This window comes from Tribolium castaneum, chromosome 6 (genome assembly GCF_031307605.1).
Source record: "Tribolium castaneum strain GA2 chromosome 6, icTriCast1.1, whole genome shotgun sequence".
NCBI classification, from domain to species: Eukaryota; Metazoa; Arthropoda; class Insecta; order Coleoptera; family Tenebrionidae; genus Tribolium; species Tribolium castaneum.
In genome coordinates, this window is record NC_087399.1 from 2,220,163 (window position 1) to 2,484,098 (window position 263,936).

Here is a 263,936-nt window from a genome sequence, read left to right on the forward strand (position 1 = left end):
CCGTTCCTTTTACGTTCATTTTCTTTGCATTTCCCGGGCAGCCTAGCGGGCCTGCTTAGTTTTAAAACTTAAATTTTGTAGGGAAGAATGTCTTAGTTACATAAAATCAATAAAGCTAGAGAGAGCTTCTCAGGAACTACATTTTAAAATACTCCTCGAGAAAGAAGAATCTTTATGAGCTTTCGCCGGTACAGTCGCGCCATGAAAAAATACGCAAGTGCGTATAAACATACAAATATCTAATTAAGCGAGCTGGGGAAACACGGCAAGAAAAATACCGAATAATATGCTAAACAAACATGCGTGCGGAAATGGAGGCTCATAATTAAATCCCTGGCATCAAGACACCACTTCCCCGCCGATTGGCGATTGTCATTAGCATAATGGCCGGCGGAGGGAGGGCGATTGATACATGTCACAAAGTTTTAAGTGCAAATCTAAAATTACACTCGCAGAGATAGGAAAAGATGAAGTATTTACAAACAACTGAATAGTTTGAAGGTTATCTAGAGGAATAGGCAAATAACATTTGCTAATAATAAAAGTCCGATAAAAATATTTAACACAAACAAATTCTCGCGGGGTGACGCCGATCACGTTTATTAAATTGTGTCAAAATTAATGACCAAGAAACGCTACAAGTCAATCAAATTTTCAATTTATGTTTTCAAAATTTATAGTGATCATAACAATTTTCAACCAATTAATTCGCATCGTAACATTACTGTTTTTAATTAATAATAGATGTTACACAAGGATGAAATTTATGAATTTCGATTGTTTGCGATTCCAGTTTAATTTTATGATAAATTATAACGACATTAGACTATCAGTAATAGACCAGGTTTTGAACAAATCACGTACGTGGATGTGGAACAATTGAACATCGCGAATGAACGGTGAGTGAGTGACGTCGTTTCCTACATTTTGCCAAATAGTTGACCTATAACCTAACAGTTTAATTATTTTTGTACAACATATTTAGTAAAAAATACAAAATAAGTTAAAGTAGAAGTTGGCGTTGAAAATTTGGCAGATTTAAATGTGTCAAGCCACCAAAGCCCTTCAGATTTTATTGCTACTGGTAACCTAGCAGATGTTTTTTTCGAATTTTTTTGCAGAATGTAACACATTTTTTAGTTAATGACAATAGTTTTGTCAATACCTTCAATAAAAGAGTTAGCTTTGACACTTTGACAGTTTAAGGATAACAAATCTGGTCGCTAAAGAGTGGGGGATTGAAAACTATGATGGTTTAATCTAGTAGTCAAGCTAATATATAGCTGTCATTTCAGTCATGCCTACTTGATGGACGCGAAAGTTTATAAATTATAAATAAATTCCGCCATTTTGACTCTGTTTTGACTAGTACTTTTAGGATAATAGGAAAAAGATGGCCGTGGGAATAAAACAAAAATGTTTTTTTGATATTTTTATTTCGTCAAAGTGACAGTTTTTTAAAGTTAATTCGTCTTTTGATTAGTTTTTTTACATTTTAAACTACTTTTTTACTAACATAGACAATGTCATGTCCAAATACATCATTATGCCAAAGAAAAAAAACTATAATAAGTAAGTTGACTTTGACAGTTTGACAGTTTTCAGAAAATCTAGTGGTTGAGGCTAGTTTTATAGTCAAAGTAACGAAAAAAAAAATTTTTTTCATGATAGATTTTGGTAAAAAACTTTAAGTAAAATGTTATTATTTCTAGCAATTTGAAAATTTGCAGAAAATTAATCCTGTGACTGGAACTAGTGTTCTTGCAGCAAAAAGTGGTAGCTTAATCTAGCAGCCAGGGTAGTAAATAATTGTCATAATAACAAATAACTATACTTGATGTACAGATATTATAAGTAAATTTTCGCAAAAATATTAGTTACTTTACAATACAAGTTGGCTTTGCAAAAATAGCAAAGCAAAGCAAAAGTATATTTTTAATAATTGAAACTAAAATTAACTAAAAAAACTGTTAATTATTAGAATTATTAATTATTACCTACGTTATATTATACCGTGCGATTTTCTAAAATTTTGATCTAGTTATCCATGACAGAAATTTTACGTAAATAAAATTCCAACATATTTTTTTAATGCTCTTCGGTCAACATTTTGGACATATTGACAGATAAAGCGATGGTGAAGTTACTTACACAATACGTTTTACTGCTGAGGTAACTGTCATGGATAACTAGATGAAAATTTTAAGAAATCTCATGGTATAAACTAACTGAAAAACCGTTAATTAATAAGTTATCCCCGTCATTTTTTCAGTTTTCAAGACACTGTTCGGTTATAAATAACTGTCATTTATTTTATAAAGCAGGCAGGAGAAGTTCGTAGTTTTAAGTAATTTTGCAAATACAAGTCGGCTTTGGAGGACCAAACTGTCAAATATCCATGGCCGCCTTTTTCGGCGCGCTAATCTCGTGGTTGTATTTGTCGAAAGTGGGGTAAATTGTCGGGTTTGTGGTTTTATGAGGTGGTTTCAAGGCCACCCTGATTGTGTGTGTGTCGGTGTTCCGGGGTTGTTGCGGCATGAATGGAAGTAGGAAGCGTCGTCGCCGGAGGATTTTCCGGTCGTCCATATGTCCGAAATCGTCCTTTCTTTCGTGCAAATAAAAAAAAGGATCGAAAAATCTCGTTTGAAAAATGTAGTTAACCAAGCGCATCGCCCCCCGTCTCACGGTGCCAGACAAGGAGGTCCGTCCGGTCTGGTGGCGTGGCGCAAAAATCGCCAAAATTCGAGTTGCAAATCTTGATTTTCGCATAACTGTACTGCAAGCTCTCTGCTATGAAAAGGGGGGTATGACCATGCAAACTCCCTGCACGGCCCCTCCCCTCTGCAATGTACAGGTAGCTATGAATTTGCCAACCAAATAAAAAGTGGTCCTGCAAGTTTAGGGGTTTTGGGACTTGAGACCATCATTGTGATGTTAGAGTATTGCTAGACTATCTGGCGGGTTAGACGCTAGTGAGTGCTTGCTGTCTTGATGGTGATGGACCTGGCGCTCCTACACCTGGTGCACCCCTGAAGATGACCCCCACGCTCTAACGCCTACGGTCCCCGTTCTTTTTTTACTGCAACACACGTAAGTCCCTCTACTCATTTTTGCATTTTTGCCATTTTTTCCACAAGGAATTTTGCCCAAAATCCACCAACATATGGTACGAAATTTCGCGAGGCTGCACTGCATAGATAAGGTCACTTTGAGGGTATCCAGCCTTATCAATGTTTTTATTTGATAAAATGGGTGGCGAAATTATTGCCATAAATTAATAAAAAATTGCGAAATTTTTTTCAAATATACAGAGTGTCCTTGCATTTGCAAAAATCGGCGACCTCACATTTTCCCAGACTTGACTCATAAAGAAATTATTTAAACCAATCACGTGACTGATAAATGCTGTTTACATGATTTTTAAGATGTAAACACTAAAATGGCGAAAATAATTAGCACTGATTAGTTAGCAGGATTCAAAAACTTGCCCACCACCGAATTTATTTTAGCGCCCATTGAATCAATTTCGTATCTTTATTTTTTCTAAACGTAGCGCAAACGCCGAATAATTGTCTATTGATGCGTTTGATAAAAATAATTGTGCTTTAACACTCGTGAAATTGTGGCAAACTATTCTAAATAAATGTAAATAGAATGGCGTAACCGCCAACACGCCAGCAGCAGGCCACGAAATTAAAATTTCGTGCCATCATCAGGAAGGTGAAATAAATGTTTTAGGAAGACGATTAATCGACTCATCTGTGTATATTGTGCAGCGTGCGCAATTTCTAAACCTTTAAATTCTTGATGTTGTTTGTTTTTTCGGGAAGAGAGGACGACTTCGGAAATTGTTTGCCAAATTTCAATATTGAATACGATAGGTTCGAGTCGAGTATTTATGCCGTGGAATAAAGACGACAACTTGCAAACGCTACGAAATCGCGCGAATTAATTATTCACGAGGGGATTCGCGCGAGCCGAATTTTCCATTTTCATTAACTTTTTTTTATTGGGCGAAAATCACCAATTTTGGAAAAAATCCAACAAAATATGAAATTCATTCCAAGTTCGTTCGTTATTTATTTATTTTTTTAATTTTTATTGTATTAAATGATTTTTAAATAATTGTTTCACAAATTATGCTGCCTACAGAGTGCTTCATGTGATTCGCTTCTTGAGTTTGTGTTTTCACGCTAATTGGTAGCCATTTTTACGCTGAAGGATGGGAATAAAGTTAAAAAAAATATATTACTTGCCAAAAATCAGCTAATAGTTTCATTTTATTTGTTTTTGAGTCGTTTTTATGCGTTCTTGACTACTTGATTATTGCAGAATTCGTCAAGTTTCTACATAAAATAATCTACTTGTATTACAAATTAGTTTCAGTGCCAAAAATTATACTAATTATATAGTTTCTTTATTTTTTATTTTAGTTAGTTGGTTTTGTTACGTCACGTAGTCTACAGGGTGATTCATTCATGTTTGCGTCCTCGACATAAAATTTTATTATTTATTAGACCGCCAGATAATTTTTAATAACTTTACGTTCAGTTATACAACGAAAAAATATTTTAACGTACATCTTGTATACAGGGTGAATCAGCTAAATATATTTTTGCAATACCTCAAAAACTAACAAAAACTAGAATTCAGCGTTCGCTATTAAGTACCTAATGGTTTTCCCTAAGTATGTGAATTTTTTCAGATTTTTTCCGCCCTCTTTTCTAGTTACAATTAATTAATTAAAAGTATTAATTCAATAAAATCTTAAATTAAGTATTAATTAATCGAAATTTTATGCTTCTACTGTAATTTTAAATCAATGATGTTTTCAAGCAATAAATTTTAATAAAAATTTTGCTAGTACAAAAATTACGTTAATTTGAATTTAATTTATTTTTAATTAATAAGTTTTTGGGGCTAGCAGTGATTTTTTACGATTTTTTTCACCAAACTGCATTTAAACATCGCTTGTTGTTAGATACACAAAAAAACAATTATTTGAAACTGCTTAATGGTACTCGTAATTAATTTAATTAATTAATTAATTAATTAATTTTACTTTTAAAGTATAAAGGAAAATACATGGTATTTAATGACAATCGCTGAATTCTGTGTGATTATTAGTTTTTAAAATATAAAAAATATACTTTTATTAGACTCACTCTGTATTTTCATTGAAAAAAATTCTGTTACCTAATTAAAAACAATTTCATTCGGCAAATAAATATAAATTAAATAGTTAATGTTTTTCTCTGTGTATGGGAATTTTTTCAGAATTCTTCCACCTTTCCTTATAATTAAAATTAATTAATTAAGAGTCTCAGTTCAACAAAATTAAAATTTAAAAATCAAAATTTGTTGCTTTCTATTGCCATTTTAAAACACTGATGCTTATTAAATGATGTTTTTGGGCAAAAAATTTTATAAAAATATTATAGTATACAAAAATTACGTTTATTTGAATTTTTAATTTTTTCTTAATTTATACGTTTTTAGGGTTAGCAAAGTTTTGTTGCGAATTTTTTTTCAAAAAACTGCATTTAAGCATCGATTGTTGTTAAATGACACAAAAAAATACATTTTTTAATAGTATATACTCGTAATTAATTGAAAAATTCTCAAGAAAAGTCACAGGCATTAATGGAAAATACTATTATTTTTTATTAGTTTTTATAATATAATAAAATATACTGACGTCCCGCTGGTAAAATTGGCTCAATTTAAAATAATAAAACTGAGAATCTACAGGGTGTTTTGACAAGAACCGCTCCTGTGCGATTGTTTTGTGGGCTTTTTCCGGTTTGAATTTCCTGCTGCGAACTCCGGAAGCCCTATTGTGACTTACAGACGGCCAAAAAAATTGTGTTTTTTTGTTTCATCAAAATGAGTGCAGAAAGCATCACTTTCAGCCCTCTGATGAAAAAAATCATCGCTTTTGTCAAACGTGGCCCTCGCTGGAGCTTCCTGCAGCCATAAATCCTTCAAATTTTTCGTTTCTTTCCACTCGCATTTACATTTGTAACACAATGGTAAACTTTTTCCCTTGGAACGGTTTTCACCAAATTATGGTTAAATTAATTAACAAAGATGCACCAAATCTGCATCCAAGTGTGAGAATTGCGGAAACGAGTTCAAGACGTCATGAAAGCTGATCGATTGGGCCGTAATTAAGAATAAAATAAAATAGAAATTGGTCGCGTCATGTTCTCGCTTATCTCCTAGACTAAACGTTGCATCGGCACGAATTTTTCTCCGGCGATAAAAAAAATAATCCAAATATTTATAATGCGAGTGATAAGGCGGCGTGTGGAAGTTGAGTTGTAGGACCGGCTCCAGGGGGTGGTGGAGTTGTCGCGTGTTTTTTCCCTAACTACGAGTAGGTTCAGGTAGAAGTAAACAGACGGAGGGGGCGGAGGGGCGCGGATACAAACAGGGATGCTGGAAATAAAGATGAAAACATTGCAGGTTTTATTGCGGTATTGATTATAAAATCAATAAAATATGGCCCGGCGAAACGAAACGGGAAAAATAGCTGATTCACACAACTGTATATTTATTCTATGAGAATTAAAATGTTCATGCGCAACGCAATAACCTCTACCCGCGAAGAATGTAATGATTTTTTGGGGTAAATTGGAAGGGAGGTCGAGGGAGCCCTCATTAGCATAGGCGGCGACAATTAAAAATTGCCAACTCTGTGATCATAGATCACCGGAATCGATAACAACGAATTTTGGCTAAAATCAACACGCCTGCGATTACTTGACAGGTGCATGACACCCGACACGTGAGGGTGACACGGTCATATCCACATTTTTGTTTTAATTAAACTAGAATTCTTATTGGTTGATGCCTAAACAAATGCCGCAAAAATATCATTTTTGACAACAAGAAGTCAAAAACAGTAGGCAATTTATTTTTAACAAACTTTCTCAAGATGATTTTGTTCATTTTCTAAAATACTTAGAGTACCTACATCTTTTTTTTAATAATTTCTCGCTGAATAAAAAAGTGTGTTTCAAAATAGCATTATGTTTTTGACAGTCACAAACTGCTAGTCAAATCACAAAACATCCTCATATCTTAAGTAATTAAATAATCAATAGCACTAAAATACATATTAATTTTGATAGAAAAAAACGTTTTTGTAACTTTGAATAAATATTAGAGTTTTATTATTATATACTGTTCTTGACAAGTGTCAAATTTAATGAAAAGCATGCGTTTGAGAAGTTTTTGACACATTTTTAACTTTCTATTTGGGATGTAGAAGCATACGTTCGAAAAAAATATTTTAGAAAAAAAAAATTAAAACTACGAAAATAATAAAATAATTAATATCAAGACCACACGTTGACTTATGTTTTTGACACTGACAAACTACGATAAACTGCTTATCATCTTAAATATTTTAATAATCAATTGTTTTTGACAAAAAATTGTTTTTTTTAAGTTTTATTAACCAGATATTACTGTTTTTGACAATTGTGGCGAATTTTATCAAAAACTTTGAAAAGATTTTTGACACATTTTTAATTTTGTGTTCGTAAAAAATATCGTAGGAGAACATAAAAACTACTTAGTCAATTTTTCTGTTTTTGACAACTTTTTTGATTGTAAGAGCAATTTCGAGAGCAATTTACGATTTGATATTGTTATAAAATATTTCAGTTTTGTGGGAAATTGATTTGTTTTTGTCAGTTTTTGACACAAAATTCTTATAACTTGATCTAAAGTCCACATATTTTATGCAATTGTCAATGTCAAAATCTCCTCACGTACGAGATCCTAAAATCTATAATTTCGGAACACCTGTATCAAAAAAATCAGATTTTTGATTATGTTAAATGTCACAAAAGTGGCAACAAGCTTAAGGAAATTTTATTACAAAAGGCCAGAAATTAAAACAATAACTTTTTGATATTTTGAATATAATTTTAATAAGCCTTTGAATATTGTTTTATTCTGACTTATTGGTTATTTTGACTGGTGTTTTTGACAAAAAAGTTACCAAAAATTGTCGTAACAACATCATATTTTTTTTAGTTATTTTTTAATAAGGTACTCAATAAACCCACGTGTTATAGTTATGGATATAGTTTTGACAATGCTGTTTTAATTAATTGGTGTTTTGACTTGTTTTTGATAATTATTGTTATAATTCGTGTTCGGAGTAGGTATAAGCCGTTAAAACAATATTTCCGAACAAAAAAATATGAACAATTTTAGTCAATTACTAGTTGGTAAGAAATGTTTTCCTATGTTTTTTAGTTTTTGACAACCCATAATACGGTTTTTAACAATTTTTTGCATTTAGAGCATTGATATCTTTATGAAATATTTGAAATAACCTTGAGATTTGATAGTTTTTGCCAGTTTTTGACACAAGTTTTGACTTCTATGATCATAAGTGTTTTTGACTGTTTTGGCAAAGCCTGCTTGTCTGCGTCTTGCTTGTGATAATCCGCTAACTACTTAATCTTATCAAGATATCGCCGTCCTGCGTCCCAGCCCACTTGATCTTGCACCTGGTCCTTTTAGTTTCGCCAAAATGCAAAAATTGGCCCAAGGTGCGTCTTTTCCTCTCGTCAAAAAGTTGTCGTTATCTCGTTGTCTTGAAGGAAAAAAATTCGCGCTATCTCTTATTTGTTTTGAACAAAATTGAGCTAGGTCAATGGTAACTAGATTACGCTGTAAACTTTTTCGTAATTGAAGCATACGATAAGGTTTATCATCTCGCGAACGCAGTGTTATCAGCGAATTCGGGCGTTAAAATATCTGGGGTTGTACGAGCCGCCCCTGTCGCGGCGAATATGCAGTTTTGATCTTTTCTTTATCGTCAAGTCGCGAGCTGGTGCAAAAAATCGAAATTTGGTGCAAATAAGTCGAAGATGTGGTGTGGCGACTGTATGTGGGAGTGTTGGGTGGAAAGCGTCGGGAAATGGTCGTGTCGGAGGTGATGCAGGGCGCAGATTTGGTACACTTCGATTTTTTTATTTTGACATTTTTAATTGCGGGCCTGTACTCGTTATTCTGCGCATTTTCATTCGTCGCGGGAGGGGTAGGCGGGCACGCACTATTTTTTAGTGCCGGCTTATTACAGCAGATGTCTCATAGCCATGTCCCAATAAAGAATAAGCGGCCCGTCATTTTTTGCGCGCTTGAATTTTTAATATTCGCCCGAATGTCGTGACGTACTGACGTCGGCCCGTGCACAGTGTGATAACAAAACAGTTCGCTTTTCGTATTTTGGCGGTCTAGTGTGCCTTGGAAGACGCTTCTGACATCTGTGCATCGCGACGCACAGTCGCGAAAATGTCCATGTGAGGAGGAAAAAATGGACGCGCCGAAAAAAAACACACTCAGAGACATAAATGACCCCGAATTTTAACAGGTAAAAAGACCAAAAAAAATTTAATCCCCCCTCCGCCCCCCACAAAACGAAAAAAAAAATTCCGAAAATATTAATCAAAGACGGCTGGTTATTATCACCACAAACCTGTCGATAAAAAATCATTCATTATTGCTATTTCCTGATGGTGGGATAAATCGCACAACAAAACACAGTCGGCCCTGACCGACGCCGGTCGTCGCGGCGCTTTCCCTTTCCGCGTATTTTTTGCCGATGCCATGTTTTCCCCCACCGCTCGCAACTATCCAATCAAATTTTTTTCTCTAATTTATTTTTTAATGATTGAGCCGAGACGCGAACCCATCTTTCAGATATCTGTATGCAGTGCTGCCAGCTCTACCCGTTCCTACCAAAATTTATCGCACAGTTTTAATGCAAATTAAATAATTTTTAATTTCGAAAATCGCAACTTTTGCTCCTAACAACCATAGTTACAGTAAAACCTCCACAATCCGAACTATTTATTGCCAGATTATCTTATTAACTTTTTTCTTAAAATAGTTAAATTGAAATATTAATTAAAAAATATACAGACTGTTCTGTAATGGACGTCCATCAAGTCACCTATGAAATTTTAATGTCAAGTGTCGCTGAGTTTTTTTTATAGTGATAGATTAAACACAAACAAAGATGCAAAAAATGAATTGTTAATCAGAAGATTTGACAGAAATGATAACATTACAGGCTATAGCACTACAACGATTTTTGAACAATGTGTACAAAAAATACCGGGTGAACCTATCAAAAGTTGCTTCCAATCTGACTCCTAAAATAAGCTTAAAATTTAAGCAAAGTTTGCATAAAAAGAGCTCCTCAAAAAGAAGGTTTTTTATCATTGAAACGCCAAATCAGATTTTGTTTCAAGTTACTTTTTTCTAATTAAAAAAATTGGACTTTTATTTCTTAGCAACCGTATTCATTTGTTACTCTATTATTTCCTAATTTATCGGATTTTATTAATTGTCGTACTTACTAGTTTTGTATTTTTTTTACACCCTAGAATACAATATGGTGCTTTTTTTCAATAGGTAGCTAGGTCTAAATTTAAGAAAAGCTAAAAACTTAACTCAAAAAGAGCTGTATCTTGTGATGAAACGCCAGACAGTTTTTATTTCATAGGAATTTTTTACTCAGCTGAATGTCTGTTATCAGTACCCAAGACATGATCCGCGGTTTTTTAATCACCCTGTATAAGATTTTTTTTTGCGCCAGTTTGGTGATCGATAAAACACAACTGATAGGACGAAAAAGCAAGAAAAAAACTTGATTGGTAGAGATGATAACATCACAAACTATAACACTACAAGGATTTTTGCACAGTCTGTATAAAAAATACTGGGTGAACCTATCAAAAAATATCGGATTAAAGAGGAATACTTGTTATGGTTATGGCACTTCTTGTTTCTGTTTGCCACAGTAAAAAATTGGTTATTTTTTTTTAAATTGGCGCCAGTTTGGTCGCTACCTAGCAACGCCGAACCGCCTGCCCCATCTGTGTTTTTCCGTGCGAATTTTTTTGGCGACATTTCGCATTGTTTATGTTTGAAATAGTATTTATAGAACTTATCTCTTGCTTCGTAAACCCCATAAACAGTTAATCAGCGAGTTATCTCTTATAATGCCGGTTATTATGGTGCTTGTAAGTCGCCTTTTTTACCCTCACGGGGAGGTGTGACGTAACCTCACTTTCCTCCACCGGGGGTCCCCGCAATGTTGGAAAATCAAAAATTTTGCTTGTTCCAGGTGAATAGTGATTACGATGGTAGATACACAACACTTCTGTCTGCGGTGGAACAATTACCAAAGCAGCATCACATCGGCTTTCGAGAATCTCCGGGATGATGAAGATTTTGTCGATGTTACGTTGGCCTGCGATGGAAAAAGTCTAAAAGCTCATCGTGTTGTTTTATCGGCTTGCAGTCCCTATTTTCGGGAATTACTTAAGGTGAGACAGACGCTGTTGATTGACTCTTGAACTGTAGATTAATTTTATATTATTTACCAAATAGCAAAGTTGATTGCAAGCTTGCCCTTGAGCTTTCTCTATCATCCAATAAGTATTTAAATATTTTCGTGCGTCAAGATCTAAAAAACACCAGTCGAGATGCATACCCAACTATTCAATGCTCCTTATCACTTGTTTATCACTATCTTTCGTAAAAAAAGTGAGTGCACTTATTATTTTTTTTCAAAGTAACGCCATTGTGATAAGATTGCTATCACTCCGATGAGGACCAGACTTTACATAGAAAAAAAAACGCTAATCATATTTTTTCCAAGCTAATTTTAATCATCCTACTGAAAGTTTAATTTATCATAATTCATTGCATTTTGCCGATAAGTTTTATCTAATAAAAGATTAACACAATTCTCGAGTGGAAAAAAATGTTCGAAAATAGATAAAAAACATTGTTGCAATAATTGATTTTTCAAATCTATTAGATAAATTTATTTATTCTCAAGTAAGCACTTCCAAAAATACTGTTTGTGCAGTTTGACCTTAATTTTTATTTGCGATTTTTATCGTTAACGAAAAAATCGATGTTTTAACTGCACTCAATAATTCATTATCTTGTTCATCTGTTTTCCCATTCAGTGTTTTTCGCGATAATTTTTATTCCATTGCGAAAATTTGGAGGTCGGTCGTTTTTTATCGTAATTTCAATTGTGTTAACTTTTTACAATCTCAAGAATTTAGAAATTCAAAAAAGAAGAAAATAAAATAAAAAAGTTATTAGGAGTAGTATACAAAAAAAATTGTTACTGTGTTTTTGTTTATTTTTTAAGTTTGTCATTTTTTCATGTAATTAAATGTATTTTCATGTAATTAAACAATTGCCGCTTATAAAAAAATCAATAACAAAAAGATAACGCTCACTGAGTTATTTATTATTTTTTTTGTACTTTCTTTAATTATTTTTTTAATTTTTACCACTACTACTACTAGTACAGTCACGATAAAAAATGACACTTCTGCATAAATTTTAACAAACAGGTTAGTTTACAAATTGTAGAGTTAGTTTACACAATTACCAGCTAGATTATAAACTAGCCAGACGTACACATAATTCACGCTGTACACGATTCAAAAAAAATGTGGCTTTAGGGGTGTCATTCGTTTTGATTGTGACTGTACAACTAAATCATTGAACAAAAGTGTCTTTTGTCATTAAAAAGAATAACAATTTTTGACTATTTTTTTTGAAAAAAAATAAAAAATAATTTTAAATAATAATTAAAAAAATATTATTTTAAAAATAATTTAATCGTCACGAGACCAGTCGATCGATCCTATCACCTCATTAATACTTAGTAATTCTTATCGCCGTTTAATAGAATAATGCAAAAATACAGCAACATTCTTACATAACGTGTTGTTGGCGATAAGTGTCCCGATCTAATTAATTTAAATAAAATCAACTGGAATAAACCTGCCATTTATTTACACGTCCAAGTCACTCCGTTTCAGTGTCTGACCCGTAATCGCGTTTTAAATAAATAAAATATTACTAATCCTAATAAAAATTATCGCAATGCATTTAATCAGAACTTTATCTGGTGTTGTGTTTGGACAGCGCACATATTTTTACAATATATTCCACTTTTTTATAACGCATGATTTAAATTGAATTAATTTTTTTTTTGTTAGTCTACTCCTTGCAAACACCCTGTGATAGTCCTGCAAGATGTTGCGTGGACGGACTTGCACGCCCTCGTCGAATTTATCTACCATGGCGAAGTCAACGTGCACCAGCGGTCTCTTTCGTCGTTTCTCAAGACGGCTGAAGTGCTCCGGGTCAGCGGGCTCACCCAACAGCACGGCGACGACCGCGAACAGGTCAGTAAATATCGAAAAATTGACATTTTAATAATGTAGGTGGACGCGAAATCGGGCGCCGAACGCAAAATTGGAAAACAAATTGAAACGGGATTGGAGATGAAAAAATTAACGCGGCGCACGGTGATCAATATTTAGCGAAAAATTTTCATTTCAATTAATATTGGATCACGAAGGCGTGTTTTTCTCATACTTATTACGAATTTTTGCAAAGTGTGTTGTGTCAGGCAACCAACAATGCGCCGCCGCGACGATCAAGTTGCCTAGCTTGCTTGCTATTTTACGACTTTAAAATTGCCGTTTTGTGTGAAATTACGGCAACAAATGAATTATTTAACAGACTGGATTGGTGTGTTTTTGTTACAGTTGTGTTAATTATGCGGTGGTTCAGGTGAGCTGTTTGAAAAAACGTCCAAATTTTAAATTCGATAAAAAGACGTTCAATTAAATTTTAAATTTTCAATTAAATCCAAAGCAGATGTTCATTGTCGCCGTTTTGCAGCTTTTAAACAAGTACCCAAATAACAAGTCATGAAGTACAGCATGTTATTACATTGAATTCTTTTGAAATTGACGTGTAATGAGGTATTAAAAAACCAGGAAAATTGCAGCGGATTCGGGCCTAAGACGTGGTTTTTTTGGTGACAGATGTTGCGACCGGTTATTGATTTATTTGATACATTATCCATCTGCCAAAAATAATTTTTATTTTTTGGAATAATTTATCGTGTGTCTTCGATTAATTATTTTTACTAATTGGTGTAATTTTTTTTACAACAATAAATATTTCACTTTTTTTTGTTTTTTTTTTAAGTTAATATAATAATAATTTTGAATTAATTAAGGTTTAAAAAAACATTAAATTAGAACTTAATGTGGGTTTTTTTTCAATTTTTTTTCTTTCCTCCAACAGTTGGCGCAAGTACAAAGCCTGGTGCGATCTCAGCAGTCGACACCGACGTCGAACCACCACCCCAGCTTCACCGAGAAGTTAGTGGAGGACGCCCTCTTCACCTCCCCCTCATCTCCCCCTCACGGCGCCACCGTCAACCAGCTCCTCCGTCGAGCCGCTTTACAGCACCGCCGCGAGCGTCGGATATCCTCCGATCCGGAGGGCGACCACAAGCGGCCCCGTCCCGACCACATCATCGGCAACAACAACAATAACGAACTGAATCTATCGCACACCCAACCGCCCCAAACCCAACCGGCGGACTTCTCCCCAAGCGCGATGAAAAACAACGCTCTTAATCTCAATATGAACTCCTCGACGACGACGACGCAAAACGAGGCCAACAACGGCATCACGAGCACTGAACGGGAGAATTCGCCGTGTTCGCCGTCGCCGACGCTCAATTCGCGCCTGAACGAGGAGAACGTGAAGAGCGAACCGATGGAGCTGCTGTGTAGTACAAATCAGGAAGAGAATAGTAACGACTCGGGCGATGTGGCCAACGACAACGGGCCTAATAATCTACCTCAAGGGCCGCATTCTGGGAGTTCGGCTGGGGACCATGATGAACACGACAGTCCGATTGGGCCCTATCTTACGCCGTCGGAGAGCAAGCTGTTTGCGACGGCAGCGGGAAGCTTCAACTTTAGTATGGCGGCGCTGGCGGCGGATCCGACGGGACTTGGAGGTTAGTTGGCTTCCTAGATGCTTTTGGAAAAATCTATCGCTTTTCTTGTACCAAAGAAATAAAAAAAAAACGAAAAAAAAAAAAATACAAAACGCATTTAAAAAAGGAGAAAGGAAAAATAACAAAAAAAAACAGAAAAAAAATTAACCACATAAAAAAGCGTAAACAAGTCAAATTTATTTATTATGTCACTTAACGAAAAACGAAACAAAGTAAATAATAAAGAAAAAACTTGACTTTTAGATAAAAAAATTCGGAAACAAGTCAGTTTTTTTTAAATAGTGAACTTAAAAATAAAATTTTAAGTGTATTCTTTATTCCTACTTGCGTTTCCCAGTCCTTCCTTTACAGTATTCTAAAAAATCTTGTCATTGCGTATTCAGACAAAGGACGAAATTAGGAAAAATTAAGGTCTTAAATTATTTTTTTGTTTATTGCTTAATTTTAGAAAATATTAAAATTTGCAGCAATGAACAAATAATCAATTAGTAAGTAACAATACAAAAACGATAACGAAACTTTTGTTCTTTCTGCAAAATGCTAATTAACTTTTGTTGAATTGTTCATAATGTTAAACTAAAAAAAAGTTTTAAAAGGTAAGTCGGAAAAACTACAAAAGTAACCAGAAAATTATGTGTTTTGTTTATTATTAATAATAAATCAACCGCAGGGAGCAAGAGGAAAAGATAAGTATTTCTAAATTTGATTTTAATTTAATAAAAAATTTTAGTTGGAACTAATTATGTGTTACCCCACATTTTTGATTTTTCTAAAATTAATTCTAAAACTACGTGGAAAAACCGCAAAAAATAACATTTATTATTATTATTCTCTTCTTGTACCAAAGAAATAAAAAAAAATAAAAAAAGAAACAAAACATATATGACATGACAAAAAAAACTATAGATGAAAAAAACGAACTAAATCACATATTTACTTAAAAGAGAAAACGAAAAAATAATTTTAATAAGCGCATTAATTCTTTATTTTTAGCTAGAAACTAGGAAAAATTAGTCTGAAGTACATTTTTTCGTTTGTTATTTCCTCAATAATACAAAAAATTTTGCTTTACGGAATTCAATTAAAAAAAGTAATAAAAGGTAAGACGGAAAAACTACTGCTAAAGTAAGAGTGTAACTAGAAAAAAAAATTATGTATTTTGTTTATTAATTATGTTGCTTCACAATTTTGCCCTTTCTAGAACTAATTCTTTGACATTTTGTTTGTAATAATCTTTGAAACAATCTTGGTCTAACAAAATGACGGATGAAATAATTGAGTTTCTATTCTTGTGATACAAAATAAAAAAGGAAATTATGAGAGGAAACAAAATATATTACACAGAAGAAGAAAAAAAAATATATTACTCCTAACTACGTGGAAACGCAAACAAATTACATTTACTTAAAAATTGTAGCGAAAAAGTTCAATCTGATTTGATAAATATGAGGAAATAGAAAAAAAAAAGAAAAATTTAGAAGACAAAATACTGATTGGATAATTTGTGTGTTGTAAATTTCGAATGAGACTTACACGCTAGTACAAGTTTTCTGACTAACTGTGTGAAAATATTGGCTTTTTGTTACAAAATCTTGTACTTTAGAGACAATAATTAACCAAACGTAAACAATCCAGATCAGATTCGGACATAAAAGTGTAATTATTTTCGCAGTTGATAACGCGCCTCTCCCTACCTCGGTTGAAATTCGCAAAAAAACCTCACAAAAAATTCTCAAATGCAATCACAGTCAAATTGTTTCTAGGTGAACTGAACGGTTCGTTAATTTTAAAATTTGCCACTGGTTCTGATATTTTAATTTTAGTTTAATTCGAATAAAAAATTTTCATTGATGTGTGAAAAAAACATGTTTATACCTAGATTTTTTCATGCTTATTATTAGTCTTAAAAAATGCTTGATGAAAAACAACTTTCTATTCTCAGACGCTCTAGGTTGATGTAATTAATGAAAATTTTAAGATTTTAGAATCTAATCTTAGTTATCTGGAAGAAAACTCGTTAAAATCTGTCGTTTATTTTGAAAATTCAACCAAAGTAGTTCGGCGAAAAATGGTGGATGCGCCGGGCTAACATATAGTTTTCTATTATTTTTTAATTTTATAAATTTTTTGACTGTTGTAACTTTATTAACAAGTGCCTTTTTGTCGTTTCTCTTATATTTTCTGAAAAAAATCACAGAAATAAGGTAAGAAAGTGTTTTTTGCGAGATATTTTTTTCGCCCATCTGTATGTTATTTTAAGTATTAAACGTTCGTGGTAATTTCGAATTTATTGAAAAAAAAAATAATAATCACGTATTTTTTATTGCTGCCAATTAGAGAAACCTGAGAACGTAAAATTTCTTCTTTTATTCTCTTTTTAACGTTCTTCTTTTTCTGTTTCTTATAACAGTGAACTGCTCAACTAACCCTCCGACTAACAAACTCGACCATCAGAAATGTGCAAAGGGCCTGGCAGTTGACTGTTTAGTTAACTGCGTTTAAACTCAAGTTTTGTTTTTTCCAGGTTTAAATCAATCTCTGCAGGCGAACGCTGACAGTCTAGCAGGCACTTCACAAGGTAAGAATCGTTGTTTTTCTCTATTTTTTCAAAGAAATCCAATTTTTGGTTTTGATTAACGCTAAATCAAGCTCCCTCAAGCGCCACTTTGCGGTAGCTTGATTGCGACGATTCGTAACAATAATCAATAATGACTAGAAAAAAAGTTACGACTCGCCCAAATCGTTAATTTGGTTTTGTTTGGAAAAAGTAACGCTATGGGCCTTCAGTGTGTCTCTTTCGCAAGCAAAACCCGATGAAGAGAGCTTCCGAAATGTTCAGTGTCTTGTGTGTGTGTGTGCGTTCATCTCACCCCGTTTTTGGCAGTTCTCTTTGTCTGTACTAATGTTTATGTTTGGAATGTCTTAACAATGTGTGACTCATTGATTTGATTTCACGTTTTCTTATTTTTGTTAATTTGTCCCTGGTCTGTTTGTGTTGTTTACTTTCATTGCGTTTTGTTTTTGTCATTATTTTTCTGGGGAAGCCAATAATAGTAATACAAAGCGAAAAGAAAAAAGCCAGAGCTTAGACACGAATTGAAATGCGCGCCTCACCGGCAGACCCGTTTCTTGTTTTGTTGTAAATTTGATGTACTTTAGGCCTGGTCTGAGCCCCCCTCCGATTTTTGCAGAGTCGTCGGGGGGCGGAAGACCGGGCAGGACGGCGTTTTGCGACATTTGCAATAAAACCTTCTCACGGTTTTGGTCCCTCCAACGTCATCTATCTGACACGCACTTTTACACGCCACAAAATCTACAATGCAACGTTTGCGGAAGGTCGTACAGATCACGGAACTCGCTTGTCAGCCATCGGAGTCAGTATCACAGGGAAGGAAACGAGATCAAATTTGAGAATGACTGCTTCATCTAAAACTAGCGCCCGGAAATATAAATTATTACTCTAGGATTAGAGAAAATGACTCATTTATTATTCTCTCGATAATTGTTTGCTGATTTCATTACGAATTGGGATTGTTTTCTCTAATTCATCGTCGCAGCAATTGAAGAATGTTACGAAACGAAGATTATCAGCAAAAATTCGGCGGATTTTGAGTGAACGGGCTAACAGAGAGTGTGATACAGTGTGAGATATTAAATAATGGTCGGACGCAAGAGAATTTTCTGGTTAAATAAATTATCGTTTTATTATGAACATTCGGGACTGAACTTTTTTTGTGTATGTCAGATTTCGATGACCAACCTGTTACCAACCTGTTTGTCACACGCTTATAGAATTTATTAAACGGTCATCTTTAGAGGAAATTTGATGTTTTCTTTTAAATTTGTGATAAAATGGAGGCAAATTTTTGGTTTGGTTTGTTTGGTACAGGATGTTCCAGAAATAATTGAATCAAAAACAACTAAATAAGTCCGAGTATTTTATTTGAAAATATAAAATTTTTTGGGAAAAACAAATTGCGTGTATTTACCTATCATAATAATTACGTACACATATTATCAACGTATTTTCTTCGTATTTCAAGAATTACGAACAATATAAGTTCGATTATGTGAATTAAGTAAAACCAGAAGTGTTTATAAAATCGACAAACTTCAATTCAATTGAATTTAATTTTTGTTGAACTGTTTATTGCGTAACTAAAATTAGAAAATAGTAACTGGTAAACAACGAACTAATTAATTAGTAGTTAAAAGCAAAATATTTAGTCACTTTAGGTTGTTTATTTATTTTAAGAATTTGCGAAGATAAAGTCAACGATTTTTGTCAAAATTAGGAATTGGTTAATTACTTCATAGATTTTTTTTACTACAAATTAAAATTTTGTCGAACGTTAAAACGGATAAGGATTTAGTTACGTTTTTTGGTTTTATCATATTTGAAATTTTTTAATCTTTTTCGTATGTATTTTCTCATTTTTCTTCTGTATTTATTCGATATTTTAACCTACACTTTTATCACTATCTACTGATTTTTATCGATTAAAAACTTACATGTCTATTAATTTTGCTACTCGTAGTTTTTATATTTTTTCTTTAGAACACTCAGCGAAAGATATAGTTCTCCAATATGTTACTCTATTACTCTATAGAATAGTGTGTATAATTTTTTGTGGTTCACTTAACTGAATAGTTCACATAATCGAGTTTATACTGTTATTTATTGCACGTTTTTTCTGAAACTTGTGAGAGACTTGGATTTTTTTTTGCGCCAAAAATTAATTCATTTCGCGAAATTATGTCGAAATGGGTTGAAAAAATATCATAGTCTAAATTATTTTACTGCAGCCAATTTGAACTTATTTATTGAATTTTTGAGTTAGAAACTTAGTAGTTTTTTTTTTTTAATTTTTGGTGTCATTTGTTATTATTTACCAGGAAATGTTGTGAATAATTTGTAATTATTAAAAAAGAGCCTTAAAAAGCAAAAATAGACAAAACAGGATAAAGGACTTACAGACCATTTCAGCAGTCGTCTGTTCATCACTCACTTTTTTAAATTTCTGTATTCAGTAAGTTGTATTAATTTATTAAATGTTTTTTTTATGAAAAACGGCATAAAAAGCGTAAAATTAAGTAGCATGTGGATTTTCACAGACGTTTTCTAATTTCAAATTAATTATTTTTTAAATTGAAAATAAGTTTTTTTTATCGAATAATCAGAAAAATTTCAAGCAAACTAAGACATTGAGCATAAATTATCTAAAGTGGTTCACTGTATAGAATAGTTTCTAATTTTTTTATTGTTTATTTAACTGAATAGTTCACATAATCCAGCTTATACAGTAAACTTATTAATTTAATAAAATATTTTCTATGGAAAACGACATAAAAACGTAAAAATGAGCAGCATGTGAACTTAACAGAGGTTTTTTAATTTCAAATTAAAAATTTTTTACTCTGAAAATAATTTTTTTTAATCGAATAATCAGAAAAATTCTAAAAATGCAAACCAAAACATTTAATAAAAATGAGATAAAAGAAATGTTTACTTAATTGAGACCTAAGTTGTTTATTCTTTAAAATAGTGTGTAATTTTTTTATCGTTCATTTAACACAATTGAGCTTATACTGTAATTTTTGTTACGTTAATTTTAGAAATTTGGGTCTTTATTCGCTAAAAACTAACTGATTTTACGAGATTATGTCGAAATGGGTTAAACTAATTTAATTGACCTTACTTTAGCCATACTCAAGTTATTTATAAGCTTCAGTTTTTTTACATCTGACGTGATTTTTTCTTATCTACTGCGAAATTATTGAAAAAAAAATGCAAAAATTGATAAAATATCAGGATAAAGGACTTACAGAAGACCATATTTTCACGGAAAACGGGAAAACGGCATAAAAAGCGCAAAATTGCATCCGAGAACGAGTAGCATGTGGTATGTGAGATTTAAAAAGGTGTTTTAATTTTAAAGTGAAAATTTTCCGAATTGAATTTTTTTTTAATTATTTCGGTTATTTCTGGGCTATTCTGTATAACATTCGTTGGATTTTTAAAGCAATGAAATATACCATGGTAGACATAAAAAACTACCTAATGGAATTCTCGTTAAAAAAATGGTCAGAAATTTAATGATACTCGCTGGAGATTGTAAATTTAGAGAACATTAAACAATTGAACTTTAATGATTTTTGAGTTTGTATCAGTTTTTTATGTTCACTGGTGGGACAATAGCCAAATTCAAACCCTCTGTTTTATTTAGTAAATAAGATAAATTATTTCATGGTATACTAGAAAAAATTGCTTCATAATAGTTAAATTCTTTTGCCGGCCTCTTTTGTGATTATTTCTTTCCCCTTTTTTTGTATTTCTCATTTGCGTGTCCAGCAGAGTTCATCATATGACGTCCGGTGTTTAATTTTTGGTTGAAGCATTCCAAAGTGACATTTGTACTGTTCGGGTGATTCGGCGTCATATCGGTGAAGCAAACGTTCGCGCCAAAACTTAGATTAGCAGACGCGTGTACATAAGCTTAAAAACACAGTAAATAAATAGAGAAGCGGCTGAGAGAGAGGCTAATGGGGCCCCTTTTCTGCCGCCAGGTGGTGTGGACGAGTTCCGATGTCAACCCTGCAACAAAAGTCTGTCCTCCCTGACGAGACTGAAGAGACACATACAGAATGTGCACATGCGCCCCTCCCGGGAACCAGTCTGCAACATTTGCAAGAGAGTATACAGCAGTCTAAACTCACTCAGAAATCACAAGAGCATTTACCATAGGAACGTTAAAAATATCAAAACGGAAGACATAATCACGCCGCATTCGTTCTATCTCTAAACACGAGACTTTACACTTTTTTTAATTTTTCCGAAATGACGTACAAATGACGGCCGAGGGCCGGTTCGATGGTCGAAGCACTCGAGCCTCGAACCGTCTCGATCTCCTCCTAGAGCGTCTAGCTTAGCTTGAAAAAGGAAAAATTAATTTAAGACTTGCTTGACTTTTGAGCGGGGGCCTAATTCGGTGTTGTGTTGTTCTCGGTGGCAGCTAGAAGGTTGAGTCTTCCACTTCCACTGAGCGCCACCCATCGCTGTGACGTCTGCGGGAAGCTCCTCAGCACCAAACTCACTCTGAAAAGGCACAAGGAACAACAACATCTTCAGCCGCTCAACAACGCCGTGTGTAATCTCTGTCACAAAGTGTTTCGGACACTGAATTCGCTTAACAATCATCGCAGTATTTACCATCGCAGACAAAAATAAGAACGAGGTTAAAGACAGTCACCTATGTTAAGCCCCCGCTGCATTACAAGTCTAGCGGCAAGCAAACACACTTGTAATTTTACTCATAATGGAGGTCCGGTCTGTGCAAATATAGGGGGCGGCTTTAGTTTGTTAAGTCTCCATTATTCTGTTGAGTCCACGTTACATTCGGTTCATTTGGCTCTGTGATATTTTTTGTTGGAAATCGGCCCAGGAGCTGGCGATTTTTACCACCCCAGCCACCAAAATTGCGACCAGTTTTATTTTACTTGGTGGTTGGGATATTGGTGCAAAATTGGCCGTCCGTGGACGAGTTATTTAAAATTGTAACGCGGATCGAAATTGACAAAATCAAAGCCTTTTTATAATTATAATCGGTGAAAGGGAATTCTTCCATTTATACATATAATATACAATATTTAAAGAAGAATATATTAGAATAATATATGTTTATTTATCTCTTTTCTTTATTAATAATGATGAGTTATGCTCTGGCTCGGAGCGTAGTTTGTATTTCTATGAGACGAAATAAATTGTTGTACGAGAGACAGGACTTGAGTTTCTTAAAAGACTGAAATTAGTTTAAATGATAATTTGCGGTATTCTTTAAGACTGAGTATATTTTGACTGATTTTTTTGGTAAGAGAGATTGGCAACCCCGTGAATTGTAATTTGGTCCTGTGTAGTAAGACATAGAATTTTTTTCATTTTTTTGCATTTACGCATGTTCATGTTGTTTGATGCAATATTTATCATATTTTATGTACTGTTGTATAACCTTTATTTATGTTTAAATATATTTTTACAATTTGCAAAAGCAGCTTGGGTTTTATTTTGCTTGTTTCGTGAGCCTTTCCCTCATTGTTTATGTGTTCGAAACCCACCCCCAACACGAGAGTGTTGCCACCAGGAGACTGTTGTTTCTGCGTGACCCCGCCGCGCCATCATTCGTCCGCCCGATGACACGACGTAACGCATGGACGGGATTTTCGAGTTTTTAGTTCGGTTGTTGACGGTGCGTTTTGTCGGGCAGCGGGGTCGTGGATAGATTAGGTTTGGGGCGCGGCGGAGCAGCTGGCAGACTCTTTCGTCGAGATATGATAATGTGTGTGGAGACGATCATTTAACTAAATGTGTCTGCGAACAGTAATACTGAGTTCGCGTGGGCAGATCGCGAGTGTGCTAGGCCGAACCGCTAAATTCGCTGCTATTCACAAACACAACAAACATCTCGCAAAACTAATCTCATCAAAAATTGCGACCCCTTTGAGCAGAAAGAGCATATGTCCGATTTTTTGTGCTCTAAATGTTTTCAATTTAAAAGCACTACGGGAAAAGTGATAAAAAATGAAGAAAGATTGAAATATTACTCGGTGAAATAACAACTTATTTATTTTGCGCCTTAAGTTTGTCATTATTTTTCAGTGCCTTTATTTTGTCAATTTATTTATTCGTTTATTTGTCACTTTTTTAACTAATGGACTTTATATCGGTATTGTTACTTAAATGAATGACCATAGGTACTGTACAGGATGTTTCGTCTAAATCCCACATTAGACGTATTGGTAGTTCTAATAATGATAATCATCTGAAAATTTGTATACAACCATAATTTCTTAGGTCCTGCTCAGTGAAAATATTTTCAAGATGGTGACACTTCCGGTTATACCGGAAGTCGCTATCAACTTCCTTATTTTAAATGGAAAGCTATATTTTTAATGCATTTTTGGATTACTTGAGTTATTTTAAGGTAGTTTTTATAAGCTTTCCCTATACCTAAATTTAGCCGTTTACGAAATATTTAGGGTTTTATTTTTTTTGGATTTGCACCTTCCAGATCAAAAATCGATAACTCTGCCATTTTTTTTTGGAAATATTTTTTAGCTCATTTGTAAGAGGAATCCTTTGGTATTTTCATATTTCTAAAAAGAATAACAAACCCCAAATGTTTAAAGTTGAGTTTTCAGGACTTTAAGCACCCATAACTCAATTTTTTCAAATGAAATGCCACAAGTTTTATTTCATTAAATCGTAGAGAATTTAATTGTGCATCGATCTGTATTAGCATTCCCTATACTTATGTTTAATAGTTTTTAAGTTACAATAATTTTTTGTTGGAATTGAGAACTCATTAGCCATCATAGATTGCCATGGAAACGAGAGACTAAATGTAAGAAATTGAAGTTTTTTTAAATGAATTTATTTTGTTTTCACAGGACGGACAACATCATTTTGAACAGAGTTTGTCGTTTTTTTAATCAAAAATGTTTTTAAGGCAAACTATGCAAAAATAACTGTGGCTAGTAAGAAATTTTCTACAATGTCAAAAAAACCAACATAACTTGAAAATTGTCACAGATAGGTATAGGGAATGCTAATACAGATCGATGCAGAAAAAAATTCTCCTCCATCTAGTAAAATAAAAATTGGGACATCCCATTTGAAAAAATTAAGTTATGGGTACTTGAAGTTGTCCAAACTTAGCCTTAAAATTTTTGGGTTTATTAACTTTTTTCCCAATTTTGAACACACCGGAGAACAGATATAGGCTTTATCTTTTCATTCTCCAAATATATTTTCAAAATCTCAAAAATTAAGAGAGTTACCGATTTTTTAAGTGACAGTTGCAAATCCAAAAATTTTCAAAAAATCTTAAATACCTCGAAAACGGTTAAACTTAGGTATAGGGAAAGCTGATAAAAACAGCCTTAAAATAACTCAACTAATCCAAAAACGCAGTGAAAAACAGCTTTCTATTTAACACACGAAAGTTCGTAGCGACTTCTGGTGTCACCGGAAGTGCCGACATGTTGCAAATATTTTCATTGAGCAGAATTACACGAATTATGGCTTAGTGCCAACTTTCAAATAAATTTCGTTATTAAAACGTTCAGTGTGGAGCACACTACTGTCACAATCAAAAAGAATGACACCTCTAGAACCGCAGCAATAATTTTTTTTGTAAGCTAAAGGGTTTGTTGAAATTTATGACCCGAAAGATTTTAGTTAGATTCTTGCTATGGGGACCGGTGGACAGGGGTGTCATTCTTTTTTATCGTCACTGTACCTTCTTTCACTGTCTATCTTATTGTACAATTTAGAAGATCTTTATTGATGTTACAAAAATCAAAAATTCCAATTTTACAACTTAACTTTTTGTAAAATTTGCATTATGTGACTTGGACTAGTTCTACTCTAAGGGGACAATATATCAAGATTTTCTCTTTATTTTTTTCAAGTATTACCTCGTTGAATGAACACGATTAGGTACAGTAATTCGAGTTTCGCTTTTCTAAATTTTTTTGTAGTTTTTTGAAAATGTCAATAAATAGTTGTGATGTTTTGTTGTGTTTGTGGAGTAATTGAGTGTAAATTTAGCGATTGAGATCCCTAGATGTGGCGGCCTTTGCGGTCGGCAGGCACAGTAGCCAGACAGAAAGATGACGAGGGTCGGTCTTACGGGCCGTTGTCTGCTGGTGGCAACACACGCGGACCAGACCAGAGCGAGCTTGGTTTTGCTGTTGCAGGGGCGTCGCCCAAGAAGGTGTTCACGTGCCAGCTGTGCGGTAAGGTGCTGTGCTCAAAGGCGTCCCTGAAGCGGCACATCGCCGACAAGCACGCAGAGCGCCAGGAAGAGTATCGCTGCGTGATCTGCGAGCGCGTGTACTGCTCCCGCAACTCGCTGATGACGCACATCTACACTTACCACAAGTCGCGGCCGGGGGACATCGACATAAAGTTCTTTTAGCCGCCGCTGTGCCGCCGCCCGGCCGCCGCCGCCGCCGCCACCGCCCCTGCAGGTACCTGGTGCCACCCACCCGCTTGCCGCTGTCTGTGTAGTTGAGTTGCTTGCGCCTGCATGCGCCTCGGCCGCCCCCGGCCGCCCGTCTGTACCCCGGCTGTTGCAGGCTCGGTGCGGATGCCGCCCCCGACCTCCGGAGGCATCAACGAGCCCCAGGAGTGCCCCTACTGCCGGCGCACCTTCTCCTGCTACTACTCGCTCAAGCGCCACTTCCAGGACAAGCACGAGCAGTCCGACACGCTCTACGTCTGCGAGTTCTGTCACAGGCGGTACAGAACCAAAAACTCGCTCACGACGCACAAGAGCCTCCAGCACCGGGGCTCCAGCGGGATGCTCAAACGTCTGCTCAAAACTACGGCCATCAAGAGTGTGCTGGGGACGCCACAGCAGCCGCGCCTCCAGTGAGCCGCCCCCCAACGACTACCGCTGGCCTAACTCGAACCACAAGTACAAATCACCCAGAAGTATGTATCTTTACAACAGCCAGAGCCACTTATAGTTTTTATACTTGAAAATATCATACACATATTATTATTACCACCTAACTGTCCCTCATCACCACCTCTACTCCTTCTTCCTGCGACATATCCAAGCCATATCAGCGGCGACACAGCCAAATGTCTGCGTCAATTGTCTCTCACATACATGGTTCTGTGTGTGTGTTGTACGTCTGTGTGTGTATCGTGATCTGCCCAAAATATGCGAGACATTCCCAGTGTTACTGTGATTCAGTTACATTCTCTTTCCCAAACATAATCACAACGATGGCAAGCCGACCAAACACAAACATTCACCGTTTTTTCAAAAATACCCTCATTTCGTAAAATATTAAGCCAGAGAACAGCGGTCAACTCGTAACTTTTTTGTAATTTAAACAAGTAGATTTTTGTTTTTTCAGTTTTTTTATTAAATATTTACTATTTCTTCGCTTCAAATAATGGGTTTGTTCAGTCACGTGACTTGGATTTCTTAAAATATTAACGAGAAAGCAGTGGTGAAAGTCTTAAAAAGATCACACTTTTCTTCTTTGCAGTCATTTTGATAACTTTAAAGAGCTTGACTTTTGTGGATGCTTAGATTTTTTTACAAATACTTACTAATTTTTCCAAACCATATTGAGAGAGCAGTAGTGAAAGTCTTTCATTGCTGCCATTTTGATAATTTTAAGGAGGCTCAAGGCAGTAGCACAGTATCACTTTTGTAAATTTTTGTATTTTTATTTATTCTTTTAAATATTTACCATTTCTGCAAATCAAATTCAAAAAATTCACCAAAATTAAGAAAACTGTTAATTGGTTCGTTGAAGCCAAGAAAATGAATACATTGAAGAAGATTTTTTTTTCAATACACAAACAAGTCTCGATTTCGTACCAATTTTTGAAAATATTTAAATCTTTTAGGTGTAGAAAATAGTACTGGAATAATTCTTGGTCAAGTCTTGGTTCAACAGAAAAAGTAAAAGGTTATTTGTTGCTTCGTTATTTTGGTAAGGAATTTTAAAGAGAACGGTAGGAGTTTCTAGGCCATAACTGCTCTGAATCAATTTCGAAAATTAAAAAAATATATTTCTTTAAGCTAAATTTAAAAAACCGTCTTATTATTTATTAGTTCTTTGCAACCATTTTTAAAATATACTATTTTCTTTCATTTTACGTATTGATTTTTGTACGTTTTTCAGCAAAATTTTGTCACACAAGTTCAAAAATTTTATTTTCGAATTTTTGTTCATACGAATTTCTCTCAGTATAAAATACTTTTAGTCAAAACAAAGAAATTGTAATTAATGTTCGCCATTTATTCGCATCTGAGGTGAAATCTCGTTCGGTGAGAAGGTCGGCCCTATAACCGGTTTCTAGTGCCTGATTTGTCCCAGGAATGAATAATTTGACCAATAAAAGATAAAAATTACCTCCTACCTGTTTATCTAGCGCACAAAAAATTGCAAGGTGTTTGCCATTGGATATCGACGGGCTGTCGCACTCCCAGCTACAAAACAGGCCAATCACAAGCGTTCAGTGAGTAAAAACTGTTGATTGATTATTTTATAAATGTCGGCCAAACCATCGGGAATTTCACGATTTTCTAAGGAAGTTTGAAGATTTTTATTACACTTGGTTTCAAAAATGCAACACCTTAGACTGATGTAATCGTCTAGAGATATAAATTGTGAATCGTTTAGATTTTGATTTTCGCAATTATTTAAAATATAAATACTTTTGATTTAAAGAAACAAATATTTTAATTAATGTTTGCCATTTTTTCGCATTTAAGGCGAAACAAGGACGCTGATTTTACAAAAATTAAATTAAAGCCAGATTAAAAAAAATTGCCACTCATTGACCAATGGCATCCCAAAAAATCAATGCATAGACCAGTCATTGCTTCTCTGTAGCAATTCTGGTAATGAACTTTAAAGAAGTTCGAGTTTTTTTCTACTTTAATCTTTGTTCCCTCTATCTATAAAAATTGATATCTTTTTTCAAAATAATATCAAAAATTTTGGCTTCAGTGACATTTTCTGAAAATATGAGCCCAGTTTCAAACTTTTCACGTGTGGAAAATTGCAGCAGTCATCTTACATAAAGAAAAATTTAAAAAAAACATTTGCTGCTTTTTCATAGCCATTTTGAAAATGAATGGTTGGTAACTCTGAACACAAAAAGTAATAGTACAAAGCATATCAACAATCAAAATCAATAATGCCGCCACATGTTGGCCAATAGTACCAATGGGTTCAGTCACGTGACCCATTTTTCTGGCCAATCAGACCACATGCAGCAAGTCGTTGGCCAATAGTGTCAATAGGAATAGTCATGTGATGTCTCAGACAATTGCCGTTGCGGATCGGTTTTTTCGGGGGAATCCCAAGTGTGTAATTTGTAGGGAAATTTAGCGAAGGATGAACTTCAGTGCCAGTTTCTGTCCGAATTAGCCGAGTCGCCAAATAATTAGTTAAAAAAATTTTTGAACAGTAAATGTTTGTGTGGTCGGTTTCCCGCGCGGCCGTTGGCGGATTTCCGGTCGCGCGCGCGCTCAAATGTGATTACCCGAAAGTGAATGATGTAGTGTATAAAGAAATCTGCGGCAAAGTTTAAGAAACAATTCGTGTTGACCTGTATGTATTTATGTTACGATAATTTAAACCTTGTGCTAGTTAGTTGGTTGAGACTAGGTACAGGTTAGCCGTGAGTTATTTCACAAATTTACATATCTTTCCAGGGTTCAATTGTTGTAAATAATGTGCCAATGATTGCATTTGTTTAATTATTTTTAACGCTAGTTATGTATTAGCTGTGAGATTGGTTGTATGCCCCATTGGAAGTTCACTTATTTCGCGAAGCGACCACTTTTCCGGTTTCTGTTTCGTTGCTCTGAAAAGTGAGTGAATTTTGAATGATTTCGGTTAATTTTTGATCTGATTAAGGCACGGTTTCGGCAACCGCTTGCATGTACCATTTGACTGTATATTTAGTGCTGTGACTAAAAGAGAAATTCGAGACGTTGTCTGATTAGGTTAAAATTTTATTTATTTTCGTTTGTGATACGGTCGAACCAAAGACGTTTTGAAATTTAGTTTCGGAAAATGTGAAAAGGAAATATTTTTTTAAACGTGCCATTAAAATTAACGTACAAGACGATTAGTTTCCGGTTATTCAATTTCGTAGTGATTAGCGTAGAAGTAAGTTGACGATATCAATGGTTTGTTGAAAACAAAGCATAAAATTATTGCATATCTATTCATGCCAACAATTATTGTAATTGTGCGAAATTTAAATTATATGATATATTGATGAAGATATAAATTGAACAGTATTAAAATTTGTACCTAAAGGTAGCAGTTTAGATATTTTATAAAAATTTTAAAGTTTATCTTTCTAAATCGATATTTGGTCTGTACAAGAATTATCGTAGATTTTGTTACTGAATGACAATTGGCGTGAAGTAGACTAGTGTATGTGGTGTTAAATTGTACAATTTAGAAAAAGAAAAACACAAAAAAATACTGCTAAAGTCAATCGTTTCGTTTCTTTCAAAGTATTTTTATTGTCTCAACGGTTGGCTTTACGAGAAACGGTTTAGAATTAATCTGCACTGCCCCAGGATGTCGGTCATTATTTGGTTCCGTTCCCTCATAATATGCAACAAGATGCCTTGACACAGTACAACAAGAAAAAACTACAAGCGATGAAAATTACTGTAATACCTCAATACTCAGACAAAATCCACAGATGTACTTATATTGTATCGTACTAGGCTAAGATAACATGAATCGTTAGCTTTTAGATCATGCTTTATAAGTTTTCCACTACATTCTACCAATTCTCACCCTCTAGACCTCATATCACCTACAATAAATATATCACTTGTTTCACGCAATCAGATTATATAGTTTTTTAACAATCAAACGTGAAAATTGATAGAATGTACAGCAGCAGTGTATATTTTCCATTTTTTCTCTTTTATAAGCGTTTGGTTGGAAGGGTAATTCAGTTCTTGTAAATAATGACGATGCTTGTGGGAATTTTAAGTTAGCCGCTACAAATCATACGGATGCTTCCATGTTAAGTTAGGAACTATTATTTTTATTTAAATTTTATCATTAAGGATAACTTTTGTTAATAAACTTATGAATATATTATGATATGATTGTTGGTGTAATAAAATAATTAAAATTGCAAAACGCGTTTCACTCCCACCTCACCACAAACCAGGGGTTTTGTATTTTGCCCAGTTATTAATGTAATAAAAAATTACAACTACCAGTGCGTTTCATTTCAACCTCACAGAACGTACACAGTTTTTGCCAAATGAGAAAAAAATAAAAAAAAGTTAATTTGAATCTGAAACAGGAGAGAGGGCGCCATCGGCGAATTACGTTACAGATTCCTGTAATGGCAAGATGGCGCCCCGTCATTGACATATTGCGATTCAGACAAAAACAAGTCGTTTTTTCGCAATTGTGCGATAACGTGACTAAATTCAGTGTTTTTGCGCTTAATTCCACTTTTTCATCATGTAGGACGTGCAAGAATTAATTACAGAAACAGTTTTTACCACCTTTGATAAGTTGTAATCTGTTGCACTTTTTGCCCAAAAATGGAAAGTATCGGCGATTACGAGTACAATACTAAGGATATAATAGGCCATGGGGCCTTTGCCGTGGTTTTCAAGGGCCGGGAGAGGAAGGTAAGTGACTGGGGCCTTTAATTGGGTTAAATGTGAAAGGGCCCCAAATTTTCAGAACCCGTCGAATACCGTTGCTATCAAGTGCATAACTAAGAAAAATATAGCGAAACAAAGCTTGTTAGGGAAGGAGATAAAGATTTTGCAGGTTTGTAGTTAATTAGGAGTCAGGGGGTTGTGACTTGGGGTGGGTTTGTAGGAGCTGACTGAGCTGCACCATGAGAATGTTGTGGCTTTGTTTGACTGCAAGGAGTCTCCTAATAATGTATACTTAGTAATGGAGGTAAGGGCGCTTTTCAATACAATCACTAAAAACAAATTACATAATGTAGGTACTGAGCTAAAAGTATCACTTCTAGGTTCGATGTCTACTTATTTTATTTATTTATTTTTTACATTTGGGAAAGTTCTTGTTAATGTCTTAATTTTGGGTTTCTTGATGGTCACTTTATCTGTTTAAATGAGAAATATTCTGAGGCTGAAAATCTCACCTATGCCCAATTTTATTGTATTAATTTTCATTCATAGAGAAAAACTATCGAAGATGTAAACAACGTAAAGACCAACTTTTTATCACAAAAACTTTCACGTTCAATTTTCATTCAATGCAATTTGTTTTCATTGATAGTTTGAATTAATTTTTTTTTGCTGGTTTTTCTCAGAGTTTGTGTGTCTTTATTTTCTTCCGAAAATGCTGTTACGATTTTAGTTCTTTTTCAAGCGTTTGAACATGTTGTTTGGCCAAAAAAGCAATTATTTTGAGAAATTTGGCTAAAAATCAAAATGTTTTTTTTTGTTTATTTAAACGTTGTTGCATCTCTCATAGAAGGCATTTTTTTAAGATGAAAAGTGCGTCTAAGCGACGCAACGATAGTAATTCATGTTATTTTTTTTCGAGTGTAAGATTGAAACCGAAACGAAAAAAAAATTTGGCGAACTCAAATTTTCAATAATTGTTTAGTTAAATTTTTTATTTTGTAATATACAGCTTGTAGTAAACAAAAAAATACGTAATATAGGTACTGAGCTAAAAGTCAATTCATATAGAAATATTTAATTTGGTGTACTCATTTTATTTATATTTAATGTTTGTATTCGGCAAAGTTATTAGTAATGTCGTATTAATTTTGAAATGGTGACTTTATGAGCTCAAATGAGAAATATTTTGACCTAATTTTACTGTATTACTTTTTATTCATAACGAAAAACTATGGAAGATATAAACATCGTAAAGACAAACTTTTTATCGCATAAAAACTTTCACGGTCAACATTCATTCAAAACAATTTGTTTTCATTGTTTTACTTCCGCTTAATTCAAGGAGCGCTTCTTTGAATTTTCTTTTTCACTACTTTTTCTGTTAACTGTCATTTTCTTCCAGAAATGATGTTCCATTTTCAGTAGTTTTTTTAAGCGTTTGAACACATCGTTTGACCCAAAACGCAATTATTTTGGGAAATTTGAGTTCTCTTATAGAAACCAATTTTTCTTTTATAAAAATGAAATTTTGTTATAAAATATCTTTTTTGTTTTGTTGTTTAAGGATCAAAATTTGGTATTTTCACAATGAATTATTTAATGACATCATGCTACTAACTTGTGTTTTCTGAAACTGGATCGAAAAAATAAATTGTGGCGAAAAATGGTCGTAGATTTAATTATTTTCTGGGCGTAGTTTTTTATATTTTGAGGGTCGCAGGTCGTAGGAAACAATTTATTCCAATACTGACAATACTTACAAAAACCATAAATTACGTTTAAGAACCTATATAAAAAATTACAAAGTTTCGTTATCACTGGGCGCCTTTTCGGGCGTTTCTTGCGTCGAATTCTCCTTCTTCATATCAACCATCTCCACTTCCTTTTTTTCACCACCAATCAACGGTTTCTTCTCAGGTTCACCGTCAGGTTTCGTCAAATTATTCAAACTTCTCTTAATCGAAGGTGCACGTTCTACACGTTCTAGATCGGCAGAACGTTGCTTCCGCTTTTTGATGACATTATAGCCGTAGGCTAGACCCCCAACTACGATAACAGCCACGAAAAGGCCGATTAAAATTGTGGTGTCTTTGGAGCCGGCTTTTTGGGGCGTTTTGCTCGATTCACCGACTTTTTCCGATTCGTCTGAAAATTAACCGATTAATTATTATCAAAAATTCGGGGCTTCACCTACCAGATTTCTGATCGGTCGCTTCTTGCAACTTGTCCCCTATCAAGGTTTTGCCTTTTATTACTTCTACGTCGTTCTTCGGCACCCACTTGTCGCTGTTTTCGGGCGTTTCCGGCTGTTCTTTGGGCTTTTCAGTCGTTTCCGCTGTCGTTTCAGGAAACGGTGTTGTATTTTCAGGTTCCGGTGTTTCAGTTGTCGTATTTTCCGTTTCTTCCGGTTTTATTGTGGTGTTTTCATTTTTTTCACTTGTAGTTACATTTTCTTCGAGTGGTGTTGTAGTTTCACTTTTTTCCTGTATTTCGGTCGCATTTTCCGAATCGCCTGATCCTTCCAGCGCGTCTCCATCGACCGATCTTTTATAAATACGTTCAGTCTTTTCAGGTTCATCGTTTTTGAAATCTTGGCAGTCGATTATAACGTCTTCTTGTTTGAGATAGACAAAATTTTTCGAATTTTTGCAAATTTCTTCCAATGTTGATTCTGCTGCCACCTTGTCTAAGGTGACAATATTGGCGTCATCGGGATCACCTTCCCAGTTCTCGAAATTTTCACTATCAACAGTTTCCTATATGAAGGTGTGAAAAAAAATCGTTATCTCTTGCAGCTCGTTACACAAATATTTAGTCGCAGCGGTGAAACAAATTATTTGTTTTGTAATTACGAGTAATACTTACGTAGTTTGATAAGGGCCTCAGATCTGTCTCTTCCCGGATTAGAGAATTACTGTAAAAATTGCAGGATAACAAAATTAATATCGGTGCTCAATCATCGATAAACGAATTGGTGTTATCAGGCGACTGAAGTCTATTTTTAACAATTATCCACTTTTTTCGTTTATTTGTGACTCACTTTTGACACAGGGGTCAAAAGTTACAAGTAAAATAAAAAACAGAAATTGTTTTTTTTTTTTTTTGGAAAAGGAATGAAATTTTAGCACTTACCAATTGTGTGCAAAAATAACTAAAAAAATTATCGTACAGGTATTCATTTTTTCACCGTTTTTCAAACCATGTGATACCACCAAGCTGGATGAATGATTTGTGAGTTAAAATTACCTCGACCGAAAGATAAGATAAGCTATCGGGTTTATTTACTTTGATTTCTCAATTTAGGGCTAGTTCGTACCTCTATAAAATAATGAATCTTCTCAGCAATAATGTGAGTCATCGGAGTTTCATCAAAAAATTTTCTTCAAATTTTTGATTAATCGGAAACGCTCAGTTCGCAAAAGTTGATTGTTTCGTATGTCCTTCGAAATTTATCATTTAATCGTATTTGCCAACGGATTGTTTGGTTTTTAGGCATATTTATAGCGGCATTGTGGACTGTAAAAAATGTTTTGAGTGCAAACACCGCATTTAATTTTGCACTATTTTTAGAAGTGGCACGTTGATGCAACCAACACTTTTGTCTAGTATTTTTTTTCAGGAATAAATGAGGTTTTTTCACTACAATCATATTTATTGCAAGCGAAGTTACTGTTTTATTTATTTGCTTTTTTTTTAATAAAAAACAGACCTAATTTTGTACTTTTTATGGTCAACTAGATTTGTTAAACGGAGCCAAAAAATCGCTAAAAGAGATTAGGTAAAACACTAGTTTTGTTTTTTTTTTGGTCATTTTAGAATAAAAATTAATTAAAAAACGAGTAAAACAAAGAATCACTACGTTATGTCAAGAATTACCTGATTTTTCCTTTTTTTTTGAACAATATAGTATATTATTATTTCCGCTTCTAATAGAAATATAGACATTAAACCGGAAGCGTAAAAATAATTTTTTTATATATTTTTTTATTATTATTGATCTTACATAATATGTACTTATTACGTGATTTTTCAAATTCCTATTTTGCTTACTTTTCTATTTTCTTTTGCTCGTTAACCAACCGAGGTGAAATTTTGCATACATACGTAATTTTTGGGATATTACAATAATCTTACGTTTAAATAATAAAATATAAACAATTTACGATTGTTTATATAAATTGTTTATATTTTATTATTTGTTCCTAAATGAAATATGAAGTTATTAAGATATTTATTTGTTTTGATCATTTTACAATAAAAATTAATTAAAAATAAGTAAAATAAAAAATCTCTAAGTTATGTCAAGAATTACCTGTTTTTTTTTTTTTTTTGAACAATAAAGCACATTATTATCTCCGTTCTTAATAGAAATATAAAGGCATTAAACCGTAAGCGTAAAAATATTTTTTTTATATTTTTTAATCATTACTGGTCTTACAAATGTACTTATTACGTGTTTTTTTAAGTTTTCATTTTGCCTTCTTTTCTACTTTATTTTGCTGGTTAACCAACCGAGGTGAAATTTTGCATACATACGTAACCTTTGGATATTACAATAATCTTACGTTTAAATAATAAAATATAAACAATTTACGATTGTTTATATAAATTGTTTATATTTTATTATTTGTTCCTAAATGAAATATGAAGTTATTAAGATATTTATTTGTTTTGATCATTTTACAATAAAAATTAATTAAAAATAAGTAAAATAAAAAATCTCTAAGTTATGTCAAGAATTACCTGTTTTTTTTTTTGAACAATAAAGCACATTATTATCTCCGTTCTTAATAGAAATATAAAGGCATTAAACCGTAAGCGTAAAAATATTTTTTTTTTATATTTTTTAATCATTACTGGTCTTACAAATGTACTTATTACGTGTTTTTTTAAGTTTTCATTTTGCCTTCTTTTCTACTTTATTTTGCTGGTTAACCAACCGAGGTGAAATTTTGCATACATACGTAACCTTTGGGATATTACCATAATCTTGCGTTTAAATAATAAAATATAAACAGTTTACGATTGTTTATATGTATTATTTATATTTTATTATTTGTTCCTAAATGAAATATAAAGTTATTAAGCTTATTATTTCTTTTCGGTCATTTTAAGAAATAATTAAAAATAAATAAAACAAAAAAATCATTGAGTTATGTCAAGAATTACTTTGTTTTCTTTTTTTTTGAACAATATAGCACATTATTTAACCATGATTTCTTAAAAAAAAATTGAGAATTGAGTTTCCGGTTCTTATACTATGAGAAATGACTAGGGTTTATTTATATTTTTTAGTACTGTAAAGGCGGCGATTTGGCCGATTACCTCGCTGCTAAGGGCACCCTTAGCGAGGACACAATCCGCCTATTTCTGATCCAATTAGGTAAGACCTCAATTTTTTTGAAAAAAAAAAATTAATTGAGTAACTTCAAAGCTGGAGCAATGAAAGCTCTCTCGGCCAAAGGCATCGTCCACCGTGACCTCAAACCTCAAAACATCCTCATCACTTACGATGTCCCTAATCCTCAACCATCGCAAATTAAGCTAAAAATCGGTAAGTGAAGTCGAAAAAATCCGGTTTTTTTTCTAACAGGAGTGTCTTAGCCGACTTTGGTTTTGCCCGATTTTTACAAGAGGGCGTAATGGCGGCCACTTTATGTGGCAGCCCTATGTACATGGCCCCCGAAGTGATTCTGGCCCTTCAATACGACGCCAAAGCCGATCTTTGGAGTCTCGGAACGATCGTTTTTCAGTGTCTGACCGGCAAAGCACCGTTTCAGGCCAATACACCGCAAGCACTCAAACAAATTTATGACACCACCATGAATCTAGTCCCCAAGTGAGTCATTTTACATGTTGTGAGAGCATTTTTACCAAATTTTATGACCAGGATCCCGCATGGGACTAGTCCAGAATTGACCGATCTTTTGCTCGGTTTGCTGAAACGTAACGCTAAGGAACGAATGAATTTTGACCAGTTTTTCAATCACAAGTTTTTGAAGAGGGCTGAGACGCCCAAAGCGAGTAGTCCGTTACAAAATGGTAATGGAAAAAAAATCATAGTTTTTTGCGCAATTTTGAGTTTTAGATATGCCGTTACCAATCGGGACTCCCCCGAATATTACAGCCGTACCATCAAGTAGCCCTCGACCGGTCCGAGGCAACTCGATTTCGCAACCCGATCCTCCAGGTGCGTTATAATAAAAATCGCAGCATTTTTCATTTCACTGCTTTATTTTAACAATCATACGCATCATTCCCTTGTAGAATCTCCAAGATCTACAAGAACGGCTCTTAGTTCGAGTCCTGAAGATGATTATGTTATAGTGTCGAGAAATATCCCGGACCAGTCGACCGAAAGCGTCGAGTTGGAGAAACAGTGAGTCTTTTTTTGTTGCCTTTTTGCTTTATTTTGCGAGTCAAACTAACCGAACTGAAATCTTGCATACTTACGTAATCTCTACGATACCACAGTAATACTTAAATCAACAAGTAACGATTGAAATATGAAGTTATTAACACTTAAACATTAAAATATATTTAAAAAAAAATATTTTTTCTTTAACTTTTTTATATTTTTTTTACATCTACTGATCTCGCGTGACTTGACTTATTACCTTATTACTTGTATTATTTTAAGTTTTTATCTTGCTTTCTTGTCTGCTTTATTTTGCGGGTCAAACCAACCGACCTGAAATTTTGCTTACTTACGTAATCTCTGCAAGAATTCAAAAATCGTGCATTTAAACAATAGAATCTAAACAATTAACGATTGTCTATATTTTATTATCTTTTATAATAATAAAAATGTAATGTTATCAAGCAGTTAGCGTACAAATATATATTTTTTATTTAAAACTTTTTTATATTTTTTACAACTACTGATCTCGCGTGACTCGATCAAAAATTTGCTCATTACTTAGGCCAGACTATTCGATTAGATAAGTGATAAAAAGTTGATTAATTAATCGATAAAATATCAATGGTGTGTTTAGGTTCAAGATGACGACTGTTAGGTCTCCACCTGCACCTTGTGTCCCTGTTGCAAGCCCCGTCCGACCTTCCTTCCTCCCTGTTTCTGAGCCCCTCCCTGTCCCTACCATGAAAGACGTCTACAAGCAAACAAGCGAAAAAAAAGATGACCACAGCCCAATTAAACCGACTGTCAATAGCAACGTCCCCCGATCACAACCGATCAGCATGAAACGGTCCGAAAATCGACCGATTCACAACGATATCGATATCAGTTCCCTATCACCACCTTCAGTAAAATTCGTTATCGGGACACCACCTGGTGGACGACGACGTTCCACTTCCGGTGGAAGTCTCTGCGAAACGCCGCCACCGACGAATTTCTGGACGCCGTCACCGGTGGCCAAAACAGCACCGGTTAATTCACCGTTAAGGCGGTCCGGTTAGTTTTAGCAAATAATGTAGGGAAAAAATTATAAAAAATTGTAGGTACTTCCCCGCCCATGCAAAGTGGACAGTTGGCACGAATGCCAATTTTGAGTAGTCCGAATTTAAATAATGAAAATAATAATCCGAATAGGTCACCAAATATGCCCTATTGTACAAGGGCGGTCACTTTACCGGAAATTTCCGAAATTCGGAATTATGCCATTTTTAACGATAGTTATGAACATCCCATTACGTTTCTGGCGCCGGAGTTGCCCGAAGAGACGCTTCTTGAGGTTGGTATTACGTACAATATTATTTTTTTGTATTTAATTTTTCTATTGTTTCAAAGTTGCTTATATTTTTTTTTGAGGTAAATTTGCAACAGTTTAGCGATTTTTCGAATTATTGATTTTTTTTCTAAATGGAAGCGATATATTGGAAGATATGTTACTCGTATTTATAAAAGAAAATTGAGCAAATATTTATTTAAAAACTTGAAATGTGGGGTTTAGGTACACATTATTTGACATAAATTGACATTGAAACCGGATGATTAGATAATTGCTTCGCTAACTTTATTTATTCCTCGAGGAAATTTTTGTTTTGTTTTGTAGTTTTTTCTTGTAGTTTTTGGGTGAATGAAATATTTAAACAGTTGCGTGCAGCTGTGATATAAATGGTATAATCAATATAATAAGAAAGCTTAATCATATATTATTAAGAAAAAGCGATACTATTATTATTTTAACAGCTTCTAATTCCTTAAGGAATTATAGGCGATTATGACGTAAAGATAAGGTAAAAAGTATTATTTCGGATATACCTATTAAATAATTCTGAACCATAATAATTTTGAAACTATTAATTTAATACATTTATTATCACTAACTTATACTAATTTGTTAATTTAAACCAAAAACACTTGAGGAATTTTCGTCCTTTATTTCAAAAAAAGACGAAACGTTGGCATTAACAATGAGAAATCAAAAAAAAAATTAAAACATAGAAAGAAAAATAATTGTCAACACCTTAAAAGTACAAAACGATATCAAGCAACAAAAAACACAACACAGAGGAAAAATAACATTTTTAATCTCAAACGGTTATGGTTTACACTGACTACGTATAATATTATCCAGATCTTTTGAATTATTACACATTTTTGTAGTTTTTGTGTTTTAACTGAAAAAAATGGGTTAACTCTTTGGTTTAAAAATCGTAAATCCGGATAATAGAGGTTGTACTGTAATAATTTTTGGCCTGATAGAAAACTTGAAGGTAAATTTCCATTGTCAACTTTCTAATTAACGTTTTTACAGTACTCAGTAAAAATGTACAAAAAAATACTGGCGTTTAGACACAAACTTATTTATTAAAATGCTATTTTACACAATTTTTTGGTTCTTAAAGACTGAAATTATTAATTTTTTGACTATTTCTTTTTTTATTTTTGATTTCTGATTAGAAATTGTCGGACAAAAATCGTGTGTGCTAAACATTTTAAGTGATTTATTTGAATAAATTTATGAATATTTTTTCTTTAATTTAAATGTAGAAGGAACACAACGAAACCTTGGCGAAAATTAACTACGTGCTGGCCGTGTGCACGTGCATCCTCGACTTGGCGGCGGTCCGTTCGACGCCAATCGGCGCCCTTCACGACTCAGTCCAGCTCCAATCGCAAATTCAAAACGAGCTGATGAAAAGAGCCGAACGTTTTGTTCTTTTAGTTCGTGCTTTACAATTGTTAGGTTCCGGTCTGGCGTTAGCAACGAACCAAATGAAATCCGGTCAATTACGACCGAGCTCAAAAGTAAAAAACGGTAAGTTTTTTTTTCATCTATTGTCAAGAGATTCGTCATTGTGATCGATCTTCTTCCAGTCATGTCGAGTCTCAATAGCAGATTCCGGTCGACATTGGCCGAATGCAAACAATTGAACAGTCCTGAACTTATGGCCAAAGTGGCCGATATCACAGCCGATAAACTACTATACGATCATGCCGTGCAAATTGTAAGTCGGCTGGGGATAAATACTTGTTTTTTAATCACGTGGTTTTAGTGTCAAGCGGCCGCCTTGGATGAACTATTCGATAATCCGCAACAGTGTTTCGAGAGATATCAAACGGCGCAAATTCTTTTGCACAGTTTATCGCAACAGTTGCCCCAACAAGATCGGGCATTGCTTACGAAATGTGAGTCACTCAATAATTAAATACTTGTTTTTTTCTTTAGCAGTCTTTTGAGTGGATTAAAAAACCATTTTAACCGCAGGGTTATTATTGAAGACAATAACTTTTTTTCTTAAACTTGAAGTTCTGCTGTAGAAAAAAATGTATTACTTGTGAAATGGGTTCACTCACCTTGTACAGGGTGGTTCCCGTCATCTCTAGCTCAGTTTTCAATAAAATTGGACTTTTGATTATACAGTGTCCCCCACAAAAATGTGACAATAATTTTTTGTGCTCTTAGGGAAATTACATTTCCCTAATATTTTTTTCAAAATCGTTTTACACCTTTAGTTTTGAAAATTAATACAAAATTCAAACAGTGCTTCCTTGATGAGATTATTCATTATTAGGTACAGTCACCCAAAATGAAGATGACACGTTCATAAAAGACACGCCTACTGTGTATTTTGAATCAGTTACTCATTTTATTTTACAAGATTTGATCCAAAATCGTCTAAAATCCACAAAATAAGTCAAAATTGTCTGAACAAAACAGGTCTCAAAATCACAAAAATTAAATATATCTGATGTTCCTAAAACTAAAAAAAACCCAAAAAACTAGTGCTTTTTGGGCGAAATAATTTCGTCAAGAGTAGGCTGTAAAATGACAAAATAAATTCATTTTTTTTTCCAAATGAATAAATGAATAACTTAAAGTCGAAGCCTAACCAAAGTGGAAATAAAAAGAAGGAATTGGTCTAGTTTCGGTATTTATTTATACCATCATCAGCAGTCAAAACATTTTAAAAAACACAGGATAAAACTACGTAAGAATTTACATTTACGTGTTTTTTAAGAACAAAACAATAAAAATGTTACAAATTATTAAGGTTAAATCTTGCCGAGTTGAAAAGTGAAATGTAAAAGCTCCCTCAACTTCCCCAAGGAATTTAAAATAAATTCAGTCGAAAAATTCATTACCAAAGTAAACTGAGTCGAAAAAACAAAATCCGAAATTTAAGAAAAAAAACATTTTTCAATTTGATTTTCTTTAATGCAGAAACATTATTTCGTAAAAATTACCAAGAATAAAGCAATCAATCGTAGAAGAATTTAATTAATCTTTAATTTTGTTCAATAATTCCAAATGATATATTTCACTGTTTGTTTATTATACGGAAAATTTTAAGCTCGTATTAAAATTTATTTTGCCTTAACCTAACAAGCTAGATTTCGCCTCCTATCATTTTTTCTCTAATAAAGGCTTTCATTATTATTATTAGATAGATTCTATTATTATTACTTAATTAAACATGCAAAGAAACAAAAAATTATTTAACTTTTTTGCTAAATTTAAAAGAGAAATTAGATAACTCTTTAACACGTTGATGACGATGAGAAAAAAGCTAATTATTTTAAGATTAAATTACATTATTATTTTTTTCTTTTTTGTTAATTACTATTCTTTTATAAAAAAAAAACGTAAAGTATTCGTGGATAACTGGTCTTTAAAACACTTGCTCTATTTCTGTTCCATTCTATTCTATTTCGCGCGTGTTTTAAAGACCTCAATATCGACTTATACTTTAATATACTATATTTTGTAAAATGTTGCTAAAACACGCCTTATAATCCTAAGAATAAAATAAAACTTATGTTACTTTGCCTGTTTTATTCGATTTCGTTGGATTTAAGTGTTATTTCTACGTTTTTTAACATTTTTTTGGAGCTAAAGAATCATCTAATTACGATTTATTCCACGTTTTTAACGCAGAAATGTGATACTTAATTTCGCAAAAATTGTCAGAATAAACAAAATGAAATAAGATTCCGTCTTTCGCTGTGTTTTTTGTCTCAACCAACCATTTCCAAAAAAATTCTCAATCAAATCCTCAAAACTATAAGTTACGCGTATGGACGCATCATTTTCATTTTGAGTGACTGTACGGTCTAAGGGACTGATTCCAAGTTGGCTTACCGGCAGCGAACTAAGTTATTTTATTTTTTGAGATACTTGGTCAAATTTTGTTATATATATTTAATTCAAGTCAAATTTTAATAATTGAGCTACAGACGGCGGTAGCTGGGCTGGACCCCTGTATATAATAAATCCAATAATTGACTGATTTATTTAGATAAGGAGGCCGTGGAGAAGCGCCTGTTCATGCTGCAGCAGCGGGGCTACATCTATTCGACGGATCTCAGTCAAATAAATTAATTCACGTAACTATAATTCCAATAATTCTTGGCGTATTCACTGTTAACCAATCGCTTGATCTAGTTGCTGTCTTGTACCGACAGTTTAGTTGAAATATCGCGTTGCGTCATTGTTTTTCTTCCACCATCGCATACATGACGAGATGAGGAGAGTCAGTCGGGTCGTGATTTATGATTTGTGTTTTAATTGTATACAAAGTAATTAAATAAAAGTAATTTATTTGTGGATGCGGTAATAAATGACCCCTCCTAGTCGACCCATCCCTGTCCTATTTATGGCGATATCTCTCACACAGTGACACATTAGACGTATTAAAAGCACGCGAGAGGTCCATTTGACGTTAATGCATGCATGGCATGCAGTTTTTTTTGTGATGCACTCCTCCACTCGGGATAATTTGCAGAGAGAGAGTGTCAACACGATGTAAAAAGTTGGCGAGATTTGCGTGCACCGAGCTGGTGTATTGAAAATTTTGAGCAAACAGAAAGGGGACAACAACGGTGTAATTTTCAAAGCGGAATCGATAAAGTAAAGAAAAGAATTTTATTTGATAAGCGATGTTTGGAGTTGTGCGTGCGTGGAATGGAATTGCCACCTCCTGAGTAAACAAAAGGCACAGTTTTTGATTCATAAAATGTGGCAGATTGAATCGGTGTAACGTCTTTTTTACGGCTGATGTAAATTATCGATCGAGGCGTAAACAAAGGACTCCAATTACGCCGATTACATCTCGTGTAAAAACACAAGGACGTTTCACTGCAAAATTAGCAAAGTAGTTTCAGGACTTGCTAATTTTGGCATTGATGGCTAAGTAGCGTATTACGTGTTTCCTCAGTTGGCCAGTGAATGGGAGAAAATATTTTACAAATTTTTAGGCGAATTTTCAAAAAAATTGTTCTTTTGCAGTAGTAATAAAAAAAATTGTATTAGCCCTTGCTCAGTAGCTAGTGATTAAATGTTAATTTTTTTAACCATTGGAAATTCCGATTAAATCCTTGTTTAAAATACCAAGCATTGCAAATCATTTGACAGCTGCCGACTTACAAACATGTTGGAAAGGTTAGTGACGTTTTTTTCTCATCATTTCTCCCGGATGAACCTTTGAGTGTGTCATCCGTTCAAGGATTTTCGAGACGTATTTTTTTCCTCACGACTAATTCATAATTTAATTGCAGCTTTAATTTTAATTTCGTGATTTATTTTAATATTTGCTATCACGGCAACCAGGATGCGGCTATTATGTAATTTTAAGAAGAGAGAAAAAAATCCTAAAGATAAATAAATCGGTTTGACCTTTAACCCATCCTTACATGAATAATTCTTCAGAGTTAAAAAAAAAACGCCTGAAAATTATTAACTACTCAGAAAAAATTAAGAAAAATTATAATTTTACGTAGTTTAATTTAATTAGAAAGCGTTGTTTGTAGGGGTGTGGATAAAGCTTGACTCACCCGATACAATTTACGATATCGGTTTACCAGCACTCCAGCCATGTCTCAAATTAGATCAAAGTTATTATTAACACTACAATAACAAGTGTGCGGAAGGGAAGATATTAATTATATTTCAGGCAAGAAAATATTTACATAATTTCGCCTTGTTAACCATAATTAAAATCACTTACATCAAAGATCGGGCGTTTTAAGCATTTACCCAATCGGAAGACCAAATCAAACCAGCAAACCTATTTGAAGTAGCAATAAATTTGAACAAACACTAATGTGCAAATTTAATGTCATCATTTGTTGCAAAACAAGTGAATTTTTCAATCACAATTATGTAATTTTCCACGTTTTCTCCTGTTTTGTAACGAAATTTCTCCAAAAACGCGAGATTTTCGTTCAGAAAAAAGTAGAGTTATTTTTATCTCAATTTGAACAAGATAAAGGTGACGAAAACAACAAAATAGTATCTTTTTTTTGGCCCATTTTAGTGAAATTATGTAAAACTAGTGGCCAGGGGCGATGATTTTTTTTAACACTACGAGTATCTTTCGGGCCTTTCCAAATTTTTCGATACGTAAGTTGGTCAAGTTGGCGTGTTACGGAATTGTTTATCAAAAATTTAAAGGTAGATAGAGAATGGCAAGACAAATCGATTAAGCAAAATTTATGTAAATCAAAAATGCATAATTTTCCCAAAAAATCGTTCTGAAATTAAAGTCCCAAATTTTGAGAACCGCTGAACTAGAATTATAAAAATTAGCTTAAATTTTAATATTATTAACAAAAGAGCAGAGGTAAATTAATTTCTTGGTCTACAAGTTATTCTTCTATTTCAATTTGTGTTATGTTATTAAATTTTACGAAAAAAAAAAAAACGAAAAAATGTTTTTGCCAGGACCAGGATTCGAACCTCCCACACGAATGAACATGTTGCTAAGCCATTCCCTAACACCCAGTATAAATTGTGAAGGTGACACATTCTCATGACACTCACTTCGTTCGTGCTATTTCGTAATAAATAAATAAATAAAGTAGCTTTTGGTTTAAGAAACATACGAAAAAGCAAAAGTATTTTAATTTTTGATCATTTTTGGTAATATTTTAGTGTATTTGAGCAAAATTTCACGAAAAGAGTGATATATTTAAAGTATTATTTTATCATTATATAAAGTATTTACACCAAACGCTGAATTCTGTGCGATTATTGTTTTTTAAGGTTAGTAAAACATATACTTTTAATACAAAAAAACCCTGAGAAAACCTAAAGTAAAAATAATCATAACAATGTTAACTTATAGTCTCAAAGAAAATTTAATAGAAAATATAAAAAAATAAAAATAAAATTGTAAACAATACCAGATACATATTGTTTCCCAAAGGATTCGTGTTTTTTTTTACAGTAGATACTTATTTATATCGTCTTATTTCATATATAAAGTAAAAAAATTGCTAAAAAACACTTTTTTAAACGAACTGATTTTGATGCATTTTTGGAATTCAATATAACCGGATTATACTGTATTAAGTTAATATCGATTATTATGTATAAGAAATTCTAGAAAAATTTTGAAAAAATTCATAGAAAGAAGTAAAGCATAGTGTATTTAATAGCAAACGAATGATTAGTATTAGTTTTGAAAAATAGTGAAAATATACTTGTAGTCGATTTACCCTGTATTTGCAAAACAAGTGAAGTTGTGTATGGAAAACGTGCTAAAATTCTCTAAAGTAATGTCCTTTTTAAATAACCAGTGGTAGTTTTTTGGCCAAAATTTCACGACAAAAGTGTCTTTTTAACTTTAAAATGTGCCCAATTATTTGAAACTGTAAACTAAATAATGACGTGATTTTTCGGCCTATTGACGCAAAAATCGGTTTCTCATTCAGAAAATAAGCGATTCATTTGCGATTTTAATTGGAAATTTTTCGTTATATTAACTCAATAAGCGAGTGTTTATTGTTTACGCTCGCGCTTCAATACCTACCATTAATTTGATTTTGCTAACTTAATTTTGAGCTCACGAGCCGCCACTGCTAGTTTAATAGTCCACACTGTATCTGAGAAATGGCATGTCAAATTTGACATTTGCGTAACCATGGTAACGACGATATACCGTCCGGGTGAAGCACCGACCTACGTTTTTGTTTTTTTTTTTGAGTAACGGTACTGAGTTATGAGTACTGAACGTCCGGTGTAATCTGTCGGCGATCGTTGACATTTATTGAGAGTATTAAAATCGTCGAAACGGAGTTTGATGGCCAGCTCACCTGAATAAATTACCTTTATAAATAAGAAAAATCCATATTTGGGCTAAGTCCACGCATGCTCCACGTCCATGTGGAGGGGCGTGAGTGCATTCATGGAATTATCAGCCGGTTGTCAACACAGCCAGTTGCGGACTCGGCGTCGCCTCGTGAGTGTTGTCGACGACGAAACGGCGCGTTGGTGGTGTGCTTTGTTGGGAAGTTGCGGACTGGGCACCAGGTGAGCGATTTTTTGCAAAAAACTGAGACACAGAGGGCGCCACCAACTACCGTCCTGGCTGTAACAGGAACGGCTTGCCCTCAAACGTACGGTCCGAGGTTAAGACTGATGGATGGGCCCCCTTTGAGATTTATTAGTTAATTACTGCCTCCAGCCACAAATGATCATTCCCCCTAATTGACACACTCGACAAAGGAGCGTGTCTCCGATGTGAGACGATACTATTAATTAATTCGCTTCCTCGACATGAAATTATCTCGGGTTTCACACGACAGTGAGAATTTTGTGTTTTTTTTTTGTTTGTTTGTTTGGTGAAGATGTGTAATGAGATTTCTCTCAGTTGCGAAATGAAATTTTTACAAGATTCGAATTCAGCGCTTGGGAATGACAAATGTCACGAACACGTGACCGAGGCGCGAATTTTTCACATAATCGAAATTCCAATCATTTTGCATTTCCTGGTGTCATTTGACGGTACAATGTGTCAATATTTGTGTTACCCAGCAACGGATAAACAAAAATGACAGTTGATTACTAGATGTTGAAACTGAAATATTATTATTAAATATATTGACGCTAAACGCACAATAAACTTTCTTGATGGGTTTTTAAAGTCTGTTTCTTCAATTCTTATCCTTGACCTTTCCAAATTCATACAGCTTTCCGATATTAAAAACCAATTTGTGGTTTGTGCACATGAAAGCAAAGTAACGTCTTTGTAAGGTCTTACTTTATGAATATTTTACTGAGAAATAACTACAAAAAATAGATACAATGATACAAAAAACTATAGATACATACAGCTAAATAATACTGGTAAAAAATAAGAAACATCTACCTTTATTTCTTTAATCTGTGTTGAAAATAATAATAATAATAATAAATAAACATTTTATGAATGAATTTCTGTTTCGAAAGCTGGTTATTTATAATTATAATTTAAATTTAATGTACAGTCGAACAATATGAAAATGACGCCTCAATAAACTAGTCCCAGCTATGGATAGATTTAGTTCTAAGATTAATTCTTTTAGGAGTCAATTTACAGAAAGCGAAATTAAAATTTAATTCTCAATTAAAGTAAGTCGAATTAAGTTGTCATTTATTTTGCATTGGACAAACGTCAAGTTAAATTAAATGTAATAGAAAGTCGGCAATTTTTTATGTTTATTTTTATTTATCAATGTTTGAAAATTATTATTTCCACATGATACTTAACATAAAATGATTCAAATCTAATTTGTTTAGATGTCAAACATAAAAAAACATTTGAGTTGTTACTACTAAAGCGTAAATAAGTTGAAACTGTTTAATAGCAACTAGTTAAAAATATGTAAGTTTTTTTTTTATAAATTAATTTTTTAAATAAATTTTTATAGATTAATTAAAATATTATTGTTTTACATAAAATTAAGTTTAAAATAAACAAAGCCTATGTGGTACAAAAATTATGTTTTTTACATTAATAATAATTTGTCTTTCTTGCTTGCAGTTGAAGGTTCGGTTTATTGAGGCATCATTTTCACATTGTTCGACTGTACTTATTTAGAATGTGTATACAGGGTGTATAAAATACGCGAATAAACTTTTCAGTACACTCTAACACTCTAAGAGCCGGTTTACAGAAAGCGAAATTAAGATTTAATTCCAAATTAAACTAATTCGAATTAAGTTGCCATTTAAAATGAATTGACAAATGTCAAGTTAATCGCGATTAAAATTTAATTGCAATTAAAATGTTCTGTAAATCGGCTCTTAAACTCTAAAAAAGTGAAGATTTTTTTCTTCTTAATTTTTTAAAATATTTTTAATCGGTGATAAAATGAACAAAGAGATTAAGTTTCTCTACTCTTTTACCTAAACGGGACTGAAAATTATTTATAATAATTCTGAGCAATATTTTTTTAACTTGAAATTTTATATCCAGAAAGATAAAAAAAAGTTCTGATTTCATAGTAAAAAAAAACATAAAAAAATAGAAGTACGGAGAAAACACTCAAGGACTGTTTTAATTATGTTGATAATTTTGTTAAAATGGATGAATTTTTTTATTACATTTTGAGAGATGTTCTGAAACATTTTAAATACCTATAACGTTCCTGAGGAGAAATTATGCGCTATTTTGTACACACGCTGCATATTTTAATTTGCACTTGTTTACAAATTAGTTAGAAAGAATAATAGTAGCAGTATGAAGAAAATATAAGACAAAAAAAATTTATTTGATCGAAATAAAAGGCCTCATATACTAGGTGATTCAGTTTTGCCCGCGGTTTGATCGCTAATGAGCGGTATTTTTTGGTGTCTCGCTGCAATAAGGGGTTTAGATAATTTATCGCCAGTATTTTAAGTCCGAGCTATTCTCCGAGTTAAAACAGTCACGTAATGCGAGCTGGAGAGGAATAGCATGTAATTAACCTAATTTAAATTGCAAATTTCGATTGGTAACTCGTATTGCCAAAAAAGCCGGTTCCGAGTGCTGGCTGATGTTTCATCTGTTGTTTATAACCGAAAAAACCTGAATTGTGAACTCGACGAAATATAAAACTTTTCATTTTCGAGCAAAACAGCGGAAAGAATCTTAATGAGGAAATGTTTCTTTGTGTTTGAAAAATTTGCTGCAACAATGAGAAACGTTAAAAGCAGGGACGTTGTTTTTTCCAACAGACACCGAATTGAATTAAAATGTAAAAGATTGAATTTGGAAAGTGAAACTTTGAGATGAGTCCGTGTCTTTGAAGCGGTATCAGTGTCGAAAAGTTTTGAATAAACTGCAGGCGTCTGAGCCGATTGAGACCAAGCAATTACAATTTGGAAATTGAATTTCGAAGACGAAAAAACGGTCCGACTTGTGCGATTGCAATCTTGTTATAGATCACTTCACCTTTTCTCTCTAATTGTTCCATTCCGCGTACAGCCACTTCCCGATTAAAGTGGACTCAAAAATGTAACAATCTTAAATATTTCCTTTGTATCGCGCCGAGAGAAAGACTCTCCACAACAAGAAGTGTAAATAAAAGTTCTCGTTTGTTGAGTGCATGGCACAAATTATCTGAAAAAGTCTTCGTCTCGTGCTTTTTGCCAGTAATTAGCGACATGCACGAGTGCCATTTCTTGCAAGCGAATCAAATTAGGAGATAAATTCTGATGATTTTTTAACACATTACGCGCACGACTTGCACAAATAGAGCAATTTTCGCGCATTTGCATTTTAAGCCGAAAATTACTCAAATCCCCAGTTTTTAAACCCACGATTTTTACTACAAAGTTTTTAACAACGTCGAACCAGACCGTTTTTTAATCCAGTTATTTTACAAATTCGGTTTAGGTCGAATTCCAGGGTAAAATTGAATATCAAAAGGCGTTGAATTGAACGTGTTGGAAATTTAGTCAAAATTGTACGGTACGCCACTGGGATAAAATTGTGTAAGTAAACAAGCTGATACAAAAAAAACTTGCAAAAAACACGATTTGCCACTGAAATATCTACTGTTTTTTATCGACGCTCACTAATAATAGATAAGGCCAGTGTGTCAGTGTGTTTTTGCGGTGTTGTGTCTGAACTTGGTGCCGTGTTTTGTGTCGAGAAAATTTCCAGAATAATAACTTTCTAAGGGCCTTAACAACAATATACAGGGTGTTCCGTCTAAACCCCACATTAGAAATATTGAAGGTTGGTCTAAAAATGTGTTTACTTTATGAGAATTTGCAAAAAATAATATCATAATTTTGTGATTCATTTGCGTAATAATTGAGTTTCTGCTGATTAAACGCTTAGAAAAGTTAAATTTTAATAAGATTTAATGAAAACAGATAGAAAAACTTGATTTTTGGTCTAAAAACTTGCTTAAATTCTTAGAATTTGCAAAAACAGTATTAGAAAAGGTAAATTTTTGGTCATTTTTGACTAAATTTAGTGATTTTTTGGTTTTATTTTAATAAAAACTGATAGAAAAGCTTGATTTTTGGTCTAAAACGGGGTTTAAATTCTCAGAATCTTTCAAAATAATATTATTTTTGACATAATTCTGTGTTCTATTGGCTTACTTTTTAAGAAAATTTGAGCAATAATTGAGTTTTTTCTGAATAAACGCTTAAAAAAGTTAATTTTTTTGTCATTTTTGACTAAATTTGGTGATTTTTTGCTTCTATTTTAATAACAACTGATAGAAAAGCTTGATTTTTGGTCTAAAAACGGGCTTAAATTTTCAGAATTTTTTAAAATAATATTATTTTTGACATAATTCTGTGTTCTATTGGCTTATTTTTTAAGAAATTTCGTGCAATCATTGAGTTTTTTTTCTGAATAAACTTATAGAAAAAGTAAAGTTTTGGTCATTTTCGACTAAATTTGGTGTTTTTTTTTCTAGGTTAATAAAAACAGGGGAAAAAACTTGGTTTTGGTCTAAAAACGTGTTTAAATCTTTAGAATTTGCGAAAATAATGTTATTTTTGACTTAACTCTGTGATTTTTTCTCTCACCTTTTTAAGAAATTTTGGGCAATAATTGAGTTTTTTGAATAAACGTTTAGAAAAGGTAAATTTTGGGTCATTTTTGACTAAATTTGGTGATTTTTTGGTTCTATTTTAATAAAAACTGATAGAAAAGCTTGTTTTTTGTTCTAAAAACGGGTTTAAATTCTCAGAATTTGCAAAATAATAGAATTTTTGACATAATTCTGTCTTCCATTGGCTTACTTTTTAAGAAATTTTGCTCAATTATTGAGTTTTTTGCTGAATAAACGCTCAGAAAAGTAAAATTTTTGATCATTTTTGACTAAATTTGGTGATTTTTTGGTTCTATTTTAATAAAAATTAATAGAAAAGCTTGATTTTTTTTCTAAAAACTGGTTTAAATTCTCAGAAATTGCAAAATAATATTATTTTTGACATAATTCCGTCTTCTATTGGCTTACTTTTTAAGAAATTTTGCTCAATTATTGAGTTTTTTGCTGAATAAACGCTCAGAAAAGTAAAATTTTTGGTCATTTTTGACTAAATTTGGTGATTTTTTGGTTGTATTTTAATAAAAATTAATAGAAAAGCTTGATTTTTTTTCTAAAAACTGGTTTAAATTCTCAGAAATTGCAAAATAATATTATTTTTGACATAATTCCGTCTTCTATTGGCTGACTTTTTAAGAAATTTTTCTCAATTATTGAGTTTTTTTGCTGAATAAACTTATAGAAAAAGTAAAGTTTTTGTCATTTTTGACTAAATTTTTTTTCTAGGCTAATAAAAACAGGGGAAAAAACTTGTTTTTGGTCTAAAAACTGAAAAATTGCTTAATAAACGCTTAGAAAAGGTAAATTTTTGGTCATTTTTGACCAAGTTTTGTGATTTCTTGGTTTTATTCTAATAAAAACAGATACAAGAACTTGATTTTTGGTCTGAAAACGGGTTTAAATCCTTAGAACTTCCAAAAATAATGTCATTTTTGACATAATTCTGTGATTTAGCACAACAATTAAGTTTTTGTTGAATAAACAACTTATAGAAAAGGTGAAGTTTTAGACATTTTCGACCAAAAAAAAATTTATTGACCATTTTTTATATATTTTATTATAATATATATATTATTTTATATATATTTATATATATTTTGTTCTTAGGTTTCTTGAGTCTTGTAAGTAACCTAAGAACAACATCCAGTTGTAAAAAAACTATTTTATTTATCATTTTTTTTAAAATAACCAAAAAATGCGCTTTCGCGTTTTCGATTTGGATGAGCTTGTAACCGTTGACCCCGTTAATTAATGCAGAACAACACGATCGCGCAAAGAAAGGAAATCAGCTCGGCCTTGTTAACATTCGCCTTTGTTCAGTATTTTTCTTCTCGCGATCAATTTTAATTATCGTCAGTGGTTGTGCATCGTTAATCCGGGGATGAGTGAGGTTCCGTGTCCGCCGAATGAAGAAGGAAGCAACTCCACGTGACCCCAGCACGGGCAAAGTGATTGGTAATCCGTCGACGACGCTACTGTCAAGAGTCGTTGAATCGATAGGAATGTAACGTCTCCTGCGAGGTCGGAGGAGGCACGTGGTCTGTGTTTTTCTTTCTTTCACCTGACAAACGATTGAAATGGACAATTATGCGACGAGACACGGCCGGATTATTGGCCCGGATCCGACGCGATATGGGATCGGAGACAAATCCGGGAAGACAACGACGACGAGACGTGGATGGAATCATAACAATGGGGGCGGAAAAACGGCGAATGCCATCGATTGGGGGACTTGGTGCCGGGACCTGTTGCCCTGGAGAAGGCTTAAAGCGCTGGATAAGGTGCTTAGACTTTTGTACTGTTGTTGGCTTTCAATTTTCAATAAAATTTAATCCATGTTTAAAGGCTTTTTGTTTTACCTACAATACCTCCAACGCATTAAAATCGAGAGAATTTCTTAATAAGAAATTACACGATTGAAGATCGCAAACATTAAAAAAATTCATCTCACTTTACGTTATTATTAGCCATTTTATAGTGGAAAATTTTATTCAACAAAAAAATTCATAACTCGAAAACTAAAAGTCGTAGAGCAATGCGGTTTGTTCCATTGAATTCTACGGCTTATATTACATAATATATCAATTTTTCACAAGAATTAAAAAATTAAAATTTTTTGTCTAAATTTAGGGTAGTCATTTATCATAGTGAAAAATTTTATTCATTAAAAAAATTCATAACTCGAAAACTAAAAGTCATAGAGCAATGCGGTTTGTTCCATTGAATTCAGCGGTTCATTTTCTGTATTATACCAACTTTTCACGAGATTTAAAATTTTCAATTTTTTTGCTTAAATTTCCTGAGTAATAACACTTAGTACCTTCAAAGAGATGAAAAAAAAAATTTTTTTAAACTCACTCCAGCAAATTTTTATTAACTTCTATATGTCTTAACAACCCACTAAAGTTGTTGAATGTCCACAAAAAGTCCATATGTTCAATTTTTTGATGTTTGATTTTTTCAATTTTCGTCGCAATTTTTGTTGGTTTTGGGTACCCGGAACATTTCTCGAGCAATAGCTCCGGAACTATTAGAGATAACCCCATGAAGTATATTATCGTTGGAAAGCCCTTTAAATTATCTATTTTTTTCAAAAAAGATTATTGTTCTCCGACTAATAGTTTTCGAGCAAATTGCTGCTAAATGCAAAAATTGGTAAAATTTTAAAAAATTCATAACTAAAAAACTGTTGGGAATTTGGCAATTTTGTCGATGCCAATCGATTCCCCGGATCATTTTGCATAGGTTTGGATCAAAACAGTTCCACTTTTTACAATAGTTTAGCCGTAAATGAAAAAATAAAAAAAATTAAAAAAAAGTTAACACCCCCCCCTTAAAATCGGTCAATTTTTAAAGTGGCTCAAAATCAAATGAAACCGATTCTATCTTATAGATTTTGATGTGCTCTTTACGATGGAACAAACCGTTTTCTTCTAGCTCTTTTAGTTTGGCCGTAATCGGCGTTTGAAAATTGAAATTTTTTTGCGAGATATCGCCTTGAGTCCTATGCCATTTTGTAGAGTTTTTTATTCCGGTTATCCTCCATTTTTCCGTTTCTCGATAGCTCTAATAGTTTCGCCGTAATTGGCGATTGAAAATTGAAAAAAAGTGAAAATGGAAACCTTTTTTTGCGTTTTTCTCGGAAACTGTAAGACTTAGAGCAACGAACAAAAAACTATCGGATAGCGCTTAATTTTATCTATTTTTTCGACTAAACCCGGAGCCGCTCCGGGCATCGGTTCCGGCTACAGAGGCGATCAAAGTTTTTCACTAAAAAAATTTATAAAAAAAAAACTAAAAGTCGTAGAGCATTGCGGTTTGTTCCATTGAATTCTACGGCTCATTTTACATATTGTATCAATTTTTCACAAGAATTAAAAATTTAAAATTTTTTGCCTAAATTTAGGGTAGCCATTTGTCATAGTGAAAAATTTTATTCAACAAGAAAATTCATAACTCGAAAACTAAAAGTCGTAGAGCAATGCGGTTTGTTCCATTGAATTCTACGGCTTATATTACATAGTATATCAATTTTTCACAAGAATTAAAAATTTAAAATTTTTTGTCTAAATTTAGGGTAGCCATTTATCATAGTGAAAAATTTTATTCATTAAAAAAAATTCATAACTCGAAAACTAAAAGTCATAGACCAATGCGGTTTGTTCCATTGAATTCAGCGGTTCATTTTCTGTATTATACCAACTTTTCACGAGATTTAAAATTTTCAATTTTTTTGCTTAAATTTCCTGAGTAATAACACTTAGTACCTTCAAAGAGATGAAAAAAAAATTTTTTTTAAACTCACTCCAGCAAATTTTTATTAACTTCTATATGTCTTAACAACCCACTAAAGTTGTTGAATGTCCACAAAAAGTCCATATGTTCAATTTTTTGATGTTTGATTTTTTCAATTTTCGTCGCAATTTTTGTTGGTTTTGGGTACCTGGAACATTTCTCGAGCAATAGCTCCGGAACTATTAGAGATAACCCCATGAAGTATATTATCGTTGGAAAGCCCTTTAAATTATCTATTTTTTTCAAAAAAGATTATTGTTCTTCGACTAATAGTTTTCGAGCAAATTGCTGCTAAATGCAAAAATTGGTAAAATTTTAAAAAATTCATAACTAAAAAACTGTTGGGAATTTGGCAATTTTGTCGATGCCAATCGATTCCCCGGATCATTTTGCATAGGTTTGGATCAAAACAGTTCCACTTTTTACAATAGTTTAGCCGTAAATGAAAAAATAAAAAAAATTAAAAAAAAGTTAACACCCCCCCCTTAAAATCGGTCAATTTTTAAAGTGGCTCAAAATCAAATGAAACCGATTCTATCTTATAGATTTTGATGTGCTCTTTACGATGGAACAAACCGTTTTCTTCTAGCTCTTTTAGTTTGGCCGTAATCGGCGTTTGAAAATTGAAATTTTTTTGCGAGATATCGCCTTGAGTCCTATGCCATTTTGTAGAGTTTTTTATTCCGGTTATCCTCCATTTTTCCGTTTCTCGATAGCTCTAATAGTTTCGCCGTAATTGGCGATTGAAAATTGAAAAAAAGTGAAAATGGAAACCTTTTTTTGCGTTTTTCTCGGAAACTGTAAGACTTAGAGCAACGAACAAAAAACTATCGGATAGCGCTTAATTTTATCTATTTTTTCGACTAAACCCGGAGCCGCTCCGGGCATCGGTTCCGGCTACAGAGGCGATCAAAGTTTTTCACTAAAAAAATTTATAAAAAAAAAACTAAAAGTCGTAGAGCATTGCGGTTTGTTCCATTGAATTCTACGGCTCATTTTACATATTGTATCAATTTTTCACAAGAATTAAAAATTTAAAATTTTTTGCCTAAATTTAGGGTAGCCATTTGTCATAGTGAAAAATTTTATTCAACAAGAAAATTCATAACTCGAAAACTAAAAGTCGTAGAGCAATGCGGTTTGTTCCATTGAATTCTACGGCTTATATTACATAGTATATCAATTTTTCACAAGAATTAAAAATTTAAAATTTTTTGTCTAAATTTAGGGTAGCCATTTATCATAGTGAAAAATTTTATTCATTAAAAAAAATTCATAACTCGAAAACTAAAAGTCATAGACCAATGCGGTTTGTTCCATTGAATTCAGCGGTTCATTTTCTGTATTATACCAACTTTTCACGAGATTTAAAATTTTCAATTTTTTTGCTTAAATTTCCTGAGTAATAACACTTAGTACCTTCAAAGAGATGAAAAAAAAATTTTTTTTAAACTCACTCCAGCAAATTTTTATTAACTTCTATATGTCTTAACAACCCACTAAAGTTGTTGAATGTCCACAAAAAGTCCATATGTTCAATTTTTTGATGTTTGATTTTTTCAATTTTCGTCGCAATTTTTGTTGGTTTTGGGTACCTGGAACATTTCTCGAGCAATAGCTCCGGAACTATTAGAGATAACCCCATGAAGTATATTATCGTTGGAAAGCCCTTTAAATTATCTATTTTTTTCAAAAAAGATTATTGTTCTTCGACTAATAGTTTTCGAGCAAATTGCTGCTAAATGCAAAAATTGGTAAAATTTTAAAAAATTCATAACTAAAAAACTGTTGGGAATTTGGCAATTTTGTCGATGCCAATCGATTCCCCGGATCATTTTGCATAGGTTTGGATCAAAACAGTTCCACTTTTTACAATAGTTTAGCCGTAAATGAAAAAATAAAAAAAATTAAAAAAAAGTTAACACCCCCCCCTTAAAATCGGTCAATTTTTAAAGTGGCTCAAAATCAAATGAAACCGATTCTATCTTATAGATTTTGATGTGCTCTTTACGATGGAATAAACCGTTTTCTTCTAGCTCTTTTAGTTTGGCCGTAATCGGCGTTTGAAAATTGAAATTTTTTTTGCGAGATATCGCCTTGAGTCGTATGCCATTTTGTAGAGTTTTTTATTCCGGTTATCCTCCATTTTTCCGTTTCTCGATAGCTCTAATAGTTTCGCCGTAATTGGCGATTGAAAATTGAAAAAAAGTGAAAATGGAAACCTTTTTTTGCGTTTTTCTCGGAAACTGTAAGACTTAGAGCAACGAACAAAAAACCATCGGATAGCGCTTAATTTTATCTATTTTTTCGACTAAACCCGGAGCCGCTCTGGGCATCGGTTCCGGCTACAGAGGCGATCAAAGTTTTTCACTAAAAAAATTTATAAAAAAAAAACTAAAAGTCGTAGAGCATTGCGGTTTGTTCCATTGAATTCTACGGCTCATTTTACATATTGTATCAATTTTTCACAAGAATTAAAAATTTAAAATTTTTTGCTTAAATTTAGGGTAGCCATTTGTCATAGTGAAAAATTTTATTCAACAAAAAAATTCATAACTCGAAAACTAAAAGTCGTAGAGCAATGCGGTTTGTTCCATTGAATTCTACGGCTTATATTACATAATATATCAATTTTTCACAAGAATTAAAAATTTAAAATTTTTTGTCTAAATTTAGGGTAGCCATTTATCATAGTGAAAAATTTTATTCATTAAAAAAAATTCATAACTCGAAAACTAAAAGTCATAGACCAATGCGGTTTGTTCCATTGAATTCAGCGGTTCATTTTCTGTATTATACCAACTTTTCACGAGATTTAAAATTTTCAATTTTTTTGCTTAAATTTCCTGAGTAATAACACTTAGTACCTTCAAAGAGATGAAAAAAAAATTTTTTTTAAACTCACTCCAGCAAATTTTTATTAACTTCTATATGTCTTAACAACCCACTAAAGTTGTTGAATGTCCACAAAAAGTCCATATGTTCAATTTTTTGATGTTTGATTTTTTCAATTTTCGTCGCAATTTTTGTTGGTTTTGGGTACCTGGAACATTTCTCGAGCAATAGCTCCGGAACTATTAGAGATAACCCCATGAAGTATATTATCGTTGGAAAGCCCTTTAAATTATCTATTTTTTTCAAAAAAGATTATTGTTCTTCGACTAATAGTTTTCGAGCAAATTGCTGCTAAATGCAAAAATTGGTAAAATTTTAAAAAATTCATAACTAAAAAACTGTTGGGAATTTGGCAATTTTGTCGATGCCAATCGATTCCCCGGATCATTTTGCATAGGTTTGGATCAAAACAGTTCCACTTTTTACAATAGTTTAGCCGTAAATGAAAAAATAAAAAAAATTAAAAAAAAGTTAACACCCCCCCCTTAAAATCGGTCAATTTTTAAAGTGGCTCAAAATCAAATGAAACCGATTCTATCTTATAGATTTTGATGTGCTCTTTACGATGGAATAAACCGTTTTCTTCTAGCTCTTTTAGTTTGGCCGTAATCGGCGTTTGAAAATTGAAATTTTTTTTGCGAGATATCGCCTTGAGTCGTATGCCATTTTGTAGAGTTTTTTATTCCGGTTATCCTCCATTTTTCCGTTTCTCGATAGCTCTAATAGTTTCGCCGTAATTGGCGATTGAAAATTGAAAAAAAGTGAAAATGGAAACCTTTTTTTGCGTTTTTCTCGGAAACTGTAAGACTTAGAGCAACGAACAAAAAACCATCGGATAGCGCTTAATTTTATCTATTTTTTCGACTAAACCCGGAGCCGCTCCGGGCATCGGTTCCGGCTACAGAGGCGATCAAAGTTTTTCACTAAAAAAATTTATAAAAAAAAAACTAAAAGTCGTAGAGCATTGCGGTTTGTTCCATTGAATTCTACGGCTCATTTTACATATTGTATCAATTTTTCACAAGAATTAAAAATTTAAAATTTTTTGCTTAAATTTAGGGTAGCCATTTGTCATAGTGAAAAATTTTATTCAACAAAAAAATTCATAACTCGAAAACTAAAAGTCGTAGAGCAATGCGGTTTGTTCCATTGAATTCTACGGCTTATATTACATAATATATCAATTTTTCACAAGAATTAAAAAATTAAAATTTTTTGTCTAAATTTAGGGTAGTCATTTATCATAGTGAAAAATTTTATTCATTAAAAAAATTCATAACTCGAAAACTAAAAGTCATAGAGCAATGCGGTTTGTTCCATTGAATTCAGCGGTTCATTTTCTGTATTATACCAACTTTTCACGAGATTTAAAATTTTCAATTTTTTTGCTTAAATTTCCTGAGTAATAACACTTAGTACCTTCAAAGAGATGAAAAAAAAAATTTTTTTAAACTCACTCCAGCAAATTTTTATTAACTTCTATATGTCTTAACAACCCACTAAAGTTGTTGAATGTCCACAAAAAGTCCATATGTTCAATTTTTTGATGTTTGATTTTTTCAATTTTCGTCGCAATTTTTGTTGGTTTTGGGTACCCGGAACATTTCTCGAGCAATAGCTCCGGAACTATTAGAGATAACCCCATGAAGTATATTATCGTTGGAAAGCCCTTTAAATTATCTATTTTTTTCAAAAAAGATTATTGTTCTCCGACTAATAGTTTTCGAGCAAATTGCTGCTAAATGCAAAAATTGGTAAAATTTTAAAAAATTCATAACTAAAAAACTGTTGGGAATTTGGCAATTTTGTCGATGCCAATCGATTCCCCGGATCATTTTGCATAGGTTTGGATCAAAACAGTTCCACTTTTTACAATAGTTTAGCCGTAAATGAGAAAATAAAAAAAATTAAAAAAAAGTTAACACCCCCCCCTTAAAATCGGTCAATTTTTAAACCGTCTTAAAATCAAATGAAACCTATTCTATCTTATAGAGTTTGATGTGCTCTTTACGATGGAACAAACCGTTTTCTTCTAGCTCTTTTAGTTTGGCCGTAATCGGCGTTTGAAAATTGAAAATTTTTTGCGAGATATCGCCTTGAGTCCTATGCCATTTTGTAGAGTTTTTTATTCCGGTTATCCTCCATTTTTCCGTTTCTCGATAGCTCTAATAGTTTCGCCGTAATTGGCGATTGAAAATTGAAAAAAAGTGAAAATGGAAACCTTTTTTTGCGTTTTTCTCGGAAACTGTAAGACTTAGAGCAACGAACAAAAAACCATCGGATAGCGCTTAATTTTATCTATTTTTTCGACCAAACCCGGAGCCGCTCCGGGCATCGGTTCCGGCTACAGAGGCGATCAAAGTTTTTCACTAAAAAAATTTATAAAAAAAAAAACTAAAAGTCGTAGAGCATTGCGGTTTGCTCCATTGAATTCTACGGCTCATTTTACATATTGTATCAATTTTTCACAAGAATTAAAAATTTAAAATTTTTTGCTTAAATTTAGGGTAGCCATTTGTCATAGTGAAAAATTTTATTCAACAAAAAAATTCATAACTCGAAAACTAAAAGTCGTAGAGCAATGCGGTTTGTTCCATTGAATTCAGCGGTTCATTTTCTGTATTATACCAATTTTTCACGAGATTTAAAATTTTCAATTTTTTTGCTTAAATTTCCTGAGTAATAACACTTAGTACCTTCAAAGAGATGAAAAAAAATTTTTTTAAACTCACTCCAGCAAATTTTTATGGACTTCTGCATGTCTTAACAACCCACTAAAGTTGTTAAAAGTCCACAAAAAGTCCAAATGTTTGATTTTTTGATGTTTGATTTTTTCAATTTTCGTCGCAGTTTTTGTCGGTTTTGGGTACCCGGAACATTTCTCGAGCAATAGCTCCGGAACTATTAGAGATAACCCCATGAAGTGTATTATCGTTGGAAAGCTCTTTAAATTATCTATTTTTTTCAAAAAAGATTATTGTTCTCCGACTAATAGTTTTCGAGCAAATTGCTGATAAATGCAAAAATTGGTAAAATTTAAGAAAATTCATAACTCAAAAACTATTGGTCGTAATCGTCGGAAAGAAAGCACTTCTATGGTTTCCCATTCTAAGTACTAAAAATGGCGGATGCGTAGTTATCAAGAAAATAACCGATACGCATATAAAATCGTCGTTGTGTCTTCCCGCCTCCGATGATTTATCAGAAATAACGTTATCACAATGTTTTTAAGAAACACTACTATTTTTCTTCTTCTTCTTCGCCTCTATCTTCACTCTTATTTATTTATTTATTATTTTATGTCTCTCGTTTTGTCATTCACTCTTCTCGCCCAAATCCCTCCTCTCCAATTAGGTCGACAATGGCACTCCTGTGCTAAAACCGGCCATTAGCTCCTCTTCTAAGACTCGGCACGTTCATTACCGCAACCTGTGAGGCATTCCGCAAGCTTTCCATTTTCATCTCGCGCCACATTACAGAGCCGTTTACGTGAAGGTAGCAATTGAGTCGTCGCCGCCGTCATCATCATCAGGAGATTTCCTTTGAACAGCCCAGCCACCAAAGGCAATACAATCGCGTTTTCCGTGCTGCAGATGGGCCTTGGGGCGCAGTCACGAACACCCTCCTGTCGTCAAACTCGGCGAAAGTGCAATGCAAACGCAACTTTATGTCGGGCCGAAAACGTGACCACTGTCCCGGCAACAAACCGGCCTTTATTGTCTGTTTATTGCCGCGCAAAACAATCCCGATATTTCTAATTTTATTCCCCAAGTTTTCAATCTCAAACCTCACCGAATAGTTCCGGGGGCTTAATTTGCCACTCGATTGGGCTCGAAGCCCGGAAAGTTTGCCTAAATTGATTCTGAATTGAAATAACAAGGCTGGATGGGCGGGGGCTTATTAAAAATTGATAGTTGGGGAGTGCATGTGTTTGAAGCCGGTGGATTTGTTAATTAAAAATTCACCGAACTCAAGTGTATTAACAAATCTCGCAAATAATAGGGAGATTTCGTCTTTGACGTGAATGCGGACGAGTTGTTTAAGCGCACTTGCAAACATTTGTCTGCCTCGCCATAGTTTAATAATTAAATTAGGGAGCGACGCTTTTAATTACGATTCTCCGGGAGATAATTTAATCAAGATGGAAAAAATTGGGCGCACAATAGCATCGCAAAACTAGTTCCAGTCATCGGCATTAATTATCATTAATGAAGCAACAGGTCGCTGGAACTGGCTCAAGAAGCGATTTTTGTGGTCAGTCACCTCCAAGTATCAGAGTTAATTTCGGGCCCAACGCGTGAAAGATGAGGCCGTTTGTGTCCGTTATGAAGCGATCAGTGGCAATATGTTCCCCCGAAGATAAATCCTCGCCTCTCTTTGGGGACGCAAAGTTGCTTGAATAGGTTAAGAGGCGAAAATTTTCCAAGGAAAACTTTAATTAAAGTCAGCATAGATTTAGTGCCTCCACCTGGAATTTTCTGGTTTTTGTGTTGTGGGAAGAGGAAGCGGAAAACGATAACGTCGGGGAGATATCGCTTTCAGGTCCCCAATCCGAGCGACAACGGCTTTAATGCACTTAATTATGGACTCGGCCATTTCACCAACTGGTAAACTTTACGATTATCGGAAAGTCGTTTGTTATTTCGGAGAGTAGGAGACGTCAAACGGCTTAATTAGATGCCAGCGAGGGCAGATCGATAGTTTCAACAGTTGGCAGGACTGTGACACAAACGCCAAAACCATGCCATTATTTACTGTTCGAAATTTCAAAAGAGCGAGACTAAAAGACGTAGGTTCGAACCCGGGCCGGGCCAATTTTTTTTTCGTAATTAAAGCCACAAAAATGATTGTTTTATACAAAACAGCAAGAACAGTGAAAAAAAGTGACGTGTTTTAAAAACCGAGTCTCTAACTCATAAAATTGGAGTTCAATCCCCGAGCCAGTCAACTTTTTTTTTTACTAAAAATACGCTTTTTATATAAATTTGATGCCAAACATCACGTAACGTCAAAACTATACTATTCTTTACAATTTGAAATTTCAAAACAGCGACTTCAAAGAGTTGAGGTTCGAACCCGGGTCTGGCCAATTTTTTTTTTTGTAATTAAAGCCACAAAAATGATTATTTTATACAAAACAACAAAAACAGTGAAATATAGTGTCGTGTTTTAAAAACCGAGCTGCGAACTCAAAAAGTTGGGGTTCAATCCCCGAGCCAGCCATTTTTTTTTTACTAAGAAAGCGCTTTTTATATAAATTTGATACCAAACATTACTTAACGCCAAAACTATGCTATTTTTTTACAATTTGAAATTTCAAAAGAGCGACTCCAAAAAGTTGAGGTTCGAACCCGGGTCGGGCCAATTTTTTTTTACGTTATTAAATCCATAAAAATTATTATTTTATACAAAACAAGGACAAACAATGAAAAATAATGTCATGCTTTAAAAACCAAGCTGCTAATGCAAAAAATGTGGGTTCGATCTCCGAGCCAGCCAACTTTTTTTGTAAGAAACGTATTCTATTTAAATTCAATGTCATCAAACATCATTTAACACCAAAACTATATGCTATTGTATACAATTCGAAATTTCAAAAAAGCGACTCCAAAACGTTGAGGTTCGAACCCGGGTCGGGCTATTTTTTTTTCATAATAAAAGTCATAAAAATTATTATTTTATACAAAACAAAGACTAGTGTGGAAGATATTAAAAAATCAAATTTTTGGCAGTGTCCCCATACAAATTCTTTCACATTTGCGCATTTTCCGAGAATGTTTAAAAAAATCATATTGAACGTAGTTTAATTGGCCCAGTCGGCAGGTATTAATTTCGTAAAATTTCGTGTTGGAATGGAGTGGTAAATCCGGGTCTGGCCGAGTCCGGATTCCGGGGTGGCGAGAGCCGGGGTTCCGGTAACGAACGCGCGAAAGGCTAACAGTACCTTTGGGAAATTCCCGTTACAATACCTGGCCGTCAGTTGGCACTCTAGCGTCGCTTTTAAGTGGTGTTAGGGCTAGTTTACGGCGCCCTTGTCATTAGACTGAGGAGCGTCCACAGCGTCTCCAATTAGGCCGCAACTTCTTTCTTTCAGTCAGCAGCAGCCAATCTCAACATAACGGCATTCGACGCTGATTGGATTCTTGTAATTGCGGATTACCGCATCGTTTTAACCTCGATGGAAGCAGAGGTGAGGCGAGGAGTGAGATAACCACGACGTTTCCAGCATAATTTCATCACGTACAGCGATGGTCGGACACCATATTATTGGGTGTTTTTGTCGGTGACAAAGGGGAATTGAGATGGGTTATTAATCAGCAGCAAATTGGGGGCAGAGGCACCTTGACTTTTGCAGCTGTGGGTTAGCTTGCAAAAGTTCGATGGTTTGTCAATGTTTCAGAGATTCACCGGCAAGGACGCTGCATTACGGATAGCCTTTCGGAAAAGGTCGCGTGTGACGAAGATTGCGCTTAAAATCAATGAAAAAGTTAAAATATTTCGCAATTTATAGCTAAATATTTTTAAACAAAAATATAGAAAGTAGAAATTTCTTACTCGTGTCTTGTTTTTGTCCAAAAATAGAACCAATTTTCATAACATTCAAATTAAATTACATTCGTTTGATGTAAAATTATTCAGGAATTTCAGATTTATAACTGATTTTTTCCTAAGGCAACTAGTTTTGAATTTCTTTCATAACATATGGAATAATTTGGAATCAAATTTTTATGGTCATAGACCTGACAGGACTATCGATCTGTTAAAACAACAAACATTTATGAAAGGACTATTTTTTGTCATCCTACCGACTGCGTCAAATAAAATAAAATAAAAAAAATAAGTATTTTTATGGTCACAGACTTGAAAGAACTACAAGTAGATCCTCCCAAAACTTCAGAAAAAATATTGACAGAAACGCTAAAAAACAAGTCTCATTTTTTTGTAAAATGAAATTAGTCAAGAATTTGTCACTTTGGAACGATAATGTCAAAATTTAGTCACTTTAGACTTAAAAAATATGAGGAATAAGTTTTTGTCCTACTGACTGCGCCAAATAAAATCTCCACCAAGTAAAAAAATCTGTATTTTTATTGTCATATACCTGACAGAACTATAGTAAATCCTCCCAAAACCTCAGAAAAAATATAGTCATGTCAAAATTAAGTCCATTTCGCCAGCTTTATTTAAAAATACGTGAAATAATTTTTTTAATGTCCTACTGACTGCGCCAGATATAGTCTCCATCGAGTAAAAAATTGGAGAAATTTACTATTCTTTCAGGGATGGACCTGAGAGAACTATAGTAAATCTTTCCAAAACCTCAGAAAAAAATATTGACGCAAACGCAAAAAACATGAGTTCTATTTTTTGTAAAAATTTAATCATTCAAAAATTTATCATCGTGGAGCAATAATGAAAAACTTTGGTCAGTTTCCAAGAGTTTATAAAAAAATACGGGGAATAATTATTTAAGTTCCTACCGACTGCGCCAAATAAAATCTCCATCGAACACAATCTTCTCAAAACTACAAACTAACATAAGAACTCTTATGTTTTTGCAAAATTAATCAATCAAGATTTTGTTGTTTCGCAACTAGTCAATTTTTTTTTAAATTTCTTGTTATCCTACCGACTGGGCCAATTAAAAAAAGGTTTTTGTTGCACTGAAATTTGAAAAGTAAGTCCATTTCGCGGAGCGAGCGCAAAATGCGCATTTCCTGCGTCCCCTCGAGTATTGTCTCTCCTTATTACCATATTTACACAAAAGCGACGTTAACGTTATTATATGATAGTTCTTTGTTACGTCTGTATCCGATAACCATCTGGCCGCTCCGGAATAAATCCAAACTTATTCTTTACACAATACGAGGCACGAAAGAGTAGCAATTAAGTGAAATGATACAATTAATCCAAGTTTCGCTAAAAAAGACGCTTCGTGTGCCGACAACAATAAAAAAATCTCGTAAGCTTCCTTTCTCAAACTTGAAGCCGAATAAATATAGCTCTGGGGGAAGTTTCCGAGGGGGCAATTCAAGACTGGCGTATGTTTATATTCATTTTATTACCCACTCGACACTAAGTGGGGTGGCCATCAAACTTTGGCAATTTAGAAGCAAGTTTCACCGTTCTGTAACCGCTAATTTATTCCACGGACGCCCCGAACGCTTTCCCGGACGGATTATACGTACAAATGGGTTAGAAATGGATATGTTTATGGGCGGGAGACGCCGAAACTGCCTCCAGGAGACGGAACGCTAATCAAGCTAATTGGGCCTACTGACTGCGCCAATTCATTTTTTTAAACTGAATAATCTCGCAATTTATTATTTTATCCACCTCGCAAACGCTTCGTTTTGCGTCCATCGATCCTTCAGGACTCGTAAAAAATAGCGAATTTATAGATCAGAGCCCTAGGTAGGAATCCCATCACGTACACAATCAACAGCAACTTTTATATCCGGAACGCCACTACAACAAAATTTAATATCTATCACAGGAGAAATAAAAACAACTAGTCTTTATCCACATGTTGTGTTTCTAATTTTTTTATTTGAGACCGTTTTGAGGATATCTGTCATGGCGGTGAAAGGTCGCGAAATGAGAGCTGGGACTTGCTATTAGCCAGCGAGAGATTTACAGGAAATGAGCTGTTTTGTTTAGGATTTCGCTCACATTTCTGCCATCGCGACTATTGTTAATTAAGTCGCTTGACTTTATTTGCATGTGATCTAAAAAAAAGTTGGCTGCCTCGGGGATCGATCCCCAGTTTTTTGGGTTACCAACTTGGTTTTTAAAGCACATAATTATTTTTTCATATATTTTTGGGACGTTTATTACGTAAAAAAATGGCCTAATTGTGAACAACAGTTACATAGTTCTGGCGGGGAATATGTTTTTTACTAAAAAAAAAGTTGGCTGTCTCGGGGATCGAACCCAAGTTTTTTGAGTTAGCAGCTTGGTTTGAACAGCACGACACTATTTTTCACTGTTTTTGTTGTTTTGTATAAAATAATTAATTTTATGGCCTTTATTACGTAAAAAAAGGTTGGTCCGACCCGGGTTCAAACCTCAACTTTTTGGAATCGCTATTTTGAAATTTTGAATTTAACACAATAGCATAATTTTGGCGTTGAATGATATCAAAATTTATATGGAAAACGGCTTTTACTAAAAAAAAAGTTGGCTGGCTCGGGGATCGAACCCCAGTTTTTTGAGTTGGCAGCTTGGTAAAAATTTTTAGTAAATTTTTTTTTTATAATTTTTTAAACCACATACATTGAGTTCCTTTGTCGAAGCGATAACTCGCTCCAACGGCCCCATAAACCTAAACCGTTTCTAGTAATTGCAAAATCGTGCCAGATAAACTCGTGTTGAGGGCGCTTCGGTCCCCCGGTGTGTTTAAAATATTGTCGACCATCACGTCCTCGACTTTTTAATGGCTTGTAATGCCTCACGACGATCGATCGATTTTAAATCCATGCACTGTCGCATTAGATAGAAATTCTATATTTGGCTTTCTCGAATTTATAATTTGAAGAGTATTGTGTCCCGACTTTCTGAAAGCTTTCTTCCCGATACACGAACATGTAGATAGACAGAGAATGAGGAGAGATTTTATTTGAATAGTGGCTACGAGCCGAAATGTGACTAGAATAACACTCTCTTGAGGCTTTTTCATCGTCGGGTCAGGGTCGAGGCAAAATTAACCTTCCAGCTCTCATTTAACGGTAAGTTAAGTGAAGACCTTCAATTTCTCATTTGTGTGATGATTTTATGGGTAGACGGGAGAAAGGAAAAAAGTGTCGTTTCACGCGCTTCATTCGGTGTGATTCTCCAGCAGGAAATGTCTTGGTAGTATTTTAGTGCCCTGCAGGATTATAAACTTTATCGAAAGAACAATAGAGAATGACGGCGACGGCGTTATTTATTAAGCTGCAGGACTGCCAAGTCGTCATAACCTGGACGCTCGGATACAATTACACTTTGTTGGGGTTTATTACTTTTGCAGGAAAATTCCTGCGGAAAAGTTCTTCAAAAGGCAAACAGCCATTGCATTTTAAACAAATTTTTAGCTTTCTTTTTCACTTTTTATGAACAGTATCAATGAATTTTTCTTTACTTAGTAGCTAACATTTAAACGGTTTTCAACCTACAGTTAGAGCCACTTTTGTAAAATTTTAAATACGAACAGGAAAAAAATATACAAATTGATGACGGACGGGACACAAAAAAGACTTGACATTTAATTGTTTAAAATCCTGTTAATTTAATTGGCAATAATTCCAACATTTATTTTTCATGTAAAAGGTCAAACTTGCTAAAACTTTTGTATGAAGGAACACAAGAACAGAAAGATAAAGTTCTTTGTGTTTTTAATAACGCTTTAATTATTTAATATTTGTGTCAAATTTTTGTAGGTTGTATTTTTTATTTGCCCTGAAGTACCAGAATTTCGATTTTCCATTGAAGAAACCGGTATTTTTTTCAATTGGCGCAGTCGGTAGGCTGTAAAAAATTTTTTTTTCTTGCCAAGGTGTCCAATTCTGACCGTGATTTGTGTCGTAAAAATTTCCACAATCGTAACTTTCTGAGGATCTTAACAATAATATACAGGGTGTTCTGTCTAAACCCCTCATTAGAAGTAGTAAACGTTGGTCTAAAAACCTGTTTACTTCAGAACTTGACATTTTGACATAATTTTTTGAATTATTGGCTTGCGTTTTAAGAAATTTTACGTAATAATTGAGTTTCGGTTGCTTAAACGCTTAGAAATGTTAAATTTTTGGTCATTTTCGACCAAATTTGATAATTTTTTGTTCTAGTTTAATAAAAACAGATAGAAAAATTAGATTTTTGGTTTAAAAACGTGCTTAAATTCCGAGAACTTGCAAAAATAATGACATTTTTGACATAATTCTGTGATTTATTGGCTTGCTTTTTAAGAAAATTTGCATAATAATTGAGTTTTTGCTGAATAAACGCTTAGAAAAGGTAAATTTGTGGTCATTTTTCACCAAATTTGGTAATTTTTTGTTATTTTTGACATGATTTTTAAAAAGTTTTTCAAAAAGCATACAGCAAACAGGTTGAACCGTATCAATGTTAGAGCCACATTTGTAAAATTTTAAATACGAGCAGGAAAAAAATACAAATTGATGACGGACGGGACACAAAAAACTTCATTTTATTGTTAAAAATTCTGTTAATTTAATTGGCAATAATTCCAAATAATATTTTTTATGTAAAAGGTAAAACTTGCTAACACTTTTGTATGAAGGAACACAAGAACAGAAAGGTAAAGTCCTTTGTGCAATTATTTAATTTTTTATAGAGCTTTAATTTTTTAATATTTGCACCAAATTTTTAGACGGTGTATTTTTTATTTGCTTCAAAGTTTCGGTATTTTTTTTAATTGATAAAAATAATAATTGGCGCAGTCGGTAGGGCGTGAAAAATCTATTCGCTTCAGGCAAGGTGTCCGATTCTGTTGTAATTGTGTGAGTCCTTTTGGCTCATTGAATAATAATCAGCGGAGCGGTTTTAGTTGCAATAGCCCAAAAGAGCCTTCGATAATCACTAGCTTTGAAGCTTTGAAAGTTGTAAGTTGTGCGGTCTGTTGTATCAAGAGAAGTCCCGACGTTAAATGAACCGCATGAAGTTGCGACATAAGTTGGTGAAGTTGGCTGAAGAGACCGCACGATATATTTACATAAGTAGGATTCCTGTGCTTCCCCGGAACAAAATCCGGTTAATAAAGCCGGATTTCGCATGTAAAGTGCCGATTTATTATCGAAAGGACGTTTATTTCGTCTTAATACCCTCGAGGACCATTAATATCGCGGAATCAGGACGTCATAAATAACATGAGTGGAGGGGGCATTTTTCCCCCGGAATAATCCGGGTGAAAGCCGTTTAATTCCAATCGCACACATTAATCGATACAATTATTAAAACGCGCCCGCGTTGCGTTTCTTTATTCATCTGAAAATCGTTACGGAAACGGCATTAAATTGTTTCGCACATCCAGTGTGTAATTTATCATGGGACAGTCCGTTTGTGTCAACTTTATGACAAATTGTATGCCGGGACGTGATGACATCTCATCGTCGTACTTTTCAGGAAATAAGCCCTTTTCAGAGGCAATTTCAGGACAGGGGAAGATGGACGGGATTATTGGGATTTGCATTACTTACTCAATGAGTCGGGATGATGGCGAGTTAGTTAATAGGACGGACGGAACAAGCGCTAAATCACTTCGATGAGAAATTGGAACGAATTGCACACACGGGTGAAAGGGGAATCCCAAGGAGGACGAAATGTTTTATACGCTGGAATTAATTATTACGAACCACAGGCATTCCAATTGTTCTCACCGCAGACATTCTATTTAATCAAATTTTAATTTCATTATTGTTACATCGACACAATCTCACGCATTTTTGTCACATGCCAGGTGAATGAAACCATTTACTTAAAAAAAATCCGCAAAAGTTTCGCTTAATATTTTGTTAGAGAAAAATCATCATATTTTAAAAATTTCTTCTCTGTATAGAAAAACACGAAACAAGCTCTAAGTTTATAGTTTTCGCTAATAATTTTTTTGACTTATCTAGTTTTTTAACGACTGCTCTTCTTAAAAATTTTAAAACAAAAATCAAACAGACAAGGTGCACTTTATTTTGTTTTTTATTACTGTCAACGTTTTGTATTATTTGGGCTTCCTCAGGGCAATACATATTTTTTAAGCATTTTTTCTTAATTTTTTACTGTTCTGAAGAATTCTCCGCTTTTGGGACTATTTTTTTAGAAACATTTTAACCAAATAAAATTAACCTACCGACTGCGCCAATTACGAATTTTATTAGCTAAACAATTGAAAAGTAGTGTAATTTAAAAAAAAATCAGGATAAAATTTTTGCACAGTAATAATTTATTTGACTTATCTTGTTTTTTAACAACAAAATTGACTATTTTAAAACAAAAATCAAACAGACAAGGTGCACTTTAGTTTGTTTTTTTATTGCTACCAACGTTTTGTCATTTTTTAGGCTTTCTCAGGGCAATACGTATTTTTTATGCATTATTTCTTAATTATTTATTCTGAAGAATTCTTCGCTTTTTTGACTATTTTTTTGGAAATATTTTAACCAAATAATATGAGCACTCAAAATATTTTTGACGACCTACCGACTGCGCCAATTAAGAATTTTATTAGCTAAATAAATGAAAAGTAGTGTAATTTAAAAAAAATCAGTATAAAATTTTTGCACAGTAATAATTTATTTGACTTATCTTGTTTTTTAACAACAAAATTGTCTATTTTAAAACAAAAATCAAACAGACAAGGTGCACTTTAGTTTTTTATTGCTACCAACGTTTTGTCATTTTTTGGGCTTTCTCAGAGCAGTACGTATTTTTTTATGCATTATTTCTTAATTATTTTTTCTGAAGAATTCTTCGCTTTCCTGACTATTTTTTTGGAAATATTTTAACCAAATAATATGAACACTAAAAATATTTTTGACGACCTACCGACTGCGCCAATTAAGAATTTTATTACCTAAAAAATTTGAAAAGTGCTTTAATAATCAATTTTATGGCTTTAGTTACGTAAAAAAAATTGGTCCGACCCGGGATTGAACCTCAACTTTTTGGAGTCACTTTTTTGAAATTGTGAATCATAAACAATTGCATAGTTTTCACGGAGAATATGTTTTTTACTAAAAAAAAAGATAACTGACTCGGGGATCGAACCCTAGTTTTTTAAGTTAGTAGCTTGGTTTGAACAGGACGACACTGTCTTTCACTGTGTTTGTTGTTAAAAACAAAATTGGCCCGATCCGGGTTCGAACCTCATAGTTTTTAAGCATTATTTCTCAATTATTTACTGTTCTGAAGAATTCTTCGCTTTTGGACTATTTTTTTCAGAAATATTTTAACGAAATAAAATTAACCTACCGACTGCGCCAATTCAGAATTTTATTAGCTAAATAATTGAAAAGTGGTGTTATTTAATAAAAAATTCAGTAGAAAATTTTTGCACTGTGATAATTTATTTGACTTATCTTGTTTTTTAACAACAAAATTGACTATTTTAAACCAAAAATGAAACAGACAAGGTGCACTTTAGTTTTTTATTGCTACCAACGTTTTGTCATTTTTTGGGCTTTCTCAGAGCAATACGTATTTTTTTATGCATTATTTCTTAATTATTTATTCTTCGCTTTTCTGACTATTTTTTTGGAAATATTTTAATCAAATAATATGAGCACTAAAATTTTTTGACGATCTACCGACTGCGCCAATTAAGAATTTTATTACCTAAAAAATTTGAAAATTGGTTTAATAATTAATTTTATGGCTTTAATTACGCAAAAAAAATTGGTCCGACCCGGGATTGAACCTCAACTTTTTGGAGTCACTCTGTTAAAATTTTGAATCATAAATAATTGCATAGTTCTGACGGAGAAAAGATAACTGGCTTGGGGATCGAACCCTACTTTTTTGAGTTAGTAGCTTGGTTTGACACTGTTTTTCACTGTGTTTGTTGTTTTGTATAAAATCAATTTTCTGGCTTTTATTACGTAAAAACAAAATTGGCCCGATCCGGGCTCGAACTTATATTTTTTTTATTTATTTTTTTTTCTAATTTTTTTAATCATTATTTCTTAATTATTTATTGTTCTGAAGAATTCTTCGCTTTTAGGACTATTTTAAATTAACCTACCGACTGCGCCAATTAGAATTTTATTAGCTAAATAATTGAAAAGTGGTTAAATTTAAAAAAAATTCAGTAGAGAATTTTTGCACGTTTTTCGCGTTCATATTTGCCTCAGATTTGGCATAAATCGCAATCTCGCCTTTACGACTCACTTCATATGTATCCGATTTTTATAGCGTGTAAAAGACACAATTCGATTTTTATGTTTGTTATTTTGTTCCAGCACATATCAAGCTTCCGTGATAACAATGGCAAACCGAAGGGCTTGACTGCAAAAACCCTCCAACGGTGAGTAAATATTTCTAAGACTTGAACGGAAACTTATGCAAATCTGGAGTGATATTTCCGGTGTTTGATGAGTGTGTTAGGAATTTTTTCATTGCGAGTGATTAGCATTTAATGGCTCAGGTGTAATCACGGTTTCACTTCCGACTCACCAAAGATTTCTTTTGTGCGTAATAATACATTTGCGAAAGCAACAACTTAAATAAAATATTTTATTCAACTAAAAAATAACACGCTTAATACTCGGCGTGTTTCTCTTGATGGTGGACAAACAGGTGTCTCGCCCTCTCGGCATACACCTCCGGCGTGTCAAAGGGGGCGCCGTCTGGGGCTATCACTGGCACATAATGCGAGTAACCCCCGGCATACTTCACCCCAATTTTGGCCAAATGGTGGGCTAGGAGGTGCTGTTGGCGCGCCTCACGCACCTCGGGGGTGTCCACCGGGACCCCTTTTTTCGTGATAACAGGGATGTGATAAGGGCCGTCGTGGTAGCTGGGGTATTGCTCCTCGTCGTCGTCTTCGTGGACGGAGGCGTGGGCGAGGAGGTGCTGGAAACGGGCCGCTTGCACTTCCGGGGTTTCCTCCGGGTAATGGCGGGCCGAGCGGCGGGCGCGGGCGTGGTGGAAGTCCGGGATATCTTCAATTAATTACAATTAACTTGTACTCGGCTGTTAAGTATCGAAACGCTATTTGGCGTGATAACAGCTATCAGGGACGGTATTTGAGTTATGAAGGTTGATAGTGTTATCACTTGGTTTATGTGGGTTGTACGTTATTAGCATTGAATATCTACTTTTATTGCCTTGTAGTAATTACGTGTAATTGGTAAAAATTAATCGTTTTCTTGTTGTTTTTGTAAAAAAATTTTTCGGTGATTACTACTGACTGCGCCAATTTTTGACTAGATTTAGTTGCAATCTCGAAATAAAGACTATTATTGACTTTTAAATGTTAGAAAAGTATTTTTTCACGAAAGGCGTAAATACTAACTCCCTGATTCAACTAAAATTATTTTCAAGTGTACAGGGCGTTTCCGAAATTAGCTACAATATACAGAGTGAGTCTAAACTAGGAATAAAATTCGTAGTTCTTTTATTTTTCAAAAATAAAAATGCAAAAACAATTTTAATTGGACTCAAATTTGATGTAACTGGATCAGTCATGGCGGCCAATATGGCGGCACCATAGTTTTATTTATTTTTACTTTAAAATAATTAGCACATTTGTAAGGACGTCTTATTATCTTCAAAAGAATAAATGATGACATATAAGAAACGATCTATTATTACCCTTGAGTCACTCGAAATTTATAAACTGAATAATAACAAGAATAAAATATTATTAAATCATGCAAATAACTTCGAAGTGTTCAATTTAATAAAAAGTTTCAACTGAGTTTTGTTTTTATTTTGTCCTTTTTTTTCCTCTAGTCAAAACTGGTTGTATATTATTTTTAAAATAATTTTATACATTTCAAATCATTTTAACTGTAGTACAGTGAAACCCCCTCAATAGACTTTCCACCAAATAACGGACACCTCTTCACAACGGACATTTTTATATGAACGTACAAAACCTTTATTTAAATTTCCACCTCCCATTAGTGGACACCTCTCCAGAACGGACAATTTACGATTCCCCATCGGTGTCCGTTGTTGAGAGGTTTTACTGTATTTACGAATTCATTATTCGTTTAGTTAGTGTTTATGCAATGTTTATTATTTAATGAACTTAAGATTTATTGACTTTATTGAAGTCAATTTATTAATTTACAATAAATATACCTTAACTTCTTGTAAGCCTGAAGATGGCTACATGGTGACCGAAACATGTAGCAAATAAAAAAAACATGAGAGGACGTACCAAAACATTTGTGTTATTTTTCATTCATTTTTTTTTAATTTAAGAAACTTCTTAATTTTTTTAAGTTCGTAACAATTACACAGATTTAAGTTTGAAATTTGTTTTTTAAAGTGCTGAAAGTCCCACTTTTAGTTTTTGTGGAATATTTTTTTAAATCATGTTTTTGGCAGAAACTAAGTCTGAAATAATGTACGTGTTTTTTAATAATTCTAATAACGACCGAAATTGGTTCCGTTTTTTAATTTATTATCATCCTGTCGCTGAATGTGCATAAATTCCTGTCAGAATATCAAATAGATTTCGTGTTCATTTGTGTATTAATTTTATTATTCCAAATATAATTATTAATGTCTATAAATATCAAGCGACCTGAATACTGTAATAATGACTGAATGCTACAACTAAAAGCACATTAATTACGATAATTGTTTTAGTCTAGAAAACCTAATTTACGACCAAACATTAACATCCGTCGATATACCGAAAGTCATCATTTTATTATTCGAATGTCTCGAACAATTAATTGTGCTTAATTTTCAGTGGCGTCGAAATCTTTGTTACGAAATGAATAATGAATGAAATGATTGCACAAATTAAGCCAAATTAGTGCAGAATTAAATCAACTTTCCTCGGAAAGCAGATTCTACGTTTTGTGCAATCGCATTAATTAAACAAATGAGCACATTAAAATACTTTTAACAGATTCACTCTGTATACTTGCATTATTTTTCACCCCGGAAAGCGGAACCAAGCGTTTTTCTGTAAAGTACATACATTGTTTTTTGAGAATTTTTTTCTTTTTTTAATTTGTATTTGGTTTAGGAAAAATTACTATAGTTGAAAATTTTAGAGAAAAATATTTTCTTTGAACTCAAAAACAAAACAAATAGAAATTAGAAAAAAAATTATTTGAGAATTAGTTCTAACAATTAGTTTTGATGTAAAACTAGATAATTACCAGAGGAATAGCTGGCAAAGGCGAAGTGCTGGTGCTCTGGCTCCCCATAAACGACATGGTTCTCGTAATGGGCTGGTTGGTAGTACCTTTGCTGGTACTGCTGTTGTTGGTACTGTTCTTGCTGGTACTGCGTCTGTTGGTTTTTGGCCACTTTGTACTCTTTGTATTTCCCCGTTGAGGGTTTTTTCGCTGCTAGAATTTTGGCCCTTTTGTAAGCTTCAAAATGTGCAGCTTTGGCGGCTTGCACTTCCGGCGTATCAACCGGAACTCCGTTCTCAATCACCGGAACATAATTCTGGGCCTCAACCGCGCACAAAACACAAAATACTAGGAATTGAATCTTCATTTCGGCTCAACCTCCTTGGACAGCGATTCCAGGACTGTTGAAACGGCCGGTGTGCCATAAAACGGAACCGTTTCAATTTATATACAAAGCCTCCGGAATTGAATAAAGAGGTCATCCGTGAAGTCTTAATTAATTTCGGTTTTATTACCCAAAAAATATTCGTTCGTTACGTATGTGCGTATGGTAATCGGGAAGGTGAGCCTTTCACGAAGTGTTGAGTAATCTAGGCCTTTGTTTTTCAAGCTTCCGGGGGTCACAAAGGACCGCTCTTGATTAATAGGCCGGGTGTTATCCTTTAATTTGGTAATCTTATTGGTTTAAGCGGCATTGTCGGCAGGATTACAACAGCTTAATCATGTCTTGCTTGATGAGATCGAGTGCAGGCATTAGGGGATGTGGACTGATTTTCATTAGGGGTGGAAAAACACCACAGGGGAGTTTGGTTGAAACGCAACATTTCTGCATTTAATAAGCAAAAAGTGTGAGAACGAAGAAAGCAAAAACAATGGAAATAATTTAAAAAGCGAATGTGTGGCTCGTATTAATTTCATACTTTACAACAATGAGCAAAATTGTCCTGAAATGCTAAAAGAATACCTTGTCTTTTCGTAAAATTCAAGAAGAAATGCGAGAAGAATGAAGTGTTAGGTTTAGACTTTTTTAGAAGAAATGATGATAATATAATAATATTATAGTTTCAAAAATAAAAAATGAAGAAATTATCGGCAAATTATTAAAAATGGATAAGAAAAAATAGATTGTATTAGAACGTGTGAAGATAAAATAAGGAATAATGAAGAAATTATAGAGAAGAAAATCTTCACAAAATGAAGACGAAAACTGAAGAATATAATATTCTGTATACATTGAAAAATGAAGAAACTTAAAGTAGAAGTGGGATGAAATGTAATTGTGATGAAATTAAAGTTTAAGATTACTGAAATGGAAGACATAATAAAAAATGAAGGATGTTTAAGGCTAGCAACGGAAGAAATGAAAACAATTTTAAATTTTCGTAAAATGAAGAAAATAAAAAGGCAAATTGGGCGGATTCTATTTTCGGGGGGTTTAAATTTTTTGATTTTTTGTGAGTAAATTGCAGCAAAATTTACTTTTGTTTTCGAAGGTTTTAAGAAGAAAAGCGAAAAGAATGAAGAATTTGAGAAGATATTGAAGAAAAGTCTAAATTTTAGTTAAATTTTATTCTAAAATTTGGTTTACTTACTGTTTGTGAAATTAAAAAAGAAATAGTTACTGGCGAATTAGAAGAATTATTGAAGATGGAAAGGAAGATAGGTAGATTCATAGAGATGAAATTAATTGTTTTCAATATTTTTACATTTAATAAGCAAAAAGTGTGAGAACGAAGAAAGTAAAAACAATGGAAAAAATTTAAAAAGCGAAAGTGTGGCTCGTATTAATTTCATACTTTACAACAATGAGCAAAATTGTCCTGAAATGCTAAAAGAATATCTTGTCTTTTCGTAAAATTCAAGAAGAAAAGCGAAAAGAATGAAGTGTTAGGTTTAGACTTTTTTAGAAGAAATGATGATAATATAATAATAATTGAGAAAAGTCTGATAAGTCGGTTGTCTTACTTATAGTTTCTTAAATAAAAAATGAAGAAATTATCGGCAAATTATTAAAAATGGATAAGAAAAAATAGATTGTATTAGAACGTGTGAAGATAAAATAAGGAATAATGAAGAAATTATAGAGAAGAAAATCTTCACAAAATGGAGACGAAAACTGAAGAATATAATATTTTGTATACATTGAAAACTGAAGAAACTGAAAGTAGAAATGGGAAGAAATGGTAATTGTGATGAAATTAAAGATTAAAATTACTGGAATGGAAGAAATAATAAAAAATGAAGTATGTTTAAGGCTAGCAACGAAAGAAATGAAAACAATTTTAAATTTTCGTAAAAATGAAGAAAATAAAATAGCAAATTGGGCGGATTCTATTTTCGGGGGTTTAAATTTTTTGATTTTTTGTGAGTAAATTGCAGCAAAATTTACCTTTGTTTTCGAAGGTTTTAAGAAAAAAAGCGAAAAGAATGAAGAATTTGAGAAGATATTGAAGAAAAGTCTAAATTTTAGTTAAATTTTATTCTAAAATTTGGTTTACTTACTGTTTGTGAAATTAAAAAAGAAATAGTTACTGGCGAATTAGAAGAATTATTGAAGATGGAAAGGAAGATAGGTAGATTTATAGAGATGAAATTAATTGTTTTCAATATTTTTACATTTAATAAGCAAAAAGTGTGAGAACGAAGAAAGTAAAAACAATGGAAAAAATTTAAAAAGCGAAAGTGTGGCTCGTATTAATTTCATACTTTACAACAATGAGCAAAATTGTCCTGAAATGCTAAATGAATACCTTGTCTTTTCGTAAAATTCAAGAAGAAAAGCGAAAAGAATGAAGTGTTAGGTTTAGACTTTTTTAGAAGAAATGATGATAATATAATAATAATTGAGAAAAGTCTGATAACTCGGTTGTCTTACTTATAGTTTCTTAAATAAAAAATGAAATTATCGGCAAATTATTAAAAATGGATAAGAAAAAATAGATTGTATTAGAACGTGTGAGGATAAAATAAGGAATAATGAAGAAATTATAGAGAAGAAAATCTTCACAAAATGGAGACGAAAACTGAAGAATTTAATATTTTGTATACATTGAAAACTGAAGAAACTGAAAGTAGAAATGGGAAGAAATGGTAATTGTGATGAAATTAAAGATTAAAATTACTGGAATGGAAGAAATAATAAAAAATGAAGTATGTTTAAGGCTAGCAACGAAAGAAATGAAAACAATTTTAAATTTTCGTAAAAATGAAGAAAATAAAATAGCAAATTGGGCGGATTCTATTTTCGGGGGTTTAAATTTTTTGATTTTTTGTGAGTAAATTGCAGCAAAATTTACCTTTGTTTTCGAAGGTTTTAAGAAAAAAAGCGAAAAGAATGAAGAATTTGAGAAGATATTGAAGAAAAGTCTAAATTTTAGTTAAATTTTATTCTAAAATTTGGTTTACTTACTGTTTGTGAAATTAAAAAAGAAATAGTTACTGGCGAATTAGAAGAATTATTGAAGATGGAAAGGAAGATAGGTAGATTTATAGAGATGAAATTAATTGTTTTCAATATTTTTACATTTAATAAGCAAAAAGTGTGAGAACGAAGAAAGTAAAAACAATGGAAAAAATTTAAAAAGCGAAAGTGTGGCTCGTATTAATTTCATACTTTACAACAATGAGCAAAATTGTCCTGAAATGCTAAATGAATACCTTGTCTTTTCGTAAAATTCAAGAAGAAAAGCGAAAAGAATGAAGTGTTAGGTTTAGACTTTTTTAGAAGAAATGATGATAATATAATAATAATTGAGAAAAGTCTGATAACTCGGTTGTCTTACTTATAGTTTCTTAAATAAAAAATGAAATTATCGGCAAATTATTAAAAATGGATAAGAAAAAATAGATTGTATTAGAACGTGTGAGGATAAAATAAGGAATAATGAAGAAATTATAGAGAAGAAAATCTTCACAAAATGGAGACGAAAACTGAAGAATTTAATATTTTGTATACATTGAAAACTGAAGAAACTGAAAGTAGAAATGGGAAGAAATGGTAATTGTGATGAAATTAAAGATTAAAATTACTGGAATGGAAGAAATAATAAAAAATGAAGTATGTTTAAGGCTAGCAACGAAAGAAATGAAAACAATTTTAAATTTTCGTAAAAATGAAGAAAATAAAATAGCAAATTGGGCGGATTCTATTTTCGGGGGTTTAAATTTTTTGATTTTTTGTGAGTAAATTGCAGCAAAATTTACCTTTGTTTTCGAAGGTTTTAAGAAAAAAAGCGAAAAGAATGAAGAATTTGAGAAGATATTGAAGAAAAGTCTAAATTTTAGTTAAATTTTATTCTAAAATTTGGTTTACTTACTGTTTGTGAAATTAAAAAAGAAATAGTTACTGGCGAATTAGAAGAATTATTGAAGATGGAAAGGAAGATAGGTAGATTTATAGAGATGAAATTAATTGTTTTCAATATTTTTACATTTAATAAGCAAAAAGTGTGAGAACGAAGAAAGTAAAAACAATGGAAAAAATTTAAAAAGCGAAAGTGTGGCTCGTATTAATTTCATACTTTACAACAATGAGCAAAATTGTCCTGAAATGCTAAATGAATACCTTGTCTTTTCGTAAAATTCAAGAAGAAAAGCGAAAAGAATGAAGTGTTAGGTTTAGACTTTTTTAGAAGAAATGATGATAATATAATAATAATTGAGAAAAGTCTGATAACTCGGTTGTCTTACTTATAGTTTCTTAAATAAAAAATGAAATTATCGGCAAATTATTAAAAATGGATAAGAAAAAATAGATTGTATTAGAACGTGTGAGGATAAAATAAGGAATAATGAAGAAATTATAGAGAAGAAAATCTTCACAAAATGGAGACGAAAACTGAAGAATTTAATATTTTGTATACATTGAAAACTGAAGAAACTGAAAGTAGAAATGGGAAGAAATGGTAATTGTGATGAAATTAAAGATTAAAATTACTGAAATGGAAGAAATAATAAAAAATGAAGTATGTTTAAGGCTAGCAACGGAAGAAATGAAAACAATTTTAAATTTTCGTAAAAATGAAGAAAATAAAAAGGCAAATTAGGCGGATTCTATTTTCGGGGGTTTACATTTTTTGATTTTTTGTGAGTAAATTGAAGCAAAATTCACTTTTGTTTTCGAAGGTTTCAAGAAGAAAAGCGAAAAGAATGAAGAATTTGAGAAGATATTGAAGAAAAGTCTAAATTTTAGTTAAATTTTATTCTAAAATTTGGTTTACTTACTGTTTGTGAAATTAAAAAAGAAATAGTTACTGGCGAATTAGAAGAATTATTGAAGATGGAAAGGAAGATAGGTAGATTCATAAACAGATAGATTGTCTATACATTAAAAAGTCAAGAAATTTAAAGCCGAAAAAATCGTAAATGTAATGAAACCTTAAGTCAAAGTGACTGAAACGGAAGAATTAATAATAAATGAAGGGTCTTTAAAGATGGTAAAGTAAAAAATAAAAATAATTTCAAATTTTCGTAAAATTGAGGAAATCAAAAAGTGAATTCAAGAAGCGATTTTAATTTAATAAAAATGAAGAAAAAGTGTAAAAGTTTGAAATAAATATAAAAATGTTAATGGATTAGCTTTTTTGGATTCTATTTTTAGAGGTTTATGTTTTTTGTGTGACTTAATTTGTGCTAATTGGAGCAAAATTTTTGTCGCTTGTTAACACTGAATAAATAAGACGAAAACAAAATTGGGAAAAAACAACTTAAAAAACTACTTATGTTTTCGAAAGTTTTAAGAAGAAAAGTGAAAAGCATGAAGAATCTTAAAACTATCATAATGAAGAAAAGTCAGGTGTAGTTTAGAATTTTTTAGAATAAATGCTACGAGCAATAATTGTAGAAATATCTGAAAAGTCGGATTACTTATTTACTGTCTCTAAATTAAAAAAAATAATTATTACATGTAAAACAATTACATACCTGAGGATTTAAGTCAAAAACTGCGTTAAATTAATGTTTAAATAAAAAAGTGACGGATATTTGTAGATAATTCTATAAACTATGGAAACTATAGAATGAACATAAATACGAAATATTCGTGAAATATTCAGTTTATTATTTTTTTTGTTGACATGTATTGGATCTGTTTAATTTTTTTTGGCGAATTGGGGCAAAATCTGTGGCAATTATTTAATTTTTTTTATTTTACGAGCGAAAGTAAGGGAAAACATAAAGTAGCAATGCACAAAGACAGTGCCTGGGACCCGCCTCGAAATTAGCAGTTAAACGGATTCGCTAAATTTCATTTAATGGTTAAGAAAATTGCTCCGCTCCCAAATACCCAACTTTGGCATAAAATTAGCTTCTTTTCCCGTAAAGAATAGTCACAATTAGCCATTGAATTGCCGCATTAACTATTTTTACCCGTAATAGTAGTCGATGGAGGTCAGTAGCGGTTTTTCCTGCGTTTAAGCCATTAAGGTCGACGTTAACACTGTTAAAACGTCAATGAAAATTTCCAATCGAACCCAAATTGGTTTTGGCCATCGCATCACTAATTAAAATTGCCAAACATCTGCTTTGAATCAATTTCGAATTTTTGCCACTGTTGAAATATGGGGGTTTGAAGACGCATTTTCGGGGCAATTATCCCAGGAACAAAGGGTGTAAGAAGCCAAGTTTAAAAGCTGTGCAAATGGGAGGTAATTACGGAATGTTGGAAGTGGGAAAATGCTTGTAAGGAGGGTAATAATAATTTAAGGTGGAGCACTAATTATTTTTATTACAATTAATTACAAAGCGGGTCAAATGTCGCCGAATGTTCCGTAACTCTTGCACACGAGGACACCAACATAGTTTTCTCTTGACTCACTTGGAATTACAAAATTGAATTAAATTATCAAAATTTAAATTCCCGAATCAAGGTGAAATGTGGGTGGATGGCTGAGAAATTAATTCCTTCGTAATTAAGCAAAAATCGGCCCCCGTTTTATTTTGCCCTCAAGTTCGCAATAATTCAAGCTTGTCGCTCTCCTATCCGAAAGCTATTAATTGTTAACGAGCATTTGTCAAACTTAATCAGCAGATGTCGAACATTTATCCACTTGATTTATGTCAGATGTTTCTAAGGGCCGTTTGATTTATTGCAAGTAATTATTGTTGACCAAAGTCTGCAAACACTCTTTGTTTGCTTGGAGAGCGTTTAAATGCAAAGCTCTGACACGTATTGCAACAATTAGGAAGAATTTTGTCATTACAGAGTGAAAGCCGACGGAATAAAATTGACATTTACGACTTGCATCATCAAATAATTGATAAGAGTTTACGGCGAGTTTCGAGCACGTTTTTCTGAAAGTTTCGAATATGTGTAATTCCAGAAATTGGGAATAAAAGTGAGTTTTAAATTAAATTTGGAAAGGTGGCGATGGCAGGCGCCAGCTGAGTGATTGACTGTTACGTACTGTCACAAAGTTGGAATTAAAAAATTTGCTTCATAAATAAAATTAAACCATCACAACTTTAGTTAGCTGAAACTTAGTTAGTCTAGTCTGCAAAGATTGATTTTTCTCTCGCAATTGTCCGGAAGCCTCCTTAAATCCTCCCTTCCTTTGCAATCGCCTTATTAATCATATTTCCGTCCTCGTCGATGCAAATTCGAACGGAAGTTGCGCCATTTTCTGCTCCTTCCGGACTGCTAAACCCGCTTAATTTTTAATTAAGAATAACAAATCCGATATCCGTGTTATCATTTTTTCTCCTTCACCACCCAACGATTTTTCCGCACTTCCACTTCATCGTTTCGCTTTTTTATTTCAAGGAGGTATTCGGAAGTAAAATTACCGTTGGGGGCGCCACTGAGCTAGGTCGAAAACAGTAACCATAAATGGCGGGAAAATGTTTATTCGGATATTTTGAGCGTTGTACGAATTTTGGGGCTTCACAATTATTGCATTGCCTATGCGGAATAATTATTGCATCTTTGATGCAAGAAACTTATGTTGACAAATGAGAGATGACGAGGAAAACACGAATAACGAATGACTGTTTGGTTCACTTTCTTTATTGGAAAATTATTACAAAGACATTGAAAAGCCTACCTTTTGGCATAATTTACGTTTAAATGTATCAGCAGTTGTTAATCTTTATTGTAGTTTTGTAGATTTACCGCAGCATTTTATGATTTTTTCATTAATTAATTTTATCATTTCAACAATTCATTAAATGTCAGTTAAATGTGGCATTACGGAAATTTCTTTACTGTTTTCGACATAGTTCAAAAGTCATCACCAGAGGGCGTCTAGTTAATTTTATTTCCGAATTGCAAGTCTTTGTGCTACCTTCAAATGCAAACGAAAAGTTAATTTGGTCGTCAATTTTTGAATCTTAAGCGGAAGACAAATAATTGACAAAATAATGACTTGAAAAAGTTCAAGCTCAAAAGAAATCACAAGAAAAGAATGAGCAGTTTAAGAAAACAAAAAAATTAAAAATTAAGGTCTTAAAGGCATGTGGAAAGGAAGGAAAAATAGGCACCCACTAAGCACAGAGACGTTGATTTAACGTTTTTTTAACGTTACAACAGTTGATGTAACGTTATACGTTGAAATTTACAACGTTGATATTTGGTCGTATGATTACGTTTTCTTAACGTTTATGTTACGTAGTTTAAAAACCATTTTTATTCTCCTTACCAATTTTTAACGTTCAAAGTACGTCTTAACTTGAAGTTGTATTTATGTAAAAAGATAAAGGAACTTTAACGTTAGTAATAAACGTATTTATAAACGTTTGTTTTAAACGTATGATTAACGTTCCAAAAAACTGAATTTAGAATATATAGAAATATTAATTAATCATTTATTAATCATCAATAATAAAAAAAATCTGAAAAAGCAGTTAAATACAGCCTTTGAAAATAATGATATAGATTTTTAGGGAAATAGGAAAAAGTGCAGTTCTGTTCTACAACTGTCTTTTGATATGACATTTTATAATAGTATAAAATTATCTAAATAAAAACAGCCTTAATAAAATGTTGCTTGTTGACGTTGATTATTGGTTTTATATTTTCTATAATTTTACGTTATATTTTTGCGTTACAAAGTCGTTAAAATAGGTACTAAAAAAAAAACGTTTATGTTTTACGTCACAAAAAACGTTATTTTTTGTGTTGATAAAAATAACGTTTTCACAACGTTACAAATAACGTTATTTCCGTGGACTTCTAGCAACCAAATAATTTTTTTCTTTACGTTATTTTTACGTTAGTGTGCTTTCTGGAAGGCGGCACGACCCATGAATAATTTATCCTTCCACTTCATCGTTCTTTTTTTTTTTTCTTGTACGAATCGAGGAGGTATTTGATTTCACCGAAGGATTTGCAAGATCTTTTGTGCAATTTGCGCTTATTCTACCTTCAAATGCAATAATCTCGCTGGCGAAACGGACGGATCGTTGCAACAAAAAATGCTTTGCTCATTTGATTATCGCAAATGTTGCGCAAATTTCAACAATGAAATGCCAAGATGCTGCAAATGCCGAACTAATTGACATTCACCACTGTTGTTAACAACAATTAATTCGACTTCCTTAACTTTCTGCAATTCTATTATTTCATTTTTTAATATTTTTACAATAAATAATAATCTGCCATTTTTAACGTAACATGGTGTGAAAAAATCGGAGGAATCGCCACGAAGGCGAATTTATCCAAGTGCTAGACTAATCGCATTTCTGGAACATTTACTACACGAGTAAAAACCGCCCTGAATACTAATCGAACGCGGGACAAAGACGAAACAATAGCGGGCGTAAATCAGCCGTTTAATCCCATCACCAGATGGTACTTTTTCCGGGTAAAAGGGGCCAAATTATGAGGGAGTTAACCGAAAAAAAAGTACGGTAATTAGCGAGTTGTGGTGTATGAGAGCACTCACGCGTCAAGTCGCTTGGTTTAATTTAATTGGGTGCTCGGAGGGAGGAAAAAATTCCTGCTTGTGAGTATCGATGGATAATAATCCGCTTTATTCGCATATAATAACAGGCTGGAGCCGGAACCGGCAATTAACTCCCAAACTAACATCAAATATTGTAACAGTGGACAGCGTATTGACCCTTCCGCCATACATACGCACGGCGTAAATTGCGTTTCGTGGAAACTTGTGTTGAGAGATATGAAATTATCGGGAGATTAGTCTCCGAGGAACAAGACTTGGCTCATTATTGTGTAAATTGTCTGGAATTGGAAGTTTTTCCTTTATTACGACTGTTGTTGGTCTAATTTCACTCCGACGTGTATAATCAAGTTTGTTTTTATCGCAGTCGTGTCATTAGTTCACATGGTTTCTAAGTGGTTCAATGGCAAAAGACCGGTTAGAAGAATTTTCAACTATGTGCTAAACTATACCGCTTTTTAATGCGTATTATTAAGCCAATTAAATTAAAGAATTTCTCTAATTAATTTCGCGTTTCGATTGTCGTTACAAAATGCCAAGAATCATAAATGGATTTTTACAGACGACTAATCCGAGTGGGAATTTTTAATGGACTTTCAGTGTCACCAACCGGATAAAAAATAGCCCGTTGGTTGTTTTCTACTTTTGACTCATTATCGGTGCTTAAGACAATGCGGCCATCTAATGAGCGGCGTTCTTTATCAAAAAATCGGGTTGGCGACACTGAAAAACCAAAAACTGATTTTTTGTCTTTATTTTAATTTAATAAATCGATTAGTTAATATAAATTTTTATGGTGAAACCTAACAGTTTTTTTTTAATTTGATAACTAATTCTGAATATAATTTGAAATGTCAGGTGATTTACGTAAGATGATGAGCCTGACACATAGATGAAATGCAACACACAATACAATTTCAATCGCCTAGTACAGTCTATCGAAATGAAAATGACGCGTCAGGTACTTGTTTACGAATAAAAATTACAAAATAAGACGAAAAAGTAATGTTATTGAACATTTAAGCCTAAAATTTCGGTTTTTTTTCGATATTTTGCTAAAAAATACCGAAAAATCACCAATTTAAATCCAAAACTATGTGATTTTGAGTACGTTTTTTAGTAAAATTTTGTTAAAAACAGACAGAAAAGTTTCTTTATTATGCTAAAATGGGTGGTATTTTAGCCTTTTTCGAGTCAAGTTTTTTTTAATTTATCCAAAATTGGATGAAAAAATACCGAATTAAATCGAAATCTGATTTTTTTAAGTGGGGATTAATTTATTTAGCAAGAACTTGTGAAAACGCGTCTAAAAATTGCAAAATAAATGGAAACTGATGTTGGTTTCACTCGATATGAGCGAAATTTCGTCAAAATAACCCGAAAAACAGCATTTGGTTGAAAATCACGTTTTTTTGAGTTAAAATTGTATGTTTAGAGATATGTTTATGTTAAAATAAACTAAAAAATCACCGAATTAAGTTGAAAGTTTTATAGTTTTTATCTTTTATTTCAACGGACGTATGTTGAAATATATAGAATTTTGTTCAAACCAAGCTAAAGAATCAACAAAATTAGACCGAAATATTTTGTAATTTTTGCTTTTTTTAGTGGTGTATTTTATTATGTTTTTTCTCTCGAATTGTTATTTTGTCAAAACTTGCTTTCATACCTGAAACTTATTTATTTTGTAAGATTTCATCAAAAAAGACATTTTAAAAACAAAAAAATAAAATAAAACTGATCTTACTTTGCCTGTTTCTCTCGATTTAGCTTTGCTGTCAAACAAGTGCTGAAAATTGTCAAAATTTGTTCGAAAAAAGACTTATTCTTTTTTTCAATCTGTGAAAATTGTCAAGAATAAGCCAAAAATAATAATTATTTTAACTTTGTTCGTTTATTCGGAAGTAAAATTACCGTTGAGGGCGCCACTGAGCTAGGTCGAAAACAGTAACCATAAATGGCGGGAAAATGTTTATTCGGATATTTTGAGCGTTGTACGAATTTTAGGGCTTCACAATGATTACATTGCCTATGCGGAATGATTATTGCATCTTTGATGCAAGAAACTTATGTTGATAAATGAGAGATGACGAGGAAAACACGAATAACGAATGACTGTTTGGTTCACTTTCTTTATTGGAAAATTATTACAAAGACATTGAAAAGCCTACCTTTTGGCATAATTTACGTTTAAATGTATCAGCAGTTGTTAATCTTTATTGTAGTTTTGTAGATTTACCGCAGCATTTCATGATTTTTTCAGTGGAAAATTCTAACCTAAAATTCATAACACTTCACTAATTTATTGGTTTCTTGAGCCAAACTTTGTGTTCGCTGTGATCCATTACTGATAATCTTTAATTAGACAACTGTTTGATAACACTTTGTAATCAAAATTTAAATATTTTTCACTTTTTATCCACTTTCAAGTTCCAACAATAAACACTTTATACCACGAAAAACTACAGAACCAAAGTCAACGTTAGGATTTACCACCACGTACTTTTAAAGTAATTCTTTCTATTGTAAGTAATTAACACTATACACGCAAAATTGTTGAACAATTCATTAAATGTCAGTTAAATGTGGCATTACGAAAATTTCTTTACTGTTTTCGACATAGTTCAAAAGTCATCACCAGAGGGCGTTTAGTTAATTTTATTTCCGAATTCCAAATTTGTAAATTATTTTATTGTAACCAACAATTTCAAAAAAATCGCAATCATTTAAAAGGTTGATAAGCGAAATGTCCCTGATGATTTCTGAGAGGCGTTGGTTGCGGTTAAGGGATCTAGTAGGCGTTCGTTTGTGGACGCGTCATTTTCAGTTTGGGTGACTGTACACGTTGTGAAAAATTTGTATTTTATAATAAACGCTCTGTATGTAATCCGAGTAAATCCAAGAATGTTTTTGGAGTGGAGTGGGATTATTTTGCAAATTGCTTGTCGTTCCCTCCATCGATCCTCTCACTGCCTCCTGATCGTCTTCAGGGGTCGTCCTCTCCTATATGGTAGGAAAAACGTCGCTTCTAATCCAGTCCGAGTGGAAACTGATCCGAGTTAACTGCATCCGTAATCCACTCCCTCTTCCGTAGTGTGCGTTCTTGTTTCGCGTTGCTTAACATTTATCGCGTCTTGTGCTAGATTACTCCATCCATCCACTTACTCATCGCCAGTGTTTCTTCCTTTTTTTGCTCGCACTCGATCGACTTTCGAGAGGAAATCGATGGGCGAACGTGACGCGAACAATTACCGTAAATAATGCAATTATTCGCGAATTTACGACCAAATCTAACTTTTGCGATGATCTCTTCAAGACGTTTCAATCAAGGACGGATGTAGCGAAGCGGCAATTAAATTTGCGTTTTATTAAGAAAATGGGAATTTCGCCAGTTATTTATTAATGTGTGAGTTTGAATTCTTTCCACACTTTCTCAATTACTTTCTTCGAAAAAATTACTACATTATGCTCATTCGAGTTGTGAAAGATTTTTACGCGAAGTTCGGAAACTTTGTAAGCATTTTCGTAATTAAATCGACCGTTTTGTCATCACAGTGTTTATTTTGTTTCCAGATTGTGTGGCTACTATTCGGACCTCAACTTTAAGAGGTGAGTCAAGCTTATTTTTACTTGTTTATAATTTACACAAAACTACAAATTTTATATTTATAAATATTTCCTCATTGATTTGTTTATTTGTGCTCGAGTAGAATTTTTTTCCCAATATTGGACGAATTGCTGGCAATTTAATCCAGTGTTTCATTATTTTTTGTTAAAATTATTTTCCATTATTTTTTATTCAAAAATAGTGAATTAGCTAATACTTCTCAGCTTCTCACCCGGAACTGTATTACGCAAATGGTCAGTGAATAAACAGGTATTTCTTGTTATTTTGCAGTTTTCGAGTTCGTTTTTCTGTAAGTAAGCAATTATCTTGCGAAATTTCGTCAAAAATTTTTTTACGTTGAAAACTGTATTATTTGTTGAATATTTCGAGCATTTAAACAAATTTTTCAAAGAGAAAAGCAATTTTTTCTTAAAATTTCTTAAAGATAAATTTAAAAAATACTGTATTTTAAAATAGTGTTATTTAAAAATTAGCTAAAAACTCAGTTTTTTTGCAAAATTTTTCTAAATTGTATTCAACAATTTATAAAATTGGCTGAAAATTACATTATTTCCCTCTTTTCGATCATTTTAGCAGCTTTTGCTTTCAGAAAACAAGCATTTTTATTCGTAAAAGCTTTCAAAAATAAGAAAAATATTGTAAACAATGTCAAAATTATGTATTTTCTAAACAGGGTCGATAAAGTTAAAATTATTTTTTGCAGTTTTTGAGTCTTGTACCATATTTTAAATAGACAAGCAAATAATTCTTTTCGAATTTCAATAAAAGTAAGTAAAAAAATCGATTTTTTTAAGGGCGTTTTTCAACGTGAAACATATTTTTTTCCGTAATTTTTCAAAAAGAAGCCTCAAAATCACTAATTAATTATTTTGAAAAATAGTGAAATGTTCATTAGCGTTATTTTGCAGTTTTCGATTATTTTAGCAGGTTTTGCTTTCAAAAATACAAGCAATTATTTCGAGAAATTTCTTAAAAAATAATAAAAAAATTAATAAATTGTGTCAAAAACTTAAGTTTTTTTGTGAAATTTTGCGAGTCTACAATCAATTGTGCAGTTTTAAATTATTTTGTCACATTTTGATTTTGCGAAATTTTGTCCAAATTGAACCTAAAAATGATATTTTTTTCTGAATTTTTTTAAAAATAAACTCAAAAATTACGAAATTATTTGAAAACGGTATAATTTTTGTTTTGTACGCACGTTTTTTGAACTAAAAGGACTTCTTTTTGCAATTTATTTTTTTTTAAATTGGGTTCAAAAATCTATAAAATTGGCCAAAAATAACATTATTTTGATGTTTTCGGACGTTTTAGCAGATTTTAACTTTAGAAACACAAGCATTTTTATTCGTGAAGGTTTTCAAAAATATTAAAAAAATCACTAAATTATGTCCAAAATTGTGTAATTTTTTTGACATTTTCAAAACTGGGTCGATAATTTGTGCCGCAGACAAGGTTATTTTGCACTTTTTAAGTCTTTTATCATGTTTTTGAGTAGACAAGCATACAATTATTTTATAGTTTCGTCAAAAATAAGTCAAAAAACCAGTTTTAAGTTAGTTTTTAACATGAAACACATTGTTTTGTAAAGAAAAAATCACTAAATTATTTTGAAGAATAGTGAAATTTTTCTTTTTCTAAGCGTCATTTTTTTAAGTCGAGTCCACTGCAAGCAATTATTTCAAAAAATTTCTCAAAAATTAAAAAAGTGCTAAATTATGTCAAAATGTCAGTCAAAAATTTAAGTTTTTTGTGAATTTTTGCCAAACCAAGTTAAAAAAATCAATAGTGCAGTTTGCCTTTTACTTTTATTTTGCAAAATTTCGTCAAAAATAAGCCAAAAAATCACCAATTTCTACCGAAGACGGTATTACTTTTACATTTTTCTAGGTTTTGGGTTAACTTTTGCAGATTTTGGGTGCTAAAGCACCTTTTTTTTGGGGAAATTTTACAAAACTAAAAATTACTATACTGGACCGAAAGTAATATCGATTATTTCGTCAGTTAATGCAAAATTTTAGGGTACAAATTGATTATCTCGAAATTGTGTTTATTTAAATCGAACAAACGGTTATTTCTTGGCTAATCTTATCACAAGTTGTTTTTTCCGGAAATATTGATAAGTGCAAAGTTTTAATTTCAAGCTACATTTCCTTACTAATTTTCGAAATTTGAAAAATTGCTTTTGCCAACCGAGATTATACGAAGAAATGAGACTAGTGATTATGTCATAATTAATATACATAACCACATTTTTGCCTTGGGCTCGTGACAAGTCACCTGTCACATCCACGTGACCGCGCGGTAAATTTAAATAACCCCGGCCATCTGCGATTGTGCTTATGACGTGTTAATTTAAATACTTTTAGCAGAGTTGGTTATTCAGGTCAGTCTCAAAGCGTCGTTATTCTTCGTGTCGGCTTGTAATTTGGTGTCGATAGGGTCGTAAATCATCCCTTGAAGCATAAATCATTCTTCTAGTTCCGGCCTCTTTTCTTCGCCGCGCAAATCGTTCTCATTGTCCGTCCAAATAACCCAATTGTAATAAATTGATTAATTGGGCATTGTGCGTGCGTCCGCTATGTAAATTCCCGAAAATGGGCCTCACTTCACGGTCAAACTCTGGATATTTATTTGGCACACGAAGTGCGATAATTTACGATTTTCTCTAATCGAGTTAATGGCGGGGTAAATCGCGTCGTCGATTCAATAAAACAAAGGGTCCGTTTGAAATGAAAATCGTGACAAATCGGTGAAGAGAAGGGCCGATTAATTCGGGGGCGGAGAAACACCTCGGCTTGTGAATAATCGAACGGGAGAGAGAGAGTTAGTTCATTTTCTCCGAGTTATTACTTGATGACTTTTTCGTCGTTTTGCGACAAGAAGGCTAATCGAAATTTTCACAAACAACGGAGGTTATCTCAAATCAAGGTCGGGAGTGTTGTTGCTCTCAGTGGAAAAGTAAAAGTGCGATGAACAGCAAACGCCGCAATTTGATCGAAAAACGAAAGGTCTTATGTAATGCAGCGACAAATCAACACATTTATTTTACTGCTCTGAAGTCGTCCTTTAAATAAATTATTCGTGCTTGTTTTCAGTTTTTCATAATTTTTTTTAATTTCTAGTTTCTCAAAATTATTTTTTTTGTGTTTTTATCTATTTAAATGTTCTTTATTTTAACTTTTTTTACTTTATTAATTTTTTTATGATTGTTTTTAATTTGTTTTTTTTATTTCTTTTATACTTATCATAAAAATAGTAAACAAAAATATCAGTTGACATTAAAGCAATAAAAATAAAAATGGCGTTAATTTTCAGAAACCAGTATGACGTCACAAATTTTATCATGGTGTCAAAATGTAGCATTTAAAAAAATAAAGTTACTTTAAACTCACTTTAGGATTGTTAGTTTTTCGAGCTTCACCAAAAGCTCTCAGTTATTATAAGAGATTTATATAAGTTGGTTAATTTTTTTTTTCATTTTTGGTTTTTGCATTTTTGGAAAATAACGGAATAACATCATTTCGCCGTTTTCAAACATTTTAATAGGTTTTGTTTTTATAAACGCAAGAATTTTTATTCGTCAAAGTTTTTAAATTAAAGAAAAAATTACTAAATAATTTCAAAAATTATGTAATTTTTTTACATTTTCTAAACTGGGTCCATAAATCACTAAACTGTACCGCTAACAGCATTATTTTCCTGTGTTTGAATGTTTTATCTTGTTTTTCAGTTAAAAGTAATTAAAGAAAATCAGTTTTAAACACGTTTTTCAACCAGAGGCGTATATTTTTCGTGAATTTTCTCAAAGAAAAGCTTCATAATCATAAAATTATTTTGAAAAATAGTGAAATTTTTGTATTTTTCAGGCGTTGACGCACGTTTGTGAGCTAGTGTTTGCATAATTTCTTTAGATAGAAACCATTATTTACAAATTTGGCCAAAAATTGCGTTATTTTTTTCTTTTTCGAACATTTTAGCAATTATTTAGAAAAATGTTTCAAACATTAGTAAAAAAAAAGTGTGTTCAGACTGAAGTTTCAAATCAATTGTGCGGTTTTTGAGCTTTTTGTCACATTTTTAGTTTGCTAAATTTTGTCAAAATATGCCCAAAAATCACTAATTTACTTACTTTGAGCACGGTTTTTTACAAAAAAAGCTCAGTTTATTTGCAACATTTTTCTAAATCGAGTCCAAAAATCCATAAAATCGGCCGAAAATCAAATTGTTTCGCTTTTTTCGAACATATTTTTGGGTTTTGCTTTCAAAAATACAAGGACGTTTTTCAAACACTTGTTACAAGGAATTTAACTCTGTCGTCGTATTATCCAAGGCATTCTTGATGTCAGAGTTACAACATTTGCGAAGAGTGCTTTGCAACAATTTTGTTTTTAAACAAACTAGATTTAGGAAGTTTAATTGAATTTGGATCTGAAAGGTTCACATTTCCCCTAGCTGACTTATTTAAAAACTAAACGACATGATAAGCTTGAAGTTTATTTTTCACAAAACAAAATAAAACAAGACAAAGTTATAAAAATCCTTCTCGCATATTTAATAGAACTGTCAAAATTTTGTTTGTTAAACAAAATTTTTGGCGTTTTTCCCAAAGGACGCTTTTTTCTTAATTTTTTTTCTATCATGTGATGCATAGACTTTTTAAATATACAAGTATCAAAAATGGCGTTCATAATAAAAACCAAAGTTGTGTGTTATATCTCTGACATCAAGAACGCCTTGGAAAAGGTGATAGCAGATTTTTTATAAAAAAATGACACTTTAAAAAATTCTAGTTCTTTTAGTTCTCGCTTTAAAAAATAAAAACGAAAATTTATTTTTTTATTTTTTTCAATAATTTAAAAACTAAAAATGACATCTCTTATTATAACTTATCATATCTCTTATAATAACTGAGATCCCTATGGTGGAGCTCGAAATTCCGACACCCTGTATACTACACATTAATGAGAGATAATAGAACGGGAAAGATGTGGAAAGAAAAAAACAGTAAAGAAAAATGTTATTAATATAGCTGTGCTGAATTTATAAGAATTACGCATAATAATAAAATTTTTGCCGACCAGTGCAATTATTAATATAATAACAGACTCGCTTTATTTTTTATTCAAAGGGCGCTTCCTTGAGGAATGGCACCAGATATCCCCCGTTATCAGCTTGTAGAATGAAGTGGTAGTGTTTCAGCGAAATGAAAGAGAATACGAAATCATTTTCATGTCGTGGAATTCCTGTGAGGGTTTCCATAAATAAAGCAAAATTTCAACTCATGTATGAAACAATAATAAAAATTAAAATTAATTGAAAATCATAAATGCCAAAAGAGAAATTCAGACGCACCGAATTTTAAAACGAGTGTTAATTAACAACAATATTTTGCGGGCAATTCTCAATTAAAAAACCACTGACCTACATCATAGCTAACATCCGCAATTTAACAATCTCGCCTGACCCAAAACATTACATAAGTCCAATCATAACAAACCAGTAGCAAAAATTCTAATTTCACATTTGCGTCAAAGATCGGATCAATCTCAATGTTCCAATTTCCTTGCCCTTACGCAAGCTGCTAGCTAGACCCAAGGGTGCTGTAGCACATGCTAGAAAGTCTCCCCCAATTTCCAGCTTGCCTAACAAATGTATGCCAGTGCGAGGGTTAAATAGGCCAATTTTTCAACGAGATAATGCGCACGCTCGCCGGTAAATACCAAGCGAAACGCAAAGTCTCTAACTTCGAAATGAAGTTGGCTACGTTTTAAGTCACGTGACCGGCCGCTTGACCAGTCACAGGGTTCAGAGCTGTCACGTGACCTCGAGCTGTGTAATAATTTATAGATTTAAGGCAGGCGTTCTGTTATACATAATTTGGCCAAAATTCCAGCACCGATCAGCTCTTAATAGCTTTTTAAATTTAAATGCTGGGAAGGAAAAAAAAGTTTTACTGTACTGTGCTTCTCTTTAAATTTTAAACAGCATTATTTTACACAAAAGCTGTTTTAATGAACGGACACATCAAAACTGCGGATTATTTGATACTTTGGTCCGCTCTTGTTGGGATATTTGCAACAGAATCCGCTTGATTGAAAGACGACACTCAATGGCATCGCATAAATAAAAAGAGAAACTCTTCCAATATTATCGAATAAATAATCGAAGCGTTTCAAAATACATAATATGCAAACAGTGTGAAAGTTTAATAAAGAAATTACGGTGGTCGGTCTCAGCAGAGGTCCGTTCTAACGAGCGTTCCTTATTAGCGAAAATTGCGGCAAAAAGTCAGTTCCCGGTGGCAATTCGGTAGTTTAGCATCCGCCATTAGCCGTTAATAATAATTTGCGTCGGCGTAAAATAAGCCAAAACATACACTTTTAAAATAATAACGTCGTCGACATTACCGTTACACCGCTGCATTAAATCAATTAATTACTGTCGGAAAATTGTTTATGGCGCGGAAATGGTACGAATTTACTGTTGTAATTAAACGAATAAATAGCCGAAGGGAAGTCTAATGAAGCGCCGTTTAACTTGAAAATAATCAAATTTGAGCGCGCGCCAGAGGTGCTGGATTTGCGAAAGAATTTTCAATGGTGGCTGAGGACGAGGGAAAGCTTTCAACGGGAAAGGGACGATGGATGTCATTAATTATTTTCTACTATACGGGATTAAGCCGTTATTATTAATTGGAGAGGTGGACGAGGGTTTATTGCGGAGGTGAGGCCGGGAAATGGACTGATTCCATTTCACTAATTGTTGGCCGCGCATCGGGAAATGGACACATTTTTCCACCGACGAATTTCGACTCAGCGAAAACAACGCCAATTTTTAGGAAAATAGAGGGAAATCAAAAAATAAGTTGAATCTTAAGTTGTCTAAAAACTCATAAAATGATAAGAGGATTACGAATTTATAGCCAGATTTGTGATTTTGAAGATATTTGGTTTCGCTTTGTAAAAAAATGAGCAAATCAAGAATAGAAATTTTTCACGACACAAAAGTGACGTTTACGTTTTGATACAAAAAAAATGGTTAACTGCAACAACAAAAACATTTCTAATTTCATTAAAATTCTAAGAAAATCTATTCATTTTAATGTATTTTAGGTCAAGCTGCTCAAAAAAATTGCCTTTACAAAAGTTTTCAGAAACCAAACTTAAATTTAAAAATTCAAGACTAAAATTTATTTAAAAAACGCTATTTTTTTAAGTCGAACACAAAACATTTTCAATTTTCTTAAAAAGTATTTCCGAAAATTATTGAAAATTGAATTAAACTAGTTTACTAGTTCTTGAAATAATGACCAACTTTTGGATAAGGTCAGGATGTTAAAAAATCAAAAAGTAATTCTGATGCTTTAAAAAATTCTGTAATCGTCAAATTTTATTTAAATTTTTTAAATATTTCTTATTTTATTTATATTTATAGATATTATATTTTATTTATTTATATTTATATATTTATTTTTATTTTATTTAAATTTATTTTATGTTTCCTAGTTTAATTTAATTCGTGATAATATTTTTTTAAAGTTGAAGATTATTAAAATTTATTTGAAAGACGCAACTTCTTTAAGTCAAACTTATAATTTGCATAAAACGTTTTCTATTTTTTTTAAATAATTTCCGGAAATTATTGAAACTTAAATTAAACTCTGTTTATTAGTTTTTGAAATAATGACCAATTTTACGATCAGATCAGGCTGTTGAAAAAAATCAAAAAGTAGTTCTGTTGCTTTACATACAAAGATGTAGTAACTAAATACAACGACAAAGAGGGTATTTTTTCTAATTCACCTTAGTTGGTACCAATTATTTGAAAAAAAAAATGGAAAATGGAAATTTAAAAAAAATATTGGGTAACTCTAGGCAGCTTGAAAACTAAAAGTTCTAGAGTTAATTTTACGTATTATAACACCTTTTGCACTAAAATTTGTTACTTTTGTGCCTAAACTTCTCTTCAGGATGTTTTTGGTATTCAATAGACACAAATATCTTTTTTTTTCAAACTTTGCTCAAGAACGTTTCAAGTCTTTAGTATAATTCTCTCGAATCCATAAATGTGCAAAATTTGTTAATAAGCTGGATTTTCAACAAACTCAGCTTGCAACACTTTCAGTTTTTTTAGAAACTATTAATTCTGAGGACCAGTGTTTAAAACATCGACCAATTTTTAGATCAAACTTCCAAAAAATCGGAAAATTGCTTTTTGAGATTTTCTGAAAAACAAATTTAATCTTAAATTGTCAGACTTTGTCCAAATAAAATTTCATAAAAATTAAAGTATAAGCTGTTTCAAAACTACAAAAACGCCAGCGTCGCATTTTACGGAATTATTTTTTTAAATAATATTGATAAAATTATAAAATAGTTATTAGTTATTAGATCTCTCTTTTTTGCATGAAGTACATGAATAATTTATAATTTATACAGCTGATATGTATGTAAAAAATTTGTTATTTTGCGAAATTTCTTTCTCATAAGGTGTGAACTAATTCGAATAAAGGCCAAAATTACGTTATTTTAATTTTTATTTAGCCAAAAAAATTACCCTCAAATGCTAAAATGACGTGATTAAATAATTTATTTTTCAATTTTTTAAGTGCTTCAAAAGACAATTTAAAAAAAAAATTAAGTTTTTCAGACAGAGAAACTGTTTAAAAAAAACGAAAAATAAGTTACTGCCTTTTTTTTGAAGCGTTTTCGCAGCCAAAAACTCAGTTATTATTACTTTGAGGCATTTTTTATTAATCATCCGCAAATTTATTATGTTTTTGAGTGAGAAAATCAAACCTACCTTTTGTAAATCAAAAATTAAAAAAAAACGCAATTTTTCAAGTTTAGCTAAGTTTTCAATTTTATTAAACATTATTCGAAAAAATCAAAAAATAACATCTATTTCTAACACCAATAACTAAAGACTTTCGAACTTGTAAGCAGTCTTGTTTTTTGGGCGCAATTTTCTGGAATATTTGGTCATTTGACCAAAAACTAGCACTTAAACTGTCAATATTGCTAGTTTGTCCACAATGCCACAAATCTCCCATTGATTTCCGATTAATTCCCTGTGGGATAAGTCACGTAGCCATTAACATAAGTGCGTTTCTCTCCGGAATGAAAAACCATCAACTGCGATATCGTATGCGTGTTTCCGGACGCGGAAATACAAGAAGGGAGCTAAAAGGATTTTGGCTAAAATCCGATGATTTGATTATATCGGGCTCGGGGTCGCATCGCCGCTAAAACAATAAAATACCACCGCGTCATGGCTGGCTGAATGCGACAGGTGGGAGACGCACAAAAGTGCTTTAATTGAAGCGAAAAGAATTGGTGGATGCGCCGGGTTTCCTCCTCCAAAAATTAAAAATTATATTCCTGCTGCTCGCACTAAAATTAATATACGAGCGGAATTACCCCAAGCTTACTGTCGTTATTTATTCCCACCGTTCGTTCTAATCTGCAGGAATCTGAAAAAATCCAGTTAAATATGATAATAAACGATAGTAAGCATGCGAGCATTTCCACAATTAACACGTTTCCAGCCGACACGAACACGCTTTTTTCGGAAAACACCGTTTCATTCCTCTAATGGAAGTTGTGTGTATCGAGATCTGCTTAATAATTCACGCAGATAAAAGTCGAAAGTTTTTATTCGACTCAATTTTTAATAATGGTAAAGTGAGTTTTCTGTGTGTGTGGCGAAGTTTTGTGATTCTTGTATAATTTACACACGCTTTGCATAATTATTTATGAATCGTTGGGACTTTTCATTTCACAAATGGATGCGCTGGCAATCAAGCTCATGCCTGTTTAATTAACTTTGAACACCTGTCAAATGCACAAACTTAACTTTAAGGTCGCAGCAAAGGTCGCACGTTTTATTGGATTAGATGAGCCGGAAAGTGGGCTTTTTCGAGTGTAGGTAATGTTTTATTTGAACTTTGCGACAGTGGTCGAAGGTCTGACCTCCAGGTCGCCGTTTTTTCCAAATTTACAATCTCCCGAGCATTTCATTAATTGGCGCTTATTTTGGGCATCGATCGCCTTGATGAAAAATTCAGCGCTGAAAACCAGCACCAAATTACCGTAATAATATCAAACGCCGGAGGGTAAATAAAGACAATTTATTTCGCCCTTTATTACTGTCTTCATTTTTATGATGGAGGTGCCGCTTCAACCTTTAAAAATATTTATCTTTCCCATACGGTCCGCGCCCTCAAAATTCAATTAAACTTAATGCGTGCTCTCCGACTGATAAATATTTGGAGGAGTTGGAGTTATTTTGAGGATCGGGCGCAGTTTATCAAGCGGGCCCTGATTGCCAATAGCAAGGGCATTGTTAAGACATGATTTACGTACAAGGCCTGACACCCAAAGTCATAATTTTGTTTTATTGCACGGATAATCGCGTTATTTATACGGAAAAATGCAAAATTATTTTCAACACAAATTTGTAACGTTCGCATCGGTTTTCGTTTCTCTTTCGCATTTTCTAACCGAATAAAATTAAGTTTTACGGATGGAAACGTCGCATCGGTTTTGCGTCCCTTAATCGATTTGTGTTTCATACAAAGCGACTTTTAAATTTTAGGTGAAGTAAGTTGTTTGTGTGCGGCTTTCGCGGCGAATTAATTCAAATTGTTGGAACAAATAAAAACAATAATTAAACGAAGTGTGTTAAATCTGGTGTAAAATGGGCGCAACTCCGTTTCATTACGTTTCTAAACATCTCTCGCAATGGAAAACCAGAAGATAACGAATGTTGCTTGTGCGGAGTTAACTGAAACTCGAATTAATATTCCGGGATCCTCTCTCTATTCTCTATTTCGAGTCGAGCTTCATTATAATTTCAAAGTGGAAAAAGACCAACGTATCTGTAGGGGCGCCTGACACTGAATTTACAACAAATTGGAATTTATGCGCGAGAATCAAAGACGTTTAAATTTTAATCGACGAAATAAAACCAAAGCTGACGTGCGAATTATTCACGGTGCTGCTGCACTGACAAGCGAAATTAGACAAAAAAACACGAGAAGTACGTGCCACTATCACAGACGACAAAATTTAAATTCACCCAAAATTATAATCAACGAAATATTCGAAGACATATTCATGTTTTTTTATTAGTTATTCGAATGAGAATGTGGTATTACTACTGTTTACCCAAAATTTTCAAAAAAGTAAATTTTTAGATGCGGAAATAATAATTTTTCGCCGGTTTTAGCAAAGTTTGGGAAAAAATATGCTAGAACGTAACAATTGACACGATATTTGATCAAAGTGCTTTTTTAATTAATTTTATATTTTACAAAGTTTTGTATTTTTTGATAAATAGTGTCCTAAAATGCTACAGAAAGCAACAGCAATTTTATTTTCAGACTAATTTAGTGTTTTAACAATATCTCAGAAAAAATTGCGTTTTTAGATTAAAAAGCTTGAGATATGGCAAAAATATTACTTGTTGTTGTTTAAGTTTTGATTAGTTTTGGCCAATTTAAATGTGTTTTTGCAGGGATTCTTTAAAATGGAAAAATATTGTCACTTCCTCTCTTAATTGTGAAAAAAAGCTAACAGTTTTACGAAAACATAAACAAAAAAGGGCAAAAATAATGCAGATTAACGTATATTTACGGTTTTGGCTGAAAAATGTGTTTCGAAGCGGAAAAAACGGTCTCATTTTTTACCAAATATCGGAAAATTTATATTAAAATGCTTGGAATGATTTTCAATAATATTTTATCTAATGATTTTATACATTTTTTTCCGAACTATTTAAACATTTTATAAAGTTCCGGAAAATATTATATTAGTTTTGATCAAGTTTGGTTAAGTCAGGTCGGGTCACGTAGTATCTAGTGATCTTATATTTTTTGACAAACAACTAATTGATTAACAATCTAAAAGTTCGATAAACGCGAATATATAATATAATTTTTGAACAAATTTGTTTAAGTCTGGTCAGGTCACCTAGGATCTAGTGATTTTATGCTTAATTTTTTGCAAATTAATTAAACAGCGTTCAAAAAGTTTAATAAAGGCGAAAATATAGCATTATTTTTGACCAAATGTGGTTAAGTCAGGTCAAGTCACCTAGGTTCTAGTGATTTTATACTTTATTTTTCGCCAAGTAGTTGAATAAAGTCTTAAAACGTTCGATAAAAGCGAAAATAAAGTATTATTTTTGACCAAATTTAATTAAGTCAGGTCAGGTCACTTAAGACCTAGTGATTTTTTACATTATTTTTTGCCAACTAATTGAATAACGTTTTAAAAAAAATCGATAAAGGCGAAAATATAGTATTATTTTTGATGAAATTTGGTTAAGTCAGGTCAGGTCACCTGGGATCTAGTAATTTTATACATTATTTTTGCGAACTAATTAACAACGTCCTAAAAATGCGAAAATAAAGAATTATTTTTGACCAAATCTGGGCACGATTTATGAAAAACATGGTAATTTTATTGGTCTATAGAGTTCACTGAATTTTTTTAAACAATTGTGTTTATGCCAAAATCGCCGAAAAGTGGAAAAATAACGCTATTTCTGATTTGATTTTTACTCAAACGTTCGAAATTGTTAGAAAATGAAAAATTGGTCCATAATTCTTTACTTAATTTTGTAAAATTGTAATGTGAGTTTTTTTAAAATCTGTTCTGTCACCTTTTAAATTATTAAACTGCGCCTTTGTGGTTGACACGAATGACTCATGCTTGCCAATATCAAGCAATCATAAAGCACTTAACACACGAATTGTAATTATTTAATTTAGTCATAACTGGTTATGCGGCAACACTATTGAACTATTGTTTATTATAACTACATGTTCATGAATACATTATTGTTTACATAACTGTACATCACTCATGAAATAAGAATTTTCCAGCCTCCTCAGTCGAATCCCACATTAAGAAATTAATCTAACATTTAACGTAATTGCAATTAATTACAACCTTAGCACATGATAATAATAATACGAATGTCGTACAGAAATCTAACTCCACGTATTAAATTAAATGTCAACCGAGAATCGGAGAAACAAAAGACGGAAGTAATGATCGTTGCTTTCATATCATATCTACTCTTGGCCTACATTAAAGCTATCTGTGACATTGGAAAGTCATCACAAAGTGCGAATCAACAAACACTGCCAATTTTTAATTCTCCAAAACACGTTTCCTCAATCTCGATAAATCCCAATTAAAAGTGTTTCTTTGTAATTACCATCACAATAACTGATAAGAAACCCATTTGACATTTCGCGCATTCCGATCAGCATCCCAAAAATGAAAGTTGCGGTGCTGTGCATGGGTTTTTACCGTATCTTGACCCATCACGACCCATTGTATCGATTCCCAGCCGAAAAAACCGCGCTAAAGTTGTCAAAGTTGGTCCAGAAATACGGGAAATTTTCTCTGACAACTTTGTAATCCTCCTTACGAGAATTAAACAACTTTATTACTCTCGCTGGGTGTGGGGGGCGGCAAAACAAATCGATTTTAATTATACAAGTCTTTGTTTCGCTGCGAAAAATTGTGCAAGAGTTTCATTACGGGTTTAAAGGTGAGCGGTACACACCTTTCAGATGGGTTTATGAGCCGTTCCGCAAGTTTCTCCAGATAAATCGACTCAGAGGAACGGGAAAAAGACGTTTTACCAAAGTGTGTTTTTGCCCCAGTTAAGTTGGGCCAACATTTTTACTCAAAAACAAAAACATACATTAACAAAAATGGGCAAACATTTTTTTGGCTGAAAAATGTGCTTCGAAGCGGAAAAAACGGTCTCATTTTTTACCAAATATCGGAAAATCTAATGATTTTATACGACATTATTTTTTCCGAACTATTTAAACATTTTATAAGGTTCCAGAAAACGAAAATATAGCGTTAGTTTTGATCAAATTTGGTTAAGTCAGGTCAGGTCACGTAGTATCTAGTGATCTTATATTATATTTTTTGACAAACAACTAATTGATTAACGTTCTAAAAAGTTCGATAAACGTGAAAATATAATATTATTTTTGAACAAATTTATTTAAGTCAGGTCAAGTCACCTAGGATCTAGTGATCTTATGCTTAATTTTTTGCAAATTAATTAAACAGCGTTCAAAAAGTTTAATAAAGGCGAAAATATAGCATTATTTTTGACCAAATGTGGTTAAGTCAGGTCAAGTCACCTAAGTTCTAGTGATTTTATACTTTATTTTCTGCCAAGTAGTTGAATAACGTCTTAAAAAGTTCAATAAAAGCGAAAATATAGTATTATTTTTGACCAAATTGGATTAAGTCAGGTCAGGTCACTTACGACCTAGTGATTTTATACTTTATTTTTTGCCAACTAGTTGAATACCGTCTTAAAAAGTTCGATAAAAGCGAAAATATAGTATTATTTTTTAACAAATTTGAATAAGACAGGTCAGGTCACTTAAGACGCAGTGATTTTATACCTTATTTTTTGCCAAGTAGTTGAATACCGTCTTAAAAAGTTCGATAAAAGCGAAAATATAGTATTATTTTTGACCAAATTGGATTAAGTCAGGTCAGGTCACTTAAGACCTAGTGATTTTATGCTTTATTTTTTGCCAACTAGTTGAATACCGTCTTAAAAAGTTCCATAAAATCAAAAATATAGTATTATTTTCGACGAAATTTGGTTAAGTCAGGTCAGGTCACCTAGGATCTAGTGATTTTATACATTATTTTTTGTGAACTAATTGACTAACTAAAAAAAATTGCTAAAGGCAAAAATATTTATTTGTATCAGTTTTGGGGTCGACCTGATGATATTTGCGGGAATTTATGCGCTCGCCTCGTTGTCTAATTCCCTTGGTAATTTGTGGAGCGTCATACGAGCACACACCCTACTGACATGACAAAAGGGCTGTAATTAGGTGTATATGTTATCATTAGCACTCTGATTAAGGTAATGCTTGGTAATACGTTAAAAGCATCGCAGCGTACAAACGTCAACGGAGGTGGATTGCCTTCCGGTCTTTTTGTTCTCTTGATGGAAATTAATGCCGTATGTGTCGTTAAATGAAAACACTCGGACTTATAAATTATTTATATCGACTCGGAAGGCGTCCTAATGGAGGGACGTGCACTTTTTTTTTCGCAAATTTTGTCGGCGAAAATCGGGATTTGGGCGCTGAGAGGTTTATAAATAGCACTACTGAAACTTAAACAAGGTTTAAATCCAGTTTTCATGTAAGAAGATAAAATATTTGCCATGCTGGAGTGTCACGGTGTGGTATTAATCCAGGTGGAGGAAGCTTTCCAATTAAACGAAAAATTAATATTTGTTGAGTAAAATCCATTAATTCGCTTTTCTCGTTATTTATCGCAAATCTGCACAAATGATTATTTTAATAAAGTGCTAATTTGAGCGATCAATTGGACATTTTCAATTCAATTGAATAATCCCCGATCATTATCGTCAGTGTTTTAACCACGATTTAATTATACGTTTTTTCCCAGTATTTTAATAAAAAACGAAAAATTTTCGAACGGTGGCTTGGTATAGTTTTTCCTGAAATTGTCCCTTGTTGGGGCGCTTTTCCGAAATGCAGTCGGAAAAGTGTGTAAGCGCCGCTTAATACGTCGACGACATCGCCGGTTAATTTTTAATGAAAAGCGCTGAACGGAGCGAAACTTGCGAAGCTGCACGTTATTTTTCCGCGCTAACTTTAAATTAATCCGTTAATTTTTAAAGAGGTGAAGAAATTTATGTTCGTGACATCGTTTTAATTTCGTTGTGATTATCACAACGGGCTCGAGGAATTTCATAAGATTCGCATTCGGATGGTTTTTAATTTGAAGGTGAACACGATCGTGACGATGATCACATTTCTTGTCTTTCAGACGATTATAAATAGATACAGTCTTTACATAATAACCGCTGTGATTTATTGAGGCCTTGGCAAGGGTAAAGCGACTTTTCTGCGGTAAATCCCCGAGAAGAGATAATGAATACGTTGCTCCAGAGCGTCATAATTGCCTAAATATGCCGGCAAGTTTGGCGCAACTTTTCAAACTGTTGATTGGTTTCGGCGAATTTTTACACCTGTGCCGAGTTTTCGAGCCATTTTCCTGTCTGTCTAACTCGTTTTCTCGACTGAGTTGGCTCTGAACTCGTGCATCCCTATTTTCCGGAGCAGCATTCGGGAGAAGCATGTAATTTGACGTTTGATGTTATGCAGTGTTAGCGCGGTCATGTGTGCAAGTAAACAATAACCAATTTTGTCGTATCTTTGAAATTAAGATAATTGAGTGTTGCATTTCCGGGAAAAGGCAAACTTCTGCCATAAGCCGGAGCCAGCCAACTAGTGTCTGGAGTTGGGGCCATTAGGAGCGCGTATTATGCAAATTAGCCCAAAATGGTTAATAAATAAAAAGAAATTATTGCGGCAAAAAAGTGACTTATTTTGTAAATCTTCACGATTCGCTGACGTCCCACACAATACAGAATTTGAATTTTAAATTCTCCTTTTATGCAAATCGGCATAATTCCAGTCCGGTTTTTCCCGGAAGGAAAAAAAAACGGATTTCTACCCCCAAATTAAATTATAACAAAACAATCCGAGATAACTAGCACCGGACAAATTGACGATGATTAATCGCCGGAACATGCGATTCCGGGACTTGACAAACCGGCCTCCGGGGAGATAACGCCGGAGGAAAAATCGCAACACATTATTCGATTCCGATTGATACTTATGTACCACAAACAAGTGATAAATCGGTGCCTTATTGTGGCTTACAATTGGCAAATTCTGCCTTTTTTATTTTTTTAAATAACTAAGAATTTTTCTGAAAATTTGAAAATTTACTCGCACTATGTTTATTTTTTATTATATTGTTTTGTTTTTATTACACTTTTGTAAAAGAAGTTTATTCTTGGACACTGTCAAAAAATTTATTTTTCTTTGTAAGAAAGTTTTGCATTTCTTAATACTATGGATATCTAAAGGTTAGGATACGACAAATAAAACGTTCCCGTTCTCGGTAGTTCCGTTAAAGTCACCAGAGAGCGCTGTTCTATTAGCGTCTAAATTTCCAGAGCAATGATTTTGAAAAAACTGTTGTATTTGTATAACGGTTAGCACAAAGTAAACATAAAAAATACTCTCAGATAGAGCATGAAATTCTCAATAATGAGACATAAACATAATGCAAAAATTTTATTGCAAACTATATTTAAAAAAACTTCAAACTTTTATCAATTTACACTCTGCCCCATATTTTTTAAAACGCTGCAAATACGGTTACTGATGCAAGAAAAATGTTCGAAAAAAAGTTATAGAGAATTAAATTTCCTACAAAAAAGTCCGCGAGACCATATCTCTATCTTCAACGATTTAGGCCCCAAAGTCGTTCAAAGACACTCAAGCTACGGATTTGCTTTATTCTGCCGGTGGTCAAGTATTTGAAAGTTAATTTGTACCTAAACCATTGAAGATAGAAATATGGTGTCGCGGACTTTTTTGTAGAAAATTTAATTCTCTACAACTTTGTTCCTTACACTTTTTTGTATCTTTAACCGTATTTGCAGCGTTTGCAAAAATATAAGGTAGAACGTAAATTCATAATTCTAAGCGATATTTTTTTGCGCACCGTCGCATATTTATCAAAACGCTGGGAAAACAGTTCAAGATACAAAAAAAGTGTAAGGAACAAAGTTGTAGAGAATTAAATTTCCTATAAAAAAGTCCGCGACACCATATTTCTATTTTCTACAGTTTCGGTATAAATTAACTTTTTGTTACCTGACTAACGATAAAATGAAACGAATCTGTCGCTTCAGTGTCTTTAGGGCCTAAACCGTTGCCGATAGGCATATGGTCTCGCAGACTTTTTTGTAGGAAATTTAATTCTCTACAAGTTTCTTCTAAAGATTTTTCTTGTATCTTCAACCATATTCGCAGCGTCTTGAAGAATACCGAGCGAAGCACAAATTTTAAATTTTAAATAATTTTTTTCTCATGTTTTTCATGAAAATTTTTGTTTCAGTTTTTCTTAGTCTGTTAAGCGTGCAAATCTCAACATTTCAGCATTTTTTTCCAAGTAATTAGTGAATTGGTTGTATTTATATTCATTTAAAACAATTTCACACTGAGACTGAAGCGCGCCCATTTTCACTCCACCGTACTACTTTTTTGGGTTCAGAAAATCCTGCGATCTCGTTTCGTTTCCTAACTTATAGTGCTCCGTAGTAGAAACATAAAACTATAAAAACTATAAGAAAGATTTGATTTTTAAAATGTGCAAGGTCTCAAGTAATGCTGGTAGGAGTGGAAGGTGGACATTCTTTCTTATTTTTTTTTGTTTGAATTTGCAAAAATGTTGTCTTGTTATTCCGAAAAATAAATTTTCTGGTCGAATTTGCCAAAGCTTTAAAAACTATTCGGCCAATCTCCTCGCTTGTTTGGAATTATCTCAAAACGCTGGAAATGTGTCTCCATTTCTATTCCGTCGTCCGTCCCTCTAAATATTTATCACCGGAAAAACCCCCGAGTTTGATAAATGCCTCCATTACTTCGCTTTAAGAATCCGGGAAAAATTGAAAATGATTCGGACGTGTTTATTTCCGCTCCAAAGCGTGGAATATTGTCGGCTGGATCACCGGAAGCGCGCCAATAATCGCCGCTTTTAATTCTAATACCTCCAACTTTTCGACATTTGGTGTCATTTTTGACGTTTTTGTTTCAGATGATGGAGTCTCTCAACCTCACACATCTCGCCGTTTGCACGCTCTTATCCCCCTTTGACAAACCTCACCTCTTGTGCACCTTTCTGTGATAAACCGTTATCATAGTGTTATCATGTCAAAATGCTAATCCGAAAGTTTAGATAAGAAGATAAAGACGTGGAATAGTGTGTGTGCGCGTGTGTAAATCCTCGAAATATTCGTGTACAAGCCTGACGATGGGCGTGTTGTGGAGGAAACGTTCGTTCTTGTTGAAACTAATCGTGATTGTGGGGACGGCCTGGTTTACGATAGCTTTTCTCTTGTACAATGACGACAGAGGCTCGAATCGTATTCCGGTGCCGGTGGACGATGAACAGGACGCAGTGCCGCGAGTTTTGCCCTTCAGGAGGGAACCTCCACACCGGGAGGCGCCCAAGAAGGAGGAGGAGAAGCCGGTCTTGCTACCGCCAGCGAGCAATGCAGGGGAGATGGGCAAGCCGGTGGTGCTGCCCTCCAATCTTTCAGGTAAACGAAAATAACAACAATAAACAGAAAATCATATATTTCTTTAAAGTAATAAAAAAAGAGTAAAAAAGTAATAACAATAATAGTACATAATGAAAAACACAATAATTAACATAGTGGTAAATATTTAGATAAGATTTATTGATGCTACGAATTATTTTACATAGGTCAACATTTATATAAAATTCGAGGTAAAATTAAAACATTTAAACACATAGTCAACATTATCTAACAAAACCATGAACTCATGATACTTCTGAAGTAGACGCAAACACACGTAACTATTTTTTATTGATTTTTGATCAAAGACAACGCCCAATAATTTAATATTTTTAACCATTTTTAGTTCAAATTTTTCAAAATGTGTGTTGAATTCAGTTTATTTAAGTCTAGACTACGGAAGACTATAACTTAGGAGACGAAACGATTTTCCGATCCTAAAGACATAGTACAGTAGAGTAGAAATGAGGGCGCTTTGAGCGTTATATCGTCTCGGTGCCAAATCGTTTCAAATTAATTTAAGTTCAACAAAGTCACTAATTATCGCAAAAAAATGCAGAAATGTTGAGCTCTGCACTCTTAACAGACTGACAGAAACTGAGGACTAAAATTTTCATAAGAAACATGAGGAAAAAATTATTTAAAATTTAATATTTGCGCTTTTTCTTATATTTTTCAAAACGCTGCGAATACGGTTAAAGATACAAGAAAAAAGTTAAGAAGAAAGTTGTAGAGAATTAAATTTACTTTAAAAAAGTCCGCGAGACTATATCTTTATCTTCAACGATTTAGGCCCTAAAGACTTTCAAAGACGCTGAAGTAACGGATTCGTTTCATTTTACTGGTGGTCAAGTAACGGAAATTTAATTTACACCTAAACTGTAGGAGATAGGAATATGGTGTCGCGGACTTTTCTATAGGAAATTTAATCCTCTACAACTTTGTTCTTTACACTTTTTTTATATCTTGAACCGTATTTCCAGCGTTTTGATAAATATGCGACGGTGCGCAAAAAATATCGCTTAGAATTATGAATTTGCGTTCTACCTTATATTTTTGCGAACGCTGCGAATACGGTTGAAGATACAAAAAAAGTGTAAGAAACAAAGTTGTAGAGAATTTAATTTTCTACAAAAAAGTCCGTGACACCATAATTCTATCTTTAACGGTTTAGGTATAAATTAATTTTCCAATACTTGACCACCGGCAAAATGAAGCAAATCCGTCGTTTGAGCGTCTTTGAGTGACTTTGGGGCCTAAATAGTTTAAGATAAAGAAATGGTTTCGCGGACTTTTTTGTAGAAAATTTAATTCTCTACAACTTTCTTTCCAACGTTTTTCTTGTATCTATAACCGTATTCGCAGCGTTTAGAAAAATATGGGACAGAGTGTAAAATGTTAAAAGTTTGAAACTTTTTATAAATATAGTATATAATAAAATTTTTGCATTGTGTTTATGTCATTCTGTGGAGATTTTAATGCTCTATTTGCCTGCATTTTTTTGTTTGCTATGTGTTAACCATTATAAGAATACAACTATTTTTTGAGTTTATTGCTCTGAAATCTTATGCGGTAATAGAACAAGTGCGCTCTCTGACGGTATTAACGGAACTATCGAGGTAGGGAACGTTTTATTTGTACGTCGTTTCTCATCCTAACCTTTAGATATCCGTAGTCTAAACGAATAACTTTGAATACTATTAATTAAAAACGCACATAGTCTCTGCACATGTAAACATAAAATAAAAAAAATACTGCTAATCAAAAAATGCTACAATGTTAAGGACTTTTTTTGACATCTAATAGTAAATCGTTTATTCGTTTATAACATTATTGTTTTTATTTTAACGTTATTTTTTAAACTACCATGAATATCGGAATCTGGACTAAGATTTGCTTCAACGACTGGACGAATATTGAACTGAATTTGTCGAAAGTATATAAAAAGGATAATAAGGGCCCTAAGTCGGAGCCTTGTGGTACACTTGAAATTATTAATTTAAATTATTTAAATAATAAAAAATAAAGAACTTAGGAATGTAACTGTACTACAAAGTAGTAAATGATTTATCTTATCAAAAAAAAAAACCTTCGAAAAGTCCAGTAATAATGAGGCAGTATTTAAGCCACCATTAGCGTTTCTGATTATGTTATCTAAAATATGGGTTAGTGATCCATTAGTATTAAAACCTTTTCTAAACCCCGATTTTGAAGAAGAATATGAAAATTTGAAATTACTTTTTCTAATATAGTGGATACTTTTTAAGTGAAAGTATCTGTTGATATTAAGAAAATTTGAGATACTGAGGTTTCAAGATATAGAAAATTGCTTTTTTATATTCCTATATTGTTTTGTTTGAGAATTACATTTATGTGTTTGTGTCTTTCTTTTATTTTTATTTTTTTTCGTTTCTTTTTATTATTTTTCGCTGAATTTTTTCAAAAAAAAAAAACGTCCAAAAACCTTAAAGTAAACTTTACAATTCTGAAGCAACAAATTCTTGATTGATTTAATCAAGATAATAAATATTCAAAAGTGTGGACACAGACTGAAAAAACTAATCCAATGTACAAAACAACGACTTATAGAGTTTTCACTGCATTTGAGATGGAGTTGAAATAATACTATAATAGGCCTGAATTCTCAACAATTTTGGCGTCAAACACTCGCATCCTCATTAACGAACGTACAATAATAAACTTTGAAACGATAAAGCACCACATTACAAAATCCGCATTCACTGAACTCAACTCGAACAAATCCCGACAAATCTCTCGCTGCAGAGCACGAGTTTGGCTTGAATTTTAATAAAACGAAGGCGAAAAAAAAATCTTGTTGTTGTTGGATCGATTAATTCCCGTGTAGGGCAAGGTGGCGTAACGATCTCGAGGTAAACGCATTCAGAGAGGTTGAGTTTTTTATTCGAGATTGGCACGGACCTGGATAGAAAACCCCCACATGGGAATAGAGGCATCGCATCCTCTTCCTTGACGTCCCACGAGTTTTACGCAATTTTCAGAACACCATTATCTGGGTATACCCTTAGTAAAATGTAAGACACCGCCCCTCGAGGGCACAGAAAATCGAAAAAATCTCTAAACAGTTGGAAGGTATCAAATTTCAGTGCAAATTTTTTGCTCTTTATAATAAAATGTTTTATTACCCAATTACAATTTTTAATACGCGCATAGCGGTGTGTATAAAATTTATTAGCATTGCTGGAAGTTTTGAAAATCTGAGCGAAGATTAGACACGTCGTTGCCTCATTCGTGTTTATTTTTCTTCGATAAGAAGCGAGCTAATAATTTAATAAATTAAGTTAGATTAAGCAGATAACGTTGGTAGACAATTCTTAGAAGATTAATTTAGGAGTACTTTTAATAATGTCTACAGTTGGGACTAATTATTACGTATTGAAGCGACTTTTTTACGTTTGTTATATAATGATTTGATGATTTGGTTCAGGAAGATTTAATTTTTTTTTGTTATTATTTTTTGTAGTTTGCAAACATTGAGAAGACTTTTCGGTTGGTGATCGTAATCAGCAAATTCTGTTTATAGATTACAGATCGTAAGACGTAGAGGAAGAGCAGCGATCTGAGGATCTATTTCAGTTTTTGTAACGTGTTCGAGCTACAAAATATTATAAACGAAAATAAATCTATTTACTTATTTAACTAGACTTTTATTACTGTTGAATGTGTACTTGATTAATAAATGGTTTTCCTTGTTTTTTTTTCAGAGAGGTTTATATCTAGAAAGTCTAGATGTCTTCTTGAACACCGCTAAGCATTTTTTTTAATCTTCAACAAAAAAAAAATCATAACTCAAAAATTAAAAGTCGTAGAGCAATGAGGTTTGTTCCATTGAATTCAGCGGTTCATTTTCACGATGTTTAAAATTTTGAATTTTTTTTTGCTAAAATTTCCTGAGTAATACACTTACCTTTAAGAAAGTGAAAAAATTATTTTTTTTTTAAACTCGTTCTATCAAAATTTTTCGGACTTATATATGCCCTTACAGCCCACAAAAGTTGTTAAAAGTCCACAAAAAGTTCATATGTTCGATTTTTTGATGTTTGATTTTTTCAATTTTCGTCGCAGTTTTTGTCGGTTTTGGGTACCCGGAACATTTCTCGAGCAATAGCTCCGGAACTATTAGAGATAACCTCATGAAGTGAATTATCGTTGGAAAGCTCTTTGAATTATCTATTTTTTTCAAAAAAGATTATTGTTCTCCGACTAATAGTTTTCGAGCAAATTGCTGATAAATGCAAAAATTGGTAAAATTTTAAAAAATTCATAACTAAAAAACTACTGGAAATTTGGCAATTTTCTCGATGCCAATCGATTCCCCGGATCATTTTGCATAGGTATGGATCAAAACAGTTCCACTTTTTACAATAGTTTAGCCGTAAATGAGAAAATAAAAAAAATTAAAAAAAGTTAACACCCCCCCCTTAAAATCGGCCAATTTTTAAAGTGGCTCAAAATCAAATAAAACCGATTTTAACTTATAGATTTTGATGTGCTCTTTACGATCGAACAAACCGTTTTCTTCTAGCTCTTTTAGTTTGGCCCTAATCGGCGTTTGAAAATTAAAAAATTTTTTGCGAGATATTACCTTGAGTCCTATGCCGTTTTGTAGAGTTTCTTATTCCGGTTGTCCTCCATTTTTCCGTTTCTTGATAACTCTAATAGTTTCGCCGTAATTGGCGGTTGAAAATTGAAAAAAAGTGAAAATGGAAACCGTTTTTTGCGTTTTTCTCGGAAACTGTAAGACTTAGAGCAACGAACAAAAAACCATCTGATAGCGCTTCATTTTATCTATTTTTTGACCAAACCCGGAGCCGCTCCGGGTAACGGTTCCGGCTACAGAGGCGATCAAAGTTTTTCACTAAAAAAATTCATAAAAAAAAAACTAAAAGTTGTAGAGCATTGCGGTTTGTTCGATTGAATTCTACGGCTCATTTTACATATTATATCAATTTTTCACTAGATTTAAAAATTTAAATTTTTTTGCCTAAATTTAGGGTAGCCATTTGTCATAGTGAAAAATTTTATTCATTAAAAAAATTCATAACTCGAAAACTAAAAGTCGTAGAGCAATGCGGTTTGTTCCATTGAATTCAGCGGTTCATTTTCTGTATTATACTAACTTTTCACGAGATTTAAAATTTTCAATTTTTTTGCCCAAATTTCCTGAGTAATAAATACACTTACCTTCAAAGTGATGAAAAAAAACTCACTTCAGCATACTCTTATGGACTTCTTTATGTCTTAGCAACCCACAAAAGTTGTTAAAAGTCCACAAAAAGTTCATATGTTCGATTTTTTGATGTTTGATTTTTTCAATTTTCGTCGCAGTTTTTGTCGGTTTTGGGTACCCGGAACATTTCTCGAGCAATAGCTCCGGAACTATTAGAGATAACCTCATGAAGTGAATTATCGTTGGAAAGCTCTTTGAATTATCTATTTTTTTCAAAAAAGATTATTGTTCTCCGACTAATAGTTTTTGAGCAAATTGCTGCTAAATGCAAAAATTGGTAAAATTTTAAAAAATTCATAACTAAAAAACTATTGGGAATTTGGCAATTTTCTCGACGCCAATCGATTCCCCGGATCATTTTGCATGGGTCAGGACCAAAATAGTTCCACTTTTTCAAATAGTTTAGCCGTAATTGAGACAAGAACAAAATTGACCCGGCGCATCCACCATTTCTTGCTCGTAATTTATTTGCCACATAATGGCCGCCTAGATAAACACGTATATGTAGATCGATTAATCGCAATAAGATTAATGAATACGAACAAAACAGGTCGCGTAAATAGAAATACGTGACGTGAAATGCTCTATAATTTGTGTTTGTTATTCGCTTTAATAATTTTGTTAAAAAAAACGTCTTATCTCTTATTTGCAGCCGACGTAAAGAAGTTGGTCGACGCTGGCTGGCAGAAAAACGCCTTCAACCAATACGTCAGCGATATGATAAGCGTCCACCGAAGTTTACCGGATCCCAGGGACGAATGGTAAGAGACGGAGTTTTAGCATTTATATCGAATTCGAAACGTGTTTGCGACTTTTTCCCCAAGATAAACGCAAACAATTAAAAGTTTTGAATTTAAATCCGAGTGTTTTTCGCTGTCATAATCACATTTTTTTTTGAATCGTGAAACGATACAATTTCTCCCGGCGCATCCACCATTTTTAGCCAATTCGATTAGGGGGCTTCTAAAGAAAATATAATGCTCTTTGTCTAATTGGATCAAACGTTAAACGGGTTAGCGATTGATTTAGAAGTTTCCATTTTCGTCTGTTTTAGACAGAGCAGGCTGGGAAAATCGATACTGACTAAAATTAAGCTGAAAAATTAATTAGACGGGTATATTTAGAACGAAATATTTTAATATTTGATTGGATGGCGAGGTGAGATGGCAACACACCGGGGGTCATTGTCACTGTTGTCACTCTTTTATTTACCTAGTTTTGAATATGCAGTTCTGCGGCTTGGAGTTTCGTTGCATGACCTATTTTCTTTTATTGCTCGAACTGGTCATATCGAGATATGTTTGTTTTATGCACATATTTACTCTTTCGAGAAAATTTTAATAAACTGTTACACAAACCGGTTTTAATTAAAACGGATTGACTCGTCACGAAATAATTAATTTATTCGGAAACAATAATCGCTGTTTGAAAATAATAATAATTCGTGTGTCAAGACGCGGCAATTCCACTTTGATTAGCACAATCCTCCCATTTTAAGACTTGCTATTCATTGGTCCTCATGCTCTTAACTCACTCGAGAGTAATTCTCCTTCGTCGTAATGTCTCGTCATTTCCAATGCACGAAGTAATTAAAGTAAGCATTACGCAACTCGACCGTCAATTAATCACCCCCGCAACTAAATTTTCGTTTACTTTTTGAGGCCAAGGTTGACGTTTGCCGTCTCACGTAATTAATTCGGCCCTTTTGAAAGGACACCAAAGGCCCTTGTGTAAGAACAAAGACCGGTGTTGTAATTGTTGCCAGAGTTACCGGAAAATTTTCAAAGGGGACAACGGTTTTGTGTGCGAAAAATCTAATTAGGATGCGACGTGGATGAGATTGTTATTAAGTACAGAAAAATGGAACAAAATTCCGGTTTGCATTTTTCTGTTCAAAAAAATGACCGTGATATGATTATGGCCCAGAATAACATTATACCTTGAAATTTACAACGTTTGCTAAAAATTAAGATAGACATTTTCTATAGTGGAAAATTTTGTTCAACAAAAAAATTCATAACTCAAAAACTAAAAGTCGTAGCGCAATGCGGTTTGTTTCATTGAATTCAGCGGCTCATTTTCTGTGTTATACCAACTTTTCACGAGATTTAAAATTTTTATGTTTTTTTGCTAAAAGTAATAACTTACTTTACCTTCAAGAAAGTAAAAAAATATTTTTTTAAACTCATTTTAGCAAAGTTGTATGGACTTTTATATGTCTTAACAACCCACTAGAGTTGTTAAAAGTCCAAAAAAAGTCCATTTGTTTGATATTTTGATGTTTGATTTTTTTATTTTCTGTCGCGATTTTGGTCGATTTCGGGTTACCGGAACATTTATCGAGCAATAACTTCGGAACTATTAAAGATAACCCCATGAAGTGTATTATCGTTGGAAAGCTCTTTAAATTATCTATTTTTTTCAAAAAAGATTATTGTTCTCCGACTAATAGTTTTCGAGCAAATTGCTGATAAATGCAAAAATTGGTAAAATTTTAAAAAATTCATAACAGAAAAACTATTGGGAATTTGGCAATTTTCTCGATGCCAATCGATTCCCCAGATCATTTTGCATAGGTGTGGATCAAAACAGTTTTACTTTTTAGAATAGTTTAGCCGTAAATGAGAAAATTAAAAAAAATAAAAAAAGTTAACACCCCCCCCCTTAAAATCGGTCAATTTTTAAAGTGTCTCAAAATCAAATGAGACCTATTCCATCTTATAGATTTTGATGTGCTCTTTACGATGGAACAAAGCGTTTTCTTCTAGCTCTTTTAGTTTGGCCGTAATCGGCGTTTGAAAATTGAAAATTTTTTTGCGAGATATCGCCTTGAGTCCTATGCCATTTTGTAGAGTTTTTTATTCCGGTTATTCTCCATTTTTCCGTTTCTCAATAACTCTAATAGTTTCGCCGTAATTGGCGGTTGAAAATTGAAAAAAGTGAAAATGGAAACCTTTTTTTGCGTTTTTCTCGGAAACTGTAAGACTTAGAGCAACGAACAAAAAACCATCTGATAGCGCTTAATTTTATCTATTTTTTCGACCAAACCCGGAGCCGCTCCGGGCAACGGTTCCGGCTACAGAGGCGATCAAAGTTTTTCACTAAAAAAATTCATAAAAAAAAAAACTAAAAGTCGTAGAGCATTGCGGTTTGTTCCATTGAATTCTACGGCTCATTTTACATATTATATCAATTTTTTACAAGAATTAAAAATTTAAAATTTTTTGCCTAAATTTAGGGTAGCCATTTGTCATAGTGAAAAATTTTATTCATTAAAAAAATTCATAACTCGAAAACTAAAAGTCATAGAGCAGTGCGGTTTGTTCCATTGGATTCAGCGGCTTTTTTTCTCTATTATACTAATTTTTCACGCAATTTAAAATTTTCAATTTTTTTGCTCAAATTTCCTGAGTACACTTACTTACATTCAAAAAGGTGAAAAAAAATTTTTTTTTAAACTAACTCCAGCAAATTTTTATGGACTTCTACATGTCGTAACAACCCACAAAAGTTGTTAAAAGTCCACAAAAAGTCCATATGTTCGATTTTTTGATGTTTGATTTTTTCAATTTTCGTCGCAATTTTTGTCGATTTTGGGTACCCGGAACATTTCTCAAGCAATAGCTCCGGAACTATTAGAGATACCCCCATAAAGTGTATTATCGTTGGAAAGCTCTTTGAATTATCTATTTTTTTCAAAAAAGATTATTGTTCTCCGACTAATAGTTTTCGAGCAAATTGCAGATAAAAGCAAAAATTGGTAAAATTTTAAAAAATTCATAATTAAAAAACTACTGAGAATTTGGCAATTTTGACGATGCCAATCGATTCTCCGGATCATTTTGCATGGGTGAGGATGAAAATAGTTCCACTTTTTAGAATAGGCTAGCCGTAATTGAGAAAATAAAAAAAATAAATAAAAGTTAACACCAATTATGGCTCAGAATAACGTTCTACCTTAAAATTTACAACGTTGTTATTTGGTTATATGATTACGTTTTCTTATAACGTTTATGTTACGTTATTCGTTTTATCAATTTTTAATGTTTAAAGTACGTTTTAACTTAACGTTGTTTTTACGTAAAAATTGTAAGAGAACTTTAACGTTATTAATAATCGTATTTATAACGTTTGTCTTAAACGTATAATTAACGTTTCCAAAAATCGTTTTTTTTTCTTTACGTTATTTTACGTTAGTTTGATTATTGAGGTGATGGTTCTTCCAAATATTCGAAGCTGAATATTAATCAACGTCGTGAAACTTTTTTAATTTCCGAAATAAAACGTTCGACAATCACCAATCGAAACTGAAACATTCCCTCTCGAGAGACACCTCTCGAATTCGTTTCATGTCAAGCTGCTGTCGCCTTTTTTTCATTTCATTGGCTCGTCATCGAAAACCTAATTATTCGAATTTAATTGGCGGAACGTGATTTTTGGTAACAACGCGCCATCTGTCGGCCGCCGAACGTTCAATTTAAAATTCATGAAGTCGAAGGGGTGGCGTTTTTTGCATATAGACACGTGTCGAGGGACGGAACAAAGCACGAAAATGGGATGTCAGAATTTAAGACAAAAAGTTGAATTAGCTCTGGAAATATGGGAAAACTTTCTGGTTATGTACGTGACACTAAGGTTTAAAATTTTCGGCGCGAAAATATTTTTCCGGGATTTATCTCCGCACTTTGAACATTAATAAACGGTGGCGTAATTATGGACATCTTGGACGTGTAGTTTGGAATTATCGGCATTCCGGAATGATTAATGATGCGACGTGTACGCCCGGAGCCGAAACCGGAAACCGGCCGATGCGCAAATACCGGAAAAAAACCGAACCGGCTTCTATTGTTCCTGCGGCCGGTGTTCCGGGGATATTATTACGTTAAGTGGGGGATTTTTTAAAATGGAACGTGGTTACAATACCGTCTAAGTTTTCGAGAAAAAGCACAAGGCAATTAAAAAAATACAGGCAGATAGAGAATTAAATTCTCAATAGTAGGAGACAAAAATGATGCACAAATTATGTCGTAAACTTAATTAAAAAAAAACTCAAAGTTTTAGCATTCTGCTGCAAATTCGATCAAAGAGACAAGAAAGTTGTAGAGAATTTCATTTTACCGGTGGTCAAGAATCGGAAAATTTTAATTAGAATTTTCAATAAATTTTATTATTCTTTGTGTTTTTTAATAATTTTTAATAAATAGTATTTTTCTTCTTTCTACAGTCCTCCATATTTATTAAAATTACTGCAAACCGGAGTGGTTCCGGATTTTTTGTGTATTTGCCGCCGGAAATCAATAGCATGGAATATTGTTTCATTACAGTTATTTTCGGTGAGTTGTAGTTTAAAAAACAGAGAGAGAGAATTTTGTAATACATGGATTTTCTGAATGTTATCAAAATCGCTTCAACGGTTGCAGTTATTACGAAATATTTTATGTAAATAGCACGTACGTACAAACTTTCAGGTGCATGTGTTGTCGCCTCCGGACAATTTTTATGAATTTATATATCTCTCGGAGAGTTTCTAATTGTAAAGCTGAATTGAATTAAAAGTTTGTATAGTTTTTCTCCCGGTTTGTTAGAGAGACGCGACGTTTAAATAAATAATAATCGCTGCGCGATTCCGCCTTCTTGTTTCCGGTTTAAGACGTAACTTCTCGTCTAATTCCCGCGTAATCGCCTCCGGGCTTGTGGCTCGTCCTAGAACTGTCGGAATTAGAATATCAGAGATTTCGCACAGAGTCGAAATTAATGCCTCCTAAAAGGGCTCAGTATGTGTGCGTAATTAAGGGTGTCCGCGACTAGCGATTGAAAGCAAGTTTTTTCTCTAAATTCACAGCAGAATTTCAAGTATTACATATCAAATTCATGGTTTTTTAATTCTATATTTTGACAAACAGTAAACTTTCAAAAATATTGAAAGGAATTTTACCCAAAAAATTAATAACTCAAAAACTAAAAGTTGTAGAGCAGTGCGGTTTGTTCCATTGTATTATACCAACTTTTCACGAGATTTAAAATTTTCAATTTTTTTGCTCAAATTTCCTGAGCATCTTTACCTTCAGAGGTGAAAAAAATTTTTTTTTAAACTAACTCCAGCAAATTTTTAAGGCCTTCTACATGTCGTAACAACCCACTAAAGTTATTAAAAGTCCACAAAAAGTCCATATGTTCGATTTTTTGATGTTTGATTTTTTCAATTTTCGTCGCAATTTTTGTCGGTTTTGGGTACCCGGAACATTTCTCGAGCAATAGCTCCGGAACTATTGGAGATAACCCCATGAAGTGTATTATCGTTGGAAAGCTCTTTAAATTATCTATTTTGTTCAAAAAAGATTATTGTTCTCCGACTAATAGTTTTCGAGCAAATTGCTGATAAATGCAAAAATTGGTAAAATTTAAAAAAATTCATAACTAAAAAACTATTGGGAATTTGGCAATTTTCTCGATGCCAATCGATTCCCCGGATCATTTTGCATAGGTGTGGATCAAAACAGTTTCACTTTTTAGAATAGTTTAGCCGTAAATGAGAAAATAAAAAAAATTAAAAAAAAGTTAACACCCCCCCCTTAAAATCGTTCAATTTTTAAAGTGGCTCAAAATCAAATGAAACCTATTCTATCTTATAGATTTTGTAGTGCTCTTTACGATGGAACAAACCGTTTTCTTCTAGCTCTTTTAGTTTGGCCGTAATCGGCGTTTGAAAATTGAAATTTTTTTTGCGAGATATCGCCTTGAGTCCTATGCCATTTTGTAGAGTTTTTTATTCCGGTTATCCTCCATTTTTCCGTTTCTCGATATCTTTAATAGTTTCGCCGTAATTGGCGATTGAAAATTGAAAAAAAGTGAAAATGGAAACCTTTTTTTGCGTTTTTCTCGGAAACTGTAACACTCAGAGCAACGAACAAAAAACCATCTGATAGCGCTTAATTTTATCTATTTTTTCGACTAAACCCGGAGCCGCTCCGGGCAACGGTTCCGGCTACAGAGGCGATCAAATTTTTTCACTAAAAAAATTCATAAAAAAAAAAACTAAAAGTCGTAGAGAATTGCGGTTTGTTCCATTGAATTCTACGGCTCATTTTACATATTATATCAATTTTTCACAAGAATTAAAAATTTAAAATTTTTTGCCTAAATTTAGGGTAGCCATTTGTCATAGTGAAAAATTTTATTCATTAAAAAAATTCATAACTCAAAAACTGAAAGTCGTAGAGCAATGCGGTTTGTTCCATTGGATTCAGCGGCTCATTTTCTGTATCATACCAACTTTTAACAAGATTTAAAATTCTAAAGTTTTTTGCTAAAAATTAATATAGACATTTCCTATAGTGTAAAATTTTATTCAACAAAAAAAATCATAACTCAAAAACTAAAAGTCGTAGAGCAATGCGGTTTGTTCCATTGAATTCAGCGGTTCATGTTCTGTATTATACCAACTTTTCACGAGATTTAAAATTTTCAATTTTTTTTGCTCAAATTTCCTGAGTAATAAATACACTTTTACCTTCAAAGGGGTGAAAAAAAATTTTTTTTTTAAACTAACTCCAGCAAATTTTTATGGACTTCTACATGTCTTAACAACCCACAAAAGTTATTAAAAGTCCACAAAAAGTCCATATGTTCGATTTTTTGATGTTTGATTTTTTCAATTTTCGTCGCAATTTTTGTCGGTTTTGGGTACCCGGAACATTTCTCGAGCAATAGCTCCGGAACTATTGGAGATAACCCCATGAAGTGTATTATCGTTGGAAAGCTCTTTAAATTATCTATTTTGTTCAAAAAAGATTATTGTTCTCCGACTAATAGTTTTCGAGCAAATTGCTGATAAATGCAAAAATTGGTAAAATTTAAAAAAATTCATAACTAAAAAACTATTGGGAATTTGGCAATTTTCTCGATGCCAATCGATTCCCCGGATTATTTTGCATAGGTGTGGATCAAAACAGTTTCACTTTTTAGAATAGTTTAGCCGTAAATGAGAAAATAAAAAAAATTAAAAAAAAGTTAACACCCCCCCCTTAAAATCGTTCAATTTTTAAAGTGGCTCAAAATCAAATGAAACCTATTCTATCTTATAGATTTTGTAGTGCTCTTTACGATGGAACAAACCGTTTTCTTCTAGCTCTTTTAGTTTGGCCGTAATCGGCGTTTGAAAATTGAAATTTTTTTTGCGAGATATCGCCTTGAGTCCTATGCCATTTTGTAGAGTTTTTTATTCCGGTTATCCTCCATTTTTCCGTTTCTCGATATCTTTAATAGTTTCGCCGTAATTGGCGATTGAAAATTGAAAAAAGTGAAAATGGAAACCTTTTTTTGCGTTTTTCTCGGAAACTGTAACACTCAGAGCAACGAACAAAAAACCATCTGATAGCGCTTAATTTTATCTATTTTTTCGACTAAACCCGGAGCCGCTCCGGGCAACGGTTCCGGCTACAGAGGCGATCAAATTTTTTCAATAAAAAAATTCATAAAAAAAAACTAAAAGTCGTAGAGAATTGCGGTTTGTTCCATTGAATTCTACGGCTCATTTTACATATTATATCAATTTTTCACAAGAATTAAAAATTTAAAATTTTTTGCTTAAATTTAGGGTAGCCATTTGTCATAGTGAAAAATTTTATTCATTAAAAAAATTCATAACTCAAAAACTGAAAGTCGTAGAGCAATGCGGTTTGTTCCATTGAATTCAGCGGTTCATGTTCTGTATTATACCAACTTTTCACGAGATTTAAAATTTTCAATTTTTTTTGCTCAAATTTCCTGAGTAATAAATACACTTTTACCTTCAAAGGGGTGAAAAAAAATTTTTTTTTTAAACTAACTCCAGCAAATTTTTATGGACTTCTACATGTCTTAACAACCCACAAAAGTTGTTAAAAGTCCACAAAAAGTCCATATGTTCGATTTTTTGATGTTTGATTTTTTCAATTTTCGTCGCAATTTTTGTCGGTTTTGGGTACCCGGAACATTTCTCGAGCAATAGCTCCGGAACTATTAGAGATAACCCCATGAAGTGTATTGTCGTTGGAAAGCTCTTTTAATTATCTATTTTGTTCAAAAAAGATTATTGTTTTCCGACTAATAGTTTTCGAGCAAATTGCTGATAAATGCAAAAATTGGTAAAATTTTAAAAAATTCATAACTAAAAAACTATTGGGAATTTGGCAATTTTCTCGATGCCAATCGATTCCCCGGATCATTTTGCATAGGTGTGGATCAAAACAGTTTCACTTTTTACAATAGTTTAGCCGTAAATGAGAAAATAAAAAAAATTAAAAAAAAGTTAACACCCCCCCCTTAAAATCGTTCAATTTTTAAAGTGGCTCAAAATCAAATGAAACCTATTCTATCTTATAGATTTTGATGTGCTCTTTACGATGGAACAAACCGTTTTCTTCTAGCTCTTTTAGTTTGGCCGTAATCGGCGTTTGAAAATTGAAATTTTTTTTGCGAGATATCTCCTTGAGTCCTATGCCATTTTGTAGAGTTTTTTATTCCAGTTATCCTCCATTTTTCCGTTTCTCGATATCTTTAATAGTTTCGCCGTAATTGGCGATTGAAAATTGAAAAAAAGTGAAAATGGACACCTTTTTTTGCGTTTTTCTCGGAAACTGTAAGACTTAGAGCAACGAACAAAAAACCATCTGATAGCGCTTAATTTTATCTATTTTTTCGACTAAACCCGGAGCCGCTCCGGGCAACGGTTCCGGCTACAGAGGCGATCAAAGTTTTTCACTAAAAAATTCATAAAAAAAAAACTAAAAGTCGTAGAAAATTGCAGTTTGTTCCATTGAATTCTACGGCTCATTTTACATATTATATCAATTTTTCACAAGAATTAAAAATTTAAAATTTTTTGCCTAAATTTAGGGTAGCCATAGTCATAGTGAAAAATTTTATTCATTAAAAAAATTCATAACTCGAAAACTAAAAGTCGTAGAGCAATGCGGTTTGTTCCATTGGATTCAGCGGTTCATTTTCTGTATTGTACCAACTTTTAGCGAGATCTAACATTTAAAAGTTTTTTGCTAAAAATTAAGATAGGCATTTCCTAAAGTAGAAAATTTTATTCAACAAAAAAAATCATAACTCAAAAACTAAAAGTCACAGAGCAATGCGGTTTGTTCCATTGGATTCAGCGGTTCATTTTCTGTATTGTACCGAGATTTAAAATTTAAAATTCTTTTGATAAAATTTACTTACCTTCAAGAAAGTGAAAAAAATTTTTTTTAAAAAACTCGTTCTATCATAGTTTTTTAATTTTGGAATTTGGAAGACATAAAAAACGAGTCAAACATTTCCATTTTTAACAAAACAAACTTATCCCCCCAAAGTCTTGTTTGTCAACAAACGCCAAAATCAATTTGTTGCAGGTGTAAGGCTCCGGGTCGTTTCCAGGAAGCCCTCCCCCAAACCTCCGTCATTATTTGTTTCCACAATGAGGCCTGGTCTGTCCTCCTTCGAACAGTTCATTCAGTCCTCGACCGCTCCCCTTCACATCTCATCAAGGAGGTGATCCTTGTGGACGACTTCTCCGACATGGATCATCTCAAGCAGCAACTAGTCGACTATTTCGCCTCCGAACCCAAAGTCAAGATAATCCGTGCGAAAAAACGCGAAGGTTTGATTAGAGCCCGTCTTCTGGGGGCGGCACATGCCGAAGGCGAAGTTTTGACTTATCTGGACTCGCACTGCGAGTGCACGACGGGCTGGTTGGAGCCGCTTTTGGATCGGATAGCAAGGGATCCGACGACGGTGGTGTGTCCGGTTATAGACGTAATCGATGATACAACATTGGAGTATCATTTCCATGATAGTGGAGGAGTCAATGTGGGAGGGTTCGATTGGAATTTACAGTTCAATTGGCACGCGGTGCCCGAACACGAGAAGAAGAGGCACAAGAATCCGGCCGAACCGGTGTATAGTCCCACCATGGCTGGGGGGCTTTTTAGCATTGATAAGGTAAGTGGACAATTGTGTTTTTTGCAGGTGTTTTAATCACAAAGCGAGAAAACGCTTTTTTTATCACATAAATTGCAATTTGAAACGAGAATTTAATTAATTGTGCGATCAAACTTTTTACTTGCCAAATGTCCCTAAACCAACTTATTGCAAGTGTTACTTTAATTCAGCTGTAGGTAAATACTAGCTATTACGTAAAATTTTTTTCAATGATTTTTCATCTTTTCGAGCGTTTTAGTTTATTATTTCACAAAAATTAGCAAATCAGGCCGAAAATATTTTTTTTGCCTTTGTCAAATAAAATTTTTAGTTAAGAAACTTGAATACTTTGCAAGATTTTTTTATAAAAACTAAATATAAAATCACACAAAAGGTAAGTTTTTGTTGAAGAAAATTGTTTGCGGATTCCGAAACTGTGCTTATTTTTTATCTACAGCTAAGATTTTTTGGGATATTATTGGTCAATGTTTTTTTGTGATACGATATTTGTTGGGGTAAAAGATGAATGTTTTTTTTTTATTGAAATTAGGCAGTTTAAATAATTGTTACCCTGCTTTTTCTACGCAAAATTATTAAAGGATTCTAAAATTGCTTTCATTTTTTGTCTACGAGCAATAGTTTTAAAGATATCAGTCAAAGTTTGAGGAACTTCGTAAAATTTTGTTGGTCAAAAACCAACAAATATGATTTTTTTGACAAACTTGAGAATCTAACAAACTCAAATAGAAGTTTTTCTTAAAGAAAATTGTCTGAGGATTTCAAAAATGTCATACAATTAATAAGATTTTTCTTCTTCCGACATTTCATGTTTAAAATTGGAAAATCGAATGACAATATAAGCTTGCCATTTTAAATATAAAAACAAATAATTTTTATTAATTGCAAAAATTTGGTCTAATAAAAATTTATTATGCTGTTTTTGAATAAATTAGCGTTTAAAAAATCATTAAATTATAAATACTTGTTGCGTAATACAATTTCATAGTTTTAATTAAAAATCCAAAATTTTTTCATGGCCTACTATAAAAAAAAACGAAATGTTTTGTTTTCTCTTAAATGTTTAAAATTAATATTTTACACAAATAGACATATCAAATCAGAAAAAAATAAGCTTTTCGAAAATGTCATAGCCCACTATGATTCCTATTTAAAAAATTGACTTTATAATTAAAATTCGAACATGGTTAAGGTTTTTGGCAAATAACTCCAAATGTTTTTTTTTTTTTGAAATTAGGCAGTTTAAATAATTGTTACCCTGCTTTTTCTACGCAAAATTATTCAAGGATTCTAAAATTGCTTTCATTTTTTGTCTACGAGCAATAGTTTTAAAGATATCAGTCAAAGTTTGAGGAACTTTGTAAAATTTTGTTGGTCAAAAACCAACAAATATGATTTTTTTGACAAACTTAAGAATCTAACAAACTCAAATAGAAGTTTTTCTTTAAGAAAATTGTCTGAGGATTTCAAAAATGTCATACAATTAATAAGATTTTTCTTCTTCCGACATTTCATGTTTAAAATTGGAAAATTGAATGACAATGTAAGCTTGCCATTTTAAATATAAAAACAAATAATTTTTATTAATTGCAAAAATTTGGTCTAATAAAAATTTATTATGCTGTTTTTGAATAAATTAGCGTTTAAAAAATCATTAAATTATAAATACTTGTTGCGTAATACAATTTCATAGTTTTAATTAAAAATCCAAAATTTTTTCATGGCCTACTATAAAAAAAACGAAGTGTTTTGTTTTTTCTTAAATGTTTAAAATTAATATATTACACAAATAGACATATCAAATCAGAAAAAAATAAGCTTTTCGAAAATGTCATAGCCCACTATGATTCCTATTTAAAAAATTGACTTTATAATTAAAATTCGAACATGGTTAAGGTTTTTGGCAAATAACTCCAAATGTTTTTTTTTATTGAAATTAGGCAGTTTAAATAATTGTTACCCTGCTTTTTCTACGCAAAATTATTCAAGGATTCTAAAATTGCTTTCATTTTTTGTCTACGAGCAATAGTTTTAAAGATATCAGTCAAAGTTTGAGGAACTTCGTAAAATTTTGTTGGTCAAAAACCAACAAATATGATTTTTTTGACAAACTTGAGAATCTAACAAACTCAAATAGAAGTTTTTCTTAAAGAAAATTGTCTGAGGATTTCAAAAATGTCCATAAATTTCATCTACGACCAACAATTTTTTAGATATCGGTCAATATTTCGTCGAGATACAACGTCAATTGGAGAACTTGGAGAACTAATTTTTATTTACAATTTAGTACAATAACGTAACAAATAAATCAACACAAAAATTTGGGAATAGTTTATTTAAAATATAATTATATTTTATTTATAATTATATTATATAACACAAATGTTTCTCTGCAAAAGAAAAACCAATTTGAATCAATCACCAGTTGCCATTTATTCGCACTCAAGACGAAATTCTACTTTGTGGGAGGGGCCAGCCCTATAAAGCCGGTTTATCGTCTCATTTGTTCCCCGAATACATCGTTTGACCAATAAAAATAAAAAATTACCTCCTTCTTACTTATCTGTGGCGCAAAAAACTGCAACACGATTAAAAGGTGTTTGTGATTGGATATTTACTTTCCCAGCAGACGAATCCAATTGCAAAGCCAGCACAATACTGCCGTTTCATTATTTTGAATATTTTGTGATTTTTTTACACTTCAGTTAAAGACTAAAAACTAAAATATGGCTAAAGTTGATTTTTTCGCAAAATCGGGTAAATGAAAAGTTAGTGCTTAATCAGCTTCGTGCACAATTAACGTCAACGCTTAGTTAAATAGCTTTATTAAAAAGGATAAAAAATTACATATTTTGCAGCCCCTCGATGAATTATGCCTTAATCGGTCACGCAGTATCGTGATTTTCCTGTTTGAGTGACCCCGACATGAACAACAAACGTTTAAAAAATGTGCACTTTTTATTGAAATTACGCACGAAAACACCCTTAGTATAAAGCATGTTTTGATTGCATTCGCGCTAAACAGATGTTCATCGGGGCGTTATCTGAGGTCAAATGGAAATGGTGAATTGTTATCATTTATTCACAGAACGATAAAACTTTCACAAGGTTCGAGTGCAAACACTATGTATACTCTTATGATATGATTTCGGTTTCTCGTAATCAGGTCCGTCGCCATGTTATTTTAATAAGTCGACAAGCAACGGCCATGTTAGTAGTTCCAACACGACTAATTGAATATCGATTTGACAATGTTTGTTCAGCAACTCGCACAAGAGATTTAAAATTCAATAGCGGTTTGTACAACCAGATTTTCGCCGGGTTTTTGTCTTGAATGAGACGGAAAAACTGTCTCACTGTAATGTGTTGCGAATTTCATACATACATCAGCAGCGAGATAAAGCAAACATTAGATGCGTACGATATTAAACATGCATTAAGTCAACTGCTTGCTGCGATCGGAATTTCTAACATCTACGTGAATATACAGGGTGGCCCAGTTTCCATCTTCTGTAGCTCAATTATTAGTAAAGTGGGACTTTTAATATATTGGACGTTATTTATACTCTAGGACGTATTTCAGGAAAATATTTTTTGATCATACAGAGTGTTCCAAAAAATATTTTTTAATGGCAAGCTATTATTTTTTTGTTTCTATTAAGATGCTTTTTCGGCTTTTTGCATATAGCTAAATTTTTTTCAAATCGGTTCAAGGACTACTTTAAAAAAATTAAAACCAACAGGCTAGGCGATTTCCAAAACTAACAGGTTTAGAGAAAAACGAGTGACACATTCTTGGGTCCGTTTTTTGAGAGAAAAATTTTGGTCAAATCCGCATTTTGCTATCGTCTTTTGTTTTCGACCTATACACAAAAGTTGACATTTTAGTGAAATATTAAAAAATTCATATTTTCCTTATTATAAAAGATACACATTTGAAATAAAGACATTATACAGGCACTTTTTACAGAGAATTTAATAATGTTATCAGCGATTTTTTTAATCATTCGTTTAGCTGTAATAAAGTTTTATTTTTTTAAATGAGAATCATAGTTGGCTATGACATTTTCGAAAAGCTTATTTTTTTCTGAACACAAAACAATATAAATATAGTTTGATATTTTTTTATATTTCTGATAAAAAATATATTTAAAATATTTGAAAGTAGTTGGCCATGGAAAAATTATTTCACATAAAAGGTGTGAATAATTTAGAAATTTTGTGAACGGTTATTAAAGTAAAAAATGTAAAATTATTGAAATAAGCTGTGTTAAAATTATTTTCAATTGAACAAATATACGATTTTAATTACATAAAAAATGTGCAGAAAATTGCAAACGATGTGTCACTACCATCTGATGGCACTTTTTTATGATTTAGTGAATAGAGGTGACGTTGATGATGTTGTGTATTTTTTTACCGCAGATGGAATTTGATTTTGGTGTTTGCATTGAAATTTTTTTGTAAAATAAAATTTTATTGATACGCAATCATACAATTAATAAGATTTTTCTTCTTCCGACATTTCATGTTTAAAATTGGAAAATTGAATGACAACGTAAGCTTGCCATTTTAAATATAAAAACAAATAATTTTTATTAATCTAATAAAAATTTATTATGCTGTTTTTGAATAAATTAGCGTTTAAAAAATCATTAAATTATAAATACTTGTTGCGTAATACAATTTCATAGTTTTAATTAAAAATCCAAAATTTTTTCATGGCCTACTATAAAAAAAAAACGAAATGTTTTGTTTTTTCTTAAATGTTTAAAATTAATATATTACACAAATAGACATATCAAATCAGAAAAAAATAAGCTTTTCGAAAATGTCATAGCCCACTATGATTCCTATTTAAAAAATTGACTTTATAATTAAAATTCGAACATGGTTAAGGTTTTTGGCAAATAACTCCAAATGTATTAAGATTTACGTTAGGGTTGTTAAGAGAAAAAATGTTTCATTTTTAATTTTGCATCGAGTGATATAAAAATAAACAGGGGTTACCATTTAAAATAAGCAAAATAAAAGGCTCTAAAGTTTAAGAAATTTGAAAATAAATTGTAAACGCCCTATAATAATTCAGATCAATCAAACTTAACTAATTAGTCTGTTAGACCTCGTTCAAGACGTACGTAGTAATAATGTTACCAAAGAAGCACCGTTTCTATTTTTTATTAATTTATCAAACTAGTGGTGAAAATCTGTTTTTTTTTAGTTTTTACTTTCTTTAACAGTAATCCCTGAAGGTGTTTAAAAAAATTATTAAAAAATATTATTGTGATGTCATACTCTTTTTAGTGACACTCTGTATAATCAAAAATATTTTCTTGAAATGTGTCTTAGAGTACAAATAATTTCTAACTTATATAATAATTGAGCTAGAGAAGGTGGGGGCTGGGCTGGAGCACCCTGTACAACAAAAAACTTGAAGAAAAAGCAACGTTTTGCAGAAATCCCGTATTTTTGGCGCGATTTATCGTCCGAATCAATCGGATTAACGCGAAAAAATCCCCCATATTTTAGGCAAGCGTGTGTAAAAAAGGCGTAAACACGACTGTTATGCATATGTTCGTTGTGGACCCTCCGAACTTTAGTAATAAATCGAATTTTCGACGTCGCGCTTTATATACCTACCTACGCACACACACGTCGATACACGCGGTTCCCGTTATAATAAATTTTTTCGGGTTGACGTGAGCGCGCCAAGAATAAACACCTCCCAACGATTTATTTGCGAAATTATTATCGACACGTCAAAACGACACTGTGCCGCCCCCGGGGGCAGCAGCAGAGATTGATAAGCGATCGAAGGAGGAGGAGGATTCGGAGGTGGCGGACTATTATTAAAACGAACGATGAAAAATTCGAGGCAAGCGTTTACAAGCAGCTAATTGTATATTTATTACTTGCTTGCTGAGTTAATTAATGTGGTTTATTTGCCAAGCTGGGATTTTTGCTTGCTTCGGTTATTTACACAGAAATAAAAATTGATGAACAAGTTTGTTTATTTTTTTTTTCGTTGTTACGACAACCGCAGTAATTACTACAAAAATCGGGTGACCAAAACCGCATTTTTTGTTTTCCTTCAACTACCAGGAAGCGAAACGAGGTACAGATAACTCGATTCTGTGCTCAAAAATAAAGTGCAGCGGAGGAAAAATGAAGCCGCTTCCAGCGTTTTAAATTAATTTCAAATATTTTTTTTCATAAACCTATGAAACAGTTTTAGCGTTAGTACCATTACCTACATTTTTTATTATGTACGAGGATACAATTTTATTTTATCTTTGCGAGCTTGTGAAGATAATGGTGAATTTTATCAGCGTCCTTCATTATTTCGGTTAAATTACTGATTATTTTGAAAAATCGTTTAGTAATTAAAAAAAACATTGTTTTCCTGAAACTAATTACTACAAGTCCGTGTGCTTAAAAAAGCGCCACTTTGCCGTCTTTTGTGCCGCAATAAATAGGTATTTAATAATAGAATTGTCTAAAACTGTTGACACTCGCACGCAAGGCTCCAACCTAATTATCCAGCTTCAAAGTTGTTTATTTTCCTAGTTCGTCGTACCGGAAACGTGGGATAAATTGCGGGCCTCCGGCCTTTCCGGAGTCCGTTCCTGGAAGCGATAAATAAAACCCAAATTCGCAACAATTCAAACATCTCAACGTGTCGATCAATTATTCGCGAAAAATAAGAAACGAGGGGTTGGTTTCCGTTCCGGGAATACCGGAAAATTAGCTTAGTTCGAACCGTCGGCCATGCTTTGTTCGGGAAATGTTTGACAGGAATTCCGATGCAATTTCCATAATAGTTAAAGCTGGACGTGGACGCGTTTATGGTTTTTTTTGTATGGTTTCTGGTCGAGACGAGAAAAAAGTATCGAGAACTCGAGAAATCGAGCTAATAGTCAATTCTAGTAGGTGTAAATATTTTATGAAAATTGCAAACATTTTTGCGTTTTTCACGGAAAGTATAATAAGAAACAAAATAAACGTCAGATAGCGCTTGAAATTATCTAATTTCTCGTCAAAACAAAGAGTTGTTTCCGGGGACGGTTCCAGGTACAGAGGCGTTTAAAGTTTTACATTAAAAAAATTCATAACTCAAAAACTAAAAGTCGTGGAGCAATGCGATTTGTTCCATTGAATTCAACGGCTCATTTTCTGTATTATACCAACTTTTAACAAGATTTAAAATTCTAAAGTTTTTTGCTAAAAATTAATATAGACATTTCCTATAGTGTAAAATTTTATTCAACAAAAAAATTCATAACTCAAAAACTGAAAGTCGTAGAGCAATGCGGTTTGTTCCATTGAATTCAGCGGTTCATTTTCTGTATTATACCAACTTTTCACGAGATTTAAAATTTTCAATTTTTTTGCTCAAATTTCCTGAGTAATACACTTTTACCTTCAAAGAGGTGAAAAAAAATTTTTTTTTAAACTAACTCCAGCAAATTTTTATGGACTTCTACATGTCTTAACAACCCACTAAAGTTGTTAAAAGTCCACAAAAAGTCCAAATGTTCGTTTTTTTTTATGTTTGATTTTTTCAATTTTCGTCGCAGTTTTTGTCGGTTTTGGGTACCCGGAACATTTCTCGAGCAATAGCTCCGGAACTATTAAAGATAACCGCATGAAGTGTATTATCGTTGGAAAGCTCTTTAAATTATCTATTTTTTTTAAAAAAGATTATTGTTCTCCGACTAATAGTTTTCGAGCAAATTGCTGCTAAATGCAAAAATTGGTAAAATTTTAAAAAATTCATAACTAAAAAACTATTGGGAATTTGGCAATTTTCTCGATGCCAATCGATTCGTCGGGTCATTTTGCATAGGTATGGATCAAAACAGTTCCACTTTTTAGAATAGTTTAGCCGTAAATGAGAAAATAAAAAAAAATAAAAAAAAGTTAACACCCCCCCCCTTAAAATCGGTCAATTTTTAAAGTGTCTCAAAATCAAATAAAACCTATTCTATCTTATAGATTTTGATGTGCTCTTTACGATCGAACAAACCGTTTTCTTCTAGCTCTTTTAGTTTGGCCGTAATCGGCGATTGAAAATTGAAAAATTTTTTGCGAGATATCGCCTTGAGTCCTATGCCATTTTGTAGAGTTTTTCATTCCGGTTGTCCTCCATTTTTCCGTTTCTTGATATCTTTAATAGTTTCGCCATAATTGGCGGTTGAAAATTGAAAAAAAGTGAAAGTGGAAACCTTTTTTTGCGTTTTTCTCGGAAACTGTAAGACTTAGAGCAACGAACAAAAAACCATCTGATAGCGCTTAATTTTATCTATTTTTTCGTCCAAACCCGGAGCCGCTCCGTGCAACGGTTCCGGCTACAGAGGCGATCAAAGTTTTTCACTAAAAAAATTCATAAAAAAAAACTAAAAGTCGTAGAGAATTGCGGTTTGTTCCATTGAATTCTACGGCTCATTTTACATATTATATCAATTTTTCACAAGAATTAAAAATTTAAAGTTTTTTGCCTAAATTTAGGGTAGCCATTTGTCATAGTGAAAAATTTTATTCATTAAAAAAATTCATAACTCGAAAACTAAAAGTCGTAGAGCAATGCGGTTTGTTCCATTGGATTCAGCGGCTCATTTCCTCTATTATACCAACTTTTCATGAGATTTAAAATTTTGTTTTTTTTTGCTAAAATTTCCTGAGCATACACTTACCTTCAAGAAAGTGAAAAAAATATTTTTTTTTAAACTCGTTCTATCATAGTTTTTCGGGTACTTATATATGCCTTTACAACTCTTTAGAGTTGTTGAAAGTCCAAAAAAAGTCCATATATTGTATTTTTTGATGTTTGATTTTTCCTATTTTTGTCTGGATCTTGGTCGATTTCGGGTGTCCGGAACATTTATCGTGCAATAACTGCGGAACTATTAGAGATAACCTCATGAAGTGTGTTATCGTCGGAAAGCTCTTTAAATTATCTATCCTTTTCAATAAATACAATTGTTCTCCGAATAATAGTTTTCGAGAAAATTGCAAATAAAAGCAAAAATTGATCAAATTTTAAAAAATTCATAACTAAAAAACTGTTGGGAATTTGGCAATTTTCTCGATGCCAATCGATTCCCCGGATCATTTTGCATAGGTATGGATCAAAAGAGTTCTACTTTTTCACACAGTTTTGCCGCAATTAAGACTAGAACAAAATTGTCCCGGCGCATCCACCATTTCTTGCTCGTAATTTATTTGCCACATAATGGCCGCCTAGATAAACACGTATAAGTAGATCGATTAATTGCAATAAGATTAATGAATACGAACAAAACAGATCGCGTAAATAGAAATACGTGACGTGACCTCAAAAAAGATCCGACTAATAGTTTCATAAAAAATCATAACAAAAAAACTATTGGGAATTTGGCAATTTTCTCGATGCCAATCGATTTCTCAGATCACTTTGCATAGGCGTGAATTAAAACCGTTCCACTTTTGCAAATAGTTTAGCCGTAATTGAGAAAATAAGAAAAATAATTTTAATTTAAAAAATCAGAATCCGTATTTTTTTTCAGAAATTTTTCGAACGTCTGGGAACCTACGACAACGGCTTCGACATTTGGGGCGGCGAGAACTTGGAGCTCTCCTTCAAGACGTGGATGTGCGGTGGCACTCTCGAAATCGTTCCGTGCTCACACGTCGGTCACATCTTCCGAAAACGTTCGCCGTATAAATGGCGAAGTGGCGTGAACGTTTTACGCCGAAATTCTGTCCGATTGGCCGAAGTCTGGCTGGACGAATACGCCAAGTATTACTACCAGCGGATAGGCAACGAAAAGGGCGATTTCGGAGACATCACCTCGAGGAAAGCACTCCGCGAAAAGCTGGGCTGTAAGAGCTTCAAGTGGTATTTGGACAACATCTATCCGGAGTTGTTTATTCCGGGCGAAGCGGTCGCCAGTGGAGAGGTAGTATAGTAGAAGATAAAATGAAATTGTTTAATTTTTTTTAACGTGGAGGTGTTTATTTTTTTATTTCATTTTTTCTCTTGGCGGTTTTGACGTGTCGCCGCAAGTGACGTGAACTAAACGGTTTCTTTTTATTGCGAGCGAAAAACATAACAACACAAACGTCACATTTTTTTACGCCGACGACTGATTTTCGTTCAACGGGGCGTCACAGAAAGAAAGGAAAACAGATTGAGCAATTGCGAAAGGATGACAAAGTGGAATGTTTTACAAATGAGGAGAGTTTTTTCGGGCGCGATCGATTTTTCACGAACGAAATGTTGGTTTTTTAATACGAGAAAGTTTGTTACTTTATTAAGCAATGAAAAATTCAGTCCTCAGTCGTTATTAAACTACTCATTTTAATTTAAAGGCGCCGATTACGACGGTGTTGGATTTTGCGTCGTTGTAATCGGCGTTTAAACATTACTTTTTCTTTTGGAAATTCAATTTTTCGGCCCGCCCCCGATTTCCCGACCGTTTTCCTCGCCCATTACCCTGACGATAAGGCTCGGATCCTCATCTCTGACCGTTCTCCTCTATTAAATTTCCGCTCGTTTTTTTCTTTATAGCTGTGTGAAGTGTTGTTTGCTAATTTTCCGGCTGTTTTTCTGGGAAAATGATACACACACGTAACGGAGATATAACCATTAGGAGTGCCGTCGTAATACAGACAAGTGGAAATGCGATACATTTTCTTTTATAACACAATCTCAAAATAGCACAGCTCTAGCTCTTGCTGAAATAGCTAAATAAATACCGATGCTTTTATTCGCTTTAAAATTATTCAAGGATTCTGAGCCTGATGGCTTTTTTTTTCGTTTACACGAGCGGTGCTTAAGATTTCAAAGTTTGAAGAATTAATATTTAATTTCTCAAAAACCAAGCATTTTTGAAAAAAAAATTTTCGTGGATTGAAGACTCAAACCGACTCAAATGTATGTTTTTCTTGAAGAAAATTGTCTGAGGATTCCAAAACTGTTCTTATTTTTTATCTCCAACCAACAATTTTTAAAATATCGCTCAATGTTTCTCGAGGTACAATATTACTTGGAGTTTTTATTTTTTTGTTTTTATTTTTTTAAATTGAAATTACTGTTCAGACAATTGATACTCCACCTTTTTTTCATGTAAAATCAGTCAAGGATTCTAAATCTGTGTTTATTTTTTCGCTACGGTCGACATTTTTTAAGGTATCTATCAAAATTTGAGGAAATGGTTAAAATTTAATTTGTCAAATTCCAAACACTTTCGATTTTTTTTATAAACTGGAGACCCAAATCATCTTAAATGTACGTTATTCTTAAGCAGAATTGTCTGAGGATTCCAAAACTGTTCTTATTTTTCATCTACAACCAACAATTTTTAAGACATCGGTCAATGTTTCTCGAGGTACAATATAAGTTGGAGTTTTTATTTCTCCGTTTTTATTTTTTTTTAATCGAAATTATTATTCAGACGATTGATACTTCACCTCTTTTTATGCAAAATCAGTCAAGGATTCTGAATCTGTGTTTATTTTTTGACTACGATCGACATTTTTTGAGATATCTATCAAAATTTGAGAAAATGATTAAAATTTAATTTGTCAAACTCCAAACACTTTCGAATTTTTTTGTAAATTGGAGACCCAAATCATTTCAAGTATACGTTATTCTGAAGCAGAATCGTCTGAGGATTCCAAAACTGTTCTTATTTTTTATCTCCAACTAACAGTTTTTGAGATATCGGTCAATGTTTCTCGAGGTGCAATATTAGATGGAGTTTTTATTTTTCTGTTTTTATTTTTTTTTAATTGAAATTACTGTTCAGATAATTGATACTCCACCTTTTTTTATGCAAAATTAGTCAAGGATTCTGAATCTGTCTTTATTTTTTGCCTACGATCGACATTTTCTAAGATATCTATCAAATTTGAGGAAATGCTTTAAATTTAATTTGTCAAATTCCAAACACTTTCGATTTTTTTTGTAAATTGGAGACCCAAATCATTTCAAATATACTTTATTCTTAAGCAGAATTGTCTGAGGATTCCAAAACTGTTCTTATTTTTTATCTCCAACCAACAGTTTTTGAGATATCGGTCAATGTTTCTCGAGGTACAATAATAGTTGGAGTTTTTATTTTTCTGTTTTAATTTTTTCTTTAATTGAAATTATTATTCAGACAATTGATACTCCACCTTTTTTTATGCAAAATCAGTCAAGGATTCTGAATCTGTGTTTATTTTTTGACTACGATCAACATTTTTTAAGATATCTATCAAAATTTGAGGAAATGGTTTAAATTTAATTTGTCAAATTCCAAACACTTTCGAATTTTTTTGTAAACTGAAAACCAAATCACTTCAAATGTACGTTATTCTTAAGCAGAATTGTCTGGGGATTCCGAAACTGTTCTTATTTTTCATCTCCAACCAACAATTTTTGAGATATCGGTCAATGTTTCTCGAGGTACAATATTAGTTCGAGTTTTTATTTTTCTGTTTTTATTTTTTTTTAATCGAAATTATTATTCAGACAATTGATACTCCACCTCTTTTTATGCAAAATCAGTCATGGATTCTAAATCTTTGTTTATTTTTTCGCTACGATCGACATTTTTTAAGGTATCTATCAAAATTTGAGGAAATGGTTAAAATTTAATTTGTCAAATTCCAAACACTTTCGATTTTTTTTATAAACTGGAGACCCAAATCATCTTAAATGTACGTTATTCTTAAGCAGAATTGTCTGGGGATTCCGAAACTGTTCTTATTTTTCATCTCCAACCAACAATTTTTGCGTTATCGGTCAATGTTTCTCGAGTTACAATATTAGTTGGAGTTTTTATTTTTCTGTTTTAATTTTTTCTTTAATTGAAATTATTATTCAGACAATTGTTACTCCACCTTTTTTATGCAAAATCAGTCAAGGATTCTGAATCTGTGTTTATTTTTTGACTACGATCAACATTTTTTAAGATATCTATCAAAATTTGAGGAAATGGTTTAAATTTAATTTGTCAAATTCCAAACACTTTCGAATTTTTTTGTAAACTGGGATCCCAAATCATCTCAAATGTACTTTATTCTTAAGCAGAATTGTCTGAGGATTTCAAAACTGTTCTTATTTTTTATCTCCAACCAACAGTTTTTGAGATATCGGTCAATGTTTCTCGAGGTACAATATTAGTTGGAGTTTTTATTTTTCTGTTTTTATTTTTTTTTTAATTGAAATTACTGTTTAGATAATTGTTACTCCACTTTTTTTTATGCATAATCAGTCAAGGATTCTAAATCTGTGTTTATTTTTTCGCTACGATCGACATTTTTTAAGATATCTATCAAAATTTGAGGAAATGGTTAAAATTTAATTTGTCAAATTCCAAACACTTTCGATTTTTTTTTGTAAACTGGAGACCCAAATCATTTCAAATGTACGATATTCTTAAGCAGAATTGTCTGAGGATTCCGAAACTGTCCTTATTTTTCATCTACAGCTAACAATTTCCGCGTAATCAGTTTAAATTTGTTTTTGTTTGTATTAATGTATCATCTGAAAGTAGCACAGCTCTAGCCCTAGTCGAAGTAACTAAATAAACACCGGCGATGCTTCCACTATTCGCTTTAAAACCTCTCACGTCCAATGGGAGAGATTCAGCAGATGAGTAAAAATGCACTCGCTTTATCTAAATTTAGTTAAGTTGAAAATAACGACCAAGTTGTACGAAATTTTTGTCGCAGATTCGCAACTTGGGCATTGGCGGAAAGACCTGTTTGGATTCTCCAGCTCGTCGCAGCGACTTACACAAACCTGTGGGCTTGTACCCTTGCCACCGCCAAGGCGGAAATCAGGTAAATGCGTTTGCACCATTCAACAAATTTCTTTCTTTACAGATTTCGGTCTTGGATCGCGAGCTCTGCATCGATTCGCCTTGTAAACCCGAGGACTTGCACAATCCGATCGGGCTCTGGCCCTGCCACAAGCAGGGCGGGAATCAGGTAAAAGCGCCGCCAACGCCGCCCCCTCGTGTAGAATTGTAAATACACCGAGCGAAACGAACTATTATTAACTTTTTCGGGGCGTAATTTATGCCAAATTGGCTAAAAATATAAATTAACTATATTTTTAATTCATCAAATAAATAAATTTTTAATCCGCTCTATTATAACATGCACCGGTGGTTTAGTTGTAAACAATGGGCCACTGATTGCACTAAACATATATCTCGAATTATTTAAACCGCAGAATTTGCCGCAAATAATCATTTTTGTCTGAAAATTTAACGCAAATTGGATTTGTGAATGTTTTGATGAATTTATTAAACACAGGCTTGCAAAATATGTGGAATTTTTTAATTACAATTATTAACTTAGTACCACTCTACAATTAGAGCCACATTTTTAAAACTTGAAATACGATGACGGACGGGACACAAAATATAATTTGTTTAAACTTTTGAAACCAAGGAAGCGAGGAACAAGGCAGTGTGTTACGACTGATTAATTTACACATGACGGACGGGACAAAAAAATTTTGTTTGTGAAAATAACTTACTTTAGACTGGTTTTAATTATTAAAGACTTTAACAATATCAAAATTAGACAATGGAAATAAAAATTGGCCTTGTTTAACGACGTAAGAAATAAAAACAACATTTGCAATAACGGACGGGACAGCAAAAGTTACGAAGTTAAAAAAATAATATAACTAATGAAAAATTTTAGATCTTGATGAATTACGTTTTTTGAAGCAAAATATATTAAATATAAACCGAATCGTGTTATTTGAAACCAACTGTACATACTAAAATTATTTTAAAAATTCCAATGTCATGTTGCATTATTTCTCGTTCTTTGATGAAATATCGTCAAAAGTAAGCCGAAAAAACAAAAAATTTTGTTGAAATGAAGTTATTTTTACCTTGTTCAGACAATTAAACAACTTTTTGAACTAAATTCCCAATCTCTCTTTTGTAAAACAGATCGAAAAATCACCAAATTGATCAAAAATTACATTATTTTTACGTTTTGCGAGCGTTTTAATAGGTTTTACATCCAGTAACCCAATTATTTAGCGAATTTTGTTAAAAACAACACGAAAAATAATACAAAATGGTGTTCGTTAGTTTTTTGAGAGCTTTTATTATTTCATTTTCCGAAGGATTTAAGTGAAATAAAATAGAAAATTCGTGAAAACATTGCCGTAAATTTAAAAAATTCAATCGAAACTGACGTTTCTAGCTTGATTTGGCCGATTTAGCTCATTTTTGAGCGAAATATAGTCAAAAATAAACCAAAAAAAAACAAAAAAATTGTCAAAACTGTTACATTTTTTTACTTTTCCAAATCGACACAAAACTATTTGAACACCTAAAATCACAAAAATATAAACTGAAATTAATGTGATTTCGTTTCATTTAAATCCTTTTTTAGACAAGTTTGTAAAAAAATCCGACAGAAAAAAATTTTTCGGGAAATATTTCGTTAAAAGAGACTGAAAAATCACCAAAACAAGTCGGAAATAACATTATTATAGCATTTTAACTGTTTTTTCAGCGAAAAACACAATAAATTCTAGAAATTTCGTAAAAAATAAGCCGAAAAATCATAAAAAATAACAGTAACATAACATAATTTCGCAAAAATTTTGCTAGAAAGTCCCAAATTCGATTAAAATTCATGTTAGAGGCTCATTTATTTTGCAACTTCTGGTTAAAACACATTAAACTCATCCCATTTTTTGACAAAAATTGTGCGAGTTTTTAAATCAAATTCTCATTCTTTTACATTATTAAAATTATTTTGAAAATTACAGTGTTAAGTTGCATTGTTCCTGAAATAAAAATTTACTAGCAACACTGTGTAATTTTTGTCGAAATTTTTACGTCATTTTGTGCAGTTTTTTCTCTGAAAATCCAGTTGGCATATTTATCTCGGAAAACTCACGGTTGATTTTTCAGATTTTCCAAGTTTTCTTTATTATTAAAAGACTTGACTTTTTTTACCAAGTCTGAAGGCGAATCTAATATTTTTACTAAAAAAGATATTTTACTGATCTCTGTACGACTGTTAATTTTTGGGATAAAATTAGGTTGTGCTTCTTGATTTGAGTAGTTGGCAGGCGTGTAAAACTTTAAATCCTAGCCGTGTCTTTTTTACGTTTCGAGCATCAACTCTTTGAAGTGAAATTTCCTTTGTTTCGCTGTTCCCGCTTCCCTCGATGTAACATCTCCGTTACACCGTCATGTTGTAACACTGCGCCATTCTATGCCGCATCGCGACGCAAATACCGAAGTTTATTTCGCGTCGCGACGTGTTCACCCCCCAACTGTCGATCCCCAACGTACGTGATTTATGCTCTCGCACCCGATCCGATTAAATTTATGGAGTTTATTAATAACAATCAGCTAAAAATTTCAAAAATACGCGTATGCATGCATGTACATACATACACACAGAGAGAGGATTTCTGGTGATTACGTGACCGAAATGATGCTGATCGCGATCTTTGGCTCTTTTTCTAGTGCTTCTTTTCGCCTGCATTTCGAGTAAATAACTTGAGGTTAACTAGCGAACGATGTGTCAGCTATTATTCTGGGGGCGGCGAGCTACTGAAACTGGTGGTGGTGGTTTTTCTATTGGTTCGTTATTAAATAATGCTGACGCTGTTTGTATTAACAACGGAGGTTTGTATGCTGGTTCTCACACTAACTCATGTACAGTCTTGCATTCTCTTTGTCTCTCTTATCTAAGGTAAGTGGTAGTTAGGAAAATTATTTATTGTAGGTTTTTATTCAAATCTCCCGCCGATTTCATTCAAATTTTTTGTCACAAACGACTTATGTGGTTGTGTTTCAATAAAAAAAGACACACTTTGTGCCACCTGACGAATTTACGACCGCAATGAGCCGTAATTTTAATATTTTACGTCTGTAATTATTTCGGGACTTCCCCGACTATATTTTTTTTGCTCTTTCTTATTATTTTCCGTGATTATTATAAATTTTGAATTGAAATACAGGGTGTTAGGCAATGGGTTAGCGATATGTTGTATTTGAATTTGTCATGGTAATTTTTCCAAAAAGTTCATAATTTTTTCAAAAAATTTGATTAATCCACCTGTTGAGAACCACTGTGAGGTTTACGGTGGTTAACAGTTAATTTTTTCCCTAAACAGAACGGACTTTGTAGCGCATGGGCGTTTTCAGAATTTTTTAAATTTGTGGTTAGCATGTTTATTTGTGTATGAGGTTCGAACCCCAGTTTTGGCATAATTTTTTTTTGTTTTTTTTTTTGGAAAATTTAATTACAACACACAAATTGAAATAAAAGAATTACAGATTGGACCAAAAAATTTTGTTAATAATTCTAAAGTAGGCATGTTAATTTCTATCATTCCAGTTCAGTGGTTCTCAAAATTTGGGATCTTGACATTTTTGGGAAAACTATGCATTTTTAGAAAACGTCTTTTTTATTTAAATTAATAACTAGTTACATTATTGTTAACCGTTATAAACGCACATAAAGAAACTAACACCAAAGTGACAAAATAAAAAAATTTAAAAAACTATTAATAAATAAATTGGCAAAACTCTGAAATTTTGACACGTTTGTTTAAATACTTTTTACTCCAAAACCAAGGTCTATGCAAAAATCGAGACAAAAATTTTATAACGTACAGAAATTGTTTAGAAATAATGTACCTTTCAAATAAAAAAATTCAGATGTCTTAATATTATTTTATAAAAATAATAAAGTTACAAAAGTGACACCAAATCTTTGGTTTTGACAGCAAATTATTGTACAGTGATTCATTAAGGAGTTAAAAGAAACATTACAATATGTAATTTTCAAACTTTGGCGCCCTCTAACTTTTAAACGCTGCGACTTTCTACAAAGGTAACTTGGATTTTGTCGCTTTATTTTGACATTTTGTCCCACCTTTACGTAACATCCTGTAGTCAATTAAATATCCCGCTTATTTTTTGCCACAAACAAATTATTCAACATCTTATTGCGTTGTCGCTCCAACAGGTGCTACAATTTCGATAAAAGGCGACAAACTTGACGAATTTACGACCGCAATAAGCCGTAAAAGTGACATTTTACGCCTGCAATTAGTTCGGGACTTCCCCGCCTCAATGTTTCCAACAATTATGAAATTTATATGCAAAATTTGAAATAACTAAATTAAAAATGAACTTTTTGCAGTTCTGGATGTACAGTAAAAGTGGTGAGATCCGTCGAGACGAGGCCTGCCTTGACTACAGCGGTCAAGAGGTGATTCTGTACCCGTGTCACGGCAGCAAGGGCAACCAATTTTGGGATTACAACGCCAACAGCAAACTTTTAAGGCATGGAAGTAGCGATAAATGTTTGGCCATAAACGAAGCGAAAAATAAACTACTAATGGAGCCCTGCGACGAAGAGGCCACAAGGCAACACTGGTCGTTGGAGAACTACGACGCCAGCAAATTGTGATTGTTTTAGTTTATGTGTGTGTGGCAAAAAGACGAGTAAAGTAAGTGTACAAAAGTTTTGTATAAATGATCGGTTTTGCAGTTTTATAACGAATTGTAGATTCTAGCAACGACTGTGTCTATCAATATCTACATATCCAATTGTTTTAGCGCTCAATTGTTACATTCCTTTACTTAAGACTGTAAATAACTGGTTACATATCCAACAAATATCATTTAAGCAAGCGGCCTGTGTATATAATAACAATTGAAAAGTACTTAATTTCATGGCAAATTATTTTCGAAAACGATCATGTGATAATTAGTCCTTTAATTATGTAAATAATTCTATTATTTGCTCAATTTCGTTCCCTTTTACGTCAATTATTCTTCAAAGGGCCATAAAGCAGCGTTATGTAAATAACTCGCAGTATTTTATCCTGATTTTATTATTACATAATCATAATGTACTTAATATAGTGTACTAGACATGTAAATGTAGGCCAGTGTATGTATTTTTATAACGTGCCTTATTTGTGTATATAAAACGTTAATAAAATTATGTTGAAATCACCCCACATCAATTATGTCTGCGACAGTACTCTGCTGAAGCGAGACAAACTTATGCCCCTGTCGTAGAACAGAGCGAGACACAAAACGTGTATTACTGGTTGCCGGTAAGTTGGCGTTTATTTTAGTAAATTCGTTCTAGTATAACCGGAAGTGAAATTACTACAGTTTTAACGTTGGAAAAATTATATTGAAATTAACATCCCCCTTTTTTTGAAGAAAATACTCAGTTAAGCGAGATAAACTTATAAGTGTGTTGAAAGCTAAGGTGTGACACTGGTGTACTACTAGTTGCCTATAATTCTACGTTTTTTGATGATATAATATGCCATCTACTGTCAATTGTTTTTAAAAATTTAATTTAAATCACTTTAATTTAAAATAAGGCTAGCTCCAATAATATTTTTCATTAAAAAATTAAAATTCGATCCTGTACATCATCGATACACGATTTACTGCGATTTTCATATTGGCAGTATGCAAATTTTGGTGCGAAAATTAGTTGTAGCGTATTTTAATTATGTTTTATTAGCTTTAAACTTGTCTAAAATAGCTTAAAAGGTGACAAATATGTTTGACTACAAATTGACGAATTAATTTTCACACAACTCGTAAGATTTGTCTAAATATAAAATAACCGACCCTCGTATATGATTTTAAACCACCCTCGTATACAATGATTTCGTGTTGGCGCGTTTAATTTCGACTAAATACGTCACGAAATCACCAGATTATTGATTTTCTCGAACCTCAAATACGGGGGCAGTTTTAAAAATGCTTGAAATATTAACTTTGTGGTGAAAAAATGGCTTGCAGGACAATTTTTCGAGTCTCAACAACCAGTGTGGCCACGCGTTAAAGGGCTGTTTAAAATAAATATAATTTTCGATTTTTAAAATGCATTTAATTTAATGGCGGGCACAATAATTTTTGGGGCGCCCTCATATAATGTGTTTTCAAAGTTGGCAGACTTGGTTTCCACCAAAACGTCACAAACGTCACGCGATCGATTTTCTGCTACGGGGGCGTTCTAAAAGTTATTAAAATTCTGGCTTTGGGGTGAATAAATTGTTTGCAGGACATTTTTTATATTCTCAACCCCTTTGTTACACGCAGTGTGTTCACGTGTTAAAGGGCTGTTTGAAAAAAATGTAATTTTCTATTTTTAAAATGAATAAATTTAGTGTGCGGGCGCTGAAATTTTTGAGGCGCCCTCGTAAACGATGCAAATTTGTCCGAACACGTGTACTTTTTTTGACAAGTACGTCAACTGTTGCGTGAGAGCGGCAGTTTTCGGGCGGCGGCCGGAGCGGTCGGACGTGTGTCTGTGCGTGCGTCTTGTTCGTTAAATTATTAAATAAATTATTAAACCGCGGCCGCGACACGAATTAATTAAAGTGATTCTGTGCTGTGCTGTGTTGTGCTGCGAAATTTTAAGGATATTTTGTACAAAGGACCGTTTAACCGCAAGTACACTTTTATTAAATTGGGGCGCGAATTAAACTTTAATTTCGAAGCGAGACAATCTAGCGGCCGGTTTAATTCATTTGTTAAATGTTAATTTTGAACGTAAATCAAATTTATTCAAGTATTCGAAATAATTTAATTGCCGTCAAGCGTCGGTTAATTTATTTTCGTTTTCAATTCAGTTCGAAGCGCGAATCCGTTTAAGTTTAAATTTAAACAAATTCAAATGAAAATTAACCTTGCTATTGAATGCACTTTTGCGGCCGGTTTAATTTATTTATTAAATTTTATTTTGAATTTAAATCAAATTTATTCAAGTACTCGAAATAATTTAATTGCAATCAGGGGCCGGTTTACAGCAAGCGCTGGTTAATTTGTTTTCGTTTTCAATTCAATTCGAGGCGCGAATCCGTTTAAGTTTAAATTTAAACAAATTTAAATGAAAATTAACCTTGAAATAATGCACTTTCACGGCCGGTTTAATTTATTTATTAAATTTTATTTTGAATTTAAATCAAATTTATTCAAGTATTCGAAATAATTTAATTGCAATCAGGGGCCGGTTTACAGCAAGCGCTGGTTAATTTGTTTTCGTTTTCAATTCAATTCGAAGCGCGAATCCGTTTAAGTTTAAATTTAAACAAATTTAAATGAAAATGAACTTTAATTTTGAAACGAGACTAATTAACCTCGAACTTGAATGCGCTTTCACGGCCGGTTTAATTTATTTATTAAATTTTATTTTGAATTTAAATCAAATTTATTCAAGTACTCGAAATAATTTAATTGCAATCTGGGGCCGGTTTACAGCAAGCGCTGGTTAATTTGTTTTCGTTTTCAATTCAATTCGAAGCGCGAATCCGTTTAAGTTTAAATTTAAACAAATTTAAATGAAAATTAACCTTGAAATAATGCACTTTCACGGCCGGTTTAATTTATTTATTAAATTTTATTTTGAATTTAAATCAAATTTATTCAAGTACTCGAAATAATTTAATTGCAATCCGGGGCCGGTTTACAGCAAGCGCTGGTTAATTTGTTTTCGTTTTCAATTCAATTCGAAGCGCGAATCCGTTTAAGTTTAAATTTAAACAAATTTAAATGAAAATTAACCTTGAAATAATGCACTTTCACGGCCGGTTTAATTTATTTATTAAATTTTATTTTGAATTTAAATCAAATTTATTCAAGTACTCGAAATAATTTAATTGCAATCCGGGGCCGGTTTATAGCAAGCGCTGGTTAATTTGTTTTCGTTTTCAATTCAATTCGAAGCGCGAATCCGTTTAAGTTTAAATTTAAACAAATTTAAACGAAAATGAACTTTAATTTTGAAACGAGACAAATTAACCTCGAACTTGAATGCGCTTTCACGGCCGGTTTAATTTATTTATTAAATTTTAATTTGAATTTAAATCAAATTTATTCAAGTACTTGAAATAATTTGATTGTAATTACGACCGGTTTACAGCAAGCGATTTAAATTTAATTCAGAATTATTTTAATTCGTTTCGTTTCACGTTTTACGATTCAGTTGACTGCGTAATTAAAGGCCGGCTTACAGCAAACGATTTAAATTTTAATTCCGAATTAAAGAATAATTTGTTTTCGTTTTCAATTCAATTCGGGACGCGAATCCGTGTATTTTTAAATTTAAACAAATTCAAATGAAAACAATCTTTAATTTTGAAACGAGACAAATTAACCTTGAACTTGAATGCGCTTTCACGGCCGGTTTAATTTATTTATTAAATTTTAATTTGAATTTAAATCAAATTTATTCAAGTATTCGAAATAATTTACTTGCAATCCGGGGCCGGTTTACAGCAAGCGGTTTAAATTTTAATTCCGAATTAAAGAATAATTTGTTTTCGTTTTCAATTCAATTCGAGGCGCGAATCCGTGTATTTTTAAATTTAAACAAATTCAAATGAAACCGAACTTTAATTTTGAAACGAGACAAATTAACCTCGAACTTGAATGCGCTTTCACGGCCGGTTTAATTTATTTATTAAATTTAATTTTGAATTTAAATCAAATTTATTCAAATACTCGAAATAATTTAATTGCAATCCGGGGCCGGTTTACAGCAAGCGGTTTAAAGTTTAATTCCGAATTAAAGAATAATTTGTTTTCGTTTTCAATTCAATTCGAGGCGCGAATCCGTGTATTTTTAAATTAAAACAAATTCAAATGAAAATTAACCTTGAACTTGAATGCACTTTCACGGCCGGTTTAATTTATTTGTTAAATTTAATTTTGAATTTAAATCAAATTTATTCAAGTACTTGAAATAATTTGATTGTAATTACGGACCGGTTTACAGCAAGCGATTTAAATTTAATTCAGAATTATTTTATTTCGTTTCGTTTCACGTTTTACGGTTCAATTAACTGCGTAATTAAAGGCCGGCTTACAGCAAACGATTTAAATTTTAATTCCGAATTAAAGAATAATTTGTTTTCGTTTTCAATTCAATTCGGGACGCGAATCCGTGTATTTTTAAATTTAAACAAATTCAAATGAAAACAATCTTTAATTTTGAAACAAGACAAATTAACCTTGAACTTGAATGCACTTTCACGGCCGGTTTAATTTATTTATTAAATTTTAACTTTGAATTTAAACCAAATTTATTCAAGTACTCGAAATAATTTAATTGCAATCAGGGGCCGGTTAATTTATTTTCGTTTTCAATTCAGTTCGAAGCGCGAATCCGTTTAAGTTTAAATTTAAACAAATTCAAATGAAAATTAACCTTGAACTTGAATACACTGCTGGTTTAATTTATTTATTAAATTTTAATTTTGAATTTAAATCAAATTTATTCAAGTACTTGAAATAATTTAATTGCAATCCGGGGCCGGTTTACAGCAAGCGAATTAAATTTAATTCCGAATTAAAGAGTAATTTATTGTCATTTTCAATTTAATTCGAAGCGCGAATCCGTGTATTTTTAAATTTAAACAAATTCAAATGAAAACGAACTTTAATTTTGAAACGAGACAAATTAACCTTGAACTTGAATGCACTTTCACGGCCGGTTTAATTTATTTATTAAATTTAATTTTGAATTTAAATCAAATTTATTCAAGTATCCGAAATAATTTAATTGCAATCCGGGGCCGGTTTACAGCAAGCGATTTAAAGTTTAATTCCGAATTAAAGAATAATTTGTTTTCGTTTTCATTTCAATTCAAAGTGCGAATCAGTTTAAGTGTAAATTTAAACAAACTCAAATGAAAACGAATTATTTTACTTTAGAATTAGAATTTGTTCTTTCGGTCCACTTTCGTAAAAAAACATTACGATGTAAATGACTAATCTGTTAGCATGACAACTTGTATAATACATAAAAGCTAATGTCAAGAGTACGCTTTTTGCACCTCAATATTTTTTATGAAAGTGAACCGAAAGTAATTAATTCGTTTTAATCTTTTTGGCTTGGCTGCTGCTGTTGTTTCTATAGCATCATTGGCTTGACACTAATTTAATAAATTTTCACCCTCATTTTGAGACGTTCTGTAGCAATAAATTATTTTAAAAAGACTCTGATGCTATTTAAACATCAGTATCATCTTAATAGAGGTGTGCTTAACGATTAAAATTTATTTACTGCAATTATTTCGTCTTTTATTTTTAAATTTAACATTCATATCGTCCTACAATTTGGTACAAATACGTATTGATAAGCACATCTCTAATAAAAAAGGGAAGTATGTACGTAATTCGGAAATAGGTTTCAAGTTTACGTGTTCTGATGTAACTTTTTTTCACCACTACCGAAAGTAGCCAACAAAATTCATAATTTTTGCGCGTCTTTTCTTTTTCTTCTTCGTAATATTATTGCTTCAAATGGGAATAGATGTAACCGCTGATGCTGACTGACTGCAGTCAATTCATTGAAGAAAAAGCTATGAATGCAATTTTACTTGTGAGATATTTTCCTCACTCCAAGTAGTTTTTTGCTTGCGTCACCATCGCCTACTGGGCCAACCGGGGATTTTGAATTAATTCACATTGTCGCATCGAAAACAAATGGTCTCGTAGCGTGGTGCTGAACCATTGGGAAAAGGAAACTATCTGATGATTATAATAAAAGACGTAAGTGAACGTCGCTCCAACTCATGGCATGTTGGGGGAAAAGTGGAGGAAATAATAAAAAAAATTTGGATTCGATGGAATTGACTGATCTAATTATGATTTCTTAAAAGTGGGTTAGTATGATTCTCTTGAATAAGTGGGCACTGATTATTTTCCTATGACTAAATTTTATCAAAATTGATCAAAAAAAAAAAAAATTGCAAACCCCTAGATTTGTTAATGTATCACTGGTGTACTAAGCTCGTAGTAAAATCGAATAAAGACTCGATCTCATTAATTTGAGTGTGTTAGTCGTGCTGATGCTCCTCGATAGACACATACCTATAAACGGTATTAGTTGTCGTGCAAATACATATCTTAGATATGTAGAGGAGATGCTGCGAGCATAAAATAGTACACTAAATACAGGCATTTTCTAGGATGGCTTTGCATTCATTAAAAAAATCACAAATATACACAAACTATAAAAAAAATAAAAAAAAATAAAAAATAAACAAAATAAAAAATAAAAAAAATAAAAAATAAAAAAAAATAAAAAATAAAAAAAAATAAAAAATAAAAAAAATGGTCGCAAAAGGAAATTAATCATTGCCTGTTTATTTAAGAGAATTGCTTAGGTAGCCCAAGAATCATAATTAGATCAGTCAATTTCATCGCGTCCGCCTCTGCTTTTCTCCCATTTGCCATGAGTTTGAGTGGCGTTCCCGTCTTTTATTATAATCATCACACTGTTTCCTTTTCCTGGTGGTGTCTGCACTGTGCCACGAGACCATTGCTTTCGATGTTTCATTGTGAGTCAATTTAAAATCACCAACTGGCCCTTTTAGTCGATTATGGCACCAGCAAGAATTATTTGGACTGAGAATAAAATATTTTATGGGTAATGCGCGTTTATAGTTTTTTCTCTTTGTTTTTTTTTAACGGTGTCACATTATCACAGTCAGCAATTGCTTTCTCATTTATTTCCACTTTAAGCGATTTTTTGTCAATGTTTTTTTGTTAATTTAATGAATTTGGTGGCTGATTTCGGTAGCGGATTTTATTTAATGTAAAGCTCGAGTCTTGTTATAAGTACATACTTTCCTTTATCAGGTAGGTAAATTTAAATTCATTCTAACTTTTTTTTATAATATAATAAAGGTCGGTTTACATTAACCCAATTGCAGTCAAACTGCTGATCACGTGATCAAATTGATTGGCGAATTAACTTTTAATTCAGTCTTTTTTAAACCGACTTTTAGTATATTATTTTTTTATTAACCGAGGTTTTGGGTTTGTAATTTTGGGTACAGAAAATATTTTTGTTTTATTTTGTAACATTAATCTTCAAATAGTGTCAATCCCTGCAAGAGCAGCTTTTACAATTCTCGTATAAATTTCGGTTAAGTCTGTTAATCGTGGTATCGTGTAATATGAATAATTGTTACAATTTTTTTTTCACAAATAAATAAATTTATCCGACGATTGTAAATGCAGCTCTTATTATTTTTATTTATATTAATCATAAATAATTTCTTCGTTTCTTAGAAATTGTTATCACATGTGTTACTTCCACCTTCAAGGGTTGCCCAACACGAATGCAAAGATTGCATTAAACAGTGAGTAGTAAATCTAAAGTTGCTGAAGTAAAATTAATAATCGTCTTAGGTCGCCAAATGTGCCAACCATTGCAATTTCCACTTGGAGTTATGAATTTTGAGAGCTCAAAAGCTGGTGTCTGTGTTGTAAGTTTTAAACTTACTTTTTATGCATTTATTATATGTTTATTTATTAGGAATTGCTTTACAAACTGGTTGCGGCCTGCGGGATTCGGAGGATTTCAAAGGCGTTCTTCGTCTGGTTCTTCAGAAATTATTTTTTAACTGACAATAATTATCATTAAACGTTGTTATATTTGTGTGATTGATTATGTTTTTTTTAATAAACGCTAAGGAAATGTGTCTTTTATTGGGGGGCAAATACAAGTTCAATAAATTATAGGCATTTTTGCCTATAAATAGAAGAAAAAGGTAAGTGGAAAAATAATGTACAATTATAGTGTTTAAAAAAATCGCGCTAAATCAAATTATTTTAAATCGGTTTTTCCGCGCTAAACTAGATTTAAAAGGTTTGTGAATACGTGTTGTCAATCATTATGAAATTAAAAATCGTACTAAACCGGTAATTTAAAAAATGGCGCGGACACGTGCTAATCGGTAAATAAATTTAAAAAAAAATGGCGCGGACACGTGCACTTGAACGGTAAATAAATTTAAAAAATCGCGCGGACACGTGCACTAAATCGGTAAATTAAAAAAATGGCGCGGACACGTGCTAATCGATAAATAAATTTAAAAAAAATGCCGCGGACACGTGCACTTAATCGGTAAATAAATTTAAAAAAAAATGGCGCGGACACGTGCACTTGAACGGTAAATAAATTTAAAAAATCGCGCGGACACGTGCACTAAATCGGTAAATTAAAAAAATGGCGCGGACACGTGCTAATCGATAAATAAATTTTAAAAAAATGCCGCGGACACGTGCACTTAATCGGTGAATAAATTTAAAAAATCGCGCGGACACGTGCACTAAATCGGTAAATTAAAAAAATGGCGCGGACACGTGCTAATCGATAAATAAATTTAAAAAAAATGCCGCGGACACGTGCACTTAATCGGTAAATAAATTTAAAAAAAAATGGCGCGGACACGTGCACTTGAACGGTAAATAAATTTAAAAAATCGCGCGGACACGTGCACTAAATCGGTAAATTAAAAAAATGGCGCGGACACGTGCTAATCGATAAATAAATTTAAAAAAAATGGCGCGGACACGTGCACTTAATCGGTAAATAAATTTAAAAAATCGCGCGGACACGTGCACTAAATCGGTAAATAAAAAAATGGCACGGACACGTGCACTTAAACGGTAAATAAATTTAAAAAATCGCGCGGACACGTGCACTAAATCGGTAAATAAAAAAAATGGCGCGGACACGTGCACTTGAACGGTAAATACATTTAAAAAATCGCGCGGACACGTGCACTAAATCGGTAAATTAAAAAAATGGCGCGGACACGTGCTAATCGGTAAATAAATTTTAAAAAAATGGCGCGGACACGTGCACTTAATCGGTGAATAAATTTAAAAAATCGCGCGGACACGTGCACTAAATCGGTAAATAAAAAAAATGGCGCGGACACGTGCTAATCGATAAATAAATTTAAAAAAAATGCCGCGGACACGTGCACTTAATCGGTAAATAAATTTAAAAAATCGCGCGGACACGTGCACTTAATCGGTAAATAAATTTAAAAAAAAATGGCGCGGACACGTGCACTTGAACGGTAAATAAATTTAAAAAATCGCGCGGACACGTGCACTAAATCGGTAAATAAAAAAAATGGCGCGGACACGTGCTAATCGATAAATAAATTTAAAAAAAATGCCGCGGACACGTGCACTTAATCGGTAAATAAATTTAAAAAAAAATGGCGCGGACACGTGCACTTGAACGGTAAATAAATTTAAAAAATCGCGCGGACACGTGCACTAAATCGGTAAATTAAAAAAATGGCGCGGACACGTGCTAATCGATAAATAAATTTAAAAAAAATGGCGCGGACACGTGCACTTAATCGGTAAATAAATTTAAAAAATCGCGCGGACACGTGCACTAAATCGGTAAATAAAAAAATGGCACGGACACGTGCACTTAAACGGTAAATAAATTTAAAAAATCGCGCGGACACGTGCACTAAATCGGTAAATAAAAAAAATGGCGCGGACACGTGCACTTGAACGGTAAATACATTTAAAAAATCGCGCGGACACGTGCACTAAATCGGTAAATTAAAAAAATGGCGCGGACACGTGCTAATCGGTAAATAAATTTTAAAAAAATGGCGCGGACACGTGCACTTAATCGGTGAATAAATTTAAAAAATCGCGCGGACACGTGCACTAAATCGGTAAATAAAAAAAATGGCGCGGACACGTGCTAATCGATAAATAAATTTAAAAAAAATGCCGCGGACACGTGCACTTAATCGGTAAATAAATTTAAAAAATCGCGCGGACACGTGCACTTAATCGGTAAATAAATTTAAAAAAAAATGGCGCGGACACGTGCACTTGAACGGTAAATAAATTTAAAAAATCGCGCGGACACGTGCACTAAATCGGTAAATAAAAAAAATGGCGCGGACACGTGCTAATCGGTAAATAAATTTTAAAAAAATGGCGCGGACACGTGCACTTAATCGGTGAATAAATTTAAAAAATCGCGCGGACACGTGCACTAAATCGGTAAATAAAAAAAATGGCGCGGACACGTGCTAATCGATAAATAAATTTAAAAAAAATGCCGCGGACACGTGCACTTAATCGGTAAATAAATTTAAAAAATCGCGCGGACACGTGCACTTAATCGGTAAATAAATTTAAAAAAAAATGGCGCGGACACGTGCACTTGAACGGTAAATAAATTTAAAAAATCGCGCGGACACGTGCACTAAATCGGTAAATTAAAAAAATGGCGCGGACACGTGCTAATCGGTAAATAAATTTAAAAAAAAATGGCGCGGACACGTGCACTTGAACGGTAAATAAATTTAAAAAATCGCGCGGACACGTGCACTAAATCGGTAAATAAAAAAATGGCGCGGACACGTGCACTTAAACGGTAAATAAATTTAAAAAATCGCGCGGACACGTGCACTAAATCGGTAAATTAAAAAAATGGCGCGGACACGTGCTAATCGGTAAATAAATTTTAAAAAAATGGCGCGGACACGTGCACTTAATCGGTGAATAAATTTAAAAAATCGCGCGGACACGTGCACTAAATCGGTAAATTAAAAAAATGGCGCGGACACGTGCTAATCGATAAATAAATTTAAAAAAAAATGCCGCGGACACGTGCACTTAATCGGTAAATAAATTTAAAAAAAAATGGCGCGGACACGTGCACTTGAACGGTAAATAAATTTAAAAAATCGCGCGGACACGTGCACTAAATCGGTAAATAAAAAAATGGCGCGGACACGTGCACTTAAACGGTAAATAAATTTAAAAAATCGCGCGGACACGTGCACTAAATCGGTAAATTAAAAAAATGGCGCGGACACGTGCTAATCGGTAAATAAATTTTAAAAAAATGGCGCGGACACGTGCACTTAATCGGTGAATAAATTTAAAAAATCGCGCGGACACGTGCACTAAATCGGTAAATTAAAAAAATGGCGCGGACACGTGCTAATCGATAAATAAATTTAAAAAAAATGCCGCGGACACGTGCACTTAATCGGTAAATAAATTTAAAAAAAAATGGCGCGGACACGTGCACTTGAACGGTAAATAAATTTAAAAAATCGCGCGGACACGTGCACTAAATCGGTAAATTAAAAAAATGGCGCGGACACGTGCTAATCGATAAATAAATTTAAAAAAAATGCCGCGGACACGTGCACTTAATCGGTAAATAAATTTAAAAAAAAATGGCGCGGACACGTGCACTTGAACGGTAAATAAATTTAAAAAATCGCGCGGACACGTGCACTAAATCGGTAAATTAAAAAAATGGCGCGGACACGTGCTAATCGATAAATAAATTTAAAAAAAATGGCGCGGACACGTGCACTTAATCGGTAAATAAATTTAAAAAATCGCGCGGACACGTGCACTAAATCGGTAAATTAAAAAAATGGCGCGGACACGTGCTAATCGATAAATAAATTTAAAAAAAATGCCGCGGACACGTGCACTTAATCGGTAAATAAATTTAAAAAAAAATGGCGCGGACACGTGCACTTGAACGGTAAATAAATTTAAAAAATCGTGCGGACACGTGCACTAAATCGGTAAATTAAAAAAATGGCGCGGACACGTGCTAATCGATAAATAAATTTAAAAAAAATGCCGCGGACACGTGCACTTAATCGGTAAATAAATTTAAAAAAAAATGGCGCGGACACGTGCACTTGAACGGTAAATAAATTTAAAAAATCGCGCGGACACGTGCACTAAATCGGTAAATTAAAAAAATGGCGCGGACACGTGCTAATCGATAAATAAATTTAAAAAAAATGGCGCGGACACGTGCACTTAATCGGTAAATAAATTTAAAAAAAAATGGCGCGGACACGTGCACTTGAACGGTAAATACATTTAAAAAATCGCGCGGACACGTGCACTAAATCGGTAAATTAAAAAAATGGCGCGGACACGTGCTAATCGATAAATAAATTTAAAAAAAATGCCGCGGACACGTGCACTTAATCGGTAAATAAATTTAAAAAAAAATGGCGCGGACACGTGCACTTGAACGGTAAATAAATTTAAAAAATCGCGCGGACACGTGCACTAAATCGGTAAATTAAAAAAATGGCGCGGACACGTGCTAATCGATAAATAAATTTAAAAAAAATGGCGCGGACACGTGCACTTAATCGGTAAATAAATTTAAAAAATCGCGCGGACACGTGCACTAAATCGGTAAATTGACACGTGCACTAAATCGGTAAATTAAAAAAATGGCGCGGACACGTGCTAATCGGTAAATAAATTTTAAAAAAATGGCGCGGACACGTGCACTTAATCGGTAAATAAATTTAAAAAATCGCGCGGACACGTGCACTAAATCGGTAAATTAAAAAAATGGCGCGGACACGTGCTAATCGGTAAATAAATTTTAAAAAAATGGCGCGGACACGTGCACTTAATCGGTGAATAAATTTAAAAAATCGCGCGGACACGTGCACTAAATCGGTAAATTAAAAAAATGGCGCGGAAACGTCCTAATCGATAAATAAATTTAAAAAAAATGCCGCGGACACGTGCACTTAATCGGTAAATAAATTTAAAAAAAAATGGCGCGGACACGTGCACTTGAACGGTAAATAAATTTAAAAAATCGCGCGGACACGTGCACTAAATCGGTAAATTAAAAAAATGGCGCGGACACGTGCTAATCGATAAATAAATTTAAAAAAAATGGCGCGGACACGTGCACTTAATCGGTAAATAAATTTAAAAAAAAATGGCGCGGACACGTGCACTTGAACGGTAAATACATTTAAAAAATCGCGCGGACACGTGCACTAAATCGGTAAATTAAAAAAATGGCGCGGACACGTGCACTTAATCGGTAAATAAATTTAAAAAAAAATGGCGCGGACACGTGCACTTGAACGGTAAATACATTTAAAAAATCGCGCGGACACGTGCACTAAATCGGTAAATTAAAAAAATGGCGCGGACACGTGCTAATCGATAAATAAATTTAAAAAAAATGCCGCGGACACGTGCACTTAATCGGTAAATAAATTTAAAAAAAAATGGCGCGGACACGTGCACTTGAACGGTAAATACATTTAAAAAATCGCGCGGACACGTGCACTAAATCGGTAAATTAAAAAAATGGCGCGGACACGTGCTAATCGATAAATAAATTTAAAAAAAATGGCGCGGACACGTGCACTTAATCGGTAAATAAATTTAAAAAATCGCGCGGACACGTGCACTAAATCGGTAAATTAAAAAAATGGCGCGGACACGTGCTAATCGATAAATAAATTTAAAAAAAATGCCGCGGACACGTGCACTTAATCGGTAAATAAATTTAAAAAAAAATGGCGCGGACACGTGCACTTGAACGGTAAATACATTTAAAAAATCGCGCGGACACGTGCACTAAATCGGTAAATTAAAAAAATGGCGCGGACACGTGCTAATCGATAAATAAATTTAAAAAAAATGCCGCGGACACGTGCACTTAATCGGTAAATAAATTTAAAAAAAAATGGCGCGGACACGTGCACTTGAACGGTAAATACATTTAAAAAATCGCGCGGACACGTGCACTAAATCGGTAAATTAAAAAAATGGCGCGGACACGTGCTAATCGATAAATAAATTTAAAAAAAATGGCGCGGACACGTGCACTTAATCGGTAAATAAATTTAAAAAATCGCGCGGACACGTGCACTAAATCGGTAAATTAAAAAAATGGCGCGGACACGTGCTAATCGATAAATAAATTTAAAAAAAATGCCGCGGACACGTGCACTTAATCGGTAAATAAATTTAAAAAAAAATGGCGCGGACACGTGCACTTGAACGGTAAATACATTTAAAAAATCGCGCGGACACGTGCACTAAATCGGTAAATTAAAAAAATGGCGCGGACACGTGCTAATCGATAAATAAATTTAAAAAAAATGGCGCGGACACGTGCACTTAATCGGTAAATAAATTTAAAAAATCGCGCGGACACGTGCACTAAATCGGTAAATTAAAAAAATGGCGCGGACACGTGCTAATCGATAAATAAATTTAAAAAAAATGCCGCGGACACGTGCACTTAATCGGTAAATAAATTAAAAAAAAAATGGCGCGGACACGTGCACTTGAACGGTAAATACATTTAAAAAATCGCGCGGACACGTGCACTAAATCGGTAAATTAAAAAAATGGCGCGGACACGTGCTAATCGATAAATAAATTTAAAAAAAATGCCGCGGACACGTGCACTTAATCGGTAAATAAATTTAAAAAAAAATGGCGCGGACACGTGCACTTGAACGGTAAATACATTTAAAAAATCGCGCGGACACGTGCACTAAATCGGTAAATTAAAAAAATGGCGCGGACACGTGCTAATCGATAAATAAATTTAAAAAAAATGGCGCGGACACGTGCACTTAATCGGTAAATAAATTTAAAAAATCGCGCGGACACGTGCACTAAATCGGTAAATTAAAAAAATGGCGCGGACACGTGCTAATCGATAAATAAATTTAAAAAAAATGCCGCGGACACGTGCACTTAATCGGTAAATAAATTTAAAAAAAAATGGCGCGGACACGTGCACTTGAACGGTAAATAAATTTAAAAAATCGCGCGGACACGTGCACTAAATCGGTAAATTAAAAAAATGGCGCGGACACGTGCTAATCGATAAATAAATTTAAAAAAAATGGCGCGGACACGTGCACTTAATCGGTAAATAAATTTAAAAAATCGCGCGGACACGTGCACTAAATCGGTAAATTGACACGTGCACTAAATCGGTAAATTAAAAAAATGGCGCGGACACGTGCTAATCGGTAAATAAATTTTAAAAAAATGGCGCGGACACGTGCACTTAATCGGTAAATAAATTTAAAAAATCGCGCGGACACGTGCACTAAATCGGTAAATTAAAAAAATGGCGCGGACACGTGCTAATCGATAAATAAATTTAAAAAAAATGGCGCGGACACGTGCACTTAATCGGTAAATAAATTTAAAAAATCGCGCGGACACGTGCACTAAATCGGTAAATTAAAAAAATGGCGCGGACACGTGCTAATCGATAAATAAATTTAAAAAAAATGCCGCGGACACGTGCACTTAATCGGTAAATAAATTTAAAAAAAAATGGCGCGGACACGTGCACTTGAACGGTAAATACATTTAAAAAATCGCGCGGACACGTGCACTAAATCGGTAAATTAAAAAAATGGCGCGGACACGTGCTAATCGATAAATAAATTTAAAAAAAATGGCGCGGACACGTGCACTTAATCGGTAAATAAATTTAAAAAATCGCGCGGACACGTGCACTAAATCGGTAAATAAAAAAATGGCGCGGACACGTGCACTTGAACGGTAAATACATTTAAAAAATCGCGCGGACACGTGCACTAAATCGGTAAATAAAAAAATGGCGCGGACACGTGCACTTGAACGGTAAATAAATTTAAAAAATCGCGCGGACACGTGCACTAAATCGGTAAATAAAAAAATGGCGCGGACACGTGCACTTAAACGGTAAATAAATTTAAAAAATCGCGCGGACACGTGCACTAAATCGGTAAATAAAAAAATGGCGCGGACACGTGCACTTGAACGGTAAATAAATTTAAAAAATCGCGCGGACACGTGCACTAAATCGGTAAATAAAAAAATGGCGCGGACACGTGCACTTGAACGGTAAATAAATTTAAAAAATCGCGCGGACACGTGCACTAAATCGGTAAATAAAAAAATGGCGCGGACACGTGCACTTAAACGGTAAATAAATTTAAAAAATCGCGCGGACACGTGCACTAAATCGGTAAATTAAAAAAATGGCGCGGACACGTGCTAATCGGTAAATAAATTTTAAAAAAATGGCGCGGACACGTGCACTTAATCGGTGAATAAATTTAAAAAATCGCGCGGACACGTGCACTAAATCGGTAAATTAAAAAAATGGCGCGGACACGTGCTAATCGATAAATAAATTTAAAAAAAAATGCCGCGGACACGTGCACTTAATCGGTAAATAAATTTAAAAAAAAATGGCGCGGACACGTGCACTTGAACGGTAAATAAATTTAAAAAATCGCGCGGACACGTGCACTAAATCGGTAAATAAAAAAATGGCGCGGACACGTGCACTTAAACGGTAAATAAATTTAAAAAATCGCGCGGACACGTGCACTAAATCGGTAAATTAAAAAAATGGCGCGGACACGTGCTAATCGGTAAATAAATTTTAAAAAAATGGCGCGGACACGTGCACTTAATCGGTGAATAAATTTAAAAAATCGCGCGGACACGTGCACTAAATCGGTAAATTAAAAAAATGGCGCGGACACGTGCTAATCGATAAATAAATTTAAAAAAAATGCCGCGGACACGTGCACTTAATCGGTAAATAAATTTAAAAAAAAATGGCGCGGACACGTGCACTTGAACGGTAAATAAATTTAAAAAATCGCGCGGACACGTGCACTAAATCGGTAAATTAAAAAAATGGCGCGGACACGTGCTAATCGATAAATAAATTTAAAAAAAATGCCGCGGACACGTGCACTTAATCGGTAAATAAATTTAAAAAAAAATGGCGCGGACACGTGCACTTGAACGGTAAATAAATTTAAAAAATCGCGCGGACACGTGCACTAAATCGGTAAATTAAAAAAATGGCGCGGACACGTGCTAATCGATAAATAAATTTAAAAAAAATGGCGCGGACACGTGCACTTAATCGGTAAATAAATTTAAAAAATCGCGCGGACACGTGCACTAAATCGGTAAATTAAAAAAATGGCGCGGACACGTGCTAATCGATAAATAAATTTAAAAAAAATGCCGCGGACACGTGCACTTAATCGGTAAATAAATTTAAAAAAAAATGGCGCGGACACGTGCACTTGAACGGTAAATAAATTTAAAAAATCGTGCGGACACGTGCACTAAATCGGTAAATTAAAAAAATGGCGCGGACACGTGCTAATCGATAAATAAATTTAAAAAAAATGCCGCGGACACGTGCACTTAATCGGTAAATAAATTTAAAAAAAAATGGCGCGGACACGTGCACTTGAACGGTAAATAAATTTAAAAAATCGCGCGGACACGTGCACTAAATCGGTAAATTAAAAAAATGGCGCGGACACGTGCTAATCGATAAATAAATTTAAAAAAAATGGCGCGGACACGTGCACTTAATCGGTAAATAAATTTAAAAAAAAATGGCGCGGACACGTGCACTTGAACGGTAAATACATTTAAAAAATCGCGCGGACACGTGCACTAAATCGGTAAATTAAAAAAATGGCGCGGACACGTGCTAATCGATAAATAAATTTAAAAAAAATGCCGCGGACACGTGCACTTAATCGGTAAATAAATTTAAAAAAAAATGGCGCGGACACGTGCACTTGAACGGTAAATAAATTTAAAAAATCGCGCGGACACGTGCACTAAATCGGTAAATTAAAAAAATGGCGCGGACACGTGCTAATCGATAAATAAATTTAAAAAAAATGGCGCGGACACGTGCACTTAATCGGTAAATAAATTTAAAAAATCGCGCGGACACGTGCACTAAATCGGTAAATTGACACGTGCACTAAATCGGTAAATTAAAAAAATGGCGCGGACACGTGCTAATCGGTAAATAAATTTTAAAAAAATGGCGCGGACACGTGCACTTAATCGGTAAATAAATTTAAAAAATCGCGCGGACACGTGCACTAAATCGGTAAATTAAAAAAATGGCGCGGACACGTGCTAATCGGTAAATAAATTTTAAAAAAATGGCGCGGACACGTGCACTTAATCGGTGAATAAATTTAAAAAATCGCGCGGACACGTGCACTAAATCGGTAAATTAAAAAAATGGCGCGGAAACGTCCTAATCGATAAATAAATTTAAAAAAAATGCCGCGGACACGTGCACTTAATCGGTAAATAAATTTAAAAAAAAATGGCGCGGACACGTGCACTTGAACGGTAAATAAATTTAAAAAATCGCGCGGACACGTGCACTAAATCGGTAAATTAAAAAAATGGCGCGGACACGTGCTAATCGATAAATAAATTTAAAAAAAATGGCGCGGACACGTGCACTTAATCGGTAAATAAATTTAAAAAAAAATGGCGCGGACACGTGCACTTGAACGGTAAATACATTTAAAAAATCGCGCGGACACGTGCACTAAATCGGTAAATTAAAAAAATGGCGCGGACACGTGCACTTAATCGGTAAATAAATTTAAAAAAAAATGGCGCGGACACGTGCACTTGAACGGTAAATACATTTAAAAAATCGCGCGGACACGTGCACTAAATCGGTAAATTAAAAAAATGGCGCGGACACGTGCTAATCGATAAATAAATTTAAAAAAAATGCCGCGGACACGTGCACTTAATCGGTAAATAAATTTAAAAAAAAATGGCGCGGACACGTGCACTTGAACGGTAAATACATTTAAAAAATCGCGCGGACACGTGCACTAAATCGGTAAATTAAAAAAATGGCGCGGACACGTGCTAATCGATAAATAAATTTAAAAAAAATGGCGCGGACACGTGCACTTAATCGGTAAATAAATTTAAAAAATCGCGCGGACACGTGCACTAAATCGGTAAATTAAAAAAATGGCGCGGACACGTGCTAATCGATAAATAAATTTAAAAAAAATGCCGCGGACACGTGCACTTAATCGGTAAATAAATTTAAAAAAAAATGGCGCGGACACGTGCACTTGAACGGTAAATACATTTAAAAAATCGCGCGGACACGTGCACTAAATCGGTAAATTAAAAAAATGGCGCGGACACGTGCTAATCGATAAATAAATTTAAAAAAAATGCCGCGGACACGTGCACTTAATCGGTAAATAAATTTAAAAAAAAATGGCGCGGACACGTGCACTTGAACGGTAAATACATTTAAAAAATCGCGCGGACACGTGCACTAAATCGGTAAATTAAAAAAATGGCGCGGACACGTGCTAATCGATAAATAAATTTAAAAAAAATGGCGCGGACACGTGCACTTAATCGGTAAATAAATTTAAAAAATCGCGCGGACACGTGCACTAAATCGGTAAATTAAAAAAATGGCGCGGACACGTGCTAATCGATAAATAAATTTAAAAAAAATGCCGCGGACACGTGCACTTAATCGGTAAATAAATTTAAAAAAAAATGGCGCGGACACGTGCACTTGAACGGTAAATACATTTAAAAAATCGCGCGGACACGTGCACTAAATCGGTAAATTAAAAAAATGGCGCGGACACGTGCTAATCGATAAATAAATTTAAAAAAAATGGCGCGGACACGTGCACTTAATCGGTAAATAAATTTAAAAAATCGCGCGGACACGTGCACTAAATCGGTAAATTAAAAAAATGGCGCGGACACGTGCTAATCGATAAATAAATTTAAAAAAAATGCCGCGGACACGTGCACTTAATCGGTAAATAAATTTAAAAAAAAATGGCGCGGACACGTGCACTTGAACGGTAAATACATTTAAAAAATCGCGCGGACACGTGCACTAAATCGGTAAATTAAAAAAATGGCGCGGACACGTGCTAATCGATAAATAAATTTAAAAAAAATGCCGCGGACACGTGCACTTAATCGGTAAATAAATTTAAAAAAAAATGGCGCGGACACGTGCACTTGAACGGTAAATACATTTAAAAAATCGCGCGGACACGTGCACTAAATCGGTAAATTAAAAAAATGGCGCGGACACGTGCTAATCGATAAATAAATTTAAAAAAAATGGCGCGGACACGTGCACTTAATCGGTAAATAAATTTAAAAAATCGCGCGGACACGTGCACTAAATCGGTAAATTAAAAAAATGGCGCGGACACGTGCTAATCGATAAATAAATTTAAAAAAAATGCCGCGGACACGTGCACTTAATCGGTAAATAAATTTAAAAAAAAATGGCGCGGACACGTGCACTTGAACGGTAAATAAATTTAAAAAATCGCGCGGACACGTGCACTAAATCGGTAAATTAAAAAAATGGCGCGGACACGTGCTAATCGATAAATAAATTTAAAAAAAATGGCGCGGACACGTGCACTTAATCGGTAAATAAATTTAAAAAATCGCGCGGACACGTGCACTAAATCGGTAAATTGACACGTGCACTAAATCGGTAAATTAAAAAAATGGCGCGGACACGTGCTAATCGGTAAATAAATTTTAAAAAAATGGCGCGGACACGTGCACTTAATCGGTAAATAAATTTAAAAAATCGCGCGGACACGTGCACTAAATCGGTAAATTAAAAAAATGGCGCGGACACGTGCTAATCGATAAATAAATTTAAAAAAAATGGCGCGGACACGTGCACTTAATCGGTAAATAAATTTAAAAAATCGCGCGGACACGTGCACTAAATCGGTAAATTAAAAAAATGGCGCGGACACGTGCTAATCGATAAATAAATTTAAAAAAAATGCCGCGGACACGTGCACTTAATCGGTAAATAAATTTAAAAAAAAATGGCGCGGACACGTGCACTTGAACGGTAAATACATTTAAAAAATCGCGCGGACACGTGCACTAAATCGGTAAATTAAAAAAATGGCGCGGACACGTGCTAATCGATAAATAAATTTAAAAAAAATGGCGCGGACACGTGCACTTAATCGGTAAATAAATTTAAAAAATCGCGCGGACACGTGCACTAAATCGGTAAATTAAAAAAATGGCGCGGACACGTGCTAATCGATAAATAAATTTAAAAAAAATGCCGCGGACACGTGCACTTAATCGGTAAATAAATTTAAAAAAAAATGGCGCGGACACGTGCACTTGAACGGTAAATAAATTTAAAAAATCGTGCGGACACGTGCACTAAATCGGTAAATTAAAAAAATGGCGCGGACACGTGCTAATCGATAAATAAATTTAAAAAAAATGCCGCGGACACGTGCACTTAATCGGTAAATAAATTTAAAAAAAAATGGCGCGGACACGTGCACTTGAACGGTAAATACATTTAAAAAATCGCGCGGACACGTGCACTAAATCGGTAAATTAAAAAAATGGCGCGGACACGTGCTAATCGATAAATAAATTTAAAAAAAATGCCGCGGACACGTGCACTTAATCGGTAAATAAATTTAAAAAAAAATGGCGCGGACACGTGCACTTGAACGGTAAATACATTTAAAAAATCGCGCGGACACGTGCACTAAATCGGTAAATTAAAAAAATGGCGCGGACACGTGTTAATCGATAAATAAATTTAAAAAAAATGGCGCGGACACGTGCACTTAATCGGTAAATAAATTTAAAAAATCGCGCGGACACGTGCACTAAATCGGTAAATTAAAAAAATGGCGCGGACACGTGCTAATCGATAAATAAATTTAAAAAAAATGCCGCGGACACGTGCACTTAATCGGTAAATAAATTTAAAAAAAAATGGCGCGGACACGTGCACTTGAACGGTAAATACATTTAAAAAATCGCGCGGACACGTGCACTAAATCGGTAAATTAAAAAAATGGCGCGGACACGTGCTAATCGATAAATAAATTTAAAAAAAATGCCGCGGACACGTGCACTTAATCGGTAAATAAATTTAAAAAAAAATGGCGCGGACACGTGCACTTGAACGGTAAATACATTTAAAAAATCGCGCGGACACGTGCACTAAATCGGTAAATTAAAAAAATGGCGCGGACACGTGCTAATCGATAAATAAATTTAAAAAAAATGGCGCGGACACGTGCACTTAATCGGTAAATAAATTTAAAAAATCGCGCGGACACGTGCACTAAATCGGTAAATTAAAAAAATGGCGCGGACACGTGCTAATCGATAAATAAATTTAAAAAAAATGCCGCGGACACGTGCACTTAATCGGTAAATAAATTTAAAAAAAAATGGCGCGGACACGTGCACTTGAACGGTAAATAAATTTAAAAAATCGCGCGGACACGTGCACTAAATCGGTAAATTAAAAAAATGGCGCGGACACGTGCTAATCGATAAATAAATTTTAAAAAAATGGCGCGGACACGTGCACTTAATCGGTGAATAAATTTAAAAAATCGCGCGGACACGTGCACTAAATCGGTAAATTAAAAAAATGGCGCGGACACGTGCTAATCGATAAATAAATTTAAAAAAAATGCCGCGGACACGTGCACTTAATCGGTAAATAAATTTAAAAAAAAATGGCGCGGACACGTGCACTTGAACGGTAAATAAATTTAAAAAATCGCGCGGACACGTGCACTAAATCGGTAAATTAAAAAAATGGCGCGGACACGTGCTAATCGATAAATAAATTTAAAAAAAATGGCGCGGACACGTGCACTTAATCGGTAAATAAATTTAAAAAAAAATGGCGCGGACACGTGCACTTGAACGGTAAATACATTTAAAAAATCGCGCGGACACGTGCACTAAATCGGTAAATTAAAAAAATGGCGCGGACACGTGCACTTAATCGGTAAATAAATTTAAAAAAAAATGGCGCGGACACGTGCACTTGAACGGTAAATACATTTAAAAAATCGCGCGGACACGTGCACTAAATCGGTAAATTAAAAAAATGGCGCGGACACGTGCTAATCGATAAATAAATTTAAAAAAAATGCCGCGGACACGTGCACTTAATCGGTAAATAAATTTAAAAAAAATGGCGCGGACACGTGCACTTAATCGGTAAATAAATTTAAAAAATCGCGCGGACACGTGCACTAAATCGGTAAATTAAAAAAATGGCGCGGACACGTGCTAATCGATAAATAAATTTAAAAAAAATGGCGCGGACACGTGCACTTAATCGGTAAATAAATTTAAAAAATCGCGCGGACACGTGCACTAAATCGGTAAATTAAAAAAATGGCGCGGACACGTGCTAATCGATAAATAAATTTAAAAAAAATGGCGCGGACACGTGCACTTAATCGGTAAATAAATTTAAAAAATCGCGCGGACACGTGCACTAAATCGGTAAATTAAAAAAATGGCGCGGACACGTGCTAATCGATAAATAAATTTAAAAAAAATGGCGCGGACACGTGCACTTAATCGGTAAATAAATTTAAAAAATCGCGCGGACACGTGCACTAAATCGGTAAATTAAAAAAATGGCGCGGACACGTGCTAATCGATAAATAAATTTAAAAAAAATGGCGCGGACACGTGCACTTAATCGGTAAATAAATTTAAAAAATCGCGCGGACACGTGCACTAAATCGGTAAATTAAAAAAATGGCGCGGACACGTGCTAATCGATAAATAAATTTAAAAAAAATGGCGCGGACACGTGCACTTAATCGGTAAATAAATTTAAAAAATCGCGCGGACACGTGCACTAAATCGGTAAATTAAAAAAATGGCGCGGACACGTGCTAATCGATAAATAAATTTAAAAAAAATGCCGCGGACACGTGCACTTAATCGGTAAATAAATTTAAAAAAAAATGGCGCGGACACGTGCACTTGAACGGTAAATACATTTAAAAAATCGCGCGGACACGTGCACTAAATCGGTAAATTAAAAAAATGGCGCGGACACGTGCTAATCGATAAATAAATTTAAAAAAAATGCCGCGGACACGTGCACTTAATCGGTAAATAAATTTAAAAAAAAATGGCGCGGACACGTGCACTTGAACGGTAAATACATTTAAAAAATCGCGCGGACACGTGCACTAAATCGGTAAATTAAAAAAATGGCGCGGACACGTGCTAATCGATAAATAAATTTAAAAAAAATGGCGCGGACACGTGCACTTAATCGGTAAATAAATTTAAAAAATCGCGCGGACACGTGCACTAAATCGGTAAATTAAAAAAATGGCGCGGACACGTGCTAATCGATAAATAAATTTAAAAAAAATGCCGCGGACACGTGCACTTAATCGGTAAATAAATTTAAAAAAAAATGGCGCGGACACGTGCACTTGAACGGTAAATAAATTTAAAAAATCGTGCGGACACGTGCACTAAATCGGTAAATTAAAAAAATGGCGCGGACACGTGCTAATCGATAAATAAATTTAAAAAAAATGCCGCGGACACGTGCACTTAATCGGTAAATAAATTTAAAAAAAAATGGCGCGGACACGTGCACTTGAACGGTAAATACATTTAAAAAATCGCGCGGACACGTGCACTAAATCGGTAAATTAAAAAAATGGCGCGGACACGTGCTAATCGATAAATAAATTTAAAAAAAATGCCGCGGACACGTGCACTTAATCGGTAAATAAATTTAAAAAAAAATGGCGCGGACACGTGCACTTGAACGGTAAATACATTTAAAAAATCGCGCGGACACGTGCACTAAATCGGTAAATTAAAAAAATGGCGCGGACACGTGCTAATCGATAAATAAATTTAAAAAAAATGGCGCGGACACGTGCACTTAATCGGTAAATAAATTTAAAAAATCGCGCGGACACGTGCACTAAATCGGTAAATTAAAAAAATGGCGCGGACACGTGCTAATCGATAAATAAATTTAAAAAAAATGCCGCGGACACGTGCACTTAATCGGTAAATAAATTTAAAAAAAAATGGCGCGGACACGTGCACTTGAACGGTAAATACATTTAAAAAATCGCGCGGACACGTGCACTAAATCGGTAAATTAAAAAAATGGCGCGGACACGTGCTAATCGATAAATAAATTTAAAAAAAATGCCGCGGACACGTGCACTTAATCGGTAAATAAATTTAAAAAAAAATGGCGCGGACACGTGCACTTGAACGGTAAATACATTTAAAAAATCGCGCGGACACGTGCACTAAATCGGTAAATTAAAAAAATGGCGCGGACACGTGCTAATCGATAAATAAATTTAAAAAAAATGGCGCGGACACGTGCACTTAATCGGTAAATAAATTTAAAAAATCGCGCGGACACGTGCACTAAATCGGTAAATTAAAAAAATGGCGCGGACACGTGCTAATCGATAAATAAATTTAAAAAAAATGCCGCGGACACGTGCACTTAATCGGTAAATAAATTTAAAAAAAAATGGCGCGGACACGTGCACTTGAACGGTAAATACATTTAAAAAATCGCGCGGACACGTGCACTAAATCGGTAAATTAAAAAAATGGCGCGGACACGTGCTAATCGATAAATAAATTTAAAAAAAATGCCGCGGACACGTGCACTTAATCGGTAAATAAATTTAAAAAAAAATGGCGCGGACACGTGCACTTGAACGGTAAATACATTTAAAAAATCGCGCGGACACGTGCACTAAATCGGTAAATTAAAAAAATGGCGCGGACACGTGCTAATCGATAAATAAATTTAAAAAAAATGGCGCGGACACGTGCACTTAATCGGTAAATAAATTTAAAAAATCGCGCGGACACGTGCACTAAATCGGTAAATTAAAAAAATGGCGCGGACACGTGCTAATCGATAAATAAATTTAAAAAAAATGCCGCGGACACGTGCACTTAATCGGTAAATAAATTTAAAAAAAAATGGCGCGGACACGTGCACTTGAACGGTAAATAAATTTAAAAAATCGTGCGGACACGTGCACTAAATCGGTAAATTAAAAAAATGGCGCGGACACGTGCTAATCGATAAATAAATTTAAAAAAAATGGCGCGGACACGTGCACTTAATCGGTAAATAAATTTAAAAAATCGCGCGGACACGTGCACTAAATCGGTAAATAAATTTAAAAAAAAATGGCGCGGACACGTGCACTTAATCGGTAAATAAATTTAAAAAATCGCGCGGACACGTGCACTAAATCGGTAAATAAATTTAAAAAAAAATGGCGCGGACACGTGCACTTGAACGGTAAATACATTTAAAAAATCGCGCGGACACGTGCACTAAATCGGTAAATTAAAAAAATGGCGCGGACACGTGCTAATCGATAAATAAATTTAAAAAAAATGGCGCGGACACGTGCACTTAATCGGTAAATAAATTTAAAAAATCGCGCGGACACGTGCACTTAATCGGTAAATAAATTTAAAAAATCGTGCGGACACGTGCACTAAATCGGTAAATTAAAAAAATGGCGCGGACACGTGCTAATCGATAAATAAATTTAAAAAAAATGGCGCGGACACGTGCACTTGAACGGTAAATAAATTTAAAAAATCGTGCGGACACGTGCACTAAATCGGTAAATTAAAAAAATGGCGCGGACACGTGCTAATCGATAAATAAATTTAAAAAAAATGGCGCGGACACGTGCACTTAATCGGTAAATAAATTTAAAAAATCGCGCGGACACGTGCACTTAATCGGTAAATAAATTTAAAAAAAAATGGCGCGGACACGTGCACTTGAACGGTAAATACATTTAAAAAATCGCGCGGACACGTGCACTAAATCGGTAAATTAAAAAAATGGCGCGGACACGTGCTAATCGATAAATAAATTTAAAAAAAATGGCGCGGACACGTGCACTTAATCGGTAAATAAATTTAAAAAATCGCGCGGACACGTGCACTAAATCGGTAAATTGACACGTGCACTAAATCGGTAAATTAAAAAAATGGCGCGGACACGTGCTAATCGGTAAATAAATTTTAAAAAAATGGCGCGGACACGTGCACTTAATCGGTAAATAAATTTAAAAAATCGCGCGGACACGTGCACTAAATCGGTAAATTAAAAAAATGGCGCGGACACGTGCTAATCGGTAAATAAATTTTAAAAAAATGGCGCGGACACGTGCACTTAATCGGTGAATAAATTTAAAAAATCGCGCGGACACGTGCACTAAATCGGTAAATTAAAAAAATGGCGCGGACACGTGCTAATCGATAAATAAATTTAAAAAAAATGCCGCGGACACGTGCACTTAATCGGTAAATAAATTTAAAAAAAAATGGCGCGGACACGTGCACTTGAACGGTAAATAAATTTAAAAAATCGCGCGGACACGTGCACTAAATCGGTAAATTAAAAAAATGGCGCGGACACGTGCTAATCGATAAATAAATTTAAACAAAATGCCGCGGACACGTGCACTTAATCGGTAAATAAATTTAAAAAAAAATGGCGCGGACACGTGCACTTGAACGGTAAATAAATTTAAAAAATCGCGCGGACACGTGCACTAAATCGGTAAATTAAAAAAATGGCGCGGACACGTGCTAATCGATAAATAAATTTAAAAAAAATGGCGCGGACACGTGCACTTAATCGGTAAATAAATTTAAAAAAAAATGGCGCGGACACGTGCACTTGAACGGTAAATAAATTTAAAAAATCGTGCGGACACGTGCACTAAATCGGTAAATTAAAAAAATGGCGCGGACACGTGCTAATCGATAAATAAATTTAAAAAAAATGCCGCGGACACGTGCACTTAATCGGTAAATAAATTTAAAAAAAAATGGCGCGGACACGTGCACTTGAACGGTAAATACATTTAAAAAATCGCGCGGACACGTGCACTAAATCGGTAAATTAAAAAAATGGCGCGGACACGTGCTAATCGATAAATAAATTTAAAAAAAATGGCGCGGACACGTGCACTTAATCGGTAAATAAATTTAAAAAAAAATGGCGCGGACACGTGCACTTGAACGGTAAATAAATTTAAAAAATCACGCGGACACGTGCACTAAATCGGTAAATTGACACGTGCACTAAATCGGTAAATTAAAAAAATGGCGCGGACACGTGCTAATCGGTAAATAAATTTTAAAAAAATGGCGCGGACACGTGCACTTAATCGGTAAATAAATTTAAAAAATCGCGCGGACACGTGCACTAAATCGGTAAATTAAAAAAATGGCGCGGACACGTGCTAATCGGTAAATAAATTTTAAAAAAATGGCGCGGACACGTGCACTTAATCGGTGAATAAATTTAAAAAATCGCGCGGACACGTGCACTAAATCGGTAAATTAAAAAAATGGCGCGGACACGTGCTAATCGATAAATAAATTTAAAAAAAATGCCGCGGACACGTGCACTTAATCGGTAAATAAATTTAAAAAAAAATGGCGCGGACACGTGCACTTGAACGGTAAATAAATTTAAAAAATCGCGCGGACACGTGCACTAAATCGGTAAATTAAAAAAATGGCGCGGACACGTGCTAATCGATAAATAAATTTAAAAAAAATGCCGCGGACACGTGCACTTAATCGGTAAATAAATTTAAAAAAAAATGGCGCGGACACGTGCACTTGAACGGTAAATAAATTTAAAAAATCGCGCGGACACGTGCACTAAATCGGTAAATAAAAAAAAATGGCGCGGACACGTGCTAATCGATAAATAAATTTAAAAAAAATGCCGCGGACACGTGCACTTAATCGGTGAATAAATTTAAAAAATCGCGCGGACACGTGCACTAAATCGGTAAATTAAAAAAATGGCGCGGACACGTGCTAATCGATAAATAAATTTAAAAAAAATGCCGCGGACACGTGCAACTTAATCGGTAAATAAATTTAAAAAAAAATGGCGCGGACACGTGCACTTGAACGGTAAATAAATTTAAAAAATCGCGCGGACACGTGCACTAAATCGGTAAATTAAAAAAATGGCGCGGACACGTGCTAATCGGTAAATAAATTTTAAAAAAATGGCGCGGACACGTGCACTTAAACGGTAAATAAATTTAAAAAATCGCGCGGACACGTGCACTAAATCGGTAAATAAAAAAAATGGCGCGGACACGTGCTAATCGGTAAATAAATTTAAAAAAAATGCCGCGGACACGTGCACTTAATCGATAAATAAATTTAAAAAAAATGGCGCGGACACGTGCACTTAATCGGTAAATAAATTTAAAAAATCGCGCGGACACGTGCACTAAATCGGTAAATTAAAAAAATGGCGCGGACACGTGCTAATCGGTAAATAAATTTTAAAAAAATGGCGCGGACACGTGCACTTAAACGGTAAATAAATTTAAAAAATCGCGCGGACACGTGCACTAAATCGGTAAATAAAAAAAATGGCGCGGACACGTGCTAATCGGTAAATAAATTTTAAAAAAATGGCGCGGACACGTGCACTTAATCGGTAAATAAATTTAAAAAATCGCGCGGACACGTGCACTAAATCGGTAAATTAAAAAAATGGCGCGGACACGTGCTAATCGGTAAATAAATTTTAAAAAAATGGCGCGGACACGTGCACTTAATCGGTGAATAAATTTAAAAAAAAATGGCGCGGACACGTGCACTTAATCGGTAAATAAATTTAAAAAATCGCGCGGACACGTGCACTAAATCGGTAAATTAAAAAAATGGCGCGGACACGTGCTAATCGGTAAATAAATTTTAAAAAAATGGCGCGGACACGTGCACTTAAACGGTAAATAAATTTAAAAAATCGCGCGGACACGTGCACTAAATCGGTAAATAAAAAAAATGGCGCGGACACGTGCTAATCGGTAAATAAATTTTAAAAAAATGGCGCGGACACGTGCACTTAATCGGTAAATAAATTTAAAAAATCGCGCGGACACGTGCACTAAATCGGTAAATTAAAAAAATGGCGCGGACACGTGCTAATCGGTAAATAAATTTTAAAAAAATGGCGCGGACACGTGCACTTACTTAATCGGTAAATAAATTTAAAAAAAAATGGCGCGGACACGTGCACTTAATCGGTAAATAAATTTAAAAAATCGCGCGGACACGTGCACTAAATCGGTAAATTAAAAAAATGGCGCGATTTTTTAAATTTATTTACCGATTAAGTGCACGTGTCCGCGGCATTTTTTTTAAATTTATTTATCGATTATCACGTGTCCGCGCCATTTTTTTAATTTACCGATTTAGTGCACGTGTCCGCGCGATTTTTTAAATTTATTCACCGATTAAGTGCACGTGTCCGCGCCATTTTTTTTAAATTTATTTATCGATTAGCACGTGTCCGCGCCATTTTTTTAATTTACCGATTTAGTGCACGTGTCCGCGCGATTTTTTAAATTTATTCACCGATTAAGTGCACGTGTCCGCGCCATTTTTTTAATTTACCGATTTAGTGCACGTGTCCGCGCGATTTTTTAAATTTATTTATCGATTAGCACGTGTCCGCGCCATTTTTTTAACTTACCGATTTAGTGCACGTGTCCGCGCGATTTTTTAAATTTATTTACCGATTAAGTGCACGTGTCCGCGGCATTTTTTTTAAATTTATTTATCGATTAGCACGTGTCCGCGCCATTTTTTTAATTTACCGATTTAGTGCACGTGTCCGCGCGATTTTTTAAATTTATTTACCGTTCAAGTGCACGTGTCCGCGCCATTTTTTTTTAAATTTATTTACCGATTAAGTGCACGTGTCCGCGGCATTTTTTTAAAATTTATTTATCGATTAGCACGTGTCCGCGCCATTTTTTTAATTTACCGATTTAGTGCACGTGTCCGCGCGATTTTTTAAATTTATTTACCGATTAAGTGCACGTGTCCGCGGCATTTTTTTTTAAATTTATTTACCGATTAAGTGCACGTGTCCGCGGCATTTTTTTTAAATTTATTTATCGATTAGCACGTGTCCGCGCCATTTTTTTAATTTACCGATTTAGTGCACGTGTCCGCGCGATTTTTTAAATTTATTTACCGTTCAAGTGCACGTGTCCGCGCCATTTTTTTTTAAATTTATTCACCGATTAAGTGCACGTGTCCGCGCCATTTTTTTAAAATTTATTTACCGATTAGCACGTGTCCGCGCCATTTTTTTAATTTACCGATTTAGTGCACGTGTCCGCGCGATTTTTTAAATTTATTTATCGATTAGCACGTGTCCGCGCCATTTTTTTAATTTACCGATTTAGTGCACGTGTCCGCGCGATTTTTTAAATTTATTTACCGTTCAAGTGCACGTGTCCGCGCCATTTTTTTTTAAATTTATTTACCGATTAAGTGCACGTGTCCGCGGCATTTTTTTTAAATTTATTTATCGATTAGCACGTGTCCGCGCCATTTTTTTAATTTACCGATTTAGTGCACGTGTCCGCGCGATTTTTTAAATTTATTTATCGATTAGCACGTGTCCGCGCCATTTTTTTAATTTACCGATTTAGTGCACGTGTCCGCGCGATTTTTAAAATTTATTTATCGATTAGCACGTGTCCGCGCCATTTTTTTAATTTACCGATTTAGTGCACGTGTCCGCGCGATTTTTTAAATTTATTTATCGATTATCACGTGTCCGCGCCATTTTTTTAATTTACCGATTTAGTGCACGTGTCCGCGCGATTTTTTAAATTTATTTACCGATTAAGTGCACGTGTCCGCGCCATTTTTTTTAAATTTATTTATCGATTAGCACGTGTCCGCGCCATTTTTTTAATTTACCGATTTAGTGCACGTGTCCGCGCGATTTTTTAAATTTATTTACCGATTAAGTGCACGTGTCCGCGCCATTTTTTTTAAATTTATTTATCGATTAGCACGTGTCCGCGCCATTTTTTTATTTACCGATTTAGTGCACGTGTCCGCGCGATTTTTTAAATTTATTTACCGATTAAGTGCACGTGTCCGCGCCATTTTTTTTAAATTTATTTATCGATTAGCACGTGTCCGCGCCATTTTTTTAATTTACCGATTTAGTGCACGTGTCCGCGCGATTTTTTAAATTTATTTACCGATTAAGTGCACGTGTCCGCGCCATTTTTTTTAAATTTATTTATCGATTAGCACGTGTCCGCGCCATTTTTTTAATTTACCGATTTAGTGCACGTGTCCGCGCGATTTTTTAAATTTATTTACCGATTAAGTGCACGTGTCCGCGCCATTTTTTTTAAATTTATTTATCGATTAGCACGTGTCCGCGCCATTTTTTTAATTTACCGATTTAGTGCACGTGTCCGCGCGATTTTTTAAATTTATTTACCGATTAAGTGCACGTGTCCGCGCCATTTTTTTTAAATTTATTTATCGATTAGCACGTGTCCGCGCCATTTTTTTAATTTACCGATTTAGTGCACGTGTCCGCGCGATTTTTTAAATTTATTTACCGATTAAGTGCACGTGTCCGCGCCATTTTTTTTAAATTTATTTATCGATTAGCACGTGTCCGCGCCATTTTTTTATTTACCGATTTAGTGCACGTGTCCGCGCGATTTTTTAAATTTATTTACCGATTAAGTGCACGTGTCCGCGCCATTTTTTTTAAATTTATTTATCGATTAGCACGTGTCCGCGCGATTTTTTAAATTTATTTACCGATTAAGTGCACGTGTCCGCGCCATTTTTTTAAAATTTATTTACCGATTAGCACGTGTCCGCGCCATTTTTTTAATTTACCGATTTAGTGCACGTGTCCGCGCGATTTTTTAAATTTATTTACCGTTTAAGTGCACGTGTCCGCGCCATTTTTTTATTTACCGATTTAGTGCACGTGTCCGCGCGATTTTTTAAATTTATTTACCGTTCAAGTGCACGTGTCCGCGCCATTTTTTTTTAAATTTATTTACCGATTAAGTGCACGTGTCCGCGGCATTTTTTTTAAATTTATTTATCGATTAGCACGTGTCCGCGCCATTTTTTTAATTTACCGATTTAGTGCACGTGTCCGCGCGATTTTTTAAATTTGTTTACCGTTCAAGTGCACGTGTCCGCGCCATTTTTTTTTAAATTTATTTACCGATTAAGTGCACGTGTCCGCGGCATTTTTTTTAAATTTATTTATCGATTATCACGTGTCCGCGCCATTTTTTTAATTTACCGATTTAGTGCACGTGTCCGCGCGATTTTTTAAATTTATTCACCGATTAAGTGCACGTGTCCGCGCCATTTTTTTTAAATTTATTTATCGATTAGCACGTGTCCGCGCCATTTTTTTAATTTACCGATTTAGTGCACGTGTCCGCGCGATTTTTTAAATTTATTCACCGATTAAGTGCACGTGTCCGCGCCATTTTTTTAATTTACCGATTTAGTGCACGTGTCCGCGCGATTTTTTAAATTTATTTATCGATTAGCACGTGTCCGCGCCATTTTTTTAATTTACCGATTTAGTGCACGTGTCCGCGCGATTTTTTAAATTTATTTACCGATTAAGTGCACGTGTCCGCGGCATTTTTTTTAAATTTATTTATCGATTAGCACGTGTCCGCGCCATTTTTTTAATTTACCGATTTAGTGCACGTGTCCGCGCGATTTTTTAAATTTATTTACCGTTCAAGTGCACGTGTCCGCGCCATTTTTTTTTAAATTTATTTACCGATTAAGTGCACGTGTCCGCGGCATTTTTTTTAAATTTATTTATCGATTAGCACGTGTCCGCGCCATTTTTTTAATTTACCGATTTAGTGCACGTGTCCGCGCGATTTTTTAAATTTATTTACCGTTCAAGTGCACGTGTCCGCGCCATTTTTTTTTAAATTTATTTACCGATTAAGTGCACGTGTCCGCGGCATTTTTTTTAAATTTATTTATCGATTAGCACGTGTCCGCGCCATTTTTTTAATTTACCGATTTAGTGCACGTGTCCGCGCGATTTTTTAAATTTATTTACCGTTCAAGTGCACGTGTCCGCGCCATTTTTTTTTAAATTTATTCACCGATTAAGTGCACGTGTCCGCGCCATTTTTTTAAAATTTATTTACCGATTAGCACGTGTCCGCGCCATTTTTTTAATTTACCGATTTAGTGCACGTGTCCGCGCGATTTTTTAAATTTATTTATCGATTAGCACGTGTCCGCGCCATTTTTTTAATTTACCGATTTAGTGCACGTGTCCGCGCGATTTTTTAAATTTATTTACCGTTCAAGTGCACGTGTCCGCGCCATTTTTTTTTAAATTTATTTACCGATTAAGTGCACGTGTCCGCGGCATTTTTTTTAAATTTATTTATCGATTAGCACGTGTCCGCGCCATTTTTTTAATTTACCGATTTAGTGCACGTGTCCGCGCGATTTTTTAAATTTATTTACCGTTCAAGTGCACGTGTCCGCGCCATTTTTTTTTAAATTTATTTACCGTTCAAGTGCACGTGTCCGCGCCATTTTTTTTTAAATTTATTCACCGATTAAGTGCACGTGTCCGCGCCATTTTTTTAAAATTTATTTACCGATTAGCACGTGTCCGCGCCATTTTTTTAATTTACCGATTTAGTGCACGTGTCCGCGCGATTTTTTAAATTTATTTATCGATTAGCACGTGTCCGCGCCATTTTTTTAATTTACCGATTTAGTGCACGTGTCCGCGCGATTTTTTAAATTTATTTACCGTTCAAGTGCACGTGTCCGCGCCATTTTTTTTTAAATTTATTTACCGTTCAAGTGCACGTGTCCGCGCCATTTTTTTTTAAATTTATTCACCGATTAAGTGCACGTGTCCGCGCCATTTTTTTAAAATTTATTTACCGATTAGCACGTGTCCGCGCCATTTTTTTAATTTACCGATTTAGTGCACGTGTCCGCGCGATTTTTTAAATTTATTTATCGATTAGCACGTGTCCGCGCCATTTTTTTAATTTACCGATTTAGTGCACGTGTCCGCGCGATTTTTTAAATTTATTTATCGATTAGCACGTGTCCGCGCCATTTTTTTAATTTACCGATTTAGTGCACGTGTCCGCGCGATTTTTTAAATTTATTTACCGATTAAGTGCACGTGTCCGCGGCATTTTTTTTAAATTTATTTATCGATTAGCACGTGTCCGCGCCATTTTTTTAATTTACCGATTTAGTGCACGTGTCCGCGCGATTTTTTAAATTTATTTACCGTTCAAGTGCACGTGTCCGCGCCATTTTTTTTTAAATTTATTTACCGATTAAGTGCACGTGTCCGCGCCATTTTTTTTAAATTTATTTATCGATTAGCACGTGTCCGCGCCATTTTTTTAATTTACCGATTTAGTGCACGTGTCCGCGCGATTTTTTAAATTTATTCACCGATTAAGTGCACGTGTCCGCGCCATTTTTTTTAAATTTATTTATCGATTAGCACGTGTCCGCGCCATTTTTTTAATTTACCGATTTAGTGCACGTGTCCGCGCGATTTTTTAAATTTATTCACCGATTAAGTGCACGTGTCCGCGCCATTTTTTTTAAATTTATTTATCGATTAGCACGTGTCCGCGCCATTTTTTTAATTTACCGATTTAGTGCACGTGTCCGCGCGATTTTTTAAATTTATTTACCGTTCAAGTGCACGTGTCCGCGCCATTTTTTTTTAAATTTATTTACCGATTAAGTGCACGTGTCCGCGCCATTTTTTTTAAATTTATTTATCGATTAGCACGTGTCCGCGCCATTTTTTTAATTTACCGATTTAGTGCACGTGTCCGCGCGATTTTTTAAATTTATTCACCGATTAAGTGCACGTGTCCGCGCCATTTTTTTTAAATTTATTTATCGATTAGCACGTGTCCGCGCCATTTTTTTAATTTACCGATTTAGTGCACGTGTCCGCGCGATTTTTTAAATTTATTCACCAATTAAGTGCACGTGTCCGCGCCATTTTTTTAATTTACCGATTTAGTGCACGTGTCCGCGCGATTTTTTAAATTTATTTATCGATTAGCACGTGTCCGCGCCATTTTTTTAATTTACCGATTTAGTGCACGTGTCCGCGCGATTTTTTAAATTTATTTACCGATTAAGTGCACGTGTCCGCGGCATTTTTTTAATTTACCGATTTAGTGCACGTGTCCGCGCGATTTTTTAAATTTATTTACCGATTAAGTGCACGTGTCCGCGGCATTTTTTTTAAATTTATTTATCGATTAGCACGTGTCCGCGCCATTTTTTTAATTTACCGATTTAGTGCACGTGTCCGCGCGATTTTTTAAATTTATTCACCGATTAAGTGCACGTGTCCGCGGCATTTTTTTTAAATTTATTTATCGATTAGCACGTGTCCGCGCCATTTTTTTAATTTACCGATTTAGTGCACGTGTCCGCGCGATTTTTTAAATTTATTTACCGATTAAGTGCACGTGTCCGCGGCATTTTTTTTAAATTTATTTATCGATTAGCACGTGTCCGCGCCATTTTTTTAATTTACCGATTTAGTGCACGTGTCCGCGCGATTTTTTAAATTTATTCACCGATTAAGTGCACGTGTCCGCGCCATTTTTTTAAAATTTATTTACCGATTAGCACGTGTCCGCGCCATTTTTTTAATTTACCGATTTAGTGCACGTGTCCGCGCGATTTTTTAAATTTATTTACCGTTTAAGTGCACGTGTCCGCGCCATTTTTTTTAAATTTATTTATCGATTAGCACGTGTCCGCGCCATTTTTTTAATTTACCGATTTAGTGCACGTGTCCGCGCGATTTTTTAAATTTATTTACCGTTCAAGTGCACGTGTCCGCGCCATTTTTTTTAAATTTATTTATCGATTAGCACGTGTCCGCGCCATTTTTTTAATTTACCGATTTAGTGCACGTGTCCGCGCGATTTTTTAAATTTATTTACCGATTAAGTGCACGTGTCCGCGCCATTTTTTTTAAATTTATTTATCGATTAGCACGTGTCCGCGCCATTTTTTTAATTTACCGATTTAGTGCACGTGTCCGCGCGATTTTTTAAATTTATTTACCGTTCAAGTGCACGTGTCCGCGCCATTTTTTTAATTTACCGATTTAGTGCACGTGTCCGCGCGATTTTTTAAATTTATTTACCGTTTAAGTGCACGTGTCCGCGCCATTTTTTTTAAATTTATTTATCGATTAGCACGTGTCCGCGCCATTTTTTTAATTTACCGATTTAGTGCACGTGTCCGCGCGATTTTTTAAATTTATTTACCGATTAAGTGCACGTGTCCGCGCCATTTTTTTTAAATTTATTTATCGATTAGCACGTGTCCGCGCCATTTTTTTAATTTACCGATTTAGTGCACGTGTCCGCGCGATTTTTTAAATTTATTTACCGTTCAAGTGCACGTGTCCGCGCCATTTTTTTAATTTACCGATTTAGTGCACGTGTCCGCGCGATTTTTTAAATTTATTTACCGATTAAGTGCACGTGTCCGCGGCATTTTTTTTAAATTTATTTATCGATTAGCACGTGTCCGCGCCATTTTTTTAATTTACCGATTTAGTGCACGTGTCCGCGCGATTTTTTAAATTTATTTATCGATTAGCACGTGTCCGCGCCATTTTTTTAATTTACCGATTTAGTGCACGTGTCCGCGCGATTTTTTAAATTTATTTATCGATTAGCACGTGTCCGCGCCATTTTTTTAATTTACCGATTTAGTGCACGTGTCCGCGCGATTTTTTAAATTTATTTATCGATTAGCACGTGTCCGCGCCATTTTTTTAATTTACCGATTTAGTGCACGTGTCCGCGCGATTTTTTAAATTTATTTACCGATTAAGTGCACGTGTCCGCGCCATTTTTTTTAAATTTATTTATCGATTAGCACGTGTCCGCGCCATTTTTTTAATTTACCGATTTAGTGCACGTGTCCGCGCGATTTTTTAAATTTATTTATCGATTAGCACGTGTCCGCGCCATTTTTTTAATTTACCGATTTAGTGCACGTGTCCGCGCGATTTTTTAAATTTATTTACCGATTAAGTGCACGTGTCCGCGGCATTTTTTTTAAATTTATTTATCGATTAGCACGTGTCCGCGCCATTTTTTTAATTTACCGATTTAGTGCACGTGTCCGCGCGATTTTTTAAATTTATTTACCGTTCAAGTGCACGTGTCCGCGCCATTTTTTTTTAAATTTATTTACCGATTAAGTGCACGTGTCCGCGCCATTTTTTTTAAATTTATTTATCGATTAGCACGTGTCCGCGCCATTTTTTTAATTTACCGATTTAGTGCACGTGTCCGCGCGATTTTTTAAATTTATTCACCGATTAAGTGCACGTGTCCGCGCCATTTTTTTTAAATTTATTTATCGATTAGCACGTGTCCGCGCCATTTTTTTAATTTACCGATTTAGTGCACGTGTCCGCGCGATTTTTTAAATTTATTCACCGATTAAGTGCACGTGTCCGCGCCATTTTTTTTAAATTTATTTATCGATTAGCACGTGTCCGCGCCATTTTTTTAATTTACCGATTTAGTGCACGTGTCCGCGCGATTTTTTAAATTTATTTACCGTTCAAGTGCACGTGTCCGCGCCATTTTTTTTTAAATTTATTTACCGATTAAGTGCACGTGTCCGCGCCATTTTTTTTAAATTTATTTATCGATTAGCACGTGTCCGCGCCATTTTTTTAATTTACCGATTTAGTGCACGTGTCCGCGCGATTTTTTAAATTTATTCACCGATTAAGTGCACGTGTCCGCGCCATTTTTTTTAAATTTATTTATCGATTAGCACGTGTCCGCGCCATTTTTTTAATTTACCGATTTAGTGCACGTGTCCGCGCGATTTTTTAAATTTATTCACCAATTAAGTGCACGTGTCCGCGCCATTTTTTTAATTTACCGATTTAGTGCACGTGTCCGCGCGATTTTTTAAATTTATTTATCGATTAGCACGTGTCCGCGCCATTTTTTTAATTTACCGATTTAGTGCACGTGTCCGCGCGATTTTTTAAATTTATTTACCGATTAAGTGCACGTGTCCGCGGCATTTTTTTTAAATTTATTTATCGATTAGCACGTGTCCGCGCCATTTTTTTAATTTACCGATTTAGTGCACGTGTCCGCGCGATTTTTTAAATTTATTCACCGATTAAGTGCACGTGTCCGCGCCATTTTTTTAAAATTTATTTACCGATTAGCACGTGTCCGCGCCATTTTTTTAATTTACCGATTTAGTGCACGTGTCCGCGCGATTTTTTAAATTTATTTACCGTTTAAGTGCACGTGTCCGCGCCATTTTTTTTAAATTTATTTATCGATTAGCACGTGTCCGCGCCATTTTTTTAATTTACCGATTTAGTGCACGTGTCCGCGCGATTTTTTAAATTTATTTACCGTTCAAGTGCACGTGTCCGCGCCATTTTTTTTAAATTTATTTATCGATTAGCACGTGTCCGCGCCATTTTTTTAATTTACCGATTTAGTGCACGTGTCCGCGCGATTTTTTAAATTTATTTACCGATTAAGTGCACGTGTCCGCGCCATTTTTTTTAAATTTATTTATCGATTAGCACGTGTCCGCGCCATTTTTTTAATTTACCGATTTAGTGCACGTGTCCGCGCGATTTTTTAAATTTATTTACCGTTCAAGTGCACGTGTCCGCGCCATTTTTTTAATTTACCGATTTAGTGCACGTGTCCGCGCGATTTTTTAAATTTATTTACCGTTTAAGTGCACGTGTCCGCGCCATTTTTTTTAAATTTATTTATCGATTAGCACGTGTCCGCGCCATTTTTTTAATTTACCGATTTAGTGCACGTGTCCGCGCGATTTTTTAAATTTATTTACCGATTAAGTGCACGTGTCCGCGCCATTTTTTTTAAATTTATTTATCGATTAGCACGTGTCCGCGCCATTTTTTTAATTTACCGATTTAGTGCACGTGTCCGCGCGATTTTTTAAATTTATTTACCGTTCAAGTGCACGTGTCCGCGCCATTTTTTTAATTTACCGATTTAGTGCACGTGTCCGCGCGATTTTTTAAATTTATTTACCGATTAAGTGCACGTGTCCGCGGCATTTTTTTTAAATTTATTTATCGATTAGCACGTGTCCGCGCCATTTTTTTAATTTACCGATTTAGTGCACGTGTCCGCGCGATTTTTTAAATTTATTTATCGATTAGCACGTGTCCGCGCCATTTTTTTAATTTACCGATTTAGTGCACGTGTCCGCGCGATTTTTTAAATTTATTTATCGATTAGCACGTGTCCGCGCCATTTTTTTAATTTACCGATTTAGTGCACGTGTCCGCGCGATTTTTTAAATTTATTTACCGATTAAGTGCACGTGTCCGCGGCATTTTTTTTAAATTTATTTATCGATTAGCACGTGTCCGCGCCATTTTTTTAATTTACCGATTTAGTGCACGTGTCCGCGCGATTTTTTAAATTTATTTACCGTTCAAGTGCACGTGTCCGCGCCATTTTTTTTTAAATTTATTCACCGATTAAGTGCACGTGTCCGCGCCATTTTTTTAAAATTTATTTACCGATTAGCACGTGTCCGCGCCATTTTTTTAATTTACCGATTTAGTGCACGTGTCCGCGCGATTTTTTAAATTTATTTACCGATTAAGTGCACGTGTCCGCGCCATTTTTTTAAAATTTATTTACCGATTAGCACGTGTCCGCGCCATTTTTTTTATTTACCGATTTAGTGCACGTGTCCGCGCGATTTTTTAAATTTATTTACCGTTTAAGTGCACGTGTCCGCGCCATTTTTTTAAAATTTATTTACCGATTAGCACGTGTCCGCGCCATTTTTTTAATTTACCGATTTAGTGCACGTGTCCGCGCGATTTTTTAAATTTATTTACCGATTAAGTGCACGTGTCCGCGCCATTTTTTTTAAATTTATTTATCGATTAGCACGTGTCCGCGCCATTTTTTTAATTTACCGATTTAGTGCACGTGTCCGCGCGATTTTTTAAATTTATTTACCGTTCAAGTGCACGTGTCCGCGCCATTTTTTTTTAAATTTATTTACCGATTAAGTGCACGTGTCCGCGGCATTTTTTTTAAATTTATTTATCGATTAGCACGTGTCCGCGCCATTTTTTTAATTTACCGATTTAGTGCACGTGTCCGCGCGATTTTTTAAATTTATTTACCGTTCAAGTGCACGTGTCCGCGCCATTTTTTTTTAAATTTATTTACCGATTAAGTGCACGTGTCCGCGGCATTTTTTTTAAATTTATTTATCGATTAGCACGTGTCCGCGCCATTTTTTTAATTTACCGATTTAGTGCACGTGTCCGCGCGATTTTTTAAATTTATTCACCGATTAAGTGCACGTGTCCGCGGCATTTTTTTTAAATTTATTTACCGATTAGCACGTGTCCGCGCCATTTTTTTAATTTACCGATTTAGTGCACGTGTCCGCGCGATTTTTTAAATTTATTCACCGATTAAGTGCACGTGTCCGCGCCATTTTTTTTTAAATTTATTTACCGATTAAGTGCACGTGTCCGCGGCATTTTTTTTAAATTTATTTATCGATTAGCACGTGTCCGCGCCATTTTTTTAATTTACCGATTTAGTGCACGTGTCCGCGCGATTTTTTAAATTTATTTACCGTTCAAGTGCACGTGTCCGCGCCATTTTTTTTTAAATTTATTTACCGATTAAGTGCACGTGTCCGCGGCATTTTTTTTAAATTTATTTATCGATTAGCACGTGTCCGTGCCATTTTTTTAATTTACCGATTTAGTGCACGTGTCCGCGCGATTTTTTAAATTTATTCACCGATTAAGTGCACGTGTCCGCGCCATTTTTTTAATTTACCGATTTAGTGCACGTGTCCGCGCGATTTTTTAAATTTATTTATCGATTAGCACGTGTCCGCGCCATTTTTTTAATTTACCGATTTAGTGCACGTGTCCGCGCGATTTTTTAAATTTATTTACCGATTAAGTGCACGTGTCCGCGGTATTTTTTTTAAATTTATTTATCGATTAGCACGTGTCCGCGCCATTTTTTTTTATTTACCGATTTAGTGCACGTGTCCGCGCGATTTTTTAAATTTATTTATCGATTAGCACGTGTCCGCGCCATTTTTTTAATTTACCGATTTAGTGCACGTGTCCGCGCGATTTTTTAAATTTATTTACCGATTAAGTGCACGTGTCCGCGCCATTTTTTTTAAATTTATTTATCGATTAGCACGTGTCCGCGCCATTTTTTTAATTTACCGATTTAGTGCACGTGTCCGCGCGATTTTTTAAATTTATTTACCGATTAAGTGCACGTGTCCGCGCCATTTTTTTAATTTACCGATTTAGTGCACGTGTCCGCGCGATTTTTTAAATTTATTTACCGATTAAGTGCACGTGTCCGCGGCATTTTTTTTAAATTTATTTATCGATTAGCACGTGTCCGCGCCATTTTTTTAATTTACCGATTTAGTGCACGTGTCCGCGCGATTTTTTAAATTTATTTATCGATTAGCACGTGTCCGCGCCATTTTTTTAATTTACCGATTTAGTGCACGTGTCCGCGCGATTTTTTAAATTTATTTATCGATTAGCACGTGTCCGCGCCATTTTTTTAATTTACCGATTTAGTGCACGTGTCCGCGCGATTTTTTAAATTTATTTACCGATTAAGTGCACGTGTCCGCGGCATTTTTTTTAAATTTATTTATCGATTAGCACGTGTCCGCGCCATTTTTTTAATTTACCGATTTAGTGCACGTGTCCGCGCGATTTTTTAAATTTATTTACCGTTCAAGTGCACGTGTCCGCGCCATTTTTTTTTAAATTTATTCACCGATTAAGTGCACGTGTCCGCGCCATTTTTTTAAAATTTATTTACCGATTAGCACGTGTCCGCGCCATTTTTTTAATTTACCGATTTAGTGCACGTGTCCGCGCGATTTTTTAAATTTATTTACCGATTAAGTGCACGTGTCCGCGCCATTTTTTTAAAATTTATTTACCGATTAGCACGTGTCCGCGCCATTTTTTTTATTTACCGATTTAGTGCACGTGTCCGCGCGATTTTTTAAATTTATTTACCGTTTAAGTGCACGTGTCCGCGCCATTTTTTTAAAATTTATTTACCGATTAGCACGTGTCCGCGCCATTTTTTTAATTTACCGATTTAGTGCACGTGTCCGCGCGATTTTTTAAATTTATTTACCGATTAAGTGCACGTGTCCGCGCCATTTTTTTTAAATTTATTTATCGATTAGCACGTGTCCGCGCCATTTTTTTAATTTACCGATTTAGTGCACGTGTCCGCGCGATTTTTTAAATTTATTTACCGTTCAAGTGCACGTGTCCGCGCCATTTTTTTTTAAATTTATTTACCGATTAAGTGCACGTGTCCGCGGCATTTTTTTTAAATTTATTTATCGATTAGCACGTGTCCGCGCCATTTTTTTAATTTACCGATTTAGTGCACGTGTCCGCGCGATTTTTTAAATTTATTTACCGATTAAGTGCACGTGTCCGCGGCATTTTTTTTAAATTTATTTATCGATTAGCACGTGTCCGCGCCATTTTTTTAATTTACCGATTTAGTGCACGTGTCCGCGCGATTTTTTAAATTTATTTACCGATTAAGTGCACGTGTCCGCGGCATTTTTTTTAAATTTATTTATCGATTAGCACGTGTCCGCGCCATTTTTTTAATTTACCGATTTAGTGCACGTGTCCGCGCGATTTTTTAAATTTATTTACCGATTAAGTGCACGTGTCCGCGGCATTTTTTTTAAATTTATTTATCGATTAGCACGTGTCCGCGCCATTTTTTTAATTTACCGATTTAGTGCACGTGTCCGCGCGATTTTTTAAATTTATTTACCGATTAAGTGCACGTGTCCGCGCCATTTTTTTAAAATTTATTTACCGATTAGCACGTGTCCGCGCCATTTTTTTAATTTACCGATTTAGTGCACGTGTCCGCGCGATTTTTTAAATTTATTTACCGATTAAGTGCACGTGTCCGCGCCATTTTTTTTAAATTTATTTATCGATTAGCACGTGTCCGCGCCATTTTTTTAATTTACCGATTTAGTGCACGTGTCCGCGCGATTTTTTAAATTTATTTACCGTTCAAGTGCACGTGTCCGCGCCATTTTTTTTTAAATTTATTTACCGATTAAGTGCACGTGTCCGCGCCATTTTTTTAAAATTTATTTACCGATTAGCACGTGTCCGCGCCATTTTTTTAATTTACCGATTTAGTGCACGTGTCCGCGCGATTTTTTAAATTTATTTACCGATTAGCACGTGTCCGCGCCATTTTTTTAATTTACCGATTAAGTGCACGTGTCCGCGCCATTTTTTTAAAATTTATTTACCGATTAGCACGTGTCCGCGCCATTTTTTTAATTTACCGATTTAGTGCACGTGTCCGCGCGATTTTTTAAATTTATTTACCGATTAGCACGTGTCCGCGCCATTTTTTTAATTTACCGATTAAGTGCACGTGTCCGCGCCATTTTTTTAAAATTTATTTACCGATTAGCACGTGTCCGCGCCATTTTTTTAATTTACCGATTTAGTGCACGTGTCCGCGCGATTTTTTAAATTTATTTACCGATTAGCACGTGTCCGCGCCATTTTTTTAATTTACCGATTAAGTGCACGTGTCCGCGCCATTTTTTTAAAATTTATTTACCGATTAGCACGTGTCCGCGCCATTTTTTTAATTTACCGATTTAGTGCACGTGTCCGCGCGATTTTTTAAATTTATTTACCGATTAAGTGCACGTGTCCGCGCCATTTTTTTTAAATTTATTTATCGATTAGCACGTGTCCGCGCCATTTTTTTAATTTACCGATTTAGTGCACGTGTCCGCGCGATTTTTTAAATTTATTTACCGTTCAAGTGCACGTGTCCGCGCCATTTTTTTTTAAATTTATTTACCGATTAAGTGCACGTGTCCGCGGCATTTTTTTTAAATTTATTTATCGATTAGCACGTGTCCGCGCCATTTTTTTAATTTACCGATTTAGTGCACGTGTCCGCGCGATTTTTTAAATTTATTTACCGATTAAGTGCACGTGTCCGCGGCATTTTTTTTAAATTTATTTATCGATTAGCACGTGTCCGCGCCATTTTTTTAATTTACCGATTTAGTGCACGTGTCCGCGCGATTTTTTAAATTTATTTACCGATTAAGTGCACGTGTCCGCGGCATTTTTTTTAAATTTATTTATCGATTAGCACGTGTCCGCGCCATTTTTTTAATTTACCGATTTAGTGCACGTGTCCGCGCGATTTTTTAAATTTATTTACCGATTAAGTGCACGTGTCCGCGGCATTTTTTTTAAATTTATTTATCGATTAGCACGTGTCCGCGCCATTTTTTTAATTTACCGATTTAGTGCACGTGTCCGCGCGATTTTTTAAATTTATTTACCGATTAAGTGCACGTGTCCGCGCCATTTTTTTAAAATTTATTTACCGATTAGCACGTGTCCGCGCCATTTTTTTAATTTACCGATTTAGTGCACGTGTCCGCGCGATTTTTTAAATTTATTTACCGATTAAGTGCACGTGTCCGCGCCATTTTTTTTAAATTTATTTATCGATTAGCACGTGTCCGCGCCATTTTTTTAATTTACCGATTTAGTGCACGTGTCCGCGCGATTTTTTAAATTTATTTACCGTTCAAGTGCACGTGTCCGCGCCATTTTTTTTTAAATTTATTTACCGATTAAGTGCACGTGTCCGCGCCATTTTTTTAAAATTTATTTACCGATTAGCACGTGTCCGCGCCATTTTTTTAATTTACCGATTTAGTGCACGTGTCCGCGCGATTTTTTAAATTTATTTACCGATTAAGTGCACGTGTCCGCGCCATTTTTTTAAAATTTATTTACCGATTAGCACGTGTCCGCGCCATTTTTTTAATTTACCGATTTAGTGCACGTGTCCGCGCGATTTTTTAAATTTATTTACCGATTAAGTGCACGTGTCCGCGCCATTTTTTTTAAATTTATTTATCGATTAGCACGTGTCCGCGCCATTTTTTTAATTTACCGATTTAGTGCACGTGTCCGCGCGATTTTTTAAATTTATTTACCGTTCAAGTGCACGTGTCCGCGCCATTTTTTTTTAAATTTATTTACCGATTAAGTGCACGTGTCCGCGGCATTTTTTTTAAATTTATTTATCGATTAGCACGTGTCCGCGCCATTTTTTTAATTTACCGATTTAGTGCACGTGTCCGCGCGATTTTTTAAATTTATTCACCGATTAAGTGCACGTGTCCGCGCCATTTTTTTAAAATTTATTTACCGATTAGCACGTGTCCGCGCCATTTTTTTAATTTACCGATTTAGTGCACGTGTCCGCGCGATTTTTTAAATTTATTTACCGATTAAGTGCACGTGTCCGCGCCATTTTTTTAAAATTTATTTACCGATTAGCACGTGTCCGCGCCATTTTTTTAATTTACCGATTTAGTGCACGTGTCCGCGCGATTTTTTAAATTTATTTACCGATTAAGTGCACGTGTCCGCGCCATTTTTTTAAAATTTATTTACCGATTAGCACGTGTCCGCGCCATTTTTTTTATTTACCGATTTAGTGCACGTGTCCGCGCGATTTTTTAAATTTATTTACCGTTTAAGTGCACGTGTCCGCGCCATTTTTTTAAAATTTATTTACCGATTAGCACGTGTCCGCGCCATTTTTTTAATTTACCGATTTAGTGCACGTGTCCGCGCGATTTTTTAAATTTATTCACCGATTAAGTGCACGTGTCCGCGCCATTTTTTTAAAATTTATTTACCGATTAGCACGTGTCCGCGCCATTTTTTTAATTTACCGATTTAGTGCACGTGTCCGCGCGATTTTTTAAATTTATTTACCGATTAAGTGCACGTGTCCGCGCCATTTTTTTAAAATTTATTTACCGATTAGCAAGTGTCCGCGCCATTTTTTTTATTTACCGATTTAGTGCACGTGTCCGCGCGATTTTTTAAATTTATTTACCGATTAAGTGCACGTGTCCGCGCCATTTTTTTAAAATTTATTTACCGATTAGCACGTGTCCGCGCCATTTTTTTAATTTACCGATTTAGTGCACGTGTCCGCGCGATTTTTTAAATTTATTTACCGATTAAGTGCACGTGTCCGCGCCATTTTTTTAAAATTTATTTACCGATTAGCACGTGTCCGCGCCATTTTTTTTATTTACCGATTTAGTGCACGTGTCCGCGCGATTTTTTAAATTTATTTACCGATTAAGTGCACGTGTCCGCGGCATTTTTTTTAAATTTATTTATCGATTAGCACGTGTCCGCGCCATTTTTTTTATTTACCGATTTAGTGCACGTGTCCGCGCGATTTTTTAAATGTATTTACCGTTCAAGTGCACGTGTCCGCGCCATTTTTTTTTAAATTTATTTACCGATTAAGTGCACGTGTCCGCGGCATTTTTTTTAAATTTATTTATCGATTAGCACGTGTCCGCGCCATTTTTTTTATTTACCGATTTAGTGCACGTGTCCGCGCGATTTTTTAAATTTATTTACCGATTAAGTGCACGTGTCCGCGCCATTTTTTTTAAATTTATTTATCGATTAGCACGTGTCCGCGCCATTTTTTTAATTTACCGATTTAGTGCACGTGTCCGCGCGATTTTTTAAATTTATTTACCGTTCAAGTGCACGTGTCCGCGCCATTTTTTTTTAAATTTATTTACCGATTAAGTGCACGTGTCCGCGGCATTTTTTTTAAATTTATTTATCGATTAGCACGTGTCCGCGCCATTTTTTTAATTTACCGATTTAGTGCACGTGTCCGCGCGATTTTTTAAATTTATTTACCGTTCAAGTGCACGTGTCCGCGCCATTTTTTTTTAAATTTATTTATCGATTAGCACGTGTCCGCGCCATTTTTTTAATTTACCGATTTAGTGCACGTGTCCGCGCGATTTTTTAAATTTATTTACCGATTAAGTGCACGTGTCCGCGCGATTTTTTAAATTTATTTACCGATTAAGTGCACGTGTCCGCGGCATTTTTTTTAAATTTATTTATCGATTAGCACGTGTCCGCGCCATTTTTTTAATTTACCGATTTAGTGCACGTGTCCGCGCGATTTTTTAAATGTATTTACCGTTCAAGTGCACGTGTCCGCGCCATTTTTTTTTAAATTTATTTACCGATTAAGTGCACGTGTCCGCGGCATTTTTTTTAAATTTATTTATCGATTAGCACGTGTCCGCGCCATTTTTTTAATTTACCGATTTAGTGCACGTGTTCGCGCGATTTTTTAAATTTATTTACCGATTAAGTGCACGTGTCCGCGGCATTTTTTTAAAATTTATTTATCGATTAGCACGTGTCCGCGCCATTTTTTTAATTTACCGATTTAGTGCACGTGTCCGCGCGATTTTTTAAATTTATTTACCGTTCAAGTGCACGTGTCCGCGCCATTTTTTTTTAAATTTATTTACCGATTAAGTGCACGTGTCCGCGGCATTTTTTTTAAATTTATTTATCGATTAGCACGTGTCCGCGCCATTTTTTTAATTTACCGATTTAGTGCACGTGTCCGCGCGATTTTTTAAATTTATTTACCGTTCAAGTGCACGTGTCCGCGCCATTTTTTTTTAAATTTATTTACCGATTAGCACGTGTCCGCGCCATTTTTTAAATTACCGGTTTAGTACGATTTTTAATTTCATAATGATTGACAACACGTATTCACAAACCTTTTAAATCTAGTTTAGCGCGGAAAAACCGATTTAAAATAATTTGATTTAGCGCGATTTTTTTAAACACTATAATTGTACATTATTTTTCCACTTACCTTTTTCTTCTATTTATAGGCAAAAATGCCTATAATTTATTGAACTTGTATTTGCCCCCCAATAAAAGACACATTTCCTTAGCGTTTATTAAAAAAAACATAATCAATCACACAAATATAACAACGTTTAATGATAATTATTGTCAGTTAAAAAATAATTTCTGAAGAACCAGACGAAGAACGCCTTTGAAATCCTCCGAATCCCGCAGGCCGCAACCAGTTTGTAAAGCAATTCCTAATAAATAAACATATAATAAATGCATAAAAAGTAAGTTTAAAACTTACAACACAGACACCAGCTTTTGAGCTCTCAAAATTCATAACTCCAAGTGGAAATTGCAATGGTTGGCACATTTGGCGACCTAAGACGATTATTAATTTTACTTCAGCAACTTTAGATTTACTACTCACTGTTTAATGCAATCTTTGCATTCGTGTTGGGCAACCCTTGAAGGTGGAAGTAACACATGTGATAACAATTTCTAAGAAACGAAGAAATTATTTATGATTAATATAAATAAAAATAATAAGAGCTGCATTTACAATCGTCGGATAAATTTATTTATTTGTGAAAAAAAAATTGTAACAATTATTCATATTACACGATACCACGATTAACAGACTTAACCGAAATTTATACGAGAATTGTAAAAGCTGCTCTTGCAGGGATTGACACTATTTGAAGATTAATGTTACAAAATAAAACAAAAATATTTTCTGTACCCAAAATTACAAACCCAAAACCTCGGTTAATAAAAAAATAATATACTAAAAGTCGGTTTAAAAAAGACTGAATTAAAAGTTAATTCGCCAATCAATTTGAGCACGTGATCAGCAGTTTGACTGCAATTGGGTTAATGTAAACCGACCTTTATTATATTATAAAAAAAAGTTAGAATGAATTTAAATTTACCTACCTGATAAAGGAAAGTATGTACTTATAACAAGACTCGAGCTTTACATTAAATAAAATCCGCTACCGAAATCAGCCACCAAATTCATTAAATTAACAAAAAAACATTGACAAAAAATCGCTTAAAGTGGAAATAAATGAGAAAGCAATTGCTGACTGTGATAATGTGACACCGTTAAAAAAAAACAAAGAGAAAAAACTATAAACGCGCATTACCCATAAAATATTTTATTCTCAGTCCAAATAATTCTTGCTGGTGCCATAATCGACTAAAAGGGCCAGTTGGTGATTTTAAATTGACTCACAATGAAACATCGAAAGCAATGGTCTCGTGGCACAGTGCAGACACCACCAGGAAAAGGAAACAGTGTGATGATTATAATAAAAGACGGGAACGCCACTCAAACTCATGGCAAATGGGAGAAAAGCAGAGGCGGACGCGATGAAATTGACTGATCTAATTATGATTCTTGGGCTACCTAAGCAATTCTCTTAAATAAACAGGCAATGATTAATTTCCTTTTGCGACCATTTTTTTTATTTTTTATTTTTTTTTATTTTTTATTTTTTTTTATTTTTTATTTTTTTTATTTTTTATTTTGTTTATTTTTTATTTTTTTTTATTTTTTTTATAGTTTGTGTATATTTGTGATTTTTTTAATGAATGCAAAGCCATCCTAGAAAATGCCTGTATTTAGTGTACTATTTTATGCTCGCAGCATCTCCTCTACATATCTAAGATATGTATTTGCACGACAACTAATACCGTTTATAGGTATGTGTCTATCGAGGAGCATCAGCACGACTAACACACTCAAATTAATGAGATCGAGTCTTTATTCGATTTTACTACGAGCTTAGTACACCAGTGATACATTAACAAATCTAGAGGTTTGCAATTTTTTTTTTTTTTGATCAATTTTGATAAAATTTAGTCATAGGAAAATAATCAGTGCCCACTTATTCAAGAGAATCATACTAACCCACTTTTAAGAAATCATAATTAGATCAGTCAATTCCATCGAATCCAAATTTTTTTTATTATTTCCTCCACTTTTCCCCCAACATGCCATGAGTTGGAGCGACGTTCACTTACGTCTTTTATTATAATCATCAGATAGTTTCCTTTTCCCAATGGTTCAGCACCACGCTACGAGACCATTTGTTTTCGATGCGACAATGTGAATTAATTCAAAATCCCCGGTTGGCCCAGTAGGCGATGGTGACGCAAGCAAAAAACTACTTGGAGTGAGGAAAATATCTCACAAGTAAAATTGCATTCATAGCTTTTTCTTCAATGAATTGACTGCAGTCAGTCAGCATCAGCGGTTACATCTATTCCCATTTGAAGCAATAATATTACGAAGAAGAAAAAGAAAAGACGCGCAAAAATTATGAATTTTGTTGGCTACTTTCGGTAGTGGTGAAAAAAAGTTACATCAGAACACGTAAACTTGAAACCTATTTCCGAATTACGTACATACTTCCCTTTTTTATTAGAGATGTGCTTATCAATACGTATTTGTACCAAATTGTAGGACGATATGAATGTTAAATTTAAAAATAAAAGACGAAATAATTGCAGTAAATAAATTTTAATCGTTAAGCACACCTCTATTAAGATGATACTGATGTTTAAATAGCATCAGAGTCTTTTTAAAATAATTTATTGCTACAGAACGTCTCAAAATGAGGGTGAAAATTTATTAAATTAGTGTCAAGCCAATGATGCTATAGAAACAACAGCAGCAGCCAAGCCAAAAAGATTAAAACGAATTAATTACTTTCGGTTCACTTTCATAAAAAATATTGAGGTGCAAAAAGCGTACTCTTGACATTAGCTTTTATGTATTATACAAGTTGTCATGCTAACAGATTAGTCATTTACATCGTAATGTTTTTTTACGAAAGTGGACCGAAAGAACAAATTCTAATTCTAAAGTAAAATAATTCGTTTTCATTTGAGTTTGTTTAAATTTACACTTAAACTGATTCGCACTTTGAATTGAAATGAAAACGAAAACAAATTATTCTTTAATTCGGAATTAAACTTTAAATCGCTTGCTGTAAACCGGCCCCGGATTGCAATTAAATTATTTCGGATACTTGAATAAATTTGATTTAAATTCAAAATTAAATTTAATAAATAAATTAAACCGGCCGTGAAAGTGCATTCAAGTTCAAGGTTAATTTGTCTCGTTTCAAAATTAAAGTTCGTTTTCATTTGAATTTGTTTAAATTTAAAAATACACGGATTCGCGCTTCGAATTAAATTGAAAATGACAATAAATTACTCTTTAATTCGGAATTAAATTTAATTCGCTTGCTGTAAACCGGCCCCGGATTGCAATTAAATTATTTCAAGTACTTGAATAAATTTGATTTAAATTCAAAATTAAAATTTAATAAATAAATTAAACCAGCAGTGTATTCAAGTTCAAGGTTAATTTTCATTTGAATTTGTTTAAATTTAAACTTAAACGGATTCGCGCTTCGAACTGAATTGAAAACGAAAATAAATTAACCGGCCCCTGATTGCAATTAAATTATTTCGAGTACTTGAATAAATTTGGTTTAAATTCAAAGTTAAAATTTAATAAATAAATTAAACCGGCCGTGAAAGTGCATTCAAGTTCAAGGTTAATTTGTCTTGTTTCAAAATTAAAGATTGTTTTCATTTGAATTTGTTTAAATTTAAAAATACACGGATTCGCGTCCCGAATTGAATTGAAAACGAAAACAAATTATTCTTTAATTCGGAATTAAAATTTAAATCGTTTGCTGTAAGCCGGCCTTTAATTACGCAGTTAATTGAACCGTAAAACGTGAAACGAAACGAAATAAAATAATTCTGAATTAAATTTAAATCGCTTGCTGTAAACCGGTCCGTAATTACAATCAAATTATTTCAAGTACTTGAATAAATTTGATTTAAATTCAAAATTAAATTTAACAAATAAATTAAACCGGCCGTGAAAGTGCATTCAAGTTCAAGGTTAATTTTCATTTGAATTTGTTTTAATTTAAAAATACACGGATTCGCGCCTCGAATTGAATTGAAAACGAAAACAAATTATTCTTTAATTCGGAATTAAACTTTAAACCGCTTGCTGTAAACCGGCCCCGGATTGCAATTAAATTATTTCGAGTATTTGAATAAATTTGATTTAAATTCAAAATTAAATTTAATAAATAAATTAAACCGGCCGTGAAAGCGCATTCAAGTTCGAGGTTAATTTGTCTCGTTTCAAAATTAAAGTTCGGTTTCATTTGAATTTGTTTAAATTTAAAAATACACGGATTCGCGCCTCGAATTGAATTGAAAACGAAAACAAATTATTCTTTAATTCGGAATTAAAATTTAAACCGCTTGCTGTAAACCGGCCCCGGATTGCAAGTAAATTATTTCGAATACTTGAATAAATTTGATTTAAATTCAAATTAAAATTTAATAAATAAATTAAACCGGCCGTGAAAGCGCATTCAAGTTCAAGGTTAATTTGTCTCGTTTCAAAATTAAAGATTGTTTTCATTTGAATTTGTTTAAATTTAAAAATACACGGATTCGCGTCCCGAATTGAATTGAAAACGAAAACAAATTATTCTTTAATTCGGAATTAAAATTTAAATCGTTTGCTGTAAGCCGGCCTTTAATTACGCAGTCAACTGAATCGTAAAACGTGAAACGAAACGAATTAAAATAATTCTGAATTAAATTTAAATCGCTTGCTGTAAACCGGTCGTAATTACAATCAAATTATTTCAAGTACTTGAATAAATTTGATTTAAATTCAAATTAAAATTTAATAAATAAATTAAACCGGCCGTGAAAGCGCATTCAAGTTCGAGGTTAATTTGTCTCGTTTCAAAATTAAAGTTCGGTTTCATTTGAATTTGTTTAAATTTAAAAATACACGGATTCGCGCCTCGAATTGAATTGAAAACGAAAACAAATTATTCTTTAATTCGGAATTAAAATTTAAACCGCTTGCTGTAAACCGGCCCCGGATTGCAAGTAAATTATTTCGAATACTTGAATAAATTTGATTTAAATTCAAATTAAAATTTAATAAATAAATTAAACCGGCCGTGAAAGCGCATTCAAGTTCAAGGTTAATTTGTCTCGTTTCAAAATTAAAGATTGTTTTCATTTGAATTTGTTTAAATTTAAAAATACACGGATTCGCGTCCCGAATTGAATTGAAAACGAAAACAAATTATTCTTTAATTCGGAATTAAAATTTAAATCGTTTGCTGTAAGCCGGCCTTTAATTACGCAGTCAACTGAATCGTAAAACGTGAAACGAAACGAATTAAAATAATTCTGAATTAAATTTAAATCGCTTGCTGTAAACCGGTCGTAATTACAATCAAATTATTTCAAGTACTTGAATAAATTTGATTTAAATTCAAATTAAAATTTAATAAATAAATTAAACCGGTCGTAAAAGCGCATTCAAGTTCAAGGTTAATTTGTCTCGTTTCAAAATTAAAGTTCGTTTTCATTTGAATTTGTTTAAATTTAAAAATACACGGATTCGCGCCTCGAATTGAATTGAAAACGAAAACAAATTAACCGGCGCTTGCTATAAACCGGCCCCTGATTGCAATTAAATTATTTCAAGTACTTGAATAAATTTGATTTAAATTCAAATTAAAATTTAATAAATAAATTAAACCGGTCGTAAAAGCGCATTCAAGTTCAAGGTTAATTTGTCTCGTTTCAAAATTAAAGTTCGGTTTCATTTGAATTTGTTTAAATTTAAAAATACACGGATTCGCGCATCGAATTGAATTGAAAACGAAAACAAATTATTCTTTAATTCGGAATTAAAATTTAAATAGTTTGCTGTAAGCCGGCCCCGGATTGCAAGTAAATTATTTCGAATACTTGAATAAATTTGATTTAAATTCAAAATTAAAATTTAATAAATAAATTAAACCGACCGTGAAAGTGCATTATTTCAAGGTTAATTTTCATTTAAATTTGTTTAAATTTAAACTTAAACGGATTCGCGCTTTGAATTGAATTGAAAACGAAAATAAATTAACCAGCGCTTGCTGTAAACCGGCCCCGGATTGCAATTAAATTATTTCGAGTATTTGAATAAATTTGATTTAAATTCAAAATAAAATTTAATAAATAAATTAAACCGGCCGCAAAAGTGCATTCAATAGCAAGGTTAATTTTCATTTGAATTTGTTTAAATTTAAACTTAAACGGATTCGCGCTTCGAACTGAATTGAAAACGAAAATAAATTAACCGGCGCTTGACGGCAATTAAATTATTTCGAATACTTGAATAAATTTGATGTACGTTCAAAATTAACATTTAACAAATGAATTAAACCGGCCGCTAGATTGTCTCGCTTCGAAATTAAAGTTTAATTCGCGCCCCAATTTAACAAAAGTGTACTTGCGGTTAAACGGTCCTTTGTACAAAATATCCTTAAAATTTCGCAGCACAACACAGCACAGCACAGAATCACTTTAATTAATTCGTGTCGCGGTCGCGGTTTAATAATTTATTTAATAATTTAACGAACAAGACGCACGCACAGACACACGTCCGACCGCTCCGGCCGCCGCCCGAAAACTGCCGCTCTCACGCAACAGTTGACGTACTTGTCAAAAAAAGTACACGTGTTCGGACAAATTTGCACCGTTTACGAGGGCGCCTCAAAAATTTCAGCGACCGCACACTAAATTTATTCAATTTAAAAATAGAAAATTACATTTTTCTCAAACAGCCCTTTAACACGTGGACACACTGCGTGTAACAAAGGGGTTGAGAATATAAACAATGTCCTGCAAACAATTTATTTACCCCAAAGCCAGAATTTTAATAACTTTTAGAACGCCCCCGTAGCAGAAAATCGATCGGGTGACGTTTGTGACGTTTTAGTGGAAACCAAGTCTGCCAACTTTGAAAACACATTATATGAGGGCGCCCCAAAAATTATTGTGCCCGCCATTAAATTAAATGCATTTTAAAAATCGAAAATTATATTTATTTCAAACAGCCTTCTAACACGTGGCGGCACTCGGTGTTGAGACTCGAAAAATTGTCCTGCAAGCCACTTTTTCACCACAAAGTTAATATTTCAAGCATTTTTAAACTGCCCCCGTATTTGGGGTTCAATAATCTGGTCATTTTCGTGACGTATTTAGTGGAAATTAAGCGCGCCAACACGAAATCATTGTATACGAGGGTGGTTTAAAATCATATACGAGGGCCGGTTATTGTATAATTTGATAAAACACAACACGAGTTGTGTGAAAATTAATTCGTCAATTTGTAGTCAAACATATTTGTCACCTTTTAAGCTATTTTGAACAAGTTTAAAGCTAATAAAACAATTAAAATACGCTACAACTAATTTTCGCACCAAAATTTGTCATACTGCCAATCTGAAAACCGCAGTAAATCGTGTGTCGATGATGTACAGGACCGAATTTCAATTTTTTAATGAAAAATATTATTGGAGCAAGTTTTGTTTTAAATTAAATTGATTTAAATTAAATTTTTAAAAACAATTGACACTTTAAAGCTAATAAAACATAATTAAAATACGCTACAACCAATTTTCACACCAAAATTTGACATACTGCCAACCTGAAAATAGCAGTAAATCGTGTGTCGACGATGTACAGGACCGAATTTTAATTTTTTAATGAAAAATATTATTGGGGCTAGCTTTATTTTAAATTAAATTGATTTAAATTAAATTTTTAATAACAAATGACAGTTTAAAGCTAATAAAACATAATTAAAATACGCTACAACCAATTTTCGCACCAAAATTTGTCATACTGCCAACCTGAAAATCACAGTAAATCGTGTGTCGATGATGTACAGGACCGAATTTTAATTTTTGAATAAAAAATATTATTGGAGCTATCTTTATTTTAAATTAAATTGATTTAAATTAAATTTTTAATAACAATTGACAGTTTAAAGCTAATAAAACATAACTAAAATACGCTACAACAAATTTTCGCACCAAAATTTGTCATACTACCAACCTAAAAATCGCACTAATCGATAACTATATTATTTTTTTTAACTTTAATAATTTAATAACTATTTTCGCCTAAATAAAACTACAAAATTATTGTTTATTTATTTATTGATTAATAAACTCGTTAATTTTCATCGTCGCTGTCCTCATCGCTCACTGAAACACCCATTTTGTTACTTTTTCTCCCAATTTTCATTAACTTACCCTCAGTCCCTGACAAAGAATCGCTTGAAATTTCCTCCGATTTCGCCCCATTTTCCAGCTCCTTAAAATTTTCCTCCTCAATATCAAGCGAATTTTCCTTCTTCAATTTCTCGCTGTACGGAACGTATTTAAAATCGCTTTCCCCACTATAGGTGTTAGCCCGTTTTACAACCACTTTATTATTATTACCCTCATTTTTTGTATTTTTCTCAAACATTTCTTTGAGCGATTTGACGGAAACGGCCGAATCCTCGGCCTCAAAGTGCTCGCTTTTGGACCTTTGGACCCGCATTTTTTCGGGCCTTTCCTCGACCGACTTCGACTTAATGACCCCATTTGTGTGGCTAGCACTAGTCGTGTTACTAGTGCTAGGGAGAAGGGCGTTCAGTTTTTTGTTGATCTGTTTCAAGGACTCGCCCAATTCGGATTTCAAGTCGCCCAGTTTTTTACTATTTCCAGTCTCAATGTTGCATAAATCGCCCAAAAGGAAAACAATCTGGTTCTGGTAATAAACGTGCGTCTCTCGCACGTAAGTGTGGTAGTTGTGGCCCAATTTATTCCGCAAATGCTCGATCTGTTGCTCGATTTGGACCAACTCCAGATTTTTCTCCGGTTCGGACCGAACCGGAGTCGCTTTTACTCGCGCTGTGTGACTCAAGTTCCCCACTGATTTGGTTTTACGGATCAAAAAATTCGATTCGTTGTTTACGTTATGCACTGATTGGTTTTCAAAAATCGAAATTATGTTTCTCACGTTGATTTTTTGCGGAGTAGGGGAGTCCATTTTGGCTAAGAAAGTGTTAAAGCAAGTGGGGCGGTTTGGGAAAAATCTTACCTTCGTGGTGGCTTCAGTTGGGCGGCTATTACTACAAAATAAATTACACTTGTATCGAAATATCTTATCAATCAGTCTGATAACAGGAGACCAAAGTGATAGTGAATCATTATTATGACATAAACAAAAAAGAATTGGATTTATTTTGAGCAAATAACTTGTTTCTCGAAAACGATAACGTAATCCTACAGAAAATTTAGTTAATCTTGCTATCGGAAACATAAATAAATTCCTAACATTTCAAGAAATCTCGAAATTGATTTTTAATCGTTGAAATTGATAACAATCGGGCACCAGAAATTTTTTTTAACAATAACACTCAGACTGTTGCATTTTTATTACGATATTAGCCAACAAAGTTCAACAATTTTGATTTAAAAGAATGTGAATTGTTAGTTGCATATACGTTTTTTTTCTCTATTTAATGTAAAAATAACGCATTTCATTTCAAATCGTCATAAAGAAAACCAAAATACGCCAAACAGTCTCCACATTCGTTAATAAAAAACTAAAATGAATGAAATAGTCTAAAAAAAATGTGCACGTAAAGTTGGTTGCATAACCAAATAATTATAAAAAATGTGTTCTAAACTTCGATTGGCATCACTGAATAATTGACGCAAAACACCTATTTTGAATATTTAGAGATATTTGTGCAGTTTCCTGCACACACTGTTGCAAAATAACAAAATTTTCAGCTTTCAGAAAAATATACAGGGTGATTCTTTTTAAATTTGAAATTTTAAATAGTAACCTCCGATTCTTAATAAATTTTTAAAATGAGTAAAATTGATTTAACTTGTTGGTACTTATCTGTCATAGTTTTAATATATATGTCAATTTACTTTTTGTTAAAATTTTCACTTGAAAATTTTTTGCGATTATTTTAAAAACTGTAAGAGATAGACATAGAAAATGTCGATAAAAGCCTCCATAAAAATCGATGTTCTTTTGATTACCATGGAAAAACGTCATTTCATTTGAAAAAAAAATTAGATTAATTTTTTTGATTATTTAAAAAAATCACAGTAGCCTTGCATTTTGACACTTGACAATCCCGAAGATTTAAGAAGACTCTTCGAACTTTCGGTTATCACATGCAAAAAACAATTATTCACTTATTGTAGAAGGTTAAAAAACTACTGTCTTAAAACGAATATGCAATAAAATAAGTGGTTATTATTTAAAATATTAAAGTTGGCGCCGATTTCTCATCGCTTCAAAAGTTCAAAAATAACTTAAGTTATTTAAGTTTTAAATGTAGGTCCTAAAAGAATAACCCTGTAGATAAATAACTTTTTATGAACTGGTGAATTTTATTTTTTGCGTTGCCCACATTGACTTACCGCTCCTGCTGCATAATAACCCATAAAAAAAAATAAAACCGCCCTGCCTCTTTCCAAATAAACTTTTATTTATAAAAACAAATTATACAATACAATCATAGTTTAAACTACTACATAAAGTACATTGACAGCAGTGAAAACAGGGGTCCCTCGAACCACACCCTCATAGTATTTATATAAAATAAAAAACAATTGCACATCAACAACAATCTGGATGTGGTTCATCAGTTCCAACAGGTCGTAGAGACCTGTGATTGTCCCGGCAACGAACCGAAACAATCGCCTGTCAAGCCACATACGTCGGCAGGGGAATGTCGACCCAACAGCTGAGAGAAAAAAACAATTACAGAGGGCGCTGTGATCGGAGATCACCTATTTTATCGGCCGTGCCATGATTCTGACCCGAAAATCATGTCACGTGATAGAATAGAGAGTCGGACACTCCAACAGCGTTAGCTGTGACATTAGAATCGCCTGCCTCTACAAGTTCCCTGTGTGTGGGGAAAGATCAAACGTTTGGAAAAGCTGGCAAACGTGTGATATTTTCCGTGTTACACCATACACCACCAGTGAGGAAAAAACTGTTTTTCCATACCTTGACATAAATTATACAACGACGTCTCGAGAAACACTAACATAATTTTCAAGTTATTTTAGATGCATCTACCTAGTTAAAAGTTAGCGTGATGGCTAGTGAACCTACCTTGATCGTAACAGTAGCCAAGCTAATTAATTCGATAAAATTTAAACGCTCAACAGAAATTTACATTATTATTTATATACAACGTATTAAAAAAACCGGCTTACCTTTGAAATAAATTAAAATAAATTAAGAAAAAAATAAATTTGGAGTTTCTGTACAAACCTGATAGATGCCATAAAGTGTGTGTTAAGCCTTAAGCTTCAGCGGAAACTTAAATCCCCCATGTGACGTCTTGCGACGTCACATCGAAGACCCAAATACCCCAATACACTAACCTTTCAAGTGGCACTTCAATGAAATAATAATAATAATCAAATGTGTTACATACCGTTTTGGCAGGCATTTTTAAACCTGTCGAAAATAAAACAATGTCAATATAATCGTAATTGCAAACTTCAAGCATGCAACTTTAAAAGAAAATTAAAATGAAAACAAAAAAAAATAATTAGACTTGCGGATGATAGACGAGGTATATCGGAGATCATCTGAACCTTGGCTGCATCATAGGTGTCAGCATAGGTCCGGCTGGAAACATGTGAGCACCGTAAACCATTCCAGGAGGTACTCCGATCATTCCTGTGACAAACGAGTTTTTTTAAATTTCAACGAATCGACGAACGAGCTCGATGAGCTAGTTTGAAAACTGCCATTTCTCTATCATACACTCAATTCGGGAAAAACAACAAAAAATAAAATAAAATACTTACCTTTGGGGAGAAAATAAAATTACTAAAGCCTAGCATATGACACATAGCTAATTTAAATAAGAACTACAAACAAATCAAGTCGCCGGCTGGGCGCGAAAACAGGACCCGAAAATACAAAATAAATCGCTGATTGATCCATTATCATTTTTTTTTTCACTTCATGAAAGCATTTTTAAAATTTCATTAAAAAATATAAACAATTGTGTTTATTAAACTGAGCCGAAATCAATTATTTATTATTATTTAAACTAATCATCTTTCTTTTTATCAAAAGCTGAGCAAATATAGTTCAATTTTAACCTGATTAAGAATTAATCCCTTACCCTAAACAATTATACTTTTAAACTGAGTAAGCTGAGCTAGACAAATATCTAGGATGAATCAAAAACTTCGTAAAATTTAACTAAATAAAAAATTATTAAAAAATATTCCGATTTTTCTGAGCATTTAACAATGAGCAATTCATTTTAAACAGTAAAAGTTTTTTTTAACAGAGCAGTTTATGGAAATTAACTGAGCAATACTTCAAAGTTTTCTTGAGATATGATAAAAAATTATCTAAAACTTTTTCCTACTTCCTATTTAACCAACTAAGCAATTAATCTGCTTTAAATTACTAACAATAATATATTTATCAGAGAAAATTTTTTTCAAAATAGCAATTTCTGGAAAAAACTGAGCAATAATTTGAAATTAAACTGATTAAAATAAAGTCCTAGTTGTGTAAAAGGAAACAATTTTATGTTTAAAATGAGCAGCTACTCAGGAAACAAATAATAACTTGGACTGAGCAATTTATCAGAATAAACTGAGCAAACAATTCGATTTTAAACTGATTAACAGGAAAGTCTCCATTGGTTGAAACTAAACAGTTGTTTAGAGTTTAGACTGAACAACTACTGAGCCATTTGTCAGAATCAGGAAAAATAAACAATTCAATTTTAGTAAACTGAGCAAGTTACCCTGAACTATTATTTAAAGAGACTTTATTATAATTATTTAAAGACTTTTTTATTTCCCATTTAATAATTAAGAATAAAATATTTAGCAGAGAAAAGTTTTTTTAATATAATAATTTATGAAAATAAACTGAGCAACAATTTGAATTTAGAAAAATTAAAAGTGAAGTCCTAGTTGTGTAAAACGAAACAATTTTATGTTTAAAATGAGCAGCTACTCATGAAACAAATAATAACTTGGACTGAGCAATTTATTAGAATAAACTGAGCAAACAACTCGATTTTAAATTGATTAACAGGAAAGTCTCCATTGGTTGAAACTAAACAGTTGTTTAGAGTTTAGAATGAGCAACTACTACTGAGAAACTACTGAGCTATTTTTCAGAATCAGAAAAAAATAAACAATTAAATTTTAGTAAACTGAGCAAGTTACCCTGGACAATTATTTAAACTGACTTTGTTATTATTATTTAAAGACTTTTTTTCGATTTCCCATATAATTAAGCATAAAATATTTAGCAGAAGAGTTTTTTAAATAGTAATTTATGAAAATAAACTGAGCAACAATTTGAATTTAAATAGATTAAAAGTGAAGTCTTAGTTGTATAAAACGAAACAATTTTGTTTAAAATGAGCAGCTACTCATGAAATAAATAATAACTTGGACTGAGTAATTTATCAGAATAAACTGAGCAAACAATTCGGTTTTAAACTGATTAACAGGAAAGTCTCCATTGGATAAAATTAAACAGTTGTTTAGAGTTTAGACTGAGCAACTATTGAGCCATTTGTCGGAATCAGGAAAAATAAACAATTAAATTTTAGTAAACTGAGCAAGTTACCGTAGACAATTATTTAAAGAGACTTTATTATAATTATTTAAAGACTTTTTTCTATTTCCCATTTAATTAATTAGCTGATTAAAAGTTAAGTCTTAATTGCATAAAACGAAACAGTTCTATCGTTTAGACTGAGCAAGTGAAATTATATTTTTTATTTAAACTGAGCAGTTACTTCGACAGCTAGCAATACAGAAATAACTTCCAAATTCACTTAAGACTGAGTAAATAATTCAGTTTAAACCTGTTTAAAAAAGTGTTTAAACTGAGCAATGAATGAATCAATCACCGATTTGTCGATTTCCGAGTGTCGCCCGACGCTCAGCTCAAAAAATGACAAAGAAATGACATTATTCAAACACGTACTGGTGAATAGTGATTTAAATAAGTTACACGATGTTTGATTATAATACGCAGTCAGATGATGATGCAATCAATAATATCAATCAATGACAGTAAAACCACTGGAAACTAAGCGAGTGACAGAGATATATATATAATGCAGGCATGCCAACACAGAGTGCGTGAGTTTCAATACCTGGGACCAGTGTCGAAATGCCCCCAACTCTCGTTTCTTTCGTCTTCGATATCACAACACATCCGTTTTAAAAAAATATTCGTTAAAACACTCCAGAATTAATTCGGTCAATTCGGTGAGAATTTTTTTATTCATTCTTACAGCGATTTGCTACTGATACAAGTTCACTGTGATGGATAAAAAAATAAATAAAAAAAAATATTACACAAAAAAATTATCTAAGTAAGTGGTATTATACAATTTAGAAAACTAGTTTTGAGACTAATCACATTCAGTACATGTTTTTTGACTATGAAAGCCACGAGATGTAGGCCGAGTGTTCACCATAAGGGGAAAATAACAAACACAAAAATACAAAACTGAATTTTATTGTATCAAAAATACGTAAAGTTTATAAAAAATAGTATTAGTCCGGTGATTGGAACGGTGTAAAATACTTTTTGCTCAAAAATGCCTACGGTAGTAATACTCTGAAAAAAAAAAAAACAAAAACCCAGTTATGATGCCCACTAAAATTACATCTCGCTACTTAAATAACCAAACTCGAGACTCTACACAAAAAACTAACTTTTTACAAAAAACAAGTTACCTCCTAGACATACTAGCACGTATTCTGTCATTTGTTTTGTCTATTGTTTTAAAACAGTCTTAAAGTCTCCTTCCACACGGTTTTAAAAATTATGTTTTTTTTTTAATTTAAATTATTATTATTTAATGTGTGTCGGTATGATAGTTGTCTTTACAACTACCTCACATACCTGGGGGCATGCTGATGGGTGGTGGTCGCATCAAATGTCCTCCAATCAGCGTCGGAGGGCCTGGAATCATCGTGGGCCGCATGGGGGCCATCACCGGGCCCCCAGGCAAGGCCATTGTGATCGGAGGACCGGAAACACGCACCGGAAACCTCTGCATCATAGCCGCCTGGTTTATAGCTTCGGCTTGTTTCGCCTGGGCGGCGGCTTGCTGGGCGGCGGAGACGGCGTTCGCCAACTGCGACAAAACAACCAATCCACCAATTTCGCAAAAACGAGCGAAAAATCATTACATTTCGGTAAAAACAAATTTTTGAGCTAAATTCTCAATTTTTCTTGTTAAATAGCAAAAAAACAAATCGAAAAATCACCAAATTAAATCGAAAATCACGATATTTTTTAACTGTTGTTCGATTTTTCGTAAAAAAATTCTGGAAAGTCACCAAATTCGATCCAAACTGGTGTGTTAATTTTAATCTGACTACTCGATTTAGCTCATTTTTGAACCAGAGACACGTTTATTTTGTAAGTTTAAATAAAACACGCACAAATATCGTAAAAGTTAAATCAAGTTAATGTTATCTTTTTGTGTTTTGCTCAATTTGTCTCATTTTTCAACGAAATCTCGTCATAAATAAGCTGAAAAAGCACAATATCTTAACGAAAATGCTGCTACTTTTACATTTTTTAAGCCTTTTTGCTAGTTTTAGGACCAATTTCTCAAGTTTTCTTATGAGATTCGGTAAGAGAGCGAAAAATTATATAAATCATAAATTACTTTTCGTCTTCTTCGAGTATTGTAATATGTTAGACACGCAATTATTTCGCCGAGTTTAGTGAAAAACAAACTGATAATGCACTAAAATTATTCCAAAAAAAAAAAACGTTTTTAATTAGCTTTCAGCAAAACCGCAAAAAAAATTGGCTAAAAATAACTGAAAATTACGAAGTTGAATCGAAATTCATGTTAATTTTTCACTCGATTTAGTTTGTTTTTGAACCACAAACTCATATATTTTACAAGTTCTTGTCAAAACACGCCTAAAATTACAAAAATAAACTGAAATTGATGTGAACTCACTTTATTAAACCAGTTTAAAAAAAATACGTCGAAAATAAGTGAAATGTTGAAACGCCTTTTCGAGAAAAAATACTTTTCACGGAATATTTCGCGAAAACAAACCGAAAAATTACCAAATCAAGTTGGAAAAAAACACGACTGTTACTTTTTTCGAACGTTTTAATTTATTTGTTTTTCAGCGGAAAATGCATTTAATTCTACAAATTTCATAAAAAAACAAGCCAAAAAATTACAAAATTGGGTAAAAAATAGTATAATTCTTGTTTATTCGAAGCCTTAACAATGTTTTTTTAAACAAAAATCAAGTTATTTCGTAAAAATGTTACTGGGAAGTCACAAAATTCGATCAAAATTGATGTTATTTATATGTTTATTACTATTTTTTTGTTAAAAATTGTGCTTTTTTTCATCTCTCAAACCTTTATAGGCCACTTTTTAAATCAAATTTTCAAGTTTTTTTATGCATTTTCACAAAATTTATGAAAAATTGATATAATATGTAAAATAAGCCGTAGAATTCAATGGAACAAACCGCATAACTCTACGACTTTTAGTTTTCGAGTTATGAATTTTTTTGTTGAATAAAATTTTCCACTATAAGAAATACCTATCTTAATTTTTAGCAAAAAATTTTAAAACTTGAGATCTCGTTAAATGTTGGTATAATACAGAAAATGAGCCGCTGAATTCAATGGAACAAACCGCATTGCTCTACGACTTTTAGTTTTCGAGTTATGAATTTTTTTGTTGAATAAAACTTTCCAACATAGGAAATACCTATCTTAATTTTAGCAAAAAAATTTAAAACTTTAGGGTCGGGTTTATAGAACATTTTTTGATTCTGAATTAAGTTAATATCAAAATTAACTTAACATCGCCATCAAATTGATCACGGTTTACATATGCGTTTTTAATCAAATTTTAATTGTGATTAACTAATTCGAATTAAATTGACATTTGACGGGGTTGGCACAACTGATTAAGTTCAGTGGCTATTTTCACGAGTGTTTTTATAATTGTCTCCCGTGTGGTCTGTGTGTGCGCTTGTGCAAATTACATTTAAAATTTAAAATGACGGAGGCAAAGGTGCACCGAGAAAGAACAAAGAACTTTACCGAAAGGGAAAAGGAAATTGCTCTAGATATTATAAACAGGTATGTAGCTACTTTGGCATAAATTAACGATTATTGTAGGTTAGGTTTGTACGTCTCCTGAGTCTGGAATTTGGTGCAAAACACAATTCTAACTTTTTTTTAAATCGTATGTTTAGGTTTCAAACATGCACCTAATTTTTTTCCACATGATTTTTGCACTGCACTTTAATCCAACCCTTTTTTTCAAATATGACATTATATTCCTTCTTTTACGTTATCCTACATCCACCTCTGCCTTTCCTTTAGATATCAAAACAAAATAGAAAATAAAGAAACCGACGGTGTTTCCCAAAAGGAGAGAAAAGACGCATGGGAAAAGGTGGCTGAAGAATTTAATTCAGCATCATCAACAGCACCACGAACAGGAAAGCAGATGAAAGTGCTTTGGTCCAATTTACGCCGGACAGCTAAAAAAAATATTGCTAAAGAAAATGTAAATAAATAATATTATTTATGTGAGTGACTATAACTGTTTACATTTTTAGAAAAAAAGATACTTAGATGAGACGAATGAACTGGGAAATATAGCAGAGCTTAAACGAAAAAAAAATGAAGATAAGGTTAGTTAAAATAATTAAATTTCAGAAAAACTAATTTTCTTATCCATTTAAGAAAAACATTTCGAAAACTGGGGGTGGAACGTTCGAGAGCCAATTAACTGACGTGGGGGCTAGAGTCTTAGCAATGGTTGAGCCACAGGCAAGGCCCTTACCAAATCTATTTGATGATGACAATATTTACCATAAAGGTAAATAAACCATGCTTTAACAGTAATAATAATAATAATAATAATAATAATAATAATAATACACGAATACACACATTTGATCTCAAACAAGAATCGTTAACTTTCAAATAATTTATCAAATTTTTAGATATAGTACTATTAACTCAAGATCAGGAAATATCCCCTCCTGTCCTGGAACCTGTTGAAGGACACTCTAATGTAAATATTTCTGATCTCCCCATTTACCTTGAAGATGAATGTGTTCCCCCATCCGAAACCGTTTGTGAAGAAATCCCTACCCACCAGCCACCACGAAAAAAATACACCCCTTCTAAAAATAAATCAAACAAAAAAAAAGCAGTTGATTTGAAAAGAACACTATATTTAAAGCGCATAAAATTAGCAAACATGGAAATTGAATTTAAAAAAAAGATGTACGAATTAGAATTAAAAATTAAAGAAAAAGAGTTGGAAAAAATTAGCCGAAATGATTAATAAATATTGAAATTTTATTTGTTTTTTTTTTTTCAATGAAAATGTGTTCTTATAAGGGCTGTACGAGCGGCAGTATTTTCATTAATATTATTATTCCTATGAACAGGTTCAATTTCAAGTTCTTGAGGTACTTCAACATCTGGATCTCTTGGCGGTTCATTATCATTTGTGAAAATGGCAATGTTATGTAACACAGCACAAGCCACAATAGTTGCTAATGTAGTGTTCATTTTAGTCCGCAGTCCCAATGACAGACAAGGAAAACGACGTTTCAAAACTCCAAAACACCGTTCAATAGCATTTCTAGTCGTTCTGTGTGACAAATTATAAGCTTCTTCCGCAGCTGTTCTTGGATTCAGTACTGGAGTTAAAAGAAAGGGACGGCAAGCATATCCACTATCTCCAAGTAGAAAACCATTTTCATATTCACCTCTTTCTAGATGTGCACAGAGGGATGAATCATTAAATATTGTGCTATCGTGGACACTTCCTGGCCACCTCGCGACAATATTTCTTATTTGCAGGTCTGCATCGCATACTGCCTGTACATTAATTGAAAAAAATCCCTTCCGATTACGAAAAATTTCAGCGTTGGGGCCACCTGGTGATTCAATTCTTATGTGAGAACAGTCTATTGCACCTATTACTCTTGGCATTCTTCTTTTACGATAAAATTTTAACTGAACATTATGTAGTTCTTCTCTGTTTGGCATTTTTATAAATTGTGGTTTAAGTTGAGCGATTTTTTGGATAACACTTTTTATAACAACACAGACTGTTGACTTATGTACAGCAACAGTGTCACCCACTAATTGTTGAAAGGAACCTGTTGCCAAATACCTCATTGTAATTAAAATCTTATTTATTGCAGATATCGATTTGCGTCTTCTAGTTGTAGGTTCTAAATCATGACCGATCAACTCATGAAGCCATAAGATAGTTGCCTTCGAGAATCTAAATCTAATTTTAAATTCTTCTTCGTCGAAAATTTCATAAGGATTTCTCCTATCTCTTATCCCTCGGTATCTTCTAGGTATTCTTTCCATTCTTACTTCATCCTCAGAAGAATCATCAGACGATGATGTAGTCGTAAGTGATACATCAGACATCTAATTGTAATTTTTTGAATAATAACAAAATAATTAAAAAATGTGTATTATTTACCTTTATTTCCCGTTTATTTTATTTAAATATAAGCTATCTCAAAGTTTTTTGGAATCAAACATGACAGATATTAAAATTTAATTGAAGTAGCTACCTTCATTAACTTAATTTCATATTAATGTATAATTTAATCGCAATTAACTGTTAATTGAGCTTTTGTAAACCGATTTCTAGATTTAATTGCGATTAAATGGAATTTAACAACGTATTAGTTTAATTCGAATTAAATCGATTTAATCGCGATTAGTGACGTCACGAAATTAAGTTAATCGACATTAACTTTTTAATTTGAAATTAAATATTTAATTCGCTTTCTATAAACCGGCCCTAGATCTCGTTAAATGTGGGTATAATACAGAAAATGAGCCGCTGAATTCAATGGAACAAACCGCACTGCTCTACGACTTTTAGTTTTTAAGTTATGAATTTTTTTGTTGAATAAAATTTTCTACTATAAAACATTATAACATAAAAACCGGAAATTCACTAACGTCAGCTCGATAATAGAAAAATTACGCGAAAATTAGGTGTAAAGTCACCAAATTAGACGGAAATTTATGTTACTTCAGCCTTATTTACTTTCAAATTCATGTCACAACATCAACTATATTCAGATCGTTTTTTTTGAGCTCGTTTCGTAAAAGCAAGCAGAAAAAAACAAAAACTTTCAATAAGCTTCTGAACTAAATTTTCAAATTTTTGAGCGTTTTAGTACATTTTTCTGTTAGAAATGAAAGTATTTGTGCAAACTTTCGGTAGAAAACAAAAAGAAAATTCACCCAATCAGGTCGTAATGCCTAAGCACGTTTCCGAGTAAAAACTATTTTATTCGACGATATCCGATATTTCTTTAAAATAGAGCAAAAAATTACCTCATCAAGTTAAAAGTGACAAGTTTTTTGCCGTTTTCGAAGGCCTCTAACTCGATTTTAAGCCAAGAACGCAAAAACTATTGCGCAAACTTTCGTTGACATACAAGCGAAAAAAAAATCACAAAATTCAGCAAAAAATGTTGCTACAGTGTTACTCACATCTGAAGCCGCCGTGCTGGAACTGGAAGCCGACTCCTCACTCTTGGCCGGTATACTCCTTGCATACTTCGGCTGTCTACACCTAATCTCCTCTAGGGAGATATCTTCAGCTGGATGGATTATCTTACTAGTGGCCCCAGTTGTTGCAATTGTATTAACCTTATTGCCATCACTCGAACTCGGCGTGTTAGTTGTGGGGGGTGCACTGATCGTCGCCGACGAAATCGGCTTAAAATCAGCCCCCACAATGGAAGCCCCCGGCGAGGACGTCGGAATGGCGCTCGGAAAGAGCGGCTTGGCGGGCCCCCCTTGCGTCTGCATCATTGCCATGTGCGGGGGCATCATGTGCATGCTAAACTCACTAATATTTTTTAAATAAAACAATTTAACATTAATTGCTGTAATTACCCGGGATGCATGAACTGGGGGCCCATGGGCCCCATGGCCATCATGGGCAGGCCCGGCGGCATGCCCGGCGGGGGGATCATGCCCGACATCATGCCGGGCATCCCGGGCATGACCCCGGGGGCGTTGCCGAGCAGCCCCTCGGGCTTCGCCCGCTTCGACGCGGGCTCGTCCTCGTCGTCGGAGCCCGAGACCGTCCCTGAGACGCTCCCGAGGCGCTGGCGCTCGTGCTCGCGCAAATCAGCAGCGGGGATTCCTGCGTTGTGTTAGTACAAAGGGGGCGCAAAATGGGGCGCTTACCTTCCATGCCGTAGATTTCGATCTCGATGTTCGTGCGGTTGGGTAACGAGTTCGGGACTTTGTCGATCGTTTCTTTGTGCACTTGCATGCAGTGTATCGACAGACCGGGGCCCGTGTACAGCTTTTTATGGCATATGTGGCATTTGAAATGTTTGGCTTTTTGGTGCTGGATGAGGATCTTCTCGTCCTCGAACTCGCGGTTGCAGTACCTAAACTTGGTTAAGGAAATACGAGGCTAAAAATAGGCGCGGTGGTGGCTAATTTTAACGCTACACGGAGGGAGAAAACATGCATTTTCGAAAGGATACCAGCACCAAGGTTTCGACATCTTCTTCTTCTTGCGACCCATTTTTTACAATTTGGACAAAGTTACTGATAAATCACAGGCGATATTAGCATCTACGACTAAACACTAACACTAATTGCGAATTTATCACACTTTAAAATCACGAATTAAACAAGCACAAAATGGCGTCCACGACACTGTCAATTTTCAATTGTCAAAAAAATCGACCGGTATTACAGACCACTGCACACTCTCCGACGATTTTACAAAAAAATAGAAGCAGGAAAAAATAAAGCGGACAAGAAATAAGTGGGACGATTACTCGGGATTAGTTATGGCATTAGATATGGAATAATTACGTGGCTTTATTGTGTTAGTTATTTAATACCGTACCAACGTCACATATCAAAATCTCCAAACTTGGTGCGAGATTTATTTCTTGCAACACCTGCAATGGCGGTCTTTTTGCACCAAATTGTTCATTTTTTTGTACTCCTGTAAAACAAAAATTAATAAAGTAGAAGTAAAAGGTGGATTTATTTTACTCACAAATATGACTTTTTCGATTGGATAAGTCGACCGTTTCCTCTTCTTGGCCAACTCCATCACCTCCTCCGCGTAATCAAAGAACATTTTATCAGCCTCCTCAAAACTCACACGCGACATGATCTCCTCAATCTCCTTCTCCTGTTTCAGCACCTCCTTCTCCTCGGCCATTTGCTCAAGCAACTCTTTACGATACTCCAAAATCCTCTTCCATTTCTCTTTAATAGCCCTCTCTTCATATTCTTTTAGCGCTTCCTGTGTCTTGACCCGATTCAACATTTCCCATCTTTTCACCTCCCGTTCGGCACATTTCTCCTTTTCGTGTCTCTCCAAAAACTGTCTCCGGTCCTCTATTCTTTCCCTCGCGGCTTGAGCTTGAGCAAGAGCTTTAGCCTCAGCTTTAAGCCTGTCTTCTTCGTCCTTTTCAGCGACAGTTTTGGCAATGCGTTCGTCTTCAGCCGCGTCTTTAGCTTCCTGAATTGCTCCAACCTTGAAAAAATTCATAACTCAAAAACTAAAAGTCGTAGAGCATTGTGGTTTGTTTCATTGAATTCTACGGCTCATTTTACATATTATATCAATTTTTCACAAGAATTAAGAATTTAAAATTTTTTGCCTAAATTTAGGGTGGCCATTTGTCATAGTGAAAAATTTTATTCATTAAAAAAATTCATAACTCGAAAACTAAAAGTCGTAGAGCAGTGCGGTTTGTTCCATTGGATTTAGCGGCTTTTTTTCTTTATTATACTAATTTTTCACGCAATTTAAAATTTTTGATTTTTTTGCTCAAATTTCCTGAAATACACTACTTACCTTCAAAGAGATGAAAAAAAAAATTTTTTTTAAACTCACTCCAGCAAATTTTTATGAACTTCTATATGTCTTAGCAACCCACAAAAGTTGTTAAAAGTCCACAAAAAGTCCAAATGTTCAATTTTTTGATGTTTGATTTTTTCAATTTTCGTCGCAGTTTTTGTCGGTTTTGGGTAACCGGAACATTTCTCGAGCAACAGCTCCGGAACTATTAGAGATAACCCCATGAAGTGTATTATCGTTGGAAAGCTCTTTAAATTATCTATTTTTTTCAAAAAAGATTATTGTTCTCCGACTAATAGTTTTCGAGCAAATTGCTGCTAAAGGCAAAAATTGGTAAAATTTTAAAAAATTCATAACTAAAAAACTATTGGGAATTTGGCAATTTTCTCGATGCCAATCGATTTCCCGAGTCATTTTGCATAGGTATGGATCAAAACAGTTCCACTTTTTTACAATAGTTTAGCCGTAAATGAGAAAATAAAAAAAATTAAAAAAAAGTTAACACCCCCCCCTTAAAATCGGTCAATTTTTAAAGTGTTTCAAAATCAAATAAAACCTGTTTTATCTTATAGATTTTGATGTGTTCTTTACAATGGAACAAACCGTTTTCTCCCAGCTCTTTTAGTTTGGCCGTAATCGGCGTTTGAAAATTGAAAATTTTTTTGCGAGATATCGCCTTGAGTCCTATGCTATTTTGTAGAGTTTTTTATTCCGGTTATCCTCCATTTTTCCGTTTCTCGATATCTTTAATAGTTTCGCCGTAATTGGCGATTGAAAATTGAAAAAAAGTGAAAATGGAAACTTTTTTTGCGTTTTTCTCGGAAACTGTAAGACTTAGAGCAACGAACAAAAACCATCTGATAGCGCTTAATTTTATCTATTTTTTCGACTAAACCCGGAGCCGCTCCGGGCAACGGTTCCGGCTACAGAGGCGATCAAAGTTTTTCACTAAAAAAATTCATAAAAAAAAAACTAAAAGTCGTAGAGCATTGCGGTTTGTTCGATTGAATTCTACGGCTCATTTTACATATTACATCAATTTTTCACAAGAATAAAAAATTTAAAATTTTTTGCCTAAATTTAGGGTAGCCATTTGTCATAGTGAAAAATTTTATTCATTAAAAAAATTCATAACTCGAAAACTAAAAGTCGTAGAGCAGTGCGGTTTGTTCCATTGGATTCAGCGGCTTTTCTTCTCTATCATACTAATTTTTCACGCAATTTAGAATTTTCAATTTTTTTGCTCAAATTTCCTGACTAATACAAGGACTCACCTTCAAAGAGGTAAAAAATAATTTTTTTTTAAACTAATTTCAGCAAATTTTTATAGACTTCTACATGTCTTAACAACCCACAAAAGTTGTTAAAAGTCCACAAAAAATCCAAATGTTCGATTTTTTTATGTTTGATTTTTTCAATTTTCGTCGCAATTTTTGTCGGTTTTGGGTACCCGGAACATTTCTCGAGCAATAGCTCCGGAACTATTAGAGATAACCCCATGAAGTGTATTATCGTTGGAAAGCTCTTTGGATTATCTATTTTTTTCAAAAAAGATTATTATTCTCCGGCTAATAGTTTTCGAGCAAATTGCTGCTAAAAGCAAAAATTGGTAAAATTTTAAAAAATTTATAACTAAAAAACTATTGGGAATTTGGCAATTTTCTTGATGCCAATCGATTCCCCGGATCATTTTGCATAGGTGTGGATCAAAACAGTTCCATTTTTCACAATAGTTTAGCCGTAAATGAGAAAATAAAAAAACATAAAAAAAAGTTAAAAATTAACACCCTCCCCTAAAAATGGCCAATTCTGAAAGTGTCCTAAAATCAAATAAAACTCATCCTATCTTATAGATTTTGATGTGCGCTTTTTTGTGTAATGCATAATTTTAAGTTTTTGACTAAACGTAAAGTTTGTTTGCAATAAAAATTCCAGTAAAAAGAATGTAACCTAAACAAACCTTAGAAGCTAGCACTTCCCGTGCTTGAATCGCCTCCTCCCGCATTTCCTTCTCCTTGATTTTGAGCAGACAATCAATGCGTTTTTTCGCCTCACTGTAAAACTCCGTCGCTTTTTCCATCTCTGCCGTTTCTTTGGCGAGAAGTTGTTGTCGTTTGCGTTCAATTTCAATCTCTTTTTTCCTCTCCAGAGCCATTTCACGCCGAGTTTTAAGTTTCTCTTCTTTTTCAAACTCTTTAATGAGCTCTTCTTCACGTGCCGCGTTGATTCGGTCAATTGTCTCCTTTTCGACACGTGCCCGACTCTGGGCTTTCTTAAAAGTTTCGTTCTCAACAATCCTAAAAAATTAAAATCAGACGTTGAAATCACACGACTGAATTTAATTAACTGGTCTTTGAGAATTTGGGATATTTTTTTGCGTTCTTCAAAACGTTTCAACTTCTCTTCTTCGTCTTCTTTCCGTTCTTGGGCATCACGTGCCACGATCTGGGCGTGGAACTCTTTCCTGACTTCGTCTTCGTGCTGTTTGATCATTTCGTTGAATTCTTGCTGTTTTTCGCGTTCGTATAAAGTTTCAGACAGGATTAGGGCACTTGTCAGTTCTTTGGGGTAACCGGTGGAGCGGAAAACTTCACGTTTCACCTTCTCGACGTATTCTTTTCGCACGACTTCTTGCTCGGCTCGCATTTTGTAAAACATTTGGATCTTGTCTTCCTTTTTTTTGTTAATGCGCTCACGACGTTCTTCCTCTTTTTTGATCCGGAGGTTCTGAAAATTAACTTTAAAATTGTTTTTTTTATTTATTTCCAAAAATACTTCAATCGAATTGACCCATTCTTTCGTCATGGACTCTGATCCTTGCTTTAGAGCTTCCTTGTGAGCTCTTTCCTTATCGATGGCTTCTTGGATTCGCTTTTTTCGGTTCAAATGCTCCGTTATGTTGGTCCATGCTGGTTTAGTGATGTGAAGGGCGTGAGCTCTGTCTGAAATTTTCGTATTTTCGGGATTTTGACCCGGAAAAAAGTACCATTTCGATTCCATTTTGACGTTATTGATCAATCAATCAGTCGGAAGCTTAGCAACGCTTTGACTACGGATATCAAAAAGTTAGGATTTGAAATGACGTACAAGTAGTTCTAGATAGTTCCATCAGTGTCGCCAGAGAACGCAGTTGTTTCACTACCGTCTAAGTTTTCAGAGCAATAAATTTAAAAAATGGGTGTATTTGTTAACAAAAAAAAAAAACAGGCAGATAGAGCATTAAATCTCAGTAGTAAGACATACATATAATGCAAAAATTTCATTGTAAACTATATTAAAATAAAAATTAAACTTTCACCAATTTGTACTTTGCCTCAAATTTTTCAAAACGCTGCGAATACGGTTACAGATACAAGAAAAATGTAAGAAAGGAAGTTGTAGAGAATTAAATTTCCTACAAAAAAGTCCGCGAGACCATATTTTTATCTTCAGCCATTTAGGCCCCAAAGTCGTTCAAAGACGCTCAAGCGACAGATTTGCTCCATTTTGCCGGTGGTTAAGTATTGGAAAGTTAATTAATACCTAAACCGTTGACGATAAAAATATGGTGTCGCGGACTTTTTTGTAGAAAATTTAATTCTCTACAACTTTGTTCTTTACACTTTTTTTGTATCTTTAACCAGATTCGCAGCGTTCGCAAAAATATAAGGTGGAACGCGAATCGATAATTCCAAGCGATATTTTTTTGCGCATCGTCGCATATTTATCAAAACGCTGGAAATACGGTTTAAAATACAGAAAAAGTGTAAGGAGCAAAGTTGTAGAGAATTAAATTTTCTATAAAAAAGTCCGCGACACCATATACCTATCTTCTGCAGTTTAAGTATAAATTAACTGTTTGTTACTTGACCACTGGTAAACTATCTCGTTTTTAAACGTTTTTGGAACTTAAACCGTTGACGATAGAAATATGGTCTTGCGGACTTTTTTGAAGGAAATTTAATTCTCTACAACTTTCTACTTAACATTTTTCTTGTATCTTCAACCGTATTTGCAGCGTTTTAAAAATACGAAACGCAGCACACATTTTATATTTTAAATAATTTTTTAGTTTTTTTTTCTGTTTTTTTTCCGTCTGCAAATGTTAACATTTTTGCATTTTTTTAACTAATTAGTGAATTTGAAATGATTTAGCGCGGAGACAAAGCCGTACTCTTTTTTTGAGTTCAGAAACTCCAGCGACTTTTTCCTAACTTATAGTCCTCCGTATTCCCGCTTAAGCACTTAACGTTATGTAACCAACATCACACACGTGTAGTTAAGTGCAAAAAATCTGTTTTAGAAATAAATTAGACTTGATTACTCAATCTTGACAACTTTAGTAAGCGATAAAAGTTGGATAATAGATGTATTGTTGTGGTCAGCTGCATAATTTTTCAACGAAAACCGGAAGCCGCCAAATACAGTTTTTTATATAAATAGAACGGAAACTAATACTATCTGATGCGCCATTTAATGAAATTTCATATTAGCCGGTCAGCCTTGAATCGGAGTAAAAAGTAAACATAGGTGCACCTACATATTGTTTACTTTAGCTTCATGCGTAAAAATATGTTGGCAAATCGGAGCCATCGTCCTGTTTAAGTGACAATGCAAATTAGCCTTTTTGTCTCATTATTTTCCCATAAATTAGCAGCTGGTTAATTGGCGATTTTTCATGGCGGTCGTTTCACAATTAATTAAAGAAAAATTTCTTCACGCTTTATCGCGCATTTTTAATCCTTGTCGGTCGTTGAATATTTATTGCAAAGGTCATTTCAAATGCAATTTTTCCTCTTCCTCGTTCTTGGTGACTTTTCGGAGATGAAGTCATGGGAAACGTGAGCTTTGCGGTCGCTCCTTCGCCGAAAAGTGACACACACTTTTTTTACTTTGGACTCGAAATAGATCGACCGTCAAAACGCTCGGTACTTGTAATGTAATGCACGGAATGTGTTTGCTTTTACTTTTCATGACTGCGACGAAGAGAATGTTTTGTGATAACTCGTGTTTCAAGTGCCTAAGTTAATAAATAGTAAAAATTTTAGACTTGATTTGGTGATTTTTTTAAGAGAATTTTTCGAAACAATTAAGTTTTTGCTTAAAAAGTTTTGCGAAATGTTTGAGTTTGAACACGAACTGATTGTGAAAATCTGTCGATTAACAATTTATTCACGATTTTTGAATCCAGGTGTAATAGAAAACTTAAAATTTTGTTAGAAAACAGCGAAAATCCAGATGGTTTGGCCGACATTTACAAAATAATCAAACAACAATTTTTTGTTCAGTTTTGAACGCTTTATGATTGGTCGGTTTTACAGTTGGGAGTGCAATATCCCTCCCATATCCAATGACAAACGCTTCAATCGTCTTGCAATTTTTTGTGCACCTGATAATTAAGTAGGAGGTGATTTTTATATTTTTATTGGTCAATTACTCATTCGTAGGACAAATGAGACGGCAGTCAAACCAGTTATAGGGCTGGTCTTTCTCACAGAACGGGATTTCGCCTTAGGTGCGAATAAAATGGTCGATTCTGCTTTGTTTTTGAAATAATTTAATTTTTATTTTGACGAAAACACACTTTTTAAATTTTTACAAAAAAATTAAAAATTTTGGAAAAATAGGACTTTCGCACAACTAATTGAAATCTACACTGTCGGTTTGAAAAAATTAATAAATACAATAAAAATAATTAAAACAAATAAATTTTTAAAGTTTAAATTAAAGACGGTCAGTACGTGGGGCATGGTGGCTCAGTGGTATAAGCGCCACTTACGACCAGGGGGGTCGGGTGTTCGCACCCGGATCACGGCAACAATTTTTCTATGAAAAAAAGTGTAGAAAAGGTAAGTGAAACAACAAGTAAGCAAAAATAGGAGATTGAGAGAACACATAGGCGTATAAACGTAAAGCGGAGCTTAAAACTGACAGAAATGAGAATATAATGCGACAAAAGATAAAAATACGTAAAGGCGCCAAATTGTAAACGTAAGAGCACATTCTAATAAACGGAAAATACCTTTTGTTTTGAGAGAAAAAGAGATGAACGTAAAGGTGAAACATAATTTCAAACTTTAGTTAAATCTTTAGATGACTAACTTCTTAAATTATAAAAAAAATAAACGAACATATTTAACTTATCTCTAAAAATTTTTAGTTAACTGAGTTTGTTTAGTAAAGTCCCGAAAAACATTGTTAATAAAAATCATAGCCACTGCGAATCCAGTAGGATTTGCGCATGATCACTATTTTTGAACAGAAAATACACAAATTTGGTGATTTTTGGAGAAATTATGTCTATTTTTGGTCAAAAACGTGCTGAAAGTCACAAAAAAGGTAAAAACAATTTTAAAATTGTAGAATCAACTTATACGCTCGGTATCTTTTGATGAAATCTGGTGAAAAATTAGAGAATTAAATTTAAAAAAAATTGAAGAAAATGTTTTCTCGAACTAATTCGCCGATTTTTGAACTGAAAGTAATTGCGTTTTAGATGAATTATTGCAATTATATAGTTTGTAGTGTTGATTTATTTAAAAAGTTTGTGTTAAAATATCTACAAAAGACGGTCAGTACTTGGGCCTTGGTGGCTCAGTGGTATAAGCGCCACTTACAACGGGGGAGGTCGGGTGTTCGCACCCGGATCACGGCAACAATTTTTCTATGAAAAAAAGTGTAGAAAAGGTAAGTGAAACAACAAGTAAGCAAAAATAAGAGATTGAGAGAACACATAGACGTATAAACGTAAAGCGGAGCATAAAACTGACAGAAATAAGAAAATAATGCGGCAAAAGGTAAAAGTACGTAAAGGCACCAAATTGTAAACATAAAGAGCACATCCTAATAAAGGGAAAATACTTTTTGTTTTGAGAGAAAAAGAGATAAACGTAAAGGTAAAACATAACTTCAAACTTTAGCGTTGAATCCTTAGATGACTTACTTCTTAAATTATAAAAAAATAAACGAAAATATTTAATTTATCTCTAAAAATTTTTAGTTAACTGAGTTTGTTTAGTAAAGTCTCGAAAAACATTGTTAATAAAAATCATAGCCACTGCAAATCCAGTAGGATTTGCGCACGTTCACTATTTTTGAACAGAAAATATACAAATTTGGTGATTTTTTGAGAAATTATGTTCATTTTCGGTCAAAGACGTGCTGAAAGTCACAAAAAAGGTAAAAACAATTTTAAAATTGTAGAATCAACTTATACGCCCGGTATCTTTTGGTGGAATCTGGTGAAAAATTAGAGAATTAAATTTAAAAAAAAATGAAGAAAATGTTTTCTCGAGCTAATTCGCCGACTTTTGAACTGAAAGTAATTGCGTTTTAGATGAATTATTGCAATTATATAGTTTGTATTGTTGATTTATTTAAAAAGTTTGTGTTAAAATATCTACAAAAGACGGTCAGTACTTGGGCCTTGGTGGCTCAGTGGTATAAGCGCCACTTACAACGGGGGAGGTCGGGTGTTCGAACCCGGATCACGGCAACAATTTTTCTATAAAAAAAAAATGCAGAAAAGGTAAGTGAAACAACAAGTAAGCAAAAATGAGAGATTGAGAGAACACATAGACGTATAAACGTAAAGCGGAGCATAAAATTGACAGAAATAAGAAAATAATGCGGCAAAAGGTAAAGTACGTAAAGGCGCCAAATTGTAAACGTAAGAGCATATTCTAGTAAAAAGAAAATATCTATTGTTTTGAGAGAAAAAGAGATGAACGTAAAACATAATTTCAAACTTTAGTTGAATCTTTAGATGACTTACTTCTTAAATTATAAAAAAAATAAACGAAAATATTTAATTTATCTCTAAAAATTTTTAGTTAACTGAGTTTGTTTAGTAAAGTCCCGAAAAACATTGTTAATAAATCATAGTCACTGCGAATCCAGTAGAATTTGCGCACGTCCACTATTTTTGACTAGAAAATACAGAAATTTGGTGATTTTTTAAGAAATAATGTTCATTTTCGGTCAAAAACGTGGTGAAAGTTACAAAAAAAAATTCAGGCTTATTATTACTCGTGGACCACTCTGTATAATAAATAATCACTTAAGCAGTTTCATAAAACTTGCATAAAAGACAATTTCAATGTTAAATATCAATATTTTGTAGCCGCATAATGAGAGAATGTGCGTTATTTTGCTAAAAGAACTAGTTCAATGTCTGGATTTAATTAACTGTTAAGCGTTTTGGTGCAATCAAGGATTTTACAAATTCAGTTAAAAATTCAAAAAAAAATCATTGATGGTATAAGTGTTCCCACTCACATTATGACCTTCTAAGGCCATAATTTAGTCCAAAAATCGTGTTTTTTTTGGGTTTTTGATTCACTATTTCGCGGAATCGCATCCCACATCCTTGCCTTTGCTTCTCGATAAGTTCTTCCGATGCGATATGACGTGCATGAGGAATACCAGTGACGTATTCGTCAAATAGTCAAGTCGCGATTTCTTCGCAGTGACTTTCACTGGTGTTGGGCAAGAAGTGGCGAAGGTCAGTTGTGCCGCGTATTCCTAGCCGAAGACACACCTTGCCATGTGCTCCTAGAGCTCGCTCCGAAAAGTCCACTTGTTAAAATCGACTCAAATTGTTGTGCCATTTTGCCCGTTTTTGGTGTAAGTAGGCGTGAATGCGGTCAAGTGATGAGTGGTTTTGTGGGTTTTGGGCCAACTTTTACCTCCTTTCAATAATTAGCTTGTGTGCGAAGCCCAAAAATCCGAATAATTTCCAACAATGTGACAATTAATGATCGATCATGTTCGTGTTTTGTTGATATCTAGGTCAGCGGTATATGTTATGTATTTGTTGCTTAATCCGAATTATTGTGGCAAGGATTGACAATTTTCGTGTGCTTGTTTGATAAAATCGTAAATTAAAGAAGTACAAGGTAGAAGACTGTCATTACAGGCGACCATGGGTTAAATAAAGTTAATTAATCGAGAACAGTGCATAAACATGTGTTGTAGTTTGTCAGGAATGTGGTGCATAGTCGGTTTAGTATTTTATCGCAAAAATGGCTTGATAAATTGTGTGGCTGATAAGTTACCGTTAATTTTCCTAATATTTAAATTCAAAATCTGTGAATGAGAATTTCTAAAAGGCAAGGTTGACCACCTGGAAATTACGCTAATGATGGAAATTTTTATGGAAATTACAAAATTTTGATTCATTTCGAATTTTGTGACCCGCTAACATTCTAAGTTAACGAAGTTAAATAGCCATTTATTGAAGAATTGTTCAAAAAACGGGCTTGATGTAGCTTTAATTATTTAAAAAAACTTTTTGTAAAAATTACAAAAATCGCTGAAGCACCAAAAAAAATTTATTAAAGCTTATGATAAGTACAAAAGTCAATCAAGCCAAATTAAGACTATTTTACACAGTTCTAAAACTATAAAACCACGTACAGTCATGATCAAAAAAAAATGACTGATCATAAATTTTAACAAAATTAATCTAGAAACTGTCCAGCTAGTTTACACAATATTCAGCTGGTTTATAAATTAGAAATTTATAATTTATATACTGGGCAGCGGTTTTAGGGTGTCATTCTTTTTGGTCGTGACTGTACTTCACAGAAAGGTACTTCACAAAAACAGAAAAAACTGAAAAAAAAGTTTTTGAATTGTAGAAGAGATTTATTAAACGATAACGATTTCCACAGTGTGTTTGAATAAAATCAAGGATTGTGTCTAGAACACTGAGATAATTTGCGTTCAGTTTTTTATTATGCGCTTATAATTCTAAACGACCACCATTTTCTGTCAATCTTCTAACAGGATTTTTTGTAACTGAATCTGTTAATCAATTACACTTAAAAAAAACTAAAACATTGAAATATCTTGTGATTTTTTTCTTGTAAAACCTACAAAACTTTTTTTTTTTGTAAGAGCTTCTAAAATATTTCCTCGTTCAATATAAAACTTTGTGCCTATTTTGTTTAGATTTGCCACAAAGTTCTCCTAAATTTAATTAAAAAAAAGTTTAGCTTTTGTTTGATTCCAAATTTTAATTCAAAACATTGGAAGCTTCTATTTCTTGAGGTTTGGGCAAGATCTCTGATTTTTTCTAGGATTTTTTTCTGAAGGCCCATTTTGTATTCAATTGATTAGCGTATTTTCCGAACAATTTCCCACATTTTCTACGCGTTTCTGAACACTCACTCAACCAGACCAATTAGCAGCTAACACACTAATTAATTTATTTACTTTTTTCCCAATCATAAATATTAACAACAACAATTATATTGTTATTCACAATTCGTGACATTGCATATCCACAACAAATCGAATATACACGTAAAACCTAATTATAGTTTTCCTTGTAGACGATGCTTCCAATATGGACAATTTCCCTCCTCCTCTTTACCTCAACCTTCGCCATGGACAACCTTCGTGTCGCCTATCAATGGAAAGAGCTCGACTTTGACTTCCCCTCGGCCTCTGCGCGTGAAGAGGCCATCAAAAGCGGAAAATTCATTCCGGAAAATAACCTGCCTCTAGGTCTAGAAGTCTACAAGGACCGGCTTTTCATCACGGTGCCGAGATGGCGCTCGGGGGTCGCCGCCTCCCTCAACTACATCAAGCTTTCAGGTAGTGAAAATTCATCAAAATTGAAGCAAAATAAATTTTTGCAACAAAATATTTGATAAAATTTTGAAACAATACTAATCACAAACTAACGAAAAACGTCATTTTTTGAGGGGTGAACAAAGTAGAGAAGACTCGTAAAATTATGTGAAACAGCCTGTATATAAATAATTCAAAACGCCAGATTTAAAAAATGCATCATTTAATTAAACAGCAAGAGAAATTATTAAATAGCCAAACAACCAATTAAAAATAATTGTACCTATTTTTTGAACTTTTTTGGGTTATTTTACTTTATAATAGACCAACAATAATCTCCTAACTTTTTTTTTTTATCTCAAAAACGTTTTTTTCCGATCTTTGAAAAATCTTTGAATTTGATAAAAACCCTTCTTGTTTATTACTTACCCAGTCTAGGTTTTTCGGAACAAAATTTCAATATGAATTAAGAAAATATAATATATACAGGGTGACTCAAGGATGCGTGTATGCTCCATAACTTTTTTTCTATGCAAACAATGAATTTGAATTTTTTTTTAACGATAGAACTAACAAAAAGACACGTTTTAAAAATGTTTTAATTTATATACAGAGTGTTCCAAAATAAAATATTCAACTAATTTTATTTAAAGTTTATAACTTTAGAATCAATCAAGATAACTTAACCAACTTTTTTCCAGTCAATTCGTTAACTTTTAGCGCACTGTTTGCAATAAAAGCGAACGCCGAGTCAATATTCCATGGCCGACTACGATTTTTTGAAAATGACAAACTAGAAATGGCGATAAGTCGATTTTTTCAAATACAAGATTCTGTATTTTATTGTGTTATTGAATGGAATTTTTTAATGTATCTAGATCAAGTTATATTTTTTTTTAAAAACGATGCAATTGGTTTTATTAATACTTTTAATTTTTTTAGAAAAAGATTTATAAAGACAAAACTTCAAGGTGATTTTTGATATGAGGTAAACCTTGATGAATTTAATTTATTTAATAAGAATTAAAATTCATTTTTAATTTTTTCAATATTTTAGAATATATTTTTATAAATAATTTAATTTCTGTTTTCCCAAATACATAATACATATTAATAATACGAGTGCGAAAGCACAAGCTTAAAGTTCAAGAACTATTGTTACGCAACGAGCGCACGCGAGTTGCATACTTAGACACCCGAGAACTTTAAGTGATTTCGTAAATTTTAATCTAAAACACGTTGCTATGAGAAGTGTGTTTTAAAATACTTGGAAACGTTAATTTAAAATACGTTGCTATAGAAAACGTGTTTTAAAATAGTGTTTAAAACACTATTCAGATATTAAAAAAAGCTTAATATGTTACCAACGAAAAATTAAAAAAAAATTAAAAATTTATAGACCCCATGGACTCGCCCAAACTCAAACCCTACCCCAACTGGGAGGCGCACAAGAGCCACTCTGGAGACCCCCCAGAGATAGTCTCCCCATTTCGTGTCCGAGCCGACCATTGTGGTCGCTTATGGGTCTTGGACACCGGTATCGAAGACTTCACAAACCCCAAAACCCACAAACCTGTCACTTTGCTAATTTACGACCTCCACAACGATAACCTAATGCGGAGTTTCAAAATCCCCAAAGGCCAAGTCAAGAGTGAGAGTTTTCTGGCCAACATCGCCGTGGAGGACCACAACTGTGCCGACACTTATGCGTATTTAGGTGACCTGGGGGACCCTCCAGGCATTATCGTGTATTCGTGGAAAAAGGGGGAGAGCTGGAGGGTGGAGCATAATTATTTCTCCATTGACCCATTGATGGGAGAGTTCAACGTTTCTGGGATCACGTTCGTGTGGAACGATGGGTTGTTCGGGATGGCCTTGTCCAAGCCGGACCATGATGGGTTTAGCACGCTTTACTTCCACCCAATGAGCAGCACCAACGAGTTCTCGGTCAGCACCAAGTACCTGCGGGAGGACTCCTCCAAGGAGCATTTCCACGAGTTCAAGTTGCTGGGCACTAGGGGGCCCAAGGGGCAAAGTGGGGTCTCGTTCCTCGACCAGAAGACCGACGTTCTGTTCTATTCTTTGTTGAATTTGAACGCTGTCGCGTGTTGGAGAACAACAAACCCTGCTTATACCATGGAGTCGCAAGGGAGGGTTTACATGAACAACGTCACCATGATTTTCCCCAATGATATCAAAGTTGATAATGATGATAATTTGTGGGTTTTGTCGGATCGGCTGCCGATGTTTTTGTACAGTCATTTGGATAAGAATGATGTTAATTTTCGGGTGCTGACGGCACCGGTTGCTGATGCGATCAGAGGAACGGCGTGCGATTCGAAATTGGTGACGAGGATCAAGAGTAATGATTTGAAGAATGGTGGTTTGAGAAAAAGTGCTGTGGGAGGGGTGGTTCTTGTCATGTTTGTTGCCATAATGAATTTGTAATTTTTACAAACGTCCTGTAATTATTGTATAATTGCCGCGATTTATTTATTTATTTTAGGATAGTTTGTAGTGTCTTGTTTGTAAGTATTGTACTTATTTGTAAAAATAAAGTCATCAAGAGTTTGACGTGTTTTTATTTCATAATGAAAAAATTCATAACTTAAAAACTAAAAGTCGTAGAGCAGTGCGGTTTGTTCCATTGGATTTAGCGGCTCATTTTCTGTATTGTACCGACTTTTAACGAGATGTAAAATTTTAAAGTTTTTTGCTAAAAATTAAGATATGCATTTTCTATAGTGGAACATTTTATTCAACAAAAAAATTCATAACTCAAAAACTAAAAGTCGTAGAGAATTGCAGTTTGTTCCATTGAATTCTACGGCTCATTTTACATATTATATCAATTTTTCACAAGAATTAAAAATTTAAATTTTTTTGCCTAAATTTAGGGTGGCCATTTGTCATAGTGAAAAATTTTATTCATTAAAAAAATTCATAACTCGAAAACTAAAAGTCGTAGAGCAGTGCGGTTTGTTCCATTGGATTCAGCGGCTTTTTTTCTTTATTATACTAATTTTTCACGCAATTTAAAATTTTCGATTTTTTTGCTCAAATTTCCTGAGTAACACACTTGTACCTTCAAAGAGGTGAAAAAAAAAATTTTTTTTTAAACTAACTCCAGCAAATTTTTATGGACTTCTACATGTCTTAACAACCCACTAAAGTTGTTAAAAGTCCACAAAAAGTCCAAATGTTCGATTTTTTGATGTTTGATTTTTTCAATTTTCGTCGCAATTTTTGTCGGTTTTGGGTACCCGGAACATTTCTCGAGCAATAGCTCCGGAACTATTAGAGATAAGCCCATGAAGTGTATTATCGTTGGAAAGCTCTTTAAATTATCTATTTTTTTCAAAAAAGATTATTGTTCTCCGACTAATAGTTTTCGAGCAAATTGCTGATAAATGCAAAAATTGGTAAAATTTTAAAAAATTTATAACTAAAAAACTATTGGGAATTTGGCAATTTTCTCGATGCCAATCGATTCCCCGGATCATTTTGCATGGGTATGGATTAAAACAGTTCTACTTTTTAGAATAGTTTAGCCGTAATTGAGAAAATTAAAAAAAAATTAATGGTCAAGGCAAATACCTTCATAAATATGAAAAAAAAAATTTTTTTTAAACTCACTCCAGCAAATTTTTATGGACTTCTACATGTCTTAATAATTCATTAAAGTTGTTAAAAGTCCACAAAAAGTCCAAATGTTCGATTTTTTGATGTTTGATGTTTTCAATTTTCGTCGCAGTTTTTGTCGGTTTTGGGTACCCGGAACATTTCTCGAGCAATAGCTCCGGAACTATTAGAGATAAGCCCATGAAGTGTATTATCGTTGGAAAGCTCTTTAAGTTATCTACTTTTTTCAAAAAAGATTATTGTTCTCCGACTAATTGTTTTCGAAAAAATTGCAGATAAATGCAAAAATAGATACAATTTAAAAAAATTTATAACTAAAAAACTGTTGAGAATTTGACAATTTTCTCGATGCCAATCGATTTCCCGGATCATTTTTCATAGTAAAAGTTTAAAATAGTCCCATTTTTTCAAATAGTTTAGCTGTAATTGAGAAAAAAAAGAGGAGTTTTCCGTTTTTCAACTAATAGTTTCGCCGTAATCGGCAGTTAAAAATTGAAAAAAGTTGTTCTAGCAAATTTTACAAATTATTTTATGTACTTTTACTACAAAAGTTAAGTTTTTGCAATTTTTTTGCCTAAAATTTTAGTGTTCAAAAAACAAGAAAATTTCTTTTATTTAATTCGTCGCTCTTAATAAATTTTTTCATTCTTTTAGACCTTCCTGGAATTCTTAAAAGTGCAACACAATGCCATTTAGTTCGATTTTAAAATGTTGGAATTTGTATACTTTAATACTCTTTGAAGTGCTCCATAAATTAACATTGCGACGATATTGCGCCAAAAAATCAATTTTATTACCATTTATTATCGCTATCAACGAATAACACTGCCAAGACATAATTTACAGTCACAAGAGATTAGTTCAATAAATCAGAGATAAAACCAAAAGCTTTACAAAACCGTCCAAATCCTTCAGTCACAATGGCTTTCATCAATGTAAAAGACTGTTTAACTGATCCTAGACAACTAATCAAACTGATTCTTCTGGTAGTGTGTGTCTCTATAACCATCTACCAAGTAAGTTATGCAAAAAATGTAACATACGAGTAAGACTTTATTTAAAAAAAAAATGCTCTAGCTTTCAGAGTGCGTCAACAAAATTATAAGCCCACCAATCACTTCGCATTATAGGTTTCGCTACAACCAGAGCATCAAATATCCGGCAATCACTGTGTGTAGACGCCCTTCGTTCAAAACTTTCCTATTTCCGGTAACAATTTTTGTGTGTTAACATTTTTTCCAAAAACGGTAATTATAGCAATACGGTATTCGGGCCAGTACTTTAGACTTGGCAGCAAATAATCTCTTCGAACATTTCCCCTTCAACACCACAACCCTTGAGCACTTCCTCAATGCCACGACTTACGATTTCAAAGAAGTGGTGCCACTTTATGGCTACAATGAGACCGGCATGGGCGAAAGTAGGTCCAGGACTTAGCAATTTTCTTACTAGTACTACAATATTTTTGGTCCATAGATCTCTGGTTTCGTAAAATTTTCTTCACCAAACGTGGCCTTTGCCACACCATGATCCCGAAGGAAATGTCCCAGAATTTCGCAATCGGGGGCGGTTTTTGGCTGTATCTTAAACACACAGCCAAGGACAAAACCAAAGACACGAACGGTTTATCCACCACTGGTTTTGAAATCCATATACACGACGAGTTTGAAGTTATAAAGGAGGAAGATGGTTCTAATACTGGTTTTGTCTATGTTGAAACTGGTGAAGATTTGCACGTGACTTTGACTGTGCAAAGTTACAGTCAAGTGTCCACCAAGCAACAACCATGCGTCAAAGACCCCACTTATGGAAAATCAAGGGTTGGTTGATTATTTAATAAATTATTTTTTTATAAAGTTTTGGTTAAAACACAGTGCGAGCAGAAATGTGTGCACAATTTTGCGGCCAGGAAAGTAGGCTGTAGAGTCCCCTGGTTGCGTGATTTGGATCAAGATTATCCACTTTGTTCCGATTATGTTTCAATCAATGAAATTACCAACGCAATGACTGAAGAGTTCAGGTACTTTTTTCACAATTGTCAATTTTTTGTCAGTTTTTGTTAAAGTTCTAGAGCTTTGTCGGAGTGTAACTGTCAAGGTCGTTGCAATAACACTCTGTACAAGTACCAGATCGTCCACAGACGCGACGTTGACGTGATTCAAGGCTCTTCAAGCACTATTGCCATTTATTTCGATTCGAATTTAGTGACTGAATTGATCGATGTTATCAGCTACGACTGGAATATTTTTTTGGCCGATATTGGGGGCTCTCTTGGGTTTCTTTTAGGGCTTTCAGTGATTGGTTTCGTCAATGTGATTGAAGAAATTGTCAAATTGATTTTCAGAATGCGGGAAAAAACCGAAGATTTTCCCGAATTGGAGCTGGAGGGTAAAGGGGAAGGGAAAGAGGGCGAGAGTTTGAAAAGTGTGATGGAATTTGTGGCCAATTGTGACATGTATGAGGAGAAACACGGCGAGAAAATTACCAAATATTGAGTGTGTTGTTTCACTTTGCCACTTTGTGTTGTAGCTATGAATAAAATATTTTTGGAAAAAATTGTCAGACCTAAAATATTGTTAAATCAAATTTTTTGAAATTCGCTGCAGCAAAGTTTTCTATGCTTTTAGACATTTCGATAATTTCTAACAAATTAAACGTTTTTTTTTCTTTCTATTTTGAAATTTTAATTTAATTTTTTAACGACAACAAAAAATCATAACTCAAAAACTAAAAGTCGTAGAGCAATGCGGTTTGTTCCATTGAATTCAGCGGCTCATTTTCTGTATTATACCAACTTTTCACGAGATTTAAAATTTTCAATTTTTTGCTCAAATTTCCCGAGTATCCTTCAAAGAGATGAAAAAAAAAATTTTTTTAAACTCACTCCAGCAAATTTTTATGGACTTGTATATGTCTTAACAACCCATTAAAGTTGTTAAAAGTCCACAAAAAATCCATATGTTCAATTTTTTGATGTTTGATTTTTTCAATTTTTGTCGCGATTTTGGTCGATTTCGGGTACCCGGAACATTTCTCGAGCAATAGCTCCGGAACTATTAGAGGTAACCCCATGAAGTGTACTATCGTTGGAAAGCTCTTTAAATTATCTATTTTTTTCAAAAAAGATTATTGTTCTCCGACTAATAGTTTTCGAGCAAATTGCTGCTAAATGCAAAAATTGGTAAAATTTTAAAAAATTCATAATTAAAAAACTATTGGGAATTTGGCAATTTTCTCGATGCCAATCGATTCCCCGGATCATTTTGCATAGGTATGGATCAAAACAGTTCCACTTTTTACAATAGTTTAGCCGTAAATGAGAAAATAAAAAAAATTTAAAAAAAGTCAACACCCCCCCTTAAAATCGGTCAATTTTTAAAGTGTCTCAAAATCAAATAAAACCCATTTTATCTTAAAGATTTTGATGTGCTCTTTACAATGGAACAAACCGTTGTCTTGTAGCTCTTTTAGTTTGGCCGTAATAGGCATTTGAAAATTGAAATTTTTTTTGCGAGGTATCGCTTTAAGTCCTATGCCATTTTCTAGAGTTTTTTATTCCGGTTGTCCTCTATTTTTCCGTTTCTGGATATCTCTAATAGTTTCGCCGTAACTGGCGATTGAAAATTGAAAAAAAGTGAAAATGGAAACCTTTTTTTGCGTTTTTCTCGGAAACTGTAAGACTTAGAGCAACGAACAAAAAACCATCTGATAGCGCTTAATTTTGTCTATTTTTTCGACCAAACCCGGAGCCGCTCCGGGCAACGGTTCCGGCTACAGAGGCGATCAAAGTTTTTCACTAAAAAAATTCATAAAAAAAAAACTAAAAGTCGTAGAGCATTGCGGTTTGTTCGGTTGAATTCTAAGGCTCATTTTACATATTATATCGATTTTTCACAAGCATTAAAAATTTAAAAATTTTTGCCTAAATTTAGGGTAGCCATTTGTCATAGTGAAAAATTTTATTCATTAAAAAAATTCATAACTCGAAAACTAAAAGTCGTAGAGCAGTGCGGTTTGTTCTATTGGATTCAGCGGCTTTTTTTCTTTGTTATACTAATTTTTCACGCAATTTAAAATTTTCATTTTTTTTGCCCAAATTTCCTGAGTACTACACTACTTACCTTCAAAGAGATGAAAAAAAAAATTTTTTTAAACTCACTCCAGCAAATTTTTATGGACTTGTATATGTCTTAACAACCCATTAAAGTTGTTAAAAGTCCACAAAAAGTCCATATGTTCAATTTTTTGATGTTTGATTTTTTCAATTTTTGCCGCGATTTTGGTCGATTTCGGGTACCCGGAACATTTCTCGAGCAATAGCTCCGGAACTATTAGAGATAACCCTATGAAGTGTATTATCGTTGGAAAGCTCTTTAAATTATATATTTTTTTCAAAAAAGATTATTGTTCTCCGACTAATAGTTTTCGAGCAAATTGCTGCTAAATGCAAAAATTGGTAAAATTTTAAAAAATTCATAACTAAAAAACTATTGGGAATTTGGCAATTTTCTCGATGCCAATCGATTCCCCGGATCATTTTGCATAGGTATGGATCAAAACAGTTCCACTTTTTACAATAGTTTAGCCGTAAATGAGAAAATAAAAAAAATTAAAAAAACGTTAACACCCCCCCCTTAAAATTGGTCAATTTTTAAAGTGTCTCAAAATCAAATGAAACCTATTCTATCTTATAGATTTTGATGTGCTCTTTACGATCGAACAAACCGTTTTCTTCTAGCTCTTTTAGTTTGGCCGTAATCGGCGTTTGAAAATTGAAAAATTTTTTGCGAGATATCGCCTTAAGTCCTATGCCATTTTGTAGAGTTTTTTATTCCGGTTATCTTCCATTTTTCCGTTTCTCGATATCTTTAATAGTTTCGCCGTAATTGGCGATTGAAAATTGAAAAAAAGTGAAAATGGAAACCTTTTTTTGCGTTTTTCTTGGAAACTGTAAGACTTAGAGCAACGAACAAAAAACCATCTGATAGCGCTTAATTTTGTCTATTTTTTCGACCAAACCCGGAGCCGCTCCGGGCAACGGTTCCGGCTACAGAGGCGATCAAAGTTTTTCACTAAAAAAATTCATAAAAAAAAAACTAAAAGTCGTAGAGCATTGCGGTTTGTTCGGTTGAATTCTACGGCTCATTTTACATATTATATCGATTTTTCACAAGAATTAAAAATTTAAAAATTTTTGCTTAAATTTAGGGTAGCCATTTGTCATAGTGAAAAATTTTATTCATTAAAAAAATTCATATCTCGAAAACTAAAAGTCGTAGAGCAGTGCGGTTTGTTCTATTGGATTCAGCGGCTTTTTTTCTTTGTTATACTAATTTTTCACGCAATTTAAAATTTTCATTTTTTTTGCTCAAATTTCCTGAGTACTACACTACTTACCTTCAAAGAGATGAAAAAAAAATTTTTTTTAAACTCACTCCAGCAAATTTTTATGGACTTCTATATGTCTTAACAACCCATTAAAGTTGTTAAAAGTCCACAAAAAGTCCATATGTTCAATTTTTTGATGTTTGATTTTTTCAATTTTTGTCGCGATTTTGGTCGATTTCGGGTACCCGGAACATTTCTCGAGCAATAGCTCCGGAACTATTAGAGATAACCCCATGAGGTGTATTATCGTTGGAAAGCTCTTTAAATTATCTATTTTTTTCAAAAAAGATTATTGTTCTCCGACTAATAGTTTTCGAGCAAATTGCTGCTAAATGCAAAAATTGGTAAAATTTTAAAAAATTCATAACTAAAAAACTATTGGGAATTTGGCAATTTTCTCGATGCCAATCGATTCCCCGGATCATTTTGCATAGGTATGGATCAAAACAGTTCCACTTTTTACAATAGTTTAGCCGTAAATGAGAAAATAAAAAAAAAATAAAAAAAAGTTAACACCCCCCTCCTTAAAATTGGTCAATTTTTAAAGTGTCTCAAAATCAAATGAAACCTATTCTATCTTATGGATTTTGATGTGCTCTTTACGATCGAACAAACCGTTTTCTTCTAGCTCTTTTAGTTTGGCCGTAATCGGCGTTTGAAAATTGAAAAATTTTTTGCGAGATATCGCTTTAAGTCCTATGCCATTTTGTAGAGTTTTTTATTCCGGTTCTCCTCGAGTTTTCCGATTTTCGGTAACTCTAATAGTTTCGCTGTAATCGGCGGTTAAAAGTTGTAAAAAAATAAAAACAAAAAATAAAAGTTGTCAAATTAAACGTTCAGGTAATAATGACAGCCACAATAATTGTGCCTCAGTTGAGTACAAGACATGTTTTTAATTTTGTATGATTTATTTATCGAAATTTCTACAATTTATATCATGTACAGGAAGAATCCAACAACTTATCGTATAATTACGTGGTGAGAAGGTGAAATAAGTGTACTTATTACAATGTTTAATGTGTATATATAACAAAGTCGCTCGTAACATGGAAATATTTGTTTTGTCATTTATTTAAATTTATTATTACTATAATACAATGCAATACTGCAGTTATTACACTTGCCTGTGAGTGTAATACGAGCAGTATTTCTATCGTTTAGTTGAGAGTTGAGTGTCTCAATTTAGTTATTTAGTAATACAGTCGCTTATTTAACCCTAGATCTACATTATATTACAGTAAAGAGCAAAGGCCAAAATCTGAATCAGTAATACAGCGATTGAAACCCCTCCTAACCGAAAAAAACCTCGTGTATCACAATGATCGTTAAAAAATTTCTTGGTCCGAATTCGAAACGCAAAGATATGTGATATATAAACCCGCCATAAACTTTGTAAATTCAACATGGACCCTTAATTTACAACAATAACAATGAGGAGAAATCGAGAAATTTAGAATGGTGGACAATAGCCGGGAGTTACATCTAGAATTGGTTTCTCCTAACACTTAGTTTTTGTGCATACTGATTGGTCCCACCCCCCGAGATATGCCGAGTGTGATATACGCCCCCTTAATACTACGTATCACGATATGCTACTGTACAAATGAAACGAAAGCACTTCATTCCTGTAAAGTAAGGTCTTTGGCAGCTTTGAGTGTGGTGTAGCATTGGGTCGAGCCTTGGGCCAGGTTCACTTGACTCGAAGAGAACTCCTTGGGCTTGCAGATCATCACAGCTGGATTCGATTCCAAGCCGTTGGGATTCAGCGACGACGTCACTACACTCATTACACCTAAACCAAAAAACTGCATCAAATTCCAGCCAAATCGAGCCGAAAAGGCACAAGCACGTGAGCAAAAAAGTGTGCTAGGAAACGACAAAAGCCACGATTCGAATCAAACTCGAATCGCGATTTTGCCAAAACACCAAAAAGTCGCGCAAGATCAATAAAACACAGCCAAAAAATAAGAACTTCCTTTATTAACCTCATCATCATTACCATGCAGAGATTCGGATAAACACACGAACAGACGGCCCTAATTACGGGGTAATTAAGGTTATGGTAAGGGAACACGGAACGTCAAAAACATGCCATACTAGTATTAGTCATTCCACAACGAAAACTTTAATAATACCCCATCGGTTATTTATTCCCTATTCATTTCTGTGTTTGATTTGGTACCGTTCAAACGTAAATTGGAATGACGACGCTCATCATCTGAAAAAATAGGCGATTTTCATACAGTTGACGTGGAAATTGCCGGACGGAACGTTCGAGTAGTGCGTGAGCGTTTTTAGCCAAAACTGTGCATTTTTCAAACCAGGCAACACCTTTTCCCGATAGAGAGTCTAAAACCGAATCGATCAGTTTTTGGTTCAAGTCTCTACGACCACTAGAACCGCCACAAATCACTTTTAAAGTTTTGAGACACAAATCAATGGTTTTAATGATTCGAAGCAATTTCAATCGCGTACTATGGATTCACTGAGTCGGAAAACAAACGTTTCTGGTACAAAATTGTCCGGCGAATCCAATGACACTTGTTTCAGCTTCCTGCGATCAATAATAACGACGCAAATCACGTTTAAACTTAATGAATCCAATTCAAGGTCAATGTAATTCAGTTTAAAACGTGATTTGTGCTTTTAATTGTTGGAAAGACGGGTTTAGAGACAGCACAAACTTATCTTTATTGTATATTTTCTTTATTAAGCAATAAAAAATGCACAATTTTGCGGAAACATCCTATTTCTCGCCCCAAGCAGAACGAATTGGGAATAATCCGCTCATAAGCAGCCAAAAAAGATTACGGCCATTTCTCCTTAGATTTCTCTCGAGTATCGTGTCTGTCATCACTCCGATGATAAAAGATTAAACCCCCGACACAATAAAAAACGCGCAATAGCTTTTTTCTCATAAAACGCGTTCAGCACTACTGTAACGTCATGTTCACACACAAATTCGAACCTCGTCAAAGGTCGTAACATCTGTCTTCGTCGCGTCGCGCCACCTGCCGCTCATTATCTGAACAATGGATGATTCAACCAATGGATGATTCGACTACTAATCACACTCACCCATTTTGGGACCGGGCCCACCCATCATGTCTTTGGGATGATTCGATTTTACGGCGTTCATTCGCCGATTCTGTGCGGAAGGAGCGACAGGACCGGGAGGCTGGGCAGGGGCTTGCCCCGGAAGTCGAGGACCTCGCGTTGGCTCCACGGGAAGGACGCGGCGACGTTTTTTCGGCAATTTGGCGCGGGCCTAAAAAAGAAAATTTTTTAGGAAGTCGAATAGTTTTTGATTCAAGTTTCTACGATAATTAGCAACGCTGTAAATCACGTTTAAAGTTTTGACCTTGAAATTGATTCAATTTGATTTCAAGGCGATACCAAGTGACAAATGGCTTTGACAATAAGTGATTCACATAGAAAACTTACCGCCGAATCGATTGGTGCAAGTCTCAAGTCTCTACGATGCATAATAACTGTGTAAATCACTTTTAAACTTTATTAAACAAAACAAATTTTTTTCATGTTTGTTTAAACGTGATTTACGGCCTTATTGATGGTCGTAGAGACTTAAAATAAACACCAAATGATTTGTTAGAAAGTCGGCTACAAGAATCAGTCTCTTATTTTCAAATTCATCAACTCGTATGACTGCAAAATTGAATCAAATCCTTTAAAAATAAAAAACTTTAAACGTGATTTGCTCGGCTTCTAGTGGTCGTAGAAACTTGAATAAAAAAGTGTTCTATTCGTTTTCAAATTCTTTATTTGGTGGTACCTGCGTGTGGCTGTAGTACATGGCAAAGTTGGAAACGATGACCGGAACCGGAAGTGCGATGGTTAAGACACCGGCAAGGGCGCACAAAGCGCCTACAAACATGCCGATGTATGTCTTTGGCACCATGTCACCGTACCCGACTGTGGTCATGGTCACCAGTGCCCACCACAGTCCCAACGGAATGCTTTTGAAGTCGTTGTCGGGATTGGTCTGTATCCTCTCCGCGTAGTAGACCAAACTAGCAAAAATCACTATACCTAACACAAGAAAAAACACTAAAAGGGTCAGTTCTTTGGCGGAGGCGCGGAACGTCTGGATCAAAATTTTCAATCCGGACGAATGTCGAGTCAGTTTAAACAGTCGCATGATTCGAATTATTGAAAAGAATTCCATTATGTCGGCGTTTTCTAAGTGGGCCGCGTACCGACGGAGGATCAAATCGATGTAGAACGACGCGGTGGCGATGTAGTCGATTATGTTCACCGATGAATTGATGAATTCGCATTTGTTAGGCGAGGCGATGAAGCGAATCAGGATCTCGAACGTGAACCTGAAACAAAAAAAAGCCAATTTCTTGTTTAGTTGTAACGAATACTTGAAAACGTTTACTGATTCTAATAAAAAATTGTGTGCTGAATCGACTAGTTTTTGTTTGAATATGCTCCGATTAGTTGATTGGTCGCAAATCACTTTTAAACTTTTTTTGAAAATTTTTGAGTCGTTTCAAAAAAGTTTAAAAGTGATTTGCGGCATTATTAACAGTCGTAGAGACTTGAAACAAAAACAGGTCGATTCGGCAAAAAATTCTTCATCAGAATAAGTGAATCATTTAGGTAAATTATGACTGCCATGTGCTTTAATTAGGCGTGATTCAATTTTACTTATTACAAATTTTAAAAGTGATTTGGGTGGTAACTACCAGTCGTAGAGACTCAAACAAAAAACCGATCGATTCGGTAATTAATTTCCTATCACTAAAGTGGGTTGGTTTTGTTTAAATCTGCCTCGTTTTTTATTTTTGGTTCTAAAATCGCGTAAAAGTGGCCTGTTCATTGGCTTCATTGTGCGTGGAAACAAGCGATTTCCAGTCGGTTCATTTCAATTAATCGCGCTTTGTGTATGTGGAAACAATACAAACCATGCATTGCAGATGCACTCGATGTAGAAAAAAGCGACATGAGCATCAGTGTCTGTTTTATCGATGACGAAATCTGTCCCATTGCTCGCAGTCCGGACGGCTACGGTTTTTATGACGGGCACTTTCATGTCGGGATGAGTCTTCAAACAGAACGAGAGGATGGAAACGCAGATGAAAAATACTGATAGGACACCTATGACCTGTGATAAATCAATCAAAATCATAAAAGAAACACAATTTTTTCAATACTTTTGCGGCCGTCGATGAGTACGGCTCATCGAAAAGCGACCAAATCTTCGGCTTGATCATCTGCCACCAGGAGAGGGTGCCTTTGAAATAATCCTCTTCAAAGCCAAATTTCCGTGCTATTTCCTCGTCGCTGGGCTTGTCGGTGTCCAAATCCAGACGATCAAGGACGGCGAGGGTCTCCTGGGTGTCTCGATGCTGCAAAATTATGTTGATTAGGATGATTTGGAGCGATGTTAATTAAATTTCTACTTGAGTGTATGTCATCCAACAACATGGCTCGACCTGGTTGGCGTCCAGACCCCAGAATTCCAGCTCTTCCTCGAACAAGGGGCCGCATACGTCCGAAGGGTAGTGGAGCTTGCCAGTTCTACAAAATTCAACTTTGGACGTGATTTACAAAGTTATTAGCGAGCGGAGTTGCTTAAAGACTATCCCAATGGATTCCCCGGAAAATTCTGATTCGGAATTATGCACTATTTTTATGATTTGAGTTTCACAGCCCGCAAAATTAAACAAAATGTCCCACTGTGCAAAATATTTTTGGAAAATTATCCGTAACTTGTTTTTACACTAATTTGACCAGATATAAGTCTGATGTATTAATTTCATTGACTTGCAAGCACAAATCCTTGTACAAATCACTTTTAAAATAGTTTAAAATATTTTGAATCATTTTTGGAAAAGTTTAAAAGTGATTTGTGGCCTTATTATTGGTCGTAGAGACTTGAGACAAAAACTGACTTTTTCTCCGGTTAACATAATTGAAGGAACATTAATTTATTTTATTACAAGTACTTCATTTACTTGTAAAAATTAAATAGAATATAAAAACTATATTTTTTAGAATAAAAATTTTAAACGTGGTTTGCAACGTAATTATTAGTCGTAGCGTCTTGGGTCAAAAACCAGTCGATTTGGCGTAAAATTTTGAAGCAGAACCATTAATTAGTTTTTAAAATTGATTACGGCGTGACCTTGAAATTGCTTAAAATCGCTGGAATGTTTAGGATCGCATTTAAACGGTGTTAATTCTTCCTTAAATCGAGTTTATGGTCAATTTAGATCTAATCCAGAGATGAAGTTGGATCGTGACATGTAAATTATCTGTGAGTCGTCTTGAATGCCCTTTGAACGGCTCCAAGTCTAAATGTAGTTAAAATTAAGTGTCGACATTATTATTCGAACATTACCCATAAGTCTCTTCGTCGTCGTAACGGGGTTCTGGTTTACATAAACGTAAAAATTAATTCTTGTCATTGTGCCTAATCGCATTTTCCCCTCGAATCGTCAAAATTGTGATGAAAAATCCCTCTGACCTGTAATAATTGAGAACCTGCGCGAAAACTCCGGGATGCCGGTCGAAAAAATACTCGTTGAGTATCGGATCGTAGTTGGCCAAGGCTTCAGTCAGCCGTGATAATCTAGTCGCCGGGATTTTCTTCAAGGTGGCCTTGTAGGTCTCATGACGGATGCCTCCGACGTTGAGGACCACCCGATTTTCGGCATCCATATTGATCAGATTCATGATGGCTGTGGAAAAAATGCATGTATTTTTCAGGATTTTTCGACACCTGAAACTGAAAACTTACCGGATTAGTGTCGCGTTACGGCCGCAAATCCATTGTGTCAAGCTCGAGGACGCTGAAACGAGACGAATTTTCAGGAGATGAAAGGACTGAAAAAGTGGGAGAATCACATCGAGTGGGTTTTTCACCAAAAACCGCTAATTTTGAACGGTAAACAGGCCCGACTTTCATTAATATTAACGGAGCGATCGCTACGAGACGTTAATATTTAACCGGGGCCTAACTGTGTTTGCGCTTTCGGCAAATAATCGAGCCAAACCGTTAAAAGGACACTTATCGGAAGCGGGCAAAAGTTTAAAAGTGATTTGTGAAGTCAGCTTTCGTCATTGAGACCTGAAACGATCACCAAACGATTTCCCGGACGATTTTAGTTTGGAATCAATGTTTGTTTCCAAAAAATCATTTTTGGTCGAATCGTGAATCACAAAAAACACTTAAAATTTTGAAATTTTTTTGAAAATTTTAAAAGTGATTCGTGTGGTTTGTATAAGTCGTAGCGACTTGAGACAAAAACCAGTCGATTCCTTAGAAAATTCTGTACTAGGAAGAAGATTTTTATTAAAAATTCTGTTTTTTATTTAGCAACGAAAAGAAAAATAAAGATTCTCAATTTTCATAATTATATATCATGTTATGCGATAAGTTTAAAGGTGATTTCAGACGTTATTCGAGGTCACAGTGATTTGAGACAAGAGCCAGTCACTTCATCGAGAAATTCTGAATCAGGATCAAATTTTAGATCAAAGATTTAGTCCGTCGTTTATTCGTCAAGAATCAAGGAATGTTCAAAGTTCGTAAAAAATTGTAACTTTTGGTTCAAAAAGTTTAAATGTGATTTGTGACTTTGCTTAAAGTCGTAGACACTTGAAACAAACACTAATCGATTTATCAGAAAATTCTGAATCCGAATCATTTATTGGACTACGTATTTATCCTTTGGTGTGACCTTGAAATAGAAAAAAATGCGTCAGACTTCGTGTTTTTTCCACCTTATTGATTATTTTCGTGTGATACATTTTATTTGCCGTCCGGGGCTCGTGTAACCATTTTTGCAAACGTCTGCCTATAAAAAACGCATTTTAAAGCATCGCATTGAAAAATTCAATAGATCCGTCACCGATGAATGTCTCAATTCTATGGAAATAAGTTTGATAAATTTATCTCATTGTCGCCTGAAAGGGGCTTTCTTAAAACAAGTATCTTAAAAGATTTACACCGATTTAAAATTTAAAACGCTTCTTTTACATTTTATTATGACACAGCTAAGCCGTCTTTGGGATAATTAGATCGTCGTCGAGCAACAAAAGCGACTATTTTGCAAGTTTATAACGTCGCTGATTGATTCGAGCATTTTTCTCTCGTAAGACGCTTTAATTAAATCAAAAAGATGTGTTTAGTGAGACGTCAAAACTGATGACGTCCAATTTATATCAACCGAAACGTTTTCATTAAAATTCCCTTGCTACGAAATTAATTACACAGCGGAGATTTTTCCGTAATACGATCTGAAAGTGAAATGAAAAATGAAGCTTTTTGTATCTGTGAGATTTCAAGTTAATTTATCTCAAATTTGGGGTAGTAATGTTCAGGAAATAGTTGCAAGCGAGCAATATTTCGTCATTAATTAAGCGCAGGACGCTTTGTTCCGACACTGGCAGTTCCAGCGTGCACAAGGGATAAATAACAATTAACACAACAGTTGCCACGATCCCAATCAAACTTCGAAAATTGCTAATACATTTTAAACGTGATTTATGGCCTTATTATTAATTGGAGAAGCTTCAAGTCAACACCAGGCGATTCTCTGCGAAATTCTGGCCCGAAAACATGTGCTACATCAAAGATTTTAAAATTTTGAATCACGTTCAAAAAATGATTCAAATTAATTTAAACGTAATTTTTGACGTTTAAAACATAGATCACATTATACTATGGTTAAAACTAATTTATAATGCTTCTTTGATCTTTAAAATCTTGCTCATTTTGATACTGCAAATCACGTTCAAAATTTTCAGAAATTGATTCGAATTAATTTGAACGTGATTTGTGTGGTTACTTTTGATCGCAGCAATTTAGGACAAAAACTATCCGATTCGTTGGAAATTTTTGTGTCAGAAACGTGCTTGGCAATGAAGATAGCATTTTTGTTTAGCTTAGTTAAAGTGATTTAAGCTTGCGCTAATCGATTCGTTGGGTTTTGTTGTATCACTTTGTGCACAACCTGTAGCACAAAGGAATTTATGCATAAGAAAAACGGCAAAGGGCTGATATCGATCGAGGAAGCGAAACGACACGCACCCAAACAAAAGCTTTATTTAACTTTTGAGAAGTTTTTTAAGCCGAGTTCATTTTCGTTGGGTAATTACGTTCTTATCGTCGCGTTTGCGGAAAGATAATTTAATTCAAGTCCGAAAATAAATTTTTTGTGATGTGATGGAGCTGCCATGTACCTAATTATAAATAAATTCCGGCTTTTTTGCTACCTCTGTCGAATAAATCAATTATCACGCACACTCTGGAATTGCGCCAAAAGCTCGTGTGTGAACGTACTTGTTGATTGGAATACATAATTGATTCAAGAATGGGGTTACAACGTTGAAAAAAGCAAAGTCTTGAATTTCCTATTCATATAACTCCAAGTTTTCGCATTTACATAGGCGAGGGGATAAAAAATAAGCCTTTCAAACGTAAATTTTTCTTGTTGGGGTTTTAATAACTAATTACTTCGTGTTAAAGGTGCAAAGATAGCTAAAACCGTGAGCTTTATGTTAATCTGAAGCGGTTCTTTGTTTCCGGGACGGAAAAGTTTTAAATTGTAAATGAAACTGCCAAGGATAGAGAGTGTAAAGTTAACTTTACGATTCGGATAAAGGCATTGTAAAGTACTTTTGTTGTGTGGCGTAAATACAGACGCTCGTATGCTCTCTGAAAATCAATATCGAGCTTCAAAACGACTTAACTAAACCAAACTAATAGTTGGCTCTGATAGACAATTTAGCGACGAATTGACCAGTTTTTGATCCAACTCTCTACGACTTATAACAACGCCACGAATCAATTTCAAACTTTTGGTATATTTTTTTCCAAATCTAGTGTTCTTTGAATTGACACGACTAAACAAAAGACAAGATCTCTAACAAAATACACTTGACGGAAACAGAATTTTTTGCTGTATTGACCACTTTTTGTTTCAAAACGCTACGATTAATAATAGGGTCACAAATCACATTTAAACTTTTTTCGAAAATTTTTGAATCAGATTCGGAATTGTTTAAAAGTGATTTGCGCCGTTACTATTGATCGGGGATGCCTGGAACAAACAGCAATCGATTCAGGAGACGATTCTTGATCAGAATCTTTGATTATTTATTGTTTGTTTTGGTTAACATGACGGGAAAACGGCCTTCTTTGATGAACCGCTTGTTTTTGTTGGGTGAAACTTTAAACGTGATTTATAGGCTTGTTATTGGCCGTGGCAACTCGAAACAAACACCGAACGATTTGGACATAAATTTCGTACCGGATTTTAATACTAAAACAGCGATATTGAGTAATTTAATATTTTTTTCTCGCCTGAAATGTGTGTGATTGATGGCGTGAGCTGTGAGATTTAGTCGGTGAGGTTGCATTATTGATATTTAACACGCACACTTTAATGAAATTTTTAAAATCGCCACATTGTAAGACTTTACGAGACGATTTTTTACGGCTGGCCTTTTACGTCACATTTTTACGAGTGGGATTTTTTCCTCTTGCAATCATCACGAACAGATTTCAGCTGCAGGAAGAAGAAACTCCAGTTGGCGTGCCTCCAACCGACAAGGCCAATCAAATTTCTATCAAAGTGTTTAAATTTCGGTCAGAGTTTTTCTTTTTTTCGACGCGGGTTTATAAAAACGTTATTGATGGAGAAAATTCGGTAACTTTGTCTGACCCGACCGCAATTTGCAAGTTATTGATGGAGCGATTTTCGATTAAGCGGCCATAAATCGGCCAACATCTGCATTGCCGGGTAATTTAAACAATCAAAAATGGCTCTCAAAGCCCAGTTCCGACTTGTTTACCTAAGAAAATCTATAGATTTGCGAGCGGATAGCTCACCAACTTACATAAACAGATCGGCGAACGGGCAATCTCAAAAATAAACACTCGAAACGCGTTTATCTAAATTGATGCGATTTTACGCTCGATGCGCCTTTTTGATTCGATTTTTGACGCAAAACTCAAATGGGAAAATCTTCCGGGGCACAGCTGGACCACACTTTTTTAATACCGAAACGGATTACTCAAGACTCCATTTATATTCATTCAGGGGTGTCTATTGGCGAAAAGTGGTTAGCATAATGATGGCAATGATTTATCGCCGAAAATAATCACAAAAATGAGTTTTATGGGTCGTTACGTCAGCAAGTCTTGTACAAAATTTACCGCAGAATCGTTTACTTTTTGATTTAGCTCACTGCGACCAATAGTTACGCCACAAATCACTTTTAAACTTTTTGGATCTAAAAACTCGAATTTTGCCAAAATAATTTTTTTTCCACCATAACAAGGAATAAAAACTATTGATTCTGGTAGAAAAATGTCGGCTGAATCGATTGGTGCTTGTTTGAAGTCGCTACGACTAATAATAACGTCACAAATCACATTTAAACTTTTTGGTCAAACTCAAAATTTTTCAAAAAAAAGTTTAAACGTGATTTGCGGCCTTATGGTTAATCGAAGCAACTTGAAACAAAAACCATTCGATTCAGCAGGTAAATAACCACCAGAATCAGTGGCTACTTTTGAAATAATTGTTTAGAGTAATTCTTGAGTTGGGCTTTTTTACGTAAAAATTGTTGTCCGACTGTGTAAATTTTAAAAGTGATTTACCGCGTTGCTATTTATCGCAGAAACTTGAATCAAAGACTGATTAATTCGGTTTTTGTCCGTTTATCCGTTCTTTGTTTGGAAAGTTTTAATTGATTTCGTGCATGAGTTGGATAGAGTGCGTTTTTTCCGCCCCAACAGCCGCAATGTGTCAATTTCGGTAATACCTCTTTAACGAGATTAGGTCTCGTAAGGAATGTGGCGCCTTTCAAAAATTCATTTCGCTAAGAGCCGTCCCATCGAGTAATTTATTAAGCCTTCGTGAATGGCTCACAAGTTGTTATTGTATCGGGACCCGTGTACTGCCATACCGAGATACCATTAAACTAACATATAGTTTAAGTTGAATACAGTCAATGGCGCTTGAAACGCCTCCTGTTTGATTAGAGATAGTCTTGAGGCGCTTCTCCATCATAATTTGCATCTCTCTCTCGGACTCGCTCTCACTCACACGGTGAAAAACACACCGATTCAATTATTAAGAAGCGACGACAAAGTCCGAAAGTTACCTCCATTTATCTTGATTTCACCGCAGTCGGCGCAACTTGAGACACTTGACACGTACAAGACTCGATACATTGCTATCGACACCCTGTCTTTTAAAGACCACCTCTTTATCGGGCCAAATAAGATTAGAGCTAAAACCGACACTTATTCCCCGTACAAGGGAATGCGAAACACGAGATGACCTAACCCTTCTTCTCGTTTCAACAAGACAAAAGAGCCCTATTTAGTAGAAAATTGACGTCTGAATCGCCTGGTGCTCGTCTCGTAACGTTCCGACCAGTAACAAAGTCACAAATCACGTTTAAACTTTTTTGAAAATTTGGATCAATTTTCGAAAAAAGTTTAAAAGTGATTTGTGGCCTTAATAACAATCGTGGAGACTTGAATCAAACACCAATCGATTCAGCGAAAAATTCTGTTCCAGAACGTGGTGTCATTTAAGCGGCTTGTGTCACAAATTTTTCGAAAATATTGTCTTTTTGGACAAAACCTATAGTTCCATTGTTAAAAGTTTAAAAGTGATTTGTGACGTAACTATTGGTCGTAAAGACTTGAGTTAAAAACTGGTCGATTCCCCAGTTAATTCTCTATCGGCTCCAGTCACTTGATTGCAAAAATAACAATTTGTGTGACCTTGAAAGTGGAAAAATCCGCACTTTGTCTGGATTTAATTTCGTCATGAATTCATTTTGTTTCGCAACTTTTGGCCTTTCCCTCGCCGTCGTAAAGTAGTTTCCTGTCATAAAAATTAAATAAAATATTTTATTCGCGTCATAAAACTCTCCGAGTGTTACTTTTGTTTGAATATAATAACGGGGCGTTGAACCACATTCATGTCCCCTTGTCTCATTCATATTTCGCCGTTCAAGTCAGCAGTTTTTTAATTAAAATTACAAACTAAACACAGATAAATTTCTCCTCGTATATGCAAAAAACCAGATTTGCGCCCCCGTGCGAGACATAAAACTCGTTCAAATAGTAAACCGGCCTATTTTAGTGGTAGTTTATGAATTTTTAATGCAGAAAGCGGCATTAATCCTCAAGGCAATTTAGTGAGGCCGGCTTTTGCCGCTCGTGTGTTTTATTGATGGTGTGCTGCAAGGACGAAAGCAATCCTTGTATGCGTTTAAGGTGTAACCTTCGCGGATTAATTTTTAATCGAATCGCTCGGCGCGTTCTCAATCAAACATCGATCGGCAATTTGCAATCGGCGGCTTGAAATTGAATTTTTGCCACTTATTTTCGATAGAAAATTGTCTTCTGAGTCGCCCAGTTTTTGTTTCAAGTCGCTACGACTAATAGTGTGCTCGCGAATCACGTTTAAACTTTTTTTCAAAATTATATATTTTTTCCGGAAAAGTTTAAAAGTGATTTGTGGGCAAACTATCAACCGGAGCGGCTTTAAACAAACACTGGCGGATTCAGAAAACAATTTTCCACATCACTCATTTATGTTTAACTCTTGTTTTGTTTATCTAATGTCGAGTTATAGCTTTTTTGGTCAAAATTTAAAACTAGTGTCTCAAAAATTTTGAAAGTGATTTATGGCCGTGTTATTGGGCCTAGCGACTTGAAACAAAAACCAGGCGCTTCGAAATTAAATTATCTTTCGGGTGGTGTGGTTTTAGAGTCGAAAAAATCTTCTGGTTGTCGTAAACCCGGTGAAGTCTGTAGGGTGTCGTATTTTCTCGAGCAACAGGTTTATGTCAAAATAATGTCCGATAGTTTAGTAAAAATTCGCTTCCCACTCGTTTAAAAATACACACAGCCTCCTGCGGGAATCAAATCAGCTCTCGACATCTAGTTTACATTCAAACCGTCGCTCTAATGTGATTTCCCGGCGGACGAATGGTCATTCTATCGATATGACGTGTCATAAATCACGGTATATTTGTCCGATTCTTCTTGGAGCAACAGTTTGTGTGTGAAAAACGTTAGGATTACGCGAGAGAGATAATTTACATTGTTATGTCGTTTCACGACTTTGATGGGATTTGTCGAGGATTAAAACTTTAGTTTGGCAGGTGGCGGCCGCTTTTGACCCCTGTTTTACACGATGTAATCACAAAATCGATCCAATCCCATAATATTTAAATGTTGGACTTATCGGAAAAGTGGTTCATGGTCGCCTTATCTCTGTCCCATCACTCACGATCGATTTTTTTTTAAACTTGGAAACTTAATGGCAAGCTGCATGTCACAGTTCTTTTCTCAAAATCACGAACCTTTGTTGTAACTACGGATATCTAAAGGCTAGGATGTGAAACGACGTGTAAAAAAACGTTCCCGTGTTTGATAGTTCCGTTAATGGCGCCAGAAAGCGCTGTTGTTTCATTATCGTCTAAGTTTTCAAAGCCATTATTGTATAAGTAAAACAGTTAGCACAAAGCAGACGAAAAAAATTTAGGCACATAGAACATTAAATTCCCAATAGTAGGACATTAACAAAATGCAAAAATTTAATCGTAAACTATGTTTAAAAAAATTTCAAAAGTTTCTTACACTTTTTTTGTATCGTCAACCGTATTCGCAGCGTTCGCAAAAATATAAGGTAGAACACAAATTGGTAATTCCAAGCGATAATTTTTGGCACACCGCATATTTATCAAAACGCTGGGAATACGGTTAAAGATACAAAAAAAGTGTAAGGAAGAAAGTTGTAGAGAATTAAATTTCCTATAAAAAAGTCAGCGACACCATAGTTGTATTTTCTATAGTTTAGGTATAAATTAACTTTGAGTTACTTGACCACTGGTAAAATAATACGAATCTGTCGCTTGAGCGTTTTAAACGACTTTAGGGCCCAAACCGGTGGCGATAGAAATATGGTCTCGCGGACTTTTTTAAAGAAAATTTAGTTCTCTACAAATTCCTTTCTAACTTTTTTCTTGTATCTGTAACCATTTTCGCAGCGTCTTGAAAAATACGAGACGAAGCGCAAATTTTCAATTAAAAATATTTTATTATTACGTTTCTATCAAAAATTGTAGTTGTCAGTTTTTCTCAGTTTATTAAGAATGTCAAGCTTAACACTTCTGCATTTTTTTCCAAGTAATTAGTGAATTGGTTGGATTTTAATTAATTTAAAACGACTCGGCGCCGAAACAAAGCGCCCTCATTTCCACTTTGCCGCACTATACCTTTTGGTGCGATTTTGTACCTCGTTCCGCCTCCTAAGTTATAGTCCTCCGTAGTTTCAACTAACAATTTTTACCGTTCAATTATGTGAAGGCAGCAGTTCCACTTTAATTATTATCCATCATATCGTGTCAAACGTGATTCGATTCGGTGTCAACTCAAGAAAAGTGATAAATCCCGACTGAAATCCCGTTTTTTGCGCATTCTTTGTCCCCATCCTATTGTGAAAAGAAAGGTGCAACTTTTCCTGACCTAAGCTTTTGTTCTAATTGTCGGATTTCAAGTTTGGGTGGATATTTAGTGTCAGCTATTGTTACAATATGCTGGTGGTCGATATCGCCGAGTTGCGCTTTCGAAAAATTACATTCAGTCATCAAGCAATTTTCGGATTAAACGTTGTTTTTGCGACTGATCTCTCAAACCTGTTGCACCACAAGCAACAAAAATGCTAATTAAGTTTGGCCCGAAAAATTGGCAAAGTTTTCGCCGATCGAAGCGATTAACCCGGAATATGTAAATTTGCAAAACTTGTGGCGCGTTCTAAGTTTTAATGCGTTTTTGTCCAGGAAATTAGCAATTCGATGTATGTGTGTCGCTTTGAGACAGAGGAAGCGTCCAATTAGCAAAAATCGGCCGAATGTGGGCGGAAATGAGGCCGATTAACCTCCCGCCTATTTCGTGCAAGCTCGAGGTAATGAGAATTCAAATCCGAGGATTAAGAGGAGGCCGGCGTTAAAGTTTAAAGGCGATGCAATATTAGATCCGATGACACGGCGTGCATGCTAACGAGATTTCGCAAATTAACGCTCGAGGTTTATTATTGACCAGGGAAGAAGAGAGAGCGCAAAAATACAGCCGATGGATGGATTGCCCCTAAACATTTACATTGCCTGACTCGGCACAATTCACTATTTTATTCCCGCCGAACGCTGACTCCGAATATTCCACTATTTCAAAACAGTGAATTATTCAAAGTATGTGCATTTTTTGTGCTTTCTATAGAGTTGGCGCTGAATCAAATCGCGTCTGACGTGATGTGACAGATAATTAAAGTGGAACTGTTCCGTTTTTATAATTGAAAAGTTTTGAGATAATTGAGGGAATCTCGAACGTTTCGAGAAATAATTACATAAGCGGCAGACTGAAATGGATCTCGAGTGCTTCGAGTGGATGGAACAGGAGAGAAATAACTCACTTGTTTTGAATTATTCCATTAATTGTAAACTTGAGCCGAAAATCTATAAAATTGGACTGAGTTTGATTGAATACATTAACACTGTCGCTAACGACATACATAAAACTTTCACTTTATTACGGGTTATATTACACCAATTACCCCCTTAAGCATAATAAAAATTAAAAAGGAAAAGATTCAGTCGATAAGTTGTGATAATATTGTCGTTTCGTTCGAATTTGCTTTGCAATTAAGAGGCCATCAAAGCTGTTAAACGAACGAATTATTTTGATTGGAACGGGTTGACACTTTCGGAACTAATTTTTCGTGGAATTACAACAAATTACAAGCTGTTTACTAATTTACTTCTGATAATTGTGTGCAAGTTTTTTATTCAATTTCGATTACAACAGATTACAATTACGTTTACAAAGCCTTACAATCAATTAAAATTCGCGTTAAAGTGTTCAATTACAACTGTTTACAATTGTAATTACATAATATTAAAAACAGTAACAGTTTTTGACACATTTTGAAACTAAAAATAGAAAAATCTTAATAGAATTTGGTCTCTTATTGGTTTCTAACAATGTAATATGTAATTACAAAATCTTACAAATTACAAGTTGTTGTCAAGTCAAGCCCAGTTTACACACAACATTATTTATCGTTTGTTAGCGTAATCGTAATTAATTACATTATTTACAAAGCTTTACATTTACAATTAATTTGGATACATTTCTTAAATTATTTTAATTACAAGCGTTTACAATTGTAATTACACAATTACAAACTGAGACACTTTTTGAAACTAACAACGTAAAAATATCTTACTTTTCAATTTAGTTTATGAACTGGTTTATGTTATAATGTAATATGTGTAATTACAAAACTTTACAAAGATTACAAACTGTTGTTAATTTAAAGTCAGGCACATTTTTTTATTATTCACAATAAACGCCTGACTACTGAAGTTTACAATAAGTGTTTTACAATTTGTAATTTTTATAAACAGTTTCTATTAAAATTGTAAGTCAAAACAAAATTTTTGTTTTTTTTTTATTTCTAATTATACAGTGTGGAAATTTTAACTGTAATAAAATTTATAACTTGGATATTATAGGCAATTTTTGTTAAAATTTCAGAAACAGATTGCTTTTTGTTTTTTCTTGCTCATTTTTTGGTGGACATGTTTTTTTTGTTTATTTGCTGTCAAAACTTCACAGCCACCTCCGACTTTTTTTTCAAACGTAACGGTATGTCAAGTGTTATCTCATATGAAAGAGCACTTTACAGGAAATACAACGCACTCTTTGTTTTCTGAATATTTCCAAAGCCTACGCGATAAAAAAATGAAAAACAATTTATATAAGTTGAAATTAGGCAAATCACACTAGAAATGTTGCAAGAAATTTATGCCACTGTCGTTATATTATTTTCTAGGAGAGAAACGATGCCTATTTTGAACAATTGTGGCATTAAATAGTGTTCTACTTATAAAATTGGTTTTTATTTTTTATCACGTAGGCTTTGAAAAAATTCAAAAAATAAATAGTGCGTTATAATGCTTGCGACAAGGGCTTTGATACGAGGTGTCACTTGAAATATCATTACATTTGAAAAAAAAAATAGAGGTGGCTGTGCATTTCTGACAATAGATAAACAAAAACCATATGCACCAAATAGTAGGCAAGGCAAAATAAAAATTGACTTGTTTCGGGAATTTTTACCAAAATTGGCTAAATCAAAGTTACGAATTTTATTCCAGTTAAAAAATTTTCGATGTATTAATTACAATAGTTTACAATTTATTTATTCACAGTATAACTGATTGTACTGTAGTATAATTATTAAAGCTTATTATTCAAACCTAAATAAAATTTTAAACGTTTAACTCGATTACATAGCTTTACAATAAACTGTCCCTAGTAATAATATAAATAAAAAATTTTTTTTTTATTTTTAGTAATAATATAATGTGGTTACAAAATTTTACAAATTACACACTATTGTTAAGTTAAATTCAATTTATGATCAGTCTTTTACGAGTTCTAATTTTTAAACAATTGCTATACAAGTCAACACATTTTTTTTTGTTAACGTGTTTGTAGTAAAAATTTGACTGAGTAAAAAAATTTAATAGAATTGCCATTTTGTATCAGCTGATTACATAAACCAGTTGTTTTTTATGGAAAAGTTCCGTTTAATTGAATTGGTTGTGAATGAATCAGTGATGAGACTGCGGCAAAAATAGGCTTTGTCTTATGCGTTTTATTCCTCAATCGAGTTATGCAACCGTAACAAAGCGAATACAAACACAGGCGAATCAATACATCCGTAATTTTTCGTTAGGTAAAATGCCGCGCTATAAATCTCGTTCCGTCGCCGGAGAATTTACCAATTAATTCCGCGAAAATACAGAAATCATTTTGCAAATCGTCCCCCCATAAAAAATTCAATTAAACCCTCGCCGTTCTATCATGTGTGTTTAGTCCTGAGATACGATAATTGCTCCCGGTTTCTCTTTTCTTCCGTGATTACACCTCTAAAGAATTCCATTTCGGTTTTGTGCGCCTTGTCGTAAAATTTTTATTTCGGCGCATGAATAAAGTAACGACTCGACGTCCCTCACATGTCTTTTATTAAAATCTCGCGCAAAATTGGCCCACTTGTCACTTATGTCTTTACAAATCTTCGGGTGCAACAGGCGGAAGAATAAATAAAAATATTAAAGCGCGCCAACAGCCACCGAATGAATTATTGATATCTAATCAACGACGTGACTTGAAAATCTCTAATCCAATTTCGGCCGAGTCATGAATAAGAATTACGAATCGGTTGTTGTAATTGCGACGAATTGAATTAGACGAGAAAAGTCGTTAATTCCGGATGCATTTTCATAAACAAACAAACCCCAAACATGAATATGCAAGAGACGAGAGCAAAAACTTTCAACAGGCTGTTTTTCACGACTAAGTAAATGGACCGGCACTTATACGATATAAAAAAAGTTTTTATTGGGGTGGCTGAGTTAAAAATTAATCGAGGCTTTCCACGGCCAACGCGAAAACAACACTTGAACAACTTTTTACACCAACTTATTGTAAAGTCTTGTAATTGTTACGTTATTACAATCCAGTCAGGTTTTCTCTTCGTAATAAAGTCATTCAAAGCGTTAAACAAGTCTTAAACTGTTTTTAAGTTTGGTAATTACAATTGTAAGTTGTTGTAATCTCGATTGTAATAATATATAATTATCAAAACGCTTAAAAAATTAAGTTTAAAGTGTCTTGTTTGACCAAGTAAAACTTTGTAATTAAGTGTAAACCTTTGTAATTTTTATGTACAGTTTTGTAAATTAATGTACGCAACCTAGTTACATAATTTATAGAATTTTTAATGTAAATAACAAAAGAATACTTCGCCTAAATGTGACTTGACAACACTTTGTAATTTGTAAAGTTTTGTAATTGTTAACTACTACGTTATTACAAATCAGAAAAAAAAATTATGAAGTAAGATGATTTTGCTTATACAATATGATCAAACTATGACCATTGTTAATTTGACCTACAGTATACTGTAAAGCATTTGTAATCGAGTTAAACTCTTGTAATTTTATTAGAAGTTGTACAATTATTATTACAAACAGTTGTACAGTCTTGAAATCGTTCTAACTGTAAAAAATTAATTGTAAAACATTGCAAATAATGTAATCAACTATAAATACATTACAATGACTTACAATTTTTTTAGAAGGTGCTATTTATAAAAATTGGAAATTGTAAAACATTGTAAACTGTAACAATCGAGCTTTTAGTGTGGGTAACAAAGATAAAAGTGCTTGACTAAACAACAGTTTGTAATCTGTAAATGTTTGTAATTACATATTACAAACAAAATCATCTTGTTTGGTTAGAAATATATTTTCGAATTAACTCACACACTTAAAAAATTTCAAAACATTGCCTTTTGTACCTTGTGATTTTTGATAAAATGTGGCAAAAACTTAGATTATCAAATTGAAAAAATTGTAATATTACAATTACAATACAAGATATTAACAAATTTTTGTCTTTAACTAGATATGTTTTACACAATTTTTTGATGTTGTTGTTTTTATAATTTTATAATTGTCAAAATAATATAAATGTATTTAAAAAAAATTGTGGCAACAGGTGCTTCGACTTACAGAGGTTCCACTGTATTATAGCAGTTTGAAAAAGTCGCGAAACAGTTCATTTGTAAAGGTGTTGTTGTTTTCAGCGTCTGTATTGTAGTTTTAATTGCCCGCAATTCATAATATTTATTTTAACCGCGAGTCGAATTTTTAAGGCAACTTTGTTAATTTCCTGTTTACCCGAAATAAGCACTCGCAATTATCGCCCTAATTAATCTAAACTTATTGTAGTCACGAGAAAACCCTCAATTTTCAGAATAATTGCGCTCCTTTTGTTAATTTCGCCGCCACAAAGACGCTCATAGTTCCTGCCAGAAATTTTATTTCAATTCGTAGGTATAAATAGTAATCCTCTCCGAAAAAAAGTCGCATGAAAGGCCCGAATCTTCCATTCCAAAGAGGAATTATCCCGATTTGTAATGGCTTTTCGCCATTGAAAAATCGCATAGAGAGAGCGGCTTGTTTTCGTACCAGTGTGTGCAACTGTTGTAATTTTGTTCTCTGATGAAAATAATAAAAGGCCGACTTTGGTTACCACCTCGTTTCATCGCTCTCTTCCTGCAAGAAGGCGCAACAAAATCAATATGGTTTCAGTGTGGTACGTCGCAAAAGGGGCGGTGCCGATTGTTACGACTATATTTAAAACAGCGATGAAAAAAATAAGGGTTTTATGCGGGAGATGCCAGTTTTATTGAGCAAACTGTTGATTTTTTATTGCACGGCCAAGCCCAAAGACAAACTTACAATGCAAGAGATTCAAAACCGTGTAAAAGTCTGTTTCTGTACAAAAACTTTCAAAGCGATTGGCTGTTGATTTAAACTTTTCTGATCAATAGTAAGACCACAAATCACTTTTAAATGAATTATTTGCTGAATTCAAGTAAAACTAATTTTTTTCCTTTAATGTGTCACCAAAGTAGAGAATAGTAATTGTTAAAAAATCCAGTGATGGATTAAAACACAGGTCGCTAAAATTTATTTCGATTTTTTGTGGCTTAATTTTTTACAGTTAAACATAGGACGTAATCTTAAACTCTTTCATAAAATTTTACTGCTAAATTGACCAGTTTTTGTCTCAGGCTTAACATTTGTAATGCCATAAATAATATAAAAAAATTTGGCGAATATTTTGATGGATAGCCATTTAAATCCATTTCAAGGTCACTAAAGTTACTGTAAACAATATACTATATATCGGTTAGTTCTTATTCCTTTTCAGGTCATTCGTAACATTATAAATCACTTTTAAAATGTTTTAGATTTAGATTTAAATTTAGAAAAAAAAAACAACATAAGTTAGAAATAAAGCAAAAATACTTTTAAAAAGTCGATAATTATTTTTACGACAAAATATTTTGATAAATCGATTAAACTTCGCCTCAAATTTTTAATTGCAAATCTAATTTTTTAAAAGTGTTGACTTAAACATACGTGTCATTTAATTAAAATAAATTAGCCCGGCGCATCCACCATTTTTTACTTCGGTCGTTTTTTATTATCGAATGTTTTAGCTTGATAAAAAAATTATAAGACAAACTTTTTATGTCATAGTTTAATTGTGACTTGCATCATCACATCATTATTCCGACTAATTCACTATTTTAAAACGTTTTTCTACTAAAAAATTTGTTATATGTTTTAGCTTCACAACTAAGTAAAAGACAAAATTATTATGTTGTAGCTTAATTTTAGCTTATTTTATCAATTGCTTTACAAATGTTATTAAACAAATACAATATTAAATAATTTAGATCAAAAAATGGAAACGTCTTCGAAACTAAAAATTTTTAGTGTGAATAGTGTTCTATTCTATTAAACAATTTTCTATTAAAACAAGTAGAGTCTGCTTGATCTTTTAAATCACTTTAAAGCTTTTTCAAAATGGTTTAAATTAAAAATGTTTAGCTAAAATAAATAAATTTATTAACTCGGCGTATCCACCATTTTTATACTGCAGGACAAATGTTGAATGATTTAGCTTTACATCTAAATAAAAAAGAAAATATTTAAAACATAGCTCAGTTCTGGCCTATTTTATCAGTTGTGTTACAAATTATGAAATAATTGTAGTATTAAGTAATTTTGATTCAAAAATAAAAAAGCTTCGTAAACTATTAGACATTTTTTTATTAAACAGAGTAGTGTTTGTTTGATCTTACAAATCACTTTGAAGCCTATTCAATTTTTTTTAAATTTAAAATGTTTAGCTAAAATAAATAAATTTATTAACCCGGCGCATCCACCATTTTATTCTTTTTTTATAATCGAATGTTTTAGCTTGACAACAAAATTATAAGACAAGATTTCAAGTCATAGTTTAATTCTAAGTTGCATCATCACATCATTATTCCGACTAATTCACTATTTTGAATCGTTTTTCTACGAAAAAATTTGTTATATGTTTTAGCTTTACAACTAAGTAAAAGACAAAATCATTATGTTGTAGCTCAATTTTAGCTTATTTTATCAATTGCTCTACAAATGTTATTAAACAAATACAATGTTAAATAATTTAGATCAAAAAATAGAGAAGTCTCCGAAACTAAAAAAATTTAGTGTCTATAGAATAGTGTTGTATTCTACTAGACAATTTTTTATTGAACCAAGTAGAGTTTGTTCGATCTTATAAATCACTTTAAAGCTTTTTTAAAATGGTTCAAATTAAAAATGTTTAGCTAAAATAAATAAATTTATTAACCCGGCGCATCCACCATTTTTGATCTTTTTATACTGGACAACAAATGTTGAATGATTTAGCTTTACATCTAATTAAAAAACAAAATATTTAAGTATTAGCTCAATTGTGGCTTATTTTATCAGTTGTGTTACAAATTATGAAATAATTGTAGTATTAAGTAATTTAGATTCAAAAATAAAAAAGTTTTGTAAACTATTAGACAATTTTTTATTAAACAGAGTAGTGTTTGTTTGATCTTACAAATCACTTTGAAGCCTATTCAATTTTTTTTTAAACTAAAATGTTTGACTAAAATAAATAAAATTATAAACCCGGCGCATCCACCATTTTTACAATTTAAAAAAAAATTGTCGAATAATTTGGCTTCACAACTAAATGAAGTACAAAATCTTTAAAATCTAGCTTTTACCAACAATTATTATTATACATTTACCAATTAATTATAATATTAAGTGATTCAGAACAAATTCAAAGGGATAGTCAATGGTTGTTTCTACTACATATTTTTTTTTTGTTATAGTGTCACAAATCAATTCGAAACGTTTTCATCTCTTCCCAAAACTAAAGTTTTTCAGTTATTTAAGTGTTTGTGTCGATGTTAAAATTCAAGATCGTGTTCAAGGTCATTGGAACTATTAATTGCTGGAGCTAATAAATTTTGCTGAGTAAATCAGTGTTTGGTTCAAGTCGCAAAATAATGCCACAAATCACCTTTGAACTAATTCGAATCCGAATCGCAATTCATTTAAAACGTGCCTTGGAGCATTAGCCCATAAAACAAGCGTGGCCTCTCTTTTCCAGCCGTGGTATGAATATTTCTTTTTGCGAAGTCTTCCAATTCTTTATCTAAGCCATACATCGTATTTCGCTTTATTAAAATCAATATTTACATGCATGCGACCGGCGAAAAAACACATTTGGCTCCCCTGGAGGCCGTGAAGAGGTTTAATGTAAACACATCGATGTCGAAAAAAGTACACAATCGAATCGATCGAGTGGTAATCAGCATCTTTGCGAGTTTAACGCTTGTTGGAAGAGTGTCTTTATCTCAAATGGCTCACTCAGCATGTGAGGGTCGAAATTTTCGCGTTTCTATTTCCGGGCGTAATTTCCGTCCGCCGGAAATTGCCCAATAATTAAACGATGTCGCCGCACAAATATATTTTAAATCGGAGTTTTTGAATAAAACACGATCGATTTTGATGACTTTTCCGTCGTCGGTTTTAGCAAGATGTGTGCTCAAGAAAGGAGACGTAATTCAATAACGACTCCACATACCGTTCGATCATTCCACTCGAAATGCACTCACGACATGTACAAACATGTCGACTGATAAAATATTCCGTTTCAGGCGGGGTTTTCAGACGACTGATATTTTCAGCCAAGGCAAAGCCAAACTCGAAGTCACAATTTTGAGTGATTTGAAAAATTAACACTCGCTAAAATCGATCGATTCAGCAAAAATTAAAAAAAAAATATTAATTATTATTTTTATTATATTATTATAAATTATTTTCCCATAAAATTTAAAAAATTTTAGTGATTTGTAAACTTATGAGTGGTCTCAGAGTTTTAAAACAAGAACTATATAGATTTATAACATATTTATAGCATTTTTACTATGACCTTGAAATGGATTTGAATTACTCTACACTAATATATTTATTAAAATTTAAAAATAATTTATGTCGTTACTAAAATTTAAGAAATAAAAAATTTAAATTAATCGTAAACACTGATTTCTGTGCGACTTTTATTTTTAAGAAATAATAAAAATACCTTTACCTGACTTACTTCTAAAAAATATTTTTTTAAAAGATCTGAAAAGTTGAGTGGATTCAGGAATTTTAAATAAAAAAAAAACAAATAAAATTCTTATTTATAGTATCTTTACTATGACCTTGAAATGGATTTGAATCACGCTTATAGCGTTACTAATGTTAAATCTAAAACAAAAACTATATGAATTAACAGTAAATTTAATAAAAAAAATTAAAGATTACGTTTTTCACTCGAAATGTACCATTGTGCAAGCATGTCCTAATGTCCTAATGACTTGAATATTGAACGCCGTACTTCATAATTACAAAAAAGCAAAAGTAACACAAAAAAAATTATAATTTTATTTGTTAGTTTTTATTTTAAAACAGATCAATTTTAATTTTTTTTTATTATTTGATTCTATGATCTAAATTAGCATCATAAATTTGCTAAACAATTAAGGAAGTAAGTCAGAATTGAGCTACGATTTAATGATTTTGTCCTTTATTTAGTTATGAAGCCAAAACATTTAACAAATATGTCAGTAAAAAAATGCGAAAAATGGTGGATGCGCCGGGTAAAAATTTGGTATTTTTTGTTTGAGCGAATCATTTTTAATTTAATTTTTTTTTAAAAACGTTTAGATATGATTCATAATATTAAACATAAACTACTTGGTTCAATAAAAAAATATCTAATAGAGTAGGCCATTTAACTAGAATTTTTTAATTTTTTGATCACTTAACATCGTAATTATTTGATAAATTTATAGAACAATTGATAGTGTTATTATTTGATGAAGAAACATTTAAAAAAAATGAACAAAAAGGACTTGTAATTTCTTATTTATAGTATCTTTACTATGACCTTGAAATGGATTTGAATCACGCTTATAGCGTTACTAATGTTAAATCTAAAACAAAAACTATATGAATTAACAGTAAATTTAATAAAAAAAATTAAAGATTACGTTCTTCACTCGAAATGTACCATTGTGCAAGCATGTCCTAATGTCCTAATGACTTGAATATTGAACGCCGTACTTCATAATTACAAAAAAGCAAAAGTAACACAAAAAAATTATAATTTTTTTTGTTAGTTTTTATTTTAAAACTGATCAACTTTAATTTTTTTTTATTTTTTGATTCTATGATCTAAATTAGCATCATAAATTTGCTAAACAATTAAGGAAGTATGTCAGAATTGAGCTACAATTTAAAAATTTTGTCCTTTATTTAGTTATGAAGCCAAAACATTCAACAAATATGTCAGTAAAAAAAATGCGAAAAATGGTGGATGCGCCGGGAAAAAAATTTAATTTTTTTAATTTAAATTTTTTTTATAAACGTTTAGATATGATTTATAATATTAAACATAAACTACTTGGTTCAATAAAAAAATATCTAATAGGGTAGGCCATTTAACTAGAATTTTTTAATTTTTTGATCACGTAACATCGTAATTATTTGATAAATTTGTAGAACAATTGATAGTGTTATTATTTGATGAAGAAACATTTAAAAAAATGAACAAAAAAAACTTGTAATTTCTTATTTATAGTATCTTTACTATGACCTTGAAACGGATTTGAATTACGCCTATGGCGTTACTGATGTTAAACTTAAAACAAAAACTATTTGATCTAACAGTAAATTTAATAAAAAAATTAGAGATCACGTTCTTAGTTTGATTGTGAAGAACTAAACTGCAAAAAATTAAAATTCGACTCGAAATGTGCAATTGTACAAACATGTCGACTGATAAAATATTCCGTTTCAGACGACACATATTTCCAGCTAAGGCAAAACTAGGCTTAAGAGCCCGAATTTTGCGGAAGATTTGAGAAATTAACATCCGTTGAAATGCGTTCGTATCGCCATAAATTTGTCGTCTCATCTTTATTGCATTCGCGAGTGAATTTTCTCACGCCGCATTTATCACGATCATGTCAAAGACGAGACGAAGCTTTGAACATAATTCACTTTTGCCCAATGTCGAATTTCCCCGATTTCGAATCTCTGTTTGTTTTTCCCTTTCAAACTATGAACGTAAATATTTTTAATGTAATGAAGCGTTCGAATGGACATTTGTTTAAGTGAATTTACATAATTGCCGTCAAAATTCATCAACTTGGCACAAACAAACCCTTTTCACTGTTTGCAATGCATCAAACATTCATTTATGGTTGGAAAACAAGTCGTCTTTTTACCGAAACTTTTCGCGAAAAATACTTTCAGGTGAAAGCAATTTCGGTTCTAACCGAGTTAGACAAGTTTCGAGCATTGTGGCCTCGTATCGAACCCAATTAGTAGTCGAGTGTTCTATTGTTGGAAGAGCGTTGAATAGATTTATTTCGGGACTTTTGGAACATTTTTTAAACGGCGGCACAAGGGAAACATGACAAGAGTTGTGGTGGCCGTATTGACCTCTGACCTAAACAAACCGACAACGGGCGAAGAAATATAACTTTGGACACGAGTTGACAAAACCATGCTCTTTTCTGAGCAGTTTACGTGATTATTACTACTTACAAAGATTTGAGACAATTTATTAAAAAAAAATTTAATAATTTAGAAAAAATTATATTTAGATCACTTAGTATCATAAATTGGCAAAACAATTAATGAAGGAAGTCAGAATTAAGCGACGACTTTTGTCTTTTATTTAGTTGTGAAACTAAAACCTTCAACAAATGTCAGTAAAAAAAAATGTAAAAATGGTGGATGCGCCGGGCTAATTTTTTTTAATTGACCTAAACATTTCTACATTAAGAAGTTTTGAAAACGTTTAGTGGAGTACTAGAAGTACACTAATTGCTTCATAATTGTGTATTAAAAATGATTTAAACTTGTGTTTAATTAAATGAACAACTTGAACAATTAAGTGATTTGAAGTTAAATTCCAGTGACCTTAGAAACTGAAAACAACAACGAATCGATTTTGTAGTTAATAGTGTACCAGAAATAAGCTACAGTTGAAAGATTTTATTTTTTGTATAATTTTAAGAAAATTGTAAAAATGGTGGATGCGCCGGGTTAATAAATTATATTTTTTATTTTTGAATTTAGCGCTTTTTGCGATTATTTTTTAAACAATTTTCTTCCCTCGCCACTCGTAGGCGTATTTTAATCAGTGTTACCATCACAGTAAATAAACTAACCCCGCTTTATCGCCCTTCACCCGTTATTTTTCCGTTCGTTTCCAAATGGTAGATTATTTACCCTTCGGTGTGATTTCTCCTCTCTTACCCAAGTCCTACCTTTCGCTTTTTCGTGTTGTGCTTTTCCGCCTTGTCAGTCGTACCTTGGCATTTTTTCACCAGTGACATTCCAGCGTCATTTCAGGCGATTAATTAATGTTTCAGCGGTGAAAAACCGACACTTGTATCGATCACCTTTTCAGTTTTTCACCACAACACACGTGAATTGAACACTATCGAAAATGTGTTTTTTTATGAGATTTTCAGCGCGTTTTCGGCGTCGAAACGAGCACGGAGTCCCGCCGCCGCTCTGAAACACACTGGCGGTGGCGGTGGCGGCGGCAGATGGGGGCGGGGGGTAATTTTGACGCATGCAGACGCCACCCCTTTTCAGGTTGCGTGAAACGAATGCCGCTGACTCACATTTACTATGATGGCCGATAGAGGGATAGACGCTTAATCAATGCGCCAAAAATCGATTTTTCACTATTTCACTATCACAAAGTTACAAAAGTTTACAATGTAGTTACAACAGTTTACTGCACAAGTTTTTTACACGTGATTTAATTATCAAGAAAATAACGTTTTCAGAGTGTAAATAAAATTAAAAGTTTATTGTAATTTTAATTATACAGGGTTATTCTTTTACATCCTACATTATAAACTTTTAAACTTTCCATACAAGCTAGAGCTTTAAATTTTTGTAAACGATAGTCTAAATCAACCATTTTAAGTTCAAATCAATTATTTTCAAAATGGCTGTGCTTTCGAAACTACGTGAAATTGGCGCCAAATTTGAAATTTTAATTAGTAACTTTTTATTTTCATCTAACTAAAATTTACCAAAGTTGTTGGTACTCATCTGTCATAGTTTTTGACATGTGTCAGTTAACATACGTCAAAAACTATGACAGATACGTATTAACAGCAGGCTTTAAAAGAATCAGCCTGTATTTGTTATCACGAGTTTTTTAACTTGTATCTATGTAGTTCGTAGCTTTGGTTACATTAAGTTAACATGTAATTACACTGATTGTAAACTTATTGTAACAGCAACAATTTTTTTTTCTTTTATTCAAAGTTACAAAAATTTGCTATCAGCAGTTTGAAGGTTGAATATCAAATGGCCAACTTCGTCCTAACTGCTTTCGGTAAATATTGACCGAAAGAAAAAAGTTTCAGTTGAAAACAGAATCGTAAAAAATAATTTTATTTTTATGAATTATAACCCACCTTGACTCGCTTATTTTTAGCATCGTCATCGATCCCTTTTAAATAAATGAACGCGTTTTAATCATTTTTTTAATCAATTCCGAGCGTATCATCTTCACTTTCATCG

At 33.6% G+C, this 263,936-nt stretch overlaps 12 protein-coding genes and 3 long non-coding RNA genes across 39 annotated transcripts; 7 read left to right on the top strand and 8 right to left on the bottom strand.

Moving 5' to 3' along the window:
• Nucleotides 1-2,864: 2,864 nt before the first annotated feature.
• On the top strand, nt 2,865-30,604 carry br (broad). 14 transcript variants are annotated; one of them, XR_010334490.1, is made up of 7 exons: nt 9,000-9,397; nt 11,159-11,360; nt 13,065-13,253; nt 14,167-14,893; nt 17,403-17,471; nt 25,649-25,921; nt 26,030-26,272. XR_010334490.1 is itself a non-coding variant. In XM_008199004.3 (6 exons), the coding sequence occupies exons 2-6, from the start codon at nt 11,175-11,177 to the stop codon at nt 26,326-26,328; spliced, it is 1,470 nt and encodes a 489-aa protein (XP_008197226.2). In that variant the 5' UTR covers nt 2,865-3,090; nt 11,159-11,174; the 3' UTR covers nt 26,329-30,604.
• A 197-nt stretch (nt 30,605-30,801) lies between these two features.
• Nucleotides 30,802-43,100, top strand: Atg1 (Autophagy-related 1). 2 transcript variants are annotated; one of them, XM_965446.4, is made up of 15 exons: nt 30,802-31,110; nt 31,166-31,255; nt 31,307-31,390; nt 36,382-36,469; nt 36,521-36,640; nt 36,691-36,925; nt 36,977-37,128; nt 37,175-37,276; nt 37,354-37,465; nt 38,082-38,500; nt 38,548-38,780; nt 40,043-40,310; nt 40,370-40,500; nt 40,549-40,681; nt 42,793-43,100. In XM_965446.4, the coding sequence occupies exons 1-15, from the start codon at nt 31,021-31,023 to the stop codon at nt 42,873-42,875; spliced, it is 2,340 nt and encodes a 779-aa protein (XP_970539.1). In that variant the 5' UTR covers nt 30,802-31,020; the 3' UTR covers nt 42,876-43,100. The 2 variants fall into 2 exon arrangements, with proteins under 2 accessions (XP_970539.1, XP_008197237.1); XM_008199015.3 differs by having other exon boundaries at nt 37,414-37,465.
• On the bottom strand, nt 32,808-34,369 carry LOC107398541 (uncharacterized). Its single transcript, XM_015982902.2, has 4 exons — nt 34,219-34,369; nt 33,952-34,000; nt 33,281-33,842; nt 32,808-33,231 (listed from the first exon to the last, which is right to left on the bottom strand). Exons 1-4 carry the CDS (start codon nt 34,263-34,265, stop codon nt 32,885-32,887), a joined length of 1,005 nt encoding a protein of 334 aa, XP_015838388.2. The 5' UTR covers nt 34,266-34,369; the 3' UTR covers nt 32,808-32,884.
• A 3,545-nt stretch (nt 43,101-46,645) lies between the features above and the next one.
• Pgant9 (Polypeptide N-Acetylgalactosaminyltransferase 9) lies at nt 46,646-143,778 on the top strand. Of its 3 annotated transcripts, none has more exons than XM_064357266.1 (9): nt 46,646-46,805; nt 72,946-73,010; nt 89,280-89,315; nt 108,048-108,552; nt 114,474-114,582; nt 124,201-124,789; nt 134,332-134,724; nt 138,641-138,745; nt 142,958-143,778. In XM_064357266.1, exons 4-9 carry the CDS (start codon nt 108,264-108,266, stop codon nt 143,225-143,227), a joined length of 1,755 nt encoding a protein of 584 aa, XP_064213336.1. In that variant the 5' UTR covers nt 46,646-46,805; nt 72,946-73,010; nt 89,280-89,315; nt 108,048-108,263; the 3' UTR covers nt 143,228-143,778. The 3 variants fall into 3 exon arrangements, with proteins under 3 accessions (XP_064213336.1, XP_064213335.1, XP_970398.1); XM_064357265.1 differs by lacking the exon at nt 138,641-138,745 and adding an exon at nt 138,488-138,598 and having other exon boundaries at nt 46,647-46,805; XM_965305.4 differs by lacking the exons at nt 46,646-46,805; nt 72,946-73,010; nt 138,641-138,745 and adding exons at nt 88,757-89,112; nt 138,488-138,598.
• Nucleotides 73,194-76,244, bottom strand: LOC107398521 (pupal cuticle protein). The gene is made up of 2 exons (XM_064357267.1): nt 75,832-76,244; nt 73,194-73,647 (listed from the first exon to the last, which is right to left on the bottom strand). Exons 1-2 carry the CDS (start codon nt 76,175-76,177, stop codon nt 73,244-73,246), a joined length of 750 nt encoding a protein of 249 aa, XP_064213337.1. The 5' UTR covers nt 76,178-76,244; the 3' UTR covers nt 73,194-73,243.
• Nucleotides 143,779-145,035: 1,257 nt separating the features above from the next.
• On the top strand, nt 145,036-151,282 carry LOC135266543 (uncharacterized). 3 transcript variants are annotated; one of them, XR_010334646.1, is made up of 4 exons: nt 145,036-145,245; nt 150,874-150,944; nt 150,994-151,070; nt 151,121-151,282. It is a non-coding gene; the product is annotated as an uncharacterized LOC135266543 (long non-coding RNA). The 3 variants fall into 3 exon arrangements; XR_010334645.1 differs by having other exon boundaries at nt 145,037-145,241; XR_010334647.1 differs by lacking the exon at nt 145,036-145,245 and adding an exon at nt 146,652-150,226.
• A 1,142-nt stretch (nt 151,283-152,424) lies between these two features.
• On the bottom strand, nt 152,425-167,063 carry LOC135266544 (uncharacterized). The gene is made up of 2 exons (XR_010334648.1): nt 166,248-167,063; nt 152,425-153,878 (listed from the first exon to the last, which is right to left on the bottom strand). It is a non-coding gene; the product is annotated as an uncharacterized LOC135266544 (long non-coding RNA).
• A 24,898-nt stretch (nt 167,064-191,961) lies between these two features.
• LOC103314089 (uncharacterized) lies at nt 191,962-198,468 on the bottom strand. 3 transcript variants are annotated; one of them, XR_511617.3, is made up of 4 exons: nt 198,219-198,468; nt 192,300-192,370; nt 192,174-192,250; nt 191,962-192,123 (listed from the first exon to the last, which is right to left on the bottom strand). It is a non-coding gene; the product is annotated as an uncharacterized LOC103314089 (long non-coding RNA). The 3 variants fall into 3 exon arrangements; XR_010334649.1 differs by having other exon boundaries at nt 198,223-198,464; XR_010334650.1 differs by lacking the exon at nt 198,219-198,468 and adding an exon at nt 193,018-197,656.
• Nucleotides 198,469-199,914: 1,446 nt separating this feature from the next.
• Nucleotides 199,915-201,266, bottom strand: LOC103314088 (uncharacterized). The gene is made up of 3 exons (XM_008198993.3): nt 200,864-201,266; nt 200,029-200,817; nt 199,915-199,980 (listed from the first exon to the last, which is right to left on the bottom strand). The coding sequence occupies exons 2-3, from the start codon at nt 200,810-200,812 to the stop codon at nt 199,949-199,951; spliced, it is 816 nt and encodes a 271-aa protein (XP_008197215.2). The 5' UTR covers nt 200,813-200,817; nt 200,864-201,266; the 3' UTR covers nt 199,915-199,948.
• A 990-nt stretch (nt 201,267-202,256) lies between these two features.
• BuGZ (Bub3 interacting GLEBS and Zinc finger domain protein) lies at nt 202,257-213,568 on the bottom strand. 3 transcript variants are annotated; one of them, XM_008198990.3, is made up of 7 exons: nt 213,376-213,568; nt 213,068-213,276; nt 212,771-213,023; nt 212,363-212,723; nt 206,714-206,948; nt 203,368-203,488; nt 202,257-203,263 (listed from the first exon to the last, which is right to left on the bottom strand). In XM_008198990.3, the coding sequence occupies exons 1-6, from the start codon at nt 213,414-213,416 to the stop codon at nt 203,394-203,396; spliced, it is 1,194 nt and encodes a 397-aa protein (XP_008197212.1). In that variant the 5' UTR covers nt 213,417-213,568; the 3' UTR covers nt 202,257-203,263; nt 203,368-203,393. The 3 variants fall into 3 exon arrangements, with proteins under 3 accessions (XP_008197212.1, XP_970267.1, XP_008197214.1); XM_965174.4 differs by having other exon boundaries at nt 202,257-203,488; XM_008198992.3 differs by lacking the exons at nt 202,257-203,263; nt 203,368-203,488 and adding an exon at nt 206,308-206,425.
• Nucleotides 208,827-211,272, top strand: LOC135266591 (myb/SANT-like DNA-binding domain-containing protein 3). Its single transcript, XM_064357674.1, has 5 exons — nt 208,827-208,945; nt 209,192-209,378; nt 209,431-209,505; nt 209,558-209,693; nt 210,274-211,272. Exons 1-5 carry the CDS (start codon nt 208,863-208,865, stop codon nt 210,291-210,293), a joined length of 501 nt encoding a protein of 166 aa, XP_064213744.1. The 5' UTR covers nt 208,827-208,862; the 3' UTR covers nt 210,294-211,272.
• Nucleotides 213,569-213,698: 130 nt separating the features above from the next.
• Nucleotides 213,699-217,765, bottom strand: LOC658746 (trichohyalin). The gene is made up of 5 exons (XM_965108.5): nt 217,491-217,765; nt 217,063-217,442; nt 216,676-217,012; nt 213,903-214,388; nt 213,699-213,848 (listed from the first exon to the last, which is right to left on the bottom strand). Exons 1-5 carry the CDS (start codon nt 217,713-217,715, stop codon nt 213,786-213,788), a joined length of 1,491 nt encoding a protein of 496 aa, XP_970201.3. The 5' UTR covers nt 217,716-217,765; the 3' UTR covers nt 213,699-213,785.
• Nucleotides 217,766-223,154: 5,389 nt separating this feature from the next.
• Nucleotides 223,155-227,843, top strand: yellow-b. 2 transcript variants are annotated; one of them, XM_008198950.3, is made up of 3 exons: nt 223,155-223,319; nt 225,020-225,296; nt 226,672-227,843. In XM_008198950.3, exons 2-3 carry the CDS (start codon nt 225,035-225,037, stop codon nt 227,718-227,720), a joined length of 1,311 nt encoding a protein of 436 aa, XP_008197172.1. In that variant the 5' UTR covers nt 223,155-223,319; nt 225,020-225,034; the 3' UTR covers nt 227,721-227,843.
• A 1,964-nt stretch (nt 227,844-229,807) lies between these two features.
• Nucleotides 229,808-231,525, top strand: ppk17 (pickpocket 17). Its single transcript, XM_008199002.3, has 6 exons — nt 229,808-229,930; nt 229,992-230,123; nt 230,172-230,334; nt 230,391-230,734; nt 230,789-230,934; nt 230,980-231,525. The coding sequence occupies exons 1-6, from the start codon at nt 229,835-229,837 to the stop codon at nt 231,407-231,409; spliced, it is 1,311 nt and encodes a 436-aa protein (XP_008197224.1). The 5' UTR covers nt 229,808-229,834; the 3' UTR covers nt 231,410-231,525.
• Nucleotides 231,526-235,189: 3,664 nt separating this feature from the next.
• Nucleotides 235,190-262,930, bottom strand: Shaw (Shaker cognate w). Of its 2 annotated transcripts, XM_015982939.2 has the most exons (10): nt 262,658-262,930; nt 241,072-241,123; nt 240,799-241,012; nt 239,732-239,849; nt 239,483-239,677; nt 239,234-239,433; nt 238,096-238,645; nt 237,381-237,570; nt 236,438-236,520; nt 235,957-236,094 (listed from the first exon to the last, which is right to left on the bottom strand). In XM_015982939.2, the coding sequence occupies exons 3-9, from the start codon at nt 241,005-241,007 to the stop codon at nt 236,450-236,452; spliced, it is 1,533 nt and encodes a 510-aa protein (XP_015838425.1). In that variant the 5' UTR covers nt 241,008-241,012; nt 241,072-241,123; nt 262,658-262,930; the 3' UTR covers nt 235,957-236,094; nt 236,438-236,449. The 2 variants fall into 2 exon arrangements, with proteins under 2 accessions (XP_015838423.1, XP_015838425.1); XM_015982937.2 differs by lacking the exon at nt 236,438-236,520 and having other exon boundaries at nt 235,190-236,094.
• Nucleotides 262,931-263,936: the final 1,006 nt, after the last annotated feature.

Bases quoted from the DNA above. Each gene is read 5' to 3' on its own strand.
- Shaw (XM_015982937.2), bottom strand. From the start codon at position 241,007: ATGAATCTGATCAATATGGATGCCGAAAATCGGGTGGTCCTCAACGTC. The intron at 239,678-239,731 runs GTAGAAATTTAA...ATAATTTTGCAG, and splicing joins GTTGGATGACATACACTCAA to CATCGAGACACCCAGGAGAC. The intron at 237,571-238,095 runs GTACCACCAAAT...TTTCTTTTTTAG, and splicing joins TGTACTACAGCCACACGCAG to GCCCGCGCCAAATTGCCGAA.
- ppk17 (XM_008199002.3), top strand. From the start codon at position 229,835: ATGGCTTTCATCAATGTAAAAGACTGTTTAACTGATCCTAGACAACTA. The intron at 230,124-230,171 runs GTAACAATTTTT...CGGTAATTATAG, and splicing joins TCAAAACTTTCCTATTTCCG to CAATACGGTATTCGGGCCAG. The intron at 230,735-230,788 runs GTTGGTTGATTA...GTTAAAACACAG, and splicing joins CCACTTATGGAAAATCAAGG to TGCGAGCAGAAATGTGTGCA.
- Pgant9 (XM_064357265.1), top strand. From the start codon at position 108,264: ATGGGCGTGTTGTGGAGGAAACGTTCGTTCTTGTTGAAACTAATCGTG. The intron at 108,553-114,473 runs GTAAACGAAAAT...TCTTATTTGCAG, and splicing joins GCTGCCCTCCAATCTTTCAG to CCGACGTAAAGAAGTTGGTC. The intron at 134,725-138,487 runs GTAGTATAGTAG...TTTTTGTCGCAG, and splicing joins AAGCGGTCGCCAGTGGAGAG to ATTCGCAACTTGGGCATTGG.
- Atg1 (XM_965446.4), top strand. From the start codon at position 31,021: ATGGAAAGTATCGGCGATTACGAGTACAATACTAAGGATATAATAGGC. The intron at 36,470-36,520 runs GTAAGACCTCAA...GTAACTTCAAAG, and splicing joins CCTATTTCTGATCCAATTAG to CTGGAGCAATGAAAGCTCTC. The intron at 37,466-38,081 runs GTGAGTCTTTTT...TGGTGTGTTTAG, and splicing joins AGCGTCGAGTTGGAGAAACA to GTTCAAGATGACGACTGTTA.
- LOC658746 (XM_965108.5), bottom strand. From the start codon at position 217,715: ATGGAATCGAAATGGTACTTTTTTCCGGGTCAAAATCCCGAAAATACG. The intron at 217,443-217,490 runs GTATTTTTGGAA...GTTAATTTTCAG, and splicing joins AATGGGTCAATTCGATTGAA to AACCTCCGGATCAAAAAAGA. The intron at 213,849-213,902 runs GTGAGTAAAATA...TTTGTTTTACAG, and splicing joins CAATCGAAAAAGTCATATTT to GAGTACAAAAAAATGAACAA.
- br (XM_008199004.3), top strand. From the start codon at position 11,175: ATGGTAGATACACAACACTTCTGTCTGCGGTGGAACAATTACCAAAGC. The intron at 14,894-17,402 runs GTTAGTTGGCTT...TTTAAACTCAAG, and splicing joins GGATCCGACGGGACTTGGAG to TTTTGTTTTTTCCAGGTTTA. The intron at 17,472-26,029 runs GTAAGAATCGTT...CGGCTGTTGCAG, and splicing joins TCTAGCAGGCACTTCACAAG to GCTCGGTGCGGATGCCGCCC.
- LOC103314088 (XM_008198993.3), bottom strand. From the start codon at position 200,812: ATGGACTCCCCTACTCCGCAAAAAATCAACGTGAGAAACATAATTTCG. The intron at 199,981-200,028 runs GTAAGTTAATGA...TGGGTGTTTCAG, and splicing joins TTCTTTGTCAGGGACTGAGG to TGAGCGATGAGGACAGCGAC.
- BuGZ (XM_008198990.3), bottom strand. From the start codon at position 213,416: ATGGGTCGCAAGAAGAAGAAGATGTCGAAACCTTGGTGCTG. The intron at 213,277-213,375 runs GTATCCTTTCGA...AACCAAGTTTAG, and splicing joins ATGTCGAAACCTTGGTGCTG to GTACTGCAACCGCGAGTTCG. The intron at 203,489-206,713 runs GTATGTGAGGTA...CGTTTGTCACAG, and splicing joins ACCCATCAGCATGCCCCCAG to GAATGATCGGAGTACCTCCT.
- LOC107398521 (XM_064357267.1), bottom strand. From the start codon at position 76,177: ATGAAGATTCAATTCCTAGTATTTTGTGTTTTGTGCGCGGTTGAGGCC. The intron at 73,648-75,831 runs GTAATTATCTAG...AATTAATTGAAG, and splicing joins CTTTGCCAGCTATTCCTCTG to ATATCCCGGACTTCCACCAC.
- LOC135266591 (XM_064357674.1), top strand. From the start codon at position 208,863: ATGACGGAGGCAAAGGTGCACCGAGAAAGAACAAAGAACTTTACCGAA. The intron at 208,946-209,191 runs GTATGTAGCTAC...CCTTTCCTTTAG, and splicing joins GCTCTAGATATTATAAACAG to ATATCAAAACAAAATAGAAA. The intron at 209,694-210,273 runs GTAAATAAACCA...TCCTATGAACAG, and splicing joins TGACAATATTTACCATAAAG to GTTCAATTTCAAGTTCTTGA.
- LOC107398541 (XM_015982902.2), bottom strand. From the start codon at position 34,265: ATGAATACCTGTACGATAATTTTTTTAGTTATTTTTGCACACAATTG. The intron at 34,001-34,218 runs GTAAGTGCTAAA...CAATTTTTACAG, and splicing joins GTTATTTTTGCACACAATTG to TAATTCTCTAATCCGGGAAG. The intron at 33,232-33,280 runs GTAGGTGAAGCC...GTTAATTTTCAG, and splicing joins AGCGACCGATCAGAAATCTG to ACGAATCGGAAAAAGTCGGT.
- yellow-b (XM_008198950.3), top strand. From the start codon at position 225,035: ATGCTTCCAATATGGACAATTTCCCTCCTCCTCTTTACCTCAACCTTC. The intron at 225,297-226,671 runs GTAGTGAAAATT...AAAAATTTATAG, and splicing joins CAACTACATCAAGCTTTCAG to ACCCCATGGACTCGCCCAAA.